This window comes from Parasteatoda tepidariorum, chromosome 1, assembly GCF_982258835.1.
Source record: "Parasteatoda tepidariorum strain Cologne lab strain chromosome 1, Ptep-v5.0, whole genome shotgun sequence".
NCBI classification, from domain to species: Eukaryota; Metazoa; Arthropoda; class Arachnida; order Araneae; family Theridiidae; genus Parasteatoda; species Parasteatoda tepidariorum.
The window spans coordinates 19,367,890-19,656,247 of NC_141755.1; the positions used below are offsets into that span (position 1 = coordinate 19,367,890).

The 288,358-nt window shown below is 29.9% G+C and overlaps 11 protein-coding genes across 15 annotated transcripts in view; 5 read left to right on the forward strand and 6 right to left on the reverse strand.

Annotated features, from left to right (window-relative positions):
* Positions 1-512: 512 nt before the first annotated feature.
* LOC107446106 (digestive cysteine proteinase 1) lies at positions 513-32,204 on the reverse strand. Its single transcript, XM_021147768.4, has 9 exons — positions 32,063-32,204; positions 24,488-24,632; positions 20,727-20,876; positions 18,448-18,600; positions 12,915-13,038; positions 11,310-11,410; positions 5,183-5,343; positions 3,166-3,276; positions 513-1,008 (listed from the first exon to the last, which is right to left on the reverse strand). Exons 2-9 carry the CDS (start codon positions 24,584-24,586, stop codon positions 861-863), a joined length of 1,047 nt encoding a protein of 348 aa, XP_021003427.3. The 5' UTR covers positions 24,587-24,632; positions 32,063-32,204; the 3' UTR covers positions 513-860.
* A 1,771-nt stretch (positions 32,205-33,975) lies between these two features.
* On the reverse strand, positions 33,976-63,936 carry LOC107449431 (cathepsin S). 2 transcript variants are annotated; one of them, XM_043042416.3, is made up of 9 exons: positions 63,711-63,936; positions 52,458-52,628; positions 48,519-48,668; positions 47,266-47,418; positions 44,714-44,837; positions 41,458-41,558; positions 38,854-39,014; positions 37,071-37,181; positions 33,976-34,828 (listed from the first exon to the last, which is right to left on the reverse strand). In XM_043042416.3, the coding sequence occupies exons 2-9, from the start codon at positions 52,578-52,580 to the stop codon at positions 34,681-34,683; spliced, it is 1,071 nt and encodes a 356-aa protein (XP_042898350.1). In that variant the 5' UTR covers positions 52,581-52,628; positions 63,711-63,936; the 3' UTR covers positions 33,976-34,680. The 2 variants fall into 2 exon arrangements, with proteins under 2 accessions (XP_042898350.1, XP_087016185.1); XM_087160059.1 differs by having other exon boundaries at positions 63,721-63,929.
* A 12,282-nt stretch (positions 63,937-76,218) lies between these two features.
* Positions 76,219-115,143, forward strand: LOC107452124 (uncharacterized). 3 transcript variants are annotated; one of them, XM_071180131.2, is made up of 6 exons: positions 76,227-76,541; positions 79,472-79,779; positions 81,154-81,270; positions 86,296-86,442; positions 111,492-111,525; positions 114,703-115,143. In XM_071180131.2, exons 1-5 carry the CDS (start codon positions 76,340-76,342, stop codon positions 111,492-111,494), a joined length of 777 nt encoding a protein of 258 aa, XP_071036232.1. In that variant the 5' UTR covers positions 76,227-76,339; the 3' UTR covers positions 111,495-111,525; positions 114,703-115,143. The 3 variants fall into 3 exon arrangements, 2 of the variants coding, with proteins under 2 accessions (XP_015923926.1, XP_071036232.1); XM_016068440.4 differs by lacking the exons at positions 111,492-111,525; positions 114,703-115,143 and adding an exon at positions 89,343-93,263 and having other exon boundaries at positions 76,219-76,541; XR_011636648.2 differs by lacking the exons at positions 76,227-76,541; positions 79,472-79,779; positions 81,154-81,270; positions 86,296-86,442 and adding an exon at positions 111,283-111,397.
* On the reverse strand, positions 103,241-107,093 carry LOC107452134 (uncharacterized). Of its 2 annotated transcripts, none has more exons than XM_087160078.1 (2): positions 106,893-107,093; positions 103,241-103,801 (listed from the first exon to the last, which is right to left on the reverse strand). In XM_087160078.1, exon 2 carries the CDS (start codon positions 103,795-103,797, stop codon positions 103,321-103,323), a length of 477 nt encoding a protein of 158 aa, XP_087016204.1. In that variant the 5' UTR covers positions 103,798-103,801; positions 106,893-107,093; the 3' UTR covers positions 103,241-103,320. The 2 variants fall into 2 exon arrangements, with proteins under 2 accessions (XP_087016204.1, XP_087016211.1); XM_087160085.1 differs by lacking the exon at positions 106,893-107,093 and adding an exon at positions 106,701-106,871.
* An 11,209-nt stretch (positions 115,144-126,352) lies between the features above and the next one.
* Positions 126,353-192,152, reverse strand: LOC107452144 (guanine nucleotide exchange factor VAV3). The gene is made up of 26 exons (XM_071180132.2): positions 191,507-192,152; positions 188,688-188,804; positions 186,353-186,411; positions 170,190-170,264; positions 167,425-167,530; positions 165,867-165,977; positions 157,196-157,264; positions 156,907-157,107; positions 153,793-153,888; positions 152,975-153,046; positions 152,802-152,894; positions 151,632-151,723; positions 151,004-151,052; positions 144,082-144,174; positions 143,797-143,906; positions 143,116-143,217; positions 142,429-142,460; positions 142,198-142,344; positions 140,645-140,751; positions 140,481-140,534; positions 138,187-138,293; positions 137,454-137,570; positions 136,391-136,484; positions 135,825-135,933; positions 135,596-135,738; positions 126,353-128,506 (listed from the first exon to the last, which is right to left on the reverse strand). Exons 1-26 carry the CDS (start codon positions 191,714-191,716, stop codon positions 128,462-128,464), a joined length of 2,610 nt encoding a protein of 869 aa, XP_071036233.1. The 5' UTR covers positions 191,717-192,152; the 3' UTR covers positions 126,353-128,461.
* Positions 192,153-196,129: 3,977 nt separating this feature from the next.
* LOC107452147 (RNA/RNP complex-1-interacting phosphatase) lies at positions 196,130-197,032 on the forward strand. Its single transcript, XM_016068460.4, has one exon. It carries the CDS (start codon positions 196,388-196,390, stop codon positions 196,934-196,936), a length of 549 nt encoding a protein of 182 aa, XP_015923946.1. The 5' UTR covers positions 196,130-196,387; the 3' UTR covers positions 196,937-197,032.
* A 4,876-nt stretch (positions 197,033-201,908) lies between these two features.
* On the reverse strand, positions 201,909-228,333 carry LOC107452141 (ATP-binding cassette sub-family F member 1). Its single transcript, XM_016068453.4, has 19 exons — positions 228,000-228,333; positions 226,474-226,659; positions 225,666-225,727; positions 222,496-222,618; positions 220,120-220,220; positions 219,952-220,037; positions 217,673-217,812; positions 217,419-217,567; positions 217,249-217,332; positions 215,781-215,905; positions 214,880-214,992; positions 213,549-213,720; positions 211,803-211,877; positions 208,766-208,836; positions 207,739-207,771; positions 206,685-206,756; positions 204,850-205,011; positions 204,006-204,078; positions 201,909-202,152 (listed from the first exon to the last, which is right to left on the reverse strand). Exons 1-19 carry the CDS (start codon positions 228,127-228,129, stop codon positions 201,959-201,961), a joined length of 2,151 nt encoding a protein of 716 aa, XP_015923939.1. The 5' UTR covers positions 228,130-228,333; the 3' UTR covers positions 201,909-201,958.
* Positions 228,334-228,384: 51 nt separating this feature from the next.
* On the forward strand, positions 228,385-237,589 carry LOC107452133 (coiled-coil domain-containing protein 130 homolog). The gene is made up of 8 exons (XM_043039149.3): positions 228,385-228,480; positions 229,618-229,670; positions 231,468-231,601; positions 233,709-233,883; positions 234,267-234,351; positions 234,435-234,607; positions 235,624-235,762; positions 237,158-237,589. Exons 2-8 carry the CDS (start codon positions 229,668-229,670, stop codon positions 237,436-237,438), a joined length of 990 nt encoding a protein of 329 aa, XP_042895083.2. The 5' UTR covers positions 228,385-228,480; positions 229,618-229,667; the 3' UTR covers positions 237,439-237,589.
* A 957-nt stretch (positions 237,590-238,546) lies between these two features.
* Positions 238,547-239,442, forward strand: LOC147816300 (uncharacterized). Its single transcript, XM_087160107.1, has one exon. The coding sequence runs from the start codon at positions 238,681-238,683 to the stop codon at positions 239,440-239,442; it is 762 nt and encodes a 253-aa protein (XP_087016233.1). The 5' UTR covers positions 238,547-238,680.
* A 7,191-nt stretch (positions 239,443-246,633) lies between these two features.
* LOC107452127 (uncharacterized) lies at positions 246,634-265,088 on the forward strand. Its single transcript, XM_043039150.3, has 10 exons — positions 246,634-246,873; positions 249,211-249,375; positions 252,189-252,291; positions 252,388-252,998; positions 255,155-255,272; positions 255,832-255,912; positions 257,604-257,808; positions 259,101-259,303; positions 261,812-261,993; positions 264,553-265,088. Exons 1-10 carry the CDS (start codon positions 246,826-246,828, stop codon positions 264,925-264,927), a joined length of 2,091 nt encoding a protein of 696 aa, XP_042895084.1. The 5' UTR covers positions 246,634-246,825; the 3' UTR covers positions 264,928-265,088.
* Positions 265,089-273,426: 8,338 nt separating this feature from the next.
* Positions 273,427-288,358, reverse strand: part of LOC107452137 (SRSF protein kinase 3) — a 33,566-nt gene continuing 18,634 nt past the window's right edge. Inside the window, exons 11-15 of the mRNA XM_087160124.1 lie at positions 286,598-286,879; positions 281,533-281,627; positions 279,816-279,923; positions 278,238-278,400; positions 273,427-274,913 (exon numbers count right to left, since the gene is read on the reverse strand). Of these exons, the coding sequence (XP_087016250.1) occupies positions 274,729-274,913; positions 278,238-278,400; positions 279,816-279,923; positions 281,533-281,627; positions 286,598-286,879 (833 nt within the window). The 3' untranslated portion in view covers positions 273,427-274,728. The remainder of the gene's footprint in view (positions 274,914-278,237; positions 278,401-279,815; positions 279,924-281,532; positions 281,628-286,597; positions 286,880-288,358) is intronic.

Here is a 288,358-nt window from a genome sequence, read left to right on the forward strand (position 1 = left end):
CATATTAGGAAGCATTAAATGATTTTCCATAATGCGTAGAGTTACAAGGTATGTACGACTGGAACCAGTTTACATCTAAATCTGTAAGTATTTAATGCGGGACCGATGGTTTTTGCATGTCTCTTGCTGAATAACGTGTTCCAATAAACATCTGCCGGAACCATCCGGAGTTTTGTCCACACCCCCTCCCTTGTGGAGTGGGGATGTGAACTGTTATGACCACCAGCCTACCTTTAAATAAACCTTTTTAGAACGTATTATAGCTTATGACTGCATTAAAGCTGAATACAACAATGATAACAGGGATGTAGCCCTGTTATTATATATATATATATAATAAACAAATTATACATGTATAATTTTATTTCATTTATTTATTTTTTGAAGAAGAAGAGGAGCATCCTATCTTTAACATTTTTTAAATTGAAATTGGCTTTAAATTCAACGTAGTTTACACTTTATGAAGCACTTCTTTAAACAAAATTTAAATTCGAAAAATACTTTTACACCAATAACTTATTCACTATGCTCTTTTTATTTCTAAAATTTTCTGTATACATCTATTACTGTATAATAGTATAAAAGTAATATTTCTATGTATTATTAAATAATAATTGTATTTTTTGAGTATATGATACAATGAAATTTCTTACAATAAAATTTTATGCAACATGAAACTTTCTAAAATAAATTAAACTTCATCAAACCCCGAAGTATCCGCAATGAAGTTCATATGGCATCTGACAATATTATAAGAACTTGTATGCACATTACACATGCTTTAGTATAGGCATAGTTTTAATTACTATTGAATTGGTAGATTAAATTCAATAAATCAAGCACTCTTCTTTGTGGTCAGATTACATGGCTCTAGGTCCTAATAGTACAGGTGATCCATCCGGCTTTGCATCTAATACTGGGAAGAGAGCCCTACTTGCCAGGCCACATTGATTGTGTTTGTTTCGTACCATTTTTGCAAATCCGTCTTCACCCCAGCGTGTACTCCAACTGAAATTATTTAACAGTTTTCATTAGAGGATTTTATATTTTGCACTCTATCTGTTTTTTTTTCTTCATATTATTATACATGGTGTACTAAATTGGTACATGGTGTACTTATACATGGTGTACGCACAAAATTAGTAGCATTGATTCTCAAAACAATAGTGGGAGTTTTAAAATACTTGTAACGTTTATTTAATAACAATATTATACATTTTCAGCAGCCGTGGCCTCCCTATAAAAATAACTACTGGATTTTAAAGACTTTTAAAGAAAAAGTATAATTTAATTAAATGTAACTAGTGATAAATATATTTATGCAAATGAACGATATCATATTACGAAGTTATTTAAATTCGTTATTTTATTCTTTAAATAAAGAACTATACAATGAAAAGAAATTCGAATTTTATCTCCATTTTCCAAAAGAACTATGTCCATTTTTGTAAACACGCATTTTGAGCTGCGTTCTCCAGATTTAAAAATTAACCGACGCGAGGGCACCATTAACCTCTGTGAGGAAACCATGTAAAATAAAACTTTGTTTTTTTTAAAATAGATAGCTTATACAGAATGAACAAACAGGCGTTCTTAAAATATTTACATTTATTTGCATAGCTCTTTTTGCGTTGAAAAATTCCTAAATCACTGTCATTTAAATATTGTCAAAAATACAAACTCATCATAGGCGGTGTGCAACATCATGTACAATCCTGCTTTATTTATTTATTTTTGTATAAAGTACTTTTTTTAAAAAAAATTTGGACACTTAAAATTAAAAAACGAGACTTTTATTTTTAAAAGAATATTTCCAAATTACTGTGATGCTATTTTAAGAAAACAGGTTGTTTTGCAATGAGTACACTTAAAAAATATTTTTATAATCCGCTTAAACTCGTCTCACCATCCTATTCTGTCCTCAGACGAAAAACTCACCCGCCAAACTTTATGAAATATTTAGCACTGATATATTCAAGACCACAACAACATAATCCTCGTAAAAAATGGAGAACGCGATACTGAAATAACAAAAAATTCTTTGAAATTGAAAACTTCACAAAACCATTCTCAAATGCGAGACAGCCTGCTTCAATACAGGTTTCAAATTGATGGAGGAAATCACGCGGAGTTGAAAGATTCTTGGACGGCAGAATTCAGTACGACAATGAATGTTCTCTGGTGCTATGTCAGCGTTCCGTAAACTATGTTTTATAGATATCGCCAGAGGAGAAAAAAAAATCTAGACAAAGGGAAATAGGAACTAGAAAGGGAGACTTAGGAGGCCAAGAGACAAGCCACCACCGATTATCCTTCTATTTGGAAACGCGATCTCCTGGTAGTTTCACCAAGCAGAAATCCTATCATGATTCGTACTTTGCTTTCAGACCCCACATTTTATGGTAAAAATTATTTATTTAGGAAAGTTTTCTCTTATAGCGTATCTACCACTACAAAATTACAACTACAATTCACTAGTATATAAGACATGTTAACTCGATTCTATGTCGGGGTACTTTTTCATAGATGACGGTTGACATGTTCGATAACAACTATCCCCACATTGGTAACCTTCGGACGTGATACCTACCATGATACGTGATACCTTCGTGGTGACCTACCTTGGCAGAAACTCCCACTTCGATATGAATACGCTTACCTAGACAGTAACGCCTACTTCGATGGATGGTCCAAATTGAACAGTTGACTTGAGACTGCGACATTATCCACCTCCTCGCACTGTTGCTACTCAGTCACGTCTCGATCACACACAACTTCAGCCTGCAAACACCTGACTGCTAAAGACAACACAGGAGCGACTACGACCATGATCTTAATACAGCTCTCATGACTAATGTACAAAACCCGGTGACCTTAATCCAGCTCACCCGGTCTGGCACGAATATAGCAACTAGTGGTATCCATGTATCGAATTCTATCACAGCTGTAATTCTGGTGGGAGAGTACTGTAGCGTATCTTCCACTACAAAATTACAACTATAATTCACTAGCATGTAAGACATGTTAACTCGACTCTAGGTCGGGATACCTTTTCATAATTGATTTTGAGGTTGACATTGTCGATAGCTACCAACACCATACTCTCTTTATAAGGCTGGGGGAAATAATTTTTTCTTTTATCCTGTTTATTATTTTTATACTTGCCTATTTTTCACAATCCAGTAATCTTTTCCATTTTCAGTTCCGTATCCAGTAATTGTTAGAGCATGATCTAAAGTTGTGTTGCTACATCCTGGATCGTCATAGATTCCACTTCTAAAAAAAAGTTAAGAAAAATAATGTTTACTTCCTTCTTTTATTTGCAAAAGCAATTGATTTTACATCATTGGCCTCCATGCATCGCAGATGCAGAAGATTATAGCAGCGAAAAAAAGAAAAAAATACAAAAACATAGAACGGTAAAATAAACTTCATGAGAATAACAGTAAATGCATTAAAACAAGAATAATAAAACTTTAAAAGCAAAAGAAAAAATGTACATAATAATACATAATAACTGATATGTATTTATTTATGCAAATATGTATAAATAGAAACAGCTATAGAAAAGTATGTAAACCAGAAGGACACTTTTTTGTGCTTCTATGTATAGTTGACCATGAATGAACTTTTTAGCTGATAAAGGAACTTTTATCCAACAAACTAGAAGCCAAAGAAAGTTATGATTTTTATCAATTGTGTTAGTTGATAAAACAATTGATAATAATCATAATTTTCTCTTCAGCATTGCGTTTGTTTGTTTTTTAACGTTATGTTGATTAAAGTTTGTTTTTAACTGTCTGAATCAAATTAAATCGATTTTTCTTGAATTTTGATTTTTCTAATATTTTTAGATAGAAATTTTGTTTTTAATTTGATATAATTTTCATGTTCTTGTTTTTTTTTTAAACATAATTCAATCATGAAAAATTCAAACCTAACATAAAACAATATTTTAAAAAAGCATGATAAATGAAATTAAAAGAAATAATTTGACTATTTGAATCAAATTACAATATTTTAGTTTCGAAATGTTTTTACAATACTTAGTTTAGTTCGAACATTTTAAAAAAGAATTTTTTTAATAATCGTATTCTAATGCATTTCCTTTAACATATTTTCAATCAAGAATAAACTTCTATTCCAACTGTAATGAACGTAATAAAAATGTTCATAAGTAAAATTCGCATGAAAAATATAATTAAAGTTATGCTACAAAATGGTTATAATTAAAGTTACGTTAAGAGCAATATAGAGTCCGTTCTGATAGGCGGACGTTTAGGAAAAACTTGGTATATACCTTATATTAACATATTAACCAAGAGAAAGAAATTAGCAATTAAATATTGTTCACATTTTGACTTATAAATGGTGCGTTTCGTGCACCAGAAAGCGGGCCAATGCGATTTAGGGTGGTTTAAAAAGCGAAGCGTCACAATATCATTCTGCGTTATGTCATTACAAGAGAAAGAACAATGAAACACGATTGCTTAATTAACCCCTTCCTTCTCGTTCCCGTGAAAATGACGGGGTGAGGTTTCGCCCTCTATTTCTCGCTCCAGTGATATTAACGGGCTGGAGTGTTCAGTAGTAACGCGTCAATAAGACTAAAACTAATTCATTTCTTTTGCCCGGGAAACATTTTACTTCTCATTTTACTCACCAGATGGCAGTATCAGGATATTTTTAAGGTGATTGTAGATAGTTAGTTTATTTAAAGCTAGATGTCAGCACTAATCAAATACGAAATACAAAAGCCAAAAAAGAGGCACTTTTATGACCGTTTTCTTGAAAATTAACCGATCGTTAAGGGGTTAAAAGAATCATGAAGGGAAGATAACACTAAAAACGATTTCATAATGAAACTAAACTCAATGCATAAGCAAGCGTAGCATGTCATGTTGCTACATTTAGGTTGAGGAGCCCATCGTATAGCGATTGAACTCCCTATAACGTATTTTGGGCAAGCATTTGACGAAAACAAAACAAACAAAAAAGCACTGTACATTTACTATAAATAAATTTTTCTGTTTATAATTTGTGTTTTTTGTTCATTAAGCACCCTCTTCATGCGTGGTGTTCTAAATTTTATTTTTTTATGGCAGATTTTTGCTCTAAGGAAATTTTATTTGATTTTAACTACCCCTGTGCATATTATTTATTATGAATTCATTGAAGTTACTTGTAGTGTCGAAATTTTGGCCGATATCCATCTAATCCAGCAGCTACAGGTCCAATCAGAGCCACAGCCATTAACAGAGCATGTTCATCTCCATAGGGTATCTCTAAATATCCTTTGATAGGGGAGCCAATATTTTCCGGTGAAAACCTGCAATCTCCACCCTGAAATTTTTTTCCAAATGTTAATTTCTTTTATATTTAGCATATTTTCACATTAGTTACTTTGTAACATGTTGTTTTAATTGCATACATTGTCTGGATACAGTTTTAATAAAACCTATTACAAGATTGATTATTATTTTTGTTGTGTTGTTGTTGTTTCTAATGCCACTTGCCACACGGGTAAGATTGCTTGATAAAACAGAGCAAATTTAAGGCAGAGTGTGCGTTTCTTGTTTTTCAGTGGCGCCATCTATGGCCAAGAATTCGACTTCTGCCACATAATACGTCGCACCCGTTTATAGGGCGGGCCCATTCATTCATCCACTGATCGTACTTTTGCCCTGAATCAGAGAACGATCGATCTCCAATCCAGTACCCCCAGAGGTTTTGATTTGTTATGGGAGCATGAAGATTTTTGTGACTCGACAGATTTAACGTGCAATAATCACTTTACTACACGGGGAGTCTTCGGCCTTTCCGGGGTTCGAACCCACAAACTCTCTGACATGGGGCCCCCGCGCCCTACCGATTAGGCTATCCCTACCCTTAATTATTACTTTTAAAAAAGTAAATTTAGCTTATTTATCATTTGATAGTTGTGAAATGAAAACTACACATGTTTATCTTAAAATAATACTTAAAAAATGGGTAATATCGCTGGATTAATGTATTAAAAGAAAATCAATTTTAGTTTTCAGCTATTAATTTTGAATAATAATTGAAACTTAAAAAATAATCACCGCGAAGAATAACCTTAGCAACAATTTTACCTTGCCTAACAGTTAGGCTCAGAATTTTGCACAATATGGGCCGTATAAGAACATGCACCGAAGGACCAATATTGGAATATTTAGATTTTTTTAACATTGGTCATAGAATTCACTATATAGGGCTTTTATAGGTCAATATAGGGTCTATATTGGCTAAATAATAAATATAAAATATCAGGTGAATCGGACAATTTCATAAGGACCGATATTGGATGTAAAGTGGCTGTAAAATATCGGGTGAATCAGACAATTTCATAAGGGCCGATATTGGATGTAAAGTGGCTGTAAAATATCAGGTGAATCAGACAATTTCATAAGAGCCGATATTGGATGTAAAGTGGCTGTAAAATATCGGGTGAATCAGACAATTTCATAAGAGCCGATATTGGATGTAAAGTGGCTGTAAAATATCGGGTGAATCAGACAATTTCATAAGAGCCGATATTGGATGTAAAGTGGCTGTAAGATATCGGGTGAATCAGACAATTTCATAAGAGCCGATATTGGATGTAAAGTGGCTGTAAGATATCGGGTGAATCAGACAATTTCATAAGAGCCGATATTGGATGTAAAGTGGCTGTAAGATATCGGGTGAATCAGACAATTTCATAAGAGCCGATATTGGATGTAAAGTGGCTGTAAAATATCGGGTGAATCAGACAATTTCATAAGAGCCGATATTGGATGTAAAGTGGCTGTAAGATATCGGGTGAATCAGACAATTTCATAAGAGCCGATATTGGATGTAAAGTGGCTGTAAGATATCGGGTGAATCAGACAATTTCATAAGAGCCGATATTGGATGTAAAGTGGCTGTAAAATATCGGGTGAATCAGACAATTTCATAAGAGCCGATATTGGATGTAAAGTGGCTGTAAAATATCGGGTGAATCAGACAATTTCATAAGAGCCGATATTGGATGTAAAGTGGCTGTAAGATATCGGGTGAATCAGACAATTTCATAAGAGCCGATATTGGATGTAAAGTGGCTGTAAAATATCGGGTGAATCAGACAATTTCATAAGAGCCGATATTGGATGTAAAGTGGCTGTAAGATATCGGGTGAATCAGACAATTTCATAAGAGCCGATATTGGATGTAAAGTGGCTGTAAAATATCGGGTGAATCAGACAATTTCATAAGAGCCGATATTGGATGTAAAGTGGCTGTAAGATATCGGGTGAATCAGACAATTTCATAAGAGCCGATATTGGATGTAAAGTGGCTGTAAAATATCGGGTGAATCAGACAATTTCATAAGAGCCGATATTGGATGTAAAGTGGCTGTAAGATATCGGGTGAATCAGACAATTTCATAAGAGCCGATATTGGATGTAAAGTGGCTGTAAAATATCGGGTGAATCAGACAATTTCATAAGAGCCGATATTGGATGTAAAGTGGCTGTAAAATATCGGGTGAATCAGACAATTTCATAAGAGCCGATATTGGATGTAAAGTGGCTGTAAGATAACGGGTGAATCAGACAATTTCATAAGAGCCGATATTGGATGTAAAGTGGCTGTAAGATATCGGGTGAATCAGACAATTTCATAAGAGCCGATATTGGATGTAAAGTGGCTGTAAGATATCGGGTGAATCAGACAATTTCATAAGAGCCGATATTGGATGTAAAGTGGCTGTAAAATATCGGGTGAATCAGACAATTTCATAAGAGCCGATATTGGATGTAAAGTGGCTGTAAAATATCGGGTGAATCAGACAATTTCATAAGAGCCGATATTGGATGTAAAGTGGCTGTAAGATATCGGGTGAATCAGACAATTTCATAAGAGCCGATATTGGATGTAAAGTGGCTGTAAAATATCGGGTGAATCAGACAATTTCATAAGAGCCGATATTGGATGTAAAGTGGCTGTAAGATATCGGGTGAATCAGACAATTTCATAAGAGCCGATATTGGATGTAAAGTGGCTGTAAAATATCGGGTGAATCAGACAATTTCATAAGAGCCGATATTGGATGTAAAGTGGCTGTAAAATATCGGGTGAATCAGACAATTTCATAAGAGCCGATATTGGATGTAAAGTGGCTGTAAGATATCGGGTGAATCAGACAATTTCATAAGAGCCGATATTGGATGTAAAGTGGCTGTAAAATATCGGGTGAATCAGACAATTTCATAAGAGCCGATATTGGATGTAAAGTGGCTGTAAGATATCGGGTGAATCAGACAATTTCATAAGAGCCGATATTGGATGTAAAGTGGCTGTAAGATATCGGGTGAATCAGACAATTTCATAAGAGCCGATATTGGATGTAAAGTGGCTGTAAAATATCGGGTGAATCAGACAATTTCATAAGAGCCGATATTGGATGTAAAGTGGCTGTAAGATATCGGGTGAATCAGACAATTTCATAAGAACCGATATTGGATGTAAAGTGGCTGTAAAATATCGGGTGAATCAGACAATTTCATAAGAGCCGATATTGGATGTAAAGTGGCTGTAAGATATCGGGTGAATCAGACAATTTCATAAGAGCCGATATTGGATGTAAAGTGGCTGTAAAATATCGGGTGAATCAGACAATTTCATAAGAGCCGATATTGGATGTAAAGTGGCTGTAAGATATCGGGTGAATCAGACAATTTCATAAGAGCCGATATTGGATGTAAAGTGGCTGTAAAATATCGGGTGAATCAGACAATTTCATAAGAGCCGATATTGGATGTAAAGTGGCTGTAAGATATCGGGTGAATCAGACAATTTCATAAGAGCCGATATTGGATGTAAAGTGGCTGTAAAATATCGGGTGAATCAGACAATTTCATAAGAGCCGATATTGGATGTAAAGTGGCTGTAAGATATCGGGTGAATCGGATAATTCTATATAGGGCCAATTTCGGAAAAATAACGGCCCCTTGAGCCCCTATTGAGCTAAGATTCATGAATGTTGATCCAATGAGTTATTTTGCTGTTAGGAAATAGTAAGAAAGAATGATAGATAACTATTGCAGGTAAATAATGCTAAATGAAGAGCAGTGTGGATAAAGAGGGTTGGTGACATTTTAGTGAACTTGAGTAAATAATGATTGATTTAGCAATAAATAATAATAGTAGCAACAAATAATAATAATAGTAACTGGAATGATTTAAACTTAATTAATTGTGTTGGTATAGCTCTTGAAGTTCTGTGCGTGATTTCGTAGAGTTGAACTCATGCATTACTGATTCATTGATTATTTAGTTTTCCCCCCAACTTATACGGAAAACGAGTATTCAGCTAGTAATAATAATAATATACTGAAGAAGTTGCACAGACACAAAATAATATTTTTTTCACTCAGAAAAAAATTTAAATTTAAAAGGGTAGTGCGCTTGAAACACAAAATATTGCGAACCAGAAACAAGAATATTATATGTTGAAACTATTAAAGGGACTATTTCTTATAAAGCTGGTAGATAGACTATTTTTATAACAATTTATTTGTGGATGGGGAGTAATAATAGTTTGCTTTATTATATAACCACTATTTAGAACAAGAACAAATAAAAAATTATACAGTTACACTTTTAACAATAACAAGTACATGTCTACACAGTGCAAATACATCAGTTGGTGGCGTCAAATACCTAGTTAACAACAACATCCAGCAATATTGATCTGATGTGTTAGATTTAAAATAAAAGTAAAAGCAAATTGAACTTGCCCTGACATAAGCTACAGCTTTTAATTTTTTTCCATCCTGGTTCTAATTCCCTACGAATATTTTCAAAGCTCACCCGTCCCGGAAAGGTTAATGATGATCACGTCACTAACAACCAGTATTTTATACATTAATATTTTGTCTTATATATCTTTAATCCATTGTAAGAAATAAATAAAAAAAATAAATAAAAAAAATAAACAAAACATATCCTAACATCTAAAAAACTAAAGGAATACTTTAATATGAAATATTATGCTTTGTATTATGTGCCGTATAAATTATACAAATTTATTCATTGTAATATATTAATTATATTGAAATTTATTTTGAAGAAAACTCGTTTGTATAACCAATTCACTACCTCAAACTGGAATAATAAGCAAGTTTCTCCTCCCCCACCATCTCAAACGTAAGGATTTACATATACCTGATCCACTCGGAACAACTTTGTGGATTTACATACGGATTTACATGTAATAAACCTTAAAAAGAACATCAGTGTGGAAAATACCAAAGCTGTGGCAATTGGCAGTTAATCTAATAATGAACATCAGTAGGAAGAATACGAGAATAGTGGCAATCAACCTTGAAAAAACATCAGTGTAAAGAGTACCGGAGTAGTGGCAATAAACCTTAAAGAGAACATCAGTGTGGAAAATACCAGAGCTGTGACAATTGGCGGTCAATCTAATTATGAACATCAGTAGGAAGAATACGAGAATAGTGGCAATCAACCTTAAAAAAACAGTGTGAAGAGTACCGGAGTAGTGGCAATAAATCTTAAAGAGAACATCAGTGTGGAAAATACCAGAGCTGTGGCAATTAACAATCAATCTAATATTGAACATCAGTAGGAAGAATACGAGAATAGTGGCAATCAATCTTAAAAAAACATCAGTGTAAAGAGTACCGAAGTAGTGGCAATAAACCTTGAAGAGAACATCAGTGTAGAAAATACCAGAGCTGTGGCAATTGGCAATCAATTTAATAATGAACATCATTAGGAAGAATACGAGAATAGTGGCAATCAATCTTAAATAAACATCAGTTTAAAGAGTACCGGAGTAGTGGCAATAAACCTTAAAGAGAACATCAGTGTGGAAAACACCAGAGCTGTGGCAATTGGCAATCAATCTAATAATAAACATCAGTAGGAAGAATACGAGAATAGTGGCAATCAACCTTAGAAAAAAACATTAGCTTGCAGAATACCCTAGACAAATGTATACCGGGCACTGACACTTAACCTTTAAAAAATGCAATGGAATTGGGAATTCTGGGCAATGTAAGTCGAACAATAACGCGCACTTCCCACTAATCTGACGATTATTGATGATAAATTGCCATTATTAACCTCTTCAGGGCGGGTGAGTCATGTAAGCATTCTCATATACCTCCATTTTAAAGGAGGATTACATATACCTCCACTCGGAACACCTTTGTCGGTACATCACCAATTTGAAAGATAGCATTCATTTTGGATCGATATATTTTAAATAAAAGAAATTGTATATTCATATTTACTTTATCTTCGTATGGATAAGAGTCTTCTGTGTCGATTCCTCCATGCACAATTGCAGCCTCATATGCTCGGCACATCTGACCACCGCCACATTGGCTATTACCTGCACAAAAAGTTTCTAATTATTATACTTAAGATCTTAAGAATGTTTATGTTTTTAAATATAACATAAACCGTATTTATTCTCTAAAAAGTTTTGATCACGGACATTTTCAAACATTGTTACATTGCTCACCAACGCATGACAGGTATGTTAAACAGAATGTCCCTTAATGACCACCTTTCTTGTATTTTTTCAAAAATGGAGTCAAAAGAAGTATATACATTAGGGGTCAAAATTTATATTTAGGAGAGTTAAAAAGAAAAAAAAAGCGCTTATAAATGGAAGACAATGGGAATAAAAAAAATTCAAAGCTTCTTGATTAATAAATAAAACAGAAGTTAAAAGGGATTGTTTAGAAATTACTTCCTAGCTTTCTTCAGGTAAACGATATACAGGGTTATTCATAATTCCCTCCGCCTGTAAACGCCATTTTTCTTTACTACAACTGACTTCAGTGGTACATGTTACTGCCATCTACCGGCAACTGCTTGAATCAAAACTTGAATACTTTCGGAATAATTTCATATGTTCTTTTTTGCCATATTCGTCTTCGTTTTTTTACTATAACGCTTCGAAACCCCGGAGGGAATTTTGAATAACCCTGTATAGTGCGGCTTTGAGGAAAACTCCTCCAGACTGAAAGTCTGGTGCTGTCTGCTGCTATGGTAACAAGCGAGAGCACATTTCTAATGCGAGTGAAATGGAGGAGAGAAGATGTCGATTGGTTTACTTATGACGACCTACGCTGAGATTGACAAAACTATCCACACCCCTATTCAAAGCGACCTTTCCTCGTAACCATAGCACCTACCATGATGCGAGACGGGTGTCTGGAGGAGTTCTCCTGAAAGCCGTACTATAGTTTTGATGTCCCTCATCTGCATCAACTGGCAATTCCACAAACTTTGATAACATTTTTATGTTTTTTCGCTCTTTATTATTTATATGCCTCTCCTATTGGGTAAATAGCCTTTTTAACTTAATTTTTAGCAAGAATTTTTAAAATATATTCTGATTATGGTGCCCTCCATGTGTGAGAATTTTGAAAATAGACATTAACGTTTTTGCAATGATCAATTTAATTTTTTTACCTGTCAAAATTCAATTATACTGCAATGGAAATTATACTTAGCAATATGGAAATTATACTTAGCAACTTTCGAGCTAAACAAAATAACAGAAGCTGAACTAAAAGGGAAAACTTAATAAAATACAATAAAAATTGAAAATGAGTAACTTTTTCAGGTAGGTAAAAAATGATAAAAAAATTTGATTTTTCTCAGTTCTAAGACGAAAAAATTGTAGGGGTGCTCCTCAATTTGAAAAACATGAATTTCTGAAAGTACGAAAGCAATTTTCTCTATTTCTTTCGTTTTATGTCTGGTGAATTTAATTTTTTCTCCTCCTTCTGAAAGATTCTGAGATTCCGAAGACGAAGTCTTTAAAATTTTTATTTTATTTACTTATCATATTAATAATTTTAGCGATTGTGAAAAATTCATACCTGTTAATGTTGAGCAATCCGTCAATTGCTGCTCGCTTAGTTTTACCAATTTTCCATGTCTTCTTTTCAATTGCCCTTCCAAAGCAGCGACTCCAGAGAAAGCCCAGCAGGCACCACACCTACCCTTAAATTGAAAAATGAAAAATGTTCGTCAAATAACAAGCGTAGATGGGGAAAAGAAAGAGCATTTGAATGAAAAATATATCCTAACTTTAAAATTGGTTATAAAATGCTTTTTTTGTGAAGGCAATCAAAAATCTATATTGAATTCAAAAGTTATTCAATGTTTAAGGCATCAGTCTCTTCGTAGGTGTGGGTTCGACTCCCACCGCTGCCAAACAGTTTCTTAAGAGAAAAAAAAATGTATTTTGCTCTATAGCAGATTATTACAAAACTTTCATATGATTTTTTTTGCGAATTATTGAACTTTTTTGCATAGGAATGGCAAGATAATACTTTTATCAGTTATTATTTTCGGTAGTGCATGCACAAAAGAATGAAAAAAGAAACGTAGGAGTCTATGCATAGTCTTACGCTATGCTAAATATCTTTTTTATGTAACCATTGTTGAACAGCCGGCCCAATTTAGGGTTTACGACTACTAATGCTCAACTCCGTAGCCTTGCAATTTTGAACCAATCCAGAAGACAAGGAAACTCCTGGATCAGTACCCCCAGAGGTATTGATTTGTTACGGGAACCTGGAGGACTTTGTGAATCGGCAGATTTAGCGCGCATCAGTTACCATTTACTACATAGTCTTTAGCCGGTGGGGATCATGCTATATGTCTTTATTTATTTATTTTATCAGTCGTTGAACAGCCGACCCGAATTTGGGTTTACGACTACTATTGTTCAACTCCGTAGCCTTGTAGTTTTGAACCAATCCAGAAGACAAGGAAACTCCTGGATCAATACCCTCAGAGGTATTGATTTGTTATGGGAACATGAAGGACTTAGCGACTCGACAGATTTAATCAGCAACCATTTACTACACGGGGAGTCTTTGGCCGGTGGGGATCGAACCCACGACCCCTTGGACATGGGGCCAGTGCCCTACCGACCAGGCTATCCCGGCAATGCTGCATGTCTTAGAGTTAAGAGAGGTAGCATGGTCGGATGGCCTTAGACACTGGGTTTAGGCATCAGTTTTTAGAGGCGTGGGTTTGAATCCCACCACAGCATAGTATTTATAAAATATAGGATTTATCTTAGAGTATAATTTTCTTAATAAAAGCGCTGATCCGGAGTCGTCATTTCAGATACAGAATAAGGAAGGGAAAGAGCGCACATCTCCTGAGTTATCGGTAGCGATACTGAATGGTCCAAGACGCTAGTTTAATGAAAGACTTTGATGACCTACTTATCTTGTTTTTGTGAATTTAAAATTAAAAGGCTATAAATGTTTGGCACCACATCTTGGATTTATTTTATTTTAGCTTTCAGTTTGTTTATAAAATGACATCCCAAGACATGAAATATTTTATTCGTGGCTTTGATTGTCTGCATATTTTATATATTATTTACTCATAATCAGGTAACAACCAGCAAAAACGTTGTGCTAAAGCACTTCAACTGAATGGTTTAGAATTGGAATGGCTGGGGCAAAATTGGAGAATGAATTCGGCATGTATTGGGTCAAAACATCTTATTCAATGCTTCAAATGGAAAATTCTTATTTGAAAAGTAGACGAGGCTCTCGTTAAGAAAGTTTATTCCAGAATGCTGCGAAACAGGACTGTAAGGAATTGCTAAGCTACAGTAAAAAAACCTAAGTGAGACTGAATGACGGTTAGACTCTGTAAGGCATAGTTTGGCATTATTGTGATAAAATGCGAGGCAAGCTGTTGAAAATGACACATTAAATATCAAGAATGGTATTCCTATTTAGAATAGCTGTTAATGAGTTTATGGAAATGTAGAAATAATTTGGAAAAAAAATGAAAAAAGGATTACTATTAGAAATTACCTTTTTAATGTTAATTATTTATGACAAATTATTAGAAAAAGATTATATATTTTTCCTTGAATATTTTTATTTGCAATAAATTCTTTAAGAACTAACTTATGCTTTAAAAATTAACTTATGCTTATACCTTGAGGAACCAAAACTATCGCATAAGGGAAAGAGGTAGCTCGAACCATAGCTTGAATGCCTGTTTTATTTATTCAATTTTAATGATGAATCTGAAATAAGCTTTTTTTCGCTGATCAAAAATGTATCGGTTTACTCTCAGAGAAATAGTTTCTACTTAGAATCATACGACCATACAAATTTGTTCCAACCTAACAAAATATAGTACTAAATAAGGTATACTGAATACATTTCTGTTAAGGTTGAACCACATTATTATACGATCTAGTTCAAGGGATCCAGTTCGTCAATCACTTCATCTATAGGAGCGATGGCTGTTGACCCAAGTTCGAATCCCAGCGTTGACTAATTCTTCTCCCTGCTCACACCTATCACTTTGATATGACATAAAATATCCTCAGTAGTAGTCGGGTAATGGATTAGAATCCCCTTACAGTACAGTAAACCTTGGGAAGTTTTCGTGGTATTTCTTTCCATGTAACGCAAATGTGGTTTAGTCCACCAAAAAATTTTCCACAAAGGCATGCTTGTTCCGATGCTTGATACAGGAGTTCCCTTGTCTTCTGGATTAGGTTCAAAATTACAAGGCTACGAAATTGAAACTTGAACTCAGAATTGGGTCTGCCTTTTAATGCTGGTTATAAATCACTTCATCGACAGGCCGTTTTATCGACACCACTTTGTCGAAGGGCCATTTTATTGAAAAGGTCATTTTGTTGAAAGGGCCATTTCGTTAACACGGTCTTTTCGTCCATCATTTTGTTGACAGGTATTTCCTTGAGAAAATTGTTTCGTTAGGAGGTTCATTACGTCAACACAGCTATTTTGTCTAAAGGGTCGTTTCGTTGACTGTTTCATTTCGTAGACAGTATCGTTTTTAAACGGGTCTTTCGTTGACACGGCCATTTCATGACACTGTTAAGCGTAATATTAAAACTATTTTCAGGATTTGTTAGGTTAAGCGGTACGTCATTTGCTTTTTTTTTCAATTTAGTGTTTGTTGGAATCTTTCAAACCTAGCCTAATGCCAAATTTGTATACTATTTTGAAACTGCCACAGATGAAGCATTTTTTTTTAAATTTAAAATTGTCTACTTCTCTTACTGCTTGTCAGTTTACAGAAACTGAAACTTGGCACATTTATTGTTCCAATGGTATTTCACCCCTATTTACTTCTAAGGTTGTATGTTTATGTTCAATTTTTAATAGATTAGCATTGCTAAGACAATTGTAATTGCTACAGGGAATTATTCTGGATGTAGCAAGTGTATAAAGAGAGAAAAAATAATGAAGAAATGACAGTGAATTAATGAATATGAGAAATATTGATTTCTATATTAGTGAATACTGAAATAATTTTAGAACTGATAATTGTATTTAAAAACAATTTTCTAATCAATTAATACTTAGTTGGGGGACGTTTAAATGAAACTGGTTGATGTGTACATCTTGTATACAGTTTGTGTGTATACATCTTGTAATAGTGTAATGCTCATATGTGCGCAAGCATTGTCCTCAAGTCATTCCTAAAAGCATGATCCCTGATCATTGTAAACAACCCATTGTGGCTCTAGTATGACGATAACAATCAAATTATTTTTAAAATCAAATGGAATTATATGTAATACAAATGTTCTATTATTCTTTATTGATGAATATCTTGGGGGGAAAAACAGAATTTTTTGCAGTAAAATTGTTCATTTTTTACCACGTTTATGTAAACTTGCCTTCGTGTATGTCTGTCCGGGTGCAATTTTGTAATCGACTTTAAACTAACTTCCCGACTAGCTACAAACTTCAAATTTGGCACATAGTTCAGAATTGGATGACAATGCATGAAAATGAAGAGAAAAAAGACAAACAAAGTAAAATAAAATTAAAATTAAAAAAAAAATTTTTTTTTTCGAGATTGTCTTTTGTTGTCGATTCCATTATTTCAAATTAGGTGTCAGGTGAAAATTTTTTTATTGTCGGAGTATTATATCATTGGCTGAAAAATCACGTGGTAGGATCCAGTTTTCCTCATTCATTTCCAGATTGTTTTGGTTGTCATCAGCATAAAATGAAAGTTCTATTATTTTAGTAGTGGTCTTGTAGTAGTCTTGACTACTCTTGACTAAGAAAAATAATCTAAATAGAAATATATATTTTTAAAAACCACGTTTTTTGTAGTGAAGAATAATAATTAAAAAGTAATAATTTCTAAAAAATATAAAATAAGAATTAAAAATTAAAAAAATTATAATTTAAAATAAAATAATTCAAAATAAAAAATAATATTTTTAAGAACCACGTTTTTGTAGTGGAAAATAATAATTTTAAAAAAAAATTGAAAAACGAAAAACGTGGGGAGCATGAAATACATAATAGTACATATGCACATTTTCTTACTCATACACACGCACAGCCATATATGCATCCACGTACATATGCATATACACAAACATATTCCACATCCACATTCAGACACAATTACAGATATACATATACATATTCTCAAGAGCACACATACACACACTAATATAACATTACTGTTTTGTATTTCATGCGCCCCACGTTTTTCGTTTTTCAAATTTTTTTTAATTATTATTCTCCACTACAAAAACGTGGTTTTTAAAAATATTATTTTTTATTTTGAAATTTTTTTTGTTTATACTTTAGAAAAACCAAGGACATCAGTTTAGTTCTCACAGCTATGAAAATAATCATAGACCTAAAATAATTGTTTAAACATAAGTAAACTAATTCATATGGTATTCTTGCGAACAAATTTAAAAATGTAGCTTCGGAATAAATACATTAAAAATTCCGAAAGACAATTTGAATTGAATGCATTTTTACATTTGTTATTTCTGTTCTTTGGATGCAAATTTAAATTTAAATATACTGTTTTTAAAAAAAAAACTTTGGTAGGGTTATTAAAATTGTAAGGCATCAACTGTTTTAGATCTTGTTTTCTCCAGTTTCATTCTTTTTCATTTATACAAAATTGCTTGGATAAAAATAAACAAATCAAAATGGAACATCAATGACAAGACATAAATTTATTAGTGGTGCCAGGTCACAATACGCATCCTCAGTGTAAAGTTAACTTTATATATTGTCAACGAAACGACCCTGTCGACAAAATGACCCTTTACCGACGAAATGGCCTGTCATCGAAACGACTTTCCTAGTAGATTAAATGATCTATCTACGAAGTAGTATCGATGAAACAGCCTGTCCTTCAAGTGATTGTCGCCGAAATGAACTCGACCAAGTTCAAGAAGGATTAAGGACTATAATTTAACTTGTATATTAAGGTTGCAGCAAATTTAAACTAAATTATGGTTAAAAGTGTTATGATATTTCTAACAATGTTTTGAGGTGTACTTTTAGGAAATAAAATGACCACTCCCCATTCATTTCTATGTTTTTCATGAAGCATGAAATTCCTTACTTGATTCATAACTCTTGTGACGTATCCTCTTTTATTCCAGTCGATGCCGTCAGGTATTGGATGGTTGGATGGAGGTGAGTACAGTAAACTCTTATTGTTGCACTCCATTTTGTCTTCCAATCCTGAAGCTAAAGCATTAATTTCGTCATCAGTCTGAAAACAGAACCAAAAATTTGACATTTACAATAGGTATTTTTAATATTCTTTATCCTACATGCCCTTTATGCTTTAATACGTTGAGAAATTCTACGCAAAAATATTATTTAGAGATTTTGTGCAATTTATTGTTTTTTATTAAATTAAGCTTATTAGGTGATAAATTAAACAATTATAAATTAAATAATAATAATAATTGTTATTAATAAATTAAAAATTAGGTATAAAAAGAAAACAATGTTTAAACAATTTGTTTCAGAACCAGCTCATATCTAAAAACACTGTAACGGTTAGATACAACAGAGTAAAGTTCTAAAGCTCGTTGTTTCTTTCTTCCAAAGCCAGCTTAATAGAAGAAATTCCAAAATGGTAATATTTAATATGGTACAGTCTAACAAATAGCTACAGTTAGAACTAATGAAGGAATAAATTTGGATAAAAACTGTTATTTAAAGTTACAATATAAGTAATTCTTGATAATTTATTAACTTTTCTTTTCTCCGTTTCCAGAAGAATTTATCATTTAACAGAATTTAATACTCAGGAAGTAAACTAATACTAATTAACTAGCAATATTTGCTAAGGTAGTACTCATCAATTTTACAACTGAACCAAAAGTTTCCTACTAAAGTTATTGGTTTATTGGCCTTACATACATTTGCAGGCTGGCGTGCTCAATTAAGACTTATAAACCTTTGTCAAGTAGGACAAACAGAACAATTCAAAGAAGGATATTAAGAAGAATACTTCGAGGATTAATAAAGGCTCTACTGTGTCTAGGGCAAAACATCCTTTGGAAAATGCGTTACTCTGACGCCACAACTGCAAGAGACGTCATTGTGGGTATAGATCCTGATTGGCTGTTGAAACGTGGCATTTGTCTATGTTAGCAACTGTTTTCTTCATTCTCTTCATTCAGAGTGAGCCTAGCTCATCAAATATGAATTCTCTTAAGTGACACATTTTATATTCTTACACAAAGGAAGATTAGGCTTATTTCTTACTTAACACAAAAACGCGGACACAAAGCCATACAGAAAATAAACAAACTTATTATACAACAAAGTTACAAGATCACAATATAAAAATAATCACGGATACAATAAAATGCATAAACAAATAGTTGGTCTAGGTAAAATAAAAAACGTAGACAAGAGGAAATATATTTCACCAAATTCGATGTGCAATGTTGTATTTAATTAATTTCACGTTAATTAACGTTCTAACTTATATGGAGAAACTTGGTTCGATCTTAGTCAGTAATATCCAGGATATTAATTCCCCATCTTGCTTATAAGAAACCAGCTAGCACTGGGGTCTTAGGTCAGGTGGTTGTGTATCAGCGGTCTTCTTCTTTTCGAATTGAGAGTATCCTATTCACGGAGTAATTTACATGCATCTAAACTGATTTCAAGCCAGAGATAAACTAATGTTCCTAAGAAATGCTACTTTTGCATCAAATGCTAAACAAGATTTAATTGCTGCTTTTTTAATAGATGTAAATACTTATTTATTGGAAGCAATTGTTTTTATTCATTTAATTAGAATTTCAGTTTAAAAACTTTCTTCTCATTTTTAAAAACGTTTTCTTGAAATATACTCCTTAAGTATGGTACAGTTTGAAAGATATTATCAGTTATACAGTTTGAAAGATATTATCACAAAAATTTATGCCATTTGTGTCCGTTTTTGTACATTTTTAGTACTGATTGTTAATAGCTATAATATCTCAACTAAGTGGGATCTAATAATAAAAAAATAAAATAAGAGCTCTTTTAATAAGGAAAATAATAAAAGAAGAAACAGTTTGTTAGACTTAAACTCGAAGAAAAGTTTTAACTTTTAAACAATGCACTGAAAATCACATATTAAGTGAAATTATAGTATCAAGATGAAAATTTTAATTTAATAAATTGTGGCTTTTCTTCATTATGATGTCATTTTCATATTAATCATAGGTGGCACTGTTTTAAGAATGACTAAAACCTCGCTTAACTGTTGTAAATATCTGTTACTGTCACTTAACAATTATAAAATTAGTCTATTGTTCGTTAAAAGCGTTGCTTCTTATGATGACACAATCTAAAAGGATGAACTGGTTAAAAAAATTAAAAAAAGCTTACCATATCAGAGAAATGATTAAGTCCCATGCTGAAGGATTGTTCACCCTTGTGGTATCCTTTATTGTGTTCCCACATTTCTTGCAGAGCTTTATCAAAAATGGGCCTTTTTAACGCATCATCCAGATCTGAGTATTTTTTCGAGAAATGATTCTAAATGCAACGCAAATGTACCTTTACAAATTTATCATAAGAGAAGAGTTCATTTGTAAGAATGCATAAATGTTTATAAATAAAAAAGTAGCTACAATATCAGTCTGCTTTCTTCAAAATGACATGTTGCAAAATTATACTCAAACTAGATCCACATTATGTAGATAAATATACCCTTAAAATTAAAGCTTTTTTAAATACAGCTAATTAAGTTTCTCTTAAAAGAATGTACCATGCAATGTAGAGGAAAAAATGAAGAGTGGAAAATAATGTAATGAGTTTAGGAACATAATTCTTGAATTGAAATAAAAAACTCAGTTCTGCTAACAAAGATTTTTTTTTTTTAAATTTCAAAAGATGTATTATTCAATGACACAACGAAGAATGTACACAAAGTGTTAATCACATATCAACTTGAATTTTTTTAAAACAGTTAGCTCTTTTTAGTAAGGAAATAACGTAATTAAAAATTCTTGATTTGGCTGCGCGCGGAGAGATAAATTATTAAAAATGTAAGTAATTTAATTTAGTAAGTTATTAATTACTTAATTAGTAATTAATTTAGTAATGTAAGTCAGTAATTGTCAAGAATTTCAGAAATTTCGTCAAAACTAATACAGTTGGCAGAATCTCAACTGATTTCTAATTCAGAAATTAAATGGTTCTACTAAAAAATATTTGCAAAATGCAGAGTTATGCAGGAATTTGTTAAGAAAAAGTATTTTGGTGGAATAAAACTCGGTAACGTATTGAAGGTAAAAGTTGCTAGTTTTGAAACCTTATAACTAAATAATAATTTTGAAAAACAAGGTAAATTTCATATTAGATCTATTAGATCTATTTATAGCATTAAAATTTAATAATTTCTTGAGCCAAAAACATTTAAAGAGTTTCTTAAGCGTTCAAAAATGAAATAGGAATTTATAAATGCAAAATTGTAGATAAATTTTCTGTGGTAACTAAGGTAGAAATTTTATCCTAAGGTAGAAATTTTTTAAGGTAGAAATTTTATCCTTATAAAATTTGAGAAACTGAACTATGTTGCTACAATAGATGTAACAATCTACTTCACTATAAGAATTTTCATTCAGAAATTACGGTAAAATGACAAGCAGCATTCTGTTCATCCATCTGACGGTAAAGACGGTTTACGGTAAAGAATATTTTTTACCTTTACGGTTTTGAAACACTTTTGCAACTTGTATAGTTATACAAAATACCATGAATACAAAGTATTAAGCAGCTTTAAGGTGCTGCCATCTATGTGTGAATGATAGTATCGTATTCTAATAGTCCAGGATCACAAATTGGGGAGTGCAGCTCAATGGGAACTCCTGAGGTGTTAGAAGGGAATGGAGGAAATATTGTGGTGTTTACGCTGAGACTCGAACCCCCCCTTTTTGTTGGTTATGAGATTGACAATAGCCCTCTCGGCTACAAGGAACTAACTGAATTCATCGTCTTAGTTGATGCGGTAAAAATGTGGTTGTTAAACGTATTAGGGAACAGCAGTTAATAAACGGTTTTTCTCACTGTGAACAGTTTTATTACCGTGTTATTTATGATCACTTGACTGTTTTATTTGAAGATGATAAAATAACAATTAAATTGTTATGTAACCATTTTTTCCGAGAAATTTCCAATAGTGTACTTCAAACTAATTCCTTGTTAAGGTGGCAGCAAAGTTCCACCTCTTATGATTCAACCCTTATTATGGTTCAACTTTGAACCGATTTTTTAATATATTGTGCTATAATATAGATTAAAATTATTTTCTAAATGTCGAATAATTGAGTGTTTAAAAATATTTTTAACGTGTTATTCAATAAAATTACTTTAAAAGCAAGGTATAAAAGTAATGCTTAGTTATTAAGATACTGATTTAATCAAAGAATTTTGAATTTTCCCCATAAATATTGGCCGAGTTCTATAAAAAAAATTGCTATACTTTTTTAGGGATGTCTAAACTTCCAGTATGCAGTAAAATTTAAACCCCACCAAATAACAACTACTGCACTTTTCTTAAAGTGTAAATTATTTGAGTCATTGGTCAAGTTAATAACTAACAAAAAAGAGATAATGTTTTTACCCATTTAAGCACTTGCTACCTTTTTGCCAAATAATACCCAAGTTAGTATCCATAGCTTTTTAACAGTCGAATTAATGCTACGTAATACCATGCCATGCATTAAGCCATAAACAAAGATAAAATATGACTTGATTTTTCCTCCCAAAAAGGTAGAAGAGCTAAATGATTTAGACACATTAGGACAGTTTTTGCCTATTTATTTATATATATTATTCAGAAAAATCAGAAATTTTAAATGCTTATTACGTATTTAAAAACTATCAAGTGTGGAATTAAACCTTTAAATTATTACATATATTTACGAGGGATTGCCCACAATTTTCTAATGAATTAGCGAAAAACTTTTCTCTAAGTTTCAATAAAAACTATCCTTTTTTGTATTCCATTATTTATGTAATTATGTTGATTATTATGAATTGATGTAATATGATTTTAAAGCTTAGTGAATAAATAACCAAGGATTCCTGCATTAACTATCTCCACGAGGTGTAATCTAGAAACTTTCATCAAATAATTCCTACCTTGAAAAGAAACAAAAACAAATATTTTTGAAAAGAGAATAAATCTTAGCAGTCAAAAATTAATAAAAAATAGAAAAAAGGATTACTACAATTACATTTGTATGTTTCGCATATTTGGTAAAATTTTTTAGACTTCAATATCTAAAAGAGAAAAACAGAAATGACCAGGGGGGACGTTAACGTGACCGAAACGTCCTTACTTGGAGTTTCGAAATTTCTGTGACAATTGGCACCACACGTTGAGCAACGCTCTTTTTATGTCCTGCATGTAGCTGTTAGATGGAGTTTGTGACTTGCATTTGGAATTTGTGACTTGCTCGGATCTTAAGTATGTTCCTTAAAATTCAGATCCGGAGATCTTGTTGGCCAACCGAGACTTGCAAACAGCGATTAAAACAAATTACCTCAGAAAATCCTAAACTGCGTTATTTCCAGTATAACGCTACTATGCAAAGTCTGTATGTCTGTAAGAGGAGATCATATCCCCTAAATAACCTTTATATTTAGTTTGAGTGTGACACTGTTGCTAACTTGTGACACCTTCCGACAACGATGCGTGTCACGCACAGTCATGCGTGTGCATTATAACAGTTGAATGATTATTATTAGTATATTATTCTTTTTTAGTATATCAAAGTATTACTTGTATTCTATCAAATCTATATAAAGTCTGCCTAATAGAGCATGTTCCAGACACAAATGCATAATAATGTTTGTTTTATTTAGTTTACTTCCTTTATCTTTCTTGTTTGGCAACATATTTAGCTACTGTTTTGTAGTTGTTGACAGTTTGTATGATTAAAGTTTGTTCTATGTTAGGTCACTATGTAATTAAGAACACATACGCTTATGCACAATACAGAGCAGTTCTGGAGATAATCCTGAAAATTCTTTTAATTGTGAACACCAGTACAGTTGAATCAATTCCAATAACAAATAGCAAAGTAAGTTCAGTTTATTTTTTCAAAGTTTATTTTAATGTTTTACTCAAAATACATTACCTTGTACTCTTCCCAGAGTTTATCATCGCCTCTTCTAATTATAATAAGCGTACAATATGCCACAGAAATAAAACATGAAAGCAGTAGAATTATTTTCATGTTAGTTCTTTGGATGGATTTTTAAGCTTGATGAATCTCTGTTAAGCTGAAAAAATGGATGCAAACATTTTAAAAATTGCTTTAAAGATATTTGATTCATAAGATCAATAGGATGAAAGGATAAGATCAACATAAGATCAATAGGATGAAAGTGGTATAGTGCCATGACAAAAGTTTCACTATTTGAAGGATAAACATTGCTTGTTTTTCAATTATATAAGTATACGAATACTAGAAAAGGTTATAAAAAGTATACAAGTCGGAAACTTGCATGCCACTGAATATTACATTTAGACATGCTGTCAAAATGTAACATATGATCAATGGGATGAAGTTTTTATCTTGTCAAGGACTAAGGTTCCATTTTTTGCAGGGTAAAAACTATTGGTTTTCTTCTTGTTTAAACAGCAAAAAGCTAGAAATTGTTTTAAAAAATTTTACTGGCTGGAAATTTTTGCGCGTCACTGTATCTATATACATGATGCTAAAATAATGATAAATGGGATAAAGGTGGTGTAGCGCCTATGAGAAGAGACACAATATTTGAAGGATAAAAATTATTTGTTTTCCACTCACCTAAACAGCCAAAAGCTGCAAAATGCTATAAAAATATACTGGCTGAAAACTTTTGCGTGCCTCTGTGTATTATTCTTATACGTGCTGTCAAAATCTAAGGTCAAAGGGATGAAAATGTAACTTATCTATGAGTAAAGGGCACATTTTTTTTCAGTGTGGAAATTACTTGTGTCCACTCACTTAAACAGCCAAAAACTGGAAATTGCTATAAAATAAACAAGACGGAAATGTTTGCTCGCCACTGCACCTATATTATTTTTATACATTCCGTTAAAATATTAGATCAATGGGATGAAGGTGGCATAGTACCGATGAGTCAGGGGCACATTATTTATTTGAAGGATAAAAATCACTTGTTTTTAATTTACATAAGCAGCTGAAAGCTAGAAAAGTTTATAAAAATAAACCGGACACTTTTGCACTGTATATTAGTTTAGATGTGCTGTCCAAAAATAAAGTCAACTGGATAAAGGTAAGTTGTTTATGAGTAAGGGACACACATTTTTTGCAGAATAAAAATGATTTGCTTTTCATTTATTTAAACAGCTAAAAACTGGAAATTGCTATTAAAAGTATGCACGTGCCGGAAATTTTTGCTCGCCACTGCACTTATATTATTTTTATACACTTAGCTCAAATATAAGATCAATGGGATGAAGGTGATATCGTGTATGTGAGTAATGGGCTTGATTAATCAAACTTTGGCAAATTTTAAATAGGAGCACATTCTAAAAACGTTCAGTTAAACTTCTAATAAGGGTTATCTTGATGAGTAAGTACTTTATTTACGCCGCTCTAGAGCTGCTCAATTGGCTATTGGCGACGGTCTGGGAAACATCCCCGAGGATGATCCGAAGACATGTCACCGTAATTTTTATCCTGGGGATGCCTCCCCTGCTTTGGTAGCTCGACGACCTGCACGCGAAGTCGAGTACTTTACGGTAGAACAATTTAACCAGGACCGAAACCGTGCCCCCCGGTCCTTACGCAGGCTGATCAAAGCGGTCACCCACCCGCACACTGACCGTAGCCAGTGATGCCTGACTTCGGTGTTCTATTGGGAATCGTGTCTTTGCGATCACCGCAGGACTGATTATCTTGATGAAGGAGAGATAAAAAATTTTTTGATCGTTTGGACTAAATTATGTAATGAAATATAATTCTTAGCTTGAAAAAAAAATGATATTCATGAGAGATTTTAAAATTTAGAGTATTTCGAAGAAAAACTAAAACTTAAAAAAAGTTGTATTGAAAGTAAACTACAGTAGTATTAATTCCTTCAGGAGCGCAATCACATATAAGTGATTACGCGATTCTCCCCTCACGACCGTCAGCATCATGAATGAGACGAGCCTTTCGGACACCAGCAGCCCATGATCACGCGGGCGTAATTTCAATTTCACATGTTTATTTCAATTTTTATACAACATTAAATGGCGTTTGAATTATGTTTAATTTCGAATAATGTCTCACAAATGCTCTTTCATATCTTCGATTTTGCTTCCGATTATTTTTAATTGATACGGGGCATTTAAACATGTAAACAACTGCGTGTGTTAGGCTCTTTCAAGGGGATTGGAAATGAGAATTACTGCACTCTGGTTTTTGTTAATATTTTGAGACAGTGGGAAAAGGAAAAAATGCTTAATGATTTATGTCGAACCGTGGATTAGGGGATAGAGCGTTTGCCTTCCAAAGAATAGAACCAGGCTCGAATCCCAGCTATGGCTGGTTGATAGGAATTCCACATCCAACTTGCAACAACAGTGTTGACATAAATATCCTGAGTAGTAGACAGATAATGGTTAGAGTCCTCTTGCCGTCAGGCTAACCATGGAGTGTTTTCGTGGTTTTCCTCTCCATGTAACGCAAATGCACGCTAGTTTCATCAAAAAGTCCTCCACGAAAGCAAATTTCTCCCAATACTTGATCTAGGAGTTTCCTTGTCTTCTTGGATTAGATTCAAAATTACAAGATTACGGAGTTGAGCATCGTTAACTCAAAATTGAGTCGGCTGTTCAACGACGGTTATAAAATCTTTACGCGTGAGCCGTGATGGCTCAGGGGATAGAGAGATATGGCTATGTTTCGATACATAATATTTTGCATGTTTTGCAATTGTTTTTTTTTTTTTAAATATCAAGGACATTTCATGGAAGTATATTTCAAAATTATAAATGAAAACAAATTGAAAATTTCAGGGTACTTGATTGCAGTAATGATTTTATTTGAATTTTTAAATGAAATTAGTCTTAACGGGAATGCGTATAATCTCGGAGCTTGCGAGCCCGAGGTAGCGCTTCCATCTCATTTCTATGATCCGTAATAGGTTAATAAGAAGTTACTTTAGTTTTAATTTATTCCACACTATTATTTCATGAATAAAGAGTTTCCCATAGCTACAAAACGTGCATTCACTAATAACTTTGATTATATACAAATTTCATAATGTTATTCAATTTTTTATCCTTTAGAAGAGAACGATGGTTTATTTTTTACAGCAATTCCTTTACGACTTTTTTATTTTATACATATTACAAATCAATTATTTGTTTTATATTTCAAATGAACTTTTCAACATCACAATCCACTGCTAAGGAATATCGTCATAACATCCATGTCGCCGAATGATGTTGTTACGGTTTTACGCATTATGCTTGCTTTAAACCGATAAAACTTGCAATAAAAATGAAGCGATATTTTATGAGAAAATAATATCTTATAAAAACCTTTGCTTGTGTCGTTAAAATAGAATAGTAGGAGTATTCACGAAGTTAAACTAATTTATGTTTAAACCAGAAATTTAAAATATTTTTCTCATTCCATTATAGTTACGTGTTGTACAAATTTCATGATAAATTTTAATTGGACTAAATCAAAATAAAATAATCGATAACCTAGCACTTCAAAAGCTTTAAGCAAGGAAAAAAAATAGCCTTTTTGTAATTCTTTTCGAATTAAATACAGATTAGTACTTGTTAGAGAATTTGAACTGGTTGATTTTAAACCAGTGTGTTTAATCCTTTTTTATCTGAAATACTTTTATGATCAAAAGAAAATTATTTTTCTTTCGAATTTTCCTGTTCTGTTAAAAGACGCCATGGAATTTCTTTTTAAATCTTTTCATTTCTTTTTTTCTTAAAAATTTGTAATTTTTTTTTTCATAGAAGAAACAAACGGACTAAAAATGAAAGATTAAGAAATACTTTAACAAAGATCGGAGTTTTTATCGCTGGTGGTTGCTTGAATCCTGCTAGCTTCAGATCGATAGGTATTAGCTTGTCAGAGAAGTAAAGGTGGCCGGAGCATGATGTTGGCAATCAAGATGTTATTCTCAAAGTTATGGAACTTTAACTTTCATGACCCTCTTAATAAACAACTATTTTCTTCGGGAGTGCTATATTTATTTACTTATCATTATTATTATTATTATTGCTATTTTGCAATATGCTTGTCAACCTTCAAAAGAAGTAACAGGAAAAAGCATCTTTTCAGAACGAAAATTCCCCTACCAAATTAAAATTAGGAGAATTCTCGCTTGCATTACTTGGAAATGTCATCCAAATATAGCCATTATTTTCAGAAACAACATGGCGGGGACAAAATTAACATAAATTCCTGTAAATATTTTTGGAAAAATATTGAAGTAAAAAGGTGTTGAAATTGTATAAATAATCTTAGAAAGGTCTGACATGTAAGAAAATATTGCTTTATAGTTTTCCAGACAGTAGTGCCATCTGTTCACAAGCGTTGTCATTAACTTTAAAAATGGACGAGGATAGAGAACTAGTTTATTTAACAGAGCTCGTCAAGCCATCTATCTTCTTCTGTTCTTTTTTGATTGATTTTTTTCACGTCAGCGGTCATTTTTTGGTCATCTGGCGTGTTTAATATTATATAATATAAGATTTAAAAATTGTTAACATAATTCTTACTTAGAATAAACTCAAGCACTTTAAATATAATTGATACGAAGTTCTAGTGATAATATGTTATGTAATTTGTGTAAAAAAATATAAGAGAAAATATAAATAAAGGAAAAATATTATCCACACTCTACCACTAGAATTTTTTTCTCTGCTTCGTTACCCTAAAAGATCTTTTGGCGGAAATGCATGCAAAAAATATGCATTATAAAAGAAATAATATGTATTATAAAATGTATTATAAAAGAAGTATATAATAATATATATTATAAAAGAAGAAGAAATATGTATTATAAAAGAAGTTCATTAGCAGGTGTGAATATATTAACGAAAAAACTGCTAATTATTTTGAAAATGTCTTATCTAAAGAAAGAAATACTTTAGCATTTTGAATTTGCTCTTGGTATATGCATTTGCTAAAACGATTTTTATTTATTTATTTTTTAAATTTAATAGACATTGAGAATAGTGAACAGGAACGTAATACTTTATTTTTGAAATTATTTATTTTATTTCGAATTTAAAAACTCGATGAGAAATTCTTAAATAATTTTTTATGGATGCATATTCTTTTCATAATTTATTCAATGTATTCATATTGAAAAAAAATAATTTTTTTAAAATTTTGCTACTTTTTTATTGACATTTCACACAAATAATTTCATATCAGCAACCGAAATATTAAATAAATTATGAATTGTTGATTTGATATAAATATAATCATTCTTGCTTAGAAAAAAAAATTCTACTTTTGGAGCTCCTGTAATCCTTTCACGGAACCTCAGGGTTCCACGGAACACCTTTTGGGAACCGCTGCTTGAAGGTATTCTGATTTATTTTAGTGTGTTGAGAGAGTTAGCTTCTGCATAACTTTTCAAATCACCTAATAAAGTTCAACATTACTATTTCTTTTTTGAAGACACATATCTATATACTTTTTTCGAACGATGATTCAGAACAGCAACTGCTGCAACCCTGCATAGATATAAATCAGCCAGGATAAGAATAAAAAAAAACCTTACATCATTTTTACTTAGGACAAAATACTCGTACTCATTTCTTACAGATATCCAAAAAATTATCAACTTTACCTTGAAACATTTTCCTTTTAAGTCACAGATTACTGTTGAAAGAATAATATTAGATTTGAAGTCATGGACACCTCCTGATAACCTTTTACCTCTTCGTTCTCACACTGGAAACCCCTACATTACGGTTATAAATAATACTAATATCCCCTGTTCGATAACGCTCACTAGGCTCCGAAGATAGCTCAGGGCTCGTAGGGTTTTTAAAAAATGCTTAAAGATACTTATTTTCGATTTTCGTTTTTTAAAAGCCTTTAAAGGTGCTTTTTTCATTAGGTGTTTTTAAAAAGTGCTTAATTTTCCCTTTTTCAAAATGAGATTTTTCCTTTACTATGTTGATTTTCGCTTCGAATTATGCAAAAAGATACAGTTCACATTCTATTCAACGTTTTCACAATTAATTCAGCCTCAATCTATTTCGGCGTATTGTCAGTCAGTAGCGTATGAAAACGCCATTCGTTTTAAATGATTCAAAATTTCATGATTTTTGACAATAGTCAAAAACAATGTCAAAAGATTTTTTTTTTTTTGACATGATGGTTAAAACAAGATGAAAGCGTCAATTTTCAAAAACTTTCCAACCCTACCTAATTATGACATTTTTTTAAAGTGCTTAAAATATTTTTTGAGTGCTTGAAAAGTGCTTAAAAGGTGCTTATTTTTTTGTTGAATAATTTGACTACGCACCCTGTAGCTATGTAGTCTTATATGGCTTGCTTTGAAAACCATGATCGCTTCGTTGACTATGACGTTAAACCCATGTTAAATGTGTTCGAACTTAAAATCGTAAGAATTTTAACCATTTATTAAAATTTTCGATTCGATTCTCACATAGTAAATTTTTTAACAAATTAGAAATGATCGAAAAGTCCGGCAACTGGATTTTTACATCATGGCAACATTTATCTATATTTTTTCTAGTATTTCTCAGAAGAATTTTATACATGCCGGGATAGCCTGGTTGGTAGGGCACTGGGCCCATGTCCGAGAGTTCGTGGGTTCGAACCCCGTCGGCCGAAGACAAGTGTAGTAAAGTGACTGATGCACGTTAAATCTGTCGAGTCGTAAAAGTCCTCCATGTTCCCATAACAAATCAATACCTCTGGGGGTACTGGATTGAAAATCGATCGTTCTCTGATTCAGGTCAAAATTACCATCTGTGGATGAATGAATGGATGTATGAATGGGTCCGCCCTATAAACGGGTGCGACGTATGGTGTGGCAGAAGTCGAATTCTTAGCCATAGATGGCGCTACTGAAAAACAAGAAACGCACACTACGTTAAATTTGCTCGCTTTCACCAAGCAGACTTGCTCGTGTGGCAAGTGACATTAGAAACAACAACAACAGAATTTTATACTTTTTTTCCAGGAGAGAGCAGCGCAAAAACTACATATTTCGATCATGGAACCGCTGTCATAATCAAGATATTAACAGTTAAATCATTTATGACGATATTTCTCCTACACATTCTTTCAACGTTATGTTTTTCATAATTGTCATCAACGCTTTCTTCTGCTCTTAAAGCACGATTGTTTTTATTATACTTAAAAAGGGTAACAGCATGACTAATACTAATTTCTCAATGAATAATAATAACTATGTATAAAATTATTATTATTGAATCGGCATAAGTATAATTAAAACATCATATAGAACCCTTTGTGTTTGAAAAATGTGTACATCACATTCATCAAAAATTAATGAATTGATTATCATTAATGAGTTATTAACTCCCTTACAAATCCGACACTTTTGCTTATTTTGAATATTAGAAAAAGTCACTCTATGGTGAAATTCGAACGGATTGATGCCAAATTAAAATAATATAGAATTGTGCTAGCATTACATTCAATTTGACATTTAAATAGGAAGTTTTATCTTACCTACTGACTCAAATCAAAATGCTTGACGCGAAATTCAAAAATTGCATACAATTGCAATTAATTGACTATGCCACACACATAGTGAACAAGAATTTGCAAAAAATATGTTGTTTAGTTTCAAATACGACAACAACTTCTGAATTTTGCTGTTTGCGCACGTAATAACGAATCATGCTTTTTGTTTGCACATCGACGCCTTTTTGTCAGATAACGCCATCAAAGAAAAACTTTTTTTAATTGAATTTTTATATTCTCACCCAAATGGTCTATAAAACGAAATAAATTGAAAGATTGCGAATCGACGTAAAGTGCATGAGTGCGTAAACATGTCTATTTCAATTTGGAAAGGGAAATTAAATAATATTTCTTTAAAATATTTTTTGAAAGACAAACCATTTATAAAAAAAAGTGCAAGGAAATATACTAACGCAATTACAGATATTGATAATTGTTAAAAAAATATCTATATAATTCTCAGTTTTCCCATACAGTGAAAAAAAAAGTCAGTTTTATTTTAAACCCTAACTGATTGCAAAGAAAACCAGTGACAGCTAAACATGTAGGGGAAAGTGATGTGGTGCATTAATTTTGTCAAAATTAATTCTGTTTTTTAGCGGACTAACTCTGAATTAAATTTAACTAGACAAGAAAAAAATCGTGTTATTGTTGATTATTTCATAGTGTCTGTGTATAGTGCGGCTTTGAGGAGAACTCTTTGTTCAAATGCTTTTGTGCTTCACAGTTTTGTTTAAATAAATTTTGAAATAATATCTTTTATTCGGTGAAAAACTAACACCTATCTTATAAACAATATTATAAAAAGGAAGGAAGAGATTTTTTCAATTTATTTCTTGAATTTTAAATTGGATCTCTAATTTTATTTAAAGATATTCGATAAACAGATAAAGATTATTTAACGGTGCTTTAATAACCCTTTAAAAATACACAGTTTTTCTTTAAGAAAACCCATACCTATGTATTCTTAAAATGAAAATGACCGAGTTAAATGAAAATAAAAAATGAAAACCAAAAAGCATACCTATTGGAGGTCTCAAATTATTGTTTGACCGAGGAAAAAACAAAAAACGCTATCAAAATCCAACCAATCACAGCGATGGGTGACAGTTGTAATAAACATTAAAACAGGCTTAGTTATAAATTGAAACTTGAAAGTGTGTTTAATAATTTATCTAATTACTCCTCTATGTTTCCTTTCTCAATCAAACCTGTCTTGTTGTTTATTACTCTCGCCTTCCTATATCGTGATTTGTCGGATTTCGAAAGCATTTTTTCCCTCACATAAATATAAATTTGTGACCTCCAATGTATATACTTGTTTTTTGTCTTCATTTTTGATAAGCATTCTAAAAATATATGTTAAGGATAATATTTACGAAACATCCTGTATTTAAATATTAAACTAACAATATTAACTTTGTAAATCTGGAATTGTAGGAATAAAAGGTATGGAATTCTAGGAATAAAACAAACAAATAAAAAAAAACTTCCATTAAAAGTATATTTACTTTTCATTACATTTTTATTTATTATCACCCGGGAACAAATCAATCAAAAATTTCGGAAATTTGGATTTGGTCACAAGCATTTGAGACCGTTTATTTTACTTTCGAAATGCTGGCAATTGAATTTTGCGGTAATAAATAAATGACGTGCTTTTTATTAAGTAGAGAACACAAAATTTATCAAAATTGAAAGAAAAGCAATTGGAACAAACTTTCGTTTTAAATTGACTCAAAACTGACCATCATAGAACCATTGCGGCGTAATCTAAAACTACCTCTTAAAAAGCACTGCGAGTTTTTTTTAACTTCTATTCTAACGGATGCTAAAAATGTTAAGGAAGTGGTAGAAAATATAAAATGTTGGGTCCCTTTCGATTGATTGAAGCATTATTAAAATGAATAAACAATCACAAAACTTACAATTTTATTAACTTACATACTCTGACAAATTTCGACTGTAGTATATACATAATAAAAAGTTTCAATTCCAACACATGTAGGGCAAACTACGATTGTTTCATTCTTAGTACATATATTTTTAGAAACTGTGTCAAAAATAAAGTAAAACAAGGTAATTCATTAACGATCACAAGGTAATATTTATGCAGAGAAGAAAACAAAACCGTTATTAAATCTGAAAAATCATTACAAAGGAAAATAAGATTTAAAGAAATCAAAACATGTTTAATTGCCGGAAGAAGCAAAGAGGAGGGAAAAATTATTATCAGAAATACCTCCTAGTTCTATCTGACAAGCAAACTGGTATTGGTGCTTTTTGTTCCTCCTTCTTCTCTAACAGGGATTCTAAAACCATACATTAAGGGCGTTCATTGTTCGATACAACAAATTTCGACCGCAAAGATACATAAAGACAAGTTTCAATTGCAACTGATTAAGAATTCTAAGTTTCACCTGTCACAGTTGCAGATAAATAAAGTTTATTGTGCAATAATATGTACACTATCTTACATCATGGCATTGTGCGTAACAAAACATTCAGAAGCATTTCATATGTGCATTTGTAATAAATTAAATTTCTTTTGAAAGTTTTTATTTAAGTGTTTTTATTTTGCGTTCATTTTTTTCTCCAAAATTTTACTGAGCTCTTGGTCCACGCAGCACAGGATCTCCGTTTTCATCTTCTGTCATAACTGGAAACACTGCTCTACTTGCTAATCCACAATGATTGTTTTTGTTTCGAACAATTTTCCCGAACCCTCCTTCTCCCCAATGTGGTCCCCAGCTGTAAAATAAACCATTTGAATAATCATCAAAATAACAACAATATAATTATTTCTTACACTAATTGTTTCACAGCATTTTTCGAAGCTCTTTTGTCAAGGGAAATTAAAAAAAGCCACAGTGATAATAAAAAAAGGTCAAGTACCATAATTGAACGCAAAAAAAACCAATATATATGTAGTCTGGTCGGTAGGGATCTGGACCCATGTCCGAGAGTTCATGGGTTCGAACCCCGCCGGTCGAAGACTCCCCGTGTAGTAAAGTGACTGATGCACGTTAAATCTGTCGAATCGCAAAAGCCCTCCATGTTCCCATAACAAATCAATAGCTCTGGGGGTAGTGAATTGGAGATCGATCGTTTCCTGATTCAGGTTAAAATTACTATCTGTGGATGAATGAATGGATGTATGAATAGGTTCCCCCTATAAACGGGTGCGACGTATGGTGTGGCAAAAGTAGAATGTAGAATTCTTGGCCATAGATGGCGCCACTGGAAGACAAGAATAATAGCACCCCCTCTGCCTAAATAGGCATACGTCAACAACATATATATATATATATATATATATATATATATATATATATATATATATATAGTACGAAATATTAAAAAATATTAATTGAAAATTGTGCCTATATATTTCTCTATTGGTTAACACAGAAGAAGAATTCTTTTTCAATCTACAGAAGATCTTTAATTCCAAATCACAACTAAACCTCACTTTTAATCCCAAATAAAAGTAATACTTTATTTTCGAGTGGAAGATGTACTCTTCTCATTTGTAGGACAAAATCTCGCAGAAAATAATCATGCTTGCAAAATAATGTTGAGATGATTTCTGGTAAAGACAAAACTCGTGTGAATAAAATATGGATGGGAAATATTGTAGTTTTTACGTTTGAAATATTATAGTTTCTACTTTTTGTGTTCAGTTATTCCTTATTTCAAAAAAAAAAAAAAAAAAAAAAAAGCATTAATAAAAGTACTATTTTCACACTAAAAGATTTCATGTAGTAGTGAATTGATTTAAAATGAAACTATGGTATATTTCGCTTTTAAAACTGACACTAAAACAAAATTTAAAAAAATTAAATACTTCGTTTTTTTTAAGTCATCTAAAAAGGGACAAAATGAATATATTTTTGTCTAACCTCACAAGCAGAAAAAATTGGGTGCGTAGATTCCAACTAAAGTCCGGTAGTAATAGAAGCTTATTACGGAGGGATGTCTTTCGTATTTGGTTAGGGAAAAAAAATTATTTTCTTCCTTTTGAACATGAAAAACGCAGTTTTTAAAAATTATTGTTTTTTCTCTTTATTATACTTTATTTTATCAATTTTTTTGTGGTGTAAGCAACATCTTTCTTGGTGTATCACTCTTAGTTTGTTTTTAAACATCTAAAGTTCGATTAGCAATAAATAAACGAAGAATTTTTTTTGCGTCCTAAAAAAAATTTTCGAGCATTTTGCTTAAGCGAAAACACTAGACTACTATGTTTCAGCAACTGATGAGCGACTACCGAGTCGTAAAGTTGTTTTGAGGATCAACGAGGGAAAGCGTCCAGGAGTCGACAGACCCTTAGTTTCATTAAAAAAAACTTAAAAAAAACTGACCACTTAAGAGCTTGTATGAATTAAAGAATTGTACCACACGGAGAGTCTTCGGAAGGCTGAATTCGAACTGCCGTTCTCACGAACGCGAATGCAGCGCCGTGCCAATCAGGCTACAACGGCCGGCTAATTAGCAGTATTTATCATTTTTACTAATTAACGCGCGAACAAAATTATATCTCAAACACAAAAAGCTAAATATGTCATGATAAATTCCAATAATAAGAGCAGACTAACTATCTAGATTGTGCTGATTTACACCCATGAGCAGCTTATTTTATGTCAGTGTTTCCCAAAGTGTGGTACGTGTACCCCCAGGGGTACGGGAATAGTTTAACGGGGGTACGCGTTCTTATGCGAAATATCTTGAAACAGACGAAAATTTTATTTAAAAACAAAGCTAGCCATGAAAATCTATTTTCTATTGGCTATTTTTTGCAAAGTTAGCTGTTAATAATTAGTGGTGTCAACAGTCAGTTGGGATTTTTAACTTTTGTGCAATTTTTTTATAGTAAAAAATACATTCATTCTTTTATTAGTGGTACACAGCGCTACGAAAATTTTAGAAAGGGTACACAAAAGTCATAAGTTTGGGAAACACTGTTTTATGTGAATCAATTAAAGAGACCTACCTATTTTTCACCAACCAATAATCTTTTCCATTTTCTGTGCCATACCCTACTATTGTAAGTGCATGTGTTAAAGTTGTATTGCTGCATCCAGGGTCTTCATAGATACCAGATCTAACAGTTCAAAAATATAGAAGAAAGCATTTAGAAAGTCGTAAAATAATGAATATTATTTGAAACTTGTTTTATAAATAATTATATAGTTTCATTTCATCATATTACATAAAAAAATCAACTTAAGTGGCCTACCAAATATACCAGAGTAACTTATGAAGTACCAATTTATGAAGTACCAACAGTATGAAAACGTGTAATTTAGTTTCAATATATATTATGTGCAATTTTTCGCTGTAGTACGAGCATAAATAATTCCCATCTCTTTATTTCAATACTATTGTTGTAGTCTCGTAATTAAAGCGAAACAAAAAGGATGATTCGTTGAGCAAACTAAAACCGAAGATGTTTTTAGACAGAAAAACCATTCTCGTGTCATTATAAATGATACATTAAAACTCTCCAACTCTTGATCCTCTGTAAACTTCCTCTTTTTTTGAAAGAAATGGGGGTGATTTGAAGGGGAGAATTGAATTTTTCAAGATGACATGAATGAGATAAATTCCGAAACGATCGAACTAATTTTTTAGAATTTAGCGTTCGCCTTCAAATGAGGTGAACCGTGTTCGATTCCCAGCGATGGCTGGTCGATATGAATTCCGCAGACGGCTCGCACCGATCCCAGTGCTGACATAAAATATCCTCAGTGTTATCAGTGATCATGGGTTAGAGTCTAGGTATCCATGGGGGATTTTCGTGGTTTTCCTCTACATGTAACGCAAATGCGGGTTAGTTCCATCAAAAAGTCCTCCACGAAGGCAAATTTCTCCAGATACTTGACCCAGGAGTTCTCTTGCCTTCTGGATTGAATTCAAAATGTCAAGGATACGGAGTTGAACATTAGTAGTCGTTAACCCAAAAATGGAGTCAGTTGTTCAACGACAATTATAAAATAAGATATTTTTGACTATAGCATCAATAGACTATAGCATCAATTACAATTTTTAAATCTCTAATCGCGCACATTATTAATCACATTTCGAGTTTGGCCCAAATTAGTTCAATTTTGCATCCATTTCTTTGCGTTCCATGTGATTTTCGATCGAAGTTTCGCAGTTATTGCTATTAATTTTTGCACGATTTTTTATATAACGATTATACGATTTTTTACATTATTGCAAAACTCGGTACCAGAAATTTGAGGAATATGCGACAGTAAAAAGACAAGGTAAAATATTATTTTTTCTCCGATGATGGTTGAAAACACGGACGAGACCGGGGAAAAAAATACAGTTCGAACTTAATTTTCAGACCGATGTTTTTTTTTAGAAAAAAAAAGCAATATTAAAATATTATAAAATGTCAAATTGTAATTGAAAAGCTAAAAAATACAGTCGCTTCCCGAAATCTACTAGTCGCCGAAGGTGGATCATAATTACGATTCGTGGAAGAATGGATGCATAAATGGGCCTTATTAAACGGGCAGTGACTTGTGTGTGGCTGAGGTCGTATTCTTGGTCATAGATGGCGCCACCCGAAAAACGAGAAATGCTCCCTCTTGCCTTAAATTCGTGTTGTTTCACCAAGCAGGCTGGTTTTGGCAAATGGCATTAGAAATAACAGCATTTGCGAAGAGTATAAAAGTCCACTGACGTGTTAAGTACAGCATTTAAAAACTATACGTTAAAAGAAATGTTTTGAGTACGTAATTTAAAATAAAAGATATATTTACTTGTAATGTCTAAATCTTGGCCTGTATCCATCTAAACCTACAGCTACGGGTCCAATCAAAGCCACAGCCATAAGAAGTGCATGTTCATCACCGTATGGGATTTCTATGTATCCTTTTATTTTCGCACCTATGTGTTTCGAATTAAATTTACATTTACCTCCCTAGAAAATACGTTTTATTTGTGATACACATGTTAGGAATCAAAAGCTTCAATAAATTCAAATTCAGTTAATTTTTAAATGACTATTTCAATGTTCATTTTATGGTTCAAGTGAAAAGTGCCAAATTTAACAAAGGACATTTTTAACATTTTTTTATGAAATTGAAAACTATTTAAGATATTTTATAAAAACCTACTTTTTGAATTATAGCAATTAACGACAATATTTAAAAACTTACGCCATTTCTAATTGAGTTTCATTTCGTTAAAGAACTTAATTTAAAAAAAAAAACTTTTTTTGCAAATATTTGCCTTAAAAATATCACTTCACTAATATGTCAATTTTTTTGGCTTAACTTTTGATAATTAAAATATATGCTATTTCAAGCTTCTTCGATCATATACAATGGCATTCAAATGATTTTCAAATATTTTCGTCAAGTGGAACAAATTGAAATAATATTGTAACGTAGCGAGCCTATTTTTAACTTGTCGAACACTGTACACTAACACCTCACCTCACCTCAATTAAATGTGCTTTAAATGTGCATTAAATTGCAAAATAATTAATGTGTGTAAATTAAATGTGCATTAAATTGCACCTCAATTAAATGTGCTAACGTAACGAGCATATTTTGACAAGCTCAGATCAGATTTTATCAAAAATGGATTAGATATCGTGGTTTATCTATTGTTAGATATCTATAGATGTCTAACAATACATCAGGATTGATCTAGAATATCTAGGATTGGTTTATGGTTGATCTTGATAGACCATAGACTCGATCAAGATTCTAACCTGTGTAGATAAATTTAGCTTAACTTTAACCCGTCATTTTGCCTATAAGAGAGCAGCTGGAGCTGACGTTATACGTCACGTGTGTGGGTATCTGTGACCTTCTTCTTCTTGAAGTGGAAGTTCTTAGTTGCAAATTTTTAATGCATATATTTTAAAATTCCGTTTAAATCACTTCGTTTATAACAATTGATAATTTAATGCTAATAAAACCTAATATAATAGTATGCTTAGATAGTCAAATATCCTAAGAAACTTCAGGAGAGGCTTTTAACTAGTCAAATTAAAATAAAATAATCAATAATATAAGTGAACTCTTTTTAAATTTTTTTTTTGTTAAATAAAAAACTTTTCATTTCAAATTGCCGTGCATTTTCAAGCACAAATTGCAGACAATAATTAATAATGTATAGTAGTTAATTAACTAATGAACTACTGTGGCAAATATGATACTTAAAAACACGAAACCTGAAACTTTCAAGTTTTGAGTTTTTAAGTATTAAGTACTTGAAATTTGAAGTTTCAAAAATAGTTTAAACTTTTGAAATTTTGATTTCTGCATTTTGTCTCTCCCCGTTTTTATTATTATTATTATTATTATTATTTTATTGCTCTCGGTAAAAAATCAATCCACATCAGACTGGATCTTAATGATCAGTACACTAACCTTGTAATTTTGAACCCAACAAGGGGACCCCAAGCGCTGATTCGTCAATCGCATGAGATGAGCAGCGGTGGCTCAGTGGTAGAGCGTTCGCATTTTATTGAGGTGAACCGGGTTAGAATCCCAGCGATGACTGGTCGATAAGAATTCCGCTCCTGGCTCGCACTGACCACTATACTGACGTTAAATATCCTCAGAGGTAGACGGATCATTGGTTAGAGTCTCCTTGCCGTCAGGCTAACCGTGGGTGGTTTTCGTGTTTACCTCACCATGTAAAGCAAATGCAGATTAGTTCCATTAAAAAGTCCTCCACGAAGGCAAATGCATCCCACTACTTGATGCAGGAGTTCCCTTGTCTTCTGGATTGAGTTCAAAATTACAAGGCTACGGAGTTGAACATTAGTAGTCGTAAACCCAAAAAATTGGGTTGGATGTTCAACGACAGTTATAGAAACCATATGAGATGCTTTCCGTCAGGGTTATGGTTGGTGCGACCCAGGACCATTATATCGACTGATTTGAGCTGAATGTAAAATTTTATAACTCAATAGCTGGAGTTTGTTTTAATGCGTCAAATGTAAACAGTATAATGTGATTTAGGCGCCATAATGGAGATGTTCTTCAACGAAAACAGGAATCTTTTGATTTCACTTTAAATCGAGTTTAATTAGAAACAGTAAATTGGAAACGAGTTAAAATATTTTAAATTTATCCTTAAAAAAGTTGATTCTTTGCTTTGACTTAATTCATTGAAAACCGTACTTTTAAGTCATAATAAAAGAAAAATAAAGATATTGAGAAGAGAGAGAAAAATAGAGGATTATTAAAAATGACGCATTACACAAAGTCATCTGCATTCAAATAAAGTAGTTTATAAACATCAGGATCGCAAAACTTTTTAATGAATAAAAAATAAATTAAAATATCTGTATAAATTGCTAAAAAATAATAAGTTACTGTCAATAAAATAAAATTGTGTTTTACCTTATTTTCGTATGGATAGTATTTATCTGCCAGTACACCTCCCACAGCTGCTGCATATTCATAAGCTCTACACATTCGTCCTCCCCTGCATTGCTTGTTACCTAAAATCGATTAAAAAAATGTATTGTTGGAAACTTCAGTTTGCTTTAATACACTTCTTAATTTTACATAATACCTAATTCATAATGCTTATATTAAATGATAAATATTAATATTAGATACTAGTAAAACAACTGTAAAAATTAGAAAATTTTTGCGTGAAATTAATGAGATTGGTATCTAACTAATTTAGTGCCATAAAAGGATGATAAATATTACGATTTAATAACTTTCACCTATGGTTTGTTTCATAAAGATTATCAGGAAAAAAAACTGTGCAAGAGTTTTGATTTAACGATTGGGTTTTTACATGCTAATATCGTAAGACTCTGCTACGTATAGTAAAATTTCAAAATGCTATCAAAATATTAATGTATGTCAAATTCAAATAGAATTTTATTTTAAAATTTTACTTACTGAAATATTAACGATTAAAAAATTGAATAATTTTAACATTTTTCATTTGAACACTTCAAAAGACTGCTTTTAAGCCGAACTTAAAAATGAAAAAAGTCTTACACACTCTTACAACGAAAACATTTAAAAGACACTTTGTGTTGCACAATCTCCTCTAAATTATAATAATTTATTTTTAGTAATGTCAGATCCCCTGATTATGACAGTGAACTAAGATTTTCCTTCCTTGATTCCACATCAAAATTTTGTCCAAAAATCATTGTTTTCCCGTTTATGACTCTGCTGTTGGTACTATTTAATAAGACAGGAAAATTAATAATATATCATAAAACAATTAATTGTACATAATTGTATAAAAAAAGAGGATTATCTAAAATCGTTGTCTTTCCGTTTTTTATTCTGCTATCGATACAATCTCGTTGGACAAAAAATTAGTTGTATATCATAAAACATTTAATTATATATAATTGTATATCACAAAAAAGATGATTATTTAAAATCGTTGTCCTTCCGTTTTTGATTCTGCTATCGATGCAATCTCGTTAGACAAAAAATTAGCTGTATATCATAAAACATTAATTATGTATTATTGTATATCATAAAAAAGATTATTATCTCAAATCGTTGTCTCTCCCTTTCTGATTCAAATCTTATTGGACAAAATAATTAATGATATGACGGTTAATAAGCAAAGATTATCCAGATATCACAGGCTATCAATACCACAGAACTAACGAAATTTAAAGTGATATTTCCCTGTAAGTTACTCATTTATCACATTCTTTATAATAGTTATCTATAATATATATGTGTCAGCCATTTAAAATACTGTTCATTTCAGTATTAGTTTTTAGACTAGATTATTATTTAAAATTAATATCTTAAAACCAATAGTGGTGCTACTTCATTATAAAGTAATCTAATGACTTTAGCTTATTACAATATATTTTATAATAAACACATTTAGCTACGATTTTATAACGGGATACCTGCAAGTGACGTAGTGTGGGTATCTCGATCCTGATTGGTTGTTGAAACGTGGCATTTGTTTACATTAGCAACTGTTCTTTCCATTCTATTTCGAGTAAGCTAAGCCCACCAAGTTCAAATTCCTTTAAATGGCACATTCACACATTCTATATTCTTTCACAAAGATTCTTTCTCTAATATTTAAATTCTTTCACTACATATTTCTTACTTAACACAAAGACAGACATAAAGCCACGTAGGACATAAGGAAACTAATTATGCATCGAAGTTGCCAGGTACACAAAGCCAAAATATATCACGGTTAGAATAAAATACATAAACAAATAATAAATCTAAGTTTAAGTAAAAGATGAGAAAGAATTATATTTCAACTAATTCGTTGTTTGATACGGCGCTGTATTTAGTTAACTTATCGTTAATTAACATTTTAACTTATGTAGAGAACTTAGCTCAACTTTAGTACGACATTTTGCTGATAAATATTTGCTGGTGCGAACGTCACATGTCATTGGTCACGTGTAAAGGTATAGAAGGTCTTTTTTTTCCTGAAGTGCAGGTACTCAATCATTAAAAAATAAACTCCTTATATTTCCCTTTAAAATATTATATTTACTTTTATAATAAGTTTTATTGAAAACTGTATCTCATCAATACCTGTAGTTAAAATAATTATTGCAAAATTAGTATTTAAAATTTCGAAGATATATTAACTTTTTGGACTATTGCTAAATAATGCCTTTGGCGAATAACAACTTATAATGATTAAAAGTTAAAAGTTTTTTCCTAAGGCTCTGTCATCGTGTGAAATAAAGATTTTTTTTTTAAAAATTTTATTTATTATTTTTTTAAATTTTAGTAGTAAACTTTTCCTTTGACTGTTGAGAGTTGGTAACAGTTATTTATGACGCTTAGGTAAAGTTTCGCCTATCTTTAGCCGGCGCCTTCTTTGCTAAGCATGAAAATATCGCAAAACATCTCCAAGAAAAATAGCCATAAATTTGTAAAAAAAGTAAAGCTTTTGTGATCTAATTTTTTAATGTTTCAAAAGTTATTCCAACTCTTGATTATCTGGATTCATATAAAGATTTAAAAATTGAGAATCATTCATTGATTTTGATAATTTTCATAAATGTGGAAAATCTCGTAATATCGGTGATTTTTTCTTCTTTAGAAAAATTTAAAACATTAATTGACAGTTCTAAAACTTAGGTAATTCTTAACGACAAGATGAATTATATAGCTTAAAGTTTTTATTTTTTAAATTGTATGCATTGAACTATGCATTTTTTTGCCCTCGGGCAACAACCAAATCACGGAAGGCCTAATATACACTGCCACAGACAACTGTTCATAAGGTGGATCATAAGCTTTATAGCTTTGCTCCAAGTGTAAGACACTTAAAATGTGACTTTTTATTTCTTTGGCGGATGAGCTTTGAAAAACTTAACGTGTTGATAAAATAAGATTTCAATCAACAAGTTTGTGTTATGGGAAACTAAATACGTTGAAAAATATCTGTGCGAAATAAAATCTAAATATTTGTGGATTTCTTCGTTGAATAATTCTCATTTTTGAAGTAAGAATTCATTTATCGATAAGGAAAAAAAAAATTGGTTTCGATCGAAATGGGATTTAATTAGAAAAGCTAATTAAAGCCACCTAGTAATATTTAGAGAAGAATAGTCTAAGGACTTCTTTGAGTTCAAAATAGCATATTCAGTCTGATAATTATTAAAGTTATAATAATTACCTGTTACTGTCGAACAATCAATCAAATGTTGCTCACTCAGTTTCACCAATTTGCCTGTCATTCTTTTATGTTGTCCCTCTAGAGCTGCAGTGCTACAAAAGGCCCAGCATGCTCCACACCTTCCCTGTTCAGATTTAAGATTTAAAATATGTCATATAGTTTGACATATTTATTAATAACAAAACTTTTTTTTAAAATATTATTTAACAGGTATGAAAAAAAGAGAACTGAAGAATAGGAATAATGGTCATTATTAAGTAAAAAGTAATTTTAAAAAAAAGAAATGTATTTTTGTTTCATAAAATAAATTAAAAATAAAGTACAACAATAAAAAAAGTTTTTAAAAGATTTTATTCAAACGGTATTGTTTGAAATGCTTAATGATTTTGAGAGATAAATAAATTTTCTTTCTACACTTAGCAGGAAAGAATATGTTTTAATTTTTCTGAGAAAGCATTTTAAAATGCAATAATTTTTGAGCGAATTGTAATTGCAAAAAACATTCCGTTTTAAGCTAACAAATAAAAATGGCCTTTTCACACATAAAATTTCAATTTCGTAGTTGCCTTTCTACAGGCTGCACCGTAAACCGTGTCTGTTCTTTTACTATAAATTTAACAGTTAATAATTGTGAAACTAATTATTGAGTGTTAAATTTTTTGTTCTATCTTATTCTCTGTATATTTTTGTGTAACTAACTTTTTGTAAATTTTTAGAATTTATAGTATTTGTTAAAAAAAGGCAACATGAAGTTTCTTTTTTTTTCCTCCAGTTTTTAGTAGTAAAGTAAGCTGAAAATCGAAAAAAAAACAAAAACGGAAAGCGTTTTTAATACCACAAAAGTGTACAAAAATTGCTACTTTTTAACTGATTGAACATAAAAAAAAATTGTTTTGGATGGATTTTAGTATACAAAACCAAAATCAAGCAAAAATAATATATATGTTTGTTTTCAAAACAGAAATATTAAGAATAGATGTTCAAATAATTCTAAAAGAGTCACATTTAAGCATTAAATGAACATCTTTATTTGTTTGAATGAATGCTTTTGCGTATCACGCAATGATCATATCATTGCTAAATCAGTAAGGAACATGTAATAAAGTAAAATAACTAAAATGAATGATAGGTCAGTAATTGGGGTTGGATCAAAGCGAGCAGGGGGCAAAGTACCTTTTAAAATTTAGTCCTAGTACCTCTTAAAATTTCAAATTTTTTCTCCAACTCCTGATTAGTTTCCTGTAGTACATTTCCAGCCTGAAATATCCTGGTTTAAATTCTGAATTTTAGGAGTGTAAAACAATTCTATGTCTGGTTAAGAAATTAAAAAAAAAATCAATGTACACAGTCATTTTTCAGATTGACTATAACTACTAGATCGATAAAGGATTAAAGGCTATTAAAAGGATTTAATTTAAGGTTCTAGTTTCGACAACTTTTTTTGAAATATTAATATAAAATTTTAAAATAAGCTAGATTTCTTGTTTTATCACGTGTAAAAACTTATAAAATTTGCGAAAATATTATTACTCTTTCAAAAAACGGCCATTCTTAGGTAAGAATAAGACATTTTTGGGTATACTGAAAACACAGTAAAAGAATTTCAATCACCTAAAACCAGAATACTTTAGAGGATATTATTTAGAAGGCTATCAACTATGTTTTGAACTATTATCTAAAGAACAAGTGTATATACAACTGAGTAAGCGATCAATGTAGTTAAAAAAGCAAATTTTTAAAAAATTCCATTACTTTTCTTTGCATAAAATATGCATAAGAATAAAATTCTACTTTTTCCCCTTAGTCTGTTGTTCAAAACATGTGTGCTTTAATCATAAGCAATCATGAAAAATTGTAGACAATTATTTTAAAAGCAACATGAGGCATCGTGTATAAGGAGGAGTAAAAAGGGAAAAAATCTGATTTTGAGATAAGCGCATTTAAAGATTTAAAATCATTAGTCTATTCACTGTTATCACCTTGCACAAAAACTACTATAACTTTGTAAATAATTGTAACACAAACAAAAGTAAAGTATTTATGGAAAACTAAGAGTACGGGAATTTCAAATTTATAATAAACTCATTTTCAAAAATGTCGCCCAAAATCATGTTTTTGTACTAATGTTGTACTGATGTGTGCTGATTGATGTAATGTTGTACTAATGTTGTAATGTTTTGTACCTTTGTTGTGTTTTTGTACCTTGGACGAATACAATTTTTCAAACGCAATACAATCTATTTTAGAAACTACATCATTTTAAATTTTTGTCAAATTTTTAAATTCCCTTTCCAAACGAGCAAGTTATTTTTAACATATTCTGATTGAAAAAAAATTATTAAACCAAGGGAGTAATTAAAATAAAAAAATGTGTCTGCACACGTTCAAATTATATTTCTAACCATTTACAGTAATTGTATATTTCATATCTACTGCTAGTCAAGTATAGTTAGTTTTATCAATCATTTAAAGTTATTTTCTGCAATAAAATGCTGGACAGGAATTTTTTTTAATCTGTTTTTCTTGTGACGCGTTTGAGGATGAACACTTACTTGATTTACAACTTTTGTTACGTAACCTCTTTTATTCCAATCTATGCTTTCTGGGATTGATGCGTTTTTCGGAGGACTGTATAACAAACTTTTGTTATCGCATTCCATTTTATCTTCTAAGCCCATTGCCATGTTCATAAAATCCTCATCGGACTGAAAGAAAAAAAATAAACTTGACTTTTCTTTTCTTTTCTAAAGCCAACATAGTAATTGAAATTTTATTTCTTATACAGCAATTGCTGTATCCTATAAATATTGTGTAAATTAAATACCTACATTAAAATGTTTCAAAATAACTTCGATTCGATAAGGTAAAAGGGGTCGAAAATAGTGAAAAAAGTGTGATATTATTTATAGGTGGAACTTTCAACCTTGTATCAACTAACCACATTTTTATTTTTTGGATTTAAGAGAAATGTTTTTTTTTTCTAAGCTGAAATTTCTGAAAAATAAATACAAATCTTAAAACATATTAACAATACAGTAATTAAGTCACCTAAAAAAAGGGGGAGGAACTGCCTCTTTCAACTACTTAGTAAATGAGTAAAACTGAACGCTTTATTCTCCAAACTCCATTATTGCTGCGCAATCATTTTTTCCAAATTAAAGTTTTTATTTTACTTATTTAAACATCAAAATTAAAAAAAAGTTTTTAATTTTTAACTCCCAAAATGTCCTATTGTATTAGCATAAATTAAATATCATATATTTAGTTCTGTACTTAATTGGGATAAAGTTTGAATATAATCATTATGACCCGTTAACAATTGAAACTTAACCTACAATTTTGCTTTTTAGAATGCCTGTTAATTTTTGGTTACAATAATATCTCGTTAAATATTTTTCGTCAAAGGAATTATTTAAAAAAATAGTGCAAAAAGTTAGTTTCTAATCATGTTTCATAATTTCGTATTCATTATTTTAATTGCATAGTTTCTGTTAACGAAGAAAAACCATAAAAATAATGTTTTCTGTTATATGCTAAAACCATGTCGACTGAAATATTAGAGCGGGCATCTCTTTATTTTATTCTCAGACTGCACCATGTTGTAGCTGGTTATTTTGAAAACTTTGTTTTATAGATCCATTACTTTATAGCAGCGCCATCTGTCAACCATCTTCATTACTAATGCTAAGACTTGGAAAGAATAATTCATCACGTTTCCTCGGAAAAATGCAAATATTTCTATCTTCTTCTTAGTCATTCTGGCATACAATTTAGAGTATATTGTTTTTAAGTCTGGTTTACTTACCATATCACTAAAATCATTTAATCCCAGATTGAAGGAATGAACACCACTGGCGTGATCTTCATTGTGTTTCATGATGGCTGCCAGAGCTTTCTCCCAAATGGGTTTCCGTACTCTCTCATCTTCACGTGTGTAGTTCTTCTTGTAAGCTCTCTGGAAATTCTCATTATGATTAACAAGAAAACTTTATGTTTGCATCATAATAAAACATATACATATCATAATAAAACATATATTTGCTTAGGACTGACTTATTCATAATAAATTTGATTTATGAATTAGTCAGTTTTAAGCAATGATGACAAACCATATAATTACAGTGTTTTTTCCATTCTATTTCCAGGAAAAAGAAATAATTTCGATTAATTTAAAGTCTCCAAAGCTGTTCAACACTAACGATTTTGGGAACCTGTAATTATATTTACATCTAAAAAATAATTCATAAAACATATACATATCGTAATAAGACATATATTTGCTTAGGACTGACTTATTCATAATAAAAACGATTTATGAATTAGTCAGTTTTAAGCAATGATGACAAACCATATAATTACAGAGTTTTTTCCATACTATTTCCAGGAAAAAGAAATAATTTCGATTAGTTTAAAGTCTCTAAAGCTGTTCAGCACTAACGATTTTGGAAACCTGTCATTATATTTACATCTAAAAAATAATTCATAATTTATTTAATATTTTGAGTATTTTTACGAAATTATTTAAGTAAAAATGACAATGACAAAGAAAATTGCAAAATTATTTTTAAAAAGTATTATTTTCAATAGCAATAAAAAGAATAAATTATGAAAAAAACAGCATTATAAAAATAGCATCAGTATTTCTCATCGATCTTTTCAATTAAATAACCAAAAATTGAAGTAACCAAATTCAAGACTTAAGAATTATATTTCTCTGATAAACAATTATTTTTCGAAAACTGTAATTCAGCGCACTTAATTCATTTTCAGCTTAAGGATGCACCAAAAACAAATTCCGATACAGACAAGATCAGATTTTCAATCTGCGAATTCAATTGTTTACCAGAGAACCTATAATTTTAAGACTATAATTGATAAAGTGATGATTGAGAAAAGTTCATTCTTTGTACTAAATATCATAAAGGTAATTAGTAGTCTTCTTTTGGTTAGCATATTCGTAGATATTAACAATTTTTTTTTTTATTAACTTGGGATTTCACTAAAAGATGTTCGATCATTAAAGGCTCTAAAGCCCCCCCCCCAAAAAAAAAACAAAGAAAGAAAGAAAATCACAACCGATGATCAAAAAGGTTTTTTTTCCAGCCCAAAAAGAAGAAAAAAATTAGAAAAAAATGCGCATTCAGACTAATTTAAGTAGTGAATCAATTTTTACAAGCGGATAATTTTGGAGTGGATTACGCCGTTATATTGTTTAGATTTTCTGCAACCATAGCATGGTGCTAATTAGTTTGAGCTAATATTATTTCATTATGCTTCTTAAACTTGATTGCAGAATACCACGGATCAACATACACTGTTAAAACTTTCATTCTCAAAAATTACGGTAAAATGAACGGCAGCAGACTGTTCATCTAAATAATTGTAAAGTTTACGGTAAAGAGCATTTCTTTACTTTAACGGTTTTAAAACCGTTCACGACTAGTATGGGTAAGAAACCATGAATACAAAACTATATGGTTTTTAAACCATTTACTACTAGCATAGTTTCAAAACCATAAAAAGGAAATTTAACTGAACGTTAGAGATAGTTTAGTAGCTTTATGGTGCTGCCATCTATGCCTGAATGAGAGTATCATATTCTAACAGTCCGGGGTCACAAATAGGGGAGTGAAGATCACTGAAAATTCTTCATGTATTTGAAGGGAGAAACTCTTCATGTTTTGAAGGGAATGGAGATAATATTGTGGTGTCAGCGCTGGAATCCAGCGTCACCAGGACTCGAAACCTGTTCTGTTGGTTGTGAAATTGAGCCATTAGCCCTCTAGGCTATAATATGTGCCCATCTGTAAGATACTAAATGGCTTCATTAGGTGGATCGAGTTGGTGCGAAAAAATTCTGGTTGTTTAACTGTATTAGGGGAAAACAGTTAATAAACGGTTTTTCTCACAGTTAACAGTTTGAATACTATCTTATGTAAGGTTATTTAACTGTTATGCTTGAATATTTTAAAATAACAATTAAGTAAATTGTTATTTAATCATTTTTTCCCGAGAAATTTTTTACAGTGCAGTTCAAACTAATTCCTTGTTAAGGTGGCAGCAAAGTTCCACCTCTTATGATTCAATCCTTATTATGGTTCAACTTTGAACCAATTTTTTTAATGTATTGTGCTATGATATGGATGAAAACTCTCTGATAGAATAATCAATATCGTACAATCGAAAACAATGTAATACTCAGTTCTTACTAAAGAGTTAAATAAAGGATTTTCTTATTCTATTACTTGTAAAACAATCTTTTTTTAAAAATATGACTTTTTTGGTGTTTGATATTTTTTTCTAAATAGCAGACGGTACTCATCCTATCTGCGGTAAAAGAACTATTTAAAATTAGCCATGAATATTTATGTTAATAAAAGCGATTTATTTTACGTCTTCTAAAAATCGGGTAAGGAATCTTATCATGATAAGGGAATAAATCATGATAAGGAATTCTTAAATTGTACAGAATAAACGGTTATGACAAATTCAAATAAGTTTTATTGACTCGGATCTAAATTTGCATCTTATTTTTATGAATATTTTGATGTTAAGCTTAGATTAACCAAATTTTATTTCCGCAAATATTTGTACAACTTTTGTACGATGCATTGGTTTACTATAGGAAACAATAAAATGTGAAGTAATATAATTTTATGCAATTTGTGTTAGTTATAATATTTTATGATGATGCATTAATAAAATTTCATATAAAAATGAAACAGTGTAAGTGTATTAAAGGTCAAGTTGGCTTTCTTATGTCAATGATTTATTTATTTATTTCCCAGATACTTTTGCAGGCATTACCTTTATTTCAGTTCATCTTGAAAAAATTAAAAAAATTACTTCAAATTTCTCGAACTGCTTAAAAATTTAATTTTAAATAAGAATATAAAAATGATTTATAAAACAAATATCTTATGGAATTATTTTTAGTTTCGATTTCAAGCATCATATCTGACATTTTAACAAAGTGGTTAAGTTGGTTTTATTTGAGCTTAGAAACAAAAATTTTACAAATTCGTTATTTCAATTCATTTACCAAGAAATTAAAAAAAATAAAGACATATCATTAACTTAATTTTATTAGTAAAATTCAAAAAAGCAAAAATTTATGAATTCTTCTCAATTTTGAAAATTTTTCAAAAATTATAATCAAATTTTTTTTTTACTAGTACTATTTAGGACTAAACCCTTATAAGCTCATTGTTTTAACTTTATAAACTTACTATATTTATGTTTTTAGAGTTATTGTTTAGCATATATTTTTAAAATTTTTCAGCATTCTCCAAAGTAACAATTTATAATAATAAAAAAACTAAATTGAAATTTTAAAAAAAAATTTAATGTCACATAAATTTTGTATTTAAATTTAAAGGATTGATAATTATAATTTAAATTTTTAAAAACTTTTTTAAAGATTAGTTAACTCGTTATCGGCCCATTTTTTTCTAGTAATGTTATGCTAAATTATTTTGAGATTAAAATTGATTTATAAAAAAAAATTCACACGCATTTAGCTTAGTGAAAATTAATTTGATTTTTAAGACAATTTTTTTAGTGGGAAGGCGGGTGGGAGTTTTTAAAACTTTACCTAATGTGAAGAATTGGGTCATAAACTTGGATTTTTATGGTCATAAACCACAAAATAAGGGGAGGGAGTTTCAAACTTCAAAGAGGAACTTAAAGGAGTTTTAACCTTATGAAAACTTTTAAAATTATTTTAAAAAATAAATAAATTTACCTTGAACTCATTCCAACTGTGATCTTTGGTGCCGTCTATCACTATAAGCTCGGAAGATGAAAACGAAAACATAATGAGGAAAAAAACAATCGTTTTTGTATTACTCAATTTATGCTTTTTCATCTTTGACAGCAACACCTCGGTTATTTACAGCCAAGTCCTATGAATAATCTAAAAAATATATATATTCAGATAATTAAAATTACCAATAGAATTTTTTTTTTTTTCGCTTTTGACAAACCGAGGCAACAAGGAAAATTTTACCTAGTTATTTCCCATCTAGAAAAAAAGTTTTTGATTCCTTTTGTCTTTTTCAAAAAAAGTAATAAACTAAGATTTTTTTTATTCTTTGAAGCCTTTAAAATATGTACTATTATGTTAAAATATTAAAACAGTATTTTAAAAACCATTAAGTAATATCTTGAATTAACGGGAAATATACCGATTATCCAAAATGTAACGGTGATTTTATAAATCAAATAAAGAAAGATGGAAATGTTTATTTTGCTGCGTTCTGCTCAAGGAGCCAAATTTTCAAGCTTCAAAATTCGATTCTTTAAAGTTTATAAACAGACAGAGTTAATAAATGAGAAAATTTCTACAAAAATGTTTTAAAAACAATGATGTCTAAAAACAATGTTTAAAAACAATGTCAATCAAATTAACGTTTTTTATACTCGCTCCGACCTCCAGACCCACTTTCTATTTTCTTGTTTTTTACAGTTTTAACAAATATTGTTTGCTTGTACTCTATATATTTTGTTCCTAATCAACATTAACCAATATTTTCCTCACTCACTCAAACCACCGGACCCATTTTCTAACGGTTAGTACTAACCGTTTAAAATTTATTTGAATAAGAACAGCATTCAGAAAGGATTCTTCATGTGAAACAGGGGAAGTTTATCAAAGAAATTTAAAAAAAAAAAAACTTTCTGGATATATATTTATTCTACAATTATTAAGTTTTCCATTTTTAATATCCATTGCGAAAGATTCTTGTAAGTAACTATTTTTTGATGTATGGTAAAATATCAACGAGAAATGTTGCCATAGCTGTAAAAGGTGTACCATAGCCTATGGAAAAATATTTCGTCATAAGCTGTAGCAAATCTTAGTTTTATGGCAAAATTTTGCCATATAAAAAAACGCCATAGGATATTCCTATGGGGTTTTGCCTATGGCAAAATTTTGCCATTCACTTTTGCAATATACGTATGGCAAAAATTTGCCATACATGTATGGCAAAAGTGTATGGCAAAATTTTGCCATAGGCAAAACCCCATAGGAATATCCTATGTCATTTTTTTATGGCAAACCTATGGCAAATTTTCCTAAGGGGAGGGGCGGTGAACTTGTTTTGGGCGCTAGGGGGGCGATAAGCATGTTTTGTCATTGAAATTTAATTTTAAATTTAATTTTAAATTTTATGATAAAACACAAATAAAACAATACAACACTTACAAATGAAGACTTCCAAATAAAATTATTAAATTAAATTTATTTGATAAAATTAATCTAAAATTAATATTAAAGAAAAAAAAAAGATTAAATTAATATAATAAATTAAGATTATCTGATACACCTTTTGTACCACCAGTAAAACAAACTTATACGACACCTATTCTCCGATCCGAACTAACACAGCGCAGCCAGGGTCCAACTTAGCCTAATTGGGGCCCGGGGAAAAAGCTTCTTTGGGGCCCCTCCTTTGAACTATATGGAGTTATTTAAATTTTTCTCCTCATTATACATAAATAACAATAAAATTGACTGGAAACTAAAATAGCTATAAAGTCCCCCACCCCCCACCCTCCCATGGTATCGTTCTGTCCATTTTATTGATTTTCTGACAATTCTATGTCCATCGTGCAGAATGCAGTTTTCTTGATTGTCATCTAGCTGCGTAAAATTCACATCCTTGCTGACATTGAGACGAAATTCTGCTAAATTTTCGAGATTACGATGACTCAATTAAGCCCATCAGAAGCTTGCATTTTTGTAAAATGTCGCATTTTGCGATATGCAAAAACACAGGCTTTTGATTGGCCAAATTTGTCCATCGTAATTGCAAAAATTCAGCTGAATTCCGCACCAGAAAGCCATGGATTTACGAAATATAGATTTTTTGTGTACATACGATAGATTAATGAAGAAGCAACAGACGGATTTTACACTATACTGATATTCTGTTTTAAAAAAAATTCATTAAGGAAGGAAATCTAAAATAAATTTTTAATTCCATTTGGGGGCCCGGGGCAAATGGCAGTATGTCCCTGCCTTTGTTAGGCTCTGAGCGCAGCTCACGAGTCAGTAGTTTTTGCCTCTGATTTATTCAAGCTATTTCGCGAATGGCTCTGACTCATTCAAGCCATTTGGTGGAAATCGAAGTGCATGAGCTTTCGGTACGAATGTTTGATTTGACCCACGTTTCTTATGATGATTTTCGTCAGTTTCCTTACAGTTTCTTCCCCAGTTTTGATTCGATCTCATTGTTTATTTGGCCAGGTATAAGCGCGAATTAGTTCTTTACCATAAATTATTTATTAATTTGGAGAAATAGTTGATTTTCTTTCATCGTTTGAATTTTGCTGCCAGCAACAATGCCGAATAGCAAAAAGAAGTGTCACCAATACCGTACCACGTACTTGAGGTTTGGATTTGTTCAATCGCTGTTGAACTCTTTACTGACCATGTGTTTACTTTGTAACAAAGCGAACTAAAGAAACGTAAGCGAATTAAAGATTTGTCATTTTTCACGAACATCAAAGACAAGTTTCTGAAGACACCTTCGGTCTCAGGATTGCTAGCAAACCTCATCACAAAAATTCGACGATGGTTCGATAGCTTCTTATAATACATCAAAATTTATTGCTAATTCTGGGAAAGCTCATACAATCATCGCTGAGTTGATACTGCCGGTTGTCAAGGAAGTTTTAGAAACAGTTTTGCACCATCCACCCACATCCAATACAATCAAAAATATCCCTTTAAACAACGATATAGTGCGTGGGTGATGGCGCTCCTGCAAGTGGATCGACATCGTGGGTTTATCACCCTTTTGTAAAGAGAAATACCAGATATTTTAGCTGTTCATTGCGTGATTCACATACAGCATTTAGTAGGAAAAAATGTCAGCAACCGTTTGCATCAATTATTGCTATATGTCATGTTTGCTGTGAGCAAAATTCGCAGTAATGCTCTCAACGATTGATTTTTCAGACAGCTGTGTATGATGAAGAATTCAATCGCTTGCTACTACACACTGAGATTCTCTGACTTTCTGAAGGCACCTGTCTCAATAAGTTTTGGACTCTTTTCGACTCTGTGATGGAGTTCCTCTAAAACAGAGAGACAGAATGCTAGAATTTAAGAAAGACTTAGGCGGATTTATTTGCGAAGTTTAATGGCATAAATTTACAACTTCATGGCGACGAGTGCAATTTGATCCCTACAAAAGTCAGCCATTTCTGCCTTTCTGAAAAAACTCATTTTGTGGAAGCAGAATTTTGGTTGGAATGAGTTCAGCTAAGTCGCTCTGATGATGCACAATAGTATTGTCAACACATTGACTTTTTGCACGTGGACTTTTCTGACCGTTTTAATGATGTTTTGTTCCCTGGAAGTCCCTCAATGGGTTATGAACCCTTTTGTGAATATTGAAACGGCAGAGGTTTAGACTTATGAGGAATTGGTCGAACTTTCAACTAATGAAACTTTGAAGTGGTGATCGTCTCGCAGAATTTTGGCTTCAAGTTCAAGGTAACATCAGTACCCTGGACTGCAGACTATCGATAAAAAAAAATTTAAATGCCTTCCCTTCCTCCTGCCTTGTGGAACTTGAATTCAGTGCTGCTATGGATCTTGTTACAAAAAAAAAAAGAAATCAGCTCGAAATTGTACAACGAGGGGACTTCTCACCTCACTAAATGTATTGAACCGAACGTTAAGAAACTAATGTTTCGTTGATATTACTTTTTAGTGTAAAAAAATTATTTTGGATGTTTTTTTTAATTATCTAATTAAATAGACTGCGATTACCCGCAGTGAGAAAAGTATGGAGTTAATGTACACATTATTTTTTTAAAAAAAAAACAAATAAATGTAACTCTTAATAAATTGCTTAATGTTGTCTGTTATAATTGAGCACACATCGCTCCATCGCCATGCTCTAACTAACTGAATTTTCACAAAGGGGGGCGTTGAAATGTTTTTTGCTGCTTAAGGGGGCAGTAAAGTTAAAAAGGTTGAGAATCTATGATCTAACAAATTGTTTTTAGTAACTATTAGCGGGCCCTGATCTGGAAATGCTGGGGCCCTAGGAAAGGAACTGTCAGGGGCTTCCTGGTCTTTACTTTAAATAAAAATTACCTGTTGTTTTATAAGGAAGTGTTTTTAAACTATTTCTAACATAAGTTAATTACGATATATTAGTAATTTTAAGTTTATATCTATTTCATCTATGTTGACTCATAATTCTCATAAACAATTCCTAAAACTTGCTTGTAACAGTTAGGGGGGCTTAAGCCTGAGCTTCTCAAGCCTTATGGTAAATCAGACACTGACTATTATACAGTTTTTCATAATTAAAAAATACCAAAATATTTTGAAAACAGAGCATCAGAAAAAAAATATATAAAAGAGACACCTGTGTGCCATCTGCATCAAAGGGTTATGACGAAAGGTATTTTTTCACATAAAATAACACTTTTTTGCGAAGCGAATAATATGCTATTTTTATAACTTTTGTGACGTTATTCTTAACTGTTATGTTCAGTTTCTTCCTACTCTAAACAGTGCTTTTATGCATAACATAAAATGTGAATGTGTTCACTAATATATATAATATATAATTGAGACGTTTTACATATTTAATCATACACATGGGAAGCTTCAAAGAATTTTAGTTGTGAAATCTTGTAAATATAGTTTAAATTATGTTGAAAAATAAAATAAATGTATTTGTTTTTCTTTTACTATTCGATGAGTCAACTAATAACTTATTCAAGCATTTTTTTAACTATCATCTACCTATGTTAGTAATATTCAGTTTTTATTTTCTTAAGATTATATTGATAATTAACTTCGAAATTCATTTGATTTATTTCCATAAATAATACGATCTCTTAAAAAAATGAATTAATTAGAAATAAGCATTCGAGTGTTTACATAAATATTCTCAACGTCTTTCGATACCTCCTGCACAATTTAAATTTTCTTGTCTCATAAAATTGTTCATCAAATTGATAAAAAACACTGAATCAATTAATAACTATTCTTTATTCTAATTATGTTATTTTATGCTAATATATTCCTTATTAGCATAAAGTAATTTGAATTGTTTTAACAATGTATGTGCGAGAGTACAAACTATCCATCTCGAACTGTATATTCTAATTATTTTTTGATGTTTAATTTCGTCAGCTGTGTTGCATTCATTTTTTATTTTTGTCAAACGTCGATTATCTGAAGTATTATTACGGATAATCGAAATATTCTGATTAAGAGAGTGACATCGTTTTTTAATACTTGTATATTTTCCTCAATAAATTATGAAAATCAAGGTTAATTTAATATTTTTTATGGAATTTAAATATTAATGTTTTTTATAGCATTTAAGTCGAATTTTAATTGTAATTGTTCTTTATAATATTTAAGTTGAATTTTAATTATAATTGTCCGCTACAGTAATCAGGGTGAGTTTCAATATGACCATTTAATAAATGTCTTTTTAACTGTCCGGTATAAAGATATTTTATTTTAAAATTCACTTGCACATGGCCTCAGAAAGCGGCATCCTTCCTTCCTGTTTTGAATTAAATATTTGTACAAAACAGAATCTAATTATGCCAGCTGGTTTAATTCGTTTTTTAAGTTAATTTCATTGACTTAAATAAATTTTCAAGCTTCATTAGAATTTCTTCAGAGCGCTTAGGAAAATTTGCCATAGGTTTGCCATAAAAAATGCCATAGGATATTCCTATGGGGTTTTGCATATGGTAAAGTTTTGCCATATACGTATGGCAAAATTTTGCCGTACATGTGTGGCGAAATTTTGCCATAGGCGAAACCCTATAGGAATATCCTATGTCATTTTTTTATATGACACACTTTTGCCGTACATGTATGGCAAAATTTTGCCATTCGTATATGGCAAAAGTGTATGGCAAAATTTTACCATAGGCAAAACCCCATAGGAATATCCTATGGCATTTTTTTATATGGCATATTTTTGCCATACGTATATGGCAAGATTTTACCATAGGCAAAACCCCATAGGAATATCCTATGGCATTTTTTTATATGGCAAATTTTTGCCATAAAGCTAAGATGTGCCACATTTTATGAAGAAACATTTTTCCATAGGCTGTGGTACACCTTTGCCATATAGCTAGCTGTGGCAACATTTCTCGTTGATATTTTACCATACATCAAAAAATAATTACTTACAAGAATCTTTCGCAATGGATATTAAAAATGCAAAACTTAATTGTAGAATAAATATATATGCAGAAAGCTTTTTTTAAAAATTTCTTTGATAAACTTCCCCTGTTTCACTTGCAGAATCCTTTCTGAATGCTGTTTTTATTCAAATAAATTTTGAACGGTTAGTACTAACCGTTAGAAAATGGGTCCGGTGGTCAGAGCGAGTGGGGAAAATATTGGTTATGTTGATTAAGAACAAAATATATGAGTACAATCAACCAATATTTGTTAAAGCTGTGAAAAACAAGAAAATAGAAAGTGAGTCTGGAGGTCGGCGCGAGTATAAAAAGCGTTAATTTGATTGATTGGTATCATAATTAGTTAGATAAGAGTCAGATATTAGAGGAACCTAAAAGAAAGCGAAGTAAAACAATGGTCCGATGGTCGGAGCGAGTATGAAAATTTTTTAAATTTTGGTATGGGATACTAAGCTAATTCAGAAAATTTATGTTGAGTTGTGTTAAGCACAGTTAGAAAAGAGAACGCAATATAGAAACATTGGTAAATACAAAACATGTTCAAGACATGATTAAAATTGGAAAAATTAATTGACACTTGACACTTGACACTTGGCACTATTGACAAATTGACACTTGGTCAGGGATAGTAAATAAAAACTAATTGGATAAAGGAAATTGCTATGACGAAAAAGTTGTACACTTAAGGAAAGATTAAATTGTTAAAAGCATTTTTGGTAACAGCAGCAGATGATATGGCCAGGGACTCTCCCATTGATGATATTGAAGCAAAATAATTGTCAACCAGTAATCCAGCAAATCTAGTTAAGTTATGACCCTAAGCTATGTATAAATATGTAACAGAACATTGTACAAGTATATGTGGATACTTTAGAAATATTAGTTGTAAGATAGTAAAACGCAGAGACATAATAAAGAACAATTTAATGGCAAGCAAAAATTAAACACAAAGTAAAAATATAAAGCCCTAACATATGTAAGATAATGTAAAAATGCATTGCAAGAAAGTTGAATTAAAATCAAAAACTAATGAGAATGTAAATACTGACTTTGATATTGATATATGAGATACCAATAATAAAAGTACCAGACAGCCGGAAATTAAAAACTTAATAAATTCAGATAGATAATCGCATAGGCATTTGCAATAAAATGTTTTTGACCAAGAATGAGATCGAAAAAATATTAAAATAAGTAGCCAAAGTTAGCGAAAGATTCCACTTGTAGTGGATGACACGTTAATATGGCGGTCTGATACTCTAAGCCTAAATCAATGGAACAACGGATTTCAAACACTCAAAAATAGAAAAATTGGCCACCCGGAGGTCGGAAAAGACTCACCAGGAATGCCTTGTGGGATTACATGTTGAATTTAATTAACTTCGGGGTGAAAAAATGGATATTTCTTTCTTTTAGAAGATGTTTTTGAGGACTCCATAGGAGATGTTGTTTTGTTGGTGGGGATCTAGATCAGCTTTTCCCTATGGTATACTGCCATATAAATCTTTATGGTTACCATTTGCCTATGGTATACTGCCATAGGCCAATGGAGACGTGCCATACAAATCCTTATGGTTACCATTGGCCTATGGTATACTGCCATACAAATCTTTATGGTTACCATTGGCCTATGGTATACTGCCATACAAATTTTTATGGTTGCCATAGGAGAATGGTGACGTGCCATATAAATGCCATACAGGCCTCTATGGTTACCATTGGCCTATGGTATCTTGCCATACAAATTTCTATGGTAGCCATAGGCTTATGGGGTTTTGCCATACAAATTTCTATGGTAACCATAGGCGTATGGTATCTTGCCATACAAATTTCTATGGTAACCATAGGCGTATGGTATCTTGCCATACAAATCTCTATGGTAACCATAGGCATATGGTATCTTGCCATACAAATTTCCATGGTAGCCATAGGTTGTCATAGATTACCATAGGCTTCTCTATGGCAAATTTTCCTAAGGGAGTCCTTCGCACTACGATATTATATTGCTTTGGCACAGATAAAATAACAAGCTTTCCTTAATCAGTTGTGGAAGACGTTGACTTAACTACACTAGTAATAATGAACAGATGGGTTGAACAACGAAAGTTACCGATTCCAAATTTTTTGAATTAGAAAAACAGAAGTAATTCTATGAATTTATGCAGTCCTTGTCTATAAAGGAAATATGAGAACGTATTACTGAAAATGAGAATAGAAAAAAACCTAATGCGAATAGTTAATACATTGAGAAAAAATGTATGGTCCAAACTACCGTAACATGCTAAAATTTACTGTGTTTCTAGCTCTATAGAAACACCAAAAAGCTCGATAATTTCTACCGAAACGCTTTAATAATTACTTTGATAAAATTATTAATAAAATATGATTTTATAATGCGTTATAAAATTTGGTAAAATTTGGTTGTTTTATCAAAATACCTTAGAGCATGGCATAAAAACCATTTATTAGGTTAAATTCACCTTCAATTTTGTATTTCTTTCTAAATGTGTGATAATAAGAGTTATACTTTTTAAAACCATCATTTCCGGTAAATCGTTACCATATGAACGAAAAAGTTAACGTTTAAAAGGCTTTTATTTTACTTTTATTAACCAGAATTATACTGTTGTTGTTTTTTACCAGAAAAGACATTATTATACAGTACGTTTATTTTAACAAATTTTTTTTATCCGTGTAGGTGTAAAAAAGTCTACTTCAATTCGATTAATAGAGGTATTCAGATTAAAGAGGTACCTATAAACTGAACTCTACACTATTTTTAAAATTCATAGTAAAAACATATCTTTAAAGAATAGTTTACAACTATCAAAATATAATTTTTATTTTATAATCAAAATTCAATCTAACCTTTCTTATACTTGGCAGAAAATATGTGACTGTAATATATTATTATCATTATTATTTTATTATTGCAACAATAGTTATTTGAATGGAGGTACGTAAACTATTATACAAGGGTTGCTATTTATATTTCTGGCCTTGGCAACAGTAAGTGTTGCTAGGCGACCGCAGACGATTTTAATCGAAAGTTTGATATTTTTAAACATAAATTCAGCAGACGATTTACCATTATAGCTTCATTTGTGTTGTTGACAGTAAATTGAAAAGTTCTTCTCTTTCAAAAAATGGAATTGAATCGTGAAAATTTTCGTGCCATTATTTTTCATAACTTTCGACGTGGATTGTCAAGACAAGAGTGCTTCGATGAACTTAATTCTTTATTCAGCGATAAAGCGCCATCCTACAATACTGTAAAAAATTGATATAACGAATTTAATCGTGGTCGATGTTCGATCCAGGACGAATCCCGTGCAGGTCGTCCAAAATCCGTTGTTGTGCCAGAAAAGATCGATGCTGTGCGTGAACTGATAAAGCAAGATCGTCATGTGACATACCGTGAAATAGAGGCGTCTTTGGACATTAGTATGACTAGCATCAATAAAATATTGCATGAACATTTGAGCGTAAAAAAAAATTTGTTCGTGTTAGATCCCGCATAATCTGACAAACGCTCAAAAAAAGGCTCGTGTCGATTGGTGCAAGGAAATGTTGGAAAAATACGTTCAAGGTACATCAAAGGCTGTGTATAACATCTACACAGGTGACGAATCATGGATCTATGCATATGAGCCGTAAACAAAACAGCAATCAACTGTATGGGTCTTCCAAGACGAGGCAAAACCAACAAAAGTTGTTCGAGGAAGAAGTACATCGAAACAAATGATTGCCTGTTTCTTCGGCATTAACGGTCATGTGGCAACAGTGGCGTTAGAGCAGCGCAGGACGGTCAATTCTGAATGGTACACGACCATTTGTTTGCAAGAAGTCATCGGAGAAATTCGAAAAAAGCAGAAGAACAGGTGAATCATTCTTCATCATGACAATGCGAGCTCTCACACATCGACTCAAGCAAAGGCATTTCTGATGGAGCGAAAGATCGAACTGATGGGTCATCCGCCGTACAGCCCTGATTTGGCACCCAATGACTTCTTCTTATTCCCACACATCAAAAATAAATTACGTGGACAACGATTTTCGACCCCCGAAGAAGCGGTTGATGCATTCAAAACGCATGTTTTGGCATGTCAATCGGACATGTCATGTCATGTTTAAGCACAGTCAATCGGACTGGAAAAAGTGCTTTGAAAATTGGTTCAAACGCATGCAAAAGTGTATTGATCATCATGGAGAATATTTTGAAAAACAATAAAACCTTAATTGGTTCAAACGCATGCAAAAGTGTATTGATCATCATGGAGAATATTTTGAAAAACAATAAAACCAATTTCGATCCTACATATTTGTTTTTTCATTATTAGGCCAGAAATATAAATAGCAACCCTCGTATTGTCTATAATTATAAAAATAATTATCAGATGAAACACAGTGTCCATAAAGTATTGGTGCAATTTTGATCGTTCCCAGGGAAAAAAATACATCATGACTTAACACACTGTATTTACATTTAAATATTTATTACTCCTATTCTTTACAAAACGTTTTCCGCTTAGTAACCTAGTGTACGACTAAACAAGGTTTAACCCGTTCAGGGCCGGCGAAACGAGAAAGGAGCTCTTTTAGAGAGGTCCTAGAGTTCAAAACATTCTACTACTTAGTGGCAAAAGTTAGAATCCATAACAGAGTTGCACTTTAGCATTAATTATGTTATTGAAACACTCAAAATGTTCCATAGTCTTCAAACCAAAGTTTAACAGTAATTTTTTAAAACAAAATAGTCTAAATCTTCAAAATCAAAAAGGTCACAAACCTGGACTCACCAAGTTGGACAAAGTCAACTAAGCAACTGGCGCAATAATATCGAACTTCATACGTTTTAGAGAAGTAACTGTGCGCGTATGTTATTACACGCTAACAGTTCCCGCAACTTATGCAGACTGGTATAATTGATGATTGTGAAGCCAGATTAGATACATTTACTGCGAATTCAGTTGACTTTAACGACCTTTTGATAAAGTCTTCGGCATTTAAAGGTCTCTTACAATATCATTTAGGCTTATAAAAAGAATTTAATGGATAATTTCCAGAAAAACTTTCAAGGTTTATTTATGTACATTATGATGTAGGTAAATGTAAACATACGGAAGTCATAAATAATTACATATTTTTTTCAACGTTGCTTGTTTTCAACTTGCTTCAAGCATAAATCAAGCACACAAAAATATGTCTTTTGATGACTAACATTGAAGTGCACATTAGAAAAAGGTTTACTCGTTTCCTTCGAAAAACAAATAAACAATGATATTTAAGCATTTAATAATCTAAGAAGCAAGAGACAATTTAATTCTGTAACTAAATTCACAGTTTGGGGAATGTAAAAAGTAGAGTGGGTTTGGAAATAATATTTAAATAAATTTAAACGGCTTTTTGATAAAAACAAACTTTGAAATGATTCATAAAACAAAACATATTAGTTGATATGAATTTAAACTAATATGATTCATTTTATGAATCGTTGTAAGGCTTGTTTAACTCTAAATGTTTTAAATAAATATAATAAATAAGTATAATAAATATTTATAGTATAGTAAATGATTACATTGAAAATATCTTTTGAGCATAGTTAAGAAATGAATGCAATATTGTCATTAAAGTCGACGTCTGCTATCGACTGTCATTAAGGTAGACTTCTGCTTCTAAACAAACAGTTAACTGGCTGTTTAACTAGACTAATAGTGGGAGAGTTGGAATAGTTTTTAGTTAAGATTAAGCGTGTCGTCGGAAAAATGTTTGATTATAAATATTTTATGCAAGGATCGGGCTTTATCGAATAAATCCCTTACAGAAATTTAAGGTGTTTTTGAGGTTATTTTATAGTGTTAAGGTTGATTTGAGATTTATTTCAGGTTGACTTCAAAAACAACCTTACAAAATAAACCTTACAAAATCGAACTTGCTAAAACAGCTTTACAAAGAACAAACTTACAAAATCAACTACCCAAGGTTTATAATAAAGGTGTATGAAGTTGTCCCTTTTGAGGTTGTTTTGAGGTTGATAGAGAGATACCATAGAGCAGGGATGGCGAACCAATGGCACGCGTGCCATTTATGGCATCCGACACAATATTTTGGGCACGCCACCGATCACATTTGTTATTACACTATGAATTGTTATTACTCAAATAATATTACACTATGAAGCATATGTAACAATTAAATTAAAATTCACAAAAAACACGCAAAATAAAAAACAATTATTAATGAAAAAAATTAACAATTAATGCTAAAAGAGCAATTAATAAACATAAGAAACAAGCTAACAATAAATAACTACCAAAAAAATAAACAGTCCTGCTTAAACTAACATCTTACAACCTAATATAAGTCATTTGTCATCTAATCTGCAACAACAGAAGTCACACTGATGTTACTTTAAGTTGAATTACACGTATAACTGAGACATTGCAATATATTTTTTTTTCAATGTAATTAAAGAGTTTTGAGTTGATAGTATTTAGTATTATTATTTTCCCAATAATCACGAAAGCAAAATTATTTGACGGCACGTCTATGACTTCATTAAACAATTTTTTGGAAAAATGGCACGTTGGTGTATAAAGGTCTGCCACCCCTGCCATAGAGTAACCAGCTTAGAGAGGCATCTTTTGAAGTACACAGGTTATTTTTTCTACTTTTCAAATAAATAAGTATTTGAAGTTTGAATAAATTCACTCGATTTCAACTAAAAGTTTTGTTTAGTTATGTATGAGGTTGATTTTATGAGGTATAAACGAGGTTAAAATTGAGGTTTTTTAATCAGGTTATTTTTGGTGTAAACTATCATTTCTACCTCAAAAGTATTTTTTTGCATTCGTAAACCTCAAAAACACCATCTTTTTTAATAAGGGAGAAAACCTAACTAAATTTAAATTTTACTTTATATCCAAGCGTAATAAGAAAATTTTTAGTAAAAGTTTTCAGTATTTATGACCGAATTGTTTTTACTTACACCCTGTTTAAATTTACCCCCTGTTTAATAACATAAACAATTACTTTTTCTCTATCCAATGTAGCAGATATTTAATTAATGTAATTTCATTTCATGACTCTATATTTTTTCCGTATATGTACTTTTATAGCTATAATGTTGGGCTTTAAAGACTGAAAATTTTAACTTTCTCTAAGCCAGAAGACACTTTTGATTGGCACTTTACAAACATATATTTGTATTTTTAAATATTCAAACACTTATGTAATAACATTAACATTTAATAAATATAAACATTATAATATAATACAAATATAAACGTTTTTATCTTTGCACTTTGTTAGCTTCTTTTTACTTTTTTGTCATAATATATGAACTCAATTCTACAGTCACTTTCATGGACCTAGAGTGTAGAAATACATGTTATTGAACCACTGATAGATGGCGGAGTTTATCATTAGATTGTAACCGTAACTGCAAACAAAGATTTTGTAAAAAGCAAGAACATCTACATTGTAAAGTAGTAGTAGTAATGTCTACCATTGTACTGTATTGATCATGTTAACGATATAAATATATTTTTGTTACTTACCCCTTGGTAATTATTATTGAGTAGTTTTCCTGTACCATCAAGAAAAGGAGAGAAAAGGATATATTCACTAATAATAGTAATAAATCTTCGGTGTATTTACCCTATTAGAATTGCTTTAAGTTGAAAAGCGAAATAGAGATCCAAAATTGACTCATTCACTTTATCTCTTCTGTGTTTGCTTATATTTCTTACCTTTGTTTGTTGTATCATGATATATAAACTCAATTCTGCAGTCACTGACATGGACCTAGAGATCCCAAAATCGACTCATTTAATTTATCTCTTCTGTGTTTGTTTATATTTCTTACCTTTGTTTGTTGTATCATGATATATAAACTCAATTCTGCAGTCACTGACATGGACCTAGAGATCCAAAATCGACTCATTCACTTTATCTCTTCTGTGTTTGCTTATATTTCTTACCTTTGTTTGTTGTATCATGATATATAAACTCAATTCTGCAGTCACTGACATGGACCTAGAGATCCCAAAATCGACTCATTTAATTTATCTCTTCTGTGTTTGTTTATATTTCTTACATTTATTTGTTGTATCATGATATATAAACTCAATTCTGCAGTCACTGACATGGACCTAGAGATCCCAAAATCGACTCATTTAATTTATCTCTTCTGTGTTTGTTTATATTTCTTACATTTATTTGTTGTATCATGATATATAAACTCAATTCTGCAGTCACTGACATGGACCTAGAGATCCCAAAATCGACTCATTCACTTTATCTCTTCTGTGTTTGTTTATATTTCTTACCTTTGTTTGTTGTATCATGGTATATAAACTCAATTCTGCAGTCACTGACATGGACCTAGAGATCCCAAAATCGACTCATTTAATTTATCTCTTCTGTGTTTGTTTATATTTCTTACATTTATTTGTTGTATCATGATATATAAACTCAATTCTGCAGTCACTGACATGGACCTAGAGATCCAAAATCGACTCATTCACTTTATCTCTTCTGTGTTTGCTTATATTTCTTACCTTTGTTTGTTGTATCATGATATATAAACTCAATTCTGCAGTCACTGACATGGACCTAGAGATCCAAAATCGACTCATTTAATTTATCTCTTCTGTGTTTGTTTATATTTCTTACATTTATTTGTTGTATCATGATATATAAACTCAATTCTGCAGTCACTGACATGGACCTAGAGATCCCAAAATCGACTCATTTAATTTATCTCTTCTGTGTTTGTTTATATTTCTTACATTTATTTGTTGTATCATGATATATAAACTCAATTCTGCAGTCACTGACCTAGAGCTCCAAAATCGACTCATTTAATTTATCTCTTCTGTGTTTGTTTATATTTCTTGCCTTTGTTTATTTTGCCATAATATACATATAAACTCTAGTCTACAGTCACTGACATGGAACTACAGATTCAAAAGCGAATCATTCACTTTATCTCTTCTTTATTTGTTTATTTCTGACCTTTATTTATTGTATTCTACCGTTTAAACAAAAGAAACATTGACTATGGGATACTCTCAATTTGAGAAAAAGACCGCTGATACACAACCACCTGAACTATTACCACAGCTCCAACTGCTTGTTTATAAACAAGATAACGTGTTAGCTTTATATTTGTTAGGCTTGTCCTATAGTCGGCTTCTTTTTGTTATTAAACGAATATTAATAGCTTATTTCTTTTGTTTTGATAAATACAGTCAAACCGCGCTATAGTGAACCTTCAAGGGACCGAAATTAAGGTTCACTATATCCGTTGCTCAGTCAACTTAACTAATGGTTCCCAAACTGCTCCCTTTTATTACACATTATTCAAATAAATAACTGAAAAATATTATGTAGTAGCAAAAAATGTGTCATTTATTATTACTCTTCGTCTTGCGCACTAAAAGAAAAATTAGTAATCTTTAGCTGATGAGCAATCCTCAACATCAGATATGGAAACACTTTCTGACTCTCAGATAATTTTTTCTGAATTTCTGTTATTCCGCTTTTTAAATATGTCTAACCTTCCATTCGAGCACATAAAAGTAGCATCATGAAATCGCTTAGCAAATTTATCGACATTTGTCCAGATATATTGGAAGATTGCGGCTTCTTCGATTGGTGAACCACTTCCGTAATGCTTCCTCAACATCCTTGCGATCTGCGTTCCTCAACTTTTTTCTGCCATTTAAATTTTTTACCTGAGCAAAAATTTATAATTGTCTATTTTTTCTTAAATTACAAATTACAGATTTGGATAGTTTATATTCCCTGCAAATATCAGCTTGATTGCATCCATTTTCAATTTTTCTGATTATGTCCATTTTATCATCAATGGAGAACGTCTACGTTTACTGCTCGCTATAGTTAAATTTGAGACACTTGCTTGCTGGATTTTTTAACTGAGCTGAGAGCAAAAAGGAGTTGAAAAGAGGGCCTTATCAACACATATTAGTGTCCAACCCTTTGACCAATAATGAATAATTATTCATTCCCTCTGACAGAAAATGCATATTGATCCCAGGCAGATGATGCACCTTACAGGTGCATCATCTGCCTGGGTTGGAAACATCTGCTTGGTTTGTTTAAGGATGGGAAAGTGAGATAAAAGAAGCAAACAAGAAAAAATGCTTATTGCTTCATTCCCCTCTATAGATGGTTTTAAAAATCAGTATATGTATTTATTTTGAAGTAGAAATTTCAAAATTATTAAAAAAAAAATGAAAAAAAAAAATCAGCCGAAGACAGAAAAAAGTTCATTATATCCAACTTCCTCACTTTTTTGGTTCACTATATCCACAAAAAATAACATTATACGTGTATAGCAAGACACGGGACCGAACAATTCGTTCACTATATTCGGGAGTTCACTATAAACCGTGTTCACTATAGAGGGGTTTGACTGTATCAATTACATATTTCTTTAATTTACAAGAATTTATTAGTTATGAAATTATCGTAAATCTATAAAGAGATCGCATATCGAATTCATATCCATGACAGTCAAGGCTTACTCAAACTAGAATGGAAAGAACAATGGGATACCTGCAAGGGACGTAGTATGGGTATCTCGATCCTGATTGGTTGTTGAAACGTGGCATTTGCTTACGTTAGTAACTGTTCTTTCCATTCTATTTCGAGTAAGTTTAGCCCGCAAAGTATCAATTCCTTTAAATGACACATTCACACATTCTATATTCTTCCACAAAGAAGCCATAAGGACATGAAGCCATAAGGACATAAACACAGAGGGCATAAACAAACTAATTATAATTTGAAGTTGCCAGGTACAAAAATATGTCACGATGAGAATAAAATACGTAAACAAATAATACGTAAATAAATCTAAGTTAAGTAAAAGATGTAGACGAGAGATAATTATATTTCACCTAATTCGATGTGCGATACGGCGCTGCATTTAATTAACTTCTCGTTAATTAACATTCTAACTTATGTGGAGAAACTTAGCTCAACTTTACCGAGCCATTTTGCTTATAAACGAACAGCTGGCGCTGACGTCATAGGTCACATGTGTGGATATCTAAGATCTTGAAGTGCAAGTACCCAATTGCTAATCTAAACAAAGCCTCGTTTCAACAGCCAATCAGGATTGATACCCACGACGATGTCGCTTGCTGGTATCTGATTTGAGAAGAAAAAAAATTTTTTTTTAATAAAATATTTCTTACAATCAAACTTTACTAAAAGTTCTTATTCTCCGCTCCTTAGCTTATAACATTTATAACAATTTTTATATTTTTTCATCCTCATTTCAGTACCCTTTAATAACCTTTATCTTCAGGAAAAATCTAAATCCCATTAAATTGTTATTTATTTAAGCTGTACACAGCCACGTCATGCATTTGCGCAAAGACAAGCAGTCTGTGTTTAATAAATGAAATTTTAAATGTCGAAACATAAATATATTTAACCATTAAGGCAATAAGTAGAACTAAACAAATTGCCTCAAATTTATCATTTAGTACATCCTAGAGTTTCTCATAGCCCACATGAAGAGTTTAGTAGTTTTTTTAAAAAAAATAATATTTTATCGAAGAAAAATTGGTTATAAGACTTGAACTATTTCATAATCAGTCCTAAAAATTTTTGTTTTTCGATTTTAAATAGTTTTTGCGGATTTTAATTGAACTTCTTTCGTACTTATCAAATCTGTCTTGATTGTACATATTATGTTTCATGTTTTTAAGAGTTTAAGCCACTTTGACAACAGAATTTTTTTCCCCAACAATATAGTGAAATGAGTCAAAATTCTGAAAAACATTCTTTATTATACAACTGGTAAACTGTTAAAATTTAATTCAACGTTAAAATGTAGTTAAAATTAGTAGGCTGATCAACGACGGTTATAAAATTATAAAAATATATAAAGAGTATGTAAGTGATCAGAAAAAAATTGATCAAAAATTACTTGCGCCGCAATTTTGATACATAATAATGATGCTAATAGTCCAAATTACTAACATTATCAGTTCACGATAAAATCGTGTCAGGGGTGTTTCACCGAATGTCGCTGCTTCCCCCTTTTCATGGGCATGGGGATGATCAATCACAATACTCTCAACTAAGTCTAGGTTTTATTAACCTACTAGATTGGCACTCTTTTTCGCCCCATTATATGCCAAATGATGATCGCCAAAGAGGTGAGTTTATAGGAAGAAATGGCTCTTTCGTAAAACACAACCGGTATATTTGCTTGTAGTCGTCTGCTGTCGAAGTACCAGGAGAATGTGTATATGATTCTCGAGAACTCTCATATTCTGAGGAAAAAAAGATCACAAGCTACGTTCCTGAGACGTATGCTTTATTAATGCATTTGCAGATAATTTCAATGGTTAAAACGAAAACTAAATCTCAAAACTTTCTTTTAAATTTTGTATCGTGAGCCCTTTTTACTTTTTTTATTAATTTATTTTTTAATTAATTTATTTTATTATATTTGGTTTTGTTTGTTTATTACTTTAAAAAACAAGATTTTATTTCTAAAATGACATTAAAAAAGGTTATATCCTAAAAACAAGATATTACGCTGATCAAGGATCCTCTCCATTCGATTTGATTGATTTTTGTTTCCTGACACGAAAGTTTATTTTTTTTATTTTAAGTTAAAACCATTCACTTTATAACTTCTTTGCAGACATCTTTGTTTCTGAAGAACTATAATTATTCTCCTGTTTCATTTTGTGCCGGTAATGAGCTTCCTAACCCGAATTAGCACACTTTATGAAATAAAGTATTCTATATTTTTCATTCGATTTATTTTTATACGATTCTAAATCGAAATATTATTTAATGTGCGAAAGCATCTTGGCCTAGTCATTAAAAAAAGCATCAAAAATAGACTTGTTTGAAATTATAACAATTTTAAGCAATATTAATTAAAAGCAATATTATTTGAATAATATTGCTTTTAAGCGTATTCAATGTCGCAGTTGATTATTGTTAGAAATATAAAATAATTACAAAAATTTTTTATCAGACTCTAATACTTTCACTTCAGATAACTCAAAAAGGAAATTGATTTAACTATGTTAAAATGGTGAAGGAGGAATTATGGAAAACTGATTTAATTATTCATAGTTGCAATTTAAAGTTTTCCACACCTGAAAATCTTACTCTAAGTGTAATAGAAAGAACAATTTGTCTATTTAGAATAAAATATTATTCCTTATTAAAAATTGAAGAAAGCTGATATTTAATAAAAATAATTAATTTCTGCTAGTTTCTGACTGTAAGCAATCTGAACAATCAATAAAATAAAATTCTAATAAAAAATAATTAATTTCTGCTAGTTTCTGACTGTAAGCAAGCTGAACAATCAATAACATAAAATTCTCACGATGTAATAAATTACCCAAAAGAGCTCAAAACGAATAGTCATGACTAGGACTGGGCGATATTAGAAATTATATATCGGATGCATCGTCAGTTTTGCATCGCGATATAGTATTTTTGTATTTTGTATCACGATATAGTATTATTTAATTTCATTTACTTGTAAGGCACAGAAAATCAGATTTCTATCAAAACTCCATACTCAAATTGATTTAAATCAATTTATAAATTTGAAGATACATATGTTTTGCTTAAGAAAGATATTAAATAAATTGACTACAATGTACAAATCTTGCTTAAAATATTTATTGAAAAAATGTGTGTAGATACAATATTTGCACCTCTTTATCGTTTATAAGGTATAAGCAGTCTTAATTTAAGTTAGATACTTTACTAAGCTTTTAACTAGAAATCAAAGAAAGTTTAAAACGATAGGTTTATGAATTTATTCGGAAATCAATTAGTTTAAGTGAATTTAATTTTGAAAAAAAAAAGTTTGAAGCTATAAAAAATAATTTTACTAAATGAGCCATAGCCAATTGAGCAAAATTGAAACTTCATATGAAATTTTTATTTTGAAATAAAAATATATCAACATTTCCGAATGTTTAAATGATAAAAGATGCTCTGTTTTTTCGAACATTACCCCAGTACTAAACACCCTCTCTGTCGCTTTTGAAACATCACTAATTTTTATTTACTATTATTATTTCACATAAATAATTAAGCTCGTTTGATAAAATACTGAAATATTTTACCGATCCTTCAAATTAACTGAGTAATTAAACAACGTTCTAAAGTATTTATTTTATAAAGTATTTTATTAAGTATTAACATATTTAAATATCCCTTTTTGATAAAGGTTTTTATACGTTGAAATAATGAGATTTCAGAGGCTTCTCCCGTAAAAGTGGAGACCACTTAGAGCAGTTTCGAGGGCTTGCAACCTCTTTTTTATCAACCTGCTGAATTTCAATGAATTATTTTTGATTTTATTTTTTTACTAACTGAATACTTATTTTCCGTACGAGGGGAAAAAAGTAAGCAATCATTAAATCAGTACTTGTAGTGTTCATAACGCGTTCTTTCAACTCAACTTTTGACGAAACAAATGAATTCGGGAGACCTCGCAAGCGTGCTATGATGCTACCAGAAAAATAACCAGCGATATTTAACTGAATTATAAGGATCCACAAATATGCTAAAAAAGTGCATTGAATAAAAAAGCCATTTTTTATAATAAACAAATTTATTAATTGTAAACAATTAAAGTAAACAATGAAATGATGCGATATTTTATTTCATAACCGTCGTTGAACAGTCGACCCAATCTTCTGGGTTTACGACTCCTAATTTTCAACTCCGTAACTTTGTAATTCTGAATCTAATTCAGAAGACAAGGGAACTCCTGGATTAAGTATTGAGGAGAAGCTTGCCTTTGTATAGGACTTTTCGATGGAACTAACCCGCATTGCGTTACATGGAGAGGAAAACGAGGTAAGCCGTCCCCTGTTAGAGTGACAAGAGGACTCAATCCCATGATCCGTCTACCATTTTATGTCAGCACTGCGGTCAGTGCGAGCCGGGTGTGGAATTCGCATCAAGCAGCCACCCCTGGCATTCGAGCTTGAATCACTTCATTAGGAGGTGAGCGTTCTATCCTTAGAGCAGCCAAGGCCCATGATGTGATATTTATTAGGCTTCCCTAAAAGCTTTCCAATAAGCTGCCACACAAGTGATATATAATCAGAATTATTGTGAATTGCAACGTCCTCTATTGATCATGCAAAATTAATTAAACAGTATTTAATTTTATGCTTATTTTCCTGATTCGAAAAGTGGCTGCATTTTGAACTAAGTACTTGTCGCAGATAACTAAAAATTAAAAATAAAGCACATAGTTCAGATGTTGTGTAATCATTGTTTTAATAAAGGATTCATTCTCAGATCAATAACTTTAAATTTTAGTATAACTGTCTTTGCGATAGTTTGGTTTTGTTCAGAAAAAGAAGTAGTTTTTTTCATCCTTCTTCCTTTTCTGTAGTTTATTTGTACTCACACCAGTTATTGTATAAAAAATGAATTAAAAGTTTGAATTTAATTTAATCAGCATACATTTTTTTTCTACTTAGTTATTTTCATGCTTTAAATAAGGATTTTTATTCCCATCTTCCTAATGTATAAATAATAATGCCATGTTCGAAATTAAATTTGAACAACATGCATTTCTTTTGCTTATTTTTTAACTTCCTTAAATTTGAGATTTCAAATTTTTAATTAAACGAGTTTGTGTAAACCTTATTTTTTTACAATTATAGTCTCCATCTTTTAGGGTTTGGGTTGCAGACAAATTTATGAACCGTGGAGGATCAAGGGATAGAGCGTTCACCTCCCAATGATGGAGAACGAGTTCGAATATCAGCGATGCGAATTCCACACCCAGTTCGCACCGACCACAGTGTTGACATAAAAATATCCTCATTGGTAAACGGATCCTGGGTTAGAGATCGCTTGCCGTCAGAGGTTTTCGTGGTTTTTCTATCCATGTAACGCAAATGCGAGTTAGTTCCATTAAAAAGGTCTCTACGAAGGCAATTTTTTCCCAATACAGCATTCAGGAGTTTCCTTGTCCTCTGGAATGGGTTTGAAATTACAAAAGTACGGTGTTGAATATTGGTAGTTGGGTTGGCTGTTCATTGACAGTTATGAAATGAAATAAAATTTTGATTTATGAAGATGGTACAGTAGATTGACTCAATAGATTCTACTGTTGGGGTTGTATGGTAACTCTCCCTTTTTTAATATAAATGCTATGGTTGATGAAGCATGGTTTTTCTCCTGTTTTTTTTTGTTGTTGTTGTTGTTTCTAATGTCACTTGCTAATACCAGCAAGCCTGCTTGGTGAAACCAAGCGAATTCAAGTCAGATGGTGCGTTTCTTGTTTTTTAGTGGCACCATCCATGGCCAAGAATACAACTTCAGCCATACACACACACACACATTTCACTGCCCGTTTATAGGGCGGGACCATTCATTCATCCACAGATCATAATTTTGACCTGAACTAGAGCCTGATTAATCTAAAATTCAGTACCCCCACAGGTATGATTTGTCATGGGAACAATGAAAACTTTGTGATCTGACAGATTTAACTTGCACTCGTCACCATTTACTACACGGGGAATCTTCGGCCGGCAGGCTTCTTGGCTCAAGGCTTCTTGTACATGGGCGCAGCACCCTACAAACTAGAATAACCCGACCCCTCCCGTTTAATATTCAAAAAAAAAAAAAAAAACTTTATAACTTACTGATTCTGATATTCATGTTTGACTTGGTTTTGGGTCATGTTTTAACTGTAAATTTTATTCCAGTTTGTTCCTTATGTAATCTTTTACTTTTATGCATTGCTTTTACCACGTGCGTGTTTTATTCACTTTTATGTATATATTGTTTTCACTCTTTTAATTATGATCTTTGTGATTTTTAATGTGTTGTCTGGATTTAGGGTCATGTTTTTAACTGTTGTTCGCTTGTGTTTTATTCTTTTTATACTTGTTGATATAATTTCTGATGTTTTGTGTAAGTTTTATGTATCTACTCTCGTATGCCCTTAAATAGGGCGGGACGAGATACAAATAAACAATATCTTTCTGATTGCACGAAGTATTCTGCTATTGTAAGGTCCACATTTTTTCTAACAATAAAATAATTTGCAAAAGTCATCTCAAATTTTAAAAACAATGTAATTGTAGCGAATGCACTTTGCACACAATAGGTATCTGATCAATAATCTAGGTTTCCGGGTTGCATAGAACGCACGTTGTGGAAAATAGAACTCCACCCTGAAGGCAGGAAGCGAAAACAAATAGATCTTTTTCTTTCCCTATAACACCACAGAAAAAATGGTATCGTCCCGCTTATACGGATCAAATCGATACATGATAATTGAGCTGAGAACTTCATCACGCATTTTATTTTTACTTGTAGCTTTGCTCTGTAAGTTTATATTCTGCTGTAGGACTCAAAATGGATTGCCTTGGTTCACTTAAGATACCAATTCACATTTTTACTGAAATTCTTTCAGAAGTTTTAACAGACTCAGCAATAATGGTCGCTTTTTTTTCAATGACTGGATTCCTATGTTTGGCCTGCGCGAAAATATTGTACATTGAAATTAAATTTATGGAGGAATATACTTGCGACTATATTTGTTTCAAGCTCTTTGACGGTAAGCTGCGAATTCTTTATAAGTGAAGCATTTACAGGGGTTGAACAGAATTACTGAAACACTTCTATACTAGCTTATTTTTTCATATTTTTTAAGAAATAGTTAGAGAATTTTTATTACTTTCGAAGTGTTTAAGTTCTGCGATTTTTCTTCTTACATATAAAGTTACGTTTAAAGTTTTCCGCCGTTTGGGAACCAGCAATTAATGGCGAACGTCTTTTAAACAACTCATACCAAAAAATATAGCAATAAGCTTGTAAGTTGTAACAGTTATTCTTCTTATTACATGAAATAATTGCAGAAAATTTGTGAACCAAGCTTTAAATATTGATGGAAATTTGAAAGTTTTTATAAAAAACGAACTATTTTGCTTAAAATTTTCTAATTATAACTGCATAAATATTCCATAAAATTAAACAAAATTTTTAAAGTAAATTTTAATTAATAACAAAAATATTTTAAAATTTGAAAAAAATTTTTCTTTTGAAAATTGGGCAAGATTTTAGGCATTTAAAGTAATTCTTTCATACTGCGCGTGCTCGGGAATCATTTAGAAAATCATTGAAAAAATTTTCATAAATTTTTTCTGAATCGTATTTGGTAGCATATGAAAAAAATACAACATACGTCTTGAACAATTTGTAAGAAATGTTTTACAAATTTTAAAATGATATTTTTGTTATTTATTAAAAATTACCTTAAAAATTTCGTTTATATATGTTTTAAATATTTATGCAGTTACACTAAGAAAATATTAAGCAAAAAATTTTTTTAAAATAGGTTAAATATATTTTTTGCAATTATTGCATATTTTAACAAAAATAATAGTTACAAGTTATAAGCTTATTGCTATATTTTTTGGCAGATGATATTCAAAATTAATTTATTGGAGGTCCTTAAAACCTCTAAAAACTTTAAACTTCTCTGATATGTATGAGAAATTGCATGATTTAAACACTTCTGAAGTTAAAAAATAATTCGCTAAATATTCGACAAATAAGTAAGTACAGAAGTGCTTCCATAATTTTGTTTAAATCCTGTATTTCCTTGAAAACTACAATTGTTATCTTTTCAAGCAAATCACATTTTTTTTCTACTGGAATAATATTGGATTGAAAATTAAGATCCTGTCTTCTTTTTAAATTTGTTTACATTCTGTATGTTGTTAAATGTTTTTGGTATATAATGAGTTTTGGTATAAGTACCGTTGTGTTAAAATCTATGTTTTGTTATTTGTTTGCAATAATAATCAGTTTGATTTTCAAATCATTAAAAGGAAGTATCAAGATGGGATAAATGAACATTTTCAGCACGTCTTTCTAATTGCTTTTAATCAAAGCTCAAAATCCGCGAAAATGATCATGACATTTATTCTGTGTTTTGAGATGGTGTTATAGAGAACAACATATTAATCGTTTTTGTTTCAACGAGGTTAACTTGTATACACTTTTAAAATCTTTGTGAAAATCGAGTCGTATCCTACATATTGTCCTATTATGTATATTGAAGGTTGCAAAATAATATTTAAAGGTGATAAAAAAAAATCGTAAGAAATTTTTTCAATTCAAAGCCAAAACTAATATAAACAAAGAAGAAAAAGTTTATTTGAAAAGGCCAAAATTTGAACAACTTTCCAAATGCTAGAACAGGGATTTCCAACTTACATGAGGACGGGGGCAGCTATTAAAAACACCAGTCAAATGGCGGGACGGAACTTTATCAAAATTTTATATAGGACTCATATTTGAAGGAACATTAAATATTACTGTCAGATGTTTATTAAAGTTTTTTTAATATTTAAAAGCAAAATAACAAGAATTACAAGCAATGCTTGTTACGCATTATTTTGAGTCTTCTCTTAATCAGATACTTAGTGACAAGGTTTTTTTTTTCCTTTTAAATTTAATTCTGTGATAAAGTAACATTTTTTTCGACTTATTAGGATTTATAGCAATAACTAAAAAATTCGCGAGCACATGAAGTTTTTTTTTGATGCGATATTCAATTCAAGGAATTTAAATAAAACGTGCTATTCATTCCCTCTTTTATGCGTTTTAAAATTTACAATTGTAATTAATTTCATCCAAAATGAGTGGTTTCAAAAAGTTAAATGGGATAATTTCTTCAAGAAAATTTCTGATACGCACATGCTAAATTATATTCACAAAATGCAAAAGAAAAAAAAAAAAACGAAATAAAAACAAGCAACATATACAATTATTTTTGTATTTGAATAAATATTTTCTTGAATGCAAAACCGGAGAAATAAAATTTTTTGCACCGTTAGTATGTTAAATTTCACAGAAGCAAAGAAATAAGGTTTTTTTTAGCAAGAAAAGTATTTCAAACCCATATAGATTCTTATGAAAATTGTCCGCAAAAAAACGACAGTAAATTTTAGTTCGCGGGCCACACAAAAAGACTTCTAGAGCCGGATGCGTCCCGCGGGAAGACAGTTGGAAATCCCTGTGCTGGAACTCATACCGGAAATAAACGTGTTAAACTCATACCGGAGATATGCTTTTAATGATAAATACGCTTTATTCTCATTTTCTAATCCCCCATTGAAACTTTTACCACTTATCCATATAAACTAACAGACGCAAAATTAAAAAAGGAGAAAAAAGTATAAAATAATAAAATTAAAAATTGAGTTGCTCAAATGAACTGAAAAAAGGGAAAGAAAATTCTATATTTAGCACATGTAAAACAAAAAACGGGGGAATCACTTACACGACAAACTTCTACCATCACCACTAAAACTAACCATAGCCTTCACGTTTTAGAGTGATAAGAGTGTTAAGTGATTATTTTCAGCGTGACAATTATAAAATTATCTTTTCCTTTTTATACTTGAAAAAACACAGATTTACAAATGTATTTGTTTCATTATTATTTCTCAATAAAACTCAGTATAATTTTTGTTTCAGATGAGCCATTTTGTGAAAAAATGACTTCGGCAACTTCGTCCCTTGCTTTGCCAATGAGAACATTTCTGAAAAATCGTCTATTCGGTGGGAAAGTGATGAATAAACTAAAACATTACTATGAAAGAAAACAAGGAGAAGTGTTGAAAGAATCAGAAATGCATCAAATCAGACAAATATTAATGGAAGCCTATTTGCATCTTAGTGTATTCTTAACGACTTCTCATATCATCGAATTTGATTTTAAACCATATGAAGTCAAAGCACATTTGCCTTGGATGGAAATCGAAAGATGGAATTCAAAGGACCAGGTCAGATTTTTTCTTTGCTTATAATGCATGTGTCAACTGAAACATTCCTTCTGCAAGGTTAGGTTAAGGACCAGGTTAAGTTAAAGTCTAAGTTATATTTTTCTTTGCTTATAATGCATGTGTCAACTGAAACATTCCTTCTGCAAGGTTAGGTTAAGGACCAGGTTAAGTTAGAGACTAAGTTATATTTTTCTTTGCTTATAATGCATGTGTCAACTGAAACATTCCTTCTGCAGGTTAGGTTAAGGACCAGGTTAAGTTAAAGACTAAGTTATATTTTTCTTTGCTTATAATGCATGTGTCAACTGAAACATTCCTTCTGCAGGTTAGGTTAAGGACCAGGTTAAGTTAAAGACTAAGTTATATTTTTCTTTGCTTATAATGCATGTGTCAACTGAAACATTCCTTCCGCAAGGTTAGGTTAAGGACCAGGTTAAGTTAAAGACTAAGTTATATTTTTCTTTGCTCATTATAGCATTGAAGCATGTGTCAACTGAAACATTTCTTCTACCAGGGTAGTTTTTAAGATTTATTCGACCAATTTAGGTTAAGGACCAGGTTATATATATATATATATATTTTTTTTTTTTGCTTCTTATAGTACTGATGCATATGTTAGCTGTATTTCAAAGGTATATAGGTAGTTGCGCTAAAATAAATAAATAATCAGTTACAACAAACTTCAAAAGAACAGAAAGTATTGCGTATTATATTCACGGGGTTATTGCTATAGTGTTGAAAAATAATAGTTTATAAAAATTGTTTTTTGTCAAAGATGGCCGTAAACGTTCGATAGCGCTTTTTTGAAAATGACTCTTTGTCTCAGGCTTCGTCGTTGTATGGAATAATGCTTTTTCTTTTTTAGAATAATATGCTATTTTTATAACAGCTTATGAGTTTGCAACAATTACTTATGACTGGGACAAGTTTAGTTTATCTAAAGTTTAGCTTATCTATCACTGTTTGTGATTATTCTGAAAATGGTGCAAAAACGTCGATATGGAGAAAAAGCCACGGTTTTGTGGAAATTTAAAGCTTTTGTGGTCTAATTTTTTAATATTTAAAAACTTAATCCAATTTTTTGTTATCGGGATTCATGGAAATTCGCAAAAAACTTATAATAAAGCAGTGATTTTGATAATTTGCTTTAGGTAGGAAAATCTCGCCAAATTGGCTATTTTTTCTAAAAAACTGTTTAGTAATTTTTAAAATCTTTAAATTATTTGTCCGTTCTGAAGCCGAGATAAATCTTCACGTCAAGATGACACGTGAAGTTTAAAAGCTTCGTTTTGCTTCAGGTTTAAGGTCTGAAACTGTGACTTTTTCATTTTCCTTGGCGACATGCTCATTTTTTTGATTTTAATTTTTTAACAGACTTTCAGAATGATGTGTCTTTGTACTATATGCGACTTTTGTGACGAGGAAAACAGAGATTTTAAATTCTCTCAAGAATCACCAATAATTGGAATGACAGTGTGTGCTTACAGCAGCGTAAGTAATAGCTTTTTTTTTCACATATTCGAGATAAAAAAAAAATTCTGTTGTGAAAAGTCCAAGAAACAAAAACAGAGTGGAAAAACACTAACATCAATGTTTTTTTCATTAGTAAAAAATTAAAATGGATTCTAACAATCGGTTATTGCATTTGATTTGATTTGAATTTATTTTTTCACCGAAACTTATTGGTTTAATTGATTTTACACTTGCTATTCCGCAATTTCCATCTTTAATGTGTAGAATCCTTGTCAAAAATAAAATCAAAACTGTCTTAAGGAATAGCAAAATATGTTTGGACAAAAAAAAAAAGAAAAAAAAAATGTCGAACGAATGAATATTGAAGTTTTTTCCAAATGGTTTCGCTATCCAGCTCGCTTTTTTTAATGCTAGCATATTTTAGTCTAACTTTGTGCGAATAGTGATATAGTTTTTAAAACTAAGATCCAAAAATATGAAATACGTACATCATGTGAAATCTTTGATTCATATACATTTCGGTGGGCCAAAAAATTACGCCTATAGAAGTATATTATTTTCCTATGAGCACAATTAGTTAAGCATCCCTAGTGTCAGTAATAGTTTAGGTAAGCCCATGGTCACATTGCCACAATCATCCCGTAAGTCCCGAAATTGTATAGACATAAAAAGTGATTTAACTCAAGTGATTTGAACTAGGGATTCGATCATTAGGGATAGGATCAAGTGATTCAAATCATTATTCGACTCAAGTGATTCTGATTTGAGATATGAATCAAGAATTCAAATCAGAGATTTGATTCTGGTTATTCAAATCAGTATTCGCATCAGGTTATTCGGATTACTGATTAAAATCATGTGATTCATATGAGTGTTTCAAATTACTGTTCGAATCAAGTGATTCAGATCGGTGATACGAATCAAGTGATTCAGATCACTGATTCATAGCAATCGATTCGGATAAGTGATTTGAATGATTTCGAAACACAAGATTCGAATCACTGATTCAAATCATGATATTCGGGACAGTAATTCAAACCATTATTCAAATCAAGTGATCTAGATCAGTCATTCAAATCAAGCGACTCGATCAGTTATTCAAATAAAATTATTCAAATTACTATTCGAATCAAATAATGGGATCATTTGTTCGAATCAAGAAATTTAAATTATAAGATTCAGATAAATGATTCAAATCACTTCGAATCAGGTTGATTCAGATAAATTATTCAAGTTATGTGATTCTGATTACTGATTCATATCAAAGGGTTCAAATTACTGCTCAATAGGTTCAAATTACTATTCAGATTATTGTTTCAAATGGTTCAATGATTCAAATGAAATAATTTAGATCGCTATTCGTATCGAATTATCTTGATCAGGAATTCGGATCAAGTTATTCAAATCACTATTCGTAAAAGTGATTCAAGTGATTTAGTGATACAAAAAAAATATTCAAACTACTGTTTGAAACAAGTGATACAGAAGTGTGCTTTGAATCAAGTAATTAAAATCAAGTGAATCAGATCTCTGATTCATATCAATCGATTCGGATAATTGATTCAAATCAAGTAAATCGGACCATTGAATCATGTCAAGTAATTCAGATCACTCATTCAAATCAAGCGACTGTCATCAATGATTCAAATTAAATTATTCTTAGCACAAATTCAGATCAAGTGATTCAGGTATCTGATTCAAATCAAGTGATTCAGATCAATGATTCAAATCACGCTATTCAAATAAGTGATCCAAATTACTATTCGTATCAAATGATTCGAATCAAGTCTTTCAGATCACTAATTCACCTCATGCTACTCAGATAAGGGATTCAAATAACTTCGAATCAAGTTAATCGCATCACTGACTCATATTATTGATTCGAATCAAGTGATTCTGATCACTTCTTAAAATCATATGTGTTTCGGAAAAGTCGTTCAAAGGAGGTGATTTAAATCACTTTTTGAATTAAGTGATTCAGATCAGTTGGTCGAATCAAGCGATATCAGTTATTTGTATGAAGGAATTCGGATCAATAATTTGAATCAAGCCGTTTTAATCAATGCTTTGGATTAGCGATTCAAATCAAATGATTCAGATCTCAATTCATGTTATTCGGATCACTGATTTGAAAGACATGGTTTAACGAATTAATCGCGAATCAAATGATTCAAAACACTATTCAGCTTAGATTCTCATTACTGACTGAGTACTTTTTTTATCCCTTTATCAAAATTCGATTGATAAAAAAGTATTAAAACCTTAGAATTCTTTCAAGTAAATAAATATCCTTATTACATTTTTCGTATGTTCTTATTATATCTGCTGCTAAATGCTAAAAATACTTTTTTTTGTGGCAGTTAATAAAAATTTCTAAGTTTGTTGTTTTCGTTTTTTTTTATTTGTGTACTTATCGAATTTTTTGATTGAAAAATAATAATTCCATAATAATTAATGTATGAGAATCTCTAAGGGTTCACTAGAAATTTGACATAGCATTACTATAAAATAAAAGATTTAAACTAAAGTGGACTAAAATTTTTCAACAGATACTTAGGAAACAATAGTTCATTTTAATTTAAATCTGTTTCGATTAAATCAACTGATTCTAATCACTGATTGGAATCAAATGTAAGCTTATGATTCGAATCTCCAAATCAGTACCCAACTCTACTTATTATTTTATTTTATGACCGTCGTTGAACAGCCGACCCAATTTTATGAGTCGACTGCTAATGTTCAACTCCGTAGTCTTGTAATTTTGAACCCAATTTAGAAGACAAAGGAACTCCTGTATCGAGTATTGGGAGAAATTTCCCTTCGTGGAGGACTTTTTGATGGAGCTTACCCGCATTTGCGTTACATGGAGAGTAAGACCACGAGAATCTCCCACGGTTAGCCTCACGGCAAGGGGACTCTAACCTATGATCCCTCTACCACTGAGGATATTTCACGTCAGCACTGTGGTCGGTGCAAGCAGGATGAGGAATTCGAATGGACTGGGATTCGAACCCTGTTCGCCGCATAGGAAGGCGAACACTCTATCCCCTGAGCCATCGCTGCTCAACCCTACTTATAATACAAATATTTATTTTCGCCGCCACGTGTTTGGCAACATCGTGGAGAACACCCATTGGCAGCTTTAATTCGACATCATCATACTGATCCATCACCTGGAGTAATGGTACGGAGTGCCATTGGATACACGTCTCGATCACCTCCTGTTTGCATTGCGGCTCTTTGAACAGCAGCCGTTACATTTCTGATGAGTTACGGCCAGTTGCTCTGCCTTTTCCTCGAGGCCTCCATAACGCTACGTTTCAGCAGGACAATGCCCGACCGCATATTGCCCGCACTGTCCTGACCTTTCTTGACCCAGAACATGTTCACCTGTTGTCCTGGCCAGCACGTTCTCCTGATCTCTCACCAATTGAAAACGTCTGGTCAATAGTTGCAGAACATGCCACGTCGTAACTGATTTTTTTCTTTGTTATAACTAATTTTTCGATTTTGATGTGAAATTTGATGTGATTTTGATGTGATTCAAAAGTGGTCTAATTTAGTGAAAAATACTTAGTATTGTTCAGAATTACATGTAAGCAAAGCATTTAAATACCTGTTTTTATTTAATTACTAATTTAATCACAAATAAAGTACAGCATGAGACACTGGTGTCTTTTTCTGCGTTAAAGGTAAAGTCTTTCAATCACGGCTCACTTCCTACCTGCGATAAAAGTAATTTGCGCTTATATTTGCAGTTATTTAGATCTAAGAGAAACAGTTCATCATTAAAATTTCTTTAATTTTCAAAATCAACTTTGAAGAAATTGCGATCGCCGAAAGACTATCACAGGTTACGCATCGCCAAAATGGTTGTAGTTTTTTTTTTCTCCGTCTACGTTCTGTGGCTTTAGCTTTTTCAGACTCGGTAAGTTTAGGCCTTGGCATCGTTTTTTTTCTGCTTCAACTCTAACCCTTCGGACCGCGTCAATCAGTTTGGGACCCTCTTTATTTGTGATATTCACATGAATTAGTATTGAAAACGATCCAGTTTTAACTGTAGGTTTGAATTTCTGATTCTTAATTAAAATTCTAAAAATAAAAATATCGTTCAAATTATAAAATTCTCTTTTATTTACAACTCAAATTTTATTTATAATTCTCTTTTATGGGATCTCTCTGGTCCCATATCTCAAAAATGAACTCACCAACTTAATGCATCACGAAATTGAAATTGAAAAAAAGAATTTTAAAAATATTATCAAGCAGCAGTGGTCGCCATAGCAACACATGCAGTGACGACTCATGCGCACTGTTTACTCTGACCCTTAAATACAGTTGAAAAGTGTGATGACGTCCTAGTAATGCCATCAAACCCAAAATATCACCCATTTTGCCAATGGGTTAAAAAAAAAAAAACATTATCTCCTAGGAGAGAGCCTGTTTGCATATATATGCTAGCCAAATGGATGCCAAGCTCCCTTGTTAACATACGTTTCCAGCGTGAACGTATGTCATCATCGCCAACTTTCATTTAAAGAAACTGAGGAAAGAATAATAAATATTGTTTCTTACCAGCGATTTTCTTCGAGAGCGAAACAAATTTTCTTTAATTTCTCATTTGATTTGTTAAGGGCATGTCAGTATACGAGGCGCCATTTTTAGTGGTCCAATGAATTCCAATGCTCTTGCGACATCAGATAGTTTGTTTTTCCTTATTTATCAAAATACATCGCCCAGTCTAGGATTCCAGTGAAATTGCGAATGACCTTTTTTTTAAATAATTCTATGATAGATCGTAAAAGATAGCACGAATTAAATTTTACTCTGACGTTTTTAACTTTTTAAAACTTTTATATTGTTTTGAAAGCATATTTGTGTAATTTGACAGCGAAATAAAACAGAACTATATGCAGTAGCTGATGATAACTTAAATCCCACACCTCAATGATCTTTTCACAACTTTGCAACGGAGTACAGTAAAGTGACTAAATAATGATAAAGAAGTCGCAAGTAAAATATGTGTTAAATTTCTATTTATAGGCCTTGATGGAAACGAGGAAATCCAATTGGCAGATACTTGGAAACAACCAATCAGAATTAATTGAACGGAATATGAGAAATTATATGGAGAAATGTTACAAGCATTTAGCAGATCTATTTGATCAGCACGCAGAGGAAGTATATCGGGTATAAATTCTTTTACTGTAATATGTCATTTAATAACTGATAAATTCCTTTACAGATGCAACGATAGGAAAATTTATGTTATGGTCACTCCCCAACTGTTGAAACCCTACTTCTTGCTTACGAACAGCGTATTAAATCATCCAATAAGCACCGGTCCTCGCGTACCGTTCCTCATGTCATGAGCTCAGCTAAAAATGGGTACTTACGAAAATAGACTCAGCTGAAAATGCATCTTTAAGAAAATGGTAGTAAGGACATAACAATTCAAACCCATTTAGACTAAACTTTTGCCAGGATAAATTTAACGCCAATACTCAATTCATCGCTTTCTGCCTTGAATAATTTATAAGTAGAATGCAATTGAAAATTGCAAGCTTAAAATGTATTATCAGAGAATGTTGATTTATATGGACAGATTTCAGTACCAATGATTTTGCGGACGTTACCATGTAACATTTGTCGCCGATGGATTTGTCACCAATTTGTCGTGATGCGAGAAAACATTTCCGATGGTAATATTATGAAAAGTATTGAATTTTAGGCAGGTGAAAGTAGAAGGAACACTTATACCTCAAAAAATTGTGAATGAGTCACTGAATGAATCGCATTTAAATCTTATAGTTGATCATTTGAGATTACTTCAGTCAAATGTAGGCGAAATAAAACTAAAATTATTTCGCTGCTCTGTCCTTTCTGTGAAGAAACTGGTCGTTAGATACATGATTAGCAAATTACTTATCTTATATAAATATTCACCTTCAGAAATTAAAAGAGACAAATAGGCGTTTTCCAGGCCGTAATTGTGGTCACATTTACAGAAATCATCCTAGCAAAGATAAAGCTTTATGCATAAAATGCTGAGGTAAACATCATGCGTCTAAATGTAAAATTTCTAAACAGCAGCTAATATCTTCAATGGCTTCAACAGTTAATGATTAATGTAAATATCTCATTTGCAAGTTGCGTTCAATTACAAATTGCACATAACAGATGGTTCCAGTACGTTGGATGGAATGGACCACTCTGAATAACTTTTGATCTAATGATCGGATCTTTACGCTCAATTTTAACGGTTTGCAGGAGGGTGACCTCAAAGGCTAGTTAATTGGTGCAGAAGATATTTTAAGTAACGAAATTAGACACAAAAACGTAGTTTCTCTGAATAAACTTCTTTTTTTTCGATGGATTCAGGTTTCTACCTCCTGATACATAAGGGAAATAGGGTCCGAACAAGTCAAGAGAGCCGTCCAAGCTTAGTCCCCATAATGTTAATTTCACTCATTGCGTATTTCTCTAAATCTCGAGAATTTTTTAAGTAAATCAAAAAGTTTTACCCGCAATTGTAAAATTCGTTTATTCAAAGATAGTCCCAATCAAAAAAATAAGTTTTATGAAATATTTATTGTTTTTTTTATTATTTTATTTAATAATAATCGAAAACATTTTGAATTTTAAGGCCTTCAATTTTTTACATCAATTTAAAGAATATAATTTTACTTGGTAAACAAAAGAATTTAGTGAAATCGGTCGAATGGTTTCTGCTAAATTGAATTTTAAAAAACTTGCATGTTAAAAATTTTAATGTTCAGAAATTATTTAATCAATTTCGCTCAAATTTCGTATTTTTCCACGTAAAATAACATTCTTTAAAATTATGTTAAAACTTTGTGTATCCTACAATAACAGTTTTTCGACTAGTATTTAATAAAATAATAAAAAATAATAAATATTTCCTAAATTTATTTATTTTATGAAATAATCTTTGGATAAACAAATTTTATAATTGCGTTCAAAAATTTAATTGTTTAATTAAGATAATTGTGTACATATTAGAAGATATACAATTATCATAAATCTATCAATCGCCTTCTTGAAATAATTCCGAGTATATGTAATTATTTAATTATTTTTAATTTATGTTATTATGCTTAATTTTTGTTACTTTGTTAGCTGTAAAGGTATTTTTCAAATTTTGAAAGTAGCTCTACTTGTTTATCCTTCTCCTAATCTCTCTAGTATTCAACAAGATTTTAAAGCTGTATAAACTACTTATACAGGGTGATTCTAAAAAGATGGGCAAAATTTTAGGAAGTGATAGTACACACCCAAGCAAGCAATTTTTATCAAAGAATGCATAGTCGAAAACAAAATGCAAAACCGCTAGAGGGCGTCAAAGTTTATGTTCTTGTATGAGGCAAAAACACACAAAGAACGTTGAAGTTAAGTTATAAAAGCAAATTTAACGGCATGTGATTACAATAAGTGTTCAAAACAGTGGCCGGCAGAAGCTATGCACGCAGTACAACGGCGAAGAAAAGATAGGCGTACATTCTGAAGCACCCCAAGAATATCACGAACTTTCCCTGCAGAGGCCGACAGCTTGGCAACAAGTTCTTCTGCAGATTCAATGGGAGCCTCATACATAAGAGCCTTAAGCTGTCCCCACAAAAAGCCAATTTTTTTTTTAAATATTTATAGACATTATAGCACTCTAATCAGCAGCTTTTATGTATGAATCGTGGTGAAAAATTTGCATACGAGCTCTTCTTCTTCCCATAACATGCAAATAATAACTCGCAGCGCAGTAACTCGCAACAGGAATGGAGCTTTCCCGTTTGCATCAAACAACTTTCCAAATGCGCCAGCACCTTTGCGTTTTGTTTTCGACGATGCATTCTTTGATTAAAATTGTTTGTTTGGGTGTTTTGCCCATCTTTTTAGAATCACCCTGTATATAAATGCATTCCTTAAGATCTTTTACAGCTTAAGGTTTTATTCTATGAAATTTACTAAGAAATAGGGTTAGCAGGCCACCGAGAAATAATATTCTATGATTCTAATTAAATAAAACATTTAAGAATCAATAAATAAAACTGCATACATTTTTACTGTACTTACAGATTGCCCAAAAAGTTATTGCAAAAAAAGTAATAACATTAGAGGTGATGGAAAAAGTTGTTGGAAAATCGAAATCCTTGCTTAGAAAGAGCCAGTCCATGAATAATGAAATTATGCCAAAAGTATCGTGTATTACTGATACTCAATGGAATTTCGTCATATACTACGCTATTTTTTCTGTTTTTGTTATGGTTTTTATATATTTAAAATATTTCAATATCGTGCATATTCCACCTTTATATTTCCACGTCAAAACATATGCTGACATAATAACCTGTTGGTATCCAATTGTTAGATGCACTTTTGTCAGACTTGTTTTTTTACCACACGCCCTCAATTTTGTGTATAATTTTTTCAAATATAAATTTCTTGCACGTGAACTTCTTTATCTCTTGAGAGCCGGTTGCGATGCTGTCAAATCTTTTTTCTGTTACATTTTAAACTTTCGGCATTTCAAAACTCTGACATTTCCAAACAGAATTTTCCCATCAAGTTCAGGCTTTACTCAGAAATATTAAACTGTCAAAGAGCTATTCAATGCTTTTTAATTTTAAAAAAAATCCTATTTTTCAACCATTATTTTAAGGCATCTAGCTTTTTTTTATTTTATGAAATTTTCAAGATATGTTCCATGATCCTTAACCCTTTCGTTACGGCAATCCGCTCCGCTGAAGTGACACCAATGAACGATGTGCATCTTGCGTGTCGGTAAACTGATGTTCGGAGTCTCTTAATTAAGTCTTGCATAGCAATGAATTTGGTGATTTTGCAAGAAATGCAATCGACCCACGAAAGATATTAAACGTACTCAATATATGCTTTTTTCACTCTGACTCCAGCTAAATACGGTACTCATATACACAGATAGTTGCGTGGATGCCGGCTATATACGGTATTCGTACACACAGATAGTCGCCTGATGTCGGCGAAATACGGACCTCATACACACAGATCATCGCGTGGATGCCGGCTAAATACGGTATTCGTACACACAGATAGTCGCCTGATGTCGGCGAAATACGGACCTCATACACACAGATAGTTGCGTGGATGCAGGCTATATACGGTATTCGTACACACAGATAGTCGCCTGATGTCGGCGAAATACGGACCTCATACACACAGATCATCTCGTGGATGCCGGCTAAATACGGTATTCGTACACACAGATAGTCGCTTGATGTCGGCGAAATACGGACCTCATACACACAGATCATCGCGTGGATGCCGGCTAAATACGGTATTCGTACACACAGATAGTCGCCTGATGTCGGCGAAATACGGACCTCATACACACAGATCATCGCGTGGATGCCGGCTAAATACGGTATTCGTACACACAGATAGTCGCCTGATGTCGGCGAAATACGGACCTCATACACACAGATAGTCGCCTGATGTCGGCGAAATACGGACCTCATACACACAGATAGTTGCGTGGATGCAGGCTATATACGGTATTCGTACACACAGATAGTCGCCTGATGTCGGCGAAATACGGACCTCATACACACAGATCATCGCGTGGATGCCGGCTAAATACGGTATTCGTACACACAGATAGTCGCCTGATGTCGGCGAAATACGGACCTCATACACACAGATCATCGCGTGGATGCCGGCTAAATACGGTATTCGTACACACAGATAGTCGCCTGATGTCGGCGAAATACGGACCTCATACACACAGATCATCGCGTGGGTGCTAGCTAGTTATGCCTGCTAAATACAGAGTGTAGCGTACTTTTGGGGTACGATTTGGAAAAAAAAATATACATTGAATAACATCTATTGCAATGATTGGATTTCCTTAACAATTATTATGTTTAAAAAGTCTACCTCATATAAGCTAATTAATTAGTGCAGATAATATTTTAAAATTCAAAATCCTTTAAAAAAAGACGCATTTTCTCTGAAACAAAAACTTTTTTTTCCCCAGACAGGTTTTGATTTTTGACTATCAAAATATAAGTAGAGGTAGCAGCAAAGTGAAAAATATGATCCCAATGATTGTTAAAGAAATCAGTTGTAAGTTTAGGCCTTTTAATGCTAGCCTCTCTTTTTGCATATTTTGTCATATCTGTCCCCGAAAATTTCATATTCATTTCAATTTAATAATGATGGATTCATTCAATGTTCAATTCAATATTTGAAAAATTTCATTTCAATTTCGCCATATCTATCTTGGGAAGTTTTTAAGTCAATGGAAAAATGTTTACCAACAATTATGAATTCGCTCATCCCATTATCGATGTAAAAATAGATTTGTATAAAAAGAAGGGGAAAAAAGATTATGCAACAAATAATTATTTTTAGTTATTATTTTTTGAATTATTTCATTTAATAGTGGGGGGGGGGGAATTTGAGATTTACACAATTTTACACCACTAATAGTCGGCCAGGTGGCCTAGTGACTAGCGTGCCTGAGAGCGAAGTCAACGGCTGTGGGTTTAAATCCAGCTGAGGGCATGGATGTTTCTCTGTGTATTGTCGGATAATGATAAATGAGCAGCACTTCTTAGTAGCATCTTCTAAGCCAAAGTTCAGTGCCTGTCGTTATCATTAAAAAAACATATTATATTATACAATGTGGTTTTAAATGACTAAGCACAAAATTTTGAAAGAAATCAGTTAAATAGTTTCTGAGTGATAATACTAAAAGAAAACCATTTTTAAACCTTTATTAACTTAATACAGTTACCTGATGTTTGCTACCTCAGCAAGTTAATCTTTAGGTGCCAGCTTGAATTTAGTAAAGGAGAAAGAAAGGACTTATAAACTGCTAACTAAATAAGCAGTACAAAAATTTTGACGTAGTTTCTTTTTTTTCTTTTTTATACAAAATTGAATGAGATCTAAATTAAATTAATAAGACAGGTGAATAAGAATGTATAAAAATAATATTTATTGTTAAATACCTTGGGTGAAGCTTGGGTAAAATTTCAGTTTATTGTAATTTCAAGGTCCAGCACCTGCATTTCTCTTCCCCTCCACCCACATTCCTGCACTCCCAAGTTGCTCTTACTTTTACTGTCTTGAGTTCATCGTTGGTACAGCTCTAGTTTTTAGTGGTAAAAGTCTAAGAAAAAAAGCCTTTTATAGTACAATTTTGAATGTCTTTGGGCTTTCATGCCAAAGTTCATCTGCACATATTTGAGTTTTAAATGTTAGGATGAAAGCAGTAAAGCAAAAAATACATGTCAATGCTTGGTCGGGCACAATTTTTTTTTCTATTAGTATAACGGTGTGTTTTTCTTAAAATACCTGATGACCTTCCTTTTCGGCTCTCCAAATTCAATGAATGTTTTTCTGGTAATAATAATAAAACACTTCTCTTATATCTTTTCAAAAAGCAACTATCCTGTCAATGAAATCAAAAAATTTAAAAATTCAAAACTACCTTATTTGCCTTTTTTCTCCCTAAAAAAAAAAAAAAAAACTTACAAAAATTAGCATTTTTATATCATAAAAGGCAAGCAATTGCATTTTCATCTCATGCTTAATCAGATTTTAAAATGTTTGTTTAAGTGTCTTTATTAAGTGCAGAAGAACATTTTTTAAGAAAATAAGGTAAAGAAAACGCATTCACACTTCCTAAGCAGCATTGTGAACACAAAATAGTCTGTTAACAGACAATAACGCTTGTTGACAGACGTAGTCTGTTAACAACTGTCATTATTGATGAACTGTCATTACTGGTGAGTTCATCAGCTGTCATTTTTAATGATTTTATCGTTTTCTTTTATTATTTCAAATTGATTTATTAATGTTCTAAAAGTGTTTAGATAATAATTCTTTAGAGATTTTGCATATAAAAAAGAAGCAAAAGCACATTTTTAAAATAAATTTTGAATATTTTAATCTCACGCCATTTTTCTAGTTCCATTAATCTTTATAAATTAAAATAAATGTGGAGAAATATTTTTGTTGTAGTTTTTTCTCTTCTCTATTTATTGTGAGTCCATCGTTAAGACACAGTTCCCAGCAGAACTATCGAAATCAAGCATCACTGACTGCTGTCAGTGTGCGGGGTGGGATGGGGTAAACATTCGGATCATTATGCGAAGGGACAGAGGGTGCGCGGTATTGGTCCTCGTTAAACTAGTCAACTGTAAATTGATCGACTTCGCAAGCAGGTGTCGGGCTCCCAAAGTGGGGGTGTCATCCAGTGGTTATTTAAAAAAAAGGGCAAATTACGCAACTAACATTGCTATCTAAGCAAGTGAAGCATTGTTTTCTATGTATTTTTTTCACGTTGAATCGATAAAGATTATAGACAAATCAATCACACAAATAGTTCAAAATTTTAAAGGGTTTTTTGGTTTAAAAAATACTTTTTTTGGACATGTACTTATGTACGCTTTTTGCATTGCTATGTAGAAACTATGTATCTAAGATATATATTTCGATGTATTTATGTTAAATTGATTGTCATCAAACAAGAAATAATAAGATAAATAGTTAATTAATTGTAAGAGTTTTGTATACAAAAAGTACAACTTTGTACTTGCACTTATGTACGCGTCTGATGCTGTTAAACAGACGAGTGAGGTACCCTTTCCTATGTATTTTTCTTATTTAATCGAATGAAAACAGATGCAAATTAAAATTAATAATGTTTCAAAAAGTGCAACTTTTTTATATTAAAAAATACTTCTTTTTGTATTGTACTTATTATAGAGAAATTCCTTATAATTTCAATAATATTTATTCTCTCGACTTGAATTTTATTTGATTTAAATCACCATTAAAAAGTACATAGAAAAATGTATCTATATGTTCAGATAGTTTCTAGACAACAGTGTAAAAAATGTACTCAAGTACATGTCGATAGAAGTACTTTTTAAAAAAAGCTTTCAGCTCACAAATTTTTCATTTTATTGACTCGTGTATAATTTCATTCGATTAAACGTGAAAAACTACGTAGGAAACAATGATTCATTTGTTTAGATAGCAAGGTCCGATGCGTCAACAGGCACAAATACAAATTTGTACTTTTTGTATATAAAACCCACATAACTTCTATGGTGTTGTAGTTCATTTACGTCGCACTAGAGCTGCACAATGAGCTATCGGCGACTGTGTGGGAAACATCCCTGAGGATGATCCGAAGACATGCCATCACAATTTTGATCCTCTGCAGAGGGGATGGCACCTCCTCTTCGGTAGCTCGACGATTTGCAAGCGAAGTCGAGCACTTTACTGTAGAACAGTTTAACGAGGACCAATACCGCACTCTCTCGGTTCTTACGCAACCAGTGATGCTTGACTTCGGTGATCTGCTGGGAACCGTGTCTTAACGACCAGTACTGACAAGCGAGTGTGGAGAAGGAGAACTAACTCTGAACTCTACAGGATATTCAGAGAACCGAACATTCTGAAGTACCATAAGATCCAGCGCATGAAATGGGCCGGACACATTGTAAGAATGAACGATGACAGAACAACTAAAAGAATCTTTTTGGCAAAGCCAACTGGAGTTAGAAAGAGAGGCAGACCCCGACTGAGATGGGCGGATTGCCTCCAAAGGGACTTTACCACAATCAAGGTCAGAGACTGGAAAGCCGTGAAACACAGAAGAAAGAACTGGTGCAGTCTTCTTGAGAAAGCCATGGTCCACCCAGGACTGTTGAGCTACTGATGATGATGATGATGAACGACCAGTACACTGCGGCACCCACTTAACTCCTAAATTATTGGCCCGATCTTTTCATCTTAAAAGAAATTCTATTCTTCCCCACAAATCTTCCTCAAAAACGGACCGAAGCGGGAGTACCATTCCCTCTGCGAATCTAAATTGCGATGGCATGTCCTCAGGGATGTTTTTCAGACCGTCGCCAATAGCCCATTGTGCAGCTCTAGTGCGACGTAACTGAACAGCAGCAACAACCTCATAAACGGGAGAAGCGTACAGGTGAGAATAAGGGAGTTTTCCGATTTCATTTATAATGATATAACAAAGTTTTCTACCAAAAATATATACTTTTGGTATTAATTTTTCAGAAGAAACATCTATTTTATTGCCTTAATTACTTGAGTAAAATGTATTTCATCGATACCGTAAGAAATTGTGCTTGCTTCGAATTGTCGTTACGACGAGTTGTTCCTACGACGAAATGTCTTCACAACGAATTGTGCTCACAACGAATTGTGCTTACAACAGAATGTCTGTGACTTTTGCAGTGTGCACTGCGAAATACCGCTTTGACGAATAGTGAGTGATGATTTATTCGCTTATTGGATTTACGTACATTCGCAGGCTTGTGTGCTCAATTAAGACTTATAAACCTTTGTCAAATAGAAGGACGAATAGAACAATGCAGAGAATGACAGCACGGAAATACATTCAGGGCATTGGAACCCGCTACCTCCACGCTTTGCACAGCGTTTGGCGGGCGATACGAGTCGACCAGGGAGGCCCCAGTGAGTGATGAGTTGTCGCTAAGACGAATTGTGAGTTGCGAATTGTCGCCACGACGAATATACGTGGCGAATTGATGCAGGATCAATAAAATATGTCAGTAACACTTTTTAGAATTAAAAAAAATGAAATCAAAGACATAAGACTTGAGAATTTATTAGAAAGTTTTGTGTTTTTATTCAATTGCACAAAATGATAGTATTTTGATTCATTAACATAAATTCGGGCAATCTTGTTTTTAATCAATAATAATTATTTAACAAGCTTTATTGAAGAAAAAAAAACTGAACTTTAAAGTTACAAGTCACAAAAGTATTAGCACAGTGCGGTATCGCCCGCCAAACGCAGTGTGAAGCGTATAGGTTGTGGGTTCGAATCCCACCCTAACCCTTTCGTGATATCCTTCACTAAATTGTTCTATATACTCTTTTACTTGACAAGGGTTTATAAGCCTAAATTGAGCAAACAAGCCTACAAATGTATGTAAGAGATCACCCATCAGATCACCGAAGTCAAGCATCACTGGCTGCGGTCAGTGTGCGGGTGGGTGACCACTTGGATCAGTCTGCGTAGGGTTCGAGGGTGTGCGGTATTGATCCTCGTTAAACTGCTCTACTATAAAGTGCTCGACTTTGCGTGCAGGTCGTCGGGCTACCGAAGTGGGGGGGGCAATCCCTCTGCAGAGGATCAAAATTATGATGGCATGTCTTCGGATCATCCTCAGGGATGTTTCCCAGACCGTCGCCAATAGTCCATTGTGCAGATCTAGTGTGACATAAATGAACAATAACAACAACGTATGTAATTTCAATATAGCAATAAATATTTATCGCAGTATGATCGCACAGAAATAAACAAATACCTGACGGAGACAATTATAAACCTTAGAGAATTAACCATTCAAATCTACAATATCAACTAACAGTTTTCTTTCTGTGTCGCTGGTGGACGCAGTGCCTCGTTGTGAAAGGAGAAACTTCTAAATAAGCGTCATAATGACGTCAGAGTTTATTATCCTTAACTATTATTGTTCATCGTTGCTACCCACAAAGAAATATACATATGCTCTAACATTAGAGTGCTCTTTCACTCTAAAGTTAGAGCAAATAAAAAAGCAGCGGGTTTCTTTTAAATGTGTGACAACAATGTCATTAACGGTTTCCTTGCCTGACGAAGACTCCGATCGTTCAAAATGGTAGCTGGTGCACGCTAAAATCTGTCAATGTTACAAAGTCCTTCAAGTTCCCATAATAAATCAGTATCTCTGGGGGTACTGGATTGAAGATTGATCGCGCTCTGGTTCAGGTCAAAATTACGATCTATGGAAGAATGATTTGTTAATGTGTCCTCTCTGTAAAACGGGATGTCGCGTATGTACACTCTGTAACAAAAAAATCGACGCATCAAGAAGGAGTTGTCCGATTGAAACGAAAATTGATGGATAGGAAGACAATGTACAGAATAGTAAATGATTAAAATTTCAGAACAATTAAATAATTTATTGCAGAGTTACAGTAACAAGTTCAATAAGGTGTTGACCCGTCTCTAGCCTGGATACAAGCTGCCAAACGGCGTGGCATAGACCGATAAAGCTCCCGGATGGTCTCTTGCGGTATTTCTTGCCAAATTCGATCCAATTGTCGAACGAGGTCATCAACATTCCGTGCCAGATGCAATCGCCTTCCCATCATATCCCAGACATGCTCGATGGGAGAGAGCTCTGGTGATCTGTCAGGCCAAGGAAGAGTTTAACAAGCTTTCAGGCAGTTCATAGCAACGCGTGCGGTATGTGGTCTGGCACTGTCCTGCTGAAAAACCAGCCCAGGGCGCTGCAAAAGGAACGGTAGCAAAACAGGTCTTAGGATGTCGTCGACGTACCGCTGTGCAGTAAGTATACCTCTAATGACGACCAAAGGAAATGGTGCCACAGACCATAATGCCTTGTTGAGGGCCGGTGTGGCGTGCAATAGTGAAGGCAGGATCCCCACTTTGCCCTGTGCGTCTCCAAACACGTCTTAGATGATCGTCAGGACACAGTTGGAAGCGGGATTCGTCGCTAAAGACTATACATCCCCAGTCGGCATCATTCCAGCCTGATCGAGCCAGAACATTCATGCATACGAAATTTCAAAGCAATCGGATGATTGTTTCTTGGTGAGTCGATTTTTTTGTTATAGAGTGTATATTGTCTCCAGATCATCCTCAGGGATGTTTCCCAAACCGTCGCCAAGAGCACATTGTGCAGATCTAGTGCCTCGTAAATAAAAAAAAGTGTCAAAGTAACTGAATTGTGCTGTCTGATATTCTACTTGACTGGCTCAGCGGTTAAAGAAACGGTCACCGGTCCAGAGGGGCTGGGATTCGATCCTCGACTCCGCTGAGACCCACAGAGTACATGCAATATACGTGCTTGTAAAATCTATGGAATTTAAATCCCTGTGGTCAGTCCCTGAGCAGTACCGTCGGTACAGGGATAGAAATTTAATTTTTTTTTTTGTATAAAGATGATTTGTAAATAGCATCCTGATGTTTTGATACATGCTGAAACTTATTTTCGCAAATTCACCGTAAAATGTCGCACAACATGTTTTTCAATTACGATAAGCTACATTAATCAACAAATACCGCTACTATGATTTCTTTGTTTTCTTACTTATATCTGATACGATACTCTACTTTCAAAGATAGCTCGTAAGGTCCTTAAAGTACTGTAATGGTGGCGCAAAAACTTAAGAGATAAAATATACAATTTCATTAACTCAAATCTGGTCTCAAAATTTTAAAGTTAAAGATAACTTCATAGCTACAATATTGATACTACGATTCTCTTACTTTTCTAAGGACCACATGAATCCTGTTAAAATATTAAAATGTATAAGTTTACATTTACGAGAGTAAAATCCTTATCAAAATAATAATCAAGGTCCAAATGTAAAATTCTTTTTGATTCAGTTTCTTGGGACTATTCATTTAGTAACACAGTTTATTAAATTACTTCACGTGATATTGAAATAAGTTTTAAGCAAGATAAAGATATAGTTTCTTAGATTAAAAAAAATAATTAATCACTACTTGCTTAAAAAATCAATGCAGTACTATTTTTTCTTTGCTAGCATTAATAACATTTTTTAAAATCTCAAAAAGATTCCGCTGACAATTGAATTTTTAAAAGTCGACTGTGAAAAAGAAATGTCCCCCAGACACCAGAAATCAAAATTAAGTTGTTACAAGTTATTAATAGTTGTAATAACAAGATTTTATTCTTAGCTAGGAGGCAATAATTCTAAGCTTTTTTTTTAAATGAAAACTTGAGAATAACTTAAAAAGGAATTTTACTTTAAAGGAGAACCTAAATTAAAGTTCTAAAAAAGATTGATTAGTATATTAATGAAATAATAAATGTGGCAGGGTAAAGAATAATATTTTTAAAAATGCAAAAATTTAATTAAATAGTTCTGCGAAACACGCGAGGATAGGTAATTAAAAAATTTATTTTAAGGTTAAGATGATATGTAAGATGTTGAGAAATTTTAAGATGCTAAGAAATGCTGACTGCGTATTCGTATTAATAATTGTAAAATATATATTGAAGATATTGATGTATACATTTTTAAAAATTTATGCATACGTATGCTTATTATTGAAACTGTATCAATTATTAAAAAAGCAAACTAAAAAATAAAATATAATCTTATTAAATATAATCATAATTTGATGTATAATCACATTCTATCAGAAACATGCTTTTATAAAACTCGACATTAGTTGAATAAAATATTTTTTATTCTATAAAATGTTTTATTCAAATTTTTTAACTAAATTGCAATAATTTTTTAGATGACTAAAAAAGAAACATAGTATTTTATAATTTAAAAAAAATTTAAAAAAAGATTAGCAATCGGTTATTAGCGAAAAATATATGAATGAAATTTTAAGCTACGCGCGCATAAGTCTTTGTAAGTTAACCACATTTAAATATTAATCGCCCCATATTTTTTCTTTGTCAACAAATTATTTTTGAAAAACAATTAATTTCGATTTTTCTCTGCTTCTACTAAAAAAAAACAGTTGACACTTTAGATTTTTCAATAGAAAAATATTTAGATTTATATTGTATAAAAAATTCATACCTCATTCAAAATTTTTTCATCCTCAATTAAATTAAGTAATTAAAAACTACTTATTAAAAATTACTTTTTGCATGAAATTATCTTTGGGTAAATGGGTCTTACGAGTGAGTGCAATTTTTTTAAATTGCTTTATTAGTTTTAAAAATATGACTAAAAGTGAAATTAACATTAAGGGGTCCAAACTTTTGAATAGCTCTCCTGACCAAACTATGGGGACCACATTCCCCAGATTGCGGCTACCCCCTATATTTTGAAGATGAAGAATCCAAATATGTAAAAAAATATATATGCTTATTCAGAGAAAGTACATTTTTTTGTTAAGCCTAAATGATTTGTCCAGATTAAAATTTTTTTTATGTATGAGCATACGACATGTAGTATGAAAGAAAAGCTAACACTCTGAATAATTTTTTAATAACCCAATTTCAACTAAGAGTTAATAGTCTTAATGATCTGAAGGCTTAACCCACAGAAGATATTTTAAGTTACGTAATCAGACACTAAAACGTCCTTTCTCTGAATAAACATGATTTTTTTTTCGACGGATTCAGATTTCCAACCCTCCCCCCCCCCAAAATATATGAGTTAGCTGGGAGTAATAGTGGACAATCTGCAAAATAGTGTCCCCCGTGTTTGGTCAAGAGAGCGATTTAAAGTTTGAGCCCTTTAATGTTAATTTCACTTTTTGTGTATTCCGTCATATCTCAGGAACACTTACACCGAATCAAAAATATTTTGCACGAAATTATAAAATTTATTTATTTAAAGACAATTTCATGTAAAAAATGGTTTTTAATAATTGTTTTTTGATTATTTAACATAACATGTAAAGGCCTGGTTTCTTAGGACAGGACGCCGTCAGCTGGAAATCAGCGCTAACCTCTGATTGGTCCATTTGTGAGTTTGATAGTATACGTCATCGAGTTCAAGATGAGCGTTCGATGACGTACACTATCAAACTCACAAATGGACCAATCAGAGGTTAGCGCTGATTTCCAGCTGACGGTGTCCTGTCCTAAGAAACCAGGCCTTATTAGTCGAAACATTTTGAATTGTAAGGAATAAAGAATTTTGCACTATTTTAACCGACGTAATTTTAAATAAACAACTGATTCTGTTCAGAGTGTGAATCAGTCAAATGTTTGAGTCATCTAAGTTACAAAAATCATATTTTTAAAATTTGACTGGATCGGAGGAATTGGGAGTAAATTCGCTTCTTCAAAGCAAAATACGTAAATAAATAAATAATAAAAACAAGAAATGCTTTGCCAGAAAAGTTACGTTTTCATATCAGATTCCATAACTTAATAGTTAACAGTAATCTATTAGCATATTTAAGGCTTAGGCCCTCGAAAACCTAAGATTGAGTCCTAGTTCTAGTAAACAAAAATCTGATCATTCAATCAAAAATTTTTCGTCTGAAAATCTACATCTATACATAATAATAAACGCGGCTGTGTGTGTGTCTGTAATCACAATATATCGCCCCAGAAGCCTCACCCAGGCACGAAACTCGTCACATAATTGTGTTTTGACATAATGAAGAAGTACATTTTTTTTCTTTTTCAAAAATTTGGATTAGTTTTTTAGTTATCAGTCATTTTGTAAGAAAATCTATTCTTTTTCGTCTTTAAAGAGCCATATTCAAAAAACTATTAAAAAATGCATATACTTTTCTCCACTCTTATAAATGTATGCTAATGCGAACCTTACAATTGAAGTATTAATTTTCGATAAATTAAACCAATAATATACGAAGGAATTAATAATTTAATTGTAAGGTTCGCATTAGTTTACATTTATCAAAGTGGAGAAAAGTTTAACTTTTGTATTGAAAATGTGGCAACATATTCGATACGTAAATAGAACGCTTCGCTTAGATATATTTGTCGCTGTTCATAATTGTTATAATAAGTTTTTCTTCTTCTTTCCACGCTCTATTTTTTTTTTCTTAAGCGAAGACGATAATTTTTATAGCGATATAGAAATTGATACCATAAAAAATTAATTCGTTTTCGTGTTCTTTTCATGTATTTCAAGCATTTTAGTTTTTTTTTCTTAAGCGTTGTAGCTATATAATACATAAAATAGGAATTTAATTGTTTTTGAAAGAACGATCACACTTACCTTGGATCTCTTTGGTTTTTCTATTCTTTATTTTAACAGTTTTTATTAAATGTAATTTGTTATTTTCAGAAAGTTTCAGTTTGTTAAAATTGCAGGACAGGAACACTTTAATTGTCCACTAATCTTCAGATTTCCTGCTACGTTTCAAAAAACTTTATTTGTGAAAACCTTTAGCAGGGGTCTGTTTAGAAGAAATTTGGGTCCGTTAACGTACCCTTCACAAAGTATTTTTTCATAAAAACGGACCCTTCACAAAATATATTTTCATAAAAAAGGACCCTTCACAAAATATTTTAACTTAAAAACGGACCCTTCACAAAATGACATTTCTTTTAATCGGACCCTTCACAAATTTGTTCATCTTCATTATTGTTTTGTTAATCGAATAAACCCTTCCCGGGAAGAAAGATGTAAACAAACTAAATTTTTTCTTCCGCAGTCGCTTCTTCCTTTATTCGTCCGAAAAGAATATTCTGCGTTCAGCAGTATAGGCTAAATACCAAATATTTATATGTTGCATCGCTAATTTAGTAGCTGCAATTGCTCTTTATTTTTTTGAATTTAATTTTTTTAATTATAATTTTACAGTGTTCAGCATAATCTTGTATGCCTTTACAATTTAAAAACTCCTTGAATTTTTTTTTTTGCAATAACGGACCTTGTTTGCACAAATTCGCAAAAACGAACCCTGGTTGATAGAATGTGACTTAACCTTTATTTTATATTCACAAATTACGAGTAATTTTTTCACAATTTTTCAAAAACGGACCTTTCACAAAATGTCTGGACAGACCCCTGTTTTGCGTGGTGGACAGCTGGCCGCCTTAGGCGGCTAGTTAGTAATACAATCAGCCATCCTATGACCGTGTGAAGATGGGGATTTTGTTCCGTAATGATTATGTTAAAAAAAAGTAAACAAAATTTCAGGTTTAGTTGTTAAATTGGATTAAACATTGTAAAAGGTATACATGTTGTACTCTGTGTCTATTTCCTTAAATGCTCATTTTAAGTTTTGTTCAGATTAAAAAGCTCCCCAACCTGATGTTCTGTCAACCCGATATTTAAGTTTTAGCAAAACGTGTTTTACATGTTTTTACATGCTTTACATTACATATTTGAATGTTTTACTTGTTCTACTACCAAGCGCTATATATTTACTCTAAATCTAGATTTTTAATTTAAGTGAACATGAAAACCTAAGAAATTATGGACATAGTCGATATTTTACTAGAAAGTTATATTTATTTAAAGAACAAACAGCTTGCAAGTAAGCATTAACAGCAACATTTTAGAATTTTTTTTTTAAATATTTACAGTAGCATTTGTAACATAATAATCGGGGAAGGTTTCATTAGTTTCGAGATTTTCTGAACAATTACAAACTTTATGTCGAAGGAGGCAGTGTGCTCCAAAAGATGATAAAACAATGCAAATCGCCATGAACACGAGCACACTAACAAGTCCCGTGTAAAAGCACTGCGATCGCCCTACACAGAAACACGAGTTGCGGTCTGTGGACCTATTTTGTGACGTTTCTTGCCTAAGATTTCTCAGCTCTACTTGATCGACAGGGTCAACCTTGCTGTTCCGAAGACGATGAGTTCTGCTAAATGAAGTTTCTTGGGATTGTAGTGAGGTGGTACTTAAAATAAGTTCTGGAGCTCGACCATCTACAGAATCTTCAGAATAAAATGGTTGATATGACGGAGAATCATCAAACTCTTCACTCTCCCCATGCACCCTCTTTTTCAAGCCAGATGATGTTCCCGCTGTTGCCATGATACTAGAAAAATTGAAGTTTCAAAAACAAAATTATTAATATAAAATTTTGGAAACAGAAGACCAATAAATGAATTAAACTGGTTCCGAGGTATAAAATTACTCTAATGATAGCTTAAAAATGAGCATATTTAGAGAAATTTTTAGCAAAAAAAATTTTTGGGAAATTGTCCTGCCAAAAAAAATTTTTTTTTCATAGCTGCAAAATGATATTATTCGGACAATGCTGGTTTACAGGTTGCGCAATTTTAGACAATACTGGTTTGTAGCTAAAACTGTTTTGGACAATGCTATTTGTGATAAGGTTTAGAGCTACAATTCGAATTTTAACTTTTTCAATAAGCTCTTTTTTACTTATTTTGAGTATTTCGCAATAAATAAACGCAAAAGATTAAAAATCACTTCATGGTTTATCTTAAATATTTTATTATAAATTATTACAAAAAAAAAACACTTTTTTAGACTTATTTGAAATTATTGCAATTATTGAAAAGATTTCATGGGCCTTTCATGGCTCACTTTAAATATCTCGAAATTGAAAATTTTGTTTTAATTTTATAAGCATCGTTTAACAGTCGACCCAACTTTTGAGTTCATGACTACCAATGTTCAACTCCGTAGTCTTGAAATTTGGAATCCAATCCAGAAGAGAAGAGAACTCCTGGGAGAACTTTGTTTTCGTGAAATTTTTTTTAATAGAATTAACCTGCATTTGTGTTACATGTCGAGGGAAAACATCAAAAATCTCCCACGGTAAGCCTGACGGCAAGGATACTCTAACCCAGGATCCGTCTACGACTAAGGACAGTTTATGTCAGCACTGGTATTCAAACTAGTGTCAAATCATTGGGAGGTGAGCCCTCTATCCCCAGAGCTACCAGACTCACAATTGATAATTGCAAAAAACTAACCTATTCAGGAAACTGAACCATATCGAAAAATCCTTTTTCAGATGCTCACGCTCCAAGTGCATACGCATGCACTATGTCGTTTTTTTTTCCTATTAAGGCTGATTATATTTGAAATTTCAATTAAAATCATTGATTTAATTAAATAACTCTGAAATTTACATAATATGTAATAACATTGATAGTACCTGAATATACTGTAATAAATCTTTCGGGATATTTAATTTTTAAAAAAAATTGCAAAGCTGACCCAAAACATACAAAATACTATCTATCATAACCGCAAACTGCCAGCAAGTCTTAAATTCACATAAACTAATAAATATTAAAAATTGAAATAAAACATATATATATCATAACCGTCGTTGAACAGCTGACCCAAAAATTGGGCTAACGACTACTAATATTCAACTCCGTAGCCTTGTAATTTTGAACCCAATCCGGAAGACAAGAGAATTCCTGGATGGCTGGATGGAGTATCAGGAGAAATTTGCCTTCGGGGGAAAATTTTGATAGAGGTAACCCGCATTTGCGTTGCATGGAGAAGACCACGAGAACCTCCCACGGTTTGCCTGACGGTAAGGGGACTCTAACCCATGCTCCGTCTACCACTGAGGACATTTCACGTCAGCACTGTGGTCGCTGCAAACCGGGTGCAGAATTCGTATCGACTGAGATAATATGTGCGATATAGTACAAAATTAACGATCGACATTAGTCACCACAAGGCAAGTAAATGTAAATAAAATTTAATCGCCATCCGATTGCCCCTTTTTTCGCCGAAAAGGCAAATGAGCTTTGAAATGAATGTTTTCAATTTCTGTTTTTTTTATTGCTCGGAAACGCTGAAACCAGGGGCCCCCCATCAGGGGGGAAGGTGGGCGCATGATGCGCCCACTTAAAGCTTGGGGCGGGGGGATATTTACACTAAGTAAAACGAATAGTTTGGGGGGGGGGAATTTAGACGAGGGAATTTTTTTTTTAAGTACATGAATTAAAGAAGCAACTGGCAATGCAAGTAAAGTAGCACTATTTCGAACAAGCTAACATGGAAGGGGGAAGTTAGCAAATTTTTTTTGTGGGGGGGGGGATGAATGCGCCCAACAGCTTGGGGGGAATGAGGGCCACTGGCTGAAACCATTACCGGATCGCTCAGGATATTTCAAGCTGATTCAAAACTTTAGGGGGACTGAATTTAGATTTCATACATTTCATTCAAATTAAAGTCCATTTCATAGTGCTTTTTTTTTAATTTAAGTTATGGCGGATAAAAACTAAAAGTTAAATAATTAATATAATTTCATTGTTATGATTACAATTACTTCTGGATTTATTTTTTGGAACGAATCTTTCTTAATAAACATAAGTTTCAGGTTGCATTATTGATCCAAAACTCAAATCCTAAATTTTGTAAGTTGAAAATGTTATGTACAATACTTAAATCTTACATATTTTCATTTGGAGAGAGCAAGAAAAATTTTCTTCGTTTTTGATATTAACTCTGTAGTATTTACCACATTTTGAGAAATGCTTTACATTAATAATGTAGTTTTTTTTAAACGGTTTAGAATTTTCAATTATTAAAAAAGTGCCCGCTATTAAAAAATTAACTACTGGCCATTGGCAGGTTACGAAATTTTCTAATTTTGCCTCGTAATATGTAATTACAGTCGTGAAAGGGTTTAAACTCATTTTATTGGTTCTATATACAAAGCTTAATATAATAAAAAAATTATTTTCCTTTTAACTAAATTTAAAGTGCAAAATTATCAATATTAAATAATTGTTATAGCATTAGAATATTTTGCAGGAATTAACTAGTCGCGATGGAATTTATTTTCTTTTTTGAATTTTTCAACGCTTAGGAAACAAAACCTGTATTTTCGTTACAAACGAAACTCCAGCGAAAGTTTAAACACTCTAGCTAGTCTGGGAATGTTTGAATTTTAATTCACTTATATCCGAATTTTTTACTTACGAAACTTTTTTACTTACTTTTTTTTAACTTTCTATAAACTTATACTTTTTTAGGCAATTTTTTTTTCTTCCAGTAGGTGTACGAAAAGTTTGATCATCCCCGCTTTATGTCAACATCTACTTACTACTTAAGATCTTCTTATACTAAACTAATATTCCAAGTATCAAAAATGATATGTTTTTGAAAAAAATCTCTAGAACAATACTTACATTGATTCAGGATAAGTAAAAAGCAGCCTTCAAAATGGAATTGGGTGATGCGGCTTAACATTCGATAATAATTCAACAAAAACAAGTCAATATTCGACAGTCAATAATTTGACAAAAACAATGCTTATACCTTTCTATAGTAGTAAGATTTTGTAGTTGTAGTTGTAGTTCATTTACTTCGCCCTAGAGCTGCTCAATGGGCGATTGGCGACGGTCTGGGAAACATCCCTGAGGATGATCCGAGGACATGCCATCACAATTTTGATCCTCTGCAGAGGGATGACACCCCCACTTCGGTAGCCCGAAGACCTGCACGCAAAGTCGAGCACTTTATCGCAGAACAGTTTAACGAGGACCAATACCGCACACCCTCGGTCCCTACGCAGACTGATCCAAGTGGTCACCCACCCGCACACTGACCGCAGCCAGTAATGCTTGACTTCGGTGATCTGCTGGGAATCGTGTCTTAACGATCAATCCACTGATCAGACCTATAGTAGTAAGAAGATGTGTGCTACTTGCTTATGACCTCTAAAGAATGAAAACTGTAACTGGCTGCTAGAGTTATCTTCTTCCACGAAAAGTTACGATGCTTAGAGGTAGTGGGTTAGATACCCATTGTAGCCCTGTGTGTATCCACTTTTTGATTTCCTCCCTTAGTTTATGCTTATTCGTATTTCAATTTGGCATGATACAAACCATTTTGTTCCGTGTCTGTTCGTAGAATACCAATTCCTGGGCACTATAAGCTATGAAGGATCTTAGCCTTACTCACTACTCCAAACTTTTCGATTCTTAACTTTCTTTCTATACATCCCGAAGAATATTCATATCTTTTTCTTTACGCGAAGTCGTCCCGCAGTGGACTGATCGTAAAGACAAGGTGGTTCCCAGTAGATCGCTAAAGTCAGAGGGCCTCAGGGATGTTTCGCAGATCATTGCCATTGTGCAACTCTAGAGTGACTTAAATAAAGTACCTACCATCTAAATGTTAATTGTTAATCGCAAATTTATTTTATCACATCGACAAAATCAATCTCAAACACTTTCGCTTGCAGCAAATACAACTGACGCAAGCGATAATTTGTTAATTGTTGTTGCGAATGATTTTGTTAATGTGATAAAATAAATTAAAACTGCCAGAAACCATAAATCACTGTTTCCTATCATCAAATCAAAACATTAGTTAAAAATTTTTCGGACTTCTATGGCTAAGGAGGATTTTGCCAAACGCTCTAAAGCGTGGAGGTAACGGGTACGAAACTCTCCGTAAATCTCGGTGTAGTGTTGTACTGTCCTTCTCTGAGTTTAGCAATATCGTCGGGACACCAGAAAAGGGAAGCTATCCTCTCTGCACCGGATCAAAATTCTGGAGGCATGTCTTTACTGATCGTCACAAATAGCCCATTAAGCAGCTCTAGTGCGACGTTCTACTACTATTATTCAATTGAGAAATCTCGTCTTCACTTTGATAGGAGTTTATAAGCTGTTTGTAATAGACACAAAAGCCTGCATATTTATGTACATGAATAAATATATAATATTAAAATAAAAAATGTGTGTCTATGTGTTTTTCTTATAATATCTCAACCGTTTGTGCAAGCGTCCTGAAATTTTCAGAGAGGGTAAAGGGCCAATTTTAGCTCCCGAACATAAAAATCATTCGACGTTTAGAAAAGGAATTTTTTTTTCATTGACTTAAAGCTTGCCATGCATAAAAACTATACTACAGGTGTCTTTTCAAAAAAGAAAAAAAAACTTAAGAATTAAATCTGGATTACTTCCTAGACTGTAGTTTTCATTCAAAGATAAAAAAATTATTGAACATTCTTAGATATTAGATATTTATTCGTCAGATCAGATAAAATCAATGGTTATAAGTAAACCACGTCAAAAAAATTTAGTATTTCTAAAATATCTGAGCAACGTGTTTTTTGCTTTGCTTATAGTTATGGTTAAATTATATATGTTTTGCTTATATTATAAAAAGGTTAAATTAAAGTACTGAAAATATTAAAAATGTTATAAGTGTTTAAGTTCCCTTAAACTAAATGATTTGAAATTAATTTTATTTGGAAAAAAAGCAAGTTGTCTTCTGAAAAGCATTGTTAATTGAAAAATGGTACCAAGTTATTTAAGAGAAGCGTAAAAAAATCACTATAATATTGAGGCCAACGGTGCTCAATTAATTTTGATAATAGGTTCCATTTATTTTAAACTAAAAAGCAATGTACTAGAAAGCAAAGCTAATGAATATGATGAAATGGTGCTTAATCGTTTAGAGAACCATAAGAAATCGCTATACTATTCTTAACGCCATTGTTGGTAGTAGGGACTTTCAGTATTATGGTAAATGGAGCAATATTTAAATATACATTGTGGAAAGGAATTTTGCACGGGACCTCAAAGGATAAATACTAGAGAAAACCACTTCATTGTATTAAATTTTGACTATAATGAGTTCGCCTCAAGCAACAGCATCATGCCAAATCATACTGAAGTAACTCTTTCTTGTGATGGGATGAACTGCTGAAAACGTGTTTTGTTTAGTCTAATAGCGTAAAACCATCGAGGGAGCAAACTATTATATAAATATGAAAATAATAAATGGAATTATTTTATCTTTATTAAATGAGTTAAAATAATTCATGTCTTTTAGTTTTTGTGCATGATTTCGTAGTGTTGTTAAATTAATATTAAATGGAGCACTTTCGCAAGCTTAGACGTAAAGATTAGTCGAAAGTAGTAAGGCTGAAGTCTTGCGACGAATTTTAACGCCTAGCGCCATCTCTGCTTAGCTTTTCACGATCAACCACCCATATAACAAAAATGTTTTCTGAATTGGAGCTTTATCACTATCTCACCTCCTCAAATTTACGAAAGTAATTCTTTATATGACGAAACTAGACTGTCAAAATATTTCTTCACTTTTGACGGAATTCGTTTTTCTTCAAGAAGTGAAGACAGTTGTTTCGTCACTTTGACGAAATATTCGCTGCGAGCATTGTAAGTATTGTTACTAGAAAACGGTTTCATCAAAAACAAACAAAATGTCGTAGATTTGAGAATCCATTATTTTTTCAAGTGTAGTGACCGAAAATGGAAAGGTTGAATTACAACCGAATCACGATATGATAGAATGATATGAATAACGATGATAAGAAATAAGAGCAGTCTCACCAGACACCCTATCTAAAAAAACGGGGAATCGAACCTTGGCCCAAGCTGTGGTAGGTGAAAAGTTAACCAGATTGGGCGACAGCATAAATCACAGAAGAATTTCATTGAGTCGTCATTCAAGAATAGAACATTCACATAGAATAGAACATCCAAGATTACAGCAGGAATGGAACCTTTTTACCTCTAAACTTCATTGCGTTTAAAGGAGGATCGTCGACAGTTACAGTCTTCATTCCTATGAAAATAAAAACAAGTTAACACACGCCCTCTTACCCTTTACATGTTCCCGCAGTGGACTGATCGTTAAGACAGGATACTCAGCAGATCACTGAAGTGAAGCATCACTGGCTGCTGTCTGTGTGTGGGTGAGTGACCACTTGGATTAGTCTGTGTAGGGACCGATGAAGTGCGGTATTGGTCATCGTTAAACTGTTCTATCGTAAAGGGCTCGACTTAGCGTGCAGGTCATCGGTCTACCGAAGTGGGGGTGCCATTCCCTCTGCAAAAGATCAAAATTGTGATGGCATGTCATCGGATCATCCTCAGGGATGTTTCCCAGACAGTCGCCAACAACAGTCCATTGTGCAGCTCCAGGGTGACGTAAATGAACTGAAACAACAACTCTTTCCATGAATTTCATTTTTTTTTGGTCCCACAGTGATCGTTAGGACATGGTTCCCAGCAGATCACCGAAGTCAAGCATCACTGGCTGCGGTCAGTGTGCGGGTGGGTGACCACTTGGATTAGTCTGCGTAGGGACCGAGGGTGTGCGGTATTGGTCCTCGTTAAACGTTCTACAGTAAAGTGCTCGACTTCGCGTGCAGGTCGTTGGACTACCGAGCGGGGGTGCCATCCCCTCTGCGGAGGATCAAAATTGTGATGGCATGTCTTCGGATCATCCTCAGGGATGTTTCCCAGACCGTCGCCAATAGCCCATTGTGCAGCTCTAGTGCGACGTCAATGAACAAATCAAATCAATCAATTTTTGGGTGCCTCCCTGGCAGAGGGGTATCCTCCGCCAAACCCTGTACAAAGCGTGGAGGCAGCGGGTTCGAATCCCGCTGTTACTCTGGATGTATCTTCGTGCTGTAATTCTCTGTATTGTGCTATCTGTCCATCTACTTTACAAAAGCTTATAAGCCTAAATTGAGCACACAAGCCTTCAAGTGTATGTAAATCCAATAAATAATGAAGCACTCAATTTTTTGGCTGTCTTAAAAGGGCCGTAAGGCCTCAGACGCCCAGTTCCACTACAACGAACGAACGAACGAACGATTTTGGCTGTCTCTCCTATTGTGCTATCTGTCCTCTTCTACTTGACGAAGGTTTATAAGCCTATTTTGAGCACACAAGCCTGAAAATGTATGTAATTGCAATAACCAACTAAAAAAATAACTAACTCAATTTTTTTCTTCTTAGTGAAGTTGGTGATATCTGTCCTGAATAAAATATTGTAAGTATTGTTATTTTTGATTTTTTAAAATCTCAGTTAAGTTTGTAATAACTATAGATATCTGTATATAAACACATTATCTTTAAATATGTTTAAAAATAATAAATTTTTATTTTATGAATCATTATGGTAATAGGTCAGAGCTGATTCTTTTTTGTTATTAAATACGCCGTTAAAATGTTAAACCTTGGTAAAAGGATGCATAAAAGCAATTTTCCGAAAACCATTTTAATTAAAAGTTTTTAGATTGTATTACTTAATGGTAAGAATCTACCGTATATGACAGGAAAGCAGCGGTTGAAAATCGGACAGCTTATTGAGCTTCTCTTTATAAATATATATATATATATATACATTCACCTTTCAAAATACTTGAATTAATTTGAACCTTATCATTCTGGTGGTATTTCTGTTGCATGTTAGGAACTTATTTCTGTTTATAACCGATTTAATAACTTTAAAACTCGGATATTGAGAAAAATTCAATTAGGTTTTCTCAAATACAATTTTATTTTGTTTTGTTTTAATTTTTAGTAAAATCATCGCATTGATATAGTTTATATTTTTGTTAATGAATTTCTCTTTGATATTTCATTAAAAAAAATTTGCAAATGCCGTTTTGTTAAAAATTTTAAACGTAACGGACAGTGGAAATTTAGAGTTATCAGATGTTGATTAATCACACTTTTAAGAAAGTCGGATAAAAACTGAAGAAGTTAAGTTCCACCGCATAGTGGTACAAAAAACCTAAATCTTGGAAGAAAAAAAATTTGTACCTATTTTAAGATACAAAGCAAAAAACTGAAACAAAATATGCTTGACATTTTCAATTTTTTTATATAATGAACCGAAGGGATGTATGAATACAATTTAAAATATATTATTTTTATTATAAATCGAGCACTTTTAAATCTATTCATTTAAATTAAATTTTTACTTCTTAATTTTTACTTTTTATACGTAGATAAGTTATTATACGTAGATAAGTTATTATACGTAGATAAGTTATTATACGTAGATAAGTTATTATACGTAGATAAGTTATTATACGTAGATAAGTTATTATACGTAGATAAGTTATTATACGTAGATAAGTTATTATACGTAGATAAGTTATTATACGTAGATAAGTTATTATACGTAGATAAGTTATTATACGTAGATAAGTTATTATACGTAGATAAGTTATTATACGTAGATAAGCCTATTTACGCTGCAGAGCCTGCACAATAGGCTATTGGCAATGGTCTGGTAAACAACCTTGAGGGCAATTCGAATATATGTTATATACTCAATGTAGTTCGAAAACATGAAATAGCCTGAAGATGACCTGTTCTCGGAATAAACTTGGAAATATACAGATAGATGTCTGCCGTTTTTGCTTATGAAATTGTTTGCATAAACAAAAAATAAAGTTTAGGCTTGTCATTTCGTTGAATATTTTTATTCAAAGAGTAGTTCTTTAGACGGTATGAGCAAAAAAAGTAACTATGAATTGTGAAAGGGGTGACTACAAATAATATACTTTATTTAAAAAGCTGGTGGCATTATAAGAAAAATGTGTTGTCAAAATGTTTTATTGGAAAGCAAGAAAGGAGTCAACACTGCTTCAGGTGACTCGTTTCTGCAAGTTTACTCATAAAACCACTATACCTGGTGAAGTGTCATTTTATTAGTGGCTTATGTAAATTAATATTTACTCTGTACAAAAGAAGTACCCTAAAAATGGCACCATAACGAGTTAAGGAAGCATTTGTAGAAAAGTTGTTATAAAACCACTAGAAAATTGCAGACATCAAAAAGTTTTTAAAATTTAAACCGAATTAGTTTTTTTCTTTCTATGAAGAAATCTGAAAGTGGCCAGGCACAGTTAAGTTAAAATCGAAAAGATTTCTGAATCTGCATGAATATGTAGTCTAAGACTTAAATAAAGTCTTTATTTCATTTCTAAGTTACAAATTATTAATATTTTAGCTTGCTAAAAATAATTTATAGAATTCTTTGTAGGGTTTTGTTCGAAACCAGTCACCACCAAGTTTTAATTATATTTTAATTCAAAAGATTAAGTGATGTTATTCGCAAAGTTGCAACAGAATATTTTGTAACCAAAAGCCATATTTTAATCCCCAAAAAATAAAAAAAAGTTCTATTTATTAAGCTAATACTTAACTATTCAGTTTTTTGCCTCTTCTGTAAAATTAGTTCAGTTAGAGATGACCGGTTTTTGAACTCTTTGATTCAATTGAGAATAAAGATAGCCTGGTTGATCGGGCCCATGTGCAAGAGATAGTGAGTTCGATCCCCTCTGACCGAAGATCCCAGTGCACAAAATGGTCACTGGTGCACGCGAAATTTGGTGACACAAAAGTCCTCCATGTTCCCATAATGATCAATACCTCAGAGTACTGGATCCGAAATTGATCGTGCTCTGGTTCAGGTCAAAATTACGATTTGCGGATAGGTGCATGTTGTGTGAATGTGTCCTCCCACATGGGATGTGGTCTCCGGATCATCCTCAGGAATGTCTCCCAGATCGTCACCAATAGCCCATTGTGCAGCTCTAGTGCATCGTAAGTAAAAAAGTGTCGTACCGTATCAGATGAGAATAAGTGCAAAGTTTGATTTTAACTAAGGTGTTAATTTGTTTTAGTATTCTTCAAAAGCGCCATTAATTTTAAAAAACAATGAAAATCATAACTTTAATAATGGAGTAGAATAAGAAAAATAAATATTCCAAATAAATACATTTAAATTAGGGACATAAAAATATTTTATAGGAAAAAATACCTTTATATACTTCTATCAATTTTATCCTGGGGACAACCAAAAATGTATTGAAGTTAATGTGGGAAATTTGGATTCTACCAGGTGGTTATATGGCCAATAAAAATTCATAGACTCCAATGGCATTAGACCATTATGTTTTTATGCTGTTTACAGGGTATTTCAAAAGTCATTGGCAAAAAATTAAGGTGATATAAAGCATCAGACATTTTTCACCGCGCAATGCGAGTGCAGAGATGACATGACCATTTGTTGCTGTGTTTCTAACAGTTTTGAGCATAATTTCGAAAAGCTGATCAATACCAATTTATTCATTATTTTCTTTTTTCACCCCGTACGAAAAACGAATATTCAGCTAGTATAATATAAATAATTTTGAGTTTCTTGTTTCAGTTGTCTAACATCATGCCTACAGAAGATGTGCCAAGAGAATCAATCCAAGAGGAAGTTGGAGTCGGTTATAGAAGAATGAGATTGAATACAGACCAAAGTGCCGAAATCAACCGAAGCAGAGATGTGTGGAAAAACATAAAGATTTCTGTTAAATTGGGAAGAAATTGTAGTGACATGGCACTTTATTCTTTTATTTTTATATTAGTTGTCGGTTTGATTATCTTGTCCTACTATGGTATTGTTTGTCTTTACAAGCATAAGGAGCCTTGTATTTGCACTAACGAAACGTCTCTAGTAAACGAAACGTATTCATCCCACGAAACATTGTCAGAAGATTACATTTATTTTGCAGTCTCTAATTTCTAAATGTTGATGTTTGCATTGCCACAGTTGTGTCAAATATTTTAACTGTCTTAATTAAAAGTTTATTGTTAGTATCAATTCTAAGTGTTCCTTGTCTACATAACCAACCACACCCACCCATAAAATCGGTGACAATACAAATTTCTTAAATTGCAAAGGCATCACCCAGGATATCGGAATATAGTATAACAGTTTTCGATTGCTGTCAGGGAATTTTATTAGTCACATGCTTGGATCCAGTTTTCAATATTTTTTTTGCTTCCATTAACATAAAATTAATAAATCTGAAGAGAAATGAAAATTGTGAGAATTAAAGTTGAAGCAGAAACAAACTTAGAGTACATGAATAATAATTTATGAACTCTTAGAAGAATTTATGAAATCTTAAAGCATTAATTTTCAAAAATTAAAAAGAATCATAAAGGTATTGGCAAAAAAGGATTAAGAAATTTTTTAAGATTATTGATTAAAATATAATACCGTACATTTTTAATATAATTATATTAAAATTTCATGCATTTTAGGAAAAATTTCATTTTCATAAATAGAAAAATTGCCTACATTGATAGGTTTCATTTAATTATATATATTCCAGTGTTCATTTTAAATATCTAAACATTTTACACACCACGCTCTAAAAATTCTGATTGGATGACTTTCACTCTCAAAAATATATCAGATCCGCATTAGCATACATTAGCAAAAAACAGGGTACCCAATATGAATTATAAAAAATATAGATGCTGAATGAATATTCATTAAAAAATAAAATCTGTTTAGCACACAATATTTTCTAGCATATTTCTAATATTTTTTAAGTGCAAAATTTTGATTTTTGCTCCCATTGCAAATAGAGTTAGTATTAAAATATTTAGTATTAGAATTTAATAAATTTAAAAGCCTTGAAATTAAAATTACGTTTGGGCGAATAAGAATAAGCACATCTATGTTTAACATTGTTACTAAGAGTAAAATATAATATTTTACGAACCCGTCTGCTCCATAATGGCGGATAGTTCAGCTCTCATAGTATAGCCTTACTTTTTCCTTCACAGAGCAGATTATGTTCGTTACGTCGGACTACTGGACTACTAAATTGATTCGTGCTGAGGATATCTCTCTTCTAGGTAGTGTTGGTCTAAACTAATGAAATTTTGAAATATAAAAATTTCGACCACTTTTTTCGACTAATTTATGTCTTCAAATCTTCATTAGAGCTCCATATTTGATCACAATGAAAATTTCTAACGTTTTTGCCGCTACAAACAAATCTTTTGCCAAATTAAATTTAAAATTTTCTTACTATAGCCCGTTGTAGACTAGGAGGTATAAGCCTCCACAATTTTGTAATTAATGACATGATTGCAGTTATGTGATCAGCGCTCTTTTACTTCGCACACAAACTGATCTGAAACTGGACTAGATTGGCAACCAGCCACCACTGAAGATTGAACCCAAGTCCTTAATGACAACTCTACTTTTAGCCCTTCACTCATCGCCAATCAAGGAAATTTATCGTCAATCTTAATTTCAACTACTTTCCTTCTGATTAGAGGTGTTAAGAATTTAACTGGTGATCTTTGCTGAAGGACAATACAAGTTTCAATAGTTTTCTGACAACTACAAATACAATTTATATCGGTTTCTTTGGACCAAGTAATTTACAGTGAATCGACCGCTTTCCGACTATCTACAATGCTCTCAAAGTTTAAGTGTAACTCTGTGTGTGATGCCAGTACAAGCTTAATTCTTTCCTAGGAGCAATCAAAACTTATCATTTCATAAGCAAAAAAAATTTTGATTGCCTTGAGACATACGACAAACTAAAAAGATGAAAGTGATAAAATGAAAGTTTTAAAAAATTCCTTTTTTCAAGTAGTTTAAAGAAAATAATTTTATTATGTCCGCCCTTATAATGTAAAACGTAAGGCGGAAAACTTTAAAATGAAGTAGGGAGAATTTATCGTGGTGACAGAGAGGCTTATTATGAAAGTGATACACCTTATATTTTTCATTTTAGATGTGATAAAATTTAGACTTTTTTTATTTATTTGAGTGTATCTTTTTTTGAATTTTATTTTGTTCTGTATCGAAAAACCAATACATATTTTACTTTGTATTGAATCCCCTTTATATCGAAAAAAGATTACTACCTAATTTTATAATGAAAGTAACTCTATGCATCTTGTTCTATTCAAAAATTATTGCACAGTAGGAAGTTTGATGTGACCTTTTTTTTTGTTCCCTAAACTTCAAATCATTCTTTTGGAATTCTTACCAAAATATTTGATTTTGGTACATTTTATTCATCGTGAACGTAATGTTAAAATTTGCAAGAGCTTTTTTAAATAGCTTGTTTAAAAGTTATTTTACGCTTTACTTAAAAGATCGCCACAGTGAGTCTTTTCTTTAAGTAAGGGCATTTTTTATTTTACTGTTGTTGCGTTTCTACTTTCATAAAAAGATTTCATTCAAAATATTCAAAAATAAAATTCCTAGCTAGTACGAATTTTTAATTAATTAATGGTATTATTAAAAGTGTACCTAATTGATAATAAAGAATGTATAAATAATTCTTTTTTTTAAAACTGTTTAATAAACGTTTGTTAAAATATGGGTTCGTTGTAAAATAATTGTATAAATGGGAGGTAAACCAAAAAAAAATTGGAGATCTTTACTATCTAGATGGTAGGAAATGGTCGAAATTTCGATTGCAAGATTTCGTTCGCACATTTGCTATAGTGAGTAGACAAAAATGTAGTAATAACAAAAGGCCTTCCATTAAATAAAATGCTTTTTTGTAAGTTTTTTTATTATTTTCATAAATTTCTTAGCTTTTTATTCACGGATATTAAAAAGCAATTATGATAGAATTGTAGCGTTAATCAAATTTTTAATTGAAATATCAAAGATCGTGCGATTCATTACAATAAAAGCGCTAGAACGTAAAGAATCCAGATGCCAACAAGTTCTTAACTTCTTTTTTTTCTTCCTCCCTACCACCATTGGAAATGGTGTTGTCCCACAAAATGGGACAATATCGATTCATCACTGCTGAGAATCTCATCACGGTAATGTTTTTTTGTTGCATGTAGCAATTTCCTACGAATGCTTACCTAGTAACATTTTTCAGATAACTGAAACGGACTTCCTTAATCATCAATATCTATCCTCATATTTATAAAAAAGAAGGGGGGGGGGAAACGAATGTATTTAGATTGTTAGAAAACCAATGAAATTCCTTTTTCGCGTTGGCAACAAACTGAATTTAAACAACAAAAAAAGAGAGAGAGAGGCGTTTTATCAATAAAGATCGACCAGCTATGTATTTTTTTTCTCCCTTCATTTTCCTAATTTTTTATTTTAGATATATATTCTACGAGTTTATGTTAGATTGAAAGACTTAAAACTATTGTCTCTAAACACTAGAGTTTATAATCGCATCGGGAAATTCTATGAATTTATTTATTTCAAACGTAATTCTTAAAGAGCATTGAAATGTGCAGTTTTGAAAAATAAAAAATGGAGTAGCAGGAATAACTTTTGATTCAGTGATCGGATTTTCGCGTACAGGGATTCAATCTTAAGAGGCCTTTATTCTCACTTTCTTGCATTTTATTTCAACCTTTTGTTTTGTGGTTTCTTGATATATTTTAGTGCATAGCTAACTATTGCTGACATAGTCATTGCTCGACAGCACAATATATTTTTTTTTAAAAAAATGAAACATAAAGGGGTCGTTATATTTTTTATTAAGAGAAATAGCGCTTGATAATTTTTAGAATTTCTATGGATACTCCACCAGAACTTCAAAGAAAAGAAAATATACTATTTGAGTTTTGAGTCAGTTGTTTCAAACTACATATTTGTCAGTTTTTATATAAAGTTTAAACTGATGAAAACCTAATTGGTTGGCGCTAATAAATTCTTACAGCGTAGATTGCACAAAATTAAAAATGTTTATCCAAAATCTAAAAACAGACTAACACTGGGTTATTCATAATTCTCTCCGCCTGTAAACGCCATTTTTCTTTACTACAACTGGCTTCAGTGGTACATGTTACTGCCATTTACCGGCAACTGCTTAAATTAAAACTTGAATACCTTTGGAATAATTTCATATGTTCTTTTTTGTCACATTCGTCTTCGTTTTTTTACTATAACGCTTCGAAACCCCGGAGGGAATTATGAATAACCCTGTATATAGTATTTAACCACCTTTCAAAAAATGAAAAGATGGCAGAACTGATTGTTTAAAATTTTGTCAGAAGGAATTAAAAGATAATCTAATAAAACCGCACACTTTATATCGCATATTACTGACGTGGACGCTGATTACGTGATCCTTGAGTATTTTGCATGTAGCAAAGAATACTTTTTTTTATTTCCAATGGCAGGCCAATTTAAAAGAACAAAAAGGATAAAATAACAAGAAAAACAAGGGAAAAAGAGATAAATAGAATAGAATGCATAGTGACATGCTTAGCCCATACGGGCCCTAGCCTCCCAGTAGCGTCCACACACAGTAGTGATGAGCGCAGAACAGACGGAAATATGGGGCAAGTCCATGTCCTCCCCAAGGCGACAGAGGATTTAGGACAGTCAAAAATGTTTATACTAAAAAGGTGTTTGGCCAGACAGTCATGGCCCGTTACAAGTCTAAAGAGAGCGACTGCCTTAAACCTGGGCTGATTTGGGATAGTTAAAATATAGTTGAACCAGGTTTTGTGTATATTGCTTTTACGGAAGTTCTCTGAGAGCATGTTCCGGACCAGCAATTTAAATGAGTGCTGTGAACCCTTAATTAGTGCTCCAAGTCAGGTTCGCAGATCTCTTGAAGTTTTTCATAATCAAGCACTTCGCTTGATCACTGGAGCTGTTAAATCCACCCCAGTAGACGCTATGCTTCTTTGCACTGGACTTTGGCCGATAGAAAAAATAATTTTATTTTATTTTATGACCGCCGTTGAACAGTCGAAAAGGCCTTGAAACTCTGGGAAAAAATATTACGGACTCCTGGGTATCTTTCTCTTTGGAACCTAGAGAGTCCCAGGCATCGCCAATTAAAGACTCAAGCAGGTTTCCTACAGGAGGTGCTGAGCTTAAAAGACAAATAGTACAACCTTCTTATTGAGTCTGAAATTCTTCCCACTCCTTGTAGCCCACTGAACTACCAGACTTTCAATGTGGTCACAGACCTTGCTCTCAGAGTCCTAAAATCAGATTTTGATAGTGATGTCCTTAAAGGTATCTCTTACGCAACTATGAATGAGCTATATCCTGAACCTGAATGGTTGAGAATCTTTACAGATGGCTCCCGAGTGGATCAGCGGGTGAGTGCTGGAGCGGGAGTATTTTGTCACCTGTTCTCTGCCTACGCTTCTGTTGGTCATATCAATTAGTTACAGTGTCCTGACAGTCTGTTCAATTTAGTGACAATTCTGTTCAGTGCCTGACACTAAAAGACAAGCAAATCGTCCTCCAATGCATCCCGGGACATTGCGGGATTTGGGGTAATGAAAAAGCTGATTTCTTAGCCAAGAAAGGAACAACTATTGCCCAAGCATCTCGTTGCTCCATCTCTCTGCAAAAAATACTGCATAATAGAGTAAATAACCACCATCGGTTTATTTATGAAAATTAAATAAAGAAGATTAAAAGCATATTTAGAACTTACTCTCCACCCCTTTGACAGTTGCGTTCGAACAAAAAGAGAAAGGCTTCTTATTAATTAGTACAGACGATTATTAAGAAAAACTTCTACTTGATTAAAAACTTCAATCGGTTCAAAAAATTACAGATAGGAAACAGTCGACATGTTTCAAGCACTCAAAATATGAAGCAACAAAAGTGGTTTGAAATAAAAGCGTCAGGTTGTCAAAAAATGGAACAATTCTTGAGTTACATTCAAATTAAAGAATTGCTAATAATTTTTGTTTTCTACCAAGAAAATATTTCTTAAATGTGAAGGAAAAAAAAAAAAACTGCGATAATTTCACAAACTTTTATTGGCAAACAATAAACAGGATAACATAATATTCATTTTAAAAAGATAATATGCACATACAATTTTTTAATTTTAATGCTTAAAAACAATTTAAAAGAAGTTATTTAAATTGAATAAATATGAATTTAGTTATGAAACAACAATAAGGGTAAATAGTTTAATGAAACAGGAAAAAAAGTCTGTTTTTCCTTAGTTTAATTTCCAATTATTACTCTAAAACAGAGCTTCTTAAGCTTTTTTTTATGATGGTATTTTTTTTTCAATTTGAATATTGTTACTCAAATTCATGTTACAAAGCGATCCAAAAGAATTTCTGAATAAATGGAGGTAACAGATTGATGCTAAAAAGCTTGTAAAAATAACAATATATTATTACACAGACACTTACCACAGACTTTGAACAAAACGTTTTAATATTTATTTGTTTCCATATATTTTATAAATTCATTGAAACTAAAGAGAATAAATTCAGAACATGAATAGCTGCAGAAAAAAAAGTTTGAGAAATGTTAAAAAATTACTGCTAAAAGAGATTATAACCATCGGAAGACTATCTGAAAAGAAACAGAAAATTTTCATTGAAAATAATTGTTTTTAAATTAAATTTGGGAACATATAGTAAAACTATGACAAGTGTTTTCATTATACAGTGCCCTGTAATCTTAATACATATTTATTAAATCCTTTTCAAAAAAAGTATATGCATTAGATGACACAAATTAACAATAAAGCAACAAAAATGTGATATTAATTTTGAAACTCGTTAATGTGGGAGTCTCGAAGAAAAACATCAAAACCCATTTGATTGCAGGATGAAACTTGCAGCACTTCAACTATTCGCCTAATCGGTTATGCAGCACCAAACACTATGTTTTTATTACTCAATATACTGAAATTAAACGGTGTTATACACTAAGTCTGATGCAAGATCACTAAGACAAAGAACATAGAAAGAGGAAATGCGGCTCTCTGAACACGTAACTAAGTGGAGAACATGGGTGCAAGTTGGAAAAAAGGCCAAGACGGAAAATTTTTTGACTGAAATACCTAACATACACAATACCCCCTCGACATATGCAAACTATCTAAGAAAGCTTTACCATAACACATCAAGTTTAAATACTGTACAAAAAATATTTATTCATCTGTCTTTTGATAAAATAACAACAGAACATAAGAAAGTAGACCAATAACGTAGACCTAAAAATATTTTTAAGGGCAGAAAAAAAAAATCAGATTTCCGTCTTCAAGTCAGTCTTGTTTCCGTCTTACTTCCGTCCACGAACATTTTCGAAAGACGGAAATCCGTCCTGGAGACGGAAGACTTGCACCCATGGTGGTGAACTACACAGAACAGGATGTTATAACAGAAAAGCAACTTACATGAAACTTGGAAAATAATATCATAATCATAAATGAAAGGAGTAAACAGTCCAATTCATCTCCAACTCCAACAGTGGTTGGAAAAGGTGAAGGATAAACAATCTGCTGCAGTGCCCTAAATGTTGGTTTTTCCTTCATATACAGGACCAGTACCAACCATTGGAGGACCAGTTTACAATATATCTATAGAAACTAGCCTTCTCCTGTATATATTCTTTGATTGGGGGCAGGGCCGGATTAAGCAGACACAGGGCCCTAGGCCATTCAAATTTTTGGGGACCTCAGATAAAAAAAAATTTCTCATATATTTTTTATTTATTCAAATATAAAACTATTTATTTATCTTTTCATTTAAGAAAGCATATTTAAAATTAAAATAAACAATAATAAATTAAATTTTACTTTATTCTATTAAATTAGAACTAAAAAAAAATTATCGTATTTTATTAATATTTGAAATTGATTTTTTTTAAAAATCATTGTTTTTCTTAATTTTTTTAAATTTATTTTCAAAACAAATTTTTTAAGGGGGCCCCTAATCATTGGGGACCCCAGACCATAATGGGTAATCCAGCCCTGACTGGGGGTAACCTAGGATTGTGATCCCATGTTAATCTGATGTCATACTCCTCAAAGATTATTCGGAGAAGGAATCCATAGCTTAAGAAGCTCTGCTTAGTATAATAATAATAATAAATTAAACACATAAAAATTTAAGGTCATTAATTATTTCAGTTATACATAGAAAGAATCACCATCAGAACTAGATTATTTGCTATATAACAACATTAAACCAACTGTTCTACTGCTATTAAACAAAGTATACATAGAAATATAATTTGAAGATAGTATTTTCACAACAGTAATAACTGGATGGATGATGTTGAGGATAAAAACTTTACGAATGGTCTATGTAAATACCGTCAACAGCACAGTTTGACTATGATCTAAATATATCTTGTGTATAATACTCACAAACATTAACATTACAACAATTCCTGTTTGCTACAGTTAAATTCACAAACACTGGTTTATTTCTGTACAACAAAATATTATATCCACTTAATATTATAATATAAACTTTGTGATGCCATTGGACCTCTCGGCAGTAATGTGTCTCACTGATTTCACACTAATCTATTAAAACTCTTTTAGTCTAAAAAAAAAGTGTCTGAAACACACTTTTTAAAAGTAATTATTTTTATCTATTGAATTCTACTTTTGATGGACGAAATACTATCAGATCACTAAAAGAATAGTAATAAAAGCAGCTTTTTTAATATTTTACCTTAGGTAAAATAAGAAAAAGCATGCATTTAGTTTGAAACAAATAATTTAATGTGCTAATGCTTCATTTGATACAAGATTTCAAGCACAGCAATGAAAAAAAAAAAATTTAAATTTACTCCCATCAAAAGAATATTTTCTTTATAAACATAAGTAATCACATCGAATATTTAAAAAGCAACTGAATTCACACAATTAATGTAATGGATATCACATCTTTTTTTCACAAAATATAATCAAATACAGATTAAATCATGACTCTGTAGTTATAAAAATATTATATCAAAGAATGGATTTATTTTTGTAACATCCCTGAATATTTGTCACACTAATTCATAAAGAAAGGGACATCAAATAAATATATTAAACTATTAACACAACAATTTCTCTTTTATTCAAGATTTTTCTTGTGTTTTTCAAAGTTTTTATGTGTAGCTATATTATTCCAGCACAAAATAAAATTTCATGATTTGTCGCTGCAGATCCAAGCAACATAACTTAGCTCATTTTTTAGTTCTTTTGCAAATTATCATGCAAAACATTGGTGAAATTATGTTCATACATTTCGCCTTGTATTTTTCTGACATAAGTTAAAGAAAGAAAAAAAAAGATTACTCTAAATTAGAGGTTCACAACCTGCAGCCTAGGTGTTAATTGTAGTCCTTAAATGGGCAATATGGCCTCCAACCGCACCTTGCAGCTAAAAATTAATTGGAAAAACCTACATATCTAGTGTAAAGAATCTTTAGAAACTTTATTCAATAAACTTTGAAGAAACACTGAAATTATAGTAATATAATTTCAAAATGCAAAAGTATTAATTCAAAGTGTTACAAGAAGTTGTAAATCTTTTGACATTTAAGAAAGGATTTTTTTTTGACGAAATTGATTTTAAAAAAATGTAGTCCAAAGGTGTATTTAAAAATTTAAGATGTTAGCAATCTATATTGCTAAAAAAAATTTCTTTTTCTACAAAAAAGTTAAAAACACGCTATAATAAAAAAAAATTTATGTCAAAGTCAATAAAACTCTACATGATTTATAATTTAAAAGATAATACTGAATATATATCTTGTTATTATATTCATAATTTGAAGTATTTTGTTTCTTTATTTTCAAGATATTGTCTTTTTAAAAATAAGAAATAATTACGCTATTAAAAATTGGTATACAAATGAATCAATTGTAAATCCTGAAAGCTAAAAATGAATTATTCTTCCAGATTTATTTTGGAAAAAGGTTGTGCACCCATACTATAAACATAAATAATAAGTTTTTTGTTCAATGAAAGATACAATTCATAAAAATGTTTTAAACACTCAAATAACCATCACAACTACACACACACTCTAATCCTATTAAAAAAAAATTTCCTTATAAATATTGTATTAGAAAAGTATGTGTCATTTGAAATGTGAGATCATTTGAATATCAAAAGAGAAAAATGAGTAATCAATTATCTAAAAATATTCTCATGACTGTGGGATATTACCACCTTAAAAGTGACTTAATACTGACGCAATATTTATTGCTTAGATACAGTCAAGCACCTATAACTCACTTTTTTTAGCACACAATGAATTTTTTTCTAAAGAAAGATTTTACTTGATATAAAAGTAAGAAGATAGTCTAAGTATGTCTAAACCATTTTAAAGTATGTCTAAACCATTTTAAAGCATCTCTAAACTTAATATTTCTTAGTTACTATTTTCTCATATCTATATTTCTGGACATTCTATTTTGAAATAAATAAATAAAACATTAGTCTTCTGTTGCAAAGATGGATAGATAGAAAATCCTAAGCAATCATAAACTATGTAGACAAATATTATACATTACTTTTAACTAATTACATCAGATGACAAAAAAATATTTTTATGGGATGACAATTTTTGAGCTATATGAAAATAAAATTTTTTTGATGATATTATACTGAGGGTTAGATTCAGTTAAAATTTGGTGCTTAAATGATGGGCATGCTTTTAATTTTAATTAATTTATTTATTTTTTAGCATTATTGTTCATTGAAAATGCCAAAATACAATATTTCTGAGCCATACTAGTAGGCTCTTGCATTATCTGATTCTCAAGCAGTGATCCTGCCTATTACTAGCTGCTGCATAACTCCTATTACTGCTCTTGTACAACAATGCAGGATCCACCTTCGAAGCCTCCTCAGAAACAAAACAGTTGTCTTGCAGAGTATCCCATCCCACTGTGGTATCCCTCAAAATTAGATTGAGGATCCAAAAAACGGTCTACCATCCAAACACCTTTTCAAGAAGTTTACTATGAATCTGCGGCGTCACAAATCAATTTGGTCACGAGATTTGCGTGCATCCGAGATAAAGCAAAGACTGGGGAGTAGCTCGAGTAGAACTATTCGTAATCTCTTGAACTATTCCAACGAGCAGTTGCTGCTTTTTGCTTCTATTGCTCATTTTTAAGAACTTAAGGTCACCAACAATTTTACTTCCCCTATGTTTTGGTGGCCAGGTGATGACTGCTGACGACCTCCCTCTCTGCCCAGCCCTGAAAGAAGAATCCATCGACTCCTTTTAATGGGAGGCTAGAGAACTTGTATCCAATTTTAGAACTTTTTCCCTTCTGTTTTTCTTTAATTGTTAATTTTTACTCGTTTGTACATTGCTTGTTGCTTTCGCTTCAATACCATTTGTGCATCTTCTCTGAGGTAAAAGAACTGTGCTTACCTCTCACCTGCTGCATCAGAATTATATATATCAATCCTCTTCGAAAGCATTGATATCTTAACACTTCATTGAGTTTTGTATTAGGCTATTATTCTATTGGCAAGCATATCAAACATGACATATTTTTAAAATTTTATATTTTAATAGCTTTCAAAAAAATTTCTTTTCCATTTCACATTGCTCAATAAATGTTACCCGGTAGGTATTATCAATAAGATATTAAAATTATAACTCTATGGCTATGAATCAATGATAAGACAGTTTTATTTACTCTATCTATTATTTCCTAACAAATTTAAGTAAAAAGATATTAATTGCACACATTATCTTTCAAAAAGAAATATATCAATTTCATAAGATAGTATTATTTTTGGAAACAGTTATGCAATAAAAAGTCTCCAATATAACTGTAAATTCTTAGAAAATAAGCTTCATTTGACAATAGATGATGCCAGTATACTAAAAAAAGCAGAAGAAGCCTTCATAGTATGTATAAAAGTTTTGGCAAGACATCATCTCCATGTTGTTATGGCAACTATACTCTGTATGAAACAAGGATATATGTTTCATTCATATTAATGACACTTTATAATACAAGACACACAAAAACACAAAATTAAAAAATTGAGTCAAAAAGTACAAAATGATTGATATAATAAAAAAATTGCACAATACATGTAAAAATCATAACATACATCTCATATATTCTTATTTTACAGGCATGAGATAGCAAAAAAAGAAACTTGTGAAATAAAAATATTGAAAAAATGCATTTGAAAATCAATCAGAAGACCATTTTGGGTTCATAAATTAATTAAACTTTTAAGTTTAAATATGATTCATGATTACAAAAATCCATTAAGATTATTTTGTGAACAATAATTTTATTAACTAATGATAATCAAATTTAAATGCTGCTACATAAGGGAGAAAATATCAAACTCAATAATAATAATTTACTGTAAGTTAAAAGTATTGATATATCATATGGCAATTAGATCAACAAGTTAAAAAAAATAGCATTTTAAAAATATTGGAATAATGGAATATTAGTAACAAACATAGAGTTTCAAACAAATAAGATCATACTACAACTTAATGAAACTAGTATTATTAATATGAAAGAACTATATAGCAATAAAGACCATAGAAACCCCAGTCTGATTGAGTAAACGCATAACTTTATAACAATTAATTAAATTAATAAATGAACCACTAAAAAGCAAAACTAAAACAGCAAATTTTTTTCATCTGATCTCAAATCTTTTTCAATTCATGGATTTTAAGCTGAATATTTTTTAGTTTTAATTAAATTTCAAAATATGTATGACATAACTTTTGGGAAGTATTTTTATTCTTTAAAATCCTGAGAAATATAAATAAATCTGGTAAATGATAAAAAAAAATTAGAATAAAAAGGAAGTGATGAAATGAAATCTCATGCCTGTTAATTAAATTTTTTAAAAAAATTCAAAACTCTTTTTGAAACAAACAACACAAATAAAGTTTCAAAGATATATAACTGCATAAATTAATAGAACTACATATATACATTTTTTTTAACAATAAATTTTTTCTATAAAAAAAAAATGAAACTACAGATCATCATTCTCTTTTCAAATATACATTAACAGGAAATAACAGTTATAAATTAAAGTCAAAAATATATCAATGGTCATTATCACCAGAATTTACGCTAGCGCACAAAACTTTGAATGCATCATTTGGCAATTAAAAGCATATATATATATATTTACAAAACATATAGGATAATCTGTTATGCACCACACTTGATATAAATTAACGATATTAAAATTGTCTTCAGATAACAGATACATATAGAACTCTTAAAAACAAATAGCAAAGTATTAAGAATATCATCATGCATGATATGCAAATTTAAAAGAAATCAATTAAAGATAAGAGCCATGCTTGCCCACTTGTCAGAAAAAAAGTCATTCACTTTGTAACAAAGTTCTAAAATAATATCACAGAAGAACGCACAATACTAATCAAAGATTTCTTTCACATATGAATATGGAAAATAACCCACCTAAAAAAGATAATAACAAATTAATATAAATTTAGAAACTACTAATAATAAATTTTAACATAAAACAGACATCTCTCTTTATTAAGATATCCAATTAGGTAAAACTTTTGCTTTTTTTTATTATTATAATCAATATTTAAATTTCAGTTCATTAAGACCAGAATTTTCTTTAATTTCAGAGTTTTCTTGCATTTAAAATGCATTTTTTGAAGAACAATGATTTTAAGAAAATTTGTTCAGGCTAAAACACATTTTAAAAAAACACTTCATTATAGAACTCAGAAAATTTTGTAAGTTGATTTTCTTTAATATTAGCGATGTTTTGAACTAAAAACTAAGTGTGAATTTGCAATGTTTATCAAGCATTAGGTAAGAATATTTAGAAATTTTTGTTAAAAATTTTATATTAAACAATGTTCTTAATTTGATTTCTTTCTTTTTTTAATATTTTAGTTTAAAACACAGGTAATCACATGTAAACATAGGTAATTAAATGAGTAATGTAATTAAATTAAAATGATCTAGAAAAAAAATTTAAATTTATGCATTACAATTTGTTGTAGAGCTATTACTAACACATGTAAAGTAGTAGTTTTTAAGTGCAAATTTGCTCTTATAATGAATAAGATTTTATAAATTTTTAAAATTTACTTTTTATTTATAATTTTAGAACCCCTTTTTATTAAGCACAAAATTAAAATATTAATTGAGATTTTTTTGAAAAAAAATTGTGTCAAAACTAGTCAGATACCTTGAAAGTGAAAAGGTCACTACCGCAGTCACAACTTAAAAAAATTTTGGCCGAATGTCAATCCCACTGCCATAATTCAAAAGCTACTCAATGAAACAAATGAAATTTTGCACATTTTTAAAGAAACATTTAAAGAACATGCTGATTTAAAATTTTTTATTAAAACTCGTCTCACTTTGTTTAAATTTTGAATTAGTTTCAGTCAATTAATGAAGAGCAATTAAATAGGTTACAGTCATGGTTTTTCAGATTTTTCTATGTACATGAAAAACTAATCACAGTAAAATTATAATTTTTGGCAGTCACACACTCTTACGACTGAAGGTAAAAAAACATGTTTGAAACTTTTTCTTTATTATTTCAAATTAATTACAGAGTTATAAAATTTCTTGCTTTTCTATTGACCAACCCAAATATTCTAGCTTAATTTTTTTTTTTAAAGGATTTTAGAGAGCAAGCAGGATATGAAGCTTCATGGTTTATAGAAAAAACAATCCTTATTTTAAGTTCATTCTTTTAAAAGGTTTATTATTCCAAAATACAATTTTCTTAAAATTATCTTAACAATAAAATTTCTAAAAATATTTTAAAAGTGATACTTTTCATACATGATAAATAGGGCTGCAAGTTTGTCGCGGGAAAAAAGACCCCAAATAGGCGGAAAAATCGCGGGAAATTTTGAAAATTACACAAATTCTAAACATAAAAAAATTTATTATATAAATGATGCAAAAGACAGACATTGCGCAAAGAATAAAAAAAACTTAAAAATACACAACAAAAGTATTTCTTTGAATTTCAAGCAATATTAATATTCTTATTTAAATGAAGAGAATTTTGGTACAAAGTATTGTACATTGTCAGATAATTCTCATTTATCCTTCGTCTTTCATCACTTAATACATTTTTATACTTAGAAAACGATCTTCCTGCGTCAACACTGTTTTTAGGCACCGACAAACTTCGAATTGCCACTTTTGCCAATTTTGGAGTGTTCGGTCCTTGATTTCCAAAACTCGATCAATTTTCCTTCACCAACGCACAATTCCTTGACCGTTGCTTTGTAAGAAGTAATTGCTGTGAAAATTCAAACATTCAAACTACTAGTTACAAGTCCCTACTAACTACTAGTCCCCCCCCTTCATCTAAGTAACTGATCAATATTTAAGAAATCACAAGAAGCCGCCTAGGAAAAATTAACTGGATATGTAGAAAGGCAGTAGAAATTTCATTGCCCAGTGCAATAGCATGTATAACAATTTTTCTGTCAAAGATTTGATTAATAACATTTTCCTTCTTTAGTGATTCCAATTTCTTTTGTACTCTTACTGACTTCAGGAAGGTAATTACCCTCCCTAAGTGTAGAAAGACCACCTTAGATGACAAGATTGTGATTATTTCTTATCTCTGAACTATTTTCATGTCATTTTGCTATTGATTCACTCCCCTAAATATCTAATCAATTTTACATGTTCAATATAAGGTTCAGGAAAATAAAAAATTCTGTTTAATAAAAATAATAAATAAAAAATGGAAAAAAAATCAAATTTTAAGCAATTTTCGCGCAAGTCAAGACATTGAGAAATTCGCAGATTTTAGGAAAAAAGATGACAATTTCGCGGAAATCATTGCGGAAATTCGCGGCGCGACAAACCTGCAGCCCTAATGATAAATAATGAGGAAAATATTTTAAAAATAATACATTTAAAAGAAAAAAGACGATTATGTACAAAAAACAAAAATATTTTTAAGGGCATCTAGACAAAACTGTAACTAGAAGTATTGAAACTGAAACGATATCGGAGCTCTCTTTTGTTTCATGTCTCAAACATTTAAAACTTAAATAGTCCCACAGTGGACTGATCGTTAAGACACGGTTCCCAGCATATCACCGAAGTCAAGCATCACTGGCTGCGGTCAGTGTGCGGGTGGGTGACCCTTTGGATCAGTCTGCGTAGGGACTGAGGGTGTGCATTATTGGTCCTCGTTAAACGGTGCTACCGTAAAGTGCTCGACTTCGCGTGCAGGTCGTCGGGCTACCGAAACGGGTGTGCCCTCCTCTCTGCAGAGGATCAAAATTGTGATGGCATGTCTTCGGATCATCCTCAGGGATGTTTCCCAGACCGTCGGCAATAGCCCATTGTGTTGCTCTAGTGCATAGGTTCTCAACCTTTTTAACGTTGCCACCCCCTTAAGGAGCAAAAAATATTTCAACGCCCCCCTTTATAAAAATCCTGTTATTTTGAGCATGGGGACGGAGGAATGTGTGCTGAATTATAAGAGGCAAATTTGTTAAGAAATTTTTTTATGCTTTGAATTTTTTTTTTTTTTTAAAAAGAATAAATTAACTCGATAATTTTCTCACGGCAGGTAATCGCCGTCTATTTGTTATGATCAAAATAAATACGTTTAATGAAGAAAAAAATACAACTAAGAAACCTATGCTTAAAAAGAATAATTTATTTTAAATTAGATAATTAAAATAACACCCAAAATAATTTTGTTACACTAAAAAGTAGTATCAACGAAACATTCAAGTAACTATGTTAGTAGGATGATTGTACTTAATGGTTCAGAACCAATTCCTTAACGCTCGGTTCAATACTTTTAGTGAGATGAAGATGCAAATACCCACGTTTGCACAATTTCGAGTCGATTTCTTCTTTTTGTGACAAGATCCGTAACAGCACTGAATCCACATTCGACAAGTTAGGAGGCAGGGAAGGCAATTATAAAAATTTTAACGATAGTCTACAGTCCAAGATAGAGACGACTGTTACCTTTAACACTAGATTGCCCATGGAAGCCATTTTGACTTTTTTTTTAATTTGAATTAGAAAAACAATGATAACACAATTTCTTAGAATTTTGTGACTTTTTGTATAACATATAATTCTTTTATTGTTAATATTTACAAATAACTTGTTATATAACTGAAAATAATAACAAAAATATTAAATTTTATTTTAAACAAATTTCTTTATACATTAGTTATGCTTTCTTTATTCATTAGTTATTCTATGCAGTCATTTTGACTGCTTTTGAGAAATATAGGTATTTCAGTCTTTTTAGTGTTAAGTAAAAATTCTGTGAGACGATCATCATTTCAAAGTTTCATTAGTTAAAAGTTCGACCAATTCTTCATAAATCTGAACCTCTGCTGTTTCAATATTTACAAAAGGGTTCATAAACCCATTGAGGGACTTCGAGGGAACAAAACATCTTTAAAATGGTCAGAAAAGTCCATGTGCAAAGAGTCAAGGTGTTGACAATATTCTTGTGCATGTGCATCATCAGAGAGAATTTTGCCTGCATGGCTGAACTCATTCCAACCAAAATTCTGCTAAAACAAAATCAGTTTTTTTAGAAAGGCGAAAATAACTTATTTTGTAGGGATCGAATTGAGCTCGTCGCCTTGAAGTTGTAAATTAATGCCATTAAATTTTACAGGTAAATCAGCCAAAGTCTTTCTTAAATTCTAGCAATCTGTCTCTTAGAGCTACATTTCTGTTTTCGAGGAACTCAAGCACAGAGTCGAAAAGATTCCAATACCTATTGAGACAGAAGCTTTTGGAAAGTCAGTGAATCTCGGTGTATATTGCAAGCGATTGAATTCTTCATCGTTTTTCTTACACAGCTGTCTGAATAATCGATGTTAGAGAGCATTACTGTGAATTTTGTTCACAGCAGATATGGCATATTGCAATGATTGATGCAAACGGTCACTGAGATTTTTTCTTACTAAATACTGTCTGTGAATCACGCAGTGAATAGATAAAATATCTGGTACCACCCTTTCCAAAAGGGAGATAAACTCACGATGTCGACCCACCATTGCAGGAGCCTATCAGTAGCAATGGACATAATATTCGCAAGAGGAATGTTTTTCTCTTTAAAATAATCTTTGACAGTACTAAAAAGAGATTTACCTTTGATATCTACAATCAAGCTTCCTGCAAAAAGCATATCTTGAATAATTTTCCCTTCCTTTACAAACTGGACCTATGCCTACAGTAAAGCCTGCATTACCTGGCAAGGTAGATTCATCAACTTGAAGGGAAAATTCGTTGGACATCAAAAGTTTGCATAAAGAAATTTCAATGTCTTCACCCATCTCATCATTTCGTCGCCGCACTGAATCGTTGCTTATGGGATAGTTTTTTATTACATTGGATGATGTAAAACTGTTTCTAAAACTTCTTTGACAACCGGCAGTATCAACTCTACTCTGATGGTTTGAGCTTTCCCAGATTTAGCAATAAATTTTGATATATTATAAGAAGCAATCAAACCATCGTCGCATTTTTGTGATGACGTTACTAGCAACCCTGAGATCGAAGGTACCTTCAGAAACGTGAAAAAAGACGTTCGTCAAAAATGACAAATCTATATCTAGTTTTTTGCAAATGCTCTTGCTAACGGTAAGATTTCCTTACCTCATTACATAAAACTTTATTACAAAGTAAACACATAGGTAATTGAGAGTTCAACAGTAATTGAACCAATCCCAACTTCATGTACGTGACACTGTATTGATGACATTTCTTTTTGTCAACCGATATTGTTGGTGTCAGTGAAATACAAACGATGAAAGAAAATCAACTATTTCTCAAAATTAATAAATAATTTAGATACTATAAAGAACTAATTCGCGTACTTACCTGGCCAAAAAACTATGAGATCTAATCGAAACTGGGGGAAAAACCGCAAGAAAACTAACGAAAACCATTATAAGAAACACGGGTTCAATCAAACATTCATACTGAAAGCGCATGTACTGCAATTTGCACCAAATGGCTTGAATGAGTCAGAGACAAAAACTACTGGCTCATGCGCTGAGCTGTGTTGGTTTGGATCGAAGAATAGGTGCCGTATAAGTTCGTTTTATTGCTGTTTCAAATAGTGTATAGGATAATCTTGATTTATTATATTAATTTAGTCTTTTTTTTATTATAAATTTTTTTTATTAAATTAATCTTAATTTAATAATTTTATTTGTAAGTTTTAAAATTAAATTTGAATGACAAAACATGCTCAACGCCACCCTACCGCCCAAAACATACCCAACGCCCCCCTACTGCCCAAAACAAGTTCACCGCCCCTCAGCATAGTCCCACCGCCCCCGTTGAGAACCAATGCTCTAGTGCGACGTAAATGAAGTACAACAACATAAAACTTAAATAAAGCATTAATCATTATTTAAAAATTATTTAATACTCAAGCATGCAAAAAGAAATTTTAGTTCTGCAAAAAATTTCCAGAAATATGATAAATCACATAAAAAACTAAGATTAAGAGAACTAAACTTTTGACTACTTTCATGACTAAACTATTGGGACCATGTTTTTCAGACTGAAGTACCCCTACTGTTTTGAGATTCAAGAATACATATCCACAAAAAGTGTGTTCAGAAAAAGTGTGTCTGGTTTCGCAGCATAAAATATTATCTGTATTGTCAGGGGTCTGTCCAGGCCAAATTTACTACTGTTTAGCGGTACCTTCACAAATTCAACTTTAGGAAAAACGGTAGTTTCACAAAATACTTTTTCTTAACATTTTTTTGTATCCCATCAGAAACGATAAATCTATATTTTTACCACATTTTTGAGTTAATTTTTTATTATAATTTTTAATTTTTACAAATTATGTCTAAATTTTCACAAAATAGGTACCTAACAGAAAAACCTAGATAGACCCCTGATTGTATTAGCATACTTAGTGTCTATCCTCTGAACTATGAAGAGTGTGTTTTTATGAGAAATGTAACAATAGTTTAAAAGTTGTTTAAGGTGTTCGAATTCTTTATTTTGGGTAGTGAGCCTTAAGTCAGTGTGGCTGTAATTATTGATATCTTTAGATTAATTTTGAATTGATTTAGGTATAAATAAATTGGTTACTTCATAACTTAAAAACATTTGCTTCTAAAATTTTAAAAGGTAGTGAAAAAGGAGACATATTTAGAGCATTCAAAAATAAGTGTTCATGCTCAAGACTCGGTACATGTGACTGAAAAAAACAAAATAGTTTTGAAAGAAAAAATGCAAATACTATTTTGTAATACCATTTCATTGTTTCTTAACCGATACAGCATAGCGAATGAAGCATATCCATTCACTTAATATCACTCACAAAACCTCATCACTCACATGACCAAAGATTTTTACAACCCAATTAATAATAATTTAAATAAATTTGACAAAAGCAATTCTTTGGAGAAGATAACACTTTTGAGTTCATTTTCCACAATAGAAAGCAAAACTGAAATGGTTAAATGTAAAACAAAAGAACTCGAATGGCATCTTAACTTTTGAAATATTAAAATTTCATCAGAATCTTACATTTTCATCAATTTGGCCTTTCCACCATCCTTTCTGATTTCCTGCTTTGCTTAACACGGCTATCCGATCACCTTTTTGAAGAGACAACATATTTGGAGAAGTCGCATGAAAATCATACAGAGCTTCGGCATAACCTAAAATGCCTGACAAAAACAAAATTTATTGGTTAAATGTTAAAATAATACTCGAAATATGCAAAATTATTATTATTTTTCTAAAGGGTTTTTACTTTCATTGTTCAATCCCACTAAGGCTTTTTTATAAGGAATCATGAGTGTTACATGTAAGCCATTGAAACTTTCTGCTAAGCTGTTTTCTTGATACCAGTTGATTAATTCCTAAAATAAAAATTTATATTCTTAAAACTCCAAAGACAGTAGTTTAAAAAATGTATTAAGACTTTAGTATTTTCAATCATAATATTGTAAAGCCAAACATTACTTGCTATTGATAATATAATTAGTAATTTATATTAGTCCCACTCACTAACTTGACCCTTTTCCACTCTTCACTCAGTATGGCATTGTGGTAATATGACATTGCAATAATAGATTTAAAAAAGAATCTTCAAGGGAAGTTAAATTTCTTGTAACTTATTGTTGTAGTGTTATACACAACTTGGGTAGCCCCCAGTTTATGTTACATATTTAAATTAATAAATATTTTATAACAGTATAAAATTTACAATAACTATAGTTTACCAACTGTTACATGGATCTTTTTTATATTTTAATGACTTTCAAACACTAAAATGAACATACTATTGAAAAAATTGATAAAATATTTAATACTTACAACAATAGATTTAAAATATTTGGTTGAAGATAAATAGAAGTGCTGCCCATTATCTGCTGTACAAACCCTCATATGCTTAACTTGATTCTGATAACTGTAAAATATATTTAGGAATAAAGAGTTATGATCATATCTACAATCAAAAAATCTGCCAAGTCTACAAAGCATTCCTCCTTAAAGAATATTTGGTTTAAAAAAAATAAAAGTTCTGTTATTTAATCAATATGTAAGTATAAGTATTAATTTAAATATTAAAATTATTTTTGCTTCAACAAAAACTAAATCTAACAGAAAGTCTAACTACTGATGTGTCAAAGTTTTTTTTTAGTTCCAATGGATTCAAATAATCTTGAACTGGCTTCATTTGCATTAGTTGATCCCTAAGAAAATCATGCAATTTCTTTACATAAGAAATAAATAAAAGAAATAATAAGATCTTAGAAATTAAGAGATGTGATATAAGCAAACCCTTAAATTACATGATGACAAACATACCTTTATTCAAATTGAATATTTAAATACTTGAATATAAAATAAATAAAATACACAAATTCAAAGGATTTGATTAAATTAAAACTCAACCATTAAATAGGAATGTTATCTATCTCATGCTATATTAAAATAAATAAATAAGTATGACTAAGTCTGTTTTATTTAAAACAGTTACATCTTTGAAACATTAAATTTAGTAAGTCAATATAAGATATAAAGTTAGATTATTTACACTGAAAAATGTGAGGTGATAATTAATTTTAATTCTTTGTATCACGATTATGTTTTGTCTCAAAAGGCGAGATTTTGTTTAAAAAGGCAATATCATTTTTGGAAGTCGCTCAACAATTTACCCAAAACTAACTTTTAGTAGGAATGATTTGTAGAAAAACTCTGTTACTCTCAAATTAGTTAAAATATAGGAGATTTGGATAGATAAGGAAATTTAATGCATTTTGAAGCAAAAATTATCAGGTATAAGAATAAATTTGAACTACCATGTGAGAAAATTTTCTCTCTTATTAACCATCAAAAAATTATATGTTCAGAATCAAGAAACAAAACCACATACTTAATGCTAATAGCGTAAGACCCTCTTTGTTTAGGACTAATTCGTAGTAAAAATGTTCCACTAGGCAATTCTTCTAGTTTTTTAGCAGCTGTTTCGCGATCCATAACGCCTGCAAACCTGTAAAATCAACACTTAAAAAATTAGAAGAAAAAATAAAAACATTTTTATGCTGAAATAAAGTAAAACATTAATAGCAGTAGTAAAAAGATAAACCATATAAATTGCACTATTTTTTAGTTGTAATAAATACTGCATGACAAAAAAAATCCACAGTTAAAAATATTTATAATAAGTAATTTAAAAATATTATAATCCAATTATATTTAAAAAAAAAATTTCACTACAACAAATGTAATAATAATAAACATTATATTATAAGTTGCTTGCAGTTTTTGAATAATATGCTTTTATTTTAAGTCTTATATTTTAGAAATGATAGGAAAATAATTTAGGTAAAATATAAACAAAATAGAAAAAGATAACTTATGATTTCTTTGAATGTGGAAGTAAATTATTTTTTTTTACGAATAAAAGTATGACATGTATAACTGTGCAGTTGAATTTGCAAACTGAAATTATAAAAACAATGAAAAAAAATAAAAGATACAATAAAAAATGACAGCAAAAAAATTCTAAAAGACCCTTTTTTCCTTCCTAACAAAGATAATTTTTGTAAAAGTTTAAACTTACATAATAAAAGCAATAAATTTTGAAAGATAAAATAAAATATTACCAATCATGGCCTTCTAGCATTGTGTTAATGTAGTCAGGAGTCGGGGCAGTACAATTTGTCCCATCATTTTTTGCAGTGAATGGATTTTCGTAAGATGGCGGCCTTTTCTGAAAAAAGAACAATCAAAATTATTGAAATGACTCTTTTAATTAACCTTTCATTGTCCCATATTGCATAGTTGCAAAGCTAAGTTTAAATTGAATTTCTCAGCAGTCCTCTATATATTTAACATTTAAAACTACCTAGCACATCTACAAAGGTGGTCGTCTTTGTAAAGAAAAAGAATTAACCACCATTCTATGCTAGTTTCAAAGCTGAAGGACATGCTGCTTCCCCGCAAGTAGCCTACTGCCATTTCTGCAAGAGGTATAATCGCTGTTCGTAACAAAAATTTTGAAATAATAAATTCTGTGCTTCTTGCAGAATCTTTAAAGCATGGAATTTCATATTCACTGGTGTTCATTTAAAATTAAAAGAATTAGCATATTTTAGTTAACACAAACTTTTAACAAATATTCTAATGAAATGGGCCTTCAAATTAAAAAAAGTACAACAAAAATATGGAGAATAAATGTGAAATCTAACAGAAGCATAGAAATCAGCTCCGAAAAGATAGAAGAGGTTGATTCTTTTGTTTATCTCGGAGCTATTTTTAATAAACGGAGCAGAAGTAACGATGATATTTTCCAGAACCAGAAAAGCTAGATCCTGCTTTAGAGGTCTGTACAGTTTTCGGAGAGAGCCACAAATATAAAATTAAAAATAAATGTCTATAAGGTTAACGTGTGTTCCATTTTCCTGTATGGTACCGAATGCTGGAGTTCTCAGAAATCAGAAAAAGAAAAACTTGAAACTTTTCAAAATAGATAAAATAATCAAAAATAATACTAAAAACCTTCTGGCCAAATAGTATAACAAAGACCTTTTAACAAAAGCCAATATCCCATCTGTTGAAGAAGAAATTTAAAAACAAAGATGAAGATGGCTCGGCAACATTTTAAGAGCAGATAGAAAAAATCCTGCAAATGTTGCAAGCTCATGGGCGCCTGACGGAAAGAGAAAAAGAGGGAGACCAAGACTAACATGGCAAAGATGCAATAAAGAAGATCTTAGTAGAGCAGGAGTAACTGAATGGGAAGAAGCACGTTGCCTGGCCAAACACAGGAGTGTGTGGAGAAAAAAGAGTCGAGGCCTTCTGTGCCAGTTCGGCATGAAGAGGATAATGTCAAATGAAGAATACCACACCTTTATAGTAACTAATTCACGAAAAATCTTAGTTCCTACAAGAATCTCGGTGTTGAATTTTTGAAATTGCATGAACATGAATGTGATATTAGATTTTAAAATTGCGTGAATAGGAAACGCGATATTGGATTTTAAAATCGCGTGAATATAAAATGCGATATTGCATTTTAAAATCGTGTGAATGTGAATCGTGATATTGGACTTTGAAAACGTTGTTGTGACTCTGGATTCCGAAAACGTATAAATACGAATCCTGACATTAGATTTTTAAATCACGTTAATATGAATTGCAATGTGTAACTTTTAAAATAGATACGAAAATCGATGTTTGATATTCAAATGGTGTGAACAAAAATCGCAATATTAGCAGATTCTGGCGCAGTTCCAAATATTCAAAATGGCGAAGACTAGAACCAGAAGAATCAAATTGGATTTCTACCCATTGGCAGAAAAATCACATATATGGAGCATCCCATTAATGAGAATCAGTGAAAGATTCAAAATTTGAATTTTAGAATACATCCAGAATCTCGGGATAACTTTGTCAGATCATAAGTTTTTAATTACCAAACACCGAGAACCAATGGTCTTGAGAAATGCAGAATTCCACAATATTCCCTTAAAAATCATATGCCCTGCTCCAAATATTAAGACCCAGAAGGATAATACAAAAATTCCAGGGTATCCCCAGAATACAATCGCCTTGCAAAGGGACAAAAAATATTTCTTTCCCTCAAAAATTATAACTGATTTTTTCCTGTTTTTCTTGATTATTCTGCATAAAAAATAATTAATATTATTCCACTTTAAAATTGTAGAATAAAGGGTTAAAAATCATGATCAATAAATAATAATTATATAAAAAATTTTATAATAGGATACATTCTTTAAAATAAAACCTAGAGCTAACATTTAACAATCTTTAAATAACTACTAGTGTTAAAAAAATTCACCAGAACATCTCTAATAAGTCTACACATATTTTTTTCACTTATCTCCCACTTCAGTTGAGTACATAAATGATTGGTATATAAAAATATTAAATTTACCTCAACGTGATCAGGCGGAAATAAACCACTTTTTCCAGTACGAGCAACATATCCCTAAAAAAAAAAATGAAACATTTAAATTGAAAAAATAGATGAGGTTGGAGTTCACCAAAACTGAAACTTAATTTTAATATATTTTGAGTTAAAAATATAAATATACTCACTTCCCAACAATGATTGTTGATTTTATTCGTTACATAAATTTCATCATCACTATCAAAGGAAAGATGATCTGGGGGACCTTTATAGGCAAATCTTGCACGCACTTTAACTGAAAATACAGATAAGAGATAAATAAAATACATCTATGTTTAAAACATAAGGATCATATGCTGGCTAATTTAGCAACAATAATTATTCTCTCTTAGATGTTTTTACGAGAAACATTAGTATACAATTAATTCATCTAGATTCCTAAGATTCAGAGATTTTAGTTAACCCTGAATTCTATAATAGTGTGGAATGCCTTAATATCCAGCTTTTTCTGTTCTGCAATCTAATAAACATCAATGTAATTTCGCAAATTCTTATTTCCCACAATACTCGTGATAACAGTTAGTGACAATACTCAGGCGGTCATAGCCCTTGTTCAACAGAACAAATAAAATGTCAAAAAGGAAATATAAATAAGAAGTTGAAAAGTAAGTAAAGAATAAATTGTGTTAAATATAAAAAAATTATTCTAAAGTGAAAATAATAAATTTAAAATTTGCCAACAGATTGCAGGGTATTTTTAAAAACAAAAGCAAAAGATGTTGCATATTGTTGATTAACATTGTAAGCACATCAAATACACAGATATATAAATAAATAAAAGATTTTGTTATATTTTATGTTGAACTATTATCACATTTTTCCTTCATTACAGTGCCCTTTAGTACTGAAATTTAAAACTTTTTTCAACAGAAACCACAGGAAATTTTTTTTACATCAATTGAAAGGTATAACAATATAAATTCAACTTATAGGGCAACAATTTTCTTTTTATCAGCTAGTATGATTTTTGTGAAGCTAAGAGCTTCAATCAATGTGCTTGATAAGACAAATTTATCAATAGATATCATATAAACTTCGACAAACCAAACCTCTTTCCTCTGAAAACTTTTGTTAGCCCAAGTCAACAACAAAGATTTTTTTCTCCCAATAATATGCTGCAACAGACCAAGTCAGATAAAGCTTATATTAAGGCATTTGAAAAAATGATGTAAGCTAATTTTAAGGAGAAATAACTTCCTACCTGTTTAAAAATAAGAAGTTTATTAAATATTTATATTAAAACTAAATTTTAAATACTATATGGCACGAGGACAAAAAATAAAGCATTTCCTAAATAGTCCATTGTAACTCAAAGGATTACTGAGGCTAAGTTTGCACAATTTTGTGACAAACAACATGATTTGGGTAAAGTGCTCCAATTACTTCTACTATCAAGGTAAGCTGATACTTAACAAACTAAGGATGGAAAGACTTCAAATCGCCATTGAGGATTTAACCCCAGTTATAACTCCATGTCAATAAATTAAAAAACTTTTAAATAAAATAAAAATCTAATAAGATGAAAATAGATTAATGAATGGTAATAACCTCTACATTTTGAATATTTCAATTATCCAAAATACTTCAGATAAGTCCAACTGTACTTAAATACAAAACAAAATTTCAAATATTATGCAAAAGAGAGAAAAAAGATATATAAAAATTACATGACGATACTTACACATATATGGTCTGTTTGTAGCAGAAGATAAATTCCTTCTCAAAACCTCAGGTACAATAGTAACTGATGGTGGTCTAGGTGGGAGTCTAGGTGCTCCGCATGATCGAACTTCTTCAATGCATTCTTTATGAACAGAAATACCACACACTAGAAAAAATATATAATTATTATATTGAGATAATAAGACAAAATTTCTTATGATAAGTATGTAAATGGGAAAAAAAGTCTTACCAGAACACAAATAACCCTGATAAAATATTCCCCTGAAATAAAACACATAAGTTGCTGTTAAATAGAAGAAAAAGACATTAAGAAAAATAATATATAGTTTAGAAGAAACTGGCTGAAAGGCTTAACACTTAGGTCAGCAGTACATTTCTCTATATTTTTTAGATTTTTGCCAAAATAGTTTAAAATGTTCCTTTGTTGTTATCTGATTACTTTTATAACAGATTTTAATGGAATTATAAAAAAAAAAACTGAAACATAACACTCAAACATTAAGCAAAAAATTAATTATACAAAAATGAAGTTATGATAAATAATTACACCAGCCATTTTTTTTTATTTCCCTTTAAAAATAATACTTTAAAGCTTCAAAAAGTGTTAATATATTTAAAGTTTTACAACAAGAAAAACCCGTTTTATAAATTTTTATTTGCTTGTTTTTATTAAGAGGGCACATATTTTTTTTGCCTTTTGTCATCTCATTTTTTTAAATTCACAAATTCAAATATATATTAAATGAGATAAATTAGAGAATCTTAAATGACTAAAAATTAAAACATAAACAAAAATAGATAAATAGGCAATGAGAAAGAAGATTGGTAATACTGTGATTTGGCAAAAAAAAAAAAATTTAAAAATTTATCACCAAAAGGTTATTACTTTTGTTCTTTAATAATTCGTGTTAATTACCTTAAAAGTTTTTCACATTCAGCACAGCTCGCAGGTTTTTCAAAGGAATGCATCTGGAAGATGTGATCTGTAGAACGCAAGGCAGAAGGACAAACATTATCTCTGAAAATGATAATAGCTATATTAACTACTCAAAGTGCAAAATACAGTAAATCTGACAAGACTTTCACAATAGCACACAGAATAAACATTCTTATGTAGTAAAAATGTAGTTCAAAGAAAGTATGAAGTATAGTAAATAGTAAAGAAAAATAATATACAATTAGAAAACAAATAGCAGAATGAAATTATGATAAATTAAAACATAAGAAATGATTATTTACAAAGAGAGTCCATGTAATTCATTACAAATTGTATACAAAGCAAACGATTACAGAACATTACATGAGATACACTTTGCATCAGGTACAAATTTAGGTATAAGTTCATTAACAGAAAGAATTTTTTAATTTAATAATGTTAGGACTCTGATACAGAATTATGAGTTTCTTAATAAATTTTTATAACATATTTTTCTTTATGTATCTATAACAAATTAAAGATTATCTCTAGGGACACTACTGAATTGACTAAAAATAAACTGTATTAAAGTTTTAGTTCTTTCCTCAATGAAACTCAAAATATAATTCATTCAATGTTGTACTGAAAAATTTAATAGAAACTGAAACATAGATAACTCACAAAGCTTTTTCAATGGCTTCGATCCATTTTTGCTTCATTTCATCAGTTTTTGCATACATAGTTAAAGCAGTGCTATTTTGCCTGTGAGCAAGCAGCCAATAGTAACTCCACTGAAAAATAACATCAATATTAATATTAAAAATAGCAATTATCCCATTCAGTCAAAGAGTGAAATTTTACACAATTTCCATACATAAAATTCCATTTGATTGTTTTATAAAGTAAAACAATTTTCAATATAATATAAAAACTAAATAAACTTAAAAACCAAACACAAATAAGTACCTTATCCCTGCTGCCTACTCTAGGTGTATTCATTACATCTTCAACCTTATAATCAAGAAGAACTAAGGCCTCTTTGAAACTGTACTGCTCTCCCTACAAACAGAAAAAATATAAACGTATGCTATTTAGCCAACATATATTTGATCAAAATATTTAACAAACATTTTGATCACCAACCAAAACAAAATTTAACCAATTTTGTTTTATTAAAATATGCACAGCATACTTTAAAACACATACTGTGAACATTAATGGGTCTAAAGAAATTTTCCCTTTAACTAAGACTTTTCGTGTTTAATATCTTGTGACCTGACAGTAGCTTTATACTCATTTGCCTAGGCCGAACAGAATAGGAAACTAAGAATTAGTGCCTACGGGTACCCGGATAACGAGGCCGCCTCAATAATTATGTGGTAGTTGCTGACTCAATAGACTTAATTAAACCGAAGTAGTTAGTTAGATTAGTGATTAGATGAAAGTAGAATTAAGAGAGATGAAGAAACAACACAAACAAAAATCATAAGTTAAATAAAAACCAAAACATGGGGTTAATAGGTAAAATTACATTTAATGTATTTTTTTTAATAAAAGCAGGGGTGATTTGAGCCCAAGTCGAAATTCCGGAAAATTTCCCGAGTAAAAAAAAAAAAGTTTAAATCAAAAAAAATTTAAACTAAGTATTTCATTTTTCTCAATATTTCTTAGTTTACTTAAAATATATTTAAAATTTTACACATACCTATGATGACCTGGAGAAGTAATTGAAATTTACAAATATGCCTTTCTTTCTTGAGTTTATGATTATAATACCTATTTACTAATAAAAAATTTATATTAATCTTGAATATAAGCTTATAAAGTATCTTTCTGGCTCTCCCTTACAAATAAATAAAATAAACTGTGTTTTTAAATTCCACCTTTGAAAATTTGATTCCCGGAAACTTTTGGGATCAAGGATTTTTTTAAACGTCTGAACCTTCGATCTCCGGAAACTTCCGGATCTTAATTAGCAAAAATTCTGAAAATCCGGATTTTTTCCGGAGCACAATCAGCCCTGATAAAAGTCAATAAAAATTAGTTAAGCACTTAGAGGAGTCGAATAGACTGAATCTCGCAGAAATCCGATTGAAAGAGAGAAGTGCCACTCCCAAGTAGGTAGAAGAGTGAATTATTTGTTAAAAGCATCATCGCACCTTTGGTACAACACACATGCTCGATTCAGCACATGTGCAGTCTGGGGTAAGTGCCAAAATAGGGCATATGAAGAAATTTCATGCTTCATCATACAGCGACCCTGTCGCACATGAGAAAGTAACCTGACAGTAGCCCTCATTTAAACATAGAATTTTTAGCAAAATCTGAACATGATGTGTAATAGAAATATCTCTCATATTTAATATTATACAAATTAGCAATTTATTTTTGAATAATTTCATGAAGCATAGAATTCTTTTAGCAAGTTTGATTGAGCAAGTTATAAATTTCAGTGCAGAGAATATACAGTGTAACGTCCCATATCCGGACGTCCCTTTTCCGGAAGGGTCGATTTCCCAGACACTTTTTAACAATCAAAATAAACAAACATTTCTTCATCTTCCCCTCTCCTTAAAAAAAAAAAAAAAAAAGAAGTCTTTTGACAGGTTTTTCCCCTTCTCAGCTTCTAAAAATCTATGCATTGAACCCATAAATCAACAGAAAAGAGAATAGAAGATCTACTAAGACTATGACACTCCTCCTCTGGAATGCAGGGGAGATTTGTTTTCAAAAGAGCACAACTGCGTCCCCTCCCTCCTCCTTCTTTCCTATGCAGCTGGCTAGTAAAAGAGACATTTCATGGAACCTTTGAGAGTCAGGGGAAGAAGAAATACTGTGAAAAAGGGTAAACACAGCAAATGTTAAAGTGAAGGGGGAATCCCCTTTAGTCACACAAGAAAAAATAAAGAGAACCCAATCAGCAAGCCAGGCTTTTTTGCTTGATTGATAGCCAATGATGGGAGAGAAAATAAGAATTTGTCACTACCCCGCCCTCAACTTGAATAACAAGTAAGGAAGAAATTAATTTTTCTTCTCCACCTACCCACCTTAATGAATGACGGGAATTTCCCCTTCTTGCTTGAATTGTTCTAGTTCAAAATGGCGGAGAGAGCAATTAATATTTTCATAACTGTGAATTTTTTTCGTTTTCTACATTTATTTTTAAAATAGCAATAATCATTTTTTTTCTAATATTTTGTTTATGATTGATTAAATATCATTCTAATACTAAAACATTATTGCCCGAAAAATAATGTTTATTTATTTTCTGCTTCTTAGATTCAGATCATTTTAAGCTTTGTTTAACTTGGAGGTCAATTATACGGTAAAATCAAATATACGGACTTCGGGAAGTACCGCCAATTCTGGATACGCGACTTTCCACTGTAATACGGAAACAGCAAAAGTTGGAAAAAAAATCTATATAAAGCAAGCTATATACAGTAAATTGAAAGGACCCCACCTTTCATAAAATTTAATGTTCTTTTACATTTAAATTAAGAAGACAAACATATCATAAAACCATCTATATATTTAACTTTGGAAAACAGATAACTTTACTTATCCTCACCAAGAAAAAACATAAAATAAGTTTTGTGCCAAAGGCATACCTGCCAACTTTTAATCCCTTCCATTATCATTTTTCCCAGTGGTATTAAAATGGAATTAAAACTTCAATTTTAAGCAAACAAATACGTTGTATTTGAGAAAACTTAAAATGACAACCATGATAGAAACGCATATTAATATATGTGCTTAATTTTTGTAAGAATAGTGGTGATCAAAATCATTTAAAAATTAAGTTTATAAAAGGAAAAATAGTATATATTTACTACCACTTTAAATATGAAAATAAAATCTTCCGGAAAATCTGGAAGAGTTGGCAGGTATGCAAAGGTATTGATAAACAAAAATGCAATTTTACCAAAAAATCAGTTTATTGGTTAGTAAGAAAAAATTGCTATTTAAAAATAATGCCCTGGTAGTAGAAACCCTCCAGCACCGCAGCGAGTGCTGCAGATCCTTTTTCATTTCAGTTTTCTTTTTTATTTCCAAAAAGACAAACAAATAGATGAAAAAAATTGCTGAGAATCTTTTTTTTAAAACATCTTTAAACTTGTTGTTAATAAAAATTAAAAACCTGTATTGAGAGAACACCACAAACAAAGAGCAGAGAATTTTTCTGTTACTTGATTACAAGTTTAACTGAATAGGTATTTATTCCATTTAGTATCATTGTATTAAACTCAACTCAAATTTAAACTGCATAATGTTTTTAAGGCCTTATATTTTCAATTTTGCAACATGTAGGGGAGAGTCGGGTAGCCCCGCCCACAGTCAATTTCATATGTATAGAATATTTTTTCAAGTCAATGGGCCATCTGTTACTTAATTTTTCTGTTACTTGATTACAAGTTTAACTGAATAGGTATTTATTCCATTTAGTATCATTGTATTAAACTCAACTCAAATTTAAACTGCATAATGTTTTAAAGGCCTTATATTTTCAATTTTGCAACATGTAGGGGAGAGTCGGGTAGCCCCACCCACAGTCAATTTCATATGTATAGAATATTTTTTCAAGTCAATGGGCCATCGGACATTAATTGTTGTATTAAAAAAATATTATTTTCAAAGTTTCAAGTATTTATGCAGCTGTTAACATGGTAAACAACAGTTTTGAAAATATGTTGAATACAGTAGTCATGAAATTAAGAAAAATTGGTTGAATGTTTCGATTAAACTTCATTTTAATACTAAAAAAATAATTTTTTCTATACATACAGCATTAAAGTATGTAGTCTTAAGTTTAATTTGCACAAAGAAAGAAGTTTGCATGTAAAAAATTGTTTGAGTAATTACAAATTTACAAAAGAATTGGATTTCGTGTAGGCCCGCTCACATGAAAGTCGGGTATCACCGCCCAATTTTATTTCGTCGATAAATGTACGGTTGCAAAGATTATTATTTTATTACTTCAAATTTGAATGTTATATGCATTTTTAGCAACAAATATATGTTTTAATATTATATGAAACATAAATTTATATATTTAAAAATGAAAAATTAAATATTTTTAAAATGTAATTGGTGTATCCAAATTAAATTTAATATCAAGAAATCATAAATATTACGATAAGCTATTTGCTTACTTACTTATTGTCACTTATTTGTGAACTACAGAAAATACAAAGTGAATTTGTAATTTTATAAGAAGTATTTTATATTAAGTTTATAAGAAGAGATCAACCAAATAAGTTTATATTGAAAAACAACTATTGTTATTAATTATTGTTACTTAAATTAAATTATTTTTGTTAAATATTTAATATAAATATATATTATAATATATTAATATACATTAATAATGATATAAAGTATGACAATTGTTGTTATTAAATGATAGAATTCACTAAAAATATATAAATATGTAATAAATAAAATAATTTTGTGATAAAAATGATAAATGAGGTTTATCTATTGTCAATACATTGGTCATTCTCATTTACACCTGAAAAAATAGCCAAAAAACACAATTTTTGTAACTGGGCGGGGCTACCCAACACATTTTGAAAAGAGCTAAAAAACATGTTTTTTTAAATTTCTATTTTTTTAAGTTTAACTATTCTTTTTTTGGTTTATTCTTTATGCATTATTTAATTAGATGATAAAACAATAGAAACATACAAAAATGTTGATTATTACTCAGTATTATACAGAAATATAAGCAATACTCCTTAAGTGAACGGGGCTACCCGACTCTCCCCTATGTTATATTAAACTGAATTTTGTACAATAATACTGGCTGAGTTGAGGACAGATTTGGATTTATGAATCTAGTGCTGCAGATTATTTTCCATAAATTCTGCTAGAGGAAATAAAATTTTACAGATGATTTCTAATCAAGTTCTGAATTATTCATTTTGAAATCTACCGAGACTATTTACTTTCTTGAAAATTTACAATACAAATATAGTGCTATGAAATATTATTTATAATCAAATATCTATAATAGGAAGCACATGCAGAATAATTACAGTCATCTTATATTTTGATCTTACCCATAGAAGTTTATCCACAATCTAAGATGCATGCAAGAAAAAAACAAGTAAATATAAAAATATTTTCTTGGAACTACAGATAACACAACTAAAGTTACACTCTTTATCAAAACTAATTACATATGGCTTGCAGGTCTGTAAATCTACAGATCAGATACTATATTGTTTAGTTCAAGAATCAAATAATATAGAAAAGAAATTTTGATTGATAAAAAATAAATGAATAAAAGGATTTAATACATAAATGAATAAATTTTTAAATAAAAGTGGCCTGTTGCACACTAAAATATATTTAATGATTTCAGGGATGAGAGTAGTCTGAAAGTAAAAAAGAGGAAATCCAAAAAAAAAAATATATAATAAAAAAAAAAATATATATATATATATATATATATATATATATATATAAACAAATATTTGACAAAAAAAGTGCAATTTTCTAACTTGTAAACCATGTGAATATAAATCCCGATATGAGACTTTTAAATCACGTAAACATGAAACTCTACATCGAATTTAAAAAATGCGAAAACACAAATCATGATTTTTTAATTTTTTGATGACGATGCATAATTTTTAAATTGCGCGATATTACAACCACAAAAACGAATCACGATATTGTATTTTAAGCTCGCGTGAATACGAACTGCTACATAGGGCTTTAAAAGCTCGTAAATACAAATCGCGATATTGATTTTTTAAATCTCGTAAGTAAGAATCGCAATGTACAATATTTAAATCGCCTGAATAAGAGTCGCAACGTTCAACTTTTAAATCAGGTAAATACGAAAATCGAGATTTGATAATAAAATCGCGATTTTAAAAATGCATAAATACAAAACACGATATTGGATTTTTAAATGTCGTAAGTAAGAATCTTAATATACGATATTTAAATAGCGTAAATAAGAATTGCAATGTGCAACTTTTAAATCAAGTAAATACGAAAATCGATATTAAAATCGCGTGAATAAAAATCCTGATATTTGCAGAGTCTGAACTTGTGATTTCTAAAAGGTTTTTTTGTATTGTTTTTGTTTAGAGATATTAAATAAAAATTTACAAGATAAACTGAATGAGCAAATAAATATTTTCACCGCAAATCCACCTCTATTTTTTTCCTCTTTTTTTGTTTGTTTTCACGCTAGAATACAAGAAGCAGTGACGTCTGAATTACGAAAATACGAGCTATCCAGCCGACAGATAAAAAATACGGAAAATCTTATTTTCTGTGCGTGAAATCGGAGAAAATAGCTAAAATAAGTAAAAATGCGGAAGGGTTAGCAGCTAGGGCGTAGATTGAATTTTCTGTTTTATCTTTGAAAATCGTAAATAAATATAATTATTTTACTTAAATGACTGAATTTTAAAAAAAACGGGATATTTATTAAAAAAAAAAACTTTTAGAGAATCGGAGTTTTTGATAAAAAGGCTTAAATTCGAGAGACAAAAAAAATCTCATCCCTGTATAAAGGTCAACCAGTTTTCTCCCAAGGAAATGATTTTTAGAGAAACTTCAGAGGGAGGGAAAGGAACTTCAATAATTTCCCTCCGCGGAAAATTAAATTCCTCATAAAATATTTTAACTTGTGCAAAAAAAAAATTTCAGCGGAAATTAGCGGGAAAAATGGAAAAAACTGAAAAAAAGCGGAAATCCGCGAATCCGCGGAAGAATCTCATCCCTGTGATTTAAACTATGTATATTTTTTTCGACAAATATAAATAGAATTTTTAAGATAGATAATATGAGGATGATAATATAATATGAGGTAACAAACAATGTTTCATGTTATACCAAAAAGAGAAAAATAAAAATCATATCTTACCCTTGTTGATTTGCACATTAACATCACCTTATCAAAAATAAAAACGTATCTGCAAGAGATAAAATCATCCATTTTAGAAACTTCTAATTAGTAAATTCCACACAAAACTGACTGACAGAAAACAATTATCATTCGCTACACAAAACATAAATATTTTAAAAAGATTTTTGCCTCCATTATTTTAATTGAATTCAATGAATGACAGTTGACACTTTTCGTATAAAGATGAAAAGAAAGCACGGTAACAGTCTTTTGATCAATTCATAAATATTAAATGTTGGCCACTTAATAAGTTTTTTTAAGGAAATTTAATAAACCATACAGTTTAATTAAAAACATATATGATGAGAAAAAAATTTATATTTTGTAAATAGAAAAGACATACATTTTGTAGAGTACACTATAATATAATACTTATTGATTTCACTAATCCTACTAGGTTACCCAACCAATCAGTTCTTGTGATATAATATAAATTCTTTAAGATTAAAGTAATTGCCTCCTAAATTTTATAGTACAGATTAATTAAACAATCACTACCTTTACACTCAGATTTTTTATTTTAAACTTCAGAGATATGTTACTTTCAAAGCAAATTATTAATAGTGTGGAAGTAAATCCAAAATACCTATTTTTTAATCTATTATCATCATGTGATCTGATTTTCAATTCTCCATCCTTCAAAAGCCTTCCATAGTCTTTCAACTCCAAATCTTCAGGCTATAAAAAATTCCATTTAAATTCAATCTCAGTATCAACAACAAATATATAATTAACTATTAATAGTAATTATTCTGCTTTCTAAGCTATAGATATATACAAAAGCTAATAAATAAAAATTAAAACCAAAATCAAATATTTTAGCCAACAAAATTGAAAATTTGTAAAAAAGTGCTTTTTATAATGAGCAACATTTACACAGATATATTATTTTAAAATTTAACTTTTAACATATGAGGCTGATTCCAAAAGTAAGGTCTCCAAAGCACTGGGTACTTCTTTGTGCGGCTGTTGGCAACCCTGTTGCATTTACTGCTTCCCCCACTATCACCAAGCATGCGTGCACGTAGCTAGGACGCTCAGTCCTGGCAGGGTTGCCATTAGAAATGTAGCTCACGATTACTACATCCGCGAGGTGTGATATTTGCGTAGTTATTTGGTTTTGGAAAGCAAAAGGAGCAAAACCTTTTGAAATTCATCGTCAACTGACAGTCACGAAGATTGAGGGAGTCATGATAGACGCATCACACTGGATGATCTCTGCATTTCCGTTAACGAGGTTTCTTGTATCACCATTTATTGGGTTTTGACAGAAAAGTTGAAATATCAGAAGGGACACAACTTCCGGTATTTCAACTTTTCTGCCGTGAATTTCTTTGCCGTTATGCTGACGAAAAGGACAACTTCTTGAATTCAATTGTCACAGTTGATGAACCCTGGACATACCACTTCATACCTGAGACAAAACAACAATCAAGTCAGGGGTGGCAGCATTCCTCTTCGCCTAAGCCTCAAAAATTCAAGAAAACACAGTCTGCCGGTAAGTCATGGCAGCTGTGTTTTGGGATCAAAAGGGGGTATTGTGGGTTGACTTTCTGGAATTTGGGACCACATTAAACGCTGAGAAATATTGTTTATATTCTTTACTATTTACATTCTTATAAGTTGCTGTCGAGGATCTCTTTTCCTCTACACCATATACTTTCATTTAGGATATCACAAGATAAATTATCTATTATATAGAGATATTTTAAAACAAAACAGTCTACACAAATGATATAAGCAATTATACTCTTACCATTCTCAAATCTGTAATACTGGCCTGAATATCTCGAATAATTTGTAGCGTTTCATTATCCCTCTTAACTTCATTAATGTATTGTGCCAAATCCTTTAAAATTAGAGAATACTTAAGTATTTTACTTCATGTATAAAACAAATAAAAGTATATATATCTAAATCAATACTTACTAGCATAGCATCTAAAGCTTTTTGCAATCCAAAATAATCATCATGAGTTTTTGGAGTATTTCTTATTAGTTCCTATAAAACAAAAGCCATGGACAAGAAAAAGTATTAATATTAATATTTAATGTAAACATTTTAATAAGAATGGTGTGTGTGTTACAATTTATGCAATTGCTAAATCTATCATCTCTACTTTTAAAAGAGTCCTCATTTAAACCTAAGTATGCTAAATAATTTTTATAGTAAATTATTATTAATAATCATTCAAAAAACAAAAACTTCATAACTAACACAAAAATTGCATTGATTGAAATGGTTTTTAATGTTACAATACCTTGTTCATAATTGTGGCACATAAAAGATTATACAAATAACAGTTGAAAAGATTTAAGTTAGTTCAATTTTAATTTTAAGAGGAAGGTAAATCTTTTCAATGCATTTTGCCTACATTTTAAAGAACATTTAACAAGCCATTGAAATAGTATCAATTTTAATGCCCATTATAGTTCATTGCACACAGTAATATTTTTAAAATATGCATAATAACATAAAATTTAAGGCTTAATAAAGCTATGTAATATGCCTAAATAAGAGAACTGCAGATTAATTTTGACTGCAAATAAACAGAAAAAAAAGGTTTTATAGTGTCACAAGAAATTCAGGCTTTTAAGACTGGAATAAAACATGTTGCTTCTTTTTAAGTATTTAAATTGAATTTTATTAATATTTGCTTGTGACACCATTTGGTGTAGCTTTTCAGAAAAATAAAAGAATAGCATACAAAAATATAAGTAGGGAATAAAATAATAATATGTACTTACTTTTAATAGTAAATGATATTTAAGAATTCTTTGCATAGGTACCGAAAGAAGGTCTCTCAATTTAAATTTCCCACCATTGGCTTCATGCTGACAACGCTAAAAATAGAAATTGAAAGAAATTCTTCTCAAACTTATTTTTTGCAAGAACATAAAATAAAAAAAAGTAAAAAAAAATAACAATTAAAAAGATTTATTTTAATTTTTAAAAAAATACTTTTTATGGTTGACATAAGATAAATGAAAAAAAAAAATTTATTGTGATTTTGATTTCATCACTCATGACAAACTTAATTTACAATAAATTAAGAGGTAAATTTAAATTAAAATAAAGGTTTAAAATAGGCCTCATTTAAACCTAAGTATGCTAAATAATTTTTATAGTAAATTATTACTAATAATCATTCAAAAAACATAAAAACTTCATAACTAACACAAAAATTGCATTGATTGAAATGGTTTTTAATGTTACAATACCTTGTTCATAATTGTGGCACATAAAAGATACAAATAATAACTGAAACCTTCAAGTCATAGTATTTTATAACTTGATTACTTAGCCAAAAAAGTACAAAACATATATATCATAAAATTTTTAATACGATACAATGTCAGAGCAGTGCTCACAATAAGATTTTAAAACTAACAGTAAAAACAATATAAAGCAAGTGAATTTTTAAAAACAGACTTTGTTTCATAACTTGAATAAAATCTACATCAAATCATTTAACAATACCAATTTTTATTTTAAAATAAAACTTAAATAATAAATTAACTTTTATTAATATTTTTAGCATACCTTTTTAAATATCAGTATATTTTGTAATGTATTTAATTAATAGTTTAAAAAATAATAAACTATAGGAATGGGTACACATAAAAAAAGATCTTCCAGAGCCGAAATATGATCTTCCAAATTTTAAATATTCAAAAATATACAATTCAGATTAAATATGTAACAAATGATACAATTCATTCAAGACATCATGACATTTGAAATATTTAATCTAGTTAGTAGTTAATACTTACAAGAATTATTCCACATTATGTCAGGTTCAATAAAAGTGTTCAACACATAAGATTTTTCAAATAGTTAAATCAGCATTTTACCAAACAGGCAAGATTCTTCATTTTAAGAACACATCGAAAAAACTTTCTCAAAATTTAAACTATTAAAATTAGCAAATCAGAGTTATATAACAAAACAAATTTAATAGTAGCAGTCGTTAACTTAAAAAATTATGACTAATAAGATAATAGCCAGTTTATATTAAAAAGTCATAAAAGCCAGTTTATATTAAAATTGAATGCTAAAACTAAACCAATTCAAGGAAAGAATCCTCTAAATTATAATAACAATGAACATTGTCAAGAACATTTACTTACTGTCAAAAATACATAAAAACAAAATAATTAAGGTTTTATAACTAATCAAAACTACTAAAAGTATAAGATCTGGTAATTAATGTTTGAGGTAGCTAATTTAATGGCTAAAAATTAAACAATTCACGTATTTTAGAATCAAAACAATTATTTGAAAAATTTTTAAAAACTACTAGTAATTTTTCCCTCCATCCAATAATTTTATAAATGAAATTATATGCTTTTTGAAATTATTTTTTATATAAAACTAACATACAAATAAAAAAAAAAGATTTTTTAAATTCTTTATAGTACTGTTTTCTACTCTATTCAAATATCTTACCAAATTCCAGGATTATCAAAATAATGACTACCTATTTTGAAAAAAAGGTCGCTTAAAATATCAAAAAATGGTAACCAAAAATATTAAAATTATATTTTTAAAAAAAAGTAACATGATTACTTTTATGGCAAATGTAGATGCGTTTAACATATATTATGACATAAAAAACAGAAATGCGTTATCAACTATATATTTGTTATGAAATATAAATTTCATATGATTCTTCAGTTTAAAACTTTGTATAAAGAATATATAAAGCAATGCTTAATAACTGAATCCATTTAGCTCCTTGGGAGGATTTTTTTCTTTATTTGCCATTTTCTCACTCAATAACACGAAAAAGAATCCATTTCTGCTGCAGAAAAACAGTCAACTTCAAGGAAGTAAAACCAAAAAAATAATGCTTAGAAAGCTGGAACAAAAACAATAGAAGATAAAATATTTCTTAAAATTAGGAGTTTTAAACTTTGTATTTTATAAAACTCTAACTACTAATAGACAAAATAATGTTTGCAACAACTAGTTGTCAATCAAGAGGAAGTTGTAGAGGTTAAGACTGTATAATTTTGACAGGCATTAGGGCCGGTCATTCGTCAACCCTGCACTGCAAAACGGTAGCCTTAATTTCCAAGGCTAGCCAGTACTAATTTTTACATATTTTATAGCCTCTGTCGAACAGCCAAACCAATTTTGAGTTTACATATATCAATGTTCAACTCCATAACCTTGTAATTTTGAACCGAACTGGATGATAAGGGAGCTTCCGCATCAAGCATTGGAACAAGCTAACCATCACGAAGCACAATTTGCTGGAACCAATCTGTATTTGCATTACATGGAGAGAAAAAATATGCATATCTTCCATGGTTATGGTAAACAGATTCTTACCTATAATCATTTCCAATTAGATCTGTCGACCACCATCAACCACCAACAATTCTACCATTTTACATCAGCACTGTGGTCAGTGCAAATCGGGAGTAGAATTTATATCTACCAGCACTAATGCCCTTCAATGCCCTATTCTCTGAGCCATCCTGACTCAGAAAATAACCATTTTATTTTATTTTATAATGTACGTTGAACAGCGGACCCAATTCTGAGTTTAACGCTATCGATGTTCAACTCTGTAGACAATGTTCAACTTTTGAACCCAACCCAGAAAACAAGGGAATTCTGGATCAAGCGATGGGACAAACTAGTCTTTATGGATAACTTAGCTAGTACCCATTGATCAGAAGCTGAGTACGTTTCAAGCCACCACTGGGGAATGAGACTTGGCCCTTCAACAAACACAGTTCAGTGGCTTAACCAATGGACCGTCAATATTGAACAAAAATATTTCAACAACTATGAAATTCAATAAAACTAACTTTGAAATATCACATAATAATATCCAGATTGATTCTTACCAGAATAGCTTGATTGGCAACTTCACTTTTGGTACTGAGTTCTTCAATACGTTCTTGTGCAGCAGGTAATTTAGAACAATACTCTCCATATACAATGAATTTATCCTTCCAATGAAGAAAACATTCACTTATTTTATAATGGCTAGATGTGCATGCTTTGTATAATTCACTATGGAAGCCAGTGTGAATTTCAGCTAGTTCCTAGTTAATGAAAATCATTAAATATGGAGCAATAGTAATTTAACAAGTACAACTAGTTAGAAGTTGAAGCTAAAAGTAGCAAACTAACCTTAATGTTCATAAAGATAATTTCACGAACTTCTGCAGACAATATACTTTTGAGGGGCCTCATAAAGTGCTGAAAAGGAGAAATCACTTAAGAGATGTAACTTCCAATATGCAAAAAAAAAATCTTTTAAAATTTTTTTTAAAAAAAAAACAATATATTTATAATTTTATTCACAACATGTATAGCTAAAGTTCAGACAGAAGACAAATTTTCAAGAATTAGTAAATACGCCATCTCCAAGTTATTCATAATAACTGTTACTATTCTAAGAAATGAAAATTTAAAAATAATTTCTTGATTCTGAAACTGAAAAGATGCACATAGAGAGTAGTAGTTTTGCCCAGATAAATCAGTAATTTAAAAGGAAAAAAAAGGGTTACAGTTAGAGCATAAAAATAAACTACAGTCGGATCCCGTTTTAGCGAATTCCATGGGACCGAAGCTATTTCTACGCAATAATGAAAATTCGTTATACCGATATTACGAATTTTCAACATATACAAATATTATTTCGTTACATTGGGATTATACTATTCGTATGAAAAATCAATTTACAGTTTTTATATTATATTTTTAATCTAGATTTGGGAAAATATCAATGTAATATTAAAAGAGCGCACAAAACTAATGTAAACAATGAATTTATTAACACTTACTAATTAGGCAGATACATAATCAGTAATTTTTTTCTGAACAAATGATTTAGAACCAGTAGAAATTAAAAAATTTTCCAAATTATGCACATGTTCAAACAAAGTATCTGAAAATCTTTATCTTTACAGATACTTTGACTATCTTTACAGCTTTGACTATCTTATCTGACTATCTTTACAGCTTCCAAATTGGCCAAGGCTTGTGAAGCTGTAGGTACATTGTTTTCTTCAGGACATTCTTCATCATCGCTGCTGTCCGAAAGTGATTTTTGTTTGTTTTCTTGAATCATACGTACAATATCATTGTCTGTTAATGCTTCGCATGTTCTAGCATCATCATCTGCAGTCAGAAAATCGTCAGGACTGACTTCGTTTGGCACTGATGTTTCTTTTGTCACATGTTCCCATAAAGTCTGCAAATCGATGATAACATCATTAATTTCATCGACTGTTTCATTGTCGATTGCCGAGATTAAATTTGCTTTCTTCCATCCATTACAGATGACTTTTTGGCTAATGTCTTTCCATGCTCCAGCAATCATATCCATTGCTTGCTTTACATCTGGTTTCGTAATTGCTTCTTTGTTTCCGATTTGCACAAGCATACGCCTCCAAAGTTGTGTTCGATACTTTCCCTTTACCACTTTAATTATACACTGGTCAAGAGGTTGTAAAATTGACGTACAATTAGGAGGAAAGTATTCGATGTGAATACATTCCAATTTCGGTGGCTCATTGTGGGGTGAACAATTATCAATAAGAAGCAGAATTTTTCTTCTCTTACGTTTCATATCTTCATCAAACTTAACCAACCACTCATTAAATATTCCAGTCGTCATCCACGCTTTGCGGCTAGATCTATAATCACAAGGTAGTGAATCAGGGTGGCCACTCTCCAGATCAAAAAAAATTCCCTGAGTTTTCCAGACTTTCCAGAGTAAATTTCTAAAATTCCAGATACCACAACGCAACATTAACGAGACTTCATAAATTTATTAGCTATACAACAATATACAGTAAATAAAAAAAATATATACTATATATATATATATACAGCTGTGTTGCTTTTAAAATGTGTTGTATAAATTTCTTTTACAAATGTGGATACACATTTACAAGATTTGATGACACATTAAAATGAGAAAAAAGTGTAAATGTTCTCTGATAAAACAGGTGTAAAAAGTTAGGCATTTTTAGCACCAAAAAATATATATTAATACACATATTTCTGCTAAAAATATAGATTATTGAAATAGCAGCAATAAAATTTACATATAAAAAAAATAACTGCTGTATACTCAACCATAAAAATAAACCTAAAAATTAATAATAGTTTATAAAAATTATAAAAATAAAAATCTACATTTCAAGGAATTTTAGAAACTTTTTTTTGTATAAAATAAAAAGTTGTTATATAAATAGCTTAGTACACAAATTGATCAACTCCATCAAACTAAAAATTTAGAATTGAGATCAAAATTACTTGTGAAATAAATTATCAATAAATGAAAAGCCAAAAATATTTAGTCATATAATGTTGTTCATTTATATTATCTGCGAAACTTATTCTAAATATAAATATAAAAAATATACTACCTATATATATATTAATATATTCTTTGACACTTAAGTTTGAGATGTTTTAAAAAGTGGAGTTAATCAAATTATACAGTATAAATAGCTCAACAAGTGAATAATTGAAAGCTTTTAAAAATTAATTTCTTATAGCTTTTAATTGTTCATCAATTAAAGAAGTTTCTAAATAAAATTCAGTCGTTAATTTTTGTTTTTTAGCATGCAATTCTCTTTTTAATTTTTCATTTTGCCTCTTTTCTAACATAACTTTCGTTTTTTCTTCTGCTGCCTCCTTCCTTTTTTCTAATACTTCAATATAACGTGGGTGAGACTGTTTTCCGTAGTTTATCATGGATTTCGTCACAGTTATAGTGTTAACATCACCAGCATCCATAACACCATCATGAATTTACCTTAGAGCAACTAAACTATCTTCATGTTCATTTTTAATTAAACAATCTGAATTAATAGAAAAGACCCTTTCTATAAAAGCACTTCGTGTGACATTATGAGGAGAAACTTAACAAAGGAACGTAAATTTTCTGGTGCATTGCAAACTTCAAATAGAGAGAAGAAAACATTATCCAGTCGTTTTTCCCTCTTCTCAAATTGCTCCATTTCTTTCTTAACTAAAGGATTCCGAATGAACGTTTTGTAACTATCTTTCACACAGTCAGTCTTGATACCTGATATTCAATTGCTAGATACCAACATTGAAAGGCAAGATGAAAGCCGTTTTTCAGCAATTGCTGTATTTAAAATTATACCAGGATCAAGACAAGATAGCCCCCTTGTTAACTAGAATTTAAAAGGTGATCTTTCTAAAATCTTTTCACAGAACTTTTTATAAGCAATTGCACATTCTTTTCTAAATGAAAATTCTTCAGAAGGTGAAGAATCTTTCATTTTCCTAATTTCATCCTTAACTGCAAAACTGAGAGCAACTTCGTTGATTGGAAGCATATTATCTGCCAATGACAAATCTATTTTTCCTAATTTTGAAGAGTTCTCCACTAAAATATCGGGATTTAAAAATTTATCAAAAAGAGATCTTAAAATTTATGTTAAATTAGAGAAAAGTAAAGGAGCTAATGGAGCATCGATCTGAAATTCTGTGAGAAATGTTTCAATAAAAGCAGCTAATGACTGGAAAAATGCCAATTTTGCAGCAAAGAAACTGTCCTTGATACACTCCGAGAGTACACTGAACTTTTTTGAGCCAACATAGATTTTTCTCTCCTTCTTTGCTGCTTTTACAAATTCGAAAATATGAGGCAACATTTCTAATGCCCTCTCAGCAACTTCTACATTTTGAACCCATCGGATTGCACAAAATTTCTTCGGAAATTTTTCACATCCAGTGAAATATATGAAATCAGCTCTATGTGATGGTACATCTTTAAAAATGTAGTATAGCGCCCGTAAAAAGTTCACTACATTCCACCCTGTAGAATTTATTACATGTTTAAACCCACAATGGATTGTATGCAGTCCACAGCTACCTATATCTAACAGCAAAGGATCTTGCAGCATTTCCTCAAGTTCTTTTTTAAGATCATTAAGAAATTTATGGTTGACATTAGGTCCATCCATAGATATTTGAATTATTTTATTTTTATTGATGGAAAATTGGGTAAGGGCTTCTTTGAAATTATCCAACAAATCCATTGCTGTTGAATGATCAAGAAATACTGATGTCAAATATCGTGTCTGAACTTTATTTGTATCTTTATTCCAAAGTCGAACACTTACGTCCATTTGTTGTTTCAAAGCGATTTTATTTAGACCTTCATCAAAGCCCATAACTAAATAATCACAGCTAACTATGGTTTTTTGTAATTGCTCCATATAATCAGGCATGAAAGTGGACAAAAACAAAAAAATCTGAACTTTTACAACGCAGGTCACTGGGAGGAGGGGGGGGGGGAGTGCTCTATATGATACTGAGATTTATAAAAGCAACTTTTTATTCAATATTTAAAGTGGCAGAAGCATTTAGACAGCTAACTTTAAATTTTTCTTAAATATAATTTTAAAATTTTGACCACTAACATATTAAAAAAAATTAAGCAATTATAGGAAGACACGACTATTAAATTACTTACCAATGAAAAATATATCACATCTTTATAGTAACTAATTCAAGAGAAAACTTACCTCTACTTCTTTCAAGAATCTTGATATTGGATTTTAAAATCGCATGAATATGAATCGCGATTTTGGATTTCAAAATCGCGTGAATATGAATCGCGATTTTGGATTTCAAAATCACGTGAATATGAATCGCGATATTGGATTTTAAAATCGTGTGAATATGAATCGCGATTTCGGATTTTAAAATCGCGTGAATATGAATCGCGATATTGGATTTTAAAATCGCGTGAATGTGAATCGCGATTTTGGATTTTAAAAACACGAAAATACAAAAAACGATATTGGATTTTAAAATCGCGTGAATAAAAATCACGATATTGGATTTTAAAATCGCGTGATTATGAATCGTGGGGTTGGATTTTAAAATCGCGTGAATATGAATCGTGCAGTTGGATTTTAAAAACACAAAAATACAAATCACGATATTGGATTTTAAAATCGCGTGAATACAAATCACGATATTAGATTTTGAAATCGCGTGAATATGAATCACGATTTTGGATTTTAAAATCGCGTGAATATGAATCACGATATTGGATTTTAAAATCGCGTGAATATGAATCACGATTTTGGATTTTAAAAACACGAAAATACAAATAACGATATTGGATTTTAAAATCGCGTGAATACAAATCACGATATTGGATTTTAAAATCGCGTGATTATGAATCGTGCGGTTGGATTTTAAAATCGCGTGAATATTAATCGAGCTGTTGGATTTTAAAAACACGAAAATACAAATTGCGATAATGAATTTTTAAATCGCGTAAATAAGAATCACGATGCATTATTTTTAAATCACGTGAATACGAATCGCAGTGAGTAATTTTTAAATAGCGTACAAATACGAAAAACGATATCTGATATTACAACTGCGTGATAACGAATCGCAAAATTGGATTTAAAAATGCGTGAATACGAATCGCTATGTTGGATTTTAAACTCACGAGAATACAAATCGCGATATTGGATTTTTAAATTGAGTGAATAGGAATTGCTAGTACGATTTTTAAGTCGCGTAAAAAAATTGCAACACATAAGTTTTAAATCAGTTAAATACGAAAATCGATGATTGATATTAAAATCGTCTGACTAAAAATCGCGATTTTAGCAGATTCCGGTGCAGTTCCTAATATTTAAAAGTCCAAAAATCAGTCAGACAAAAAAAAAAAAAATATCGGCGGTCGAAACGAAACGATTAGACTCCTTTCCACTCTATAGCGGAAGTCGCAGTAATCCGACTATCGTTCGGGCGGCTTGGGTTTCTCCAATAGGACTTCCCAAAAATTTTAGTTTTTGGAACATGGTCGGAAATTTTCAAAATTGGGAGAAAAAAATCGGATTTCCGCTTTTTCGCGGGGACACGAAGCGTTCATTGGAGGATAATCAAGTGATGCTTGACCGCGATGAAGCAGATGCGTTTCGCTCCGAAAAACTAAACATAACGGAATGGGAAGAAAAAAACGCCGACGCGCGACAAAATTATTTTCCAGAATCGACGTGAAATTCCCTGAGAATTCCCGGTTTTCCAGTGGTATTTCATAATTCCCTGAGAATTCCCGGTTTTCCCGGTTTCCAGACTGAGTGGCCACCCTGTGAATTTACATTTTTTAGGCACCTAGGTTTGGCAGATTTGCCGATAACCATAACTTTTCTCGTTTCAGTGCCTGACATATTGCAGCAAAACAAAGCAGTTAAACGCAGTTTTGAATTTTTGCCTCCAATGCATTTATCCTTTTTAAACGCCAAGGTTTTGTTTGGTAACAACTGGAAAAAAATTCCCGCTTCGTCTGCGTTGAAAACATCAGAAGGATCATAAGACCTAATTGCATCCGATATTTTTTCTGATTTCCAGTCATTCACAGCTTTTAAATCAACAGAGTTAGCTTCACCACAAATTTGCTTTGCAACAATACCATAACGTTCCTTGAATCGATTCAATCAACCAACACTTGCTTGAAAATTTTCGTTTCCAAAAGTTCTTGCAAATTCTAAAGCCTTTTCACGAATGAGGGGCCCGGAAATTGGAATGTTTCGGGAGCGAATATCCTGGAACAATGTAAAAACAGCTGCATCTACATCTTGAAAATTTGAAAGTCGTATCTTTTTTCTATGTGATCCGATCAATGCTGATTGCACTTGCTGTTCCAACTTCGTTCGATCTTTTAAAAAAGTAGATAGAGTAGATGGGGATAGTCCATACTTTGTCGCAACGTCAGCTTTTTTTATCCCATGATCAACTTCTGAAATAATTTCCAGTTTTTCCTTAATGGAAAATTGTTTACGCTTTTGACCACTCATTATGCTTAAGAAGGAAAACAAAATGCTTGCAAACGTTGAAAGCAGACAAACTGATTTAACTAACCTTCTCCTATTGAAGTTGCACACCACTCTGGTAATTTTCTGAAACTTGTCTACACCCCTTTTACAACTTGAGTTCTTAGAACAGCTCTCCCCCCCCCCATTTAGTCTGTTGTAGTTCAAGGAAGGAATTGTTCTGCTAAGGGTGGTCACTTCTAATCTATCATTCTTGACAAGCCCTTTCTATTGAATAGAATTCCCTCTTTTAAAAGCATGTGTATTTTGACTTCTTAAAACATGAATGAATCAATGCAAGGGTCAACTCAGGGTGGTCTCTTTCCAGTGATTCTTTTTTTGACAGGTTTTTCACATTTGAAACTTATTAGTATTTTAAGGGTGATAAAACATTTCATTTCTGAGAACATTTTTGAAGAAATGTGTCTTGTTCATCAAAGAAAATAAGACCTGGTGTTCATTTTCGCCTTCGCTAAATCGGATAATTGATTTCGTAATATCGGTATTTTTTATACATTGTTCACATGGAAATACATTTGGGGATTCGGAAAATATTCGTTACTTTGAAATTTTCGCTATTTCGAATTTCGCAAAAACGGGATTCGACTGTATTAGAACTTACTTGAAGGTAAAAATAAATGCAAATTCTTATTTAAGACATACAAAAAAACAACTCTGTCATCTGATATACCATGTAATGTTCTCTACACAGATATAAGTATAAGATATTAAATGCAGACAAATCTTTTGTTATACTATTACAAGATTGCCACTCAAATTTGGAAGAAGAAAAAATACCTGCGTTTTCCCTGTACATATTATACACAATATTAAGAGGAAACAACAATTACTGTGCTCTTGTGTGAGATATATTGGGCTAACTATACTTATTAGTTTTAATTGCTGGAAAAACAGCTGAAAATTCTTAAATAATGTAAAAGAAATAGTTTAGTATAGCTGAAATATCATGGTTAAATATCCCATAGATTACGCTTTGAGTGGTCACCATTTCTTAAAAGACAAAACTAAGAAACAAAATTCCCTGTATTTTCCCAGTTTGTAAAGAAAAAATCAAAATTCCTTGCATTTTCCCTGTTATTTTAGGTGATTTTTAAATTTTCCAGGTTTTCCCTGTTCTCCCCGTGGAGTGGCAATCCTGTATTAACATCAGTAGATTTAAGTATTTGAAATAATCGTTCAATAAAATTTAACAAAATAAGCAATAAAGATACTTTATTGCTTGTTTGTATTTTTATTAGAAAACAATGTGAAACTTTTCCTGTGCCTTTTCATGAATCATACAATTGGTCAAAGCTACAAAACTGTAGCCTACTAATAGCTGATATGAAATTATGAGTTATTACAATAACTAATAGATATTACTTTGCAAATCATTGAAAAGATTTACCCACTGTCTCACTTGTGCTCATGTTCCTAGCCAATTGTTTCGAAAACCCAAAATAAGACAATATAAAAAGAATCTACAGGAAAGAAATTAAACCAGGTTCCTTGCACCTTCGTAAACACAGAATTTTTCAAGAAATTGCTAACTAATTTGGAATAAATAGGTGTTAGAAATAGTCCTAGCATTCAATTGCAATTACCAATGCTCAGTTACAAAAGAAAAAGAAAATAAAGATTTAAAGCATTGTAGATAAAAAATATTTTTAATAAAAATAAGCAATCTTTTAACATTTCCTGGTTCAATTTTGCAGATTTTATTTCTCTTATTTTTGATAAAATCAACCAAATTAAATTAAAAGACTATCCTTATTTAACAAGAGAATCGCCTCCAAATTTACATCCTCATTGTAATTAAATTTGATTATATTTTTGTTTTCTTATTGCAGGAGTAGATACATTTTCAATACAGATTTGAGTTTAATCATGATTTCACATTTGATAATTTTACCCATAAAAAGTCCATAACTTGTTCAACTGTTATAACTGTTTTTGCATCATTGTAAACTTACTTTTATTATCATGTTTAAAGCTTCAATATAGTTCTTTTCAGTTTCTATTAATTCTTTTATGCAATAATCTCGCTTCTCAACAGGGTGGACAGGGGGAGAAGCTGAAACAGTCTGTAAAAATTTAAATAAATTAAAAATAGTTACATTATATTATAGGTACATTGGACAAAATTTATAGGAAACATTATTAAAAATGTACCAATAAATTTACTTGTGCTGCCTCTGAAATAATAGCATAAGTTTTCTAAATCAAATAAATTTAACTAATTTAGACATTTTTTTAATGAAACGAAAGATAGGCAAATATCAATAATTTTATGATTAATAATTTCATACCTAATGTAATTCATACCTGATGTAATTCATTAAAACTAGTCATAAACTCAACTGTTCCATTATAATTAAACACACATCACCAAAGTTACAGAATTTTCAGAAAGATTATTCAAATGAATTTGAGTTTGAATTGTGATACTTAGATGCTCTAAAATAATAATAATAATTTTACACTTTTAAAAACAGTTCAGCTGTTGTAACTTAGATCAAGAGTGAAAATAGCCTTGGCTAAGGAACTCTATGTCATTCAGATGCACACACCTTTCAACCGTGACCGAGCACCTAGTCCCGTTTTTAAAAGCTCTATCTCTTAACCAACACGGTAAGAATGTCACATAAGGTTAAATCCTGCCAAATGACCTTGATAGACCCAAGATGGACCAATCCTCTCAAGACTTCCACACTAAACTAAAGAGGAGACTTTCACCCACAAATATTCAATGCACACCTTGCAAATCTAAGTACATAAACCACCACTGTCATAACTGTAATTAGTAACTTGTACATAAACTTTACAAAAAATACTGCCAGAGCACCAATAGCTATTAATGGTCAGGATTTTTTTCTCCATTGCTTGCTGTTTATTTTTGTTGTCTCGGTTTAAAGCATATGCTTAATCTATCTTTTAATACCCAATTAGTTGATCACACAGCAGGAAGGAAGCATGTAATGATTTTTAAAAAAAAGATTTTTTAGAATTTATGAATTTTTTAAAATATATTTGTATACAATGTTGTTGTTGTTAATTTACGTCGCACTAGAGCTGCACAATGGGCTATTGGCGACGGTCTGGGAAACATCCCTGAGGATGATCCGAAGACATGCCATTGCAATTTTGATCCTCTGCAGAGGGGATGGCACCCCTGCTTCGGTAGCTCGACGACCTGCTCGCGAAGTCAAGCACTTTACGGTAGAACAGTTTAACAAGGACCAGTACCGCACACCCTCGGTCCCAACGCAAACTAATCCAAGTGGTCACCCACCCGCACACTGACCGCAGTCAGTGATGCTTGACTTTGGTGATCTGCTGGGAACCGTGTCTTAACGATCAGTCCACTGCGGGACATATATTTGTATACAAACCAGAATCTCTACTTGCAATATGATCATATAACTAAATTATGTTTTAAAACAAAATAAATAAATATAAAAGTTTTTTTTCTTCATATATACAAATTAAAATCCATATATCTACCATGTTTCATGCAATATAATCAAATACCTTAGGTTTGTATCGAATAATATCTTCATAAACATCATAAGCATCTTCCCTATCTTCCTCAGCTAATGCATTTGGCTGTTCCACATTTGCAGCATAATCAGCCTCACTGCACAATAAAGAAGCATGCATAGCAGGCATATTAACAAAATGCAAAATTCATGCAATTAACATAAAATTATAAACTTAAAAAAACCTAAATTAACAGCTTCATGCAAAATATACAAACGAGAAGACAAATAAATATATGAAAAAGCTTAATTTTGCAGCAAAATATTTATCAATAAAAAAATAATAGCCAAAACAATTGCAATTGCTACATATAAAAGAATGTAGTACTTTATAAAATAAAAAATATAATGAGCCAAAATGTAACAATGTATAAAATTAAAAACATTTTTGGTAATTTTTCAACACAATTCAAAAATTCAAAACAGTGCTAGAGTTGTGAAGCAAAAATAATTCCTGAAAATAATGCAACGTAAAATATGGCACACAATTCTTGACATGTGCATGTAAAAGCAAATTTCTTCTTCAAATTCCAACATGCACATATATAATCAATCGCTGTTGGTATGTAAATACCTCAGAAATCCTAAGTGTAACGTAACATAGATCCTCATATATATCTTCTTCTTTACTGCGGTGATTTGTAATAGGAAAGTCAAATGCAACCATCCTGTCTTCTTCATTTTGGCTATTTATAATAAGCATGATAAAAGTAACATTTAAGTTATACCTCCAACAAAACTACATACCAATTTAATTAGCTAATGTCTGATAACAAATTATGAAAAAATAATAATAAAACATTTTAACAAAATTAACTCATTTTAAACCTAGTAAACATAGATTTGAAAAATTTTCTCATATCATATCTACAATTAAAAAAAAAATATTTTTTTAAATTCACTTTTGTAAACTAACAAAAATATGTGTAAATTTTAAATTTCATTTATTTATAGAGCCTTTTGCAATTTTTTAAAGTTACAATGGCTAAAAACTACAAAAATTAGCAAATTCTTTTCCTAAATCTTTTAAAATTCAATTGTTTATCTCAGGTTTAAACTAAAAAAGAAATCCTTGGCTTCATTACGATATGCTTTAAAATGATATTTAATGTCTCTTCTTTTGAATATTAAAAATAAATAAGAACATATCATATAAAAAATATTAATAAATAATATAATATCAAATATAACATATTTTATAAGCAGCAAAATCATATAGAAAACTTTTATTAGGATTTCAATAAATGAGTTTTTTTTTATAAGATTTCTAGGGAAACAATTTTTTAGCATGTTTATTTGGACAGAAAAGTTTAAAATAGATGAAAACAAAACAATTCTAAAAATAAACAATCAAACAAACACATACCCTTTTAAATTGTCTATAACTATTCAAGTAGTGAAAAAATAATATACAAATTAAAAACGAAGTTCATATGATCTGTTTGATATTTTTCAAATTGAAATCTCATAGAAAACTTAAAAGTAACAAAAGCTTATGTAAAAAAATTTGATATAACTATTATTGAACCTTTCATAATTTTTTTAATTACAATAGTTAGAAACAGCAAAAACTAGCCAATTCCTTTTTTAAATCTATCCAAATTCAATCGTTTATTTCAGGTTTAAACAAAAAAAAAATTCTTGGCTCCATTATGATATACTTTAAAGTGATATTGAATATTAAAAATAAATATGACATATATCATATAAAATAATATTGATAAATAATATAATATCAATTTAATAATATTTTATAAGCAAAATCATATGGAAAACTTTCCAAAATGAGACAATCTAAATCTAATATTACATAACAATATTTACCAACATACTATTATAAGATTTGTCTTATATTTATAATACAAACTCAAGCAGTTTTCTAGAGTAACTGAATACATAAATCATAAAATCAATATATCCTATATAAAAAAAAATTTAAGTTTTTGATGGGTTGAAACAGTTTCTCTTACTGGAAACATATTATAAAAACTCATAAAAAATGTGAAACACTTTTCAAAATTTAGCCACAGTTCTCAATTAGCATTTGATAAGAATATCTGTAAAAGAACGAATGTTGTTTAATTTTTTTAATGCTCTTTAATTAGAATTATTTGAATTTCTGTAAAAGAATTGTAATTTTATAGCAATAAAAAGAACATAAAAAATGTGACCCAAAAAATAAAAAAATATATAAAAATTCTGGAAAAAAAAATATCTAGTGTCACTTTTAAAATAATTTTTTGTGTTGTCCTAATTTTAATACAAGTTTATTAATTAAAAAAAAGTAAAAAGTAAAACAGGGAATAATGCAGCTGATAAAATACAAGACGCATATATGATTGAAATTTGTTTAATTGCATTTTCCCAGTAAAAAAATAGAAGCCTGTTGAAATTTATACTTGGATACATAATAAGATAAATAACTTACATTTATTCAAATTTGAACAAATTTTTTTCATTCAAAAAACACAATATTTCAGAAATTCTATTTTTGCAAATATACAATTTCTACTTTAAGAATGTGTTTCAAAATGTTTGAAAGAAAAACTTCAAAGGATTGAGTATTTGTTCACACAATGATTTTGATAAAAAAAAAAGTGAAAAACAAACATAGTAACAATAGCTTATAAACTTTGCAAAGAATATAATAATCTGTATATTAAAACCACTTACGAACAATCACATTAAGTAAAACTTATAATTAACTAAATAAAAGTATGTTAAAAGGAAATTTTTAATAATAAAAAAAGTCAATACTTTGCAATCTCTTCTAAGTTTCGATAGATTTCATCATTATAATAATCATGGTTCTTTGCAAAAGAAGGAAAACCTCTAAAAAGGAAAGGTAAAAAAAATTCAATACAAATAAAACAGAAAATAGTCATATGAAATTATACTGGTCAAAATATAAGATAGCATTATCTATTATTATTTTAAACAATTTTATCAAAGTGGAAAAAAAATTTAGAAAAAAAGAATTTATTTTTTAACTAAAGAACTATTACAATATCTTATATATTAAGATACAATACATTAATATATAGATAATAGATTAATATACTAAATATTGAATGGGTTACACATTAAGATACATAAGTCATATAAATATGTAGTCATAGATATACGTAGATCTTATTATTTATACAAAATCTCTAAAACACAGGAATAACACCTAAATCTATGAGGAAAACACTCCCCTCCCCCAGAAAAAAAAGAAAAAATAATATTTGCCTCCTTAGAAAAAAGTTTTTTTCCCCCTCTGGAGTAATTATATATATTACTCCTGTGGGAATTAAAGGTACGTAGGGAACCGATTATCCGGAACGATCGCTATTCCGGATAACTGATTTTTTCCGGTTTTCTGAATCGCTACAAAAAGCCGTTTTTTTTATTGTTAAACCCAACTAAAAAAAAAAATTTGGAAATAATCTTAAAAATAAGAAAAAACGATTAAGTAATACACTAATGATTATTTCCAAAATGATGGTAAGGTAAACATCTTTAAAAAAAGAAAGAAAAATTGTAAAATCTTACGAGGAAAAAAAATTTTTCAAAAGTGGCAAGAAAATTTATAGAATTTTGTTCCGGTTTTCTGATTTCCGGATAAAGGGTTCTGTACTGTACTTTCTTCTCTTGATGAGTTTACTTTTTACAATGAAATTGAATTTTTTTGAAAATATATATTTTCAACCTTGATTTCATTGTAAAAAGTAAACTCATCAAGAAAAAAAAAATTTAATTCCCTCTTTAATTAATTGATTTCACTCTAGAACGTTAATAAAAAAAATATGTACCATGTATTGACTGCTAAACATGGTGTAATAAACTAAACAAAATTGTTATTAAATTTTAAAAATGCTATTTTAATGTCATAAAATTTGTACCTAATCAAAGGAATTAAACATTTAAAAATAATAATAATTTTCAGCAATTTTTCCTCTTTAATGCGGGATCCTTCAGTTTCAGCGAGAGCGGTCCAAGTGGACAGCGAATAATACGAGCATAACATAAAATATGAGATACCTCAATACGAAAATCGATTTAATTTGCGTCAGACGGCATTAGAAAACGAAGGATTCCATGCATTCGAAAATGACTTTTATCCATGTAATTTAATACTATGAAATTTGCAACCACTCAATTTGCAATTAAAGAGAGTTTAAAACTAATTGAATCCCGTCGTGACATAGAAAGATAAACGGTGGAGATCACAATTTGATTTTAAAATCACGTGATCACATCAATTCATAAAAAATTTGTAAAGGGAAAAAAAAAACGATTGGATATCGCATCAAGGTCACAAAAAATCAACGGTTGAGATCACGATTGAATTTGAAAATCGTGTGTCGCAATCGCTTTAATTTTTTAACTTGTAAATCGCATGATCACAAGCATGTATCTCACAATACTGCAGCAAAAGAAAACGCAAAATATTCACATGATAACGCTAAATATGTGCGAGATATAATTTTTCTAATTCGAAATTTGAATCATGGGCATGCGTCCTTTCTATGCAAAATAGGCAAAACTATACAAACGCGTCCCGATTGATATCACGTTAATTCTTGACACAAGCAAGTGTATCTTTACAAAAGCAATTATTCAAAGATTGCGTAAATTGGAGCGGGACACGTGAATATAATTGTATCAAGAAAATTATGACCATGCTCAATAGTAAAGGGAAACTTTTTTATATTGTTGTGACAATAAAAAATACAATACAATAGCGGGCACAATGTAGATAACAGATAAGAATTAGTACTCAATGGAATGGTTAGTTCAATTGCTTAAGCAAAACATTATATTTCAGTCAAAATGTTCAATTTACTGAGCTGTGATCTTAAACAAAATATCTTAGCAATCTATGCTTACGAATGAATTATATTTTTTCTTCAAAAGCGCTCGAAACTCTTCCAAAGAAAAAAGAAAGAAAAAATTCAAATATTTATTATGCGAATTTTTCTATTGACTTATCGTTAGCAGCTAAAAAGGAAAAAAAAATAATTTAGTAGATAAATAACTAGAGGCTAATATAAAAAAAAAAACTGACTTATTTTGCTGCTGACTATTTTTGCTGCTGTATTCCAAGCATTAATAACTAAAACGAGGCAAGCATTAATAATTTTCATCGTAATTTAACACAATGATTATTAAAATCGTAAAAAGAAGAGAAATTAAAAGATGCAGAAATAATTTCTTTTAATTAAAAAGTAGAAAAAAAGTAGAAAAACTAAGTAAAAAATAATTAAAAACCTTTTTAATGAATCTTCACCACGAATAATTGTCCATTTCAACATCGCAACATTATACTGGTGATAAATAACAGCTAATCTTAAGTTAAACCGCGTGAAAAAAATTAGAGAGTAACTTGAGTTGGGATAATGCCAATTATGCAACAGCTGGGGGTGAAACAAAACTTGGGAAGAGGCAGGGTTTGTTACTATTTTAATAAAGGTAGCGAAACAAAAACTAAGGAGTTTTGGTTTCAGTAATAAAACAAAAAACTAGCCATCATAACTCTTTTTAATAGTCGAGCATTTTTTTTTTTTTAAATTTCGGATTTGATTTGATTTTATTTACTTATATTTAGGTGTGTAAAAAAAATTATTCAACTTGCAGAAGTTTCGATGGAAAATACGCATCCTCAAACTTAAATCACGTTTTACAGGATATTATATTTTTCAACGTCCTCTCATCACAGAAACTATGTTTAATTTTTGACTTCTTAGAATAATCGAAGAATTATTATTAATTGTATATTATATTATATCTATATCTATATATATATATATATATAAGAAAAAAAAACGATTTTTAAAATCTTCCGCAGCAAACAATTTTTTGGATTGAATAAAATTTTATAATTTTCCCAAGATCGAAATATATGTTAACCGCGATGCATTCCATCTATACTTTTTTCCGGAGCTGTATCAGCTTTAAAAAACCGTCTAAGGAATAAATTTCAAATACTATTTGAAAAATAAATGTAGGAAATCTCTTCCAAAAAACTTCTAAAAAAAATTCAGGTTTAACTTTCTTTTTCCCCTCGTGATTATAAAGTATACGAAAACTTTATATTTATGTTTTCCATAATGAAACAAAAAAAATTTAATTAAAATGTTCCCCCAACTCACCATTAACTGTTACGAAAAATATTTATTAAAAGATACTGTTCGTGTCTTATTAAACTATAACTGAATATTGCTTGTCTTAAAATACTACATAAGAAATAGTCTGTTATTCAAAAAATATTTTAATCTCCTTATATTTTCTAATTTTAAATTGTCTTTAAGTGTTATGCACATATTTTAACAGTTGTTAAATTCTTATTAGAATAACCTTTTTTTTATACTATAAACATACTATTTAGATATTCAGAAACAAATGTTTTAATTGGACAACATTTTTAAGCCAATTCCTTTTTTTTTTCTTAAAAATTTTGGTTCCGGAACTAGATTTTAAACTTCACCCATTTTTGAATCATCCAAGTGTGGGGGAGAGTGTTGTTCTTTGACAATTTTTATTTTTAATTTTTTGTGTACAAAAATAATAATTAAAATTTAAGTTTGTCCATAAATTAATTTTTTAATGGACAAATTCTGTCATATACTTCAGGAAAAAAAACTACATAAGAAAATAGCCCAAGCCAAGATACAACATAGTGTTATACCTTGGAACACTGGAGGTTATTCATTGGAATATACTCATTCTGAGTTCTTTTCTTCTGAACTTGTGAGTTCATTATATTTGGATATCCATGATATACATGCAATTAAAATTCAGTTTATACAGTTATCTTACTGAAATAAAATTTTTTGTCGTATGCCTGTTTTAGACTGTGGGGGTGCGATTCTTCCTGTTTTTCTTTCAGTGGCGCCATCTATGGCCAGGAATTCGACTTCTGCCACGTCATTCACACAACCACAACCCGTTTATAGGGTGCGTCACATTCACACACAAAGGAGAAAGGACATGGAAAACAGAGAGAGAAGGAAACATCCATGCCTTGCCCGGGATTCGAACCCAGGACCTTTCTAAAGCAAGGACAGTTCCCTGCCCCCTACCCAGGCCGGCCGGCACTAAAATAAATCAAATGACTAATAAATGTAATACTAGATAATATTTTATTTGAATATTTTAAATAATTTCTTATTATTGCTTTACTAAAAGCGTGAAAATTTTAAAGATCAAGTCCATATTTGCACTAACTGCATGTTGTCCTTGGTTGTTCCAAAGTTATAAAAAGCACTCTTTTTTTCCTTTTTCATTATTTTGTTAAGCCTAACAGAAATGAATTATTTTCTTAAAAATTGGTATCTTATATTAAAGATAATAAAAATTTTGGTACTCATCTACATTAGTTCTGTTTCTAAACATAATTTTTAAAGGGTTTTTATTTTAATCAAACCGATTGAAAAACATAACTGAGCAAATGAAAAATTTTTTTAAAAAAAAGCTCTTTAGCATGTGTTTAGAAAACCGGAAAAAGTCACCAAAGTAGTAAAGAACACTGTTGTTGCAGATATGATCTGCATATACTGAATGCAGAAATTCTCCACTAGAGGGACCAAATATTAACACTGGTTCAAGGCACAACTCCAATATCTACCCCATATCTAAAACCACATGAATTCTTAATCTTTGAGTAATACAGTTGCAAAATTTCCTATTCGATTTACAAAGCTTGTATAATTTACCTACGAGGACAGGTCATTTAAAACTTACTTATAACTTACAATCACAATCAGTAATTTTCACAGCTTGAAGGAATGGTGACAGAAATAAATAAAGTTCCAGGACCCTTTCATTATTGAATTATTTTTGAGGTAAAAAGTTAAAAAAAAAACTTTTTTTTGTTCAGGTCAAAGAAAAAAATACAAATTTTTTTAATTTTTGAATTTTCTTTTAAAAGCTACTTTAATTCTTCATTCCCTTTCTTCTTTAAAAATTAAAAATTTGTATTAGAAGGATTATCCAAATCATAACCAAATTTATAAACAAAAATTAAAAGTTATAAAGTCACAGAATTAAAATATATATATAGTTAAAGCAAATAAACACAGAAAAAGACAATGGAAAAGGGAGTCAACAAAACAAAAAAGTCTAGCCATGTTAGGGTAAAATAAAAAGTCGAATGCGGAAAAAAGATTGAAAGAATCTATCAGTTGCTGAGGAGAAACTTTAGAGGAGAAAAGTTTATGCCAAGATGTATCAGATGTCAAACATATATTTTTTATACATATCAGAAGAAATTTGAATTTATTAATTTAGTACCTAATTAGAAAAAAAAGTGGTAATAAACAATTTTTGTGTTGTCTGAATAGTTTTATTTCCTCCTTTGCAAGAGTTACATATATCATCAGTTCTGGTGACCTTAAAATGTACTTTTGAAAAATTAAAACAATTTATAAAAATAGATTTTAAAAAATAGTAAGAAAAAAACATATCAAAAGTATAGGACACAGTAACATACCAGACAAGACACAGTAATAACCCATTTAAAATATATTTAAGTGGGAAAAAGAAAACATTTTTTTAGCTAAGTGTTTGAGAATCTACTGAAATAATCAAATATTTCCATCATTAACCATAAGTGATTATTTATCAAAATTGAGTAGCAAGTTCTCGCATAAAGGATGTTTCTAAGAAATGAAAACTAATTTTAGAGATATCAGAATTTTTCTCACGACTAAATAAGAAAAGACGCATTAATTCAACGCACTAATTCAAAAATAAACTTCTTAAATGTGATTAAGATTTCGCACAGTAAGTGTAAATATATATACATGATTAATAAATTTCTTGTTCCTTTTCAAAAGAGATTTGCTAAGATATTAAGCAAAAAGTTACAATAATAGTAGGAAATATTAAACAAATCTTTCAAAACTGATACATACAAGATTCCGTGCAGATTTCTTCTGACAGTGCAGTGCTTTATTTTAATTCCAACTGAAAATTTTATATGATCTAGTTAAATGTAGCCTAACCACAAAAGCAGAAAAGCTTAATGAGAATACTATTTATTATTTAAGATACTGAATTGATTCAGTATATTAAGGTGAGAGAGAGAAAGGGGTGATAACATTACAAATAATATTAGGGATCCTGCCATTAGCTTCATTTGTTGCTAAAAGCCAATCTCTACATCAATTTGAAATTTGGTTTAATAGTTTTTAATCAAAACTTAACGTATTTAATAATATAAATAATTAAGATAAAATGGTTTCACAAAATATCTAACAATGAATTATTCAAAATCAGTAAAATAAAACACAATAGAAATAGAAATCAGAGAAGAGAAATGGCAATGGATTGAACACACTATCAGAACGGTAAAAAAATTCAAAGTAAAACAGACATTGGGCTGGACACCTTAAGATAAACGAAAGAGGGCAGTCCTAAAATGACGTGACACAGAACTATTATCAATAAATTAAAAACAATCAACAAAACATGGAAAGAAAGAAAATGCTTAGCCACCAACAATATGAGATATAGAGTCACAACAAAGACCCTATGCTCCCTATGGAGTGAAGAAGTATAAGAAGAAGAATGTTTTTAAACAAATGTTTCAAAAATTTAAAATGCAGCAAAACATTATTTTTAAAAAAAATTAATTTGGGAGAGATTCCTAAGTTCAACATTAAATTAAAATCATCATTGAATTAAGTTAAAATCATTGAAATAAGGAATCTAGGTCTTCCAAGATTTCTTTTATCACTGCCTATCTAAAAAATATTAAAGAAGTTTTAACAGCCCTTAAATACACATCTTTAAAATTTCATTAATGGTAAATTTAATTAATAGTTTTGCTATTTATTTGTCAATACTTATGGAAGTTTTAGAAATCAGACGAAAATTGATTGCATTCTTGTAGTGAACTCTAAAGATTAAAATTACCTAAAATTGTACAATTCACAAATAAATTATTTAAACAAGTTTCCACATAAAAATAATAATAAAAAAAGTAATTAAAAAAGCAGTATTTATTCTTTAGGAATCAAATTAAGTTTTAATGGAATTTTGTGAAAATTAATTTTTCTGATAAATTATTCTTCCTGAGTTCATTTTTTTTTTTTAAATTTTATTAAAATTAACTTTGTTAAAAATTAAAGACATAATTTCTAGAAAATATATATTTTTAGGGAAAAAATACATTTATAAAAGACTAGGTGAACTAGAGATAAATAAGTAGGTACTCATTTTTTCAGTATCAGTAGCAAATTGATATAGATCTGTAACAAATACAACACATACAACTAATAGATCAGATAACTATCAATTTTGATTTTAATCTCAGCAAATAGAAAGAGTGAAAAAAAATTATGTAATAAAACCTCCATTCTTTTTAATAAAGCTAATTTTAATTACTTTTTTAATTAATCCAGATTTAAGAAAAATTTTGTCATTAAAATAAAGTAGCAGTTAATTTAAATTCAGCAGAATATAACAAATATTATGCTTAAAACAATGCATTTAAAAAGTGTTTAATATGATTACTTTCCATGATATTACAAAAAAAAAAACATTTTGGAAAGGATACAAGAAACGAATGAAATTAAAATAAAAATATGACCACCGAAGCCGACTTCTTTAGGGGGTACCGGCCTCGGTAGCCATTAAAAACAAAACCATTTCTAATTGAGGGAGAAGCAAATGCTTAAAAAATCTCCCTCAGTACCCCGATGGTTTTGTATAGAGGTCCAGGAATCAATTAGAAATGGTTTTGTTTTAAATGGCTACCGGGGCCGGTACCCCCTGAAGACGTCGGCTTCGGTGGTCATATTTTTATTATTTCATTCGTTTCTTGTATTGATACTTTTTTCTGAAATTTCTGCTGCTTCTTAGCGCGTTTTTTTTTTCAAAGAAGTTTTATCCTTTTCGAATTTAATTATTTGTGTTTTCTTTCAGTATTTTGGAAAGGATGTAACAATTACAAATTCCTATATTAATTAGGACAAAAAAACTATATCTAATACTAGAAATACATATCGGTACACTTATTTTCAGAGAACTTAAACTGGTATCAAAAAAATATATGGTCAATGAGAAAATATTTTAATTATCAAATTTAAATTAAATATACCTTGATAAACATAATTGAAATAATTTAAATGAAAAAAAAAATAGTTTATCACATAAAATATCAAATGTAATTTTTTTCGAAACATTTAAAAAATATTTCATGTGAAAATTAGTAACCGTAAATGTTTTATTAATCTGTATCTGTATTATATTCTTTTATGATTTAGTAGATTGAACCAAAAAAATTATTAAAATATGATAAAATACAACTAATTTAATACTTTCTAAAAATGTGATCATAAAGTTTTAGAAACTTTTTTCAAGTGTCTGCAACTAAACAAAATAGAAGTTAACTCCACAAATGAGTCTAGATACTTTGAACTAGATCCAAATAACTGTTGCTCAAAACTTAGTACAGTAAACACTCAAAACTAATTTGGCATAGTACAAAAAGTTTCATATAATAAAAATTTCCAGGTAATTGTCAAAATGCTAATATCAAAGCAAGAAAAATTATTAAACGTTACTTGTTTCTTGATATTTCAATAAAAAAAAAATTTTTAGGGAAAACATTTCTCTGCTGTTTAAGTGAGTCAAAAAGGCTTAAATGGAACACATTTTTTATTTATTTCTGGTATCAAAATAGCAATGTGCTTGATATGTCCAGCTACATTATCTTTTTCCAAACAAAAGTAAAGTTTGTCTACTTTTTGAAATCCAGCTATGCACTTCCAAAGAATGCATCTTTTGTTAATCACATATTTGTATCACATATTTACATACATGCATTATTACATATTCAGTTGTGTGCCAATCTTGCTAAATATTCAGCTAAAAAATTCTTTATTTTCTGTTAATAAAATGTTACTGTCATAAGGCAGTGTTTTCACTACAGCGCGAGAACGCGAGAATCTCTCATATTTTTTTCTTTTCTCGCATTAAAAAATGATTACCGCGAGAAATTCGCGCATTCTATAAACCAATTTCAAAATTCGCTATGGAGCAGTTGGTTTGTCGTCGGCCTTCTGAGCCCAAGTCTGCGGGTTCGATCCCCGGCCCAGACACCGGATTTTCGGGATGCAGAAAATCCTCAGCGGCCATGTCGTATGATTATGCGGCATGTAAAAGATCCCTGGAGTGCCTTGTTGGCTCTTGGCATTTCCGGCAAAATTAAAATTCCTAGTGCACTTTAGCATCCAAATAGAGTCTCGGTGCTGCCATCTAGTGTGGCAGAAACTAGACGTCCAAATTAACATGACCAACGGTATCTCACCCATTGTGGTGTTCCTGAAAGAGTGGATACCACCTCTGGAGAACGCACTAGGTCTGCTTATCGGCAAGACCGATTGTGCAGCTCATTGGAAATAAAAAAAACTATTGCTAAACAGCAAATTTGTTATATTTACTTTTATGATGAGTTTTATATATTATTATTTCCAGTCAAAAGTGTTATTAGGAATTAACTTTACATAATATTACTAAACAATTTAGCAAAAAACATGAACTAGTTTTGAAGCAATCAAAAGTCAAATAGAAATTTTTAAAAAAAATAAAATAGAAAAAAATAACAGTATATTAAGTTCCAATGTTAACTGAATAAAATGTCTATTAAAATCTAAGTTTGAATTTTATTCTATTAGACATTAATAGAAAAAAGTTTGGGTTCAGGATCGCTTAATCAAGATCTTAATTTTTTTGTAACAATCTGCTTATTCTTAAAAAATAAAAATAACAGCGTAACAATCTAAAACTTAATAAAAATTTACATTGCAACAAAACAAATGATAAAAAGTTACCAATTATTTAACTTTCTTGTCAGAAGCAACTCATGCATTCTTATTAAGTACTCAGGAATAAAAATTTAAGTATTTTTGAAAAAACTTGGGGTTTTCACCAAAAACCCAATGAGCCCCAGGTCTTTGATGAAAAACCTAGATGGGCTGGGATTTTTCAAACCCTATTTACATATCTGTTTAATTTTTAGTACAATCATGAATTTTAAAAAATGTTACTGCTTTCTATAAATTTATTTAATTCTTCAAGAATTTTGGATATAGTTTTTGTTATAAATTCTAGTTCAAAAAATTTTTCTGATACTTTTTTTACTTCTTGTTTACTTCATTCCTATAAGTTGAGGAAATTACCAGTAGAACTAAAAATTTTTAATTCTGCCGGTTTTGAAGGTCAGTGTGGGTCTTCTACTTAAGTACCTTAGAAATTACCCCCCAAAAAAAGCACTATCTCCTTCATGTGCAGTATCCTCTTGTCCAGACTCTATTCTTTTCTTTCAGAATGCTTCTCTCCTCAAAGAGTACCATTCTAAGCAAGAGGCAGAATATATTAATGAAAGGACATGCTTTCTTACCCTTACCTGTAGCCCTCTCACACACATCCTTTCCTGACTCTCTAAAATGCTCTACCCTGGATGCATGCTTTAATTCTAGGAGATAAAAGAACGACTTTTTGTTTCAAAAAATTGAAATAAAAAATTTTTCCAATCAACTATAGTTATGCTGAAAAATTAAGGATTTTTAAAAACCGTGTACCAAAATTTAGTACTTTTCAGGGCCCTTATTTTCCAAAATAAAAATTAAGCAGTTCTTACGGACTTTTAAGGACCGTGGGAACCCCGTTCTAACATTAAATATGTGTATTTATAAATAAAAAAGAGTTAACTGTTCATTACTTTAAAAGTAATTAGAAATTTAAACTGAGACTTGCTGCTATTTTTAGATACAAGCGTATGTAGCTACAAAATAAAAATAATAATAATAATTCCTACTAAAAGGTTATTGCTTAAACAGGTTATTGGTTAAACTAAATATTTGTAAAGTTAGTTTTTCTACTTGATTTTCTTTTTCTTTTTTTTTCTACCTTTAACATCATGTTATATTATTTATATTTCAGCTACCTAAGCAATAAAACATCTCATCAATAAAAAGTGTAAACATCTAAATATAATTACAATCTACATAAATCAAAAAAACAATTTCCAAAAGAAATTTTTCCACATAAACCACATAAAAGAACATCCTTTTACATTAAAAAAAAAATTATAAACACTAATTTTATTAAATATCAAGCTGTCACTTCAAAGTTAATAACTCAGTTATTTACAAAATTGACTTAAGTAAACAATAAATTTATGGTTTAAGAGTTTGTTTTGCAGGCAGTTTGTTTTGCAGGCCAGATCAGTTTATACTGCAGGAGAGAATGATTCATATTCAATTTTTGAATTAATTATATCAGTGTTTCTCACACTGATTTACTCGAGGGACTAGTAAAATATATCAACGTTTTATCACAGACCAGTCAGATTAGTAATATGGACCAATCGCATAGAGACAGTTTTTTGACCAATTTATTTCTCATTAATCACATGTTCTCTACAATGAAAAATACAATGAGCAACAATCTCTACAATGAGCTTAAAGCTATTTAATTATCAATATAATTTACATTAATTTTAGCAAATACTAACATAATTTATAGGGTCAGGTGGAGAAAAGTGGGTACATGAGGTAAAGTGGGCATATGTTAATGAAACATTTATTTTCTCCTTTTAAGTTGAGATAATTTAGTTAATATTTTTAAAGACATTTATAGGGATTGCAGCAAACATTTTTATTTCAATTTTAGAAACTGATAAAAAAAAAAAATTATTTTTACAAACTATCTGTTTATGATCAACTTATAAAATATTTTAGTTTAGGTTGCTGATGAACTTTCTTCTAGTATCACTAGTCAAGAACTATTAATTTTAGTTTAAACTGGTAGAGAGACATCTAAAGAACAGATCTACATAGAAATTTAAGAATAAATTTCAAAATTCCATTTATCAATGGTTTTCTGGGGTGGGATAAAGTGGGTGTATGGTTAGGCTTAATTAAGTGTTGTATGATTGGGTTTTTTTTTTTTTTTTTTTTTTTACTTCTGTGTTAGTTCTTGTAAGCATCTAATGATCTATATTTAATAATGAGTTAGCCAAAAAGTAACTTGCTTGCTTGATTATAGCCTTACATAGTAATTTTAACACTGAAAACAAAATTTCTTTCAAATTTTAATTTTTAAAGAGAAGAATGATAGGGGGAAATAACAATATAACAGACATAGCATACATTTATATCAAAATAGCATAATGGTACAACTTAATGAGCATATTTAAAGATATTGATGAGTTTTCGAGCAAGTTTCTACCCTTCATATGGCAGTTTTTTCTTGGAAAACAAAATAATTTCCTTAAAGTAACTAAATTCAATATAAATACATGTCTGCAATAAATTGTAAAAACACTTTAAATTACCACAACAAATATTAATTTTTTCACTCTCATTTATATTTCAAGTAAGCCAAAAACTACTACACTTTTCTTGCTTTTTAAGAAATAGTTCAGAATTCAGCAAAAAATACTGCATCTGAAGTGAAACCTAATTTCTATAGCCATGAACATTAACTCTTTAATTTAATAATACAAAGAACAAAATTATTTTTAACCACTTGCTTTATTTTTTTAATAAAATCATGATACATTTATTTAAGAGCATTTTTATTCTAAAACAATATTTGCATATATTTTTTAATGAAATATATACTAATTTTAGAACTATACCCACTTTTCTTAACTCTGGGGTAAAATGGGAGTATCAAAACATGTTCTTTTGAATGTATTACTATTTACAGCAAGAAAAGAATCAAACAAAATAGATAAGTTATGCTTTGTATTTAATCTATGTGAAACCAATGTATATAAAATTCATCAAAATTGTTTGTAAAATAAACATAATAGCTTGGTTTTAGAGCCTTCTTTTTTTTAAAAAAAAGCTTGATTTTACACCCACTTTATCCCACCTGACCCTATTAATTCTAGCTACTGTAATATAATATATATTAATTAGTAGTAAATAATTTGTATTCATTCTAGTAATACTTATTTTTGCTATTCAAATAACAAAATAGCAAAACAAAATTATGTAACCATACATTGGTAGCAAAAGAACACCAGTTAATAAGAAATTTTTTTAAAAAAGGGAAATAGGAAACATTCAAAAAATAAATATTTGTTTGCTGAAGTTGTTTGTTGCTGACTAACATGTCAATTCTAGCAGAGATGAGAGTGGTCAGAAAGTAAAAAAGAGGAAATCCATGAATGAATATATATATATCCAAAAATTTGACAAAAAAAAAAATTTGATCTTTAAACTTGTAAACTATGTGATTATAAATTCCGATGGTTAATTATAAAATTGTATGAATACGAATCACATGCATGATTTTAAATTGAAAGAAAATGAATCCCGATATGAGGCTTTTAAATCATGTGAATATGAAACTCTATCGAATTTTAAAAAATGCGAAAATACAAATCATGATGCGTAATTTTTAGATCACATAAATGTGAATCACAATGCATAATTTTTAAATCGTGCGAATACGAATCCCAACTCTAATTTTTTAAAAAGCACGTATAAATACGAAAATCGATGTTGGATATTACAACCGCAAAAACGAATCGCGACTTTGGATTTTAAGCTCGCGTGAATACGAATCGCTACATAGGGTTTTAAAAGCAAGTAAATACTAAACGCGATATTGGATTTTTAAGCCTGGTAAAGAAGAATCATAATGCACGATATTTAAATAGCGTGAATAAGAATCACAACGCGCAACTTTTAAATCAGGTAAATACAAAAATCGATGATTGACATAAGAATCGAGATATTTTCAGAGTCAGGACTTGGGATTTCTAAAGGGCTTGTTCGTATTGTTTTTGTTTAGACATAATAAATAAAAATTAACAAGATTAATTGAATGAGCAAATAAATATTTTCACCGCAAATCCACCTCTATTTTTTTTTTCTTTCGTTTGCTTTCATGCCAGAAAACAGGAAGCAGCGACGAAACGAAATATGACGAATTACGAAAACACGAGCTATCCGGAGGACGGATAAAAATATGGAAAATCTTATTTCCTGTGCGCAAAAGCGGAGAAATTAGCTAAAATAAGTAAAAATGCGGAAGAGTTAGCAACTAGGACGCAGTTTGTATTTTCTGTTTATCTTTGAAAATCGTAAATAAATATAATTATTTTATTCCAACGACTGAATTTTTAAAAAAAATCGGAATTTTCGTTTCAAGAAAAACAAAACTTTTAGAGAATCGGAGTTTTTGATAAAAAGGCTGAAATTCGAGAGACAAAGGCGAAAAAATCTCATCCCTGTATAAAGGTCAATCAATATTATCCCAAGGAAATGATTTTTAGAGAGACTACAGAGGGAGGAATGTGGACTTCAATATTTTCGCTCCGCAGAAAATTAAATTCCTCATAAAATATTTTAACTTGTGCAAAAAAAAATTTCCGCGGAAATTAGCGGGAAAAATTGAAAAATCTGAACAAAAATCACATCCCTGATTCTAGGTGTCCAATTAGGTTACAGCAACACGTATAGCAGGCGTAATATTAAGTTGAATTCAATGTTTCGTTTTAATAATACTTATACCCGAAAATATAGTTTCACAGAATTAATTTTAAAAAGTAGGCAATAAAATCTTATTACTTTTGCAAAAGATTTTTATTTGCATTTCTTTTCCAGTTTTTATCCAGAACTAATATATGTTCATTGAATTGAATTATGACTTTAAAACTTGATCTGAAGATAATTGAATAAGGTCTCCTTCTGGTGTAGTAAGATTGTTATTATTTTGGTTTTTAATAAATGATTTATTATCCCCAAATTCCCTGAACGAACATCCTTCTTTTCAGGAGGATATATTAAATAAATAACAAATTTCAGGTAATAATGTTTGTAAACCTATGAATAAAGTTTGTGAACCGATGGTTGAGGAACAATGATTTAAATAATAAATTTTAATCATTCATTTATTTTCTATTAATTATTTTTTTAAATCATTAGAGTAAAAATATAATGAGTATGATGATTGTGTTTTTAAGAGAGTTTTAAGGTGAAAACAAAATCTTTTTAAGGAGAGGAATTTTTTTTTTAAATATTTTATACAAGCTTCAACAAAGAATTAAGCATTTCCGCATACATTAATTGCTTACAAACAAATAAAAATAACCTTCAAACTTTTTTTAAAGCGATGTATTATAAATGATAAAAGCATACAGGTGATAGATATTATCCCCTATCTATCGCCTTCCTCATCATCTTTAATTTGTATTCACTGTCACAGATGTGCACAAAGAGAGTTTATTTTTCAGAGCATTATAAATCAAATAGTCATATCTTATAACTAAAAAGCTATTAATGACATGTTATTAATGATGAAGTTAATTATATACAAATTAAGATAAATACAAATTAATATCGGTATTGTTACAAATTAATATCTTAAATATCAAATCTTTGAGTGCTATTTATATAGTCTTTATACAGAAGTAACAAATCAACTTTGTCCTTTTGATTAGAAAATTAACATAAATACAATTATGTAATTTTAATAAAATAAGTATGAATTTGAATTATGTTTACTAAAATGATTTAATGGAGATTCATTAACTTCAAAACAATCAATAATTAATATCCCTTAAAAAATTAAAAATTTTAAATGACATTAAAGGAAATTCTATTTCTTTTTTTATCATGACTTTTCACACCCAAACCTTTAACAAAATTTCCAATTATTTAAAGAAATGAACTTTATTTTCTAATCATTATTTAGTAAAACTAATTCAACTTTTTTCAAAACAACTTTCAAAATATAATTTCATTTCCACCAAATTGCTATTCACTAAAAGTTAAATTACATTAACAGTAAGCACAAACACTCAATTAAAAAAAATTTTTAAAAATAATTTTATCTTCCCTTCGATCTTAAAAATGTAAAAAATCAGGCAGAAAAAAAAAGCTTGTTAAATAATAAATTTGTTAACTTACTTAATTCCTTTTGACTGGGCCTTGTCTGTTTTAGATAAAACAGATAGTGTATGCAATACCTGAAATAGAATAGAACATTGATTTAACATACTTGAAGAAAAACAATGAAAATTACAAACACTACAAAAGCATTGTTATAAAAGAAAATAACAGCAAAAAGAGGCTATTTATGTATGCCATAAGTAGATATGTATAATATACACAAACATGCAGGCGACGGTAGTGGAAAATTTTTAGTATCACATATTAGAAATAAAAAAACAGTCAAATTCCTCTATTTTATCCTGCAGTCAATATTTTTCAATATCACAAAATTTTTTTAGTAGTACTCGTTAAAAACATATAAAAGTCGAAAATCCATATTCTATCCCGTAATCAATAATTTTCAACATTGCGGAAAATTGTTTAGCATTACTCATTGGGAAAAAAGAAATGGTTAGAATTTCACAATTTTAACCCGCAATCAATCTAGCAAATATTTATACGAGAATTTCACCCTCTGCTTCGCAAAAGCAACACTTTTCCTCAATTACTTCATCGCATTTGACTTTCAGGCATGCAGAGGTATATATTAATCAATATAGAGTTTTATAAAAATTAAAACATATTTTAAAAAATTAGCAATTTTCAAATTAATTTCTCCAAAATAGATGATAACAAAAAGGTTTAAACCAGTTTCAAAAGTTAATTAATATTACAATATTTAACAGTTAATTGTGTTTGAAGAAAGTTTTTTAATAGAGTTCTTTTATATTAGAATGGATAACAGCTTTTATTTATTGATTTTTTTTTATTTTACATTAATTAGAAATTCAAAATATGAGTAATAAATGAGAAGCAATCTTACCAATTATTTTTTTTAAACTAAAATTTTTAATTCTCCATTTTAAGTAAAATATTAATTAAATTTACAAAATAACGAATAACTTATACAAAATAACGAATCCATAAAATAAATTGAAGATCATGATATTGACTTTTGAACTACTTTTAAAGCTGAAGCTGAGCTGCTTATTTAAAATTCATTTAAACTTATTTTATCTTCTTTTGTTTTCAAATAAGAATAATAGCAAACTGCATAATTTTTCAATCACTATTATTCTCATTTATTATAAAATATAAAATAAAATAGCCAAAAAACACAAAATAAATAACTACCGTATATTCCGGCGTATAACGCGCACTTTTAATACAAAAAATAACATTGGAATTTACGGGTGCGCGGTATACGCCGAATATAAAAAATTATAGATTAAAAAAATTTAAATACTATAGAAAAATACTTTTATTTTAAAGAAATAACATACCTTTACCTATATACTTTATTGATTTTTGTTATTACATAAATAGTTCATTATATTCGTCTTCCGTTATTTCTTCAGGCACGTCATCACAATCTGTTTACTCTTCATCATCTGTGTTACCCTTATCCATAAATAAACAGCCATCTTCTGATCCGACCAGATTATTTGAAATACTGCATTTTTTGAATGATTTTCTAACCATCTTAGGCTTAATTTCATCCCATGCTTTTAATATCTATTCGCACACTGTTTTCAAACTTGCATGACGCATATGTCCTCCTTTCGTAAAGGTTTTCTCCCCCTCCAACATCCAAGTGTTCCACTGTTTTTTTAAATTGGCTTTAAATGGTTTGTTTAAGCATACGTCCATTGGCTGAACTAATAGTGTCATTCCGCCCAAAATAACTGCCATATCGATATTACATTCTTTCAACAACTTTTTTGTATTATCTGTAAGGTGGGACATGTTTAGGTCCCACCTTACAGATAATACAAAAAAATTGTTGAAAGAATGTAATACCGATATGGCAGTTATTCATCATCTGTTTAAGCATACGTCCATTGGCTGAACTAATAGTGTCATTCCGCCCGAAATAACTGCCATATCGGTATTACATTCTTTCAACAATTTTTTTGTATTATCTGTAAGGTGGGACCTAAACATGTCCCACACTAAAAGGCTTTCTGGTTATCTATTAATACTAGAAGAGATATTGCACATGTACAATCCAAATTTTCGTGCGCGTTATACGAAGAGTATATCTTAAAATGTAAAGAAAGTTATTAGAAATTATGGATGCGCGTTATACGCCGGGGCGCGTTATGCGCCAGAATATACGGTATATACATAAAAAATAAAACTGTCTGAAATTTACAAATTAGGGTGAACATTAATATGTTCAATGCAACATTTAATTTTGGAACAACAATTTTTAAATGAACATTAATAATATGGAACATTAATTTTCTGCAGATTTAATGAAGTCTGCAAAAAATTAATTTAAAAAAAACGTAATAATAGAAAAGTTTACCTTTCCAAAATCAGTGCAATCAAAGAGCATAGCAGGTTCAAATAAATCATTGGGTGAAAGGTTAAAACAATTCTGTGCCGTCTGCAAAAATGTCCTGATGTTTTTTAGGCAGAGAAACTAAAAAGAAAAATAGAAAACACATTTAAATATATAGATAGACAATAGCATTTTTCTTATCATTAGCTCAAAATTGATATTTTTTCAAAAATATTCTTTCTTTTATAACATATAAACTAATTTTTATTTACATTTTTTAAATAAACAATACTATTTTATAAAAATATATCATGAAGCACAAATTAGTGGAAATCCTTAATAAGAAAAAAAATCAAAACTTAGGACTCTTGTAACATTACATAATACAGATAAAAAATATTTTTTTTTTAAATAATAAGTTATGGGGATATTTCCAAATCAGTACACTGTTTATATAAACTGAAATTATCAAGATGCCAAATAAAATTATACAGTTGTTTAATTTGGAACAAATTAAAGAATATATAGTAGCTGCACTTAAAGGTAATAAACTTCTTTTTTCAATTTAATCCTATTCTATAAAACTTTATTTACCTATCGCTGACAAATCACGACGATTCCATTGTAAATGTATACAGTGTTTTGATAATTTTATCGGCAATTATTGCTACGAATTTTTTTTTGAATTGTTTTATTAAAATAATCCTATCAATGCAGGTATTTCTTCAAATTTTCAGATTTTAATAAAATATCGATATTTTTTACAGTTTTATTACACGCGAAACATTACACTTACAAAATATTACCCTTTTATTACATGCTTTTAATGTAAGGATTTAATTATTTTTCTTGGCTTTTTGTCAGCTTTTGCTAGTGTTACTGATTTTCACATTGTTTTAAAAATTCCAGTGTTTGTCAGTTTACATTATTTCGACACATGAAATTCAAATCGCGCACTTAAATAATCACTTTTTCACATGCTCAATTTACACCCATGGTATCATTAATCCAAGTGGTGTTTTGAATGTATTTTCGGCAGTTATTGATGTTGATTTTCACATGGTTTTTAATTATCCCGATATATTTCAGACAGTATCGAAAATTTGAAATGTTCATTTGAGTATTTACTTTTTGACGCAATGATTCAATCATTTTTTTCCCCATCGATTTCTTTGGTAGTTATTGCTTTTAATCTTCACATACAACTAAGCCACATCTGTATTACATAGAGAGAAAAACCTTCTTTGGTTATCCTAACTGCAAGGGGACTCTAACCGATTATTAGTCTACAATTAAGAATATTTTTAGTCAGGACGAGCTGGGTTTGGAATTCGTACTGACCAACCATTGCTAGGATTTGAACTTGGATAACTTCATTCAGAGGAGAGCCCTCTACCACTTGAAACACCACAGATCTCCTTTAAGATATTTTATTTCATAACCGTCGTTGAACAGCTGACCCAATTTTCGGGTTTATGATTACTAATGCTCAACTCTGTAGCCTTGGTAATTTTGAACCCAATCCAGAAGACAAGGGAACTCCTGGATCAAGTATTAAAAGAGATTACTTACATTTATAAAACTAGTAAAGAAACAATATCATAAAAGAGGACACAAGAGAAGAGACATAAGTCACACAACGAATTGCCATATTATTATAGCCAAATAAGTTGATGCTCTAAAAACATGGATATGGCAGCTGTAACTGAGCAGTTAAACAAAAGAACTGATTGATTGCAAAATGCCAAAATCATTATGGCAAACATACAAAATGAAAATACTCTTCTTACTTTTTTGCTTATAAGGGCTTAGATATTATGCTCTATATTATAATAAAGTCTATTATATAAGAAAAATCATCAGTATGACACGAAGCAAAATGTGTGCAAAGAATAAGGGAAAACCTAAGCTGAACAAAATGTGATATACCATTAACAGTTGTTATATTTTTTATGGGTCAATTAATTTAAAGAGTGTGCGAGTCATGCACAGTAAATATGGAAATAACAGATAATGCAGATAAAATGTACAAAAAAAAACATAAGCTTTGTTGAATGTAGTACGTAATTCATGATTAATAAATTTACAAGCTACAAAACATTTTTAAAAAATCTAAAAATATATAATGCTTAATAACTATGCATGATGAAAATAAGACTTATAAAATGATTGTACTAATGATATCAAAAAAAATATCTATATAGTGAATAAGTGAATGACCAATTATACCCAAGAAGTAAGGAAGCGAGCAGGAAGTACTCAATTTCAAGGATTAATCTTTGGTAAATCACCTATTAATTACAATTATTTAAACTACAAGTGCATAACTATTTATTTGAATATTTTATTACAAGGACATCACAATATATGTGGATATTTTTGTATAGTGATCTGTTGCGAAAACTAAAATTCCAAAGACGCCAAATAAATTTTAAAATGTCAAATTTTTTAATAAAAAACTATATAGAAGTTTGCACGGAGGTGGCTACGCGCTATACCATCTGAGTTGGTCCTAGGAGATTTATATGCTTACTCAACGCTAAAATTGGTTACTCTGACTTTAATATTTCACATAAAAATTTAATCTTGTTTTTCGAACAAGAATGATCACAATTGAAACTAAAGCCTTATAAATAAAATTCAATAGCAAGACTATTTTTAAGCATACGAAATTCAATAGATAATATTTTTCATAAATATTATAATGATTTGATGACTGCTCAATTTGAACATCGCAATAATTTCAAATAAATTAAAGTAGAAAGCTTTTTTGTAAATTTTCATAGAATGAAATCTATTACAAAATGGACAATAATTTTATGAAATAAAAATGTATTCTATACTTGTGATAACTGAGGACGTAAACTGATTTCCTTTAAATCTATGCATTCTGGGACAAGTTTGTTTAAAAGCTGACACAGTAGAACACCATCTCGTAGAGTGTAAACCAAGTCAATAACTTGAGCCTCTGGCCAAGTTACTCTGTGATCTGGTAATATAACTTGCTGTTTTATTAACCAATCGGCACATTCATGCCATAAAGTGTCAGCCATTCTTTTGAATATTGATTTCCAGTTTCAACATTGGATAAAGAACAAATAAATAGAAATAAATATTCGGATAAATTAAATTCACCAAAAGATAAACAAGAATTAAAAAGCAAGCAACCGTCTTGACGGGCAACAGTGAAGATAACAATTAACCTAGTAAATTATTATTTTTTTGAGATAAAAGTTTTCTAAGCAAGTTCACAAATTATTAGGAAAATCGGGGTTTTCTTTACAGATATTTTAACTATACATAAAAAAGTTTCTTAGTTTTAAAAAGCACTGTGGATGATTAGTGACAATCAGCTTCTTGCAATTTTCGGAGTATCTATTAAACCGACTATCGGCTAAATAAATTTATTTTGCCATCTTGCGAAGAAAATTTCGACCAATCACAGGGAGGATCTAACAACGGTCGCATTCCGATATTCACACTTGTGCTGTGGGATCCGCCCCCCCCCCCCTCCTCCTCCCGAACTGCAGAAAGATGTTGCTGTTGTTGTTCATTTACGTCGCACTATACTGCACAATGGGCTATTGGCGAAGCTGGAGCTCAAACCTCGCAGACTTCGAACGAACTAGGAAGAGAAAAATGACGTCACTTTGACGTCACGTTTCTACTCCTAGGGAAAACCTGAAACCTCGCGCTTTCGAACGGATTTTGCTAACGGGCTGCGATCTTCATTTTTCCTCCCTTCTATCGGAAAGCTTTCACCTAACAATTTGCTGGTGAAAGCGATTCGAACGTTCGAATAGGATGCGTTTAACGCTGGGATTAAATTAGATTTCCGATTTCAAAGATAATTTTTACCCAGATATTTTATGATTTTTTATAATCATTTACCTAGATATTTTATGAATATATTTCAGACATAATTTTTTCTCTCACAAATTTATTATTTCATATAATAAATGGATTAAATAATTAGTTTCGGTTTCTAGCAGAACTTATAATAAAATCTATAATAATCTTGCACGACTTTAAATAAAACGTGAAAAATTTTTCTGTTCCAAATTTTTGTGTATTCTTAGCCATAATATGTTTAGTATAATTATTGCCATGTTTTTATTAACTTTTATTTTAATTACCTCGTAATATATTCAAAATATCTGCAGAAAAAAAAATGGAATTTTTTTCTTTAAAAAATTGGTGAGTTATGACTGAGATTAGTGCCAAATAAATAAAAAAGATTACTATAACTAAATCGTATAAAATTTAAATAAGAATTACTATAAATTGTATGCTTATTTTCAATCCGTTATCCAATTTTCTATCAGAGATTTGAAAGAACTGAAGCTTTTAGAATATGATCGGTTTTGTAATTTTTATAAAGTAGTTGATTAGTTTAGATGCATAATTAAGAAGCATAATTTCATTTATTTTCACTTGTCTTTTGAGTTGGGTAGAATATAAGTGGGTAATAAAAAGCATGGAATGTGAAGAGCGGAAATTTTTTCGATATAATCGTTTTTGAATTATTATTAAGTTGCAGTTAAATTTAGGTGCATAATTAAGAAACATTTTTATTATTCTTTTTATTTTTCTGTTCATACTTTAAATGCGAAAATTTCATCTTTTATTTTCTAAGACAAAAAGATATTTTTACTCTTATATCTATCTATAATGCCAAAATATATTCGACAATTTATTTTTTGAAAAATTATCTATTATTTTTAGGAATAAAATTTGTTAAGATTAAGATTAAAAAAAATTCTAAAATCACATTTTTTAAATTTTTGTTGTTGTTAGAAATAGCATTAAAAAAGCAATTGAATAAGAAAAGTGTTTTAGAGTTATTTCTTAATCTTCTGTCTGACATTTGATCTTTTTAAAATAATTACTCCTTTAATAAAATGGTAAATAATAAGTTTTAGGGTGGAAAAAAAACTTAAGCATTATTTTCTTTTCTGTTTTGAGATTCTCCATTAAGTATCAGCTAAGTTATTCTAAAGATATTCACTTATATTTATTTGTTATTATTAAACTAGTGTTATTATGTTTTTATTCAAGTAATACTTTAAATTATCTTAATGTATGCGATTAATTCTACTTCAAAAAGCTTTTTTCAAATTTTTGCGACTTGCAAAAAGAGAGAATTTCTTTTGAATTGCTTTAGCATAATTTATTTATACACAGAATGGTAAATCATAAGAAAAAAATATCCTGCGTCAATCAGAAAAACAATTGAGAAAATTTTGTTCTTAAAAATGTGTGCAATAAAAACTAGTTGATATTTGCATCGAGCTAAACTACTAATACTAATTTGTAATAAAATAAAATCACGAATAATCCTTATGGCTAGACCATTTTCCATTGCTGTACAATGGAAATGTATAACTAAAAGTTCTAACTCCCAAAAGTTCTAACAAAGTTCTCATGACTTGGCACCCTTGTCTTCTGAGTTGGACTCCATATATGAGCATAATAAAAAGACCGGAATATAAAGAAAGAAAACTTTTTTAATAAAATTGTTTTTGAATTAATTGTTTTAAAGTTACTGGTAAATTTAAATGCATAATTAAGAAACCTTTTTTTATTATTTTTTTCCTTAATTTTCCTGTTCCCAATATTCCAAGAAAAAATTATTTATATTTCTAGTCTTATAATTATGACATCGAAATATACTCAAAAATTTATTTTTTAAAAATTATGTAATATTTTATGAAAAAAAATTGTTACAATAAACATTAAAAAATTTCTAAAAAAAATCACGTTGTTTTAAATATTTTGTTTAAAAATTGTACTAAAAAAATTCTAGACTAAAGAAAACTTTTTAGTTATTTCTTAAGCTGTTGCTTGACATTTAAATTTTTGAAAATACTTATTGTTAGTATTACAAATTTTAGGGAGAGAAAAAATCAAGCATGATTGTTTTCTCTGTTTTGAGATTTTTTTTTTTAAATATTAGTTAAGTATTAATAATTTGCTAAGTATTATTAATTTTTAAATATTAACTAATATATTCTGTTTTACCTGTATTCATTGGTAATTATTATACTAATCTTTTTTTGGTATTATTCGAATAATATTTTAAGTTATCCTCATTGATGCAATTAATTCTAATTCAAAAAGTCTCTTACAAATTTATGTGGCACTTAAAACAAATATTTTTCCGAATTACTTTTTCATAATTTATTTACATACACAATGGTAAATGACGATAAGGCAAAAAAATAAAATCCAGCATCAAATATAAAAACAATTGAGAATATTTTGATATTGAAAATGTGTTTAATTGAAAGTATTAAAAATACTTGTAACGAGTTAAACTTTAAAAACGAATTTGTGATATAAAAAAAATCACGAACTGCCCTTATGGTTAGAACGACAATAGTGATCTGTAATACAATCGATTCTGTAATATTAAATACAATAATGCAAACAAGTTTAAAACGAATACTACATATTAAATTCTTAAAGAAAGATCAAAGATTAAAATATGTAGATATTTATTTTAGACTATGTATGTAACTGTCAAAATGAAAGAAGAATACATTCTCTTTCTGAAAGAACACTGTAAACTCTGGGATACAGGTCACGACCCCGAAGCGAAGGGAGAACGATTAAAGGATAAACAAAAGCCATTGGTCACTTTCTTATAACTATCGATACAAAACGTCACTTCCTAGGGGGAGGGTCCGAACCTTTGTTCGAGGGCTGGGATTCCCTTCACCGCTCTCTTCGGGAGTTGCGAGGTTTGGATTTTGTTTTACTATCGGACGGTGGTATAGAATAGACTCCGGGGAATGGTGACGTCACCGTCCGTGTTCAAAAGCTGCGAGGTTTGGGGTCCTGGGAATCATCCCTGAGGATGATCCGAAGACATGCCATCACAATTTTGATCCTCTGCAGAGGGGATGGCCCCCTCGCTTCGGTAGCCCGATGACCTGCACGCGAAGTCGAGTACTTTACGGTACCACAGTTTGACCAATACAGCACATCCTCAGTCCTTACGTCATCAGTCCTGATCCAAGTGGTCACCCACCCTCACAGTGACCGCAGCCAGTGATGCTTGACTTCGGTGCTGATGGGAACCGTGTCTTAGCGATCAGTCCACTGCGGGACAACTGCAGAAAGAAGTTGAAAGTGACTTGAGTAAATAATGAAAGTAATAAAGATGAAAAAAAAATTTACCCGCTGTTTCGTTGATTGGAATCATTGAAAAAATTTATAATATTTCTTTTAATTGATCTCTCAGATTCTTAAACAAGAAAAATTGATTCAAAGTATGACAAGTTCGGCATAAACTTTACATGTTAAGAGCTGAATTTAGGACAGACTCTTCTTCTTGGGAATGGAGACTAGAGTATCTTCATCCATGGCCGCAAAGGTGAAAGCTTGGCAAATAAAATATACCAATATAACAAATATACCTTAATTCTGGTGGTCAAGGGTGAAAGCATGCAAAGTGTTGCCATAGGTAGAGAATTCTGCGCTACGCCACCTATAGCCTATTTTGATCGGAAGGATAGCTGTGTGGGATATTTTGCCGACCATCGGTGAAATTGTCACAGCCTACTTTACGACGACTTGTAGTACGTGTTATTACATTTATGGGAATCCCCTTGACACTATAGTTGATGCAGTTCATAAGACCATTAATTATTTTAGCATATTAATCAAGAGCTTCTGTTATATATTATTTAATTTTTAAAAAGCTTTTTTTCCCATGAGTTATGGCACGCGGCAGGAGAAAGTTACCTGATCGTTGGTTAGATTACCACCCTATCAAAAATGTATTGCCCGTTCTCAAAATAGTTCCTTTTAAAACACCGTTACCCTCTCAAATATTTTACCCTGAACTCTTAAGAGATCATCGTTGGACTCCATACGATTTAATGGACTGCTTGCGCGACCAAGGTTGGAACTTAGGCCTTATTGTTGATTTCACAAATAAATTTCCAGCATATTATGATCCTGAAGAGTTTATTCGAAATGGGGTAAGTTTTGTAAAAATAGCATGTGTTGGTCATGATGTTCCCAAAGACGAATATTTTCAAAAGTTCTGTGAAGTTATGGAACAGTTTTTGCAACATGAAAGTCAAAATAATCGTGTAGTTGGAGTGCACTGTACCCATGGAATTAACCGAACTGGTTATATTGTCTGTCGATATCTCATTGAGAAATGCGGTTACAATCCTGATCATGCGATTTCAACTTTTGCGGAAATCAGAGGATATCCAATTGAAAGAGAGAATTACATTGAGGCGTTACATAATTTGTAATATTTGTGAGCTTATTAAAATCTTTAAAATAACTATTTTGTATTGCTTTATATAATGTATTGCTTTATATGAAATAAATTACATATCTGAATTGCATGTTATATTAGTTTTTTATTACAAAACAATCTAGACCTTATGAACGGGCAAGTTTCCTGACTATAAAGCTCAGAGGCTAGCTCTAATTTGGTGAAATCTTAACTAGTATTAGAGATGAAAAAATTAAATTGGATATTCTTAGTACCTTCTCGCACCAGCTACAATAGCTAATGTGTTAAAGGAATTTTAAACAAAATGTAAAGAGATTTGCTTTATGAGATTGTTATGAATTTCATAGAATTTGTACCCTTCCTAGATGTTCTTTCAGTTAATTGCTGGTCACTACCTAAAAGTTAGCAAAACTTGGCTATTATTTTGGCCCAGGTACCGATATGAAAATCTTGCATTAATCAGATTTGACTTAAGAGAAGGGAGTAATGATATTCTCATAGCTTTTTCTGTATAAAAATAATTTAGTATTAAACTTGTATTTTCAATTGGGAATGTTTTTTGCAGTAAATTTCATCTGGTTGAAAATTTATGTAATTTGAATTTAAGAATTGGAAATTTGAGAGCAGTGTTTTCACTACAGCGCGAGAATCTCGCATATTTTTTTCTTTTCTCGCATTAAAAAATGATTACCGCGAGAAATTCGCGCATTCTATAAATCAATTTCAAAATTTGTGAATTTCTCGCATTTTGGAAAAAGCTTCGATTTACGCCATTTAAAATAAAATCCGTTTCACTTTTCTTCCTGAATCTTTCATTATTTTCAACATTTGCCCTGTTATCTAGCTTTCCTATTTATCAGTATTGTTCAGAACCTTTTCGAACAACAGAACACAACCCCTCCGAATCCCTTTCGGAACACATTTCTTTTCGACCGCGTGTTTACCGTAGGTAAGGTTTTTTCATATAAGACGTTCAAATTTTTTATGTAATGTAATATGGATAAATACCGAGTAAAGGCAAAATCTTCTATGATGATGCACCAAAAATATTCAATGCTTTAAAAAATAAAAGACGTTAAAAATGTATTATAACAAAAAAAAAATGATTTTTTTTTTCCAAGTCTTTTTGTAGTTTTTAGAAATCTCACTTAACTTTCTGAAATCTCACCCTGTTTTTGAGAAAGGGTGAGAAATTCTCACCCATTTTTTTCTATGATGAAAACACTGGAGAGTCTGATTGGTGTGATTTTGACAGTCAGGTCAAATCAGATCCTGTAAGAATGTCACAGGAATTTCTGAAAACAATTAATTAAATATAATGTTTTGCAGTATAAAATAAACTAAATTTCATGCTTTCATCATACGTGCTCTTAATTTTTGCTCTTTTTGAAATTACAAAACTTTTTACTCCTACTTGCTGTTAAAAGTTTATTTTACCCTTCTATATTCAATTCAGTTCTTACTAGACTTAAATGCTCCTCTTCTTCATTCAGCTTGTTATTATGCTAATTTTCTCCTCCCTTTGTTACATAATTGCTAATATTCTGTTCTTTTTTGAATTTTTAAGTCATTTTCAGGAATGTTCAAAAAATTCTAGCAACAAAGAAAAAGGTTGGAGTATTTATAGCATACCTTACCGATGCAACCTTAACCTTATCAGCAGGGTTGCAAAAAACCCACCTACCCAGTAAAACATGGGAGGTAAAACCCACCCTAAAATAGGTTTTTCTAAAATTTATTTCTTTTTTATCCTCTGTTATATTAAAGAGCTATTCTATTGAAATATGTATGTTATCTAGCCTAAAAAAATGTGTTAGGAGACTGGACAGTCTCCTTGCTGGCTAGATTTGACTGTATGGCCATTGATTAGACAGTGCCTTTGATTTGATTTCTATGCAAAAAAAATTATTTCCTTAAATATTTTTTAAGATTAAAATATAAATAAAAAGTAATCCTGTGTTAAAATAAGTTTCAAATGTGTGATGTATGTGAGTACATATAACATTTTGTATCATGATGTCAGAAGAAACTTTTTTCAGACTTTTGCACCAATTTATTTTTATTAATTACTTATATGTTAAGTTAATTCATAAAATTAAACTTAATTATTAATATTAAAATAAACTTCTTTAAAATAAGGTACCTATCCCTGCTCTCACTTTTGAATAAAACGTGAAAAACCCCAGGTTTTTTGCAACCCTACATATCAGACAATCCAAACATGCTTTAAAAATTAATTTATCCATCTATATAGCTGCCAACTCTACTGGTTTAATAAACATTCTCTTGGTTTTTGTACATTTTAGAAAATTCCCTGAAATTGAATAAATTTCCTTAAAAATCCCAATTGAAATAAAGTTTTTATGCAGATTATTGCTTGCTTGAATATTTAAACAAGTGTCACTAATACATAATGAAGCAAGCCTCATTTATAAAATTCAGTTAACTATCTTTGATGAATTTAAGGCTTATTAACTATTCAAAATTATAAGTAAACTTAATACATAACATTTCAAGTTCATTTAATGTTCATCATAACTTCAGTTTTTCGATATTTACTATAAAAATTCCCTATGTGTAAAATATTTCATTCATTATGCAAGAATTATCATGAAATTTATATTTCATAAAATCTCCTGAATTTTTTCCTATCCATGTTAGCAGCTATGCATCAACAAGAATTTGGCAAATTATCTATTGCTACACTGTTGGAACGTCGGGTATAAATTTAATTTAAACAAGCTCATCTTAATGTTTAGGAATTATGTTTCATTTCTTATAACTATTGAATACTAACCCATTTTGCATGATTTTCCAAATTGCGATATTTTTAATAGGGGTTTGGTGTGGGAAGATTCCATGATAATTCCACACCACGGATAATATTCGGTCGTTCAAAACATTCTTGTGGGTTCTATAATTGTGAATGATTTTCTAAATCGTCACCTGATCGTGCAAAGTGCACTTAACTTTAATTACATTGTCTTTCAGTCCCTTAACTGGGAGGAAGTGCTTATAGGTAACACTCTGAAGGTCAGATATAAAATTGTTAAGTGTTTTCAAGTTTCTGATAATTATTATTTCTAAATTAAGAATCCTTATTTTAAAGAAACATCACCTTTAACAAATGATTAAATTTGTCATAAAATGGTAAGTCAGGTAATTTTGATATTTTAGTAAATGGAAAGTTATGTGTATATACATTGATTAATGTAGTTATGTGTGAGATATCCATTTAATATAGATGATTAAAAAAACAAAAAAGAATATTAAAACCAATATGAGCTGTTATTAGACAGTTAATAATGAAATTAATTAATAAAATTGACAAATTTCTACTAGAAAATATTATTTAAAATGACGCTTTGCATGACTCACTAAGTCAGTTAGTTGATAAAAATGAAACTTTAAAGGCTCTTGATTTGAATACCGAAGCTTATTTTGACTAGAGCAATGAATTCAAAAGTGAAATCATGCTATATCAGGATGAAGTAATTAGTTTTAAGAGAAAAATTGAAAGATTTTTTAAGAAATGTCCAATTGCTACTCCAAGACAGGAAGTTATATTTAATAGTAGAAACTTTAGCTTAGAAGAGAACATAATTTGAGTAAATATCTAGCATACTACTAGTGTTAAATTACTGAAACTAAAAATCCTATATTTTTATTAGTGATGCTTGTGAGTAGAACAGATTTTGGAATAGTTATAAACTAAGCAATATATAATCATATAAATCTGAATAAAATGTATACATTTAATTATCTTAAGATGTATTTAGTGGGAATGGAGATTGCATTAAGTGCAATTTCTGGTTTCTCATTGACTGAGTATAATTAAGATTCTTCGATTGAGTTGCTTTTTGAAAGATTCAGTAGACAAGATTTGGTTATAAGTAGTCGTATAAATAAATAATTGTCTTAATTAGATGCGAGAAATTCCTTTAATATTAAAGCTTTATGTAGCTTTTATGATGAATGTGAAATTCATTCATAGTTTGAAATCATTAAATGTTACTGCAAGGAGTTATGGTAATTTGCTCTGCCCTGTTCATTTGCAAAAGATTTGAATTAGCAGTATAATAGAATGAGAAAGTCTTATATTTGATATTGAAGAATTGATTTCTTTTATTACATAAGAGGTGGAATGTAGAGAAGCCTCACTTGTGTTATCAAATAATTCTAAAAAATTATGTGGTCATTTTGAAACACAATTTAAGGAGTGACCGGAAAATGCAAATAAAAGTTATTATAATCATAAGTATTTATTTGTCTCAGTATTAATTTCAGCGGCAAATGATACATTTTGTAATTCTAAAACTTATGAAGCAAAAAAAATTTTTTGAGTGCTTATTATTTGTTGAAAATTTTGGCTATGCACCCTGTTTTAATTGTTTTTGTTTTTTTTAAGCAACGACGGCTACCAAGTGCAAAAAAGGAAGAATATGTAATTTTTCCAGTATATATATATGTATATTCTTTTATGTGTTCACAAGAAAAAAAATAAGTAGATCAATTTTATTTTTTTTTGTTCTCCCTTTATACTTTGTAAAATATATGTTATTTTTGTGCAAAGAAATAAGTCTTTTAAATGTCTTCTATGTACAAACAAAAAAATAAAACCACTAGAAATTTTTTTTTTTTTTATAGATAATTTCTTACAATCACGTCTGTAAAATAAACACTGTTCATTGAATGATTAATTTAAATAACTCTGGTTTAAGCTTCAGTTTAGAAGCATAACTGATTTTTTTTTAGTTTGAATTAAAGAAATTTAATTGGCCTAACTAAAAGAAAAAAATTAAGATACTAACTTAAGCAAGAACAAAGTGCTTAGCTTTAAGTACAAGTCAAGTTAATGAAATTTTCTATCAGGAAGTTAAAAAAAAGTAAAATAATGATATTATATGAGTAGTCAATGAATAGGCTTGGTTAAATAATTACCATTTAAGCCATAAAAAGAATGTGTCAATAAAATAAACAACCAGTTAAAGAAATAAACTTTATTAAATTAATACTCATTATTATTTTACAACTGTCACTCATTTTGCTTCATAGCCTGTTGTGCAGCTATACTAGGATTATTAACAGTCTCTCCAAGTGATTCTAACAACTCTTTTCTGTAATCATCAAAGTCACCATCAATTTCATCAATATTTTGATTTTCAATAATCCACAATTGGCAGTTTGTTTCCCTAATTAGACGTTCATCGTGAGAAACAATTATGACACCTAAAACGAAAATAAATCACACTGTCAGATTAAATGCACTTTATGTTCTCAGTCTGTTTTGGCTAAAAAAGAAAAATATTATTTCAGTTTAAAACAAATGCAGAAACTTTTATTTTTTATACTCATTTGATAAATTTAAAGTTACAACAGAAACTGTAATGATAACCTTTCATATATATTTTTAGAATCCTTGTCAAAAATGAAGTAAAATATATACATTTAGAGGTTTAAATTTATGGGGGGGGGGACATGACTGCAAGGCTAGAAAATAGAATTTTCCAGATAATTGGTAGACGCCCGGTGGTGAGTGGTTGCGCTTCACGCTCCTGTGCCACAGCTGGGTTTGATCCTCAGGCCGGGAAAGGTTGACTCAGCCTTTCATCCCTTCAGTGAGTCGATAAAACTGAGATGGGCACAGTAGGCCTTGGCCCTCTATCTGTGGCGCCACTGAGTTTAGTTTAGATAATAGGTATTTTAAAATAACACATCATAAAATGCATTAAATAAGAATATAATTAAAGTCAATCTAATGAAACAAAAATGTTCTATTAGGTTTAAAACAAATCTATAATAGTGAGCAGAGAATAATTTTAACTTTCTCTTTTATGAATAAAAAAAAAAATTTTTTTTTTTTTTTGATGTGAAGAATTGGCTGGACAGATAATCAGATAAAAATAACATTAAATAAAAGCCTTATATTCAGGAAGTAAATCAATCCAATTTATTAAAAAAAAATATATATATAAAACAAGGAATAGTAATTTTGTTAACAAAGAGAAACAAAGCATATCTGTTTGTATTCTTTTAGAACACTATTAATATTCATAGTTTAAACTTATCCCAAGTTTGTTTTTCTTTCACTGCTCTATCTTTTCAACAATTCTTTAACTGCTTAATGAAGCAGAATAAATATTTATTAAGTATCAAAAGAACAGCAAGAAAGAAGGAAAAAAAAGTGTTTTTAATATCTTTTTCAACATGTTCAACTTTAAGAAGAAGAAGAAATTTGAATAAGGAAAAGATAAGTTAATTTTGTTTCCTGTAAACAGATGTCCCTACATGGGACATACTGTATTAAATTCTCAAATAAAAAGAGAGAATCTTAAAGATAGCCTTCCAACTCTCTGATTTCTCAGGCAATCAAATAGGCTTTGAAATTTTTAGTTGCCTTTCCCCTGAATTGATTTGATACCATGTTATTTTTCTTAAATTTTAATTACTCCACGTAAGTAAGTATACTTCGATATCTGTCCCAGGAATAGGATGATATGAAGATGAATGTCTATTAATCCAACTTTATCGATATCAATTCAAAATCATTGCAGTTTGATCAAGGTGTTTAACAATTTGGTATTTCAAAGAAAGGGACTCAAAGACAAATTCATTTCTGAAATATTCAATTTCACGATTTAGCGAAGGGTTTTAGATAAATATGTATGACTTTTTTTCTTGAAAAAATTTCTCTAGAAAATTTTTTTTAAAGGTTTTTAGCAAATTTTTACATTTTCCCTAAATATTTTAAGCTTATATTAAATCCCTCAAGTTTTCCTGGGGCATATGAACCCTATATTAAAAAGCATTTAAGACCCAACATTCCACTTTACCACTATGTTAACTTAAAAAAGACCTCTCACACCCCTGCCAAGTAACCAGATGAACTCAAATCAGGAAATACAAAAGAATTCTTTTAAAATAAAAAAAATCTTTTTTTTTTTTTTTTTTTTTTGTCTTACAGATATATAAACCATGATCAAGAAACAATGTATTAACTTATTTTAATAAGAAACAAAGATAATATTATTGAGCATACTGAGTTGTAAATTGAAAATCAAGTACATAAAATAGGCACATACCTCCTTCAAACTCAGTAATTGCTTCTGCTAAAGCATCAATTGATTCAATATCCAGGTTATTTGTAGGTTCATCCTAGATTAGATATATTTATAATAAATAGTAAATAATATTCAAGTATCAATAATAATAAATGTACCTGAAATATTTTAGCTGAAAATATAGATTCTAATAAGTTATAACAAATTATAAAAAGGTTTTATAGAAAAAATATTAGTTTTAGTTTTTTACTTTCAAATAATTTTTCTCAAAATTATTCTAAATTTTGAGCTAACAAAATATAAAACTCTTTAAAAGAAAAACAACATTGATGTAAACATGTTCAAAATCTTCAAAAAAACTTTTTTTTTAATAACAATAAAATAAGTTACAAAATTGAAATAGGCAAAACTCTTAACTCAAATCCAGTTGATGTTTAAAAAAATAATAATAATTTTTCAAAAGCACAATATAAATAATTTTATACATGTCATATTGCACTGCTTTAAAAAATTATGCTAATATTAAATTGCTGATGACTTTATAGATACTTTTAACTAGACAGAGTTTACTTGCTTAAAAACAAATTTTTATTCCTCTATCAGCAAGGGTAAAAAAATTTCTAATATTAAATATTTCTTATTTCTATTTTTTGCAATGAAATAGTGAAGATATATCACAATTATGTATTTTAGTTATTATTTATAAATAAAGCAAAAAATGGAAAACTAAAATATTTAAAAAAATCTTTTAAAATAATTTAAATTAAAGTATAATATATAAAATAATCTGTAGTTAAAAGTAAACTTTTCTATTAATAGTAATTTCTAATAAATAAAACGTGTAAAATATAGGTTAAATACATACCAATATTAAAACATCAGGTGCACGAAGAGCGAGTTCAGCTAAAGCAACCCTGGCTTTTTGTCCGCCAGAAAGATCATGATTCTTTATCGTGTGGGCATGACTGACTAATCCATAACTTCCCAATTGTTTTCGAGCATCTTGGTAGTTTAAATTAAATAGCCGCTAAAGAATTAAAAATATATATATATAATTAAAAACCTACTTTTAAAATAATAAATATAACCGATTACAATCGAATACCTTTATTAATTATCAGTAAACAATTTCTCAATATTTCTTTCAACTAATTTCATACCAAGAAATAATAGTTCTTATAGATTAAATTAAATTTAATTAAACCTTTTTACATTACACATGGTATCAATAGAAATAAAATTAAAAGTTATAATTAGGCCACAAATTTAGCTTTTTAACTGCTTGTAATTGAGGGGAAGTGAAATAAGATTTATTTAAATGTTTATAAAACAATTAAATAAACGAGAGTATCACTTCAACTAATAAGTAAACTTGAACGTTGCTTTTAGAGAGGCAATGGTATAAATAGAAAATTTAAAGTAAGTCCTGGAAAAATTTAAAATTCATTAAAAATAACTTTTTGTGTCTTACCAATACTAATGAAATATGAAAAAACAAAGTAATGTTGAGTAATAATTTAATACTTAAGTGAGATTAATTGTTAACAGAAATCAATTGTTTCGTTTTAATTTATTTTTCTTGATGTTTACTGGATATAAAATGAATGAAGTTTAATTTTGTTTCGTTTTTCTAGAACTAAACCAAGAAAAAGATTTGTCTTAGTGATCTGAGACTGTTTCTACTTGTTAGTAATTGTTTTCTCAATTTAATTTTGAGTATAATTTTTAATTTTGGCTTTATTTAATGTTTCTCCTCTGATGTTAGGATTCTACATTTTTTTTTTTTTTTTTTGATAATTTCTTTTGTTTTTCAGGCTGTTAACGAATTTTATGTTACTTAATGATTTTAATGTTACGAATTTTATGTTACTTACTGATTTAGTTATAAAATTTCTGAGAGTATAAAATGTTTTTTTCCTTTTCCCTCTTCATTTTTTTTTCTTTTTTTGGTATTTTGATAGATATATATATAGTTATCTTTTACTTTATCAAGGGTAGTAGTTTTATTTACAGGTAATTTAAAAGAAACGGTATCAAGTCGACAAAAATAATCTGTTTTGTTACCTTACCTTCTGATATTAATATATAACATTAGACATATTTATCGATCCTTATTTGATTTTCGTTATATCTCTTTTTGTTCCTTTTTCACTAATTATTTTTTGGCCTTCAAGAACCTTTACTGGTTATTGTTTTGCCTTGTACTAATCTATTCCTTTTTATTTAATGATCACATTTCACAGACATTCTTTTTTTAAATTCAAAATTTAAACTGTAACTATTCCACCTATTAAATGTAAGACTTACTTTAATTTAAACTAATATTACTTTAACTTAAATTTTACTTTTACTTAAAATTAATTTTACACCTTATTTCCTATCTTTATTTTTTAACACTCTCATAAGAGTTAAAAAGAAAAATACAGTTTTTTTTCTAATTCTTTCCCTGAGGAATAATTGGTTTGTACTTATGACATAAGTTTTTAAAACATACTAATATTTGACATTTTTATTGTGCTGGTTTCCACACTTTCACAAAAACAGATAGTATTACCAATGACTTAAAAAAGAGAGAGAAAAACATAAATTTATTATTGTACTTAAAAAGGAAATATTTTTGTATTTTTACGAAGTTTCACTGTTTTATCTTAAGTGAAATTATTATTTCTAAAAGGACAAAGCAGAAGAATTTAAAATTACTTGTAAATACTCAACAGGTGACTCTTCTAAGTTCAATTGTTCTCCAGAATGTTGATCAAATTTTCCAATTCTCTACAATAGAAAAAAAGTATAATAATGTTTTTTTGAATATAATATTATTTAAAGATAATTTTGTATTGTTTAAATATTGAACAATCAATGTGATTAAAATATGCAATTATAAAGTATGCGGAGCTAAAATAAGGAAAGAAATCAGCATTTCTTCATTAAAAAACTAAATTAATAATTTTTTGTGGATATTTCAAATCCGCATGAAATTGTCAAAAATTTTAATAATCGCTCATTCAAAATTGAAAATTTTCTTATTAGATTAAGAAATATTTTTTTTACAAAATATTAACCACTAAATTAATAGCTACTAAGTACATGATGATAAAAAAACAATATTTAGCATAGCTCAAAAAAAAGGAAGAAGCAAAAAAACATATATATAATTTTAATTTTTGGACACAAGTTCCTATGTAAATCTTGTTCATCATGATATGACAGACCAGCATGTTAAGTTTGTAAACGACCTTTTGGGACACCCTGTATATACACTTAACAATTATGTTTTTTATACTTATATTTAGAAGAAGAAAAATATTATAGATAATTTAATGAGAAAAACTTTTAATGCACAAAAATGTTAAATTGAAGTGCTACAAATACTTAAATTTAGAAGAAAAAATACATTATAGATAATTTCATATGAAAAAATTTTAATGCACAAAAATTTTAAATTGAAATGTTACAAATATATATATATATATATATACACATTTTTGACATTTATATTTGATTTTATACACTGCAATGGTATTAAGTTTAGATAGTTCAAATAATTTTGAACTATTTTGTGACAAATGCAAATGAACATACTCATTCACTCCTTGTCTTACAGTACTTGCAGCATTAATAATTCTTGATGATAAAACATTATATTATGAATGAGTAGTAATCATATTAAAAAGAATCCTTTTGAAGATGGATTTTCATGAACTTACATAACAATGACAAAAATAATGACTTAAAAAAAGGCAACACTACTTACAAGACGATGATTTTGTCTTTGTTCACCAACTGTCTAAAATACAGAATAAAACAGCATTAATGAACAGTTGTTTTAATTCTATAAAGCATTTAGTTATAATTAATACTAATTTTACATAGAATGGTGTGAATTCTGTTATGATGACTTGGATATTGTAAATTGAACGCAGAATTTATTGACCCAACAGTGCCAAACTTAAACAATGTTATGTATAGGCTAATCAAACAATGTTGTAAACTAAATTTAATTTAAAATGGAAAAAAAAAAGGAGAAAATGAATGACTCGGGGGTTACAGGGTTGTTGTTTACTTAAAGGCAAATTTTCTAATAAAATCATACTTAGAAAAAAATCTTCCCACTTGTCATAAAGGGCAAATAAAATAAAAATTATGATAATTAAAAATGGGGATTAAGATGGAAACAACATGAATGTAGTAAAGAGCAAAGATTATTTACATATACAGCTGCCAACATAAAAGGAAATAGATTCAGTAAGTTAAACAAAATAATATAAATTTCATGCTAAATATGTGATATTTTATACACAGAGATTTTTATAGCCAAAAAAAATTACAAAAACTATATTGCATTAATAGCTATAAAAACTTTTTGACTGCAATATTTTCCATTTATTATCAACATTCAAATGAACATTTATAATATTTTTAAACTCATGCTTTAATAAAAAAAATAGATATTTATAATAAGATAATGTGCATTATATTACTTAATAAATTTAAAATCAAGAGTTCTAAATTAAAACTTAATGCTTACAAACAAACAAAAAAGCTTCACAAAAAGCTTAATATAAATGAAGCTTATTTTGTAATATTTGGTAGTAACACTCATTTATATACTCAATCAAACAATAAACTTTTCTCTCTTTTTTCTTTTTTTTTTTAAAAAAAAAAGCTTTTTTCAATCTTAGCACACTTCAAATAAAAATTACAATTAAACCAAGAGATTAGGAGAAAATTGGAAAATCCAAAAAAATTGACAGGAAAAGTAAAAATAAAAGGATAGTTACCGGGGATAACTCTGCAGTAAGTAGTCTCAAAAAAGTAGTTTTTCCAACACCATTAGGACCTACTATAGCCACTAGGAATAAAAATAAATATTTGTCATGCATACAATTTTATACTACATAAATATTTTATTTTAATTATTTTCCTTTCTTTAATATTTGCCATTGCACTCTAAAAAATATGGGCCCAATAATTTAGGCAGAAGAACACTCAAAAGATTTTTTTACCCCTTATTGGTAATTTCACTTTCTTTTTGCATTCTTTCCCATCTCAAAAGAAATTGTATTTTTTATTTCTAAAGAGCTATTTAACCAATTCCTTTTAAATTTTGGATTTCATCAATTAAAATTCCACAAATAGATGCACCAATTTGATTTTACAATTCAAAACTTTTTTTAATCATCAATAAATTAAATTATAAATAATAATAAAAAATTTTTTTACATGGAATTATCTTTGGATAAACAAGTTTTATAATCGTGTGTTTGGAAAAACAAGTTTTTGAATCCTTTCATTAGTTCTACAGAAAAAAAATTAAATTCAAAATTAGAATTAATTAACCTATTATTTTAAAAGATTATCGAGTGCATATTTTAGATTTAAATAAAAATTATTTATAAAGATATGTAAAGAATTAAGCAAACTAAGAAAACTTCAATAAATTTATATTACGAATGTAAATTCGTAAATGGCCCTAATAAATTTGTATGAAAATTTGTTACTTGGTTCAGAATTTCTTTAATGCAATGAATAAAAAAAAAGTACAGTGCATAAAAAAAAAGATAGACCTCTTCCTGAATAACTTTTGATCTAATGATCAGACCTTTCACGTTCTAGAACTCAATCTTAATAGTTTGATTGGGAGACTTCAAATATGTTAAATAATTAGTGTAGACGATATTTTAAGTTTCAAAATCAAACACAAAAACGTACTTTCTCTAAACAGATACACCTTTTTTCAACGGAATCAGATTTTTGACCCCCAAAATATAGAGGGTAGTCGCAATCCAGGGAATATGGTCACAATTATTTGGTCAAAGTTAAGACCCCTTAATTTTACTTTTTGCGTAATCTGCCACCGAGAACTTTCTAAGTGAAAAATTTTCAAACAAGATTATAACATTCATTTATCTAAAGATTTCAAGTAAAAAATTAAATTTTAGTAAATATTGATTATTATTTTATTTAATAATAGTCAAAAATATTTTGAATTGGTAGGTTTACAATTTTTTATATTTTATAGTACTATCTAATTTTTGTGGGAAAATACAAAATTAGCCAAAAAGTTCCTGAGAAATCTAATTCTAAAAAGTCGTATACATAAAATTCTATTTCTCAGGAACTATTCAAATGATTTCACTCAAATTTTGTATTTTACTATGTTAAATTACACTCTTTAAAAATGATGCAAAGAAATTAACATCTTACAATTCACAATTTTTTCAAATATTATTAAATAAAATATAAAAAAAATTTTATTACAAGTTATTTTAGGCATAGAATTATCTTTCGATAATTGCGTGAAAATATTTTTCAATTTGCTCAGAAAGTTCTCGAGATGTGGCGAAATGCACAAAAAATAACATTTACATTAAAGGTTCCAAACTTTAGTCTTCTCCTGACTAAACTAGTGTGACGATATTCGCCAGACTGCGGCTACCCCCTATATTTTAGGGGTAAAAATGCGAATCCGTTCAAAAAAAAAAGGTATTCAGAGAAAGTATATTTTTGTTTCTGATTCCATAACTTAAAATATCGCCTGCAGTACTTAATTAGCATATTCGAGGTCACCCCTTCAAACCATTAGGATTGAGGGAGAACCTGCAAGATTATTCCAATGTGGCTTGTTTACATTTTGCTACTCTAAAATTTTTAATTATCATGTTTAAATCAGGGTTGGCAAGGTTTAGGACAGAGTGGATTAATCCACGGTTTAAACCGTCCTGTCCAAAACCCTTTTACTCAAATTATGTCACAATTTTATCTGAACAATATTTACGAGGTAAAATAAACATAGAACTAATAACATATTAATAATTAAATATACTAGATGATATTTGTTTTTAAAAGTATAATGTTTTATTAATATTGATTGACCCTTCAATTTAAACAAAGGAAGATTAATCAGTAATCAAGTTCAATTGGTCCTCTCATTCAATAGAACATAACTGAAGTTTGGCCTTGCCATACAGGTTAAAATATTAGGGACTAAGTGCTTGGTTCGTCATAAACAGGTTTATTTATCTATGTACTATTCGAGAATACTTTTATTTCATTCATGTTCAATTCTTTTAGCATAGTGGTGATACATCACCAGTGTCAGTAACTGAAACTGAAGTTATGCCCCTCAAAACTGTTAATACATTTTTCAGTTATTTTGTATTTTCAATTTAAACTAATATATTTATATTTAAAAACAATTTTTTTTTAAATATATGTCTTTTTTATCATCCTGTAATGCAGAAACTATAAAATTTTTTAAAAAAAATATTGTGAAAAATAAAAGGTCGATTTTTGAACAAATTTTGTGTTTTTTTTTAAAGTAAAATTATTATTTATCAGTATTAAAAACATATTTATATTTAAAGGATTAGGTATTCACTTTTGTTGTTCAATGAATTGTGCAGCTTCAAAAATTATAAACCTTTTCCTATTATATTATATTATTTTCTTTTAATAAGTTATAATAAATTGTATAAAAAATATCAAATATTTATTGATACATGTAATTATTATGTGTACAATGGTTACACCTATAGAATTTTTACCTTTTACCAAAGTTCAAGGTTTTGGACTCTTTAAGACAGTTTTACCCAGTTTAAGACAGTAAAACCCACGTGTCCTGTCCAAAACCAGTTTAGGACGTCCGAAACCCCAACCCTGGTTTAAATATTTATTAACAAATAAAAATAAATACATTTAAAGTAATATTTTGACAATAAATTCTCAAATTAAGTCACTTAAATTCCACCACTAACTCTGGTCTAATAACACAAAAGCAAGCCTTGTTTTAAAAAAGCAAAATTTCAGTATATTTACCTCTAGAAGACATATCTATTCCAAAATCCACATTTTTAAAAAGTTTAGGTTGATTTGGATAAGCAAAACATACATCTAGGAGAAAAAATAAACTTAAATTGTAATTCAACACAGAATGTGGGTGTATAGTGTTCAAGTGAATACAAAGCAATGTTTTTTAAGATTCTTTGTTTCTTCGAGTTAATCAACCCACTTATTTGAGAGGCCATTATATTTTGAAGGAAATATTTTACTAAATATCTTTTAGAAAAACAGAATTATATTTTTTCACGTAAATATTTTTTTCTTAATTGCATAGTGTCTTTTTATCACTGGTATTCTTTAAATATAAAATAAAACTGTTAATCAAAATTCAAAACATTTTAAGTTTTCTTAAATCCTAAAATAAGCTATAACTTGTTTAATGAGCATAGCTATAAAATTTTCAAACAATCAGTTTTAACAGTTCTATACAATTCAATAGCATGCAGATACTAGAAGACTTGACTCTCATGCAAATGTGTGAAAAACTCATGCAAATGTGAAAGATCCGTGCATTTTACATTCATGTGAGCATAGGTAAAATAAGATTTTGTATACTTTAAAATGTTTTTAGATTTTTTAAAAGAACAAATAATCTAACTTTAAACTACACTGATGGAAAAAAAGTAGAGAAAGAATTATAAGGGAAAATTAAGAAAAAAAATAGGAACTATAGCAATTTTTCCAGGTTAATAGGAAATATAGGAGTACTGCGAGGTCTGCACTAGAATTTTAAATGCAAGCATGCATTGTGTAATACAGATGGGTTATAGTCCCCTTGCCTTCGGGCTAACCGTGGGATGTTTTCATGGTTGTCCTCTCCATGTTATGCAAAGGCTAGTCAGTTTCATCAAAAATTCCTCCATGAAGGCAAATTTCTCTTGATACTTGGAGTTTTCTTGTCTTCTGGATTGGGTTTAAAATTACAAGGCTACAGAGTTGAACATTAGTAATCGTAAACCCACATCTTGGGTCAGTGGTTCAACGACAGTTATGAAATAAAATAAAATCATGCTCAGTAGATAAATTTCTCCTGTTTCTACAATATCGAGGAGTGTAAATCCACCTTCTTGCAGTCCTATTACACCACCAAGTTCAAAGTCAGTGAGCTGTTTTTAATAATGGCTTCTACTTCGCATTCTTGACTAGCAGCAATTCACTATGTCAAAATTTAAAGAAAAATAATGCATACGAACTGCAGAACACGTTTTTAAAAAGAAACTCTGATTTGCGGGTGCACAATGGCGCTACTAGACCCAAACTTATATGCCAGGCATGAAATTTGAATAGACATCATCTTTTAGTTGTGATAGAAATGCTAAATTTTGATTCCATGAAATCCAATTTTTCTTCATATAGTAGCGGAAATCGGATTAAAATCGAACAAAATACAGAAGTAAAAATCAAAAGGAAGCAGAAAACGGAGGATTCTCATCTCTGCATACTTTTTTTCAACAAATCGCAATTGTAAAATAATAATAATATTTTTTTTATAAGGGAAAAAGAGTTTGTTTACTTTGATTGTTAAAAAGTTTCCGGAAAAAAGACCCTTCCGGTAAATGGACATTCGGATATGGGACTTTGCACTGTTTACATATATATTGAAAAGAAATATTAAGAAAAATGCAAAGTTAAAATTACTTATTCAAACAATAACAAAAACATAAAAATCAAGACTTGATAAATTTTTTATATTAATCTATTTTATAATTATAATATACTTACTATGAAGACCCAATATAGGTGGATTCAAAGGAGGGGGATTTGGAAAATTAAATTTAACAAAATACTCCTTAGGACGCCGAATAAGCTCAGAAGGTCCAGACTCTGAGTCATTTGAACGTTTTTGTAGATTTTTCTGTTGTTTACGTGTATAGGCCTCTTTAGTAGCTTTTTCCTGAAATTTTTATTTTATTTTAATGTTAAACTGCATTAATATGAGAATTAATTAAATGAATCATTTATAAAGCAATTGTAAAAACAATAATTTTCAAGAAAAGTATAGTAATAAAAAAATACACATATATATAATAATAAAAAAATATCTTGTTTTGAAGATAGTGAATTTTATTCATTCTTATGCTGATGACAATTTTTAAGTCGAGCAGTTAAGCTATACTCAGGTTTGTAACTCAAATCAGGAAAAAAAATCCTTGCACACAATTATAAGAGATAACACAATTACTGCACTCTTGTGTGAGCTTTATTGGGGTAACTAAAATATTTTTAATTACTGAAAAAACTATATGAAAAAAAAGATTAATCCCCATTTCTTAAGATTGATCTCACAGATTGCATTTTGAGTAATCATCATTTCTCAAAAGACTAAAATAAGAAACAAAATTCCCTGTATTTTTCCAGCTTGAAAAGAAAAACTCAAAACTCCTTTCATTCTCCTTGTTATTTTAGGTGATTTTTTAATTTCCTGTATTTTCCAGGTTTTTTACCTCTTCTCCCTGTGGAATAGCAACCTTGTATACTATTAAAGAATGAATTCATAACAGAGTGTTATTATGCAAACAAGTTAGGTAGTCCTTTTGGCCTTATCTTTTGTTTTAATAATTGACAAATGTAATTTCATAAAAACTTAATGGGTGACAAATACAAAAAAAAAAAAAAAAATTATTACTTTTTAAATGCTCATTGAATGAAAAAATTTTGCTCATTGAATGAAAAAATTTGATTATTTTTAGCATTACGGGCATTACAATTTTATTTTATACTGTGAACTTCTACAGATTTCAGTTCTCAAAATTTTTATTTTTTCAAAATAAATAAGTAAAACTTAATTGCAGGGGGGGGGGGATGAAAATTGTCGAGTTAGAAATTTTGTAGAAAAACTAAATAAATTACATATACATATGTGTGTCATTTTTTGGGAGCAAGACTGGCTTTTTTTCAAAAGCTCTGATTTACGGGAAACTCAAACAACCAAGACTCAAATTATTGAGACTCTACTGTATATAATAAAAAGGTGTAGTAAATAAATTGTAACATGTTTTACATTAAAGAAAATCCTTATCGTAGAAATGAATCAACTTAAAATAAATACTTACAGCAACTTTAGTTGATTTACCAGATGCTTTCATCTCTTTTAATCGTTTTTCTTGTTTCTCATATTCTTTAACAAGTTCCTTGCGCTTTTGAACGTACATTTTTTTGAATTTACCTGAATGAAAATAAGTAGAAATGAAATGGTGAATTCCATCCAGAAAATATATTGTTCCTGAGGTATATAATGTATAAAACCATGCCTAAAATGCTAACCAAGTATCAAAAGAAAAATTTATTTAATATCATGTTAATTCTGAAATGCAAAACTAATATAAAATAAAAATAGAGTTTTGGAATATAATTTAGTAAATGAAAAAAATAAAACGAAATTAAAATTAATCAGATAGTCCTTAATAAATTAATCATATCATTAATATTATAATGTAATTGCATTTTTTTTAATCAAAAATTCTAAAATAATATATATTTAATTATAATTTTAAAGAACTAATTGTATAAAATTATTTTTTTCCCTTAAAAAGAGGCTATTATTTATCACTAGGCAAAAATTTCATTTTGATGTTTTCAAAAACTCTCCCCTGCTGAACTCGCTAGCAACAAGTGCGAAAGGACAATAATATTTGTTCATTATGACCGAGTTAAACACATGACCGAATCTAAATGAAAAATACTGAATTAGGAAAAAGATGCCTATTTTCCAGCATATTTTGAGATATTAATGCACAATTGCACACAACTAAAAAAATATTGAATTCAATAAAAATACTGATCTGTCGTAAAAAACAAGTTTGTAAAAAGAATCATAAAAGTTTAGCATACATTGATGACAATTATTAATGCATTTAACAGCAATATTCCCCAAATCATGTAAAAAATAATTTTAAAAATCCAAGTAATTAAACTTTGTTCTTAATTACATTTAAACTGTGGCATTATACTTACTATAATTTCCACGATAGTAATACAATTTCAAATTATCTAAATGAATAATATCAGTGCAAACATTATCTAAGAAACTTTGGTCGTGAGAAACAACCAGCAAAGTCTTTTTCCAAGCTTGTAAGTAACTAAAAAAAAAGGTGATAAATATTAGACACTCATAAAATTCTAGTGACTCTAAGAGTATACAAGTATTAAAAAAAAAAATTTTATGGCAAATTTGAGTTGGTTAGTCAGAGACTCAACTCAATCATGTGTTGTTTTAATTTCTTTAAGACGCTGATACTATATATAACCAAGTACAGGATGAAAGCTAAAGTGGGACGTAATATGAGCTTTTGAAAATTCATAATCGAATTCATTAATTTTTCTAAATTCCACACGAACATGAACAACAAAAACGTTTCAGTCAAGTATAGTTCAGTTTAAGTATAAGAAGGTAGATTGCAAAATGGCACTAATAAATTAAATAAATCTATAAAATTACAGTTGAAAATAAAATGCCAAAAAAAATATATATAAATATATATACAAAAGAAAACGCATAATGACAACAGGAAGAAAAAAAAATTTTTTAGTAAGATTTTCTTTGACTGTTCATTTTTCTTCATAAAAGAGCAAATTAACAGAAAAAGTCAAACATACTAGCTTCGGAATTTAGACAGCTTTAACTGTGACTGATTTATTTTGCTTTTTGCCAAGTTTAACTCCTCGTAACCTCTATCTGGTTTGGGAAATTGAAAGGTTTAAGAAGAATAGAGGGGGGAAACATAAGCAAGAACAAAATTCAGACTTTCTATGGGTTTTTTTTCTTCATACATCTGAACAAAGGAAAACAAATTAACTAAGATCACCAGATAGTTATAAGGAGAAGTTGCAAGTTACTTACAAAGGTATCTTGTCTTATTTCACCATACATAGACAACTTATACATATAGACTTTGAATTTTGGATAAACATTCCAAGAAAATGTATACTGTTGGGATTTCAGAAATATAAAGTAAATGTTATCTGTTTTTATTTAAATTTTATGTCTAATATAAGGCATGCCATATCTTAAATAAGACAAATAATACTGTCTTAATATTGTGGTCAGTTTTAAATACAATTTGGGGTAAATTTGATTTGTGGAAATCAAAACTGTAAGTCTCTAATCAATATTAATTTTAAAACACCTTCAAACCAATAAAAATCTGATTCTGAAACCCCTATCATAACGGATAGAGGGAAAAACAATTTCACTGTACATGAGGAAATAAAAAGGGGAATACTCACTAGAAAAATTGAGAATGCAGTATTTACTGAAAAAGACATACATCTTATGACTGAAGAGAATTGAACAGTTAGTTAACACTAACACTTACAAAACTCTAATGGCGGTCAAGCTTTCAGAGAAATATAACCAAACTATAAATAATCAGAACTAAGACACAGATACACATAATGAATCATTTCATCAGTAAATACTCACTTGTCAAGCCAAATAACAGCATTTAAATCTAAATGATTAGTAGGTTCATCAAGAAGAAGCAAAGTTGGTTCCATAAACAATGCTCTAGAAACAGAAATTATATTATAAAATAGGGAAATAATTACATTGCCTTTAATCCAATAAATAAAATGATTAATATAGGTACTTACCTAGCCAAAGAAACTCTCATTCTCCAACCCCCAGAGAAATGTTTTGTAGCTCGATCTTGCATTTCTCGATCAAATCCTAAACCAGCAAGAATTCGCCTTGCTCTAGCTTCCGCAGAATCAGCACCAATGATTCGTAACTCTTCATATACCTAAGAAAATAATAATAGAGCACACACTCTCCATATACCCAATCAGCGACAAAAATTATTGCTACAATTAAAATTATCAAAATTTAATATATGTTTAGAACATACCTCATTTAGTCGTTCCTGTTTTTTTAAAGATCCTTTATTTAGTTCTGCTTCAAGAGCATTCATTTCATCCAAGAGTTCACTTCGTTTGGTGTCTGACTTTAAAACAACTTCAACAGCAGGGGTGTCATCAGCCACAACCTCTAAATAATGTTTTTTTTTTTTTTTTAGTTTTATTTGTACAATACAAGCTAATTTTTATAAAAAGGGTTCCCTCTCAATTTCAGAAAAAAAAGAAGAAGAAAAATTCTCAGATATTTCCTGGTATATCACGGAAAATCCAGATCATATTTTATATATACCATACAATTTTTTATCAGAAAATTTTTATATTTTTATTTGTAATGCCAAGTATTATATTTTGTAAGAAAAAAAAATATTGATATATATATATATATATATATATATATATATATATATATCTTTGAATGAGGATGGAAACATTTCAACTAGACTAAAATGTGAAATTTTTACAACAAATAACTGTAATAGACGTAAGAATTATTTAACTCGAATCTCAATAACTGATTACAGTTACTGGCAAAACTGGTTATTTTCCAGACATGATATAATAAATTTTCAAGTTATTTTGCAAAAAATTGTAACTTTCTCTGACTATTTTTACCCAATTTTTGGTGTGAAAATAAAATTCCAGGTTTCCCTGACCAGTGGGAGTCCTGATAAAGTATTTAAAAAAAAATATAAAGTAATATAGTGCAGTAAAAATACAGTACAGCAAAATCGCACAATATGTGAACATTTACACAGAAAAAATGTTATACCTGTAAAGAATGAAAAAAACCATCTACAGATATGATTCTGATGTATTATCATATTAATCAACATTTTTTTAAAACAGCAATACAAAAATTTTTGATTCTATTAGATTTGAAGCAAAATGTCACCAATTGGTTGACAGATTTTAGAAAAAAAACAACTCAATTTTAATATATTCCCTTTAATATTTTTATAAATCCAATCCGTTTTATGATAGCTATTTTATATAACTGCATACACAGTTTAGGAGTGCAATGTTAAAGCTACAAAACAGTTGTTATATCTTAATATTTATAATTGAATAAATTAGTTTAACAACATGTCATCAACAGATGAATTCGTATAGAGGTTACCTGCTTTTAGACTCATTAATTTAATTGTAAAATTTAACATATTACAAAATATATTGTACAACAACATATAATTTGAACAACATATAAAATATATTTTGAACACATAAAATATTTGCAAATGAGGCAACAAGTTGAAAACTATTCTGTATAAGGCTTTAATGGAATCATTTAATAACAATCAATTGCAACAATTAAAATTAAATTAAAACAAAAATAAATAAATACTCAACTTTTTTATATGAAAACATAAAAAGATAATAATAAATAAAATAATGTAATTCCAACACATTGCCCAAACTAGTAAAAATTACTTACATAAAATTTTTTAAAACTTTTTCTATCGGAAAGTCTCTATAGGAACTAGTTGCCATTATTTTTAAAATTTTAAAGTGTAATTCTAATCTATAAATGCATTGAAAATAATATTTTTCAGAAACAAATTAAAAATGTAGACTCAAAGATCAGTTTCAGAAGTTCAATTCATTCTTTATTACTCATACTTGATTTGGAATTGTATAATTGATTAAATTATCTGTAATTTTGAGTTGACAAAAAAATATTATGTAAAAAAACAGCTATGAATGCTGTAATGTAGAAAAGAGTTAAACATCCAACAAAAGCCCTATTTAATATTAACTCCATTTTCTTTTAAGTTATGAATGTCTCAAAAAAAAAATTAAATAACATAATTTCAAATCATACTTTTTTCAATACATCATTTTCTAATTCTTTATAATAAAAAAAATTACAATTATGATAACTAAACAAAATCCCTTATTCTTCAGCAACTTTTTTTTCTTTTGTTATTTGAGCTATTCTATTCAGGAATAAATAATTACCATAAAGTTCATGATTATTTAAAATGCAAGCACTCAATTGGCTTGGAGAAAAAAAATGGAGTAGGCATGAGTATTGAAGTTACATAGATAGGAAGAAGTAAAAAAATTCTGTAACCCACTGAAATTAATAAGATAATTTTACACTAAATTTCTTAAAAAAAAGGTGCACACAGAAAATATAAAAAATGAATTAATGACAGAATTTTGACATTGTAACCAACCGAAAATTCTAGAGGAATTATAATTAGTTTTCATAAACCATGTTCTGATTAAAAAAGTCCAATTTGAACAATATCTCAAGTTATAAGCATACCTTGTTCACACAACAGAACATCAATTGTAGGTGGAATGTTTAAAGATCTGTTAGCAATGTGTTTCAATAAAGTTGTTTTGCCATGACTAAAAATAAATAAAAAATAGTTAGCAATACTAATAATAAAAATAAATGTATTTATTTAACATGTAAGAATAAACATCTTACCCATTAGGTCCTACAAGACCGTATCTTCGTCCATTAGTGATATGTAAACCAGCATTAATAAAAAGGTCTTTTCCTCTAGCAGATATTGAAAAATTATCCACCTAGACAAACAAATTTTGATATTAGGAAACACTGAAGGATTAGGAACATTGAAGTTATATATTTTAACTTTAAAATAATGAGAAAGGCAAAATATTTGTGGTAGGTATAAGTTAGCGCTGAGGAAATTTTCTGTTATATCAGAATTTATTATTTTGTTTATAATGTATATTAATTCTTAGGTGGTACTGAAATCGTAGTTCTCTTGGGAATCACCTAATTCTTAAAAAGAGTTAATTCTGACTAACAATGAGTGCGGTTGACTGGCCTGAAATTGTTTGTTTACATTACAGATTTTTTTTTCAAATAAAAGTTTTTTAACATTATTTTTCTCTTCTTTTGTTTTGCTTATAAATCCATGAAAATTGAACTACTGTTACTACATGTTCTATTTCAAAGAATTGCCGTTTACAAAAACAAATGCATGAAGGCAACTACCTGGCATTATGACATTAATTACTTAAGTTCATTATAATATTAATTTTAAAAAAATTCTGATTTCATTACTTCTGAAAAGAAATTTAGTTAATTTGAAACTTGTTTTATACCACTCAACTTAACAAGATATTCATATATTGATTGCATACATTACAATACACAATTTAATCAATGCATACCTGCCAACATTGGAGAAATAAAATAATGGAGATTTTACTAGCGACGTATTTTAGGCTACAAGTAAGGTTTGGATACATCACGCATAATCAAGTAAGTCAAAAAGAGAAATTAAAAATTGGAAATATTATAAGCACTTACAGATAGTGAAGAAAAAAACATGTATATAATTTTTAATCTCTAAATAAGATTTTTTTAAGCATTATTTATAATTACTTAAAATATAAACACTCAACATACTGCCTGGCAATAGCACCATCTGTTGAGGAATGAGAGAAGTATTTTTGCCATCATCAATTATTTTATTGGCAAAACTTTTTTTTAAAAATTTCTTTTACAAATACAGAGAAATTTGAGAATATACAGGTAAACAGGAGATAGTTGTAAAATACAGGATTCTTCATTAAAAAACAGGAGACTTGGAAGGTATGTCAATGATACTGAATTATAATGTACAAATAGCTTTGTATCCATTTCTAATTGAATAATTGGCAAAAAGCAACCATTTAAAATAATCATAAATGAGGGGAAAATATAAACACTTAGAATATTTCGACATCAACTTTAGAAAACCTCTTTTTAAAAATTCTGATTTTAGCTTTTAATGAGAAACCACATACATTCTGGTTTAAGAATTGTTATATTTAAAGAAACATAAGAATGCTTATACAATTATGTATCAAAACAAGGAAAAAAATAAGGAGTAATAAAAATAAAATAAGAAAAGATTTAAAAATTTAATCACTTTAATCTAAATTGTAAAGGAATAATTATATTTTACTACTAAAAGTTTAAAAGCAAGACATACAGTATTTTAAAACAAAAATGAAACTCTTGAATCAGTTGTGAAAATTTTTTTCCTATTTTTTTCTAACATAGTAAGAGCACACCCATGATTTTTACGAAAAACAAAGAAAAAGGTTTATTTTAATAAAATAAGAGTAAAATGAAACAAAGTAGACTATAAACATCTATATTTTATTTAAACATAACATCTATATTTTAACTTTTAACTGACATACTTATAAACTAATCACACTAAGAGCAACTCACAATGCATAAAAATCATAGAACAATATAGTTTAACAGATCTTGACTCACACAATTGATTTCATGAAAAACTTTACTTACTTTCTACTTCTTGAAAACCTCAGAGATACCAATATGAATGAAGAATAATGTGAATATAACAAATAATATTCAAAAACTACCAAATAAATATTAAAATTTAAAACTTGATATAACATGGGAAAATAGAAAAATTATAACAGATTGAAACAAAACATTCTAATCTAATCTAGTTTAATCTGTTTTGATATTTTTAACATAATGACATAAATAAAATAATTATTTAGCATAAACTGACAAAGGTATGAAATATAAAGTGCATTAGATTCTTATTTATTTTAAATGTATAAATGATAGTACTGTCAGCATGATTATCCGTGGCAGTAATTCATGTGACACCTGATATTCAAGAACATGTTTCCTCTTCATATTTAATAACTTTGCAAAATATTTCAACATAAGTAATTTTTGTAAAGCTTCAGTACATTGCCTTATTTTATTTCTTACTTATACTAAGAAGACTTCCAGGTTTCTTAAATAATTAGAACAATGCATTGATAAAATACTAGAAAAAAATTATACATATGGAATTACCTTAATATCTATAGCATTTTCTAATTGCAGTTGCTGAGCTGCCGATTTTTCAGCCTGGGAAACTGTAAATTGATCATCTACTCCGCCACTACCCAATGCTTCAATCTGTCTTTGATACTCACTCTATTAAAAATAGATAAGCACTTATAACTTATACAATACTGAAATTTTAGAAACTATAGTATAAAATGTCTGCAAGAAAAAAAAATTTTAAAAATACTTTTTAATCATACTATTTTTATTTCAACATCATATAAAGCTACAAAATATAAAACATCAAAACAAAATAATAGAAATAAACAATTTAATTTTTAAAAAAATTATCAGTAATTTACTCATGAATCTGACAGGTCATACAGTCATGGAATACATAACCTAATTATTTATGGTAGAGATTTGTATTCCCTTAAAGCCTTTATTTGGAAAATTAGACCTAATTAATAGTTTTAATTATATATATAGTTCTCCCTAGGAATAAAAAAAGGGCAGGACATTGCCTCGCAAAAAGGACACATAAGTTTTAAAAAGGCACTCATTCAACACCGAAAAAATTTATCAAAATATGTACAAGGAGTGTTCAAATGAAAAGGTATGAAACAATGTAAAAATGTAACAGTTAAATATTTGCATATTTCGTCATGGGAGAACATAGCGAGACATCTAGGGTTGCGATTGGAGTCTCTTATCAAAAGCGGCGTCCAAATGATGCGGCAGTGCGCATGAGGACAGGACTGTTAGACAAATAATAGAAGTTAAAAGGTATGAGGTTCGATTTTCCGTCATCGATCTCATGCATTCAACTTGCGTCGGTGACGTCATGGTCTGCGGGGATCGGCCAGTTTATTTTCATTTGCTGTTGGTCGTTCTTGCGTGGATCATGACGTCACCTGTTATCTGTATTTAAGCTTCTGTTGAAGCAGATCATTTTGTATTCTTTCTTTTCGTCACTCTGTTTGTGACATTCTTTATTACTAATGTTTTTAAATAAACTCATTTCTTCAGAAACTTCGTTTCTTTTTTTCTTTTGAGTTATTGATATACAGGTATGATATTCTGAAAGAATCTCGGCTGTCAAGGACGGCGTTCGCGTTGCAAAATTTGAGGAGCAGAGAGGTGTTATCCAATTTCAAACAGCGACGACGCCTACGCAGGTCCATCAAGAACAAAAGACCGGGGCTGCTCACGGAGCGTGTAGTTCTGCTCCATGATAGCGCGTGTTCACACGTCTCCAGAGCCACACACATGGATCTGGCCAAGTTCAAGTGGGAGACATTGGAATATCCGCCCTACAGTCCAGACATGTCGCCTTGCGATTTCCATGTGTTTCGGCCACTGAAGAATCACCTGTAAGGGAAGGGCTTCAACTCGGACAACGTACTCAAGGACGCTGTGAAGGACTGGGCTCGTCACTGCCACAGGAATACCGGGAACAAGGAATCCTGCGGCTTGTTCATCAGTGGGGATCGTTGTGCTCAGGCCTATGGTGTATATTTTGAATAAAGTCTACATTTGTACCCACCGTGTCGTTTCGTACCTTTTCATTTGATCACCCCTTGTAATATTATGTAATAACTGAATTTTATCTTCCACAATTTTTAAATTAATTCTTATACAATTTTATGTGTATATTTCAAAAAATGGTTCTCTCTCATTACCAGAATAAGAAAAAAAATTGCAGTTTGTGAAAATAATTAAAGGAATGCTAATAGGTAATCTCAGGTCATAATTTTTCTTTGAAAAAAGTAAATTTAAAAAAAAATTATTAATTGATAAATAACATAAAAGATTTTTATATAATTTAAAACAAAATTTCCCGGCGTCGGCTACCGACCAGTGTCATGGAAGCTTGAAGTGATGGTATGGCACTGGATTGTCTTAGGGGTTAAGTAATACAACTCTAAGGCACGTGCATGTTATTTTATTTTATATATATGTCCTTGAAAAGCCAACCCAATTTTTTTAGGGGTTTACGACTACTAATATTCAACTCCGTAGCCTTGTAATTTTGAACCAATCCAGAAGACAAGGAAACTCCTGGATCAGTACCCCCAGAGGTATTGATTTGTTACGGGAACATGGAGGGCTTTGCGACTCGACAGATTTAATGTGCAACAGTCAGCATTTACTACACGAGGAGTCTTCGGCCAGCGGGGATTGAACCCACAAACTGTTGGACAAGTGCCCTACCAATCAGGCTATTCCTGCCTTGGGCATGTTATTTACAATATCTTCACTCCTTATCTTTTCGACAGCTAGAAAATTTTCTACAGTCAATAAAATATGTTGTGGTATCATTTAACTAAAATTTGCACAAGTCATATAAGGTAGGGGTGCCAACCGTGGGCCACATGCAGCCCATTGACTGTTGATATGCTACCCACAGAAGCTTCTGAATGCAAGGAATTTTTTTTTTAGAAAAATATTGAATTGAATTTTGTGCTATAATGGATTTGTTTCAATTTTTGACTTTTGCTTAAACATTATAAATTTTCTTTCATAAAAATATTTCATTCAAATTTATATTACTCTAGAAAATATGTACATATATTTTTTTTCACTTTCACTCTGTAAGCTCTACATTATTTTTTCCTTGGTTAGAATTCATACCTCCCTCCTTTATATTTAATTAAATATATATTTATATATACAATTATTGTGAAAAAAAGAAATTTATTTTATTTTATTAAAAGTATTTAATTTTCTGCTTATTTGTTATTAAGTTTACTGATAAAAAAAACTTACTGCTTCGAACACTAACGTTTCTATAAAAATCCTCATATATGCCGCTAACATGACTAAATATGCATGCGACCCTTCGTTAATCTACCCGCTGTGCAAGTGACCCTTCACTTAAAAAGGTCGTGCACTCCTAATATAATGGTATTTGTGATATCAGATATCACGCACCCGCCTTAGAAACATATCAACCCTCCCCGATATACTTAGTTGCCGATTTCGGTTTGATTTTTAGACTAGCGTGCATCTGAATTTAAAAATATCTGAGATAGTTAACATTGCATTTAAATGTCCAGCAGAAAACGAATAATACAGAAGAAATAAAGATAATCAAGGTATGTTATACCATAAAATATAAATATTTTATGCAAGCTTATGCAATGCTGAGTTACATTAATTAACAATGTATAATAATTCAAATTGATATTTCTTACTTGTTTCTTCAACTTTTTCTTTTCTTTATGAGAAAGTTTAACTTTAGGCTTCTGCTCTTCCTCTGTAAAAATTAAATCAATATTTCAGTTTATAAACAAGATATTCCAAGAAAATTATAACGTTTTTAAATGGAAAGAAGACTTCCAATCCTTTCTTAAAATAAAACTTAAAACGTTAGATAGTTGTGGGTTTGTCTGTGTATTGAAAATGTGCATACCGTTTAAGAACATTTTAGCTTTGAGTGCTATCAGTCAACTTAGAAACTTTAAAAATGCTTAATCTGTCAAAGACCAAAATGCACATTATTTTGGGTATGATGATACACATAAAAATGTTTTTTTTTGAAAGTGCATGAATTAATGCATATCAAATGCTACCAAGTTCTTGCAAAATATAAAAGTTAGTTAGATAAAAAATTAATCTTAAGAAAATGTACTAGAAGGTTTTTTCTCTGTATCCTCAAAATTGTTTATCATTAAACTCTTTAAGGGATCTTAGCAAAATTGGACTGAAATTTTCTTGCTATGTACTATTTTCCAGTAAAACAACTATGAGGAAACCAGTTTTTCGAGACGAGAATCATCAGCACTAGCTTAAAGTTTAGAAAAAACCAGTAGTGTTCAGGGTATTAAAACTTTGTTTCTAAATTTTTTTTAAAAAAAAAAAACTAGTACTGTTAACCCTAGTTTTGTAAACAAATATTTTTTCTCAATTATCATATAACTCAAATTATTATATGCACAGTTTCATCAATTTAGATAGTATTTTTATTAAAAAAAATATAGAAATTTCTGTAAAACTAGTAACCTTTTTGAGAATCAGCATCCTGACTAGATTGAGAGCCAGTTTCTTCAACATCACTATCTAAATTTTCCTCATCATCACTTTGATTATTGGAAACAGGACTTTTCACGACTTCAGGAGTTTTTTTCTTCGAAGTTTTTGATTTTGACTTCTTTTTATCTTTTGAAGAAGGAATAACATCTCCATCACCTAAATTAAATATATATATATATAGACATATATATACTGTAATTTATAAAAATATAAGATAAATCAATAAATCTGAAATTTCCTATAAAAGTTGAATTTTAGATAAATTTTTCCTCTCCTGCTGCGTCATAACAGGTTTCTTTACCCTAAATATAGTAAAGGTCAGTTATAACAATCCACAATGGTAGATGGAAGTTTTGTTATAAAGCTTGATTCTATAAAACCACACTTACTTAAAGTTAAAATGGCGATAACAAAGACAAGTTGATTTAAACTAGTCAACATAGTCTCTATTTGTATGATATGATTTGCATGAAAAGAAAACTTAATGAAAATTAATCTGGCCCACTGCCCTGTTGCGGGGTTTTGGCTACCAGGAACACACAAAAAAATTTAACAATTGTTTTGTCAGTTTCTACTACTAATAACACTTAATTAAAAAGAAATTTAGAACTTTTAAATGTGTCGAATAGCCTGCTGAATCTAAAAAATGTCTTTGGGTACTTTAAAATAATTGTGCCACTCAAGTACTCATTCATAAGCTATATTACCAGCAATAAAAAAATATTGCTTTCAAAAACAATTATAATTTTACTGAAAAACGCTATAATTAACCAAATCAGTGAATTTTCATTGCCCAAAATAGTGGCATTTCTACAACAGTACCTGTTAAAGCTAATTACCAAAGCCAAAAATCTTCTACACTTGGATAAAATCTAAATAAAATGCACAGCGATTTGCCTGGGGAGACAATGAGTAATACTTTTAGAATTCGCTCCTTCTGTAATATTTTCTTTTAGTTTATTATTTGCCACTGACTGGTTGTTGTCAAAATTAGCTGACTTTTTTGAAGTAGGTATTTAATATGGAAACTTCCATACGAAATAAATAAATGTTGTATGCAAAATGAGTGTTTGGCACTCTGACAACTTTTCTACTAAGCAATGTGAACATTTTTACTAAATTAAAAGCCATTGAAACATTACAGATTGCAATTCACAATTTAAACAATGAAATTTGGTGTCACCAATCTATTTAGGTTACGAATCATTGATCTTTTACATACTTACAGGTAAAATTAAAGAAAACGAATTATTTAAAACTTCGGACAGTCAATTATTTAAAAAATACATTTTTTACCTTGTATAAGTCGTTATTTAGTGTAACATACAGATGAAAAAAATTTGTTAACATCGTTGATATGTTTTTACGTAATTTTTTTAAAGAATTTTTAATGATTTATCAAATACACAAGTTTTACTAGTAATAAAAGTACACGGATATACAAAGTTATAAAGAATAAACAATAAAAAAAGCTTAATAATGAGTGGATTATATACCATCATCTAATGTGTCATCGTTATTTAGATCTAATTGTTCGAAGTCGTCATCAATATCATTATCCTTGGAACTGGCTTTTGAATTTTGATCGGTGTCTTTCTTTGTTGGCTTCGATTTCTTTTTAGGCATTTTTATTTAATTGTAAATAAACTACAGTCGAATAAATATTTATGATTTTCCTAAACAACACATGCGGTGTTGCAAACGTTAACAAAAAGAAATTTTTGCGTTCGTGATGTTCCACTTTTTCGTTCTGAACACGCCTTCTGCTCTTTTTGAGCGTTTTCATTAGCTGGCCAATTTGCAGCAATATAGTTAGGTTAAGCGATAAACTTTAGTGCTTTCAAAATGAAATTAAGTTCTTTTGAAAAAGATGCAATCAATCCATCAGTTCAATCAGCAACTATCATTATTTGATTTATTTACAATTTGTTACAGATTACGTTGTATTTCTTTAAATTTTTACCATAATATGAAATCGTAGGTTTTTACTTGTTTTCATTTTATTTATTTTGATGCATTAATATTTTTTACATTTCCTAAAATATCCCCAAAATAAAAACCTCCTTGCCTGGAAGAAAGTTTCACTTTTTGTCTCCTTTAAAAATAAAAATAAAATATTTTATTGCAACATCTTTTTCATTTTTCAAAGCATCAATAACTAGCAATAGTTATTGAAGTAACTTATTATAATATTAATCTTAAATTAAGTCAGAAATATGGAAGCAAACTTCCTGAGCAGATGACCATAATACCATGCGTTATAAATGACCATACGTTTTCATTAACGCAAACACGAAACAAACTACAGATAATTTTCACTTCTGATTTATTTTCTTAGAACTAGTGTTTTTTTTTCTTCTAAAATATATAAGGTTTTTAATGCTCTTTTTTAGTACAGTAGCTTTTTTTCAAATTTGCTATTGAAGGTTTTTTTTTGACAAATGACTGATCATTTCTGTATATACAACCTTTTTTTTTTGTTTTGATGTAAGCAATGATGTTAATTTCTTTATGTTTAATAGATAAAAAAAAATCAATTTTTCATTGAAAAGTTGCTGTTTGTTTTAAAGTATTGTTAAAGCATTCAGAGTAAGAAAATATTGCCTGTTACAAAGTCTTATTGCTATAGTTATTTATTAAAAATAACTCTGTTTTTAATCAATTTTAAAAAAATACATGTTACAGTGTTTTCCAAGCTTAATACAAAAATGTGTTACCTAAAGTTAGGAACCATGTACCATCAGATATTCTGGATGCCTGTCAGAGCACTTACATACACCCATTGTGCATTTGTTGCCTACAGCTTATTAGAACTTTTATGATTCTAGGCAAATTAGAAATTAACCAATATTGCTCTTTAATCATATTTTTTTTTTTTAAATGAAGCTAATTTTACAATTTGTTTTAAAAATTAAAAAATCAGTTCAATGAGCTCTCATCTTAGCAATAAAGTGGGTACTTACTATGAAATAATTGAATTTGAAATAAATAAAATTTAAATCTATGTAATCCACTAAAGTTTATTTATTAAGATGATACAAAATTAAATTAAGTCCTTGAAAATTTAATTTTTCTTATTGCATGTAATCATTCCCATGTTTATTTATTTTTCAGCAAATGAAATAAGGTTCATCGCTGTTGTGCTTCTCCTTAAATAATCAAAAATGGTAATCTTTTTTTTTTTCATTTTTGTTCACAGTTATTGCTGACATTTTATTTATAAAAATAATAAGCAAACAGCTTTGTTGTTTGTATCTGAGTAACTGTTAATGTTATTATTTTTTTTTCAAAAGTTAATATATAAAATATATGTAATTTGCTATGTTTTCCATGAGATTTTAAGTAGTGTGAATTAAAATAAAATCGTTCTCTTAAAATGAATAAATAATATTTGAGCAATGTCATATTCAGATTTACATATACATTAATATCAACAAAAAAAATGATTAAATGTAAAAAAATTTATGAAAAGCTATTTTTGTTATAATTATTCATAATCAGAATAACAAGCAATTTGTTTTATTTTATCAGTGTAAATTAATAAATAAAAATACAAGTGCATAAAGTTTAGAATCTAGATAAATCCAGCTTGCATCAAATAAATATGATATTCATAGAGCATAAAATATTTTACTTTTTATTAATGTTACTCAATGTTTTAAAAAATAATAATGATTATAAACATCATTGACCAAATGACACTTAAGTGTATGACTAAATTATATTACTTTGTGTTTCTTACATTAGAATAATAAACACTTCCATTAGTTTATTTTTGTCACAGTTCTTCACGAACGAAAAAATGTGTTGACTTTGAAGGAAAAGTGTAGATAGTTTCTATTTATGCCTTTGCTCTATAATTTTATATTTGAATTTGAGACAAAAATCGACAAAAAATATTTCATTAATTTTAACTTATTTATTTTTAATAACGACTTTTAAGAAATAGATTATAGTTAAAACAAGAATTGATATGTGTATAAATAGAGATACTTTTACATGTTGAATGCAATTTTTGTTTGGTTTATGCGATTCTTTACTACATTTGTATTGATATCATAATATGCAATTTCAAAATTGTATGCTAAAATTAATGAAGCATTAAAAAAAACGAAATTATTCTATTAAATTCTTCTCAATAAATATTGAAGGAATAAGTATACCCTTAATTATTACAATCTTTGAATCTGTCATTATAATCACTTGTATCCCTTAAAATATTTCTTGTCAAATAATATCTGGTCTCTTTTACAGTCTTGTATTCCAAGAAAAAGTTCAGACATTTACTAATTATTTTTAAAACTAAACGATTAAAGAAAAATTTAATGACTTTTGTAGTGGAATAGGAAAAAGTACCTTAATTTTCCTTACCAATCATACAAATGTTTAAATTAGTCTGATATCTCTGAATCACAACTTTGCTTTAAAAAATAGCAAAACTAAAAAGAATTTAAAAGAATGTAAAGAATTATAAATTGTCTATTTTTATATGAAAATTTCTTTACTTCTACAATCAAATCTTCAAAAACTTTAAACTTAGTAAAATTAAAGTAAAACAAGGCGTTCTCGCAACTAAACTGGAAGTCATAGCCTAGGAAGTTGTGGAAGTTAAGAATTCACAATTTTGTGTTTAACAGCCTATTTGTGGAAATGTGATCAGCATTGTGCCCAAGCGGCCTTTATTTTCCAGACAAGCTGGCTCCACCTCTATTCCACTGAGGATTGAACTCCAGTCATCTCTAATACTTCATTCTGTGCTGAAGAATGTAAAATGTTTAAATTCTTTTGATGAAATCACAAATTTATATTATATAATAAAAATTTCCTTTTTCAATTTCTATTGTACTGAAATATGTTGTATTGATACATTTTGTTAATAAAGTTGTTAGTTGTTTTAGCTATTTAAATAGAGGTTGATCTGTAATTAATTTTTGAACTGTTATTAATTTCAAGTTTTTTCATAGGCTGAACGAAAAGCAGTTAATAAATATTATCCACCAGACTGGACACCCTCTAAAGGATCCATCAACAAATTTCGGGGGACACATGCCTTACGTGAAAGAGCTCGAAAATTGCACCTGGGCATTCTTATCATTAGGTATACTTTCAACTTGATTCCAAAAAGTTGCTCAGTTTTCAAATGTTCTCAGGGAAATCAAAAAATGAGAAATATTTTGTTTCATTTTCATAAATGTGTTTGGTTTTACCATGATTATAAGATTTTTACTTTAAGCGTTCTTCTGTAACTGATCATTTGACTCATAGACTGTAAACTCAAAACAGGCTTATTTATTATTATATTTCTTTTATTTATCGAAGTAGGGAAGGTACTGGAAAATACTTATTTAAATAATGCTAAGTGACAAAACTTAAAATTCGTAATCTTTGAGCATGTTAAAGTGTTACTCCTAAAACTGGCAAAAGTTGTTAGTCTATTAGAAGGATTTTTAAGATTTGATGCCAAGTTAATTTGTTCAGTAACACAATACCTTTAATATTCAGACATTAAAGATTTCCTCAAATTCATGATTTTCCTCTTTTTTTTTTTTTTTTTTTGTATATAATTTTCCTTTCTTTTTTTAATACATTTCTGATAATGCTTAAAAATAACTGTTTTGCCCAAAATATTTTATCACATACTTTTTAAAATATGTAAAAATAATTATATAAAACTTTAAATATATTGATTAATAAGGATTGAAATCAGGCTCCAGCAATTTTGAATTTTCAATGTTGCTTATTAGAGGATTAGTCTAATTTGTCAATCAAACTAAGGTTTCTTCTGTCAGTTTTGCTACCTAATTCTTTTTTTATTTATGATGGTTTTATCAATCTTATTTAATTGAAATTTTATGTTACAAATAGTCTATTATACCAAAATAGTTGAAACACTTTTTAAATGCTATATTTTCTGGCCTCTTGATCTAATAGTGATGCAGTGTTTTCACTACAGCGCGAGAACGCGAGAATCTCGCATATATTTTTCTTTTCTCGCAATAAAAAATTATTAACGCGAGAAGTTCGCGCACTCTATTAATCAATTTCAAAATGCACGGATTTTGGAAAAAAATTCGTCTTTTGCCATTTTGAATAAAATCCGTTTCACTTTTCTTTCTTAATCTTTCATTATTTTGAACATCGGTCCTTGTTATCTAGCTTCCCTATTTATCAGTATTGTTCAGAACCGGTGCGAACAGCAGGACACCCCCCCCCCCCCGAACCACGGAACCCCGTTCAGAACACATTTCTCTGCAACCACGTGTTCACCGTAGATAAGGTTTCTTCATGTAAGACGTTTGCATTTTTTGTGCATGAATGTAAGATGGACAAATACCTTGTTAAGGCGACATCTTCTACTCTGTAATGCACAAATGAAAATGAAACAAATGTCGGTAGAAACGGTCAAAACGAAACAAATACTGATATTTTTCAGCCAAATAAATGTAATAGCCGATGAAAAAGTAGATATAGAACATTTTCCATATGATGATGCAGCAAAAATATTCAATTAGAAGATGTGAAAGATGTATTATAATTAAAGAAATCATTTTTTTCCCAGTCAATTCGTGTTTTTTTAATTTTTAGAAATCTCACTTAACTTTTTGAAATCTCACCCTGTTTTTGAGAAAGGGTGAGAAATTCTCTCCCATTTTTTTTCTGCAATGAATACACTGTGATGTATCAATACTCTTGTTAAAAGTTTCAATAAAATTCTATAAATGATGTACTATTGTATTTGATATACTTTTCCACTCATAAAGCTGCATTTAAACAAAAATAACGTTAGTTAAGACTGTACATAAAATACTCTTCTTAATTGTTTCTCAAACTCATTCTCCTTTTTTTATTCTTTCATATTTTTATGATAGCATTTCATATTTATGTTCATACCATAGGAAAAAATAATTTTTTTAAAAAAACTTAACATATTAAAAATATCATATGATAATTAATATTTAAATTATTTGGTTTTTAAATTATTCTTGTGGTGTTTTGATATAACTTGATGCATTTTCTAAACTACCATAAGTTATGCTTAAATAAAAATATTATCAAAGATAATTAAATCTACAATTTTGCAACTTTTTTTAATTTTCATTTCTTTAATTAATTTTCTATTCTAATTCTTTAATTAATTTCATTACTTTAATTAATTAACTGAAAATTAAGAATAAATAAAAATATTTTTTTAATGTTTCTCTCAGGTTTGAAATGCCTTACAATATTTGGTGCAATGGCTGTGAGAATCACATTGGAATGGGTGTACGGTATAATGCTGAAAAAACTAAGGTTGGGATGTACTATTCTACACCGATTTATAAGTTTAGGATGAAATGTCATCTGTGCCCTAATCATTTTGAAATTCAAACAGATCCTCAAGTAAGTTTCTTTAAAAATAGGTTTAACTATTTTATATCACTTTTTTTTTTTAAAAAAAATTAACTATTCTGAAAATTTGTAGTTTTTTTTTTTTTTTTTCATATTTTCTGAGAATGTATGTTAAAAACTGCTTAGCACTCCTTCTTTGTTCTTAATTCCCTGTAGATTCTAGCTCAAATTTAGCATAGCACATTTAATGAAGTTATTATTTTTTTTTTAGAAAGTTTTTGTCTCTAACTTTTTTAGTAATTAATTTTAGTCATGAATCTACATTATTCAGTTTATTCCATGCGTTAAAGTAGGTTACTTCAAGTAACAGATTAAGAAACTTTCTATTAAATTATTTATTTTAAAAAATATTACAATTATTCTATCTTTTTTAGAACTTGGATTATGTGATATTAGAAGGAGCTAGACGCCAAGAAAGAAGATGGGATCCTACTCAAAATGAACAAATTGTTCCTGAAGGTTGTAAACATTTAATGTAATATTTCTTCTTTTATCATTGAACCTTTTTTAATGCTTATTAACTATCATATTCTGTCTTCTAGATAAGGATGTGAGTAAAAAGTTAATGACAGATAGCATGTTTTCCTTGGAACATGGCGTGAAAGATAAAGAAAAGCAAAAAAGTGTTGCACCAACCATTTCAGAACTTGAGGAATATAAAGAAAAATGGAAGGATGATTATCTTTTGAACAAAGCACTCCGCCAACAATTTAGGGTATTTCTTTTCACAACTATGTTAAATTATGTTATAAGTTGACCTTTTGGTTAACTTAAGTATTAAAATATATCATTTTAATTACTATATTTGTTTTAAATTGCTGCATAAACTGATCAATTTTATTCATCAGTGTTATTTGTTTGTTATTTAAATGTGTGAAGAATTAAGTTTTGAGAAAAGTTTAAAAAAAAAAATATTTTGATTTTTAGGCACATAAGACTCATAATTTGTTTAATTGTTGGAGGGGGAAATTCAGATTATAATTAAAATGAATGCATAACTTCTTAGAAAACATTTTTATATCTAACTTCATATTTTATGTAAGTCAATGCCTCAAAACAAGCTACATTTACTATATTATTATTTAAGCATTATTTTTTATTCTTTGCCAAAACTACCCAGCAATAGCTAATATTCAAATGACAAATATTTCTAGTTACTTTCAGTAAGAATAAAAAACATCTTACTTTTATATACGAAAAATATTTATAATATAAGCTGTAAAATATATTTAAAATAAAAAGATTTACAGGAATGGACTATTTAAAGTAAAACACTCAGGCTATTACTATGAAAAATATTGAACTTCTTGTACTATAACTATATTTGTCATATCACATTAACGTTAAGTTTCCTATACCTTTTGATTTTTGAAATCTAAAATATTTGTCATTTAAATATTATTTGTTGTCAGATTATTTTGATTATTCATAGTGCAACATTTAGCATTGTAACATAATTTCATTTTACTTAAACACCTATAATTTTACTATTTTAAAATTTTCTCAGAGTTCAATTAGGTTCCTGAGATTAACAATATAAAGTTTTAAGTTAGAGTAAAGAACCATGTTTTTTTTTCTTCTTATCCTTTATAATTTGTTTTCTGTGTAACCATGCGTCTATGGATTTCAGATAGATAATAATTGAGTTTATTTCTTGTCAAACAATTTTATAAAGTTCTTTATCCTATTCTTGAACTTGAATTAAGAATATTTATATTTCTTACATTTAAGGAACGTAAAAAGGAGCAAATGAACACTGATGCAAAAGACAATGCTATTAGACAGAAGTCCTCTTTAGAAATCAAACTTTTGCCTGAGACAGATGAAGACAGAAAGTTAGCAAGCCTGTTGAAATTTACACCTTTGCAAAGTGAGTTTATTTAAAATTTAATCCCTGTACTATCATTATCAATATTGACTACCTTGACTATAATTATCAATATTGACTACCTTGACTATCATTATCAATATTGACTACCTTGACTATAATTATCAATATGATAAGTACATAAATTGTTTCTTCTCCCATCAACAATGGCACTAGAATTAAAGTGATAGTAAAATTAATATTTTTCCTCTGGCTAAAATTTTAAAATTTCCTCTGGCAAATATTGAACTTTAGTACATGAACCTGTCCTGTGTCTACTTGCTGTTAAGTGTCATTGTTTGGTGCGAAGCACCCCATCGTTTAATGTTACCTTTATTTTTATTATTCTTGTTGAATCAAGCAAATGTGTGATCACTTCCTTCACATAGTGAATGTTTGCACAATTTACTTTTTTACTAATTATAATTTTTATGGATATAAAACTTAAATATTGTTCATATGGTTCCGTAACATAAATTACTATTGAGTTTTTACTGCATTGAATGGAACCCTTAAATTCATACAAAGAGCTTATTTCAATATAAGTTACATTTTCAAATTATTCAGGAGTTCACACATCACAGTTTTAATGTAATTAATTAGATGTTTCTTTATATTTGTGCTGCGCTTGGAGAAATTCTGAATACAAAAGAAAGTTGAATAAAAAAGTGAATTATAAAATATTTAAAACTTTTGATTTTAACACACATTCTTTTTCTTTTTAGTGCAAACAATAAATATCCAACAATTGTAACAGATAGCTGTTAATTTTCTGTAAGTTCAGGTGAATACTAAAAGTTCCTCAATGTTTAAGATGTTTTGAGGCCTCCCACAAATCTTGACACTGGTTGTTGTTTTGTTTCACTGTTTTTATCAGTATTACTTTATAATTCTTCAAACTTTGAAACCATTTATTGAACCAGTGACATCATTGGTTTCAACATTTTCATCAATAAAACCTGATGTTTCAGGTATTCATCCCAAATGCTTATGTATCCTCCTTTTCTTCTCCATAATTAGAATTATGAGTATTTTTAAGTGAAATAATATTGATAGAATTTTTGGTGGGGGAATCTGCTAGTTTCAAAAATGATCTAGAGTGGTATTATAAACATTATAGGAATAGCGTTTGTGACAGGACCATTAAAACAAGACAATACAAACACCAAAACAAAAGACACAGGTAGAATGGACTGGGGTTTCACTTTACAAACCACTTAAAATTGCTGTGAGTTATTCACGTAACCTTCAGCGTAACCTTCTATGTAAAACTGACCTTCAGTCATGTAAATTTAAAAGCATTAAGAGACAAAATGTATTTTTATGTTTTAATAGTTTATGATAAACCAAACAATAATAGTAACTCCAGTCTTCATATTTTGTTTGTTCTTTCTTTAGCTCTTGAAGAAAGACAGAAATTGAGAAGAACGGAAATGATTTCAAGTCCAATTTTTCCACAATCTAAAGAAGCGTATGGCTTATCAAATTTAATCCGAGAAGCAAAAGTACAATCTCTGCTGAAACCTTTAAAAAAAACTGAGTTGGGGATCACTGTCAAAAGCAAAATCTCGCAGAATGAACTATCATCTACCAATGTTTCCCAAAGTTCAAATAATTCCATGGATAATGCACCTTCTTTGGTTGCTCTGGATTATGATTCATCTGACTCTAATAGCTGAACAATTGCTTATAGTATATGCATCATGTACATATTTTTAAAAAACGTTAAAATTTATTTATGTCCATTATTTTAAGTTATGGGTGACTAATGTAAAAATAGTGTATCCTATACTGTGTTATTATTAAACAATAATGTGTTGGCTGTTGCAATATGAAGTGTGTTCTTTCTTTGATATCTTTAGTTTGCTACTTGATAAAAATATGGCTTTCCTTCAATGTTAAAATAATATGATATATAAATTGTTTTATGTCTCTTTCAATTCTTTCAATCAATCAGCTTCCTTTAACCTCTTTTGTTTTGATGACATGCTTTATTAATTTGGAAGAGAACTTTTTTCATCGATTTCATCTTAAAAGTTAGCGTACCAACTGTTTTCTATAGTTCAATTTAAAACTCCTAATTATCCTTTGATCCATTGGTTGCAATTGAAGGTGAAAATGAATTTCTATTCCTAGCTTTCTTATCTATGTTGAAAAGATCACCCCTGGTAGCCACTCCATCCTACTCATCAACTCCTCACTTACTGCCAGAATCATTGTATTCTTTTCAATCAAGTTAAGGAAGTGCAGGGACAGTGATCGAAATTCCAAGAAACGCCACTAACCTCTTCATCTCTATTTCCTGTGAGTTCACAAAATTCATATCATTTTGCAAGTTTTACTGATAAAGAAAGTTGTGTTTGGACATTTGTGTTCTATTTTTAGAAATTCGAGAAACGGAGGTTTTGAAAAAAAAATTTCGACATAAATATGGAAAATACATTGATTTTAGATAGGGCAAAATTACTGGTTGCCACTATGGAGGATGTATGTATGGAGGAAAAATATAACAAATAGGGATTAAAAATTTTCAGACAGTCACCATCCAATCAATGTGCATGTGGTGATAGGTTCGACGCTCATCGTAAAATCAAGTTTATTTCATATTGTTATCTGTTTGTCTTTAATCAATTGTGTTTTTACTTATTTTTGAAGTGAACTGAAATAAGAGTTCTGATGTCATCATATTAGAATTGTATAAATACCAGCACGCACATGACAGCCTGTCAGTAATTTCTCTCATCACCTGCCGTGATGATGCTTCTTCTAAATCAAACCAACTTGTATATAAATGTAAATATGTTTAATAAAATATTAGTATCTCAAAGGAGCTATCTTCGCTTACCTCAATGGTGACCCGGATGTCTGACGATACAAGCAACTTTCATTTTTCATCATCGAATTAATAGGAAACTGCAACTATGGCGGAATCGTCTGCAGTAAAAATTCCCATTTTCAATATCTCTGATCCACACCTGTGGTTCCATATGGTCGAAGCAACTTTCCAGCTTGCGACACCGAAGCCGATTACGGAAAGCAAAACAAAGTTTAACTACTGCCTCGCCCATCTACCTCCTGAAGTAGCCGCAGTTGTAAGGGACGTCATTATAACTCCTGACGCAGAGGATCCTTTCAAAAAGCTGAAAGAAGAAATTATTGCACGCTGCGGGGAAACAAAGTCCCAGGAAATTCGACGTTTACTCTCCGGAGAGCAACTAGGAGATAGAAAGCCTAGTGAACTCTTGCGCACTATGCAGAGAAGAGCTGAATCCCACGAAATCTCAGATTCTCTACTTTTGGAACTATTTCTAAATCAGCTACCGCAGCATGTTCAGTCGATATTGGCCGCAATCCCTTCACTGAATTCAACAAGAGCAGCAGAAATCGCTGATAAAGTAATGGAAGTATCAACTTCAAGTGAAGTTAGCGAAGTTTCTTCAAACCAACAATGCACCTTTGAACTTTTAGAAGAAGTTAGAGCACTACGAAAAGAAGTAGCTGCATTGCGGACACGCAGCAGATCTCGCAACCGGAATTATGCACAGTTTCGTAATCGTCAAAGCCAATCCTCATCTCCACATCGAAACTCCAAAATGTGCTTCTATCATCGAAAATTCAAATCTGATGCTAGAAAGTGTGTCAAACCCTGCATCTACCAGAAAAACCAAGAAAGGCAAGAGTGAATGCGACTAACATCTTGCCTCCAACAAATTGTCGCCTTTTTGTTAGAGATAGACAAACTAACAAACAATTTCTAGTGGATACCGGAAGTGACTGCTCAATTATTCCAGCAAATAAAAAAGAAAAAACTCTTTCTCCTATTCAGACTTTTAAAGCTGCGAACAATACCATCATAAAAGTATACGGTAAGAAATTGTTAACTTTAGATTTCGGTCTTAGACGAAAGTTTAATTTTCCATTTTATATTTGTGATATAACTAATCATATTATAGGTGCAGATTTTTTATACTATTTTAATCTTAAACCTAATATTAGAAAACGTTGCTTAAATGATATTACTACTAATTTAAATTCTCATTGTATTTTTAAAAATTCTGACATTATTTCAATTAAAACTGTTCTTGGTGAAAATTATTATGAAAAATTGTTAAACGAATATCCTGAAATAACGAAACCTATTTGCTCAGACCAAATTGTTAAGCATAATGTTGTACATCATATAGAAACTTTTGGTTCACCAGTTTTTGCTAAACCTCGGCGTCTAGCGCCCGATAGGTTAAAAATAGCAAAAATGGAATTTCAACATATGTTAGATTTAGGCCACATGCGCCCTTCCAAAAGTAATTTTTCATCACCTTTACATTTAGTTCCCAAGAAAAATAGTTTGGACTGGCGTCCAGTAGGTGATTATCGAGCTTTAAACGCTCAAACTGTTAAAGATAAATATCCAATTCCTAATATTATGGATTTTACTAGTGAACTACATGGAACTAAAATATTTTCTCACATTGATTTAATTCGAGCTTTCCATCAAATACCTATAGCCCATGAAGATGTACATAAAACTGCAATAATAACTCCTTTCGGATTATTCGAAAGTACTCGTATGCAATTCGGACTTTGCAATGCAGCCAGTACTTTCCAACGCTTTATTGACGAAGTAACTAGAGGCTTGGAAGGCGTTTACGCTTTCATAGATGATATATTAATAGCTTCCGAATCTCCCGAAGAGCATATAAAATATTTAAAATCACTTTTTGATAGACTGCAGTATTTTGGTTTAACAATAAATCCCTCTAAATGCTTATTTGGTCAGAATAGTTTACAATTTTTAGGCTTTAAAATTTCCGAAAAAGGTATTGAACCTTTAAGTGATCGCGTTAATGCAGTTCTAAATTTTCCAAAACCAAATACGATTACTCAATTACGTAGATTTCTAGGATTATTTAATTTTTATCGACGCTTTATTCCTAATGCAGCTCATATTTTATCACCTTTAACCAAGTTTTTAGAAGGACAACGAAATATTAAGAAATCTAACAAATCATCAAAAAAATCTGATTTACCGTTAATTTGGACCGATACTTCAAACAAATCTTTTTCTGATGCAAAACAAGCAATAGCCGATGCAACTCTATTAAAATATCCTAAACCTGGTGCTAATTTAAGTCTGTGGACTGACGCGTCTGATTTTGCAATCGGCAGTTCTTTAATGCAATATCAAAATAATGAGTGGGAACCAATTGCATTTTTCTCAACAAAATTAAATAAAAGTCAGCAAAATTGGTCAACATACGATCGCGAATTATTGGCAATATACGCGTCAATAAAAAAATTTCGTCACATGCTTGAAGGTAGAAGTTTTACTATTTTTACTGACCAAAAACCTCTAATTTATGCATTTAAACAAAAACCTGAAAAATGTTCCCCACGCCAATTCAGATATCTTGATTATATTTCTCAATTTTCAACTGATATTAAACATGTAAAAGGAAAATCTAATTCAGTTGCTGATACTCTATCGCGAATAGAAATAAATGCAATTTCAAAACCTCCAATTCTAGACTTTAAAAAACTAGAACAAGAACAAAATAAAGATTTAGAATTGAAAGAAATATTAAATTCAAATAATTCATCTTTAAAATTAGAAAAACATTACTTTTCTTTGGAAGATGTTAATTTAATATGTGATTTTTCAACTAAGTACCCTAGACCTTTTATTCCAAAATCATACAGGCAAATTATTTTTGATAATTTACATTATTTTTCTCATCCTGGAATATATTCAACTACGAATTTAATTTCTAAACGATTTGTGTGGCCCAACATGAAAGTGGATATCAAAAATAAAGTTCGTTCTTGTGAGAAATGTCAGCGAGCTAAAGTTTTTCAACACACTAAAGCTCCTTTTAGTACATTTGCTCAACCCGACGCAAGATTTTCCCATATCCATCTGGATTTTATTGGCCCACTTCCTATTTCTGAAGGTAAGCAATACTGCCTTACAATAATAGATAGATTCACGAGATGGCCAGAAGTTATTCCTACTACGGATATGACTGCCGAGACCACCGCAAAAGCACTTATTCACGGTTGGATTTCTAGATTTGGCACACCCGTTACTATAACTACCGATCAAGGCCGAAATTTTGAATCAACTCTTTTTCGAAATCTCACTAATATCTTAGGCAGTAACCACATCCATACTACTTCATATCACGCGCAAAGTAATGGAATGATAGAACGATTTCATAGACAACTTAAAAGTTCTATAATAGCACAGGAAAATAATAAATGGACCGAAATTTTACCAATTGTCTTATTAGGTATTCGCACAGCTTTAAAAGCTGATATTAATGCAACTTGTGCACAACTTGTTTATGGTACTTCCTTACGTCTACCTTCGGATCTTTTAAACACAAATTCTTTATCTCCACCAGTAACAGAAAATTATGTCACAAATTTAATGACCGCAATGAGAAAATTAAGTCCTGTACCAGCATCAGCACACAGTAAAAATAAGTTCTATATTAATCCTAATTTAAAATCTTGTTCTCATATATTTTTAAAAGTAGATAAAATTCGTCCTCCACTATCCCCTGCATACACTGGACCACACCGGGTAATTGAACGTTCTGAAAAAACCTTTATTATTGATTTTCATGGTAAGAAAATAGATGTCTCAATAGATAGAATTAAACCAGCTTTTCAAATTTCTGAGAAATTAAAAATAAATAAAATTCCAATGGTCGAAAAGCAATTATCTCCAACAAAGGAAGAAAAGCCAATTCTTACAAAATCTGGTCGCCGTGTGCATTTCCCAAAATATTTTGTTAAAGAGTATGGAATATAAAAGCATCTAAATATTTTGTATCTATTAATTGTATTCCAATTTCAAAGTTAAAATTTTTTTCTTCGTAAGTAAGACGTATATTTGAATTTACTACTTTGTATTTTATGATTGTTTTTAAACAATCATTATTGGTATCATGACTTTGTCACTGGGGGGATACTGTGTGGTGATAGGTTCGACGCTCATCGTAAAATCAAGTTTATTTCATATTGTTATCTGTTTGTCTTTAATCAATTGTGTTTTTACTTATTTTTGAAGTGAACTGAAATAAGAGTTCTGATGTCATCATATTAGAATTGTATAAATACCAGCACGCACATGACAGCCTGTCAGTAATTTCTCTCATCACCTGCCGTGATGATGCTTCTTCTAAATCAAACCAACTTGTATATAAATGTAAATATGTTTAATAAAATATTAGTATCTCAAAGGAGCTATCTTCGCTTACCTCATGCACTTCAACTGCATTTTATTATTATTTTTTAATAAATATGGAATTGTGAATATTTTATTTCATGGTTCGTTTTTTTTTTTTTTTTTTTAATGTTTCATTTTAAAAATGAACCGAATAATATTTACCATATTTTAAAACATTTTCAATAGAAATGTCTTATAAAATTAATATCTACAGCCTTTTAATCATTTAAAGTTTTCAATTTTTGAAAAAAATGACCACATGTTTTTAGAAGTGGCCACTATCAAAAATGCCACAACTGGCCCATATCAAAATTTCCAAATTTTGTCCCATAATATATATGTTTTATCATGTGAGCATAAGCTTCGAAGAATAGTGAAGAAAAAAAAAAGGAAATGAATCAAAATGAGTTGGGTATCACTGCACTGTAATGAAACTTTTAATGGATACAATTAATAATATCCGAAAAATTCTTGATATTACAAACTGGTCCTATAATGAACTTTTCAGACCTATATCCTTTTGTTTTCAAAATTTTTTTCACATAGTTTATGTTATATAATAAAAATTTATTGTTTAGATAAATTAGTGCCAATGGGAAATGGGACTAAAAAGGAATATTTATGAACTTAATCTTTAATTAAAAATTATTTTTTCAACTTGAGACAATCAATTTCATTATGGCAATACTTTATGTGTGCATCCAATTTGGAAAAAACTGAAACCACTCTTCGAAAATAAAGCAAATAATGTGTGAAACAAATTATCAGCCCACCATCACATCATTCTGAATATTTATGGTGCAAATTTAATTTTTTATTTTCCTTGCTGTTTTTTTTTTCATTTGTTTTGCCAAATAGTTAACATTAAAACATGTTTTTTTTTTGTTTACGCATTAAGTTTATGTATAAAGGGTGCTCACTTAAGTCTGTAACTACCCTCCTAAAGTGCGAATGGCTGCAGCTAGTTATAGATATGAAATAGGTGTCTAGGATGAATTTAAGTGACTATACGGTGTAAGATGATATTGGCTTACGAAAAACTGCTGCGTTTTACGTTTCTATTTCGAAAATGGTACAACGCATGTCATCGGTGAGCTTTTTAATTTAGACACAACTCAAAATGTGTGCTTAAAAAGGTGGACACTGCTTGAAATCCGTATTTAAGAAAATGGGCACAGCAACAAATGCGTGTTTGAAAAAATGGAAGAAGCTCAAATGCATGTTTAAACGCATCTCAAAACACACATTTTCAATATTCAACTTAAATTTAATAAGTAAACGAGGAATTTCTCACTCTAATTTTTCCTTATTTTTTGAAGCGCCAAGCAAAATGATTACGGGACAAAATCCCAGACTTCGGGATCGAGATGGCTGGATTACGGATGTAACTTTTCAAGTGATCCCTTTGTATTCGGAACTTAAATTCTTATTCAGTTTTTAAAAATCTTAATTCGTACAGAGCAAATTTTAAACGCCACTTTTATAAATTTATAGGATCCATGACAACTGCGCAATAACAAATGTTGGCATATAATGTCCTTACATGGAAGATTAATTCAGAAACGTGTGATAAGTGATCTAGGAAAATTGACGACATCAGATTATGGGACTATTGGATCCATTATTTTATTCTTAAAAAAAAAAAAAAAAATTCATTTGAAAGACGGAATTAAATTTTATATCAATTTTCTTAGAAACTCATTTCGAGTTGGTGACCATAAAAAAAAAGTTCGACAACGATGGGTAAAAAGTTGCAGAGCATTTTTGATTTATGACGATTAAACCCTTTTGAAAAGTAAAGTTAAGAAAAGATCTGTTTTGAAATTAAAAGGCGTCTGGAAGAGGGGAGAAAAAGCCACACGCAATTATGTAGAATATTATGCAGTTCTTTTGCATGGCACAGTGTTTAAACAACAGTCAAATTGTAGAGACTTTTCAAAATAAATGTCTGAGATACATATTAAAATTTTTTTGACCCATCGAAATAATCGATGAAATTCTTAAAAATTGAGGTAGAGTTGAAAAATTTCGCTTTAAAATTTTTAAGCGCAGATGGCGGGTACTTGGGCATGTTTTAAACCCAGATTAACAGGAAACCATCGTCAACACTTACCTAGACGCCCAAAGAAAAAAGATTAAGAGGGAGACCTAAATTGAGGTACAGATGAATGATTTTGAGCAACATTAACTTAATAGCTTAGCATATTTTACAACTTAAGTTATAATTATAATATTAATTAAGTTATAATTAAAACTCAAGTTGAATAACTGGTTTGCTGGCAGGAAGTAAAATTGGTTTTTAAGGGCAGTAGACTTTAGTGAAATAAGCATGAGGCTTGTGGTCCATGGGTATGAATTATTAAGCATGTCAATGAATGAAGAGGCTCATCATTAGGAAAGTCACGATCGCTTATGAGTCATGATTTAAACATCCAAAGAGCCATCTCGAATTTTCTAATGCTGAGCAGGCGTTGTGAGTACTGGGGTCTGCCTCTAGTAAAGACCTGAATTTCAAGTAGCTTCATATTGATGGTGCAAAAGCAGGCAGTGAGAAATGTCAACTTTATACTTTGATTTCGAAATTACGGAACCTTAACGTCCACGCCTCCCCTGGCAAAGAACGAGCAATTGTGGGCCTTTAATATAATGAATAAATAAGTTAAGTAATATTTAAAAGGTTTGATTTAAGAACTCTTAAACAGTGGGAAATGCCTTTCAAAGATAGCATAATTGAAGTTATTATTGAAATGGTAGGTAGGTAGGTAGGTACTTTAATTTCGTCGCACTAGAGCTGCACAATGGGCTGTTGGCGACTGTCTTGGAAACATGCCTAAGGATGATCCGAATGCATGCCATCACAGTTTTGATCCTCTGTAGAGGGGATGGCTGCCCTACTTTGATAGCCCGATGACCTACGAGTGAAGACGAGCACTTCACGGTAGAACAGTTTAATGGCCCTCGGCCTATGCATGCTGATCAAAGTGGTTACCCACCCGCTTACTGACCATAGCCAGTGATGCTTTACTACTGGCTGTTCTTCTGGGAACCGTGCTTTATTGTGGCTAAGGGTCTCAACTAGAAAAAAAGACCAGTTGGCTACCGAAAGGGGATAGCTTTAAAATAAAGGAGACTACAATGTTTCAAATTATTTCGGAGATGCATCACAAAGTGTACCATTACATATATGTAACCGTTTTTTCCGTTTTAATTATAAATATTATTATTATTCTGCAGGACAAGGGTAATCAAAAGAATGAGCACATTTCCTTCTGACGTATCTTCCATCGGGAGCGAATTTCGCATAATTTTTTTTTTGAGAAATAATTTTTTAAATTAACAAAATGGATAATAAAAATTCAGTAGTCCGCCTCGATTAGTCAACTCGTTTCGGCGTTTTGTGATCATATTCATTGCAGATATTCTTGCTCTTACTGACAGGTTTCTAATATTGTGTTATAGTTCTTATGCGACTCTTAATTTCTGTTTCGTAGTTGAACAGAAAAAGTCGTAAACTGCAGCACATAAATTTTTTTTGAGCGGTAATTAATAAAAATGCTTGGTTATGTTTTTCTCTTGATTTAACTTCACTAGATGGCGCTACAATCACAATGTTGATAAGGAATTAATCACATATTTTTACTAAAGTGGCAACGATGTTATTGTTTATATTTTTGTTTTGAAAGTGTCTTAATTTTCTGTCAGGCAAATGAAGCATAGAAATGAGGGAATACTTTCTATTTAAAATTTTGTTTTTTATATAATAATCATATTATTATTGTGGAAAATTTATTTTTATTCTTTAAACGTAAAAAGTTGTAATATTGATACAACAATCATGACTGTTTCAAGACCTCTTTCATCTCTCAACATATTTCAATCCAAAGTTTGTGGTTTTTCAATAATATATCTATAATTAGATAAATTTTAATTGTTCATGCATATACAGATCTAGAGTGCAAAACTGTAACGGGATAAAACGAACCGAGCTATAAAAAATATAGATATTAAATAAAAGTGACCAAACCTTTGACAGAGACCTTTTTCGGAAAAGAAACCAAAAGCGAAAAAGATATGCATATGCTTCATTCTTAATGCTAAGTCTTGGTTTTAGAGAATATTTAGATTGTAGTTATGTACAAATACGAAAAATTAATAAATATTTTAAATGTTATATATTATTTTTAAATATTGAAACCTAAAGAAATCAATGCAAACTTTCTGATTTGAACAAAGCGATCAATTGTTTTAATATTAGTGTTCTTTGAAAAAAATTCGCAATTTTAGAATCCATTTGGTGGTTGAAGTTGGCGTAACAGATCAGGATACTTCCTTAAATTGTTTCGCCATAGCAAAAGTAAAAAGGAAGTTAAGTAAAGAAGTGTTTACCAGAAGAAAACAATTTTTAAATAATCAATTTTAACATAATTTTACAATTTTAAGTAGTTTGAAAAAAAATTAGACTATATGTGATATCTGTTCATTCTGGTTTTTTTTATTTTTTATATATAATTATGTTCTAAAACTCTAACTCTGTGGTGCGACAGCCCGTAGAGGGCCAAGGCCTACTGTGCCCATCTCAGTTTTCTTGACCTTGGGCTCTGGAGTGCAGGAGCAGATGTTCCGGTCAGGTGGTCAGCCGAACGCGGAACCCCCAGTGCTTGGTACTCATTTGTAGACCCACTTAAGGGATGAAAGGCTGAGTCAACCTTGCTCGACCCGAGGATCGAATCCAGGACCTGTGGCAAGGAAGCGTGTCATGATTATATTCACATATGTTTTATTTTTAAATATTCTAAATATAATTCATTTTGTTTGAGACACAATACAGAGTATAAAAAAAGGTATCCTCTTAGTTAGGTAAAAGGGTGGATGATAAAGTAACAAATTAAATAAAATTTGTATAAACTCTACTATGATATTTGAGTTTTGAATAAAGACGAAGAATTGGTGAGAATTCTAAAACAGTTAGGTTGAAAAATTTTTTGATGTATAAACGATATTGTTCAGCTATAACTATTATAATAATGTTCTTGGGATCAAGAGTTTTTTTGTATTGTGCAATAGTACATCATTATAGAGCAAGTTAAGATAATTATTTGATAAATTCTTTCTAAGCACTTCGAAAAGATGCTATACCTTCTAACTTCTCCTAGCGAATTCTGTTTCATTTCCATTGGTTGCATGTGCATATTAATTGCATGTCCACTTGCACATGCATAATTGAGAAAAACGTGCCATAAATGGTGAGAAAACTCTCATTAATTTTGTTCGTTATTATCATTAAAATGTGAAAAATGGATTATTTTCTCTAAAAAAAATTTTTTTAAACCAAATAACCACTATATTCAATATTTTTACATGCATGAGAAATGTTAATAAATTACAATAATTTTTGCTCAAAATATAGCAAAAATAATCAAATGTCTTGATCTTCAAGATGAGTAAAATAAACCAATGAAACAATAGATCTTATTATTTATTTCAACTGTCATGAATTGCATGTCTCTCAGATTCCTTTGAAGTGTAAATTGCAAAAATTTGACAAATGGTGCAAAACTGCCAAACTTTTTGCAAGAAAATTTAAAAGTTTTATCATCATCTATTAGGAAAATGATAAATTACATATTATACATTAGACGAACTGAGTTCGAGCTTCGACGAAACGAAGCACTGATTTTTTTTCTGGCCTGAACTGCATTTCAAAATTAGTGCATTTGTGTTGCCTGAACTGAGTTCGGACATCACAGGCAAGGGGTTAAAATTTATATTTTTCTAAGATGTAAGTTGTAAATCTAGATAGAATAAACCCATAAAGTTTCGAATACTGAAAAAATATTTTTAAAATATTAAAATGTATACAAATTATTCCAGTATAACTTTCTCAGTTTTTTTAATTATATTTTTACAAGTTTTTGTTAGCGATTTGTGTGTATATTTGCCTTGCCATTAAAAATAAAATTGAAAAACTTTCCTATAGTTTTATCCTAAGTAATCGTGCCATAATTTGTTTGCATTTAGGTATAGTGAAAAAAAATTTCAGCATTTCGAACTTTCTGGTTTTCTGCAGGTTAATCTTAATTCACTTTTCTTTACTTTAAATAACTTAGGCTATTGAAAGAGAATTTGCTATGAAAGTTTCATTCGATGATATAGCATCCTCTTAAGAGATTTTTTAGAAAAAGCTTTGACTTAGATTTAATTTTAACAATTATTTAATTAGGTTGAAGAAGCTCTCAATCTTGTACCTGCCATGTGTGCTGAAGATAAGTTAAAAGCAGTTCACTTTTGGAACATAGTTTCTGAAAAACTTCAAGACATAGTGAACAGTAGTGCTGCAGATATTAATGCTGTTGCACTTACAATGGAAGAGGTAGAAAGTGCAAAGGTATTCTTGTATTTTTATGACAGAGAATTGATTAAATTTTATTATAAATTGATAGCAATTTATATTTGTTTTTGTAATCAATAAATTTATTATTTTAATTAAGTGTACAGTTATGCAGAGCTCATTCTAGACAGAAAAAAGGGCAGGGCGCAAAAGTTTAAAAAAAGGGCATTATTATTCTAAAAAGGCAATAATTTCTTTCTGTGGGCATTACACGTTCAATTAAAAAACATTGTCAATTAGTAAAAGAATTTTTTTTTTTTTTTACTTTACTAAAAGTAGAAAAGCAAATCATATAAATTATTAATTTGTATCAATAAATTAACATATATATCAAGTTAATGAGCTAATTAGCTTAGTAATTTATTTAAAATGCATGCATATATTGATAAAATAATAAATGTATGTTTTTAAGTGTCTGTAGTTATGATTTAATAATTAAAATGATTAATAATAATTATGGTTTAATGATGGTGGAACTGCAAACTTTCAAAGACAAGTGCAACAAGGGGGTGTGATGGCTATTTTTCCTTTCCCATATAAATCTATGTATTGACAGCAATGACAAACTAAATAAAGAGTTGAAAATAACAAAAGTTTAGGAAATCCATTGCAGAGTTTGGGGGGGAATAAAGAAGGACTGAGGAAAAAAAGGGCAAAAAGAGTATGGAGTCTATTACATCAGGGCACTAATTTACTTCAGGGGCAACAGGGTGGATTCTTTTGACTAAAAGGGCAGCAGGGTGCTGCGCCCTGTTTACCCTGCCTAGAATGAGCTCTGAGTTATGTATGCTAACTTTCCTTTTAGGTGTCATTAATAAAACTAGCAAGTTGCCACATTTTAGATGAACTAAAATTACAGGTTTTTTCTTAGTGTGATATTCTCTAAAATGGTGAACTTCCGAATTCTCTAGTCATAATGAAAAAATGATGCATTTTTCTACATCTAGATGGATAAATTTTTCTATTTCTAGATATTTGGGCATCTTATTAAGTTCTTGTTGCTTTTTACTAAGCCTTTTTATTTTTAATTCTTGTTAAGTTTAAAATTTTGTCTTACTAACTATTTACTTTTATTTATTAAAAAGTTTCTTTCTAAAATTATGACATTTCTAGCTTTTTTTTAAATTTTTATTTCCAGCCATTTTCTATTAATTTAGTTGTAATATACTTAAAAATTATTCTTGATCTGAATAGATTGTTGTTACAATTTTACAATCATTTAGATAATACAGGTTGACCAAACAGTATGGAAATAGTCAAATATATAGAGAAATACACATTGGGTCAAATTACACTTATGAAATATTTTCCAAAAATGCAGACAATGATACCAAATTGTGCCCCCAATCTCTCCTTCTGAGGTTGCGGCAATGACATTTTTAAAATCTTAAATAGGCACTTTTATTTTTTATTGTAGATTTGGATTTTTCAGAAAAGAAGTACCTTTTTTGACATAAATGTTATTGCATTTTGGTTCTTATATTTGTATTGTTATTGCCAAATGAAAATAGATGAAATAAAAAAAAAATTAAAACAGAGCTATCTCAAGAAATTAATGTCAGATCCAAAAAAATAAAAATGAGCTTCTTTGATAATTTTAAAAGCATATGTAATGGCACCAAATTTGACTCCCTTCCAAGAAGTTTGGGTTAGTTTGAAGCCTGATAATAACTAAGCCACTCTGCCGTACCATCTTCATAAATCAAAAAGTTGTATGCGACTCAAATGCAATCAGGTGGTGACTAATATTGTTAAAATGAGGCTCACCCAAATTTATAGCAGAATTTTAGTTTAGAAATAGTAGATACAAGTTGAATCTATGAAACACATGGTTAAATTAGATTAGAAACTTATTTCATAATGATTTCAAAGGAGTGAGAAATGGTTCTTTATTGTTCATCATTAAGGATAACAAAATGAAAATCTTTACTTTTTCACTTGATCTCCATTTTATTTGGTAGTTTACTTTTAAAACGAAAATTTTCTTGATAGCAGTTTATTATTATGCTGAGATGATTGTGCTCTGGAAAAAATCCGGATTTCCATATTTTTCGCTAAGCGTGAACCGGAAATCCAAGGTCCAGAAGTTTCATGAAATCATCGATCACATTTATGTATGAGAATTCGTGTATATTTTATTTAAAAATATTCGAACTAAAATTTATACTTAGCATCTCTTTCATTTGTAAATATTTTTCTAGTAGAATAATAAGCGTGATTAGAGATAAATGTGATTAGTCGCAAACTTATACATAATTATTAATTTAAATTATGCTGTGTATAATTTATATAAATCTTCATGTTGTGAAAATATCAAGGATTTAAATTTATAAAGACATTGATTTTTTGAAATGCGTCATTAATGATTTTACTCAAGAAATGTTCAGGATTTTTGAGTTGGGCTCACAATTACCCCTGATTATGTTATTGAAATCTAAGATAAAAAAATAATCTGCATATTGTTTAATGATTTGTTGCACTTGCTGCTGTGCTGGACAGCTTCTACCTTACTTTTTCACTTCATCTCTATTTTATTTGGCAATTTACTTTAAAAAGGAAAAAAAAGAACATTGTCTTGGTAGCAGTTTATTATTATGTTTTAGAAGTATGATATTAAAAATAATATGCAGAATGTGTGATGATTTCTAGCACTTGCTGCTGTGCTGGACAGCTTCAACTATTGGGGCTTGAAGAAGTAAAGGTTTTAAGATAAACAAATTTAAATTAGTTTATTAATATTGCAATATTTGTTGTCTTATTTTACATAAATTATAACTATTATGTTTCTTTTTTTCTTTTATAAAAAAAAGATGAATTTAGGCATTAACACTGAAACTGGTCCCCTGGTCACAGAGAGTTCTGTTTCAAATTCTGAATTTACAAATTTATCAACAATCTATCAAATATCTTCTGGTATGTATTTCTAGATATTTATTTCAATCTCTTTATGTACATCGAGATTTATTATATGTTTCAATATTTATTGATTTTCGATACTTATAATTTCAGATACAAGTGTTCAATATCATTCAAGCATTTCAAACAGTCAGTTGAAACCATTTACTACTGAATCCCTCCTATTTTCAAATAGTAATAAACAATCTTCATTCAGTGAAGTTACTACATTTTCTTCTAGTCATCAGCTTCTTACTGGGAATTCTGATCTTTCTAATTCCAATGTACAAACTGATCAAAGCACCGTCATTGAAAACATTTCTATAAATAGTTGTGATAATTCAAGCAAAGATAACCAAACCTTGAATGATGTACCATTTACTGAAATTAAAAGAGATAGCAATAAAAACAGTGATAAATTTCTAAGTCCGAAGAAAAATTTATTTCATTCTCACTCCTTGTTTAAAGACAAAATAGAAGTTATAGAATCTAATGTAAATTCTTATTCTGTCATAATGGAAAGAAATTCCATGAATAGTGAAAAAACTAATTCATTTCATCAAGAATCATTGTCTCATAGCGACAGAAATTCTGACTCTAAAACTTCAAATGTTAGCTCTAGTGATATAACAAGAGAACAAATTGCTCCTACGACTCAAAATGTAGATGAAACTAGTGAGCCTAGTTTGGAAAGTATACCTGAAATGGATACGTCACATTCTAAAGTAAGTTCTACATTAGAGAGCATTTCTGCATCATCATGTTTATAATGCAAAAATTATAGTATGAAAAAAAAAATCATTAGTTTTGCATATCTTGACAAATTCTTAAGAAATGTTTCTGTTTTATTTGACGTCTATTTTTTTGCTGATAATTTTCTAAAAAACTACGAATAAAAAACATTAACAAAAATGTAATTCTGATTTTTTTGCAGCCACATTTTTTTTTATATCTGGAAATGAGCTTTTTGTTTTATGTTGTTTAAATATCTAATAAGTTGTGGAGCAGGGGTGTCAAACTCAAAAGCTAACTTGGGCCAAATAAACAATACTTAACTTTAGGTGGGCCGCAAAAAAAAAAAAATCAATGTTCATAGAAAACAAATATTTTTATTTTGAATTGCAATAAACATATATAAAGTTAAATTATTGTTTACGTCCTGATACTTAACATTTCTTCTCTGCTACTATCTTTTCTATTTCGGGAGAAATTTTACTGGCCGAGACTACTTTCAAAATTGACCCGACGTGAGCGTAATTAATACGGTTTCGGACAGGAGATTTATTTACATTCATAACAGAAAATAATTGCTCTCACTGATAAGTACTTCCAAACATGGAAATTTGTCTTCCAAAGAATTAAAATCTTCAAAACTTGTTTCAAATTCTGTTCTAAGATTTGAATTTTTTTTCTGCGTATTTTTGATGCGATGCAGTATCATCTAAACTAGATTTGCTCTTGTTGCACGTTGGGAAGTGCATTAAATCTTCATTTTTCTGTTGCCTTTCCCAAAGAAATAGTTTACATTTGAATGCTTTAATTATGTCAAACATGTTCGTAATGAACTGATCCTTGCATTCTAACAATAAATTAAAATCGGATAAGTATTTGGTTATATCAGCCATAAAAGATAAATCTTGCAACCATATTTGATCGGAGAACAAGCTTATATCTTGATTTTTAGTTTGTAAAAACTTACATATTTCTTCTGTCAAATCCCAGAATTGTTTGAGAACCTTGGAGCAAGATAACCAACCTACCTCGTTATAGTAGGATAAACCTGAAATGTACTTAGTGTGAAACGGACTCCATTTCAACCAATTAGAATTTTACATTTTCGCGCGTACGATTTAAAATGATCCGTATAGTTTATAAATAAAGTATATTATAATTTTATATGCTGGCTTCGTTTCTAATTCACATTTCTATTTTATTTTTTTTTTGATTCGGATATATTGACAGGGCCACAAAAATGTTCATCTCACGCCGCGAGTTTGACATCCCTGTTGTAGAGAGTTAAGTTTTTTTTATATTTTTCTGTAATGTAAAGGAAAAATTGATCACAATAAAGTTATACTTTTTTTTGCAACCATATATTCTTAGGTTTGAAGATTAAAAAAAACATCTTGGCTTTTTTTTTTTTTTGTTTTTTTTTTTTAAGAAAAATTTTTTTTTGTTTTGGAGTAATTTAACTTTTTTTTTTTTTTGAAATGAAGTTCATTATTTATATAATTTAGAAAAGTTTATGAAAAAGTTCTATTTTTCTCATTTTTTACATAACATACATTTTTTACATAGAATATATTTTTCATTATATTTTCATTAAAAAATATATATATTTTTAGATTATTTTAATTAGGAGACTCTTAATGTTTATTTGAACTAATTTAAAGGGATTTTTAAACAATACACTTTTGTATTGTTCCTTAGAATAAAACTTCTGTCCATCCAATTTTGTTTGGCTAAAATGCCAATCTCTTAGTGGGAGAGAGCCTAGTTCATTTATTTAATTTGTTGTTTATTGGAAGCTTTGTTGAAAAGTTTATATTTAAAATTTCTAAAAGTAAAGATCCTTGGGCAATTATGTTAAAACATTTCTGTTTATATTCTTTTAGCAATCAAAATGTTGACCCTACAGTTTCTTACAAATAATGTGCAATAAACCGTTTGATTATAGCATATGGTTTCTCAGAATTAGTATAATTGTATTACTTGTTAAGATTTTCTAGATTAGTATTAAATAGCAATTCTTAATAATAATTACTTTTACTGTTTTTATATTATTAACATACAGTAAGAAATTTTTTAACTGAAAGTTTTAATTCACTTTTATTTATTTCATGGTTAGCTTTATTCATTACTTACATTTACTTTTTCTAAGGAAATATTTAATAAAGATGAAGAGAACAAGCTCATCAGTGATGCATTTAAAAATGCCGATGACAGCTTGGTTTGTAAAGTATGTTCTAAATCTTTTCCTGATGAAGATTCTTTAACAAGTAAGTTATTATTTCACACTATTTATTTTTTTTAAATTATGTGTATAAATTTTTTTTTTAATGAAAACTTTTTTCTGTTATTTTTTTGATCTGTTCTTATGTTTTAAATGCAAATTGTTTATATTTTACTTTATTCTTGATATCTTGTTGTAATAGTTTAATAGAATTTTGTATTTGAAGCATTAATTAGGCATTTTATTTCTGAAGACACTCTTGTTCAGAATGAAATAATACTTGTTATGTGTTTTGGTTTTGAAAAAACTTTGGTTATTTTATTGTTTTGTTATTTGCTTGCACTAAATTATTAATTGCACGTGTACATTAAATTCCATATTTTTTTACTGCAAAGCTCATAAAATTTGTGAGCAATCATTAAAAATTTTTGAAGGAACCTACAGTTATTTGGAATAGGTACAAATAAATAAACTTTTTTATTATTCTTAAAATCTTTATTTGCACTATTATAAGAAGTTTCACATGCTTTTTCTACGGAATCTTAACTTTGAACTACTACTTTTTTATATGAAATCTTCTTTTAATATATCTTATTAATTTTTAGGACACCATCTAAGAGCTCATGAACGACACTATAGCTGTTCAGAATGTAAAGCAAAGTTTTCAACCAAATCAAATCTGCTGGGTAAGAGTTTCTGCTGTCTAATTCAAATATAGGGTGTTTGATAAAGACCACCCTTAAAGAGTATTTTAAGAATTCTTATCAAAAATGTAAGCGAAAAAGAGTACTCATAGGGTGTTAAAAATCTACTTCTAAACAAGGAACTAAAAATGCTATCAAAGTCAGACAACTGAATAACAATATAACAAATGCATGTAATTAATATTAAAACATGTTTAACTGAAGGCTAATACTTTAAAATGTTTTTAATAATAATTAAAATTCCTCTTGGTTTCCTCTTACAAACAGACCTGTAGTTTATTATGTCCACCTTCCTATACAGTCATCTGCTAGATTTAAAGAATGGTTTAGTTTTTTCGTCCATTAAATATTCATTTGTGATTTCCAATATGCGTACTTTTTTGTTTTTATTCTTTAAAACAATTCTAAAAAATGCATATTAAGTGTAGACTTTTTGAAATTCCCAATATATAGCTATCTATTTCTACTAATTCGACTTTTAGTTTGATACGTTATTTTAAGTGACGAGGAAACGTTTTACTTTTAATATAAATGGACTGATATTTTAAATTTGTACTTCAAGCATGGATCTCTTAATGCTAACAAAAAATTCTCTAAGAGCTCTATATTTCTAAAATTATCAACTATGATTTATGACTTACTTATATTTTGAATTACAATTTCTGTTTTAGTGTAATTATTGTTAAATATATATTTATTTATTAGTATTTATGAAAATTAAAATATATTTATTTGTAAGTTTAATGTTTCAAATATACTACAGAAGTCTCCCCAAGAATTATGATTTCCTGAATATCATCATATTTTCTTTGCAATTTTAACTAGTTTTGATTCTTGCTACGTTAAAAAAACAGTTTTTGTCATCAGAAGCTCAACCTTGACCGAGAATTTTATAAATTATTAGAAGTTCAAAGCAGATTAATAAATAAAAAAGAAACTAGATGTTGATAAAAGTGGTATTAAACTTTAAAATTATAATTTCGCATAACTGAGTCTAAAATAATTTGCTGTTTCATAAACATATTTAATTACATCCATTTAGTTTTAGACTTAAATTCAAGTATTTTTAAAACTTATTAAATTTGTAGTTTGTGTACATAAATAGTGAAATTTTTCGACAAGAGTAATATATAATTATTTCTATGTTTTCCGATTTTAATTAATTTATTTTTTATTTGATTTCAACTGACAAATTGAATATTTGTCTTCGGAATTCATGAAAGTATAGAGCTTGAATAAAAATAACCATATTTTTTTTATTCAGTAGTTTTAATAATATATTAATATTTAACCATTGTAAGTTATAGAAATATTACTAATTTTAATTATCTAGTTTTTTTTAACAATATAATGTTTATATATTTTCTAGACCTGTATATATATATTTTTACATTGTTTTTAATTTTGTATGTATATTTTTTAACATTATTTTTATATTTTTTAGGGCTGTAATTGGTAATTGTGAAGAAATAAATAAAATAAAAAATATTTCTTAATAATCATAATTTTTGCTACTCCTGAAGCATGTGTTAAATGGAAAATGTGTTATGTATAAAAGTAGAGTTTGACATAATAAAATTAAATTTATTTAAAATATTTTATTCATTTTCATTCTGATGCTTGTAAAAATTTTATCAAAATTTATGTAACTAAGCAGATTTTTTTTCCTGAAGTTCACATGAGAAGACATACTGGTGAAAAACCATTCTGCTGCCACAAATGTTCTGCCCACTTCACAACTAATGGAAATTTACAAAGACACATAAGAACGCATAGCGGAGCAAAACCATGGCAGTGCAATAAGTGTGGAACTTGTTTTACTGAAAAGAAAAGTTTGACTATACATATGCGGCGACATACTGGTGAAAGACCATATCAGTAAGCTTATCAAATAATTTATATATGTGTATGAAATATGTTAATTTCAGAAGGAAATTGTTTTAATTCTATGAAATAATAAGAGTATATAGTTACATATAATAAAATTGTTTAAAAATTTCATCGAGTTAATATAAAAATTGCAAAGCATTTTAGTTGCAAAAGAAACGGGAATGAAAGCAATTGAAGCAAACAGAAAGCTGCTTTTGTTCTGCTTGGTCAATTTATTTTCAAGTCACGTCACATTACGTTTCCCTTCGTATATTCATGAATTAAATTCCGAATTTGTGAAAACAAAATTGTTCCTCAATGTTTTGATAGCTATCAAGTAATTGACAGTCATATTTTGGAGCACTTTATGAATTTATGTTTCTCAGTCAAGATTGTGTTCTACTTTGATAGAATAAAATTGAATTTCAGTTGTTGGAACGGAAATTAGTTAAGAACTGCATTTGAGACCCATGGACTATAATTTCATTCTATTGACAGCTCAAGACATTTTCTATTTATGAAGAATCATGTCTCATGATTTGCTTTGAATCAGTGTTTGTTGATTTCAATCATGATATGATTTGCAATTTAAACTAATTGTTTTTTTAAAACATCACATTGATTTAAATCAGATGATTTTTTGCTTAGAAATCATCCATTTAAAAAGCCTTTTAATGTTAGATAGTTCCAGCTTTTATTAATTTACATAGCTTGCATATTTATTGGAAAACTATAGTTATGCTAGTAAGTTTTTATTAGCAAAATAACAGAAGTACTTAGTGTAAAAATCTCTTCAAATAGAATTTTAAAAATTCTTGTGAATTTTTCATACTGCAAACTAAAAACAAAATGAAAATTAAATGCTGTTTTTGAATATGGATTTTTTAACTTAAAAAGCAATCTGTAAAATAATTTTTTATTTTTTAGATTGTTTTTCAGTAGTTAATGATATATTTTTATGCCATTTTCAATAAATGTGAATGAAGCATTTGTAAGTATTAAACAATGTGTAGTGCTGTTTTATACTTTGAAATGTATTGTTATGATTTATTTTTAATAACATTTTAATTATAAATTTATTTAAACTATTTAACTAATTATAAACTGAAGTATTGAAGTATCTCTAAAGAAATTTTTTATGATTTAATCTTATTCATTTGGATTTTTTTTCGTTTTTACTTTTAAAAAAAATTATGATCCTTGTTTTGTATGAATTATTTCTATTTAGATTAAAAATTCTAAAAATTTGTTTTTACTCTTGATTATCTGATTCCATACATTAAAAAAGAAACTCATTTCAGGTGTAAAGAATGTGGGAAACGTTTTTCTCAAACTAGCATATTGCAGACACACATGTCAATGCATTCTGAAACAAAAATGCATCTTTGTGAGGTATGCGGAAAGTCTTTTAGGCAGAAATCCCAACTGAGGGTTCACAGATTAAGGCATGATAACATTCGACCATTCAACTGTTCAATTTGTTCCTTAGCATACATAACTAGAGGTAATAATAAAAAAGTTCTTTTCTACATTTGCTGTAATATGTTATAACTGTCTTATTGATTTCTCTAAATACTGTGCATTAACTAGTAACTTAAGTTAGAGATAATAAAAATAGTCATTTTCTACATTCGTTGTAGTACGGTTTGATTTTGTTCCTTACCCCAATTATACGATACCCGCTAGACTAGGATTATATCAGAAAATCGAAATAAAACGATAGCTGAAGAATTTTTTCAAATCAATTTTTAATTGTATAAACATTAGATAATGACTTACATTACAAAAAAAAAATTATTACTAAAATTATTAAGAGCTTTTTTTTTATTACATTTGTGTTTTAATCACAGTAGTCCTACATTTTTGAAAATAAAAAATACCATGAAGTGTCCTATATTTAAAAAATAAAAGGGTTTTGTGCTATATTTTTTTTAAATATGAAGTTTCAATTTCAGCATTTTTTCTTATGCTTATTTTGGGTTTTTTTCCTCTGATATATTTTAAACAGATATTTATAATTTTTTTAAACTCAAACTAACTTTATTTTTTTAAATTAGTTATTTTAATTAGTTTTTTTTATCTTGGTTTCAGCCATCGTCAATTTTTAAATATGAATCTCCATAAAATCTCAAATCACAATTACTTTTTAATGTCCATTAACTTTAAGTGATGGTTCAATTTCTTATTTTTTTAAAATTATTTTTGATTCCATGTTACGTTGTGTTACCCTTTGTTGCCATTTATTAGCATGTAGATTATAAACAATTTATTTTTGAAGTAATTTATTGCATGAACATAACTATAATTATTAATTTTCTTTTAAGCACTATTTTGATATTAAGAATTATATGTCCGAAGTAAAAATTTTAGGTTGCGATATTTCTCTCTTTACCTACGCATGCGCAAAATCGCACTGTTTTTTTAATTCATGTTTGATCAACTTGTTTCTAGCTTTGTTGTTTGTTTGAAAATGTTAAATGTTTCCTTTTGCCCATTTTTAGAAATATGCGGTCGTACCGCATATTTCTAAAAATTCTAATTTCTATTGAAATAAAAGTTTCAATTCTTTGTAATGTTTCTTAAAAATCATATAGTGTGTGTATTGTACCAAAAAATGTCCTCGATTTTTTGTATAATGTTGCCTGAATTGTCTTAATTTTTGACTACATAAGTTAGCTGTGGAAATATCTTCTGTAGACGCTTAATACACGAATGTTTAGTTATCTAGGAGAAACATAATTTTTAGCTTTTGCTGTAATAAAGTAGTTAAAAGGAACCATATATTTTTACTCATTTCATTTGTACGTAGATCAGTTGGTAAATAAAAACAATGAATTTAAATTATTAGATAGAAAAATAGTGATTTTTAGATAAAGAAAACTTTTAGATGAAGAAAAAAGAACTTATTAATGACGCACTAATTCACATCTAAATTATTTGTAATGTACTAATATAATTCTGTAAGTATATTCTATTTATGTTAAACTTTTTAAATATCAGTTCTTTTTAAGCATATTATTCATTTTTTGATAAACTGAAAGTGAACTTAAATCAAGTTTAGTACTACTGTACTTTGTTCTGTATTACATTTGTTCTTGATTAAACAAATGTGGGGAAAAAAACAAACTATCTAGCTATTGAGAACCGTTAGCTCACCCAGGAATAATTTCACTATAAACGATGGTTCACTCCATCTAATTATAAATTATGGTTCACTATATCCAAAATATTTGAAAAATTACTTTTTAGCATATTGTGGTTGTATTGTTAGACATAATGGTTGCAATGCACCTGATTTGCTTTATGAATTATTAACTAAACTAAATATATAGAGTCTCTTCATAATATAGTTTCCTTTTAGTGAGTGACTATAACGAAATTCTTTATATAAATGTTAAAAATATCTAAAATTCTCTCCATATAATGAAGTGATTGTCTCTATAAAATATTTTTAAGATGTTTATCATTTAATTTTCATTATTTTTAGAATTTTTTAGATGTTTGTCTTTTTTATTTCCAAAAATTGCAAAATTGTTTGACTCTCTGTTCAACTGCTTAATTCCTCTTCATGCCTGTTTTTCGGAACGACTCTCATAATTCATTTCAGCAAAATAATTCCTTTAAACCCCCCTTTGAGATGTGCATTACTTCATTTTTAATTGTAAGTCATAATTATATACCTTTGAACGTATCACAGAGGCTTAACATTCTGTAGCAATTATTTAAATACCTACAAAAAGAAATTTTTTATCCACGCTAAACGAACAGCCAATTTATCAATGAGCGTATGAAATAGCATTAATTAAACAGCAGTTTAGATGGGACCACTAAAAGTAATCACTACAATAAAATATTTGTCACATTGGGGTTAGACTAAATATTAACTAGAATCTAACGATTTTTTAATTATATTGTAAAAAATTTATACATTTCTTATCTTATAAGATTTATCAATATTATTTTTGTGCCATGTTTTAGCAGTGACTGATTAAAATTATGTTATATTTTGTAGGAGATTTATTAAGGCATGAAAAAACTCACACTACGGAAAAGCCTTATAAATGTGATGTTTGTCCGAAGGGATTTACTCGACAACAGTCTTTGAATGAGCATAAAAATCGCCATTATGGTATCAAACCTTACAAATGTAAACATTGTGGCAAGGCCTTTCCAGAAATGTCCGGCTGCTACAAAGTAAGATTTGAAATTATTTAGAGATTTAAAACTATATTTTTTTAATTAAATCTAGGAGCATCACTGCCTTTTTGTAATTAAGTGTTAATGCTTATTCTGTTTGGGGCTACATTAAAAACCTGTTTATTTTGCAGTAAGTTGCTCTCCTTCAAAACAAACTTCTGCCTAACTATGTGATTTAATAAATAATCCAAAGAGCTTGTTAGTAATAAGAATAATTTATTTTTAAACTTATTCTTATTAACTATACAGTAGTATATTTGAATTGGAGTTTTTGAAACCGAAGAATGCTTGTTAAATCCAGACACTTGCTAAATCCAACTAAATTTAACTAGTACAAATGATTGAAACATAAATTAAGAAGAGAAAATATAGTCATCTACCATAAATTGTTCAGCTTTATGAAATTTAGTTTTAATTAATGTTGTTTGTGGATGTTCAGGGCAATCTTTTCAATTAGAAGATGCCCCTAAAAAAAGAATCACCCTTAATATATCAAAAATCACTACCCTTGATATATATTTTACAATCATTGCTAAACATGTACACTTCAGGAGTAACAAAGTAATATTTAAGTAATAAAGAAAAGGTAGAGAATTTGATGAATTGTAAGTGATAATAATCAATAAGTTTGATTAATAATAAGTTTGAATTACTTAATAAAACTGAGATGCATTTCTCACAATCACGTTTAATCTCTCTTTGTTTTGTCTGTAAGAGAAAAACTTTGTTGGAAAACTTAATTTACACTCAATTTCTAAATGGTTTTGAATAAAAAATTTGCCTAAACAGAAGGAATTATTTAGTAAATTTATTCATATTTGCATGAGCCAGTTTGTTATACAAATTATTTTTTAAGAATTTTTTTTTTTAGCCCTTCTTTAACTTTTCATGACTTTCTTGACAACGAATATTTAATTTAGGAAATGCTAGGAGTCTATTAAATATTTCTGATTTTGTTAGGTGGTTACTGGTCTTTTATTTCCTCTAAGAAATAGAAGTACAGAGAAAATGTGCTTTCTTCCAATAAAATAACATCAAGTATGCTTTTAGAGTTCCACGAGTTGATATTTACATTTAAAGTATGACTAAAGTGCAATTAGCTATTTTTCTTAACGGGTAGTTTAGTCATCATATATCATGGCTATATTAAAGAGAAAAACTTGCTGCTTTGCAGCATCAGGTGCCACTTTTATTAACGTTCCAAAACTGGGGCATTCTCATTGTTTCCATTGACTGCGAAGATTTGTACTTAATCTAATTCAAAAAAGTAGTTATGTTTGAGAATTATTTCGTTTCTAAATTATCCTTTAAAGTAGTTGCCAGGAATTGCTACAAACTACTGTTTTTTTTTTTTTTTTGTATCCTGCTACCCGCTACACTACTTCTTTTAAAAAGTAGGGCACTACACCACAAACTAAAAAGAAAACAGTAGCGATTACAGTAGTTTCACTGCTTGTAGTGTGCTATTTCTGATCATGGCTCTTAGTGTTAAAGACTGGACTGGGGTCAAAAATATTGGGGGTGGGGAAAGTGGGACATATTTTAAGAAAATACAATTTTATTTCATTTAAGAACATATGATTGCATCTATAGCATACATATTTAACATTTTTGCTTAAAAAATTTACTTTGTGGGTCATATATTTCATTCAATTTACTATTGTAGTTTTGGTGATATTATAATGAAGAAAGCTTTGCTGCTTCCTTCATTAGGCGTGGTTGATGTATAGTGGAATTATGAATGTTCATTTTGGCCAATATTGAATGAATAAAAACAATAACGTTTCCAGGAAATGATGTACAAATCATTGAATGTAAATTTAGATTTTATTAAGCATAATTTGTAAATTAGAAAATGGCCATTTCTTCAAAAAAAGAAATCCCTTAAAGGGATGAAATAAGAATACTCTCTATTGAGAGATCATAAAGCCAGAACAACATTTCTGACCGTTAGAAAATTAAGACTGGAAGGCCCCCGAAGGGGTCCCAGTCTCACCAATTTAGAAATTCAAAGTGAATATATTTATTCTCAACGGACAGAGAAAGAGTATGGGTAGGAGATCCAAAATTTGGCGATTTATCATAATATATCATAGCCAAAAACAAAGCCAACTAGCATATCCACATGGGTTTAAAAGAACACCTTGGCGATCACGAGTCGCCAACAAATTTATGTGAATTATTATAACCATGCAACCGAAACATTTAGCCGTTGGAAAATTAGAATCAAAAGTTATAAATAGATTTTTGTTTTCGATTAGAGGCGACAGTGAATTTATATGTCTGCATAATAATGAAATAAAAAGAAAATATCCGTTACATTGATCTGGAAGAGAAGAAATAAATATTTTATGTTCCCTTAAAAAGATTAAGTTTTTGATTTATTTTAAAAGTAATTCTTCCATTAATAAAAATAAGCTTAAGTAATGAAGGATATTTTAAAAGATAGAAAATAAATATGTGTATGCCAATTCTGGCATCACAGATATATAAACTGATTATGTTGTAAAATTATTAAAGTTGTCACAATTATTAATATTAAATACATTATTTCAGCACATGAAAGTCCACGAGAAAGCTAAAGAAATGGAAGACAGCATCAAGGAGCAAGACAATGAACCGGAGGTTGAACCAACTGAATTACAGCAAATCACAGTAAATTCCTGTGCTCAAGACTCCAGTATATCTACCGATCAAAATGTTGTAGAAAATAAGACACCAGACGTGACTGAACCTCCTTCTTATATTGCTGTGGTTCTAAATGCTAAACATCCAAATGAATTGGGAGATGAACTAAACCAAGCTGTGTCATTCTTGAATTCTGGACTAGAAGAAAATAACTTGGTTCCAAATGGAATAGGAGTATTAACTGCAATTAATATACTTACTAATGCAACAACATTTCCTCAGAATTTTCAAAACATTTCTTGATGAAGCTCTAGTCCTTTTGTGGAATTAATAAGATTTTGTAATATAACTATTTATTTTGAATTTATGTTTGTTGTGAGTTTTATACTATTTTATATGATAAAAAAAATTCTAGTTGTAAATATTTTCCACTATTGAATAAAAATTTAGCCCTCTTACTTAAATTGAGATATTATATGCATATACAGTCTATGCTTTTTAATATGACTTTCCCATTATAATGACCACTATTTGAAGTTTGCTGCTTGATGCAATGTTATTTTAACGCCCATTGGAACGTCGAAAGTGAACGTTAACTGTTCATTTCAATCTAGCGACCAAATTTTTTTTTTTTTTTTAATTGCTAGAAAATTATCCAAAATACAGGTGTTAGACATTTTTGCTCTTTCAGAATTTACTGTTGACAACAAGTCATTAGGTAACAAAAGTCTTGAGAAAACTATTGCACAATTATTTCTTTTGGTGTTACCGCTTAATAAACAAGAAACATCTGAAATTCTCTATCAGTGAAGAAATAATGAAAGGACTGTCTATTCTCGACCTAGAAGATCCTGAGAGTCAAAAGAATTGTGAATATTACATACAGTAAATTACTGAGAATTTGAAATGTATATTGCACCTTCAAGAAATACAAGTTTTCTGCGTAATCATAACTTTTCAAAATTTCTTTTAAAAGGGTTTAATATATCCACCAATCATATTTTTCTTGTTTGAAAATTCCATTTACTCTTTTTGCAAAATGTTGTTAGAAATAGTTTATTTTGGAGTTAATACATGTGGTATTACTCACATTCTTCTTGATTTTAGTTTTGCTCAGTTCTTTGTTCATATATTATTTAACAAAAACGGCTTCTTCAAACCAGTGCAGTCCCACAGTTCCCAGTAGAACTTAGAAGTCAAGCATCACTGGCTGCAGTCGGTAAGCGGGTGGGTAATCACTTTGATCAGCTTGTGTAGGGATCGCGGGTGTGAGGTATCGGCCCTCGTTAAACTGTTCTATTGTAAAGTGCTCTATTTCGAGTGCAGTTTGTTGGGCTACCTAGTGGGGGAGTCATTCCCTCTTCAGATGATCAAAATTGTGATGGCAGGTCTTCAGATCATCCTCAGGGATGTATCCCAGATCGTGGCAAAAGGCCAATAGCCCTTGTGAAGCTTTAGTTCAAATTAAATAAAATATCTACCTATCTAACCAGTGTAATGCTATATGCTTAGAACGGAAGTTAAACATTTTAAAAAAATAACAAATTGTTAAATTATTCAAAATCCCCAAAACCGCTTTGTTTGCAACAATTAAAAATTGTGATGTAATTTTAAAGGTAATTTTCAATAAAATATTGTTTTCAACATCTAGAAAGGCACTGAATGACTGGCTAAAAGTTGCACACTAGATTAAAAGATGTCATTTGAAAAAATTGAAATGTAGTTTTTACTTTTAATGTTCTATATTAAAAAATACTTGTACTTTATTACCAAAGTTCATTTTTCCATTTCTTTTTTGAGCTTTATTCACATTTTGTTTTAGTTTACGTGTAGTATAAAGTATACCCTATCCTCTTTTTTGACATTTATAATTATTAAAATTTTTTTCAAATTATGAAGCAGGGTTCAAACTCAATTTCTAGAAAAAATTCCTATGGCATGCATAGTACACTAAAACATGTAGTAACACAATATATCAGTTAAGGACATGTGAGATTTATATAGGTAAATAAGAAATAGCAACAAAATCTTAAAATTAAGAAAAACTATAAGTTACTATGTTTTTCTTCAATGACTTGCCAGCCCTGGGTGGGCCTTAACTTTCTGCCAGCACTTTTACATTTGCGACTACACTAATTTTTTTATCTTAAAGGTTTTTAGGTCATTTGTAACAGTCACTCATCTTAGATGGGTGATATCCTCATCACGAGTTTTACCATAAAGACTTACTTGGAGCATCGATCTTCGTACATTATTGCCTGATAACCAGCCTATTTAATTAGCTGAATACCTCAATAAATAGATCATAAATACAATGTTCCAAATCTCAAATACTTTATATCTTTTTCAGGTCACCTCCGTTTTAACAGTTCAGAAAATTCATTTGATTTCACAACAGTTAGTTTATTAGAGAATGGAGTAGTCAACTCCATGCCCAATTTTTGGCCTGGTGTACCAGGGTGTTATTTTTTTTTATCTGATGCCACACTAGTGATCTCCGCAGCTTGAAAAGCCCTACCAGTAGCCAAGCTACTGCCAACATAGCTCAATGGGTTCTAGGCACTCACTACCACTAGTTAATATGTATGCTTGTATAATATCTGGTTGCATGCACCTACATATTGAGATCTTGAGTTTAAATATTTCCCAATGTCTTAAAAAAAATTTAAATTATTAATTACCCAAAATACTTGGAAAATTTATATTCTCTTAGCTTCAGTTTAAAGCATAAATCAAAATCTTCCTTAAAGTAATTATTACACCTTAATAGAATTATTCAAACTCTACAGAAAGGACATTTACTAAATTTCAATCAAACTTCTACGCTGAAATCAAATTGTTGCATCCATAAAAATGGCCTCACGGCACATTTGATTTGGAAAACTAATACATTTCATGGGGATTTAAAAATAATTATATATTGATTTTAAAAAGAAATTCTTATAAAAAAATTCAATTTTTAACAGATTTTTTTGCCAACTTTTTAAGCTAATTTTAAATCTTCTGAGTGTTCCAGGTTTTCCCCCTGATTTAAAAACCCTAAATTTCTCTGAAATCAAAATGAGTCAGGCTTAATGTTATTATACATTTTTTAAAAACTAGTTAATAAGAATAACTAAATTTTTTAATTAACAATTGCTATTTTAAAAATACAAGCGAAAATTACTTATAATAACATTTGCATTGCAGTAATTATTACTCTTTGCTATAATTCATATTGTCATTGCTGTAAAATTATTGGTTCCAGGCTGAAAACATGATAATCTTCATTTCACAACACTCACTTTATATACTCAAGAGGATAATTGGTAGTTATAGATTTTTTGAGTAGTAGTACTTTATTTACTTCTCATTAGAACTGCACAATGAATTATTGGCGACTTATTAATCAGCAGACATACCACCACTATCTTGATCCTCTGTGAAGGAGAAGACTTTTCTTTTCAGTAACCTGACGATCTCCACATGAGGTTTAGCACTTTGAGATAGAACAGTTTAACAAAGAATGATACTGTGCTCTTTGATTGGTCCTTCACTGGTAGATCAAAGTGGTCACCTGCCTGCTCACAGAGCGTTGCTACTGATGCTTGATTTCTGTGATCTATTGGGAACCATATTTTTGATTTGTCCTTAGTGAAACAATTTTTCAATTTTTTTTTTTAAATATGGCCTGCAGAACCGCGATGGCTCAGGGGATAGAGCATTCGCCTTCCAATGAGGCGAACCGGGTTCGAATCCCAGTCGATACGAATTTCGCATCCGGCTTGCACCTACAGCAGTGCTGATGTGAAATATCCTCAGTGGTATGGGTCAGAGTTCCCTTGCCATCAGGCTAACTGTGGGAGGTTCTCATGGTCTACCTTTCCTTGTAACGCAATTACTGGTTAGTTCCATCAAAAAGTCCTCCACGAAGGCAAATTTCTCCCAATACTTGATCCAGGAGTTCCCTTGTCTTCTGGATTGGTTTCAAAATTACAAGGCTACAGAGTTGAACATTATTAGTCGTAAACCCATAAAATTGGGTTGGCTGTTCAAAGACGGTTATAATATAAAAATAAAATATGGCCTGCAATAAATTATGGTCCTTTCAGACTATTGAGTAACTAAAAGGGGGGAAATTTATTTCGCATGATAATTCCATCTTCAGCTTTTTTTGATATTATTACATGATTAAAAAGGTTATTTTATAGCAGATTGGCTTGTTATTCCTACAAGTGTTTTAAATGCATATAAAAATTTTATTTACTTCGAACTTTTGATTTCAAACCATTTATTTCAGATATACATCATATTTAATTTTTCCAAAAATAAATATGCTAGTTTATCACAATCCTTTTTTCCTTTGTATAGTTTTTATCGTAAGTTTAATTACATTACATGGCATGAATTATAATTAGATTGGTATAAATTACTAATATCTTTTCTGCGAGTAACTTTCCATTGTAAATTTATAGAAAAGCTAAATATTTGTATTTAAAATTACTAATTTTTCTTAGAAATAAATATCAGCCAGAAGGTAGCAACTGATATTAATTATGTATATATACATTCTCCAGTAAAATAAAAAATTATTTTTATTTATGATTTTGTATTTATTTTTTATATAGTTGTGATCATCTTTATCATTTACATGGTGACTGGCTTATCTACTATATTAAGTTCATTGTTCCAAGTTCAAAATTGTTAGAAATTTTCAATTTAAAGTCATGTCAATGTTAATGATTTCATATCACACCAGTAACTCTAATTTCTAGATTTTGACAGCTTTTTACAAAATTAAAAAGATAAATCTTTCATTAAAATTTTTTGAAATGCGTGCACAAAATTTTATCTTGAAACAATGCTTTTTTTATATTTTATTTAAACTATGCCCTTAAGAAAAGGCACTATAATTAATAACCCTTAAAATATTTATAACCTACTAATAAGAGATTCAAATAAATGCACCTATTCTCTAGATTTTTATAGATCATATTAGACAGAGCCAAATTGGTGAGAAAATTATGAGTACAGTTTCCTTTGAACCTAGCAACAGAAACGGCCAGAGCCGGATTATACCTTTCGTAGGCTCTAGGCATAGCCGTTTTTGGGCCCTCCCCTCTTTTCAAAATATGTGCTAAAATTTAATTGCATATTTTTTTTAAAATTTTTATTAATATGGATTTTAATTTACAAATTTGTTTATCGAACTTGCAAAATAATTTATTACCGAAAAATATTATATTTTTATTTGTAGCTTCATAATTTTGTGCAAAATACACTTGTTGTTTATAAAGCTAAATTTTTTTCTCCCAAGTTTTTCGTAGGCCCTAGGCACGTGCTTAGTGTGCCTATAGGTTAATCCGGCCCTGGTAATGGCACTACCATAACAAACATCATGAACCAAATAAGGTATTTCTGCCGCAACAAAATTTTTGAGTGGTTATTGTTATCTGCTTGATCATAACTTCCTTGTTTGATAATTTTATTCACTCTTTCAGTGAAGTTTAGTAATAGGTGGTTTATTTTAGACATAAAATACAAGGTATTCACACTCTTCTTGATTTTATATTTGCTTGGACTGCGCAGTTGTCTGGATGTATATTATTTATCAAAATATGTTATTGCTCGTAACCAGTGTAATGACATGCTTTGAACAGAAATTAAAAATTTTAAAGAAAATGGATAGAAGAATGTTTCTGCTAAAATAAGTCCAGTAATTTATGAGTAATTATCTGCAATAGTTTTGAGTACTCATGGTAAAGCGACCTCATGTTCTAAAGTTTTGTTTTGTATGGGCCACAATGGTCATCATATTGAGCATCGCCATTACTGATACATTATTTAAAGGTTATCTGGTAAAATAAGGTACAGATGGTATTTAGATTTTCATGGATTAATTTAAACATTTTCGCTTTATGTAATATGCACAAACTATAAAAATATTAGAACTTGAATAACCTTTGACCAAATAAGATTTTTATGCAAATACAAATTCAATGCACATGGAGCACTCTGTCTCTGATGACGCAGTCCGTTAGGGCGTCATTCACACTACTGATCCAGAGTTCGACCGTGGAAGATGGCTAACAACCAACATGTAAATGCAGTGTGGGGCACTTTAAATTAGTAGTGATTGTAATGTTCTGACTCTTGTTGATGGGGAAGTTTGGAAATAGAGGTATCAGCCCAGATGCTATCCATGTTGTCTGGCTAGCATTAAAATTATATGGCATTAATTCCATGTCCATTAAGGTTAGAGCTGTGAAAAAGGAGGCTTGATGCTTGATCATGTTAGGGTGGCGTGTGCAATCATTATAGGTTGAAAAGCTCATTATCTTTTAAAGCATTGAGACTTGAATTGTACTAAAATTTCCTGCTACACTCTACTTTCCCATTGAATAATATTGTGAAAACAATTAAAAAGACTTGAAAAATTCGGAAATAATGCTCAAAGGATTAATTATTTCAAAGTAATATGCTAATTATTTCGTAAGTTACATAATAGGTCACAAAAACGAATGGTAATACTTAATGTAATATATCTTTTGAGGCTGATCATTTTAGTTAAAAAACAATACACTGCTGAGCAGACCTACGAATTCAGTGGTCATCATTTGTTTTTGCCATATATATATTAGACCTTTTCTTATGTGACCCAGTCCAATGATTGTACAAACTTCATTATGTTGCTAATTAGCTTTAAATTCAGATTCTCACTTAGCTAGATTGCATCAGCACACTTGTTTTTCTTTATATGACCTACTAAGCTAATGAGTTGTCTTTAATGCAATATTGGGGACTTCTTAGTGACATAACTCACAGCCTGTCAATAGAGTTCGAGTAATCTCAGGATCATAGGACACTGCTCTGCAGATCAGCAAGTTTGTTCCTTATATGCATATCATTAATTTCCACAAACTTTTAATTTGAAGACTAGAATTTTTGCATTTAAAAAATAAGCAATCTGAAAGATTTAGTCTTAATAGTAGTTTAGCTAAGAAAAATGTCATTATGGTGTCTTAATGTTATTTATACTTTTTACAGTTTTTACCATACATCTAATACCAGAAGATAACTTCAAGCAAAACAAAAACTAATTAATATTAACTAAAAAAAATTTTTTAATTTTTTATTCAAACACATTAAATTAGTTTTAGAAAGACTATTAGATATTAGAAACAATGTGCAATATTAAATGACAAATCTAAAATTTGAAGATAACTATTTAAATAGTTTCCAATAAATAAAATTTAAAAATGAGACCCATTAACCAATTTTGTTATTTAAAATTACCTACATCAAGAGGATTTAAAAATATTATGCATTTCAATTTAAAATTGTTTCTAGAATTACTAAATTATTATTATTTCTCCCTTCCTTCCCTTTTTTTTTTTTTTTTGCATAAAAAATAGTTCGGATAAACAAGGATAGGTGCAAGGATTTTTGATTTGTGCAGTTTGTCTTAGAATATATAGAGGATAAAAACAAAAAGGAATAAATTTTTGATTTCCCAGAGAAAGATTTATGCCCTCAAGTAAGAAATTTTTTAAACGGTTATTTGAATCCATCCAAGTATTTACAATCACACGTTTATTTGAATGCATCAAAATAACAACAATAAATAAAACACATATTCAGTAAAACTTTATCTTTGAGCACCTGATTTTGTGTAACTTAGACTCTCTTTGATAAATTTATCATACCATGAATATCACATCTTTATATCAAAGGTTATTCAATCTTCACTAGACATGCTTGTTAAAATTTAACACATGTTTGTAAGTGTATTATATAGAAACCTAGAACTTAAATATTAAATTTAAAAAAAATATTGCAAAGTTAATAACAAATAATATATATATAGATTATGAATGCACAATCAACAGCCTGTATGATAAATGTGGCCTTTGCATTAGAAGTCGTTATTTAAAGCATTAAAAAAAACTGTCTTTTTAATTTTTCTTACAATTATTTCTTCTTAAAAAACTTTTTTTTTTAACCAAAACATGTTAAAAAATTATAAATCTTTTAACAAATAATGTTAAAAACCTGTTACAATTCAATTTTTTTAAAGATGATAAAGCATGCAAGACTTTATATGTTCTTTAACTTTAAAATATTACACGTGTGCTACCCTGTAATTATGACATGTTATTTGCTTATTGAAAAATCAGACTGTTTGCAAAGGTTGCCAATCTTTTGCAAATGTTACCATTATTTCACAATGCACCAGGCTAATTGTAAAAGTTTCTACTACTTTCTATCAGCCAATATGATCTGATATCAGCTAGTCAATCTGATTTTCAGATTTATTGCGATCAGCCCATATAATTTCATGCAAATGTAAACATTGAAGCTGAATTTGCTTAGGTTTATTGCAATGAGTCTTGTACTGTGGCGGCACTTTGTATGGTAAACCAGTCTGAGCAATTAATGATATTTATTTTTTAAATAGCCCAAAAGTATTTGCAGAAGCTCACAGCAAACTGACTGAAATAGATCAAGCAGATTTAGCAACAAATGATATTTTTTTCTTATTAGCTTTTTTTACAATATCCCTAAAAAGAGTTAAGACTGATTAGAAAAATATTAGAAAGTTCCAATTAACCTAACAAATGCAAAATGAGGTTGATAGCAAAGACCCAGATTTTCAAATTAGCTAACGACATATACAACTTGCTGTACTTTGTCTTTTAATTAAGACAATTTCATTATTATACTAAAGAATAATTAAGTTTTTTTAGACTGCTTTCTGAAAAAGGAAGTATACTCCTAACTTAGAGCAACCTTTTGTAAGAAAATAAAACCAAATTGCTAAAATAGTGTTGAATTCCCCTTTTTATTGAATCCATAATTCTAAATCAATGTTACATCATACTTTAAAGCTACATTACTTTATTAAACAAACCTTGAGTACAAATAGAACTCTCTTAATTTATTTTTTTTTTACAACAGGTCACGGGGAATCAGAAAAGAGAATTTTCAACTTTTAAATTAACAAAGATGTCATTATTTTAGACAAGACATATAAAGGAGGAAAATTTAACTAATGACAGAAAGAAAAATCCATTTACATGAACTTTATTTTGTACAAAATTAAAATCAAATGTTATGCCAGTATATAGTACAAATATATCTGCACATTTTTACTCAAGACAGACACCAGCACAATAACATATGCTAGATGTTAAATCATTAGTGAAACTGAGACCTATGAAGTGGTTGGTCTATTTTCATCAATGTCTTGAATTTTGTAAAACTTACAAGTGCAAACAAACAAATTCTGTCTATCACAACGATTTTAGGCACACTAGCGATTTGTTTACGATTTCAAAAAATCTGATTAATTTATTTTCACAAACATTTATTTTAATGAATTTTATAAGTTGAAACTTGATTTGAAAAACTGAACTTTACCTTACTGTAAGACAATGCTGACTATTGCACTATGATTAAATAGCCTCGCGTTATTAATTCATATTGTAAATACTTTTTAGTTCATCCAAATGACATAGACAAATGCACTAATTGCTATAATATTAGAGGATTACGTTAAAATATAAGTAAGCAAAAATTTAATTCATGCAGTCAGGATGTAAATGCAATATTTTTAGTTAAATATATAATGATAAATAAAGACATTAAAAAAATTTTCCATTAAAAGAATATTTTCAGCTAAGGTAAACACCCACTTTGATGAGTATGCATATGTTACAAAGATCACATTATCATTCAATAACGAATAAATAAACATATAACATTTACAAACGACAAAAAAAAAGGGAATAGAATCGTAAAAAAGTTAACATTACTGCAAAGGCAGATAATATTCTTGTAAATGTCATTTTTTTTCACTCCTACTTATAAGTTCTTTGATAGTAGAGATCAAGCAGCTCATTTCACAGTTGGTTAATTTTATTTAACTGTGACCACCTAAGATGACAGATTAATGCATCCAGATCTAGATTTTTTTTTTCTTTTATTGCTTCAAAAATTAAGAAGAGCTATGACAAAACATGTACAAATGATTTAGCTGGATTTATTTCCAAGAAAATGCATGACTGTCATGAGTTCTTGGTGTTTCTTAAGAGGTAAAAGGAGCTAAATTAAATTTATTTTCAGTCATGAAACTAACCACGGATGCTTTAAGCAGTCTGAAGCTTTAGCACGGTCAGCTGGATCAAAAGCTAACATAGGAAGTAAAAAGTCAGTGAACGCCTGCGCTTCACCGGCATCCCATTCATATTTTTCAACTAGCACTGCATACAGACCCCAAGGCTTCAGTTTTGTAATATGTCGCAGTTCACCTGGAAATAAAAGAATTATTATAACAAAACAAAATCAAGGTGGAAAAAGAAATAAAAAATATTAATACAAATACACTTCATTTCAAGTTTTATAAAAAATCAAAAGTAGAAAGAGAACTTTATGCTTATGTATAGAGAGCCATTTGATATTAAAATCACCATAAAATTAAATAAAATATGCATCACATTTAAATGGTAGTACTAAAGAAAAGATTAAATGGGTCAGAATCCAACTCAGAAAACATATCAATTGAATCACGCATAAAAAAAACAGGGTGGTATAGAATCTCATTGCAACAAAATACTATGTATTAAAATCCCATTCAGACAGAATACTGTGGAATCATACGTTAAAATTGGAAAATATTTAATCAAAAAACGAAACTGATTTATACAAATTCAGAAAAAGACAAAATAGGTAAATAACATTTAAAATATTAAATCAAAATGGAAAAGTACTAAAAGCAGCTAAAACCAAATCTGTCTTAATTTGAATTTAGAAAGTCAGAAACACAATTCTAGCAGAAAATGAAGAAGATTTTAAGATATAGTGTGTTAGCAAGACAGCACTTCATCAGGGGACACACTGCCTCCCAACACACAGGGAATTGTATTTCTGACTTTCTAGATGAAAAAATATTGTTGTGAGATAGAATCTCCTGCTGTCAAAATATCATAGGATAACACGACATTAGGACAAAATATTGTGGGATAGGACGTTATCTGGAAAAAAACATTGCCAATTGGAATCTCAAATGAATAAAAAATAAACTATTTTGAACAGAATGTTTTTAAAATTTAAAAACATTATTTATCTTAGCAAATTGTCTTTTAATTATTTGTCACAAACACAGATAGACTGTAAAATAAATTATCAAGACTTTATTGTATTTAAAACATTTCCCACTTCACCAAGCTAATGGTTATGATTTAATTACTACCTATTTAATGTAATTTATATTGTGTAAACTAAGTTGTTTTGTTTTATATATTACTTCCACAATATTAGGTTTAAATATTTTAAAGAATAGTTTATTACTTAAATAATTGTACATTAGAATATCAATTTTACTTTGAATGGGTAATATCTATTTGGAATAATTCTTAGTTTAATTTTGATTAAAAAAATGTAACAATATTCATATTTTATTTCAAAATTTTTTCCCCTGGCAATTTTCTATTTGTTAATGGTTTTCTTAGATTTTGCTTTTGTATTGTTACCATCTTAAACCAAGTTTCCTTTTTTCGTGGGAATAACTGTATGTTCTTTTGTGTATGAGAATCCTCTCATCACCTGTTTAAGACTAACTATAATTTAGCTGTCAACAGATCCCCCTAAAATGTTAACACCTGCAGTCCATCTCTGACCTTTAGGTAACTCAAATCCTTTGTCGGTAGAAACTGAAGTTTCTAGAACATTCTTTTTCGTTTTGCATCTCTTTAGCCGACCCAATTTTGTCATTAGTTTTTACCCCTTTCCTTGCCAAATATTGCTTAATTAACTTAAAACTTAAACTCTCATTGGGTGCATATTTGTTCCACAAACCAACCGTTTTTACGAAAGATAACATAAAAAGTGAGGATATGTGATGTCATCAAGAATAAAATTCATTTCTCGATAAATTTCATTCCCTCTCTGGGAATATGCTGGCAACTAATGTTGCTTTTAAATTTTTTTGTTATATTTATGTTGATTTGTGTTGTGAGTGATAAAGTCTACTAAATAAATGTTTTTATTTCTGTAAAACATTCTCCAAAAATGTGGTATTATTTTCATTGAAATATGCTTACATTACATTCATCAAGACAAAATGCTGCATATAGGAACTATTTACCAAATTAATGAGCAAGCCATTTAGTTGAACGATTGTTTTTTTTTTGTTTTGTTTTTTTAATTTACTGACTTGCAACTTTAATCCATCATAAAAACATATGATAAATCGCAAAAGGAATAATTATACATTTTCAAAAAATTTTATTTGTCAATAACCGTTTTAAATTAAAAAATTTGAATAGTTTAAAAATTTCTCAACAGAAAGTTCCAATTGAATAAATAATAATTTATGGATGGCTTCAAAACCCTTGACAACAGCAGAAAAATAAAATAAGTGAAAAAAATACGTCACAGTGTTTATGTAAAAATATTTATTGAAATGAGGTGTTTGCGCATCTTTGGCCAAAAATAGGTTAACTTAAGTATTTACGTTTCGTTTTTTAATGGATGTGTTCTGCTGGACCTCGTGGAACACGCTTTGTTTCTACGCTATAATTTAAATTTAATTGTTCTGAATTTTAAAGTTTTCCATTTTATCTTTTCAGCCATTCAATCTGCAACCTTTTTACATTAATTTTTTATACCCTCCCCATAAAATATTTATATTAATCAAAAAATGCAACATAAAATTTTGTTTTCTGATTGTTATCACTTCAGAGATAGGTCTTGTTAGCTTGGAAATTTTATATAATAATGAAGGATCAGTTCAGCAATAACTCCTGTTCATGAATAGTAAAACGAAATTTAAAATAATTGTGACTGTGGATTTATATTAATATAATAAATTACAAGTATATTTCAGAAAATAATTTATACAATGTGATTTGTGTTTTCATGATTTGTTTGTCTAAAAAAAATGTTTCATGTTATTAGTACATTTATGAAAAAATAATAGATAAAAAACAAACAGCAGTTCTTAGAAACTTTTGAAACTAATATTGTGATAAAAAAAAAACATTCACAATCACTACAATTCAATTATGAAAACCTAAAAAATGAAAATATTAACTATCCACAATTATGAAAGTTTATTTACAGCTTCAATTAAAACTCATTGGTAAAGTTAAGAATATTAACCATAAATCATAATTATAATTCTATTATAAAAATAACACACAATTTATAACAATTAGTACTTAATGAGTATGAATTAAAACTTATATACGTAACTATATATAAATTATAAAAATATTCAGTATTCAATGAGTTAATTACAAGAAGAAAAAAGTGAAAATAACACTGAAATAGGGTATTGAAAATAAATGTACTCACCAAACATTTAAAAAAAAAAAAAGTCAGGAAAATACTTTCCTTTTCAGAAATGGTACGTAAAAATAGGCTTAGGTATATTTCATTTCATCAAAACAATTTGTTCTCAACAAGTGCTAATTAAATTTGAAAAGTATATAGTTCTCAATGAATTGTAAATATATATATATATATATATATATATATATATATATATATATATATATATATATATATATATATATATATATGCAAGAAAACTAAAAGCATAAAAAAAGCTACTTAAGAACAAATGTACTAACCTTTTTTATTGAAAAAGTCACGAGAATATTTCCCAGAAAATGAAATATACTTTGGTATATCACCTAAAAGTTCAATTATATGTGCTAAGTGATCTTCATCTCTGGAGTAATCTTCACCAGAATGAGGTTCAAACAGGTAATCACCAGTTGCTAGCTCAAATGCCTTGAATAAATAAAATATATAATGATTAAGTAACAACAAAACTATTACTTTTTCATTTAATAGCAATGTAAATTTAATAAATAAATTAATGACATTCTTTAAACACTGTCTTTCCCACGCATTTTTAACATCTCTGTTGAACTTGAAAAAATAACTTACACCCTGAAGAATATTAACTTATCATTAAATACGTACAGAATTTATGAAAAAAACAAGCAAAGAAATAATTCCAGAATTCTCCTTAGGAATAAAAGGGCAGAGTGCTTCCACACAGAAAGGGGCACTTAAAGAGTTTCAAAAGGACACTCATTTAACACTGTTGAAATACATCAAAATGTGGTAGGTTATACAGATATAGCCTGATTTATTTAGTTTCAAAGGGCTGCCTATTCTTATTTGCAAATATAAGATGCAAGTGGTCATGCATGGAGAGATGCACACACTCACCAAATGTTTAGTACAAATGAAAAATGTTCTTTGTTTTTTAAAGTGATATTTAATAAAATGGTAATTAAAATTATAATGTTCTTATATTGAACACTTACCTTGTTTTTATTTATCAAAGTACTCAACTATTAACAGTTTAAGCTGCTTTTTGTAAAATCTTTTTTGTGTTTCATTTTCTTTTATTTATTGATCTTTAAAAACCGAAAGACGCAAATCTAACGAATCAATATGTCTGAAACAGTATTCAAATTTAGAACAGTAAAAACACAGAAACTTCTATTACAAGTTCAAAAACCTTGAAAAAGATAGGGTTGCTTAACTCTGGAACGATATTTATTTTTTTGTGGAGAATCTGTTGATGGAGAGTAAATAAGATAGCTGGCATATCAGGTTACATGGTATGAAGGGGGAGGATTTTTTTCTTAAGACTTTTCACTAAAACAGGCAGTTACGAAAACAATCTTTCCTGAAAAAAAGAAAAAGAAAAAAGGAAGAGCTTTAAGGGAGGAGGGCTTATTTTTACAAGGATGCATTTAGGTAGGTCAAAGGGCAGGTAGCCCTTCTAAAAACGCTTAGGGAGAACACTGGAATAAATTAAATCAATTTAATGCTCTGCAGCTTTCCATGTATTCCCCACTGAATTATTCTTGCCAAAAGAAATTAGAAAAAAATATGTTTAAGTGTTATCTGAAAGATAAAGAGTTTTGAAGAATACTTCTATTTTTATATTTCAGTTTAATAAATACTTATTTCAGATTTGATAGCATTTTACTTTTTTCGCACTTAAATATGTGCTGGTTTGAATGGCATAAAAATGTATTCTTGACAAGAATTCCACAAATATACTATAAGGGCAGCAACTACAGGTCACAATATATAGTATACAACAATAATCTTTATTTTCAGAAAGCAAGTCAGATTTGCAAATGTGAGCAAGCAAAAATTAAAAACAAATACAATTTTATTACCATACAAGCGGTACTCCAAATATCTGCAGGTGGTCCATACCCGGCACCTAACAAAACTTCTAAGCACCTATATTGTCTAGTTTGAATATCTTCTGTGAAATGGTGATGCTAAATTGAAAAAAATAATTAATAGACAAAAAAGTAAAATAAAATACATAAACAGTTAACACTTTTACGTAATTTTAATACAAAATTTTGAAAAAAGTGATCACCAAATTTTCCTTTTTCACGTAAACACATTAAAAAATATGCAGCAAGACCAATTACTATAAATGATTTTATTGAAGGGGGAAAGAAAAACATTTAAATATTCCAGCTAAATTAAGTATATTTTGATGTATAGCATAGGTTAAAGAAAATAAGTAATCCTTTTTCTGCTTTCTTTTATTATATAATATTTTAAATTCCTGAAAATATCTCTTCCTCTTACCATCTAAGCAATGCAGCTAACCGTAATTATGTGTAATAAAATACTTTTCTTTTTTACATGTAATCCTTATTTATATACTTTTTAATAACTAATATACAAAATGGCACTAAAATTTCTTATAATACATTAAAGCATTGTTTCTAATTTCTGCTTTATTGAGTTACTATATCATAGTAGTTAACTAAATATAAAGGAAATGAAAATGATATCAATTTACAAAAGGATTCATAAAATGTAGAGCCAAATTAAAAATAAAAAAGAAACTCAATCTGTAGTACTTAAATGAATTGAATGGCTAAAGGTAGTAGAAGGATTAGACGGTTGCATTATACAGTTCAAAATTATAGATTTGCCGTAAGTTAAACCGTGGCTTTTTAACTTTCCTTAGCAAAAGAATTTCAAATGACACTGTTAATAAACAAACTGAGAAATTTTTGGCTACCATCAAATAAAGTTAATAAATGTTATGGCGGTGTATATTATTTATTCATACCTAATTTAATGGTATTTTCATCAGTTTTAATTTCATAAAAGTCGTATTTAAAAGACGTTTCATGAAGTTATCTTCCTTTCTTAACTTCTCATTGAAAATTGAGAGCTTAAAACTAAAAATTGTGTTTTTTTAAAGTAATTCCATAATAATACCCAAAAATGCAATACTTTATAGTAAACATATTGAATTACCATTCCACAATCAAGTAAAAATCTTAATTTATTTTTATTAAATATTTTATGTAAAATCGTGAACAGACAACATATACTTTTTAAATAATTATTTAAAATTGCAAATGAATACTAGAAATTAACTTTTCACATTACTGATGAATTTGTTTCCGGCGAAAAACACTTAATAAGTTTTTGAAGTAAGTGAAACTTAAGTTAATATTTAAAAAATAAATTTGTAGATCCCAATCTCTATGAATAGAATAAAGCATTTTAAGATCTTTCAATTGCTTAGTTCTTAATTTTGATTTATAAATCTTTTAATAGCTAAGAAATAAAACTGACTAAGGAGCAATCACGGGATCAGACGAAAAACAGTGAGCAGGGAGAAAAGCCTTCTAATGTCAATATAAAAAAACTAAGTCATAATGTGCACAATAAATGTTGCCTAATAATTAGAAGAAAATATTTTTTCCACCAACACTGAAATACACTTTTTCTGAGTTAAATGATGGATGATATGATGGTGGCATTAACATGAGATTTTCATTTATTTTTAATACATTGTAAACCATAATATTTATTATCAAAATTTTTTAGGTATTTGAAATAACATATACTTACAACCCAACACGCATTGCCCAAATCAGCTATTTTTACAGATATATCACAAACTTCATGAACTGGATCAGGCTTATGGTCCATCGGTTTGTCGTTTTCTAACAATGAACAAAACAAAAAAGCATATTTAATGCATTACACATCTTGAAATAACAGAATAGTTACAATATTAGCAGATATTTTAGAATAAAATTCAGCCATACAATATTTGGCCATAAGCAAAGTTACACAAACATAAGAAATCATCATTATTTTCTTGCTTAGTATATTTGAATAAGTATTGTAAAGAAACTATATGAAATTACAATTTTATTTGAATATACAAAAATTCAAAAAACATTTTCACAGCATAGCTTTATTAAATGTGTAAAAAGCATTTATAGTTAAAAATAACAATTCTTACTTCAAGTAAAGATTTCAAAGGTACTCAATAACCAAAAAAAAAAAAAAAATTATGAACTGTTGTAGAAAAATTGCCTATACCAATAATGTTAAATTATCCCAGATTTTATGTTACCTTTTTCCAAGAAAAACCCACTTTATATGTTTTCTAAGAAATCAAGTCAAAGTTATTATTTTTTCTCTACAAAGTTTGCACAAATTTTTTCTGAGTTCTTTCTTTCTTTTCATTTCTCTTATTTTTTAAAAAAAAGAGAGCTTGAGCAGTTCTGACATTCTTTGGATTTTATGGTCTTTTTTTCAGTGAGAGGGGATTTTCTCCTAGAATCAAAAGTGTGGTGGGATGAGCAAAAGCAAAAGGACAGGTAGTAAAGGAAATATGGAAGCTTAAATTTTAAAATTCATGAGTGGAATATTTTCCAGCAAACTTCAACTTTTGAATTTTAGAATAATTCAATCATTTAAAGCAGGGTTTCTTAACCTGTGGTTCATGAACCCCTTAGGGGTCCATGGGTCATATTTTGGGGGTCCACCGACTACTCCTAATTTTTAAAACGTTTGGATCAATAATATTGAAATAACATTGATCTTTTTTTCTTTCTAAAAGGTGATAATACATACATATTTGAAACTAGGTGATCGAGATACCTCAAATTCAGTACGGACTGCACACAGCCCTCTAATATCCCTGTCATTTTTAACATCCTCCACTAACCGGCTTACAGTTTGCACCATCAGGGGCAACCCCCTGATGACGTCAGCTACACTATTTTTACTATCCCCTTTCAAGCTACGTATATTTGACACCTTGTTACTAGATCTACTCACCACTCAGGTTACTAGATCTAGAACTTTTTACTAAGAAGAAAGCTCAGTTTTTGAAATCTGGAACATTAAACAAACTTGGATTTGGTATTCCATAAAAGCCTCTGGTTGAGACATCTCTCAAAGTTGCATATCATATTGCTAAAAGCAAGAAACAGCATACTATTGGAGGGACGTTAATTAAGCCAAGTGCGCTGGAGATGGTTGAATTAGTTTGTAGATTGGAACAGATAAAAAAAACTTGAGGCAATTCCATTTTCAAATGATGTGACACATTCAAGAATAGTTGAAATTTCTTGCAATATCTTGAAAAAGATCATCGATGAATTGAAAGTTTCGCCATTTCCCTTTAGTATGCAACTGGATGAAACTACAGATATCTCGAATTATAGTCAACTTTTTGTTTTTGTTCGTTACGTCTCTCTTGATACTATCAAAGAAGAATTCTTATTTTTTGAGTCTCAATTGCAAACTACAAAGACAGTTGATGTTTTAGCAATGTTAAATGTTTTCTTTACCGAACAAGACTTCGGCTGGAAAGAAAAACTTCATTCACTTCGTACAGATGGAGCACATGTGAAGCTTGGCAGTAAATCTGGTTTTGCCCTGTTGGTAAAAAAAGTCTCCTAATGTTCTTGTTACTCATTGGCTTTTACATACACATGTGCTGGCTACAAAAACTCTTCCAACCAGCTTAAGAGAAGCATTATCAAAAGTTATTAAAACTGTACATTTTATTAGACGTAGAGCTCTTAATCATCGTCTCTTTAAAACGATGTGTTAAGAAATGGACGCAGAACATGAGGTACTTCTGTAATACACGGAATTGCGCTGGCTGTCACGAGGGCAGGTTTTGAAACAATTTTTCATGTTGAAGATCGAATTATCACTTGCTCTAGAAGAGAAAGATAACTCATTCTTCGAATATTTAAACAAAAAAGATTTTACCTATAAATTGGCTTACCTGGCAGATAATTTTAACCACATGAACAATATAAGTCTTTTAATTCAATGACCCGATATCACCATTATGGATGCAACTGAGAAATTACAAGCATTCTAATTGAAGATGCCACTTTGAAAAAAATAGAATTCAAAATGAGATATATGCAAACTTTTAAATGCTGGACGAAGTGCTTTCTCAAAATGGATCTTGGCAAGATAATTTGTTACTGAATAACTTAAAAATAAAATCTGTGAACACCTGGAAGTACTTCAAGTTACATTGAAAAAATATTTTAATTTGGATGAGATAAAGATAAAAGATGAGTTGTGGATTTGTTTTTTTTTATTCTTTGTGATATTGACTGTATCGATGATATGAACCTTGCCAAAGATGAGCTTATTGATCTTAGAACAAAGTCCTTGCTAAAAATGAATTTCGATTCAAAAACACTCGGAGAGTTCTGGTCTTCTGTGAAAGAAGCCTACCCATTGCTTGTAAAGCGAGCTATTTCAGCTATAATTCCGTTAGCTACAGTGTATCTTAACGAAGCCGGACTTTCCACAGTTGTGACAATAAAAACAAAAAATCGTTATCGATTGAATGTTGAACATGTTATGCGCATAGCTTTGTCGAAAACCATCCCTCTATTCAATTTATTAAGGAAAAGCAGCAACAACTTTCAGACTAAAAAATTTAATTTTAAATATTTTGTATACTATTGAAATCATAAAATTAAAATCTGAAATAAATTAAATACTAAAAATTGATGTTTTTTGCAATTTTTTTCTCAGGGGGGTAGTCCGTGACTTCTTAAAAAAAATTAAAAGGGGTCCATTGTATCAAAAAGGTTAAGAAACACTGATTTAAAGGATGTTACACTAAACAACTGGTTAGGAATTCATTTTGTTTTCTTGATTCCATGGATCTGCAAGATGCTTCTAAAGCAAAAATAAATGTTCTGAAAGCTTCCAATTAGATTTCTATGGCATTCGACAGTGTCTACTAAAATGTATTACAATTGAGTTTAATAAAGCTAGCTTTTCGGCTTTGCATGGCTGAAGATCTTCCAAAGTTGATGATACGTATATCGACACATTTCAATGGATGGCAAGTTTTTTCAACAGTGGGAAAAAAAGGTTCCATTAGAAATAGGTTACTTTCAACCAAGTGGTAGAAATTCTTTTTACAAAAAGAAATATCAAAAATTAATACAATCTTTTAATGCAATCTATTTTAAATAATAGTATTAATTTTTAAGATATTTTTGAATAAGTGAAAATTGAAAAGAAAATGTTTCATGAATTTCCTAAAAAATAAAAGAATTATAATTTTAATATTCTTTATGCAAATGAGTATAGTAAAACTGAATTTCATAATTATATAAAGAGCTGCTATAAATTTATTAATATTAACAAATTAACATATTTTTTAACATATAACAACAGATTCTTCACTAATATGGTATATTAATTTTTAAAATTCTGTTTTTATTTACACTTATTGTTTTTTAACAGTAAGAGTGGAAAACTTATAACTTTCTGGTATTATATTAAATTTAATTTATTTAAATTTAAGCTATTTTTATGAGACTTCTAAATATTTAAATTACTCTTTTGTTTTTTCATTTCCTTCAATTTCTTACATTTGTCCAAATACATTGTTGTTTTATAGAAGAAATAGGCTTCCTTCAAATGAAAAGCCAACTGTGCTTAAAGCCTTTTTTCACTTAGCTTACCCATTCATATAAACATACCACCAATTTGAAACAGAGTTGGGTTTTTGCCGTCAAAAACTGGTTTTTGACATGACATTGGTAAAAACCGTGTTTTTGCCGGTAAAAACAGTAAAAAACCTACTGTTTCCAAAACCAAATACTTCCAGTTTTTTTTTATAGAAGAAATAGGATTCCTTCAAATGAAAAGCCAACTGTGCTTAGAGCCTTTTTTCACTTAGCTTACCCATTCATATAAACATACCACCAATTTGAAACAGAGTTGGGTTTTTGCCGTCAAAAACTGGTTTTTGACATGACAGTGGTAAAAACCGTGTTTTTACCGGTAAAAACAGACAAAAACCTACTGTTTCCTTTAATTTATGGCATATAGCGGACAATATATTATTTTCACATAATTGCCTTTATAAATGAATGTTGTAAATGATTGCTATTGATTTTGCAACTACATACACATATTCTTATAGAAGGATATACATTCATATAGAAATATTGTTATATACTTATTGAAAATAGTGATACTTATTTTTATCATTATAGCTTGATTTGCAAAGGATTCAAAATGTTGCACTTCTTAATTGTTAGAAATAAACAAACAAACAAACAAACAAACAAAAAAGCTTGGAGCTATTAACAAATTCAAGAACTAAAAAGAAGAATTTAAAATTTGGCATTTCTTAAATATTAGAAATAAGCTAAACAAAACTTTCAAAACTTGTAGCTACTAACAAACTCTAAGTCAAGAATGACTTGACATTCTTCAGTAATGTAATATGCCAAACAAAATGATGCTCGGAAATGTTGAAAATTTTGTTTAGTATCCTAATATTTTACTTCAAATAGTATGCTTTAATATAATCATGTTGGGAAAATGCAAGAATCTGTTCTTAAATATCTTTTAACAACTTTTTTTCTAATTTTATTGCCTAAAATGAATTAATTTTAAATTACAAGCAGTTAAACTCAAATAAAAATACAGCTTTACTAAAGCTATGGGTTTTTGACAGAGGGTTTTTTGACATGACGGTAAAAACCATGGTATAAACCGTCATATGTCAAAAACTTGCCAACCCTGATTTGAAATAAAAGAGAGCTTAACAGATAAATTACGAATGAAGATGTACTAAAGATATATGTAAAAAAATTTTTAAACAATTTTCACTTACCAGGACAAGAAGCAACTCTTCTTATTTCCGGCTCTTTAGATTTTTGATGAGAAGAAGGAGCAAGTGTACTTTCAGACCTTTCAAGCCTGCCCCTTGATGATAAATAAGAATCATCTACATTATCTTCATGACCATTGCACAGACCTTCGGCAGAAACTGATAGTCTTGGTCTTTCCACACTCCCAATTCTAGGCACATTTTCACAATATTCTTCTTTTGAAGGGGAAACAGATGTACTAGGTGAATGCCCATATGATGATTTAGTGATGCAGATGCTTTGTCCTTCAAAAATTTCAAAGCATCATTTCAAAATTAGTAAGTGATTTTGACAATAAAAATAAAGTGGTTCCCAACAGTTTGAAAAATCAATGAAAGAAAAATGAAAATAGAAATACATAGTTTGCTAAAGAAGCCAATTTTTCCCCACCAAATTCAAAGCACAGTAAAACATTGTTAATGTGCCTTTTAAAGGATTGATGTCAATTGAGATGTAAATGTAAAGACGTATAGTACATATAATTTAAATTAATAGTTTGAGGTATATAGTACATATAAATCAAATAAATAATAGAAATTAACCATAATAATTTTGCACTCAATATTATTGAGATAGAAAACAATAGAGGTAGTAATAAAAATTAAAAACAAAACATGTTACAAATATCTTTTAATGAAATTGCTATGAATTTTGAAGACATTTTTCACTTTTTAAAAATATGAAGTTAAGAAAGGATTTTTATTTTTTTTAGAACCTCACTTAAGAGTTTCTTGAATCCAGAACAAATATGGATACATTAAAAAAAAAAAAAAAATGACATAGTGTAACTGAATAACCGATACTTTTTTTCCCTGCCATATAAATGAAATATTTTAATGCTGCAAAGATTAATAATGAACTGGGATTGTAATAAAATGATGTATAAATGAAAAAGATGTATAAATAAGAAATGTATAAACAAAGATACTTTGATCTAACTACAAAGAACATATATATCTACAAAGAACTACCAAGTTTTTAACAGATATAATTGGCACAGAGAATCTGCGGATATTTCTCACCTCAAAAAATATTAGAGCATCTGCCTAAAATATTAGTGAAAAGAGAAACAGAAAAATTATTTTTAATTCAATTTGTTTTAGGTTTTAACAAAATTTATTTGCCAATCTACAGATATATAAGAAAAAGAAAATTGATGCTTTTTAAAAATTCCAAATAATGTTCTTTAATTAACTATAATTTTGAAAAATAAAAAAAATTTAAAAAATAAATTTTTAATTCCCCAAAACTTGAATTACTTGCTTATAGACAGAAGGACTTATTCCATTTTTAAAATTGTAATTATTCCATTCATGAATTTTTTAACTTAAATTATTTAATTTTTTTGAGCATAATTTTTATCTAAATTATAAAAAGGATCACCCAGAATAACTTTTGACCTAAAAATCCTTTTGTTCAAAATTTTTTTGCATGCTAAAATCTATACCCCCCCCCCAAAAAAAAAAAAAAAAAAAAAAACAGATTTTTAACAAATATCTATTATTTTATTTTATAATCGTCAAAATTTTTTTCAGGCATAAAACTTTTTATATCACTTAAAATATGCAATTTTACAAGACAAAATACAAAATTTGTGCAAATCGGTCAAATTGTTAAAAAAAAAAAAAATTATGACATTTTATTTAAAAATGGCACACATAATATCAGCTACTTTTGAAAAGACAAATAACAAACTAAAAAAAGTATAATTTGCTTTACTCAAG

What these genes read in the sequence shown, in the direction of transcription:
- LOC107452133 (XM_043039149.3), top strand. An exon ending in CTGGGCATTCTTATCATTAG is followed by an intron (nt 231,602 to 233,708) that starts GTATACTTTCAA and finishes TGTTTCTCTCAG; the next exon opens with GTTTGAAATGCCTTACAATA. An exon ending in TGAACAAATTGTTCCTGAAG is followed by an intron (nt 234,352 to 234,434) that starts GTTGTAAACATT and finishes TCTGTCTTCTAG; the next exon opens with ATAAGGATGTGAGTAAAAAG.
- LOC107452124 (XM_016068440.4), top strand. Translation starts at nt 76,340, where the DNA reads ATGGATTGCCTTGGTTCACTTAAGATACCAATTCACATTTTTACTGAA. An exon ending in TTGTTTCAAGCTCTTTGACG is followed by an intron (nt 76,542 to 79,471) that starts GTAAGCTGCGAA and finishes TTTTTGTTTCAG; the next exon opens with ATGAGCCATTTTGTGAAAAA. An exon ending in GATGGAATTCAAAGGACCAG is followed by an intron (nt 79,780 to 81,153) that starts GTCAGATTTTTT and finishes ATTTTTTAACAG; the next exon opens with ACTTTCAGAATGATGTGTCT.
- LOC107452134 (XM_087160078.1), bottom strand. Translation starts at nt 103,797, where the DNA reads ATGGCAACAGCGGGAACATCATCTGGCTTGAAAAAGAGGGTGCATGGG.
- LOC107449431 (XM_043042416.3), bottom strand. Translation starts at nt 52,580, where the DNA reads ATGAAAAAGCATAAATTGAGTAATACAAAAACGATTGTTTTTTTCCTC. An exon ending in ACAGTTGGAATGAGTTCAAG is followed by an intron (nt 48,669 to 52,457) that starts GTAAATTTATTT and finishes GAGAATTTCCAG; the next exon opens with AGAGCTTACAAGAAGAACTA. An exon ending in TAACAAAAGTTGTAAATCAA is followed by an intron (nt 44,838 to 47,265) that starts GTAAGTGTTCAT and finishes AAATCTGAACAG; the next exon opens with GGAAGGTGTGGAGCATGCTG.
- LOC107446106 (XM_021147768.4), bottom strand. Translation starts at nt 24,586, where the DNA reads ATGAAAATAATTCTACTGCTTTCATGTTTTATTTCTGTGGCATATTGT. An exon ending in AACTCTGGGAAGAGTACAAG is followed by an intron (nt 20,877 to 24,487) that starts GTAATGTATTTT and finishes CGTTGCATTTAG; the next exon opens with AATCATTTCTCGAAAAAATA. An exon ending in TTAATCATTTCTCTGATATG is followed by an intron (nt 18,601 to 20,726) that starts GTAAGCTTTTTT and finishes TTCTGTTTTCAG; the next exon opens with ACTGATGACGAAATTAATGC.
- LOC107452141 (XM_016068453.4), bottom strand. Translation starts at nt 228,129, where the DNA reads ATGCCTAAAAAGAAATCGAAGCCAACAAAGAAAGACACCGATCAAAAT. An exon ending in GGTCTTGTAGGACCTAATGG is followed by an intron (nt 220,038 to 220,119) that starts GTAAGATGTTTA and finishes ATTTATTTTTAG; the next exon opens with TCATGGCAAAACAACTTTAT. An exon ending in CACCTGTTGAGTATTTACAA is followed by an intron (nt 205,012 to 206,684) that starts GTAATTTTAAAT and finishes TTAATTCTTTAG; the next exon opens with CGGCTATTTAATTTAAACTA.
- LOC107452127 (XM_043039150.3), top strand. Translation starts at nt 246,826, where the DNA reads ATGACTGTTTCAAGACCTCTTTCATCTCTCAACATATTTCAATCCAAA. An exon ending in AATCTATCAAATATCTTCTG is followed by an intron (nt 252,292 to 252,387) that starts GTATGTATTTCT and finishes TTATAATTTCAG; the next exon opens with ATACAAGTGTTCAATATCAT. An exon ending in AACCAAATCAAATCTGCTGG is followed by an intron (nt 255,913 to 257,603) that starts GTAAGAGTTTCT and finishes TTTTTCCTGAAG; the next exon opens with TTCACATGAGAAGACATACT.
- LOC147816300 (XM_087160107.1), top strand. Translation starts at nt 238,681, where the DNA reads ATGGCGGAATCGTCTGCAGTAAAAATTCCCATTTTCAATATCTCTGAT.
- LOC107452144 (XM_071180132.2), bottom strand. Translation starts at nt 191,716, where the DNA reads ATGGCTGACACTTTATGGCATGAATGTGCCGATTGGTTAATAAAACAG. An exon ending in TACAAACAGACCATATATGT is followed by an intron (nt 140,752 to 142,197) that starts GTAAGTATCGTC and finishes CTGTATTTTCAG; the next exon opens with TTAAAGTGCGTGCAAGATTT. An exon ending in TCTTACGCTATTAGCATTAA is followed by an intron (nt 136,485 to 137,453) that starts GTATGTGGTTTT and finishes TATATTTTACAG; the next exon opens with TTATCAGAATCAAGTTAAGC.
- LOC107452147 (XM_016068460.4), top strand. Translation starts at nt 196,388, where the DNA reads ATGGCACGCGGCAGGAGAAAGTTACCTGATCGTTGGTTAGATTACCAC.